Below are 288,358 nucleotides of genomic sequence, written 5' to 3' on the forward strand. Positions count from 1 at the left end.
AAACAAACAAATTTATTTCACAAAAATTGTATGTATGTGATTGTGTGTGTGTGTGTGTGTATATATATATATCTCCTAAAAAAGTAGGTCATGAAAATAAGGGTCTCATGGCCAAACCAAGTACTATTGGTTAACGAATGTTGCAGAATTTTGTGTTTTTAATACTTTAAACCTTGTTTATTTTTATAGAACACCCCCTACTGTCTGAAACAGGCATCTTCTTTTCACCCCCTTCTAACTGCCAGTTGCCTCCTCCTTTTGCAGCTTACTGTCAGCACCACAAGCATTGCGTGGCTGCAGATGTCTATTGACTATTTCCAAGCTCTTGTTCTGTGACATCATCATGCAGATCGATTCAGACAATGTAACTGGATATCTCAATGTTTGATCCGCTGCTATGCTCAGCTTATACAATGCTTGGAGAAAAGGCCACAACAGAAAGACGAGTGTGGGGGTGTTGGTCCGACTATATTTTTTCTTTTTACTTCTCATCACACAAAAGAATAACTGGGGTTGGGTTTTGCCCCCTCTATCAGTTTCTGGCTAACCGTAACAAATTCCCTGTGCTCTGTAATGTGGTGGTTAAGGAGGAAAGACACAAGAAAGTCCTTGTGCTTTTGATGACAAGCAAAGGCTACAATCTTATGTTTTCAATTAGGGAACATTAGGTAGAATTGCCCCAGTGTTGTGCTGCTTGCTGAACATTAATTACCCTGGCAATTACCCCACCGGTTAAAGAAGTTTAGCCAAGCCACATTAGCTCTGTTTATTCCTCAGGCAAAATGGCAAAAACTGCCATAGAAGTGCAAACTTATCCATAAACGATATTACTACATATAACGAGTATTACAAAAACACAGCAATAATATAACTCAATCTTTAAATGTAATAAGCAATTCATGAAAAGGCACTGTCCACAAACAGGGTACAGTTTTCTAATAATATGTATTTCATTTGATATAAGATAATATAAATTTTAATAAAATATTTTGTATATATGTATGTAATAACATTGACATTACTTACTAATTTATATTTGATTTATTTATATATTTGTTGGACCATTTATAAAGGTTTTTTTTTTACCTAAATCATGGAAAATACACAAATATATGACTAGGCTACATAAAGCATGTTACATAAGTTTCTTATCAAAATGAACACATTTAAACTTGAAGGTTACAATGAAAGTTTCTGAGGATATGAAACTTTGCCATCACTTTCCAGCTTTTCCTATTTGACTAATATGATGATCCAATTGGCAGACTGGGCCCAACTGGTGTCTTAGAGTTTCTGCTCGTTACAGATTTTGTTCAACCACAGGCTAATTACACACTAATGTTTGGACTCAGGAGTTTGGATAGTCGTATTACCAGAGTGCAGTGTCAGAGTGAGAGTGGTTGGAAGCTGCATGCCAGCTGTGAGAGACACAATAGCAGCAAAACTGCATTAGAGTGCCAGGGGAACTACAGAATAACAGACTAACAGAATAACAAGCGCGACAACAACAAACCCTGATATATATTGAGATTGTCTTGTTGTTCTCATTTAAGATGATGTACTAATTAAACATGACTGTTAGTTGTTATTTTACATTTGTTCATAATATGCTATGTAATAGTTGTTCTGCGCCATATACTTAATTATAAAACTTGTAACATGTAGATTGCCATGATTACTGTTTGCTCAGATGAGCAATGTCACCTTTATTTATATAGTACTTTATACAATGCAGATTGTGTAAAAGCAACTTTACATTGAAAAACGTGTGCTGATAATGCAAGAAGACAATAGAAACAGTCAGTTTATCAGTTTAAGTCGGTTCATTGCTGATTCATTGATGTCATCGTCCAGCTCATTTCAGTTCTCTTACAGTAGTTTCTGTCCAGTCAAGTCAACAATGTTGCCAGAAATTGTGTCCATAACTAATCAAGCCATAATGAGAGAATGAACTGCTTATTTTCCACCCTTTCAGTTTCAGTCAATATGCATCACTGAAAAGCCAGAGACCGAGCACACCCAAATCAGAGTGATGTAAGAAATCCTACAGCATTTGTGTACAGGCTCCACACCCCTGGGTTTTACCTCACCGGAGGATTTTACCTCACCGGAGTGGTCTGGGACAAGAGGAATGCCAGGCAATAGCTAAAGGCCATGAGAAAATGGCAACTGCTTGTTTTTATTGGCAAAAGTGTGCATCGCCTCATTCGTGAGCCAAGGAGAATGTTCCAATACAAAGGTACACAGATATGAGGTCTACAAGCTTATCATTTATCTCCTTGCACCATAGTGACCCCTGCCATTTATCTTGTTTTATCTTGCATGATGCTTGTACTGTCAAATGGAATAAAAATACTTTACATATTAAATAATATTGCCTTTAAACATAATCTGTGTTGGGCAGTTCAGGAATTCCCATGTGTTGGTTCAGATCAGAGTGGATGAATTGGCTTCTGTTGGTAGAGTTGTTCTAGGGCTTGGATTTTATCCAGATATCTAACTGTAATACACCACAGTAGCAGTTTTAGGACCGGGAAAATACCTGCTCCAGGGACGCATGGTCTGCTGGGGAGCTAAAGACATGTGGAGGTGTTTTCTTACTGTCTGTTTAGCTCAAATCTCAGCCAAATTCAATAATATTCCATGATGCTTGGGAAGCACCAACCATCATCCTGGCACCTGTCCACTGAAATGCCACATTGCTTCCAGGGTGTATAATGGGTGAACACACAACTTGGGAAAACGTGGTAACTGAAATTCAGGGTGGCTAATGTAACTATGGGGAGAATGTGAGATCAGCTAAACACATTTGCCAACAGACATAGTGAATCATTCTTCCTTGCCCTTTCCATCCATAGGCTGAGGAAGGTTGCACCTCTAAGAGAGCAGTACTTGTGTTGGGAGGTCACTGTCTCATTTAAACAGTGGGTGGCCAGTTGGAATGCAGTACTTCTATGTTCTTAGTCTTTCCTTGGAGTCCTCATTCAAATACCATGTAATTTGACCCCTTTAAACCACTTAGCTTTGGCTAATTTAATTCTGCAGCAACTGTAGAGTATGGTTGCCTGTCCACATGGCTGAAACCACTTATCTGGTTATCATAATTTGAAAGTTTTTCATGTCATGTTTCTTGTTATTTAAAACATATAGCAACTATTTTAGCTTCAAGTGAAGTCATGGAATCCTGTGAAATGAGCTGAATATGGTGCCAAAGTTATGTTGAAATTAATTTTTTGTTTCGATCAATATGATGTTTTTTTTTTTGTATAAAATTTGGTTAAACTTGCATCAAAGAATTTGCAGTCAATTAACATAGACCTAGAGGCAGTAGACATTTATTTTATGTTCTAAAACTTCATGGTCACATATTTTTATGGTGGTCTGAAAAATATTGCTACGTTCTGACCGTCCATTGGTGATGTCTCACAATAGTGCCAATTGCACTATATTGTCAAGCATTTAACAGACTAGTGGGAATGGAAACGCATAGTGCTTTGCGGTCTCTAAGTAGGGATGGGAAGTGGCTTCATTTTAACGATGTCTTCTTGCAACCTCTGAAGTCTTAACAGCAGCATGGCTATTACAGCCTAATGAATTCAGCTGGTTTACAGTTTCACATTACTCTTATTAAAATCGCTGAGCAGAACACTTGAGGATAACTATAGGAATGTATGGCAGATTCACTTAAGACTTCACATTACACTAAAGCTTTGACTAACTATGCAAGTTTCTGTTCACTAACAAGAGGAGGTGGGGGCTGCCTAACTCAATTTTTCATTTAGCTTAAAAACTGATTATGTGCTGATTGAGGATTGGTATGGAAGTCTCTTTTTTTGTAGTTAAGATGACTTTTTCTTATAGAAAATCATTGTTTTTTTAAAATAATGTTTTGGATTTTCAATTTTAATAGCACTAGTTTCCTGGTAAATATTTGTTCGCTTCAGCTTGAGAAGCTGCTCCGTGTTCAAACCTTCCCATCCTTAAACCTGCTCAACAGTGTTACTCTCACTTCTTGGGAAAAGGGAATAGGGTGTACAGCTCAGCACTGCCCACAAGGGCGTCACTTACAAACCAGCTTTTTTTACTCCTTTTTGAAATAACGGACATGCAGTAAACTCCCTGGAAGGAGAGTGCCTTTTACTCAGCCCTGTTACTGTTCATGTAAACATCCATCTACCTTCAAGAGGACACAAACCAAATGATGTGATCCACATCTCACCCTACAACAACTCCACACATACACTTGCTTTTCAAAAGGACAATTTCACCAAAAGCAGTCACAGAAAACAGGATGAAGATGCTTAACAGACTCCTCAGACAGTTTCCAGGCTTTTCCAACCTCTTCAGTCCCTAAACACACATATACGCCCATGTTTCAGCCAGCTCCACCCAGACGGAGAGCAGGATATAGCCCGCAATTACGATCAACGGCATGTTTCCACTCCACTCCAAGCCAGCGCCTTTTGTTTGAGTTTTCCCGCTAACATTTTAACTCCGTCTCCTCTGAGTAAACACTACAAACTGCTGGCTGTCACATCAATCAAGGTGAGACTGTTTTAGAGTAAAATTCAATAAAGGCCACTTAAACCCTAAATACTAGCATTCAAAACCAGTGATGCTTTTATACAACTTCAAAATAAAATGTATCCACTTACTGAATGATTTCCTAAAAAAGTATGAGGAAAAAAGGTAAATCCATGCAATAAAAAAGCTTGAAAATAGATGATACAGAATATCAACTAAGAACATAAAAAGAGTGTGCAATCATAAAACGCTGCATGTAAGGCACAAAACTTAAAGTACAGTTTACAAAAGACTTTATATAAACTTACTGTGAAGCAAAAGAAAGCCGAACAATAAAGCCAGAGCCATCGTTTTCCAGAGCTCATTCATTCTTCGTACAGCCATTCTCATCTCTTTGAGCACGCTGAGGTGTGTGAGAGTGTGTGTGCAGGCGCTGGGGCAAGGCTGAGAGAGTTAAGGGGTTTCCTGTGCCTGAGACAGAAATGAGCTGGACACAGGATAAAGCATGGCTTGTGCTCCAGGGGTTTTATTTAACTCCACTCCCCCCACATCTCTCTCTCTCTCTCTCTCTCTCTCTCTCTCTCTTTCTCTCTCCATCGCCCTTATCTTCTTGCAGGGAAGGACACCTCTTTCATGTTATGTTTGTTTTATAGTATAAGAGATAATTGTGGCTGTATTTGTTTGACATTTTATATAGTTTTTTTTATTAATCTTCAGAAATGTTGTGGTTGCACTGGTGGCTTTCTAAATATATTTGTATATGTCACATGATCCTACAGAAATCATTCTATTATGGGGATTTGGGGCTCAATTATTATTATTATTAGCACTACATTAATAATGGTTCATATTATTGGTGTGTTCTTAACAGTATTTGCTGCTTAATGTTTTTCTTTTTGAAAACTGTGATAAATTTTATTATAACAACTTTTATTTGTTATTCCATAATAATATTATAATGCTTCATGGTAGATATATAAATAATTTAAATGTAAATAATTTCCTTAATTTGTACTCGATGACATTCATTCTAATTTTATATGTCATATTTGTGGCTTTATATGTCATGATTTGACTTTTTCCTCAGTATAACCCTATAATATGACCACAATAAGTATTTATTTTTTATGTTTTTTTTTGTGTTACAGTATCAAATTTTTTCTGTATATTGGAGGTCCCAGGGCTGGCTGAGTGTCTGTACCTGGGTCTAAACAATTTTAAAACCCAGATTAAATGAAGTTTGCATATCTGATTTGCAATTAACAGTTCCCTTTTGTTATTTAAACTATGCCAAATGTTTGATGTATTAAGAAAACTGTTCCTTCTTCTCACTTCTCTACAGACTTTATGCTGTGTTTAGCTGATCAGCTTGTGAAAGCACATCACGTCACACATGCTGGATTTGTGTGTCCCTGGACCAGTAAGTAATACAGTGAGTCATCTTTAACCCTCAATCACCCGAAAATACCAAAACATTCACAGAGAAGGGAAGTGCAGAACAGAAGACAAACTGAACAAGCCAACACACACATGCGCCAATACATTTAAACATGTGAACACCCTCATGCAAACACATATCCCCTGGACAAACAAACATTTTTCCTCAGTGCGACTGGGTGGGAATCATTCACATGTATCTTTGTGTAGGTGCCGCACAGAGAACATCTGGAAACAGTGCTGTGTGAGCAGCTTTGTGTGTTCTTGGGGACTACTCGCAAAATTACTTGTCAAACATTTCGACCAGATGGGGTAGGGAGTGGAGAACATGTGTCCTCCTCCCACGAGCATGATTGTTTTTTGGTTTCCCTCTCATTTTGAAGTGAGGGGAGTTTGGGTGAACCTCACGCTGTAGCCCATTCCTGACCTCTCAGAAAAGAAACACACTCTCACACACACCGCAACACTGATTTAGTTCTTTATGTTCTGTCTTTTTGGAAGTGAAACGATCGATATTCTCAAGCATACAACATCCACCTGGTTTGTCCGGTTTCTGGCCAGCAGCAGTGGGTGGAGTGGGACCTCTTAACACCCCGGTGCGAGGAGAGTCTGATCGCATGGCCAAGACTCCACATATGGAGCCACACGTAACCTGAGCTGTTCGCGTTATGCAAAGAAGCCACTCCAGTTACAAATGGCTAACATGTCTCTTGAATGTATCACTGCTGCACTAAATGAAAAGAACAAAGCTGTAAATTAATTCCTGTGGCTGTGGTTTTGTAACGCAAGATGCTCCAGGCTCTTAGCATGACCATAACTCACAGGAAAACTCATCTATTTTCTGCTTTAGAGTGGATGATTTATTTTTTTATTCTTAAGCTGACAAATGAAAAATGAACAAGCTTGCACTTTTAACAGCAGTGTAGTACGTAAGCAACTATTTAGTGTGTGCATTAATCAAAATCAAGTTGTACTCATTACAAACCTGAGGAAACTTAAAAATGCAAATATCTCAATTGTTATTTAAAGACAGCTATGAGATTAAATCAAGGGCAAAGTACACTCTTAATATATATATATATATTTTTTTTTCATCTATCATCCAAGACCTAATTGAAGTATAGCCACCTTATGTTATGGGTCTATACTTAACAGTTGCTTTATTTGTTTCCACTTTTTCACTACCAGTCAAAGGTTTGGAACAGTATTTACTGTATTTTTGATCAAATAAATGCAGCTTTGTTGACCTTAAGAGTCCTTTATTAAAAAGTGTATTATTCCAGACTTTTGACCAGTAGTGTATTTTTCATCTGAGAAGAAATATCAGAGAAAAAGTTGATGTATTTAAATATAACTGAGCTATGAAAGAACAACTTCTGAGCAATACGATTGTCCTCACCTTTATCCTGGAGTAACCTGACAAATTATGTTGTGGGATAATTAAATATATTCTAAATAAACTACAAACATAAAATTATATAGATTTATTTTGTCCTCACATTCTTTCTTGTAACTCCTCCCTCTCAGTGGCACAGATGACTGAAAGGCTCATTATGCAGCTCATTGTGCAGGCCTTTGTCTTCTCAGGTGTAAATCACAATGATATTCATGATAGTTGACGCCTACTCGCATATGGCTTTTACCAACAAAAAGTGTCTTAGAAAATTTAAATCAATATATTGTTTTCCGTGAGTGAGTAAACAAGATGATTTTCACATCATTTAGAAAGAAAAATTCTAGGCTACAAGCTCCAGTTCTCAAAAGTTCCGGGAACCAATGTTCTTTATGTGTTTTTTTGCCTTATTCAAGTGATTTAACATTTTTTGTTTTTCACTAACCACGCATAACATTTTTTTTCTCAAAAACACAATCATGTACATACATGCTGCTCACATATTATTATAGCCCAGTTTGTGCTGATTACAATGAGACTAGAATTTAGCCATTTAGATGTGTATAAGAAACTGAAAAAAACACAAATGTCAGGGCATGACAAAACTTCTCCAGGCCCCAAAAATACCATTAGACTCCAGAGGGTTAAGCATCTTAATCAGGATACAGTATTTCATAACTCATGGGGCTTAAACCAGCATCGTTCTATTCACCACTATATGGTGCACCACCCTTACATAAAAAAACTGGATGGGGAGATAAATCTTAGTAGTACGCTCATTTCATGTTTGTGATATTTTCTACTTCCTGTCATTTCTTGCTTGTGGAATGTGCCATTTTGGTTTATATAACATGAAACATTTAAACATGCAGCATTTGTGCACATTCGCACCACTAAAAAGCACATTCAGGCACCTGTTTTGAATTACCATTGGGAAGGCCAATCATCTTTTTCTTCCTCCTTTTTTGTCTCGGGGGTTTTGAGAAGAGATTGCCTCAAAGCGAGTATGTTCTGCCTCCTCCTTCCACGGCTATGCCTGTGAAAACACAGAAGAGAAAATGTTACTTCACTCAGTGGCTCCAAAAGAGGACAAACAGACCCTTCCTGTGGCCGAGGGCCATGTCTTGAGCACCATTCTGGGGGATGGTTTACACAAACTGCCACAATGTTACTAACATTTCACTGGGAAGGAGGATAACTTCCACATAGAATGCTTAAGAAATGTGCTCATGCATATTAGTAATGGCGCTGGGTGTTAATAGGGCAGCTAAAATAATTGTAACTAAATATGAGGACATTTGATAATACTCTGTTCCAAAGTTTGGGGTTGATAAAATGTTTTTGAAAGGAGTCTACAATGCTCACCAAAAACCTTTTAAAAATATATTTTATAGTACTTTTTTAGTAGCCATTATTCCAGGCTTCAGTGTCACATAATCATTAGAATATGCTGATTCTATGCTCAATTATTATCTAGAATTTTTTTTGCTATTATCAGTGTAGAGAAAACCCACAATTATTTGATGAATAACAAATTCAAAAGAACAGAAAATGTTGTTAATTTATGAATGTTATGTTATTCATATATTTGACCAACAACCAGCAAATTCAAAACTTTTAATGCAGGAAGTAAAATATAGTGATTAAATATGATTAAAAATAATAAAAACTGTAAACTGTATGTTTCTACTAATAGAATGTCACTAAATGAATACAAGAAAAAAGTTTCTTAATAACTTAATTATTATTTAATAACAATTATTTACAGGCACCAAAATAACAAGACATAATAAAAACAGCAATATTTACCTACATATTTTTTTGTATCCACAGACACATTTTGGCCAAATTTTAAGCAATGATGCAGTCAAATCTTAGAATCAGATTTATCAAAATTGACAGTCAGAAAATTTGAACTGATTCATGTTAAAATATAAAATACAGTGTATCATATTGTTATAATGATGTTATATCATTATGATTATTTAACTACAATTAAATAATCATAAGTACTCTGTTTATGTTTCTAGGCGGAGATATCTGGGGCCGCGAGACTGCGGTTTGCATGCAGTGACGCTCCTGTTGAGCTGTTGTGCATTTGTCCAGTGTTCATAATTCACAATTAATTTGTCAGGGGATGAGCGATCCAGTGCAGTGTACAGAACAGAGGTGTCTAAACAATGCTCCTAGATGGCCACTGTCTTGCAGAGTTGAGTTCTGACCCTAATAAAACACACCTGAACCTCAAACTTCCAGGCAAGTCTGTTGTAGCTGGTTGGCGGTATACTCTGCAGGACGTTAGCCCTCCAGGACTAGGACTGGACACCCTGCCCAATTTGAGCTTTATTTCATGTTCATAGCACAAATATTGTAGAATGAGTTACATACTGAAGTTTAATACTTTGGATTATAGGTTTGTACAAATTGAAGCATCAGTAACAAACAGTGAAAGACCTTTAATCTTTAAATGGCTGCAAAATAATTTGTGAAGCAAAATTGCAGATTAATGAGCACAGCTGAGCCCAAAGCTCCCAAATTGTTTTTAAATGGCAACATAACTTACACTGGCTCATCTTCTTGACAACTGTCATGACAAAAGCTTCTGAAATCTATAAATACACTAAAACAACACATGCATAATGGCCTCTAAATTCCTCCCTTGTCTGTCCAAACAAAAACGAAGGGCCTGTTCAAACAAGCAGTGATCAGACTGACCAGGACCAGGCCTGTGCTCACATCTGATGCCAAATGTGACATTGATATCTTCAATGGATACTTAAAAAAATAAGGAAACAAACAAATGGCAAGCCAAAAAGAAACACAGCGACAAGCAGCTGTTGAGTAAAGTTTGGAACGATGGTACATTACTGAAGCCACTGAATGTGTCTATCAAACACATTCAGGAAGTGAGAATTGAGCTCCCTGAAAATAGGCGGATGCTGAAGAGCTCACAGGAATCTGGATTGCATTCCTGTAGAACGAATGTGACTGAAGTCACTTTCTCCAGGAAAAGCAGGAAACAATACAGGAAACCCTGACAGCCAACGCTCCCTGCTTCTTTTCCAACTATTGCCTGCTTTCCTGTCTTTCTTTGGTATGTGTATATTTGTGAGTGTGTGTGGATATCTGACCCCCTGTCATCAAACTAAATGTGGACATCACTGTGGGAAATGACCCTCAAGATACTGGCCCAGGTCAGAAAACTGTCTCACATTTATTCTATTGCACTGATGGCATCATTCTATTGTATGGATGGATAGATTGACTTCTGGACATTTTTCAAAATATCTTCTTTTGTGTTCCATGGAAGAAAGGAATTCTTGCATTTTTGAAATTACTTATGAGGATGATGACAGAATTTTATTATTTTCTAGATAAACTATCCCTTTAAGTGAGAATTCTGCATACCTTTTTGAATTTCCAAGTGGTATTTTCCTCTGGTTAACTTAAAGACACATGGAAAAAGAGACAGACCCTGAAACAATATTCTGTAAACCAGAAATAGACAGAGAGTGGGCACTTTTCCATGAGAGAAAAAAAATCAGACTGGGATTATGGAGGAAACCCGATTTTAGTGGAAAGTGTCGTGGCGGATTGAGATATGGTTATTTTCTTTGAACAGCGTTTGTGACACATCTGTACCGGTTTTATTTCTGGACTCTTTTAAGATCAATCCAATGAGGGCATCCAGATGGAATCCATTATAACTTCCTGCCAGATCCATCCCTGAATTGACTGAATTGTATATCTTGGGGGCTTTTCATTTGTAGATAATTTATAACAAGGCAGCCTGATTTAAACAAATTTTAAAGGTGAAATATGTTTTGTTTTGTTATTTTAGGATTTTTTGATCCCTGTCCCAGTTTAAAGTGCAGTGTTGGCATAAGAGACTTTATTCATGTGCAGAAAATTACCTGTATTGACCACTGTATTTCTGCATGGCTGCTTTATAAATATTTGTTGATTATACTTTATGAGGAATCTTAGTATTTGTGCAAAAAGCCAAATATAAAGGCTTCAGAGGTTCAGTTGGGCTTTCAAACATTTAGTCTGGGCCAGTTAAATCACTTCAGGCCATGGCCGCTCAATGACGAAACGGACAAAAGTGCAAAAGCAGAGAGACACGTGCCTTAACATAACTTTTTAATCTCCCTTGACAACAAAAACTTTTTATAATGATTGTAGTTGAAGCTGATAACATGCCAGTTGTCACCAGCAACCAATAAATAATGCTATACAACTCAATAGACCACTTACAGCTGGTTGGTTTGACTCTAATCACTTTAAAGTTATAAGGCTAAATTGTTAATGAAATGCAGTGAAAACTTCAGAACACAAAGCTCTGTGTTTCTTGCTTTCTTTCCAAATTCCCCTTCATTTGTTCTAAACTCCAACATCATTTCTTCTCTCCTTTCTTTCTTTATAGCCTGTTGTCCAAGCTGAGCATGTGCAGATGTTTGACTTTAGCAGTTGTCTCAGGAGGGAGGACTCTCCATGTGCTAATAAAACATCCTCACCACACCCAACAAAAAGCGTAACCCCAACAGTATGGGAAACAAAACACAACTCCCATTTAACGTAGTAAAAAAACAAGAATGTGAAAAAAAACACAATTCACATCCTACATATGTGTCTTTATATCTGCTTTTGCACTCACATAGAGGTCTACAGTGGCTGTCAAAATTATGGACACTTAAGATACGCTTAAAAATGCACAAAATGCACTTCAATTCATTGCAGTAAAACCAAATAGTTTTTATTTGAAAGAAACCTCTCAGGTTACGAATGTAACCATGGTTCCCTGAGTAGGGAACGAGACACTGCGTCCTCTAGGGGTCGCTATGGGGAACACCTCATCGTGACCCGTGTCTAAAGCATACATTGAAAAAACACCAACGAGTTGGCTGGTGACAGCCCCTGACGTCACTACTGGCTCGACTATGGATAAATGGGTGCCGGGAAAACACATCATTCACTTCTTCGTCTGAAGCTTGCGACCGAAGCATGGCAGGGAACTAGAGGACGCAGTGTCTCATTCCCTACTCAGGGAACCATTGTTAAATTTGTAACCTTAGACGTTCTCTTTCAACGGAACTTCGAACTGCATCCTCTAGGGGTCGCTATGGGGAACAGTTTACCCACGCCGCAATGCTGAGGGGAAAGAGAGTAGCTCACTCATAGGCAACCCTTCTTGGTAAAGGGGAGTGCTGCTAAACTACCTTGAGAACCACCCAAATAGCACCTCATGTTGAGGGAAGCGATGCTTGAAGTGTATAAATAAACACACACTGCCCAAGGAACCAAGGTCTAACCATCTCAAGAAAGGGAATGAAGCTGAGTGCGTAACCCTTACCGTACTCGATTTCAGAAAGTTTGCAGAGTCTTGCATGCACACTTATCCCTCTCTAAACCACTGAGCCAGATCCACCTGCAATTCCCACGAGCTCATTCTCCTCCATGCCTCAGCAGTGGCGGGTCCTGAACGGCGGTGAAGCAGATGGCTGCCCTTTTTTCCTCGGAAAGATAGACAAATGAGAGTGGAGCTTTTTCATTGAAAAAACGTGTACAATGCACACATATTGTTTCCTCAAAGACATCGCGTGCGTGCTCTTCACCCAAACAAATGACGCAAAGATTGTGTGTGTCATCGATTGTCAAATAATACCGACACAGATGCACAAATTGTCTAAACGCTTGCTAGTAGTCGCCTTGATAGACAGAGAAAGATCACTCTTACCGGTTCTTTCCGATGCATGCTTCAAACAGAACAGTCAGTGAAGACGAATAAGAGAATGATGTGTTTTCCCGGCGCCTATTTATCCATAGTCGACTCCATAGTGACGTCAGGGGCTGTCGCCGGCCAACTCGTTGGTGTTTTTTCAATGTATGCTTCAGACACAGGTCATGATGAGGTGTTCCCCATAGCGACCCCTAGAGGACGCAGTTCAAACTTAAGATTTGTTAAAGAATTATTTATAAAAAAAAACAAAACAAAAAAAAAACGTTGCTGCTATTTGCTATTTGCTTTTTTTTTTTTTTTTTTTTGCCTTAACCAACTTAACCAATTTAAATAACCAATTAGTTAAAAAAGTAACTGGTGCAGAAGAATTATCTAAAAAAGAAACGGTTCAAGAGAGTGATTTGTATAAAACTGATCTTATACAAAAGAATAATTTGTTAAGAATAAACTATTTTTTTAACTAGGAATTATGGGAAAATAAAGGTTCAAAATAATGTTTAAGAGAATGATTAAAAAAAAGTTCTAGTAGTTCAAAAGAATCATTTTTTCAAAGATAGATTTGGTGAAAAAGAACCGGTTCAGAAGAATGATTTTTTTTTTTTGGACAATTTGTTAAAATAAAGAACCCATTTAAAACTATTCTAACTATTCAAGCCGTTCATGCCAGACTGAGGAGAGAGGTGTTGTAATAATGTAAAATATGTGAAAAATAACAACCTAGTATGAGAGCATGTTCTAGTACACCCCCAAAACAAAATCAAGATTTTGTAAAAGAGCATAATAGGAACCCGTTTAAAAAAGATTCGTTCACAAATTAGATTGATTTGTTTCTCAATTTCGACTCACTGATGCAATCTGGTCATAATGGTTTTTGAGGTAACAGCTCATCAGCTAGTAAATACGTAATAAGACTTTTAATATTGTACACAATTGCATTAACTACTTTTATGGTACATTTACACATGAGAGATGGAAAAAACCTGTGCAATTAAAAAGACAAATGCATAACACAAAAGTCTGCCTAAACAGACAAATTAATAAATTTTTTTCTCATCATTGATGCCAGTTGTATCTGTACTAACGTGGGTTTGGGAGCCAAATACTTGATTTATCTGTCGTGTTCTGGCTCTGATGTGGGTTTAACCACAAGCTTTATTTCATCACCTCATATTTCTCTCACTCGCTCTAAGCTCATTCTGTCTTTAGCTGACTGAAGAGGACAGAACACACCACACCACATGACCAGTCCTAATTGGTACTGATTGGGTGGCTTGGCAGCTCTTAAAGTGATTTATTGTGAACTTCTCACATCTCTTTCAGACATCAATATAACCCTTAAAGTGAGACCTAAGGGATATATCAAGAAGAATAAAGCATAATTCCTAACCCTTTAAGAGCAGTCATTTCATAGCTTAATACTTCTCACCCAAACACACTTCCCACAGTGCTGCTTTTACTCATACAGATTTTATTCTTCGTCTACATGGTTTTCACTCCAATCTCTCTCATTCTCTCTCTCCCTGTATGGTCTGATACAATATATCAGACTGAGGCCTGTCTGCAGAATGAGCATGAGACGAGACTTGGAAGAGAACTGAGAAAAAGAAAACAGGGATTCTGCATTGTAAATTCAATTATTTTTGTGTGAGCCTGAAATGGCATGCAGTTGTAACGCATGTCTGGGTTTTGGAGTCTATTTTTACAGTAAATCTTTTGAAGCATGAAGTGTTATTAGTGTTGGAGAAAGCTGGAACAGAGTGGAATGGGTTTTGCCAGCAAAGGCTTGTGAGATCGATCCATTATGGAGGGCACGCACATGCTTCTCATTATATCTGCCATCATAATCATATCTAAACTGAGGTCATGCTGTTGGACTGTAATGTTTTCATTCGACGTATTTCTCACACAAGCATTTTGCATGTGATAGATACCTTGGAAAGCTTATTCAGCACAGTAACCTGATAAATAATATCTGTATGAACTCATGAAAATGACTCATGAAGATAAAGTCTTCTATCTAACATTCTAATTACAGTGCTTGCAAGGCAAGGTAATCCTCAAACATTATAATTTCCATCTTCTCTACAATTTTCTGCAGTTAATTCAGCTTGAACAGACACGCTTTCAAATTCAGACTTTTTCTTTTAGGAACTTTCAAAGAAATAAAGAAATCTCTTAGAATGTTCAACATGGATATAATCAACAGCAATGAGGTCACTGAAATAGTTGCATACTGAATTTGTGATTAGTGTTTCTTCTTGCATTTATTTGCATATTAAATCGTGTCTGTTTTCTTCTTCCTCGCATCTATATGGCAGATTCCTTCGGTTTTGTCTGAGATATGTATGGTTTATGTTTAGTCTAGTGTTAATTCACCTTCTGCCACTTGATGGCAACATAAGACCAGTAAAATCTACTTTCACAGCAGACAGCGATGCTGCTCCATGTTGCAGTCCTGCCCTCTAATGGTCAAACATACAATCTTCTGTGAACATAGCAATTATCATGCACATCATATTTCATAAGACAGCAAAGTCTAGTAAAAGCAAAGGCTGCTGGGAAAACATTAAACTGATTGTTTATTTGATCCCCAAACATTCGTCATCTTCAAATGCATCACTGAGCTGCATCTGCCAATGTAATGCATTCAGTAAAATTCATAAACCTACTCCAAACTATTGTATTCGACTCTATCTTTGTTTATCACAATACACAAAAAGTGGTCGTTTTAAATGGCTTTTGAAATGCATGAGACCTGATTGAAAGTGTTGAGAAACACTGAGAAACTAAAACCTCTATAGCTACTGAAATTATCTCTGTCTGTATGCTAAATGATTATTTTAGTAAAAAAGAAATGTACAAAGTGTTTATAGTCTTGTTGCTGGTGTGTGTGTGTGTGTATGTGTGAGAGAAAGTGTATTGTTTGCCTCTGCGAGTCTGTGCTTGAGCACAGACTCGCAGGTTCTATGCATCAAATATTTATCTCGCAGTAACTGTTATGCCTTAAATAATTCTCAAAGAACTCTGGCAAAAGCAAGCCCTTACAATCCCAGACACGCTTCAACCAATAGATTCAAGGAAATACAGAGAGAGAGAGGGAGATAGAGAAAGAAAACTATTGGGGAAAACCCAAAACATGAAGTGAGAGATGTATAGGCATTGTTTAGTTTAACTTTAAAATCATGTCTTTATCTAAACTAAAATGACGTGCAGTACAAGCATCGGCTTCAGCACTTCTTTTATATGGTCTTGGTAAAGTTAATAAACTTTTACATTTTTAATGTTTAACAGATTGACCCGAATGATTTTCTGTGGAACATAAAAACAGATATTTTGCAGAATGTTCACATTTCAGATAAAGGCAATCTATAATAACAAAGGACTGTCAAACTCCTCAAAACAACAACAACAACAACAACAACAAAAAATTCTATATAATGTGTGTATTATATCCCATTAGTTCTAAATCTTTTAAATTGTTCTATTTATTTATTATTATTATTATTATTTATTTATTATTATTATTATTATTTTTTTGCATGAATAAGGTTCAATTAATTTCTCTCTGCTGTAGATTTCAAAATCTTAATTCAGATTTGTAAGGCATGTTAATAGCATATTCAATTTTGAAAGATACATAATGACAATTTTTTTGGGGGGGTGAACTTAAACACTTTATTCTTTTAACACTTTTATTTCCCTCAAAAGAACCATAAGAATGACTGATGAAAATCATAGATCTAAAATTTCTCCATAGCTATACTATTCATTTTAGTAGAAGCGTGACTACAGTAGGCCTAATTATTTTGAAATGCAGTTTCATTGTCGTTGAAATTATAGTTTAACATTACTTTATCAAGACTGGACTGTACTTTAGCGAAATTTAATTCACTTCATCCATACATCTATTGGCACGTGACAACTGAACTAAAAGGTGCGCCAACAGAACAGGTGCCGTTGAGTATATGGGAGTATATACTTGTGGTGGTAAAGGAGAATAACAAACTTTATTTATTTGGAATTTGTTGAGGAGGAAAACAAAAGCCTTTCTGTTAAATGTAAACAGGTCTGGTTCAGGCCAGCCCTGAAATGGAAGCTCAGAACTTTAAAAGTTTCTATTTACGCAGTGTTTTTGCAGTGCTGAACAATGTAGCCAATCACAGACCCATCGTTTGATTTATTGAATGCAATTGCCAATCAGAGGCATTTAAGTTAGTCTTGACTGCTCAGTTTTTGTTTCAGTGCTGAGTAGTGCACGCCCAGGAATAATCTCATTATGACAAAGTTTAGAAAATATAAATAATAGATTCAGTGCATTGTAGAGAGCTTCACTGGTTATAATGGACCTTCGTGAGATTAGGATTACCTGAAATGAGAGGCTTTTTACTGGTTATACCAATTCTAAACTTCTAATTGGAGCTTTAAGGACTCGTGTCTATACTGTTTTCATGTTTACATTGAAATAAATTAACATTGTGCATGCATTTAATTATTGTAGGCTATATGTTTATGGCTTATTGTGACTCACTTACTGAGGAATAAAAGCTGCAGTCAGTTAAATAAGAAAATCAAGCTTTTACTGAACTTAAGTCATGTCAAATGTAACAAGACTTTGCAGTTTTTGACGTCGCCATCTTCGATATTCACTGTCGCTATAGTTACGGATCAAATAGAATACTGGCTTGACTTTGGTTGCATGTTCCAGTAAATATTCTGCTGCTAATCTGTATTAATTTACGCTTTTATTTTATTATTCTTTCTTGCATGACTCTTTTTAACTACATGCCAAGATTTGAGCCATCACAATGGCAAACATGGTAAAGAAGCAATTTTGTAAAGGTGCAGCATGAATTAATTAATTAATTGTATTTAATTTTAATAATTGCATTTCTGAATATTTTCTTTTGTTCTGTACTTTGCATGACTCTTTCCATCAACATGACATGGTTTGAGTAATCACAGTGGTGAATATGATAAGACAGATTACATGACAGCAATAAAAGTCAAGTAAAATGTAATGTTTTGCATATAAATACATTTGAAAAACTTTATTGTGTTAAAGTGCAGCATACATTTTTCATTCTGGAATTTGAAAATTTCCGAACAGGTTTCTTTCTTTGCATGACTCTTTCCAACTACGTGTCACAATCTGAGTGATCACAGTGGCAAACGTGGTAAGAAATGCCAAGTCAACATCAAAAACCTGTATTAGTTTGTGTTAAAGTGCAGCAAGAATCACTGTATTTCTTAATATATTCTTCTCTGTTTCTTTCTTTGCATGACTCTTTCTACTTTCATGCCTCTGTAGAAAAAACACTTTTTCTGAATATGTTCTTCTCTTTTCCTATTTTTGACTTGGTTTGAGCCGTCACATTGGCAAAAATGGTAAGAAATGTTGTGTGACAACAGACCTGTATTAACATGTTAAAATGCAACATATCTTTTATTCTGCAAATCAGTGTATTTTGGAAGATATTCTTCTGTTTCATTCTTTGCATGACTATTTCCAACTACATGGCATGGTTTTAGCCATCACAGTGGTTAGTACAGTAAGAAAGATCATGTGATAACAAAACAATTAACTTGTGTTAAACTGCAACGGTTTTATTTTTATTATTATTCTGGAAATTCAGTTTATTTCTGAACATGTTCTTCTGTCTCTTTTTGTTGTTGTTGCATGACCTAACCCTTTCCATGCCTTTTTTTTAAACCGTCACAAGGGTGAATATGGTGAGACAGATCATGTGACAACACAAAAAAAACTGTATTAATGTGTTAAACTGCAACATAATTATTATTTTTTTATTCTAGAAAATCACTGTATTTCTGAGCATGTTTTTGTCAATTTCTTTCTTCGCGTGACTCTTTCCCAACTACATGACATGGTTTGAACCATCAGCGGCAAACATGGTATGAAAATCATGTTGTTACGAACTCTTATGGCCTAAGGTCAAAAGAGGTAACATTGAGGTCATGATAGTTTTTCGGTGTGATTGGGGTGACAAGAGACAACACGTAACGAACTAATGATGAAAGAAAAATGATTTATTATACATTAAATGAAAATAAGTATACAAAAATGTGGAATAGTAATAATGGTGAATATAAGAAAGGCGAAATAATTAGTATTTACAACTCAAAAAGATCTCAGAAAAATAAATAACCCAAGAGAAAAAGGGGACAATTAGTGAAGCCAAAGAAATGAAAAGAACAAAACAAAACTCATTCTAACTTGTAAGTAAACCTCTTACCTGACTAATAAAATAAAGAAAAGAAAAGAAAAGACGTCAAATCTTCAGCGTCAGAAAACTTACTTACCCTAGCTAACAAACAAAACATACAGAAGTTGGCATTCACTTTCTTACCTGGGGTGTATATACATCAAGTCACCTAGGTGTTGTTTTATGTAAGTCACGTGACATTTTACCTGTCCACTTTACTCTGGGTCTTTTACTCAATACCATCAAAAAGTCCGAAATCAAACATAAAGTAAAACAAATGTCAAAACGATGTTCAAAACAAGATGGCAACGAAAACAAAAGGGTTACTGAAAGCAAGCGTACAAAGCAACAACAAAAACAGAGTGGCATCAAAACAAGTTGCTCCTCGCGTTCTTTTCAGCGTCCTTTTAACTGCTGGCAGGAACTTGATTGGCTGCAGGTGGGAAACTTGATTGGCTGTGGGAGAGGTGATGTCACGCCAGTGATAGAAACTGACAGGTCTCAAAGCCAATCACCAGGCCAAAGGGGAGTGACCCTAAGAAAAGTCAGAGAGAGAGAGAGAGAGAGATAGAGAGAGAGAGAGAGAGAGAGAGAGAAAAAACACGGCCACGCACAACCACAGGGACGTAACACTCCCACCCTTAAGAACAAACCTGTTTGTGAAAATAAAACATGCAACAGTTCTATACTCTCGAAAGAGCGTCAGCCAAAACATTATCAACACCCTTTTTGTGTCTAATCTCCAAATTGTAGTTTTGGAGTACTAGAGCCCAGCGCATCAAACGCTGATTTTGATTATACATTCGAGACAAAAACACAAGAGGGTTATGGTCTGTAAACACTAAGACAGGAAGATTACTAGAACCAAGATAAACCTCAAACTGTTGTAGGGCAAGCAATAGAGCAAGTGCTTCTTTTTCAATGGTAGAGTAATTAAGCTGATGCTTATTAAACTTACGAGAATAATAACTAACAGGATGATCTATACCATTTTTATCTTCTTGAAGAAGAACAGCTCCCGCACCAACGGCACTTGCATCGACGTCAAGCTTAAATCTGTGTGTACAGTCCGGTGCAACAAGAACAGGTGCATTACATAAAAGCGTCTTCACACAGTCAAAAGCATACTGACACTTCACAGACCACTCAAAGGCTTTAGACGGGCTGAGTAACGCAGTGAGAGGATTAACAACCGTTGAGAAATTTTTGCAAAAACTGCGATAATACCCAGCCATACCCAAGAACCTTCGTAACTCTCGTCGGGTGGTAGGGGCTGGAAACTCCGCAATAGCTGTAACTTTAGCCTCGACCGGTCGTACCTGGCCTTGTCCAACCTCTTTACCAAGATAAGTGACCGTCGCTCGGCCAAACTCACATTTTGCCAAGTTGAGGGTTAAGTTAGCCTTACAAAGACGTTCAAACACTGTTCTCAACAAGCACACATGTTCTTTCCAACTCACAGAATATATAACCAGATCATCAAGGTATGCATTGCAATTCGGTACATCCGCCAAGACGAGATTTACAAGACGTTGAAACGTTGCTGGGGCGTTTCGGAGTCCGAAAGCCATCGCTGTATACTGAAGGAAGCGGTCTGGGGTTACAAATGCTGAAATTTCTGACGCTTGTGGAGTAAGTGGAACTTGCCAGTACCCTTTCAGCATATCGAGCTTACTAACAAAGCGTGCAGACCCAATGTTGTCAATACAATCTTCCATTCGTGGTAGAGGATAACTATCTGGCACCGTTACGGCGTTCACCTTACGAAAATCAGTGCAGAATCTAAACGTGCCATCAGGCTTCGGAACAAGGAGACATGGAGAACTCCAGGGACTGCAACTAGGTTTAGCTAAATCCTTCTCCAGCAGATAACTTACTTCCTGACGCATAATAGATTTCTTAACTGCATTAACGCGATAAGCATGTTGCTTAATAGGACGAGCACCGTTTACATTAATGTCATGCTGCAAGACATCCGTTTCCTGGTCCATAGTTAAATGATTAAGAAAAGAGTGAAGGTCTTTCATAAAGCTCTGAGTTGGCTAACCTTACGCACTGCTGAGGAGCATTTCGAAGCACGACACCATCCTCGTCAGCCCCCGAGATACAAGAAGAGGGTATCAGTTCCACGGCTAGTGCAACAGAAGAGACAGCGGGCCCTGCAGTCTTCTCTGAAACTTTAACCTCAGGCTTCTCCCTGGAATGGTAAGCTTTTAACATGTTTATGTGACACACTCGGGTTTGACGTTTTCTATCAGGTGTGTAAAGCATATAATCAGTTTCACTCATTTTCTGTTTCACCACATAAGGACCAAAGAAACGGACCGACAAAGATGAACCAGGAATGGACAAAAGCACCAGCACTTCATCGCCAGGTGTAAAAGAACGTGCAACTGCTTTCTGATCGAACTTGCTCTTCATGCATTTCTGCGCATTTTCTAAAGATTCTTTAGCTAGTGACCAAGCAGTATGTAAACGCTCTCGAAATGTACTTACATATTCCAATACGTTAGCGTTTGGACTCGAATCAGGGGTTAAAATGTGTTCTTTGAGAACTTTTAAGGGTCCTCGTACCTGATGTCCGAATACGAGTTCAGCTGGGCTAAAGCCAAGAGATTCCTGTACTGTCTCTCTTACTGCGAATAACACCAAGGGAACTCCCTCATCCCAGTCTCTAGCAGTGTCGATACAATATTTTTTGAGCATTGACTTAAGGGTCTGGTGAAAGCGTTCAAGTGCGCCCTGACTTTGCGGATGGTACGCACTTGAAACTCGGTGGGAAATTGCTAATGATTCAAGCACTTGTTTAAAAAGTCTTGATAAAAAATTCGTGCCCTGATCACTTTGTATTATTTTTGGAAGACCGAAAGTAGAAAAGAACCTCACCAACGCTTTGATGATAACGGGCGCAGTGATTTTTCTTAATGGAATCGCTTCCGGAAACCTAGTAGCCACGCACATTATGGTTAACAAAAACTGGTTACCAGATTTAGTTTTAGGCAATGGCCCCACGCAGTCTATGATCACATGCTCGAATGGCTCCCCGATCACTGGTATGGGAGACAGTGGAGCAGGTTGAATCACTTGATTCGGCTTCCCAACAATTTGGCAGGTATGACAGGTACGGCAGTACTGAACAACATCTTTTTTTAACCCTGGCCAAAAGAAATGTCGTAATATCCGGTTGTACGTCTTTGTTACTCCTAAATGACCAGCAAGGTGGTGATCATGTGCTAAACATAAAACATGCTGACGATAAGGTGAAGGAACAACAATTTGATATACAACATCCCAATCTGAATCAGTGTTAGAACACCACTTTCTCATCAACAACTCATTTTCAACAAAATAAGCAACTTTCTTGTCCTTAGCCACATCAAGAGAGATAACAGAATTAAAAGTAGTAACGAGAGACTTATCCTCTTTCTGCGCAGCACTAATTTTCTCTCGTGACACGGATAATTTTAAGGTATCTGCGTCAAACACATTTACACTCACATCCTCTGTCTGTGAATTGTTTTGCTTGGAGGAAGTAACAGTATGCAGTGATTCGTTACCAGCAAGAAGAGGAGGAAAAAAGGAGTCAGACAAATCCACCATATTACCCACTTTTTGTGACTGAGCGCGTGTAACAGCGCATGCGGGGAAAAGATCAGGGTAAGTATTAGACAAATCTTCTGACTGGCTAAACACGTCTGGTTTGTCAACAACCTCTAACACAGGCAATATTTTCCCTCCAGCCAGGTCATTTCCAAGAATAAAGTCAACGCCTTGAACAGGAAGAGAAGGACGTACCGCCACTCTCACGAATCCGGTGCATAACTCACTCTGTAAATGTAGACGATGCAATGGTACATTTATGCAACTCATTTCAATGCCTTGTATTAGTACACTTGAGCCACAGAAAGAATCTTCAGACAATGGTAATCTATCTGCCACAATAAATGATTGCATTGCACCTGTGTCTCGGAGCATCCTTATTTCTCTCTGATCCTCACGATTACCAGTTAAGGAAATTAACCCTTTCAAGATAAAAGGGCTGTAACTATCATCAATTTTCTGCTCCCTAGGTACCATAACAGTCGGCTTAACAGCTTTCACAAACCCTACGCTTTTAGTTTGTGGCTGTTGTTTGCGTTTTAATGCCAAACAGTCCGCGATCACATGTCCTTGCTTGTGACAATAAAAACATTCACGATCCTCTCTAGTACGAGGTGGACTGGATTTGGAACGTAACGTTAGGTTTTGCAGAGGAACAGGCTGTGACTTCTCTGGACGCACCGGTGAAAAGACATTTTTGTGTGTTAAAACAAACTCATCCGCTATCACGGCTGCATGGGACAACGAAGTTACTTTCTGTTCGTTAAGGTAAACGACAACACGATCGGGCAAGCATCCTTTAAACTCTTCAAGCAGTACGAGCTCTCGTAACTCATTCAAATCACTCACTTTACTGGCTGCGCACCACTTGTCAAATAAAATTCCTTTGTCCCGTGCAAACTCCACAAAAGTCTGGGTAGAATTTTTTTTGTGTCCCCTAAATTTCTGCCTATATGCCTCTGGAACTAATTCATAAGCGCGAAGAATAGCAGACTTCATAGACTCATACTTCAAACTCTCTTCTAATGATAACGTAGAGCAAACCTCCTGAGCTTTACCGATCAACCTGCACTGCAATAATAAAGACCAGACGTCTTTAGGCCAACGAAGAGAAGTAGCAATGCGTTCGAATGCATTGAAATAAGAATCTACTTTTGATTCTCTAAACTGGGGTACTAATGCAATGTGCTTACTTATGTCAAATGTTGCCTGGGATGGATCAGACCGCGGAGAAACTTCAGAGAGCTGACCTGGATTCGACTGCGCAGCCGAACCGGCAGCACCCTTCATTGCCTCCAGATCGAGCTGTCGCAGCTTCACCTGAGTCTCAGCCTCAATTTCGAGCCTGCGTACCTCCAGCCGCAGATTGAGCTCAGCCTGACGTGCTTGGGCTTTCTCCTGTGCCTCGTATTGCAAACGGGCCAAGCGGACTTTCAGACGCGCACCGTCTCTAGAATCAACAGAACTTGGTGAGAGTGGATCAAACGGGGGCAAGCCGGCCTTAGCATCGGCCATCCCCTCCGCTTCAGCATCAGCTCGACCACTCCGCTTATCCTCCTCATCCCCAAGACTGTGATTTGCCACTGCAACGTCACCAACAACAAAATTTCCGCTAGCCTCATCATCATCCACAGTATTTGACATAGGAAGAACACTGATCTCTCTTAAACGCTGTATCAACTTACTCTTTATGTCACTCTTAAGAGCCTGTCTGCTCACGACAACCTGATAGTAGTCAGCTATCAGCAATAAATCTTGTTTCCTGCACGAACTAATCTGCTCTAAAGACAGACTGGCAATAAATTTCTGCAAACTAAACATTTCCATAATGCACAGCCAGTAAACGAGCACAAAAATACCACTCCGCATAAGTACGCCACCAAACTAACGTAACGTCAGTTGTCACCATCACACACAAATATATAATTTTTCTTTGGGATTAAACAATCCCGGACGAGCCCCCATTAAATGTTACGAACTCTTATGGCCTAAGGTCAAAAGAGGTAACATTGAGGTCATGATAGTTTTTCGGTGTGATTGGGGTGACAAGAGACAACACGTAACGAACTAATGGTGAAAGAAAAATGATTTATTATACATTAAATGAAAATAAGTATACAAAAATGTGTGATAGTAATAATGGTGAATATAAGAAAGGCGAAATAATTAGTATTTACAACTCAAAAAGATCTCAGAAAAATAAATAACCCAAGAGAAAAAGGGGACAATTAGTGAAGCCAAAGAAATGAAAAGAACAAAACAAAACTCATTCTAACTTGTAAGTAAACCTCTTACCTGACTAATAAAATAAAGAAAAGAAAAGACGTCAAATCTTCAGCGTCAGAAAACGCCCTAACTTACTTACCCTAGCTAACAAACAAAACATACAGAAGTTGGCATTCACTTTCTTACCTGGGGTGTATATACATCAAGTCACCTAGGTGTTGTTTTATGTAAGTCACGTGACATTTTACCTGTCCACTTTACTCTGGGTCTTTTACTCAATACCATCAAAAAGTCCGAAATCAAACATAAAATAAAACAAATGTCAAAACGATGTTCAAAACAAGATGGCAACGAAAACAAAAGGGTTACTGAAAGCAAGCGTACAAAGCAACAACAAAAACAGAGTGGCATCAAAACAAGTTGCTCCTCGCGTTCTTTTCAGCGTCCTTTTAACTGCTGGCAGGAACTTGATTGGCTGCAGGTGGGAAACTTGATTGGCTGTGGGAGAGGTGATGTCACGCCAGTGATAGAAACTGACAGGTCTCAAAGCCAATCACCAGGCCAGAGGGGAGTGACCCTAAGAAAAGTCAGAGAGAGAGAGAGAGAGAGAGAGAGAGAGAGAAAAAACACAGCCACGCACAACCACAGGGACGTAACACATGTATTAAGTTGTGTTGTTTAAGTTGTGTATTCTGGAAAATCACAGTATTTCTGAATATGTTAATTTGTTTCTTTCTTTGCATGACTCTTTCCAACAACATGCCATGGTTTGAGCCACCACAATAGTGAAAAATGGTAAGATGACAGCAATACTGGAATATATTAAAGGGCATTTTAAAAGATTTAAATCACTGAATCACTGGTTCAGAACAATTGATTGATATGTCCATCGGCAATATATATTGACATGACTCGACTGCTCAACCCAGATGGTGTGGGAGCGTGAGGGGCCACTGAGGGCCATTGAAGTGCTCTGCATTTGTTTACCACACTCTTCCTACCGCTGTCAGGGGAAAAAATGAGAAACACTCAAAACATAACGTCAGAACACTTGAGTTTAGTGAGCCGTGTAGTTCAGTGATACTGGATGAATTACAAGTTTAACGAGACAGGGAGAACATTGGAGGAATGTAGAACCAAGAAAAACTCTGCTTTACTGCTTTATTCTCAACAGCTCTGACAGAAACGAGTGTATACTACTGTATGTTGACATTCTGAACAGTGACTCACAGAGTAGAATGATGCCAAGAATAATGCTTGTGTAGAGCCTTATGAAGTCTGTTTTATCTTTTCTCAAATTCCATGGTTTCATTTTCCCATTTTCCATAGTTTTAATGCTTGATTTAAATAAAAAAAAAGTCAAAAAGTTTGCCTAATCAATTGAATTCATAAAACTTTAACAATTTAATAATTTATCAGAATGTTAACACTTACAGTGCTGTATGAAATGTTTTATTTTTTTTCAGATCATCTATTTTTTTGTGGATTTCTGGTACTAATCAAATAAATCCAAACTTTAGCAATTAATTGTAATTGTGTTAATTGTGTAAAATTTTAACAATTCCTGCAATTTCCTGTAACGTTTTACTGTTTATATTACACTATGGATGAAAATTTGTGTGATATTCCTTTAAAATAAAAAAGGCATTATTATTATAATTATTATTATTTTTTACTACTACTACTACTACTGTGGAAAATACATTTTATTACTATATACTATCTTATTCCTTATAACTGCAAATTTGGCATTGAGAGAGAAAGAGATAGATCAGGTGAACAGGCCATCACTCTATAAATAACTCTACTTGGAGGGTGATTTCACCCTGACGTTTTCTCTCCTCCACCAATTTTCCTTTAAATCAGACTTAAGACATGCCACTCTTTCTGCACACCTCTTTCCTCCAATAACACAGAGTCGTGCTGACCTCTATCTCTGTTCCTCCTGTACTCTTTGAATCTCATGCTCTTTCATTCAGAACCTCACATGTTTTCACAGTCTGATTAGTGTGCTCTTTTCTTCCATTCTCTTCCTCTTAAAGTTATAATTTCATCATTCATTCATTAATCCTTGATTGCCCTCCTGTTCTCATCAGTATTAGCCACACTGCTCATTCTGCTTGTCTCTCCTGAATTTACACGTTCAGCTCTTACATCCCCTCATCATTTCCTCCCACTCTCTCTCTCTGACAGGTACCCTGTGTGGACAGATCTTTGAGGCTTAAGTTCTGTAACTAGCCTCAGGGGATGTGGTGACTAGCCGCTTTCAGATTAGGCTGTCTGCTAGAGGCCTGCGGATGACAGCAGTGCCCATCTCTTCCCCTTTGGCATGGCTGGAGGACCACCATAAAGTTGAACTGTAGATAAAACCAAATTATTGATCAAAGCTTCTGGATTTTGTTGTGGGTACATTAGAGTTACTTTGAAATAAACATAATTTTAATGTGTATTCTATGCCTCTGGCTCTCTAGTGGTCTGTGAAGGCCTGCAAATGGTCTGTATATTGACAAAAAACAAAAAAACAAACAAACAAAGGTAAATTCTAAAAAAACTGTATATAGACAACAAAATAAACTTTTTTAATTAACAATAAAATAATCTATTAATCTGCTAACTGCATTTTAATATGCTAAAAAGTATTGCTCATCACCTATTTCTCAAGTGGACAATCTATCTACAATCTGAATTAGGAGTGTCAATGGTCCACTTGAGAGATAGGTGATGGTAATGCACTTATAAGTCTGCGATCCGCCATAATGCAAGAAGAAGAGGAAGAATGCCTCATGCGCTTGCTGCTGTGAAGTGCATTCACAAGAGTTCTAACAGTTCGGACACTGCGTGAATCAGAGGTAAAAAAAAACCCCTTTATTAATACTTTTCAGTTTCTTGCACATAATGATCATTTTGTGTCTTTACACATCTATGTATCATCACGAGCCGCAGGGTTTAATATGGATTTGTCTGTGCATGTTTCTTTTTACTCTCATAGATTCTGTTACCATTTGCCATGCATTGTAGAGACTTCAGAGACAGCAGCTAAAAATCCTAATTTGTGTTCTACTGAAGAAACAAAGTCACCTATATCTTGGATGCCCTGGGGGTAAGCAGATAAACATCTAATTTTCATTTTTAGGTGAACTATCCCTTTAAACAAGAACCTCTTTGGACAAACATTCTTAACTTGGTATTGAAAGCTTCTTACATTCCCACATAAAAACACATCGATAAGGCATCAGCATTCACGGTGAAGCATCACGGCACTCCACTGCCTTTGGCAGCACCTCAATGGCGATTAGAGGTCTCGGCAGAGCACACGCTAAAATATTTATGACTGGCTATTACGTGGTTGATGGTGGCCCTTTGAGCCACTTGGACTGTATGGGACCTTTATCTATTTGATCAGCTAATTAGCGACAACCCTCTCTATGCTAGCTAATATTGACTAGTTGCATAAGCATCAATGACAGATGGATGGTGAAAATTAAATTTGTTTAGCTAGCTGCTGCATCACCCTGCAGCCCTGCCGGTAATAAGAAACAGAGCCAAACCACACATCCCCATTTTCTTCAGCAAGCCCAGTGAAGTCCCTGCTGAAAAACACTGCATAGCTGCTATCCAGCATCTGTTGTGTTGTGGTTGCTAATTTTCTAGCATGGACTGCTGCTATGCTGGGGTCTCAACCAGGCTTCTTAAAGAGAGAGTTCACCCAATTCTGTCATCATTTACATCACTTTCATTTCATTTTTAAATAAAACCGATTTTTAAATAAAGCTGATATAAATATGAGATGAAAAAAAATGTGAAATGTTGCCTTGGCAATAACTGAAATAGATATAAGTTGAAGAACTAAAATTACAAAAACGCTTGGATTAGAGCAATTTAAAATGTTGCCTTTGCAATTAACAAATTCAAGTTGAAGAACTAAAATGTCTAAAACTGAAATGTATATACAAATTAATTAAATCTATATACTGTTGAAATCAACAACAACAAACTGTAATAAAAATGACATAAGCACATAATAAAATTACAAAACCTGACCTAAAATTTAAATAAGTGAAAATATAGAAATAAAAGCTATTGTAATAGTATGTGAATAGATAATACTAAAATAACAGACCAAATACACAATTAACTTCAGTTGAACACAAATCTCAGTAGCAATTTTACATACATTGACAGCTCAATGTCTTTATAATTCCATTATAAAATATGATTATAAAATTTATTTAGTGATATGTAATGTTAATATAAAAATACATTTTTATTTGACTAAAAGCATGTTACAGCACACATTTCTTTGTTACTGAGCCACAGTTGCACACTTGTTTTTTTCTAATTTTTGGAGCTTGAACATCCTAGTAAAGCTAAACGATTGCTAACCTTCATGGCATTTCCTGCTGATCTTATCAGCATCCTGCCATCACACATACATTTCCTATACATGTATTTGATGTTTTCATCTGAATGAATTTGAATGTTTACTTAACCACAGTATGCCACTAAATCACTACCTTTCAGATGTTATGACAACATTCAGCTGTTTATGATACATCTCATGGGACAGGGTCACCTTAGTGGTCAACAGCGAAAATACTTTGTGTTTTAAAACAGTGAATCAAGGTTGCAGTGAATAAAGTTACAAAACACATTGCCCCAGGCTGTATTTGTTGGTTTTCTTGCGTGAACCAGACATCTGTATTGATTACAAACTGGCACATCCACCTCAGCCTCCTCTGGGGGCATTTTACATGGCCATCCAATCAGAAACCACTGGGCCATTACCATTGTAATGTAATTTGTCTGAGTGTGGCGTGTGAGAAATGTCCAGCTAGGGATAATGGCCATGTGAGAAGACAAACTGCAGCGCTGGGTTGTTTAAGCTCCATTGGTTTCCTTGTTATGCAGCGAGTCTGCATGTGAGTGCTCATTGATGGCAGGGTTTAAATTGCATCCCTAGATTAACCCAAACTAAGTGGGATGAATGTGTGGCCATTTTTCCCCTCGGGCTGACAGAAGTCATTCTGTTTTGGACAATGACAGGGCAGTGTATACCACAGAAATATTTCTCAACGAGTCGAGTAGAACCACCTTTTTTAACCAGTAAATTTTATTTATATATAACAACAGTACAAAGTGAATCCTTGGCTTGCAAAATAGGTGTGCTTCATATTTACAATAGGTACACAGTAATATAATAAAACTAAACAAAACAAAAGCAATTAAAAAAACAAGACCGACTTTTTTTCTTTTTAAATACTTTAACTCTCTTACAATTTTCACAACACTTAAAAAACAAGAAGAACAGACAACCATAAGTGTTATTATTATCATCGTCATCATCGAGGTCATTATTATTTCTATGTACTATGTTACAGAAGTCCAGTGTCTACAAAGAGAGATTCATTTATAGCCTTGCGTGATTAAAAATGGAAGGATATTCACCTCAAACTGACTACAAAAGCCTTTCTCGCTCTCGTTTTTGTTTCCTACGATTAGTAATATGAAGAGAATATGAACATTTCACTTGTTCGTAGCATGCTAATCCATCACAGAGCAAAACATGAGCTAAAAACAATAAAAGTGCACTAAATTGATTCCAAGACTGTAGATTCGTGCCAAATATATAAAATTAGCAGCAGTTGTGACCGCCACAGATGACTGCTGATATTTCAGAAAGCTGCCTAGCACTGTCAAATTTTACTCTGCTCTGCAGAATAGCGCAATAAAAATTATAATTAACTTTTCTCTTTTTTCATCAAATATCTTCTAATAGACATTAATAAGTGTTGAGCTACTGAAATCTCTCTCAACAAAGTGCAATTTACTGTGCCACATCATTTTGAACAAAACGTTAGGACCAGAATATATTTTGTTCTTTAATTTTTTTATTTTTTTTTGCAGAAGCAGGAGAGACGTCCCTGCTCGACTAATGTGGCAGCAAACAAGGTTCACATTAAAACTGAATTGCATCCTGGGAAAACCTCAGGTGCTGCGGAAGGTCTCTTGCCCTTATAGAGCTGGGATGAGCTCTGATAAACGGAAAACAGGGAAGACTATGGATAACCAAAAGTAGGAAGCTTTGTCATGTACCCTAATGTCACTAACATGCGACATGTCATGGAAATTCATATATGTTATGAATATACAGTGTGTGTTAGTTAGAGAAATGTGCGTTTTTTCAGGAATAGTGGAATTACTATAGGTCGTCCCTAACTTCAAGTAATAGTTCATCCCAAAATAGAAAATCTCTTACTTTCTTCCAGTGAACACAACAGGAGAACATCCAAACATTCTTAAATCAATATATATTGACTTGACAAGTAAAATTATGTAAGATAAGAAGTTTTTTATAAATGTATTTAAAATCGAGTTTTTGCTTAAAATAAAAAAATATTTGCGATAATTTTGTGTGAGACACTGACACTATTTACTTTAAACCTTGATACCTTTCCTAGTTTTTTTTTTCATGTAATAGCTCTGAATTATTATTTTTATTCAAATCTTTTCAATGAATGTGATTCAATTTCCAAAACCGGACTAAACGATTCATTCACAAGATCGATCAGAATAATTCAAATCTTTAAAAATTTCTCCTTTTGTGTTTCATGGAAGAAAGTAAGTCGAACATGTTTTGGATGAGGACGAGTAAACGCTGATAGAATCTTCCGGTTGAACTATTCCTGTAACAGATTCATTCATTATCTTTCATGCAGCTCTTCTTTTGTAATCTCCTGCACTGGATCCTATATTTGATGTGTATTTTTTTATCTCCTGATCACACTGTGCACACGACTAGTTGAGATCAAAGGCGAGCTTCAAAGAAGGAATCTGAAGCTAAAGGGGTCTGTCTCTCTCTCTCCATCTCATTCCTATGCTTCTCGAATACTCCAGCAGACACCACCCAGCACCCGTCTGAGCGAGGGCATGCTTCTTCCACCCTTCTTCATCGTCACGCTAGCTCTCTTTATCTGATTAGTCACAAACACAGCTAACAAAGACAGAAAAGAATGACAAATCGCTGATTAAATTAACTAGAAACAACAGATTCAATGTTCTAAGGCCACAGGGGGAAAAGAAAACAAGCGCCATTTGAGCCGTGTCAATCTATGTCTTCACATCCGATACTGCATTTTTAACATATAAACTGAGTTGAGGAGTCTCTCCCTTATACCTCTATGAACATAAGATGACTCTGACCTGACGACCTTGTCTATTTCGGTTCGGATGATCATCAAAAACAGCTCTACCTGCCATCATGCATTATAAATGAAAGCTATGTCGTCTTTTGTTCATGCGTTCTGTTGACATACTTAATGTCAGGCAGGGGAATAAAAGAAAGGGGGAAAAAAAAGAGATCGTAACAAACCCACTCAAGCTATTAAGATCCCAGACACATAAAGTATTTTACAAATACTTTATATTTACAGATACCGTTCCAAAGTTCATGGTCTTTTCGTACCTGAATTTGCAAGTGGTAAGAGCGAAACTTAAAAAACAGATGTTTTTTACAGTATACAGGGTCCGTTCCCTTAATAAAGCATCAACCGACAAGTGCGTAAATAAGTGATCTTTTGGCACTTAATCCCGACGGGTGTGTACAGAAAGGAAGTGACATGGTATATTACATCATCGGCATCCCTTTGAGTCATCCACAACTCACATGACCTCTTGGCACTTGAACATAGGCGTAAATGGGAAAGGAGACATTATTATTTTTTTTATATATGAGGTACTGTATAATGCATGCAGACTACACACACATTGGACCATACATAATAATTAATACTCTCTGGTAAGATGATGTTGTGCGAGTCCATTTTTTTGAAAGGGAAGGTAGGGTTTCTCCACGCATGATTTGAGCTGAATGTGCTACTCGTCGCCGCTTTCATATCTGAATCTCAGCAGCACTATTATGGAGAGGGATTTTCAGTTCTTTAGGACGACGTGCCGTGGAGATCAGCTCAACTGACTCCTATTTTAGAAAAGCAACAAAAACGCGAAGACAAAATAGAGTAAAGTTTGTACATCCACATATGCTTACATGTAGAAAACAGGACATATGCACATAGAGAGACCATAAAGTGGGTTTCGTCCAGTTTGACACTTGTTTCTGGTCAACTGTAGAGAGTTAGGTACATGCTGGCTGAATTTTGGCCCACTTTTGTTGGTTTCATTATCTCCCAGACAATGTTGATGCCTTTTGGTCTCGAAAGTCTAAGTTTGTACTAGCCTGTGTTGGTAGCAGCCGCTGCTTTCCAAGAAAAGAAAGAGACTTGAACTTTCACCACACCAACGATGAGGAATTACAATAGCCGACTCAACAAAACAAACTCAAAAAGCACTCATGTATAAAAATAAAATTTGGAAGTAAAAGCCATCAACTGGACGGTAATGGCGAGGCAGTAGATGTCCGTTTCCTTCTTTCAAATCCTCCTGAAATGGTTTTAACAAGCGAATTCTTGAGGAAGTATTAGTGTCTTACATCCATCATGTTAATCAGTGCTAGGCACATTGAACCAGATTAACTAAAAAAGAAAGCCAACAAACCAGATAAACAAAAAATGTGCCAGGAAGCTACTCCTCCCACAATGTTTTTTCCCTTGGAAAAAATAAAAACAGAACTCCATATTTTCCACTCCTGATCCCATCCTCAAGACAAAAGCCTTGTGACCTGCAAATAGTTGTCCATTGGTCTTAAAGTTGACCTCTTCACAAAATTGTAGAAACATTGTCTCTAGCCAGTGTTTCTCTCTTTTGTGTGTAGTAGAGGATGATGGTTTGACTGATTAAAGGTCTTTCATCCTTCGTTCCAGATTTAACTTTCTCTCAGCTCTCCAGTGACATGGCAGCGATGAGCTGCTCCACTTTGTAGGCCAGTCGTTGTTTCTTCGCCGTCTCGTCCTGTTCCAGTGCAGCAGTGATCTAGGAAAAGAACACAGGAAGCTGTTAATCACTGTATAGCGTTAAGACAGATCTCAGGTGAGCGGGCAGATTTTGTATACTCTGAAGAACATGTAAAAAAATCAAAACATTTATATAGCATTTGATTATATATATATATATATATATATATATATATATATATATATATATATATATATATATAAAATAAAAAAAAATCTTATATAAAATAAAAATGATTGTAGTTAAATCATCAATTTCATAATTAAAAACTATAGAGCATTTAATGTGATCCACATGCCAAAAACAATAAAAACATAATACATTAAAATATATCTCATTTAAAACATGAGTGAAATAAAACAAATACTAATTACTTAAAGGTACAGTAAGAGTGCTTAGATAATATTATATAATATGATTTCTATTAAATAAAATACATTTAAAATAAGATTATTATTTTTTTAAGGTTAAATTTTTTTTCTAGAACATACGAATTAAATGTATTGAAAAAAGTAGTAATGGGAAAGTCTCTCGGCAGATAATGAGTATGTTGTCTAAACAAACAGACTGATTATTAACACCTGCAAACTGACGAGAACTGATTTGAAACAACAAAGTAGAATTGGGTTCAATGTGACCAAAGCTGATGTTTCAACTAAAACATTAAACTGTTTCAGACAACCATTAAACACGTTCTCCAGACGGCATACTCTATATCTAATTATCACCGACCAGTTACTGCTCACTGTGATAGGAGACTTGGACTAATTTCCAGCATCTGAGAGAAAAACTGCCAGAGACTTAATTTGACGAATATTTCATTAAAAAGGAAAGTATAACTTGAGTCTGACCCAAACCGCAGAGTGCCATCTCTCATTTCCATTTTTTTTTTTAAGCATAGCAGTCAAAAATGTCGAGTCACATTAAAAGAGGGCAGGCAGACAGGATCGACCCCTCTCTGTGCTCATGTCATAATCTCTGACTGCGGTGTCAGAGGAACAGGGCAGGAAGTGGCATCGTGGCTTCTGTCTGCCATTCATTTGCACATCAAACAGTGAAAATAATTGGAAACTAGATCGATACAGGCACATCTAGCAAGCCAAGATGGGGCCTTCATTAATGATAGCTTTTTTAAAACGATGAACGTGAGAGCACTGGATGTATGTAGAAATCTTCTCTTGTAGCTGCGAAAGAATGATTGATTGTAAACAAAGAGTATGTGGTACATTAATCACAAACTCAAAGTGATCCACTGCTTCTAACTTTATGAATTCTACCGTGTGACACTCAACTGACATGTTTAACCAAACTATACAAGTACTGCTATGGTGAAACCTAATTCTGATTATCCACACTTCTCCAGAAATATTTTGTAGAATGTTCACTGTGCACTTATTTAAACATACATCAAAAGCATTAAAAAGTGACTTTACAGTGACTTTTAGTATTATTGATATACTATTGTAATTTTTATTTTGAATAAGCTTTTATTTTTAGACTTTGAGATTATTTAATTATAGTTTTTTGTTGTTGTTTTAACTGTGATAGAATAATTTTTAGGTGAACTGGCTCTTTAAATGCATTGCACAAAGGCACAATATCTTAATCTCTAAGAAATCTGCAACCTTTTTGATAAACTTTAGGATAGATGCAATACCACCCAATACATCGACCCAATACATCCAAACCAAGTTCAGTCCACCATTGCTCAGATTTAAGTTTCATCTCACTGAAAATAAGGAATTACATTAGTCAATTTACCATTAAACTCAGAAGCATTTACATGTAAATAACAAATCTGGAAGACATCAATTGGATCGTGAAGCACTAGATGTCTGTTTTATCTTCACTCAGCATCCCTGTATTCCCAGTACACCTGCCACTGGAGCCAAGTTGGGCCCACACCTGCTCGTTTCGGCCCCGTGGCTGTAGCTATGGGGCAGGTCATCACTCCAGCAGCCGCTGCGAGCTTGCGTTAGAGGTTCACAGTATGAGCATGTATTCGAGGAGGAGCGCGTGCACTGAATTTTTCATGCATTTCAGCACAGCTGCAGGAGCACTCTTCACTTCATTGTGTCCGATTCAGTCGCCTTCATTTTAAGAGGAGTGCATATTCTCTCTCTCTGTCCAGCGCTTTCTCTCTCCCTCTCTCATCAGGTTAAGTGCTCCAGAGCACTGACAGAGGTAATTATTTTCAGTTGTCCTATTCGCATTGTATAATGAATCTGAATTACTGCATGCAGGTACGGAGCGTCCCGCCGCACACATTTGGTTGGGTGAACAAAACAATGTTCTCCTCTTAGCATTGTGCTTGCATTTTCTTTTTTGGAGTTCGGCAGGGAAAATAAACACAAGCAGGTGGCTTGATGGTCTATACTAGTGCTTTACAAACATTGTTTCTTCCGACAAGGCTCAATTTATTGACAGCAAAAAAAAGTTCATTTTAACTACTATTATATTGGATATTGAATATAGTGTTTTTATCTTAAAACATTTAGAAAAGTTAAGTATCTGCATCTTGAATGGTTATTGTTTTAATGGTCTCTGATGACTGCAGTGTTATCTACAAGAAAGATACAATACAATATTATTAACTGTGTATATCTATATATATATATATATATATATATATATCTATCTATATCTATATCTATCTATCTATATATATATATATATATATATATATATATATATATATATATATATATATATATATATATATATATGTATACACTTGAATTGCAGATTAATAATAATACATACATTAATATCTACATGAAAGATAAAACATTTTGAACGCAAATCAACATTTTATGTCCATGTATTATATATACATTTATATATATTACATTATATATATATTTACTATTTATTGATTTATATAAGTAGCTGTATATTTACACAATTATTGTGTCATCCACCCAGGTTATATTAATTTTAGATTATAATAATTTTATATGATGAACTATTATATAGTATTTAGTGTATATTCTAGTACTTAGTGTATTTTTTATTTATATAATTTGCTATTTATAGTCACATACATTCTATTTTCTGTCCTTAAAACAGTCAAAAATAAAATAAATAAAAAGAACGTCAATTGTGACACCTCTAAAATTTGTTACAACTATTAAATATAAATTGACTGATTTAATCTACAAATCAAACTCGAAATCTTCCTAAGTACCCACTGGAATCTGAAGTATGCCTGGTATAAACATACTCCTGCTTTGGTAATCACTGCTCTATTTGTAGACAGACAGACCCTGTGTGAAAAAGAATGAAAAGGACACACACAAAAAAGAGGGATTGAGAGTTCGCGTGAATGTGAGGACAAGAGAAAACAGACTATCAACCAAAGAAACTATATTTACATGAGAGCGAGAGGAGAGGCTGCAGGCTCTCCATGCTGCCCTAAATGCTGTGTAAAGTAAAGGTCAGACTAATGGGTCCCCTGAGTGGAGCTGCCATTACGGTCGGAACATCTCCATCGTGGGCCCTACTCTAGCTCTCTTTGTGTCAGAGTGGCTGTCAGTGATCTAGCTGTGTGTAATCTTTCTCATCAGAAGCCTATTCATTCTCGCTCTCTGTCTGTACCCACACTGTGCATAAGTGTGTGTGTGTGACTCTGTAGCTTGCAGCTGCTGGCTTTAGAGATTGGTTAAAGGTGACATCATTCTATGAAACTCTATTTCATGAGTACATCTTGTTTCAAAGTGATAGTTATTCCACAAGAATGGCTGTATTGTTTTAGGACAAAATGTATATGATTGAGGATATATAAATACTTATATATAAAAGTATAGACATCAACTGATTATTTTTTGTGGTTTACTATCAGGGTTTATTAACCAATCATCACCTGTCAGCTAGACTTCAGTAAAACAATATAGTAACAATATAGTACACTAAAATATTTTTTTTTTATTAAATTAAATTTATGCATTTAGCAGACGCTTTTATCCAAAGCGACTTACAGTGCATTCAGGCTATCAATTTTTACCTATCATGTGTTCCCGGGGAATCGAATCCCCAACCGCAACGCTCTACCAGTTGAGCTACAGGAACACACACTAGATACAAGAAAGATTATCTGGCTTTGACATAATGATCTAAAGTTCCAGACAGTCTATTTGCATCCAAGTTACACAGACTCCACACTCTTAGCCTAGAAACATCAATCCATAAACAAAATATAAATATATCTTTTATAATTTACTTTTTGTGGCTATATTCAGGCATTTTAGACAGTGAGCCAGAAGAGTCAGGAAGTCAGTCTGCATTAATATAATGCTAGAAATCAATAAGGATGTTTTGAAAATGAGGTTTGACAGCTTATTTTGATATTTCGGCTCACCTCCTCGCTGTACTTGCTAATGTAGGAGTAAATCTCGTTGAGGGCACTGAGCATGTTAAACTCATTGGAGTGCAGTCGTGCCTGTTCCGCCAAATACGCATTCATGTCCTGATCGGAGATGGCTGGGAGCCTGCTGATGTCAGCGTAGTACCTGTGGAGACAGCCATGATAGTCAATACCCCAAATCAACTTTGTGTGAGCGCTTGTTTTTATTACTCAATTATTAACGTTGTATGAAGGAAAAGAGAACTATGAGGTTTAGTTTGTTACAATACAACAAAATACTAGTAAAAACAGAAATAAGAAATTAAAATATTGTTAATACAATTACATTTTTTACCTTTCTACCCAGTTCTTGTAGTTGGGGATATCTTTAGCATAAAGCAGCTTATTAGAGGGCGAGTCTTTGCCCAATCTGTGTTCAGATGTGGAACACGAGTCCATGAAGGTTTGAGCCACCACAGACAAACACGCATCCGTGATGCTGCTCTTGTGGATGTCAAAAACAAACTGGGGATTCTTGATCACATTCACCCAGAAACGAAGAGGAAGGCTGTGGGGGATTGATAGACACACACACAGAAAAAGAATGGTTGCATTGGTTTGTATTGCAGATACTGGGTAAAAATATAATTTTCATTGTTGAGGTTAGGTAGTGCATATGAATGTGACTTCTCACCAGTTGCTTTTCCAGGTGTGACGGACATCGGTGTCATGAATGCTGTGCTTGTCCGCTTGTTCATCCAGGAAGTCAAACATGTATTTAATAGCTAAAGGAAGCGCGCTGCCTCTGTGCACCGTGCTGAAAAGAGTCTCGAACAGGTCATCCACAAATTTCTGTAGTGTCCCCTAATTGACAAAAGAAGGACAGACTGTTGTGTGTTGACAGTTGACAGACTGTTGTCGTGTGTGTGAATAAAATAATTTTTTTTTTAATTAACCACTAAAACTAGAGGTGGCACCTTAGTAGCTAGCAAGCGGGTGAGGTAGATCTCAGACACCATCTTGCTGCCGCGGTCACCCTCCTTTTGGTCTCCGTGCTCATGGTTCTTCACCAGGTGCCAGACTTTGACTCCACTCTCCAGGTCCGGGGTGATCATAGGAGCACGGGAGCGCAGGCTGTCTGGACTGCCTGTGTACCGGAATGTCGAGTCTGTGGGAACAGAGAGAGAGAGATAAAGAAAGAGGATAATGATGTTCCTACATCTCCATTCTTCGGTGTTGTCATTCGTTGGGATGAACAGAAAGAGCATGGGCCCTCTCACATTTCATTTACTCTGTCTTACCCTCCTCCTCCCTCTGTCTGTAGATTGTTCGAAACTGAGCGAGATGAGTTGACGCTCTCTGGCCTGTTCTTCAAAGGCTTCATAATTGGCTGGTCCTGATTCATTGTGCTGCAGACATGCTTTAAACGTCTGCATCGCAGGACCTAATCAATGCATCTAAAGATTTCTAATGAGTTAAGCTCCCCGCTCATCCATCTAATCTCCTTTTCTTTTCCATCTTCGCGTGTTAAGTAATCAGTCTCTTGCTCACTTTTCCAATTAGATGTGTGGCTTTTTTTCCCACAGTGGTTGAGTGCTCTCTTGGGAGGTCGGACTGGCTTCTCACAATGGTGCAATATATTCTTTCACGTCCTTTCAAAGTCTCTCTCTCGGTTTCTCTCCTCATCACCTGGCTTCAAAGGGCATGTGAAACAGCAAAGCAAGGCAAATAGCCATGGCTATTTGGAGACAGAAGTGGAATTTTGAGCAGATCAGCATCACAAGGGAGATGGCCAAGAGAAATGGTAGTGTTAGCAGAAGGTGGTACAGCAAGAAGTGAATATAGTTTCAATCCACCTTAAGCTACTGCCAATTTACAGCCCTTTTGGCCGTTGCCACAGTATTGGCATTGAGGGATTACTGCTAGAGTGTATATGTGTCTGTATACTCTACAGAAAACTGGACTTGTAGCCATTTAAGAAAGTCTATTTTCTTTAATATTATTTATGTTTAAATATTATTGATTTGTGTTTTGTGTAGTTCAATTTGCTAATTAAGAAAATTGTACATCATAGGGGGTGATAAATTGAAACGCAGTACGCCGGAAGAAGAATAGAATTGTAGAATTATTTTCTTTGGAACGAATTTCGTTTGGTATATTTGTTTCTTAATTTAAACATTTTTGTTGTTGGTCTGTTATTTGTCTAAATAAATGGGAAGAATGAGCAAACGTTTCATGAAATAAAGTGTGTTCAGGACAAGGCCCGCTACCATGCTTCCGCGGCCAAAACAAAGGGCCGAAACAGGACTAACTAGCCCTAGACACCACTTTTGTTGAATTTACAAAAGTCACGGCAAAAATATGTTTAGCAAATTTGCAGTCTGAATTGAATGTGATGATGAGATAGAGGATGATGCTAAAAGATTGTTTTTCTCTTGCGTTTTCTTTGCTGGCCGCATGCAAAAATCATCCACCACATCCAGTGAAGTCTAATTCACAAACAAATGATTCCTGTGATTTGGCTCTTTAGTCAAAAAATATTGTGTTCCAATACAGTAAAGTAAACTGTTCCAGCACATAAGAAAATAATGCTTTGGTAAGTAATAATTTTGACATACAAATAATTTTGACAAATAAGTCATAATTAAATTATTAAATGTTGAAATTAAGAGAGTCATACCATGTCATACTTATATGTCAAAAATATGACATAAGGACTAATTATGAGATAAAAAGTACAAAAAATAAAATAAAATAGGGTTTTTAATTAATAGTGTTAGGGTTGTAATGATTGCTGTAAGTTTTCAATGTGTATGCCCTATGGGCAATGTATTGCCCTATTCAGCCAGTGAGAGTTGTGTGAGGCGAGCAGTGTGTTATTTTGGGCCAGGGGTGCTGGCATGCTAAATTGAGCCGAGCTGCTAAGTGTTGAGCATTAAATTGATATGAATCAATCAGCGGGTGCCTGTGCACAGCTGTGCCCACTGTGCCATGGCATGATTGATGGGCACCGGGGCTCTGCCAGATGAGATAGCTGCTTTTTATGCAGTACACACAAGAGCAGGTTGTAAAAACAGCCCAAAACAGTGTTGTGCCATCTCATTCCTATTTGATGAGTTCCCTAAAATATACAACAAGCCTTTTGCAATAAAATACATCAAAGTGTCAAATGTGACCCTACAAACTCTTAACTACCAAATTCAGGGGGAGGATACAAAAAGATTGAGGTTTGTTGGTTAACGAGAGCATGGCTGAGAAATAAAGATAGCTTTATAGAGTATTTCTCAGGTTGCTTGTTGCGTCTTTGGCTATTTGGAGTGTTCCCTGAACTTTAAATGTCATTATGTTTACAGATGATAAGAGACAATAATTAAACTCTTTCATTATACCGCATATGCGTGAGACACATCCTCAAGCTTTGATTAACAGAATCATGTAATACGCCGATGCAGGCTGAATTTCATGTGGATCTAGTGAATTGAAACCAGGTGAGATGTTTGTGTGCGTAGTTTGGCAGGGTTGCTAGGTGACAACGCACAAGGGGCTCCATTTCATCACTGGCCCTGGTATTTGGCTGTGTGTCATTCAAGTTTTTTGCCCATGTGAACTATTTAAGTAATTAGCAATCAGAGAGTGGCCTGCAGCTCAGTGTGATGGAAAATGAGAATGGGTCAGATGGGGAGCCCTGTGGTACTCCCTTATAGCAACGCTATGGGGAAGGAGCTAATGTGTCCATTACAGGAGACATCCAAACTCAGCTGAGTAATCAGCATTACTGTGCTTCACACTAACTGCTAACACCTCTCTCTCTTCCTCTTACCCTTCCTGACATGGTTTCTCGCTCTCATTCTCTGGTTCCCAGAAGGCTCCCTTGGGCATCCTATGGACTGCAAAGCAAAACTGCACCACGTGGCTTGTGCTCACAATTGTAATTAAAAGCAAATCTTCAGCTTAGTTTTACCTCAAATACCTTTGTATTGTGAAACAATGAACAAACTTCAAACTTCTAATTAGCTAAACAGCCACCATCATTATCATCTGTCAAATATACTCACCATATCTACTGATAGAAGTCCGAGAGATGCTAGTTGTGGGTGGAATGTTGTAGGAGGACGTCTGCTTGGGCACCAAAGCAACCACACAGCGGTCTGATACCTGTACAAGAAATACAATGCTCAAGTAAAGCTTCTTTCCTTTGCCTGTAATCATTATTTCACAGTTCCTCTTCAGGAACTCAAGCTGCGTCGAAATGCTTGGGGAACGCATTTAGCGTGAGCGACTCTGAATATCATATCTAATCTGTCTTATAGAAGAGCGTGATGTCACGGGCGGGGTGACGTAAGCAACCAGGAAGCTATAAAGGCACGAGCCGAGCAGCTGGTTTCAGCTACGCGGTATTTCAGCAAGCGCTCTGTGTGTGCATGTCATTCTGTCTTGTCAGTCTTATTTATTGTTGTTTGTCACTATTAGCTCCTCAAAGAGTAAGCAATAGTCAAAGAGCAAAGCTAAGACGAGACATCTGAAAGGCGAATCCAGATCGCGTTTCAGATTGTGTGTTCATCACGAGTGGGAATACACGGTCTGGGCGCGGTCTGCCTGGGATCGAGGCAAGCTGTTTCGGCTCTTGAGGGAGCCGACTGCCTGCACTGGTACAGCCAGTGTGGACGCTTCGATCCCGGAGGACTCTCTCGAGGGGGAGTCTTCGCTAGCGTTCCTCGCGGTGTTGGTCCAGCTTTCGCCGAGGTGGAGCGTCGCCTGCACTCGCTGGGTTTGCAGATAAAATCTGCTGGAGGGTATGGAGACGGGCGCGTCCCTATCTCCTACCTCACCCGCCAGATCTGCCCGATCTCCGGGTTCGGAAGCCCGAGTATTGCGGTCCTTTCCCCCGAGTGACGGCTGTGATGCACCGCCTTTTTTTCTCCGAGGAGATTGAAACGGAGGGCGTTGATGAGCTCGCAGTTACGCAAACATAAGCTGCATAAACATCAGTCGCACAGACAACAGTTACACAAGCATCAGTTTCACAAGCATATTATGCCTAACTGTATAACGAGCATAATTAATGAGGAGCGCAGCTCACGCAGTCAGCTCTCGGGAAAAAATAAGGGGGCTGACTGTGCTTCTCGCATATCTGAGGACGGGGCGAAGACGGCTCTGCCTATCTCCACCCGTGTTCCCTAGATTTAGAGTTCATTCTCGAGGTTCGGAAGCACGCGCAGCGGTTCCGTCCCCCCCTATGAACTCGCAGCTGCAGCTACTTATCTCAGAGGAGATTAATATTGTTTGTGTAAGCAGCTCGCGTGCTGCCGAGGCAACCCGTGTATTACATCATTTCAGTTTTGATGTGAATCTTACCAAAACCAGACCGTCTTTACTCGTCTGATTGGTTAACTGTATTAATTCTGAGGAATTAAAATTCAGTATTTATCTGACTATGAGAAGTTAGATATGAATTATATCAACAAGGCAGACCGTGTTTACTCGTCTGATTGTTTGTTTGCATTAAATTCTGAGGAATATAATGACATTTATCTCACTCTGAGAAATTATATATACTGGAGGGGCTGCTGGGCAGGAGCAGCCATCTCAGTCTACCGTACGTGCTCCCCCGCGTCGGGACCGGAGGCTGAAGCAACGCTCTGAACCAGGGTTTTCCCAGCCGAAGGCGGATCTGAGGGCCATACATCAGGCTGGGAGACCCTCAGTTAAGAAGTCCTGACACGTTTCGGTCATGAATGCAGAGGGCGGCCCCTACTGGGGTAGAGCGGCGTACACCGCATTACCAATCTGCCAACCCTGCCAGCATTCCAGGGCGCAGCGGTCCCCAGCGAGCATCGTTCTCAGTATTTTCCGCCCGTGCGAGTAGCGGGGCTGAGATGCTCGCCGCCCCTGCGGGGGCCTCTTACACCAGAGGACAGTCTTGAGAGACTGATTCCCTTAGTAGAATATTTAGCAGCTTGGAAACTACTGCCAAATATATCTCAATGGGTCCTGCACACAGTAGAAAAAAAGCAACCTTATTCAGTTCAGCTCTGCACTGCCAATATTCAACGGTGTCATTCCGACGATAGTCGGCCCCAGGAAGTGAAAACCCTATTAGAGAAGAAGGCCATTGAGGTGGTCCCTCCTCAAGACAGGGAGTCCAGGTTCTACAGCCAGTATTTCATAGTTCCAAAGAAGGATGGGGGGGTTGCGTCCGATTGTAGACTTGAGGTTCTTAAATCGTTCAGTTATGAGATTGAAGTTCAAAATGCTCACGATCAAGCATGTTGTAGGTCAGATCAGGTCCGAGGACTGGTCTGTCACAATAGATCTCAAAGATGCATACATCCACATATCCATCCTTCCACAACACAGGAAGTTTCTGAGGTTCGCTTTCGGGGGCGAAGCCTACCAATATCGAGTACTTCCCTTCGGCCTTGCACTCTCACCCCGCACGTTCACAAAATGTGTAGACGAGGCTCTGGTTCCCCTGTGCATGCAGGGCATCCGCATTCTCAACTATATCGACGATTGGTTGATTTTAGCTCAGTCAGAGCAGGTTGCGGCTCGGGATCGAGATGTCATTCTCGCACATATGGGGGAGCTGGGTTTGAGACTGAACGCCAAGAAGAGTGTACTTTCTCCGCTTCAGAGAACCACCTATCTAGGCGTAGTATGGGATTCGACCACGGTGCAGGCACGATTGTCCCCTGCTCGTATCGAGTCGATCCTCATCTCAGTCGAGAGAGTCAAAGAAGGCCAGTCACTCACTGTCAAACAATTTCAGAGATTGTTGGGTCTGATGGCAGCTGCGTCCAACGTGATACCTCTTGGCCTGCTGTACATGAGACCCCTACAGTGGTGGCTCAAGACCAAGGGATTTTCCCCCGAGGGGCAATCCACTTCGAACTATCAAGGTCACGCGGCGCTGCCTCCGTGCCTTGGACTGCATTTATATAGCGCTTTCAACAGACCACATGGCCATCCAAAGCACTTTACAATTTGCCTCACATTCACCCATTCACACACTCATACACACTCTGACTGCGGTGTCAGCCATTCAAGGCGCCATCCAGCTCGTCGGGAGCACCTGGGGTTAGGGGTCTTGCTCAAGGACACCTCGACACTTGGTCAGGTGGAGCCGGGGATTGAACCACCAACCTTCCGGTTTGTAGACAACCTACATGAGAATCAGGGCCCGGTGCTGGGAGCTCCTTGTCGCCATGTAATACTAGCGACGGATGCATTCCTCACTGGCTGGGGTGCAGTCATGAGTGGCTACCCTGCCCGTGGTCTGTGGAGCGGTCACCATCTGACATGGCATATCAATTGTCTAGAAATGCTAGCAGTTTATCGTGCACTGAAGCACTTTCTCCCAGACCTAAGGGGTCACCATGTGTTGGTGCACACCGACAACACATCAGTGGTCTCTTACATCAACCATCAGGGAGGTCTGCGTTCGCGGCCCTTGTACAAGCTGGCGCACCAGATCCTTGTGTGGTCCCAGAGCAAACTCCTCTCGTTAAGAGCAGTATATATTCCTGGGAAACTAAATGTGGGAGCAGACATACTGTCGAGGCAGGGGCCGAGGCGTGGGGAATGGAGGCTTCACCCCAAGGTGGTGAAGCAGATATGGAGAGTTTTTGGCAGGGCTTAAGTAGACCTCTTTGCGACTCAGGAGACATCACAATGCCCCCTTTGGTTCTCTCTAGTTCATCCAGCTCCTCTGGGACTGGACGCTATGGTACAGACCTGGCCGAGGCTTCGTCTGTACGCCTTTCCCCCTATTGCTCTGCTCCCGGGAGTTCTGGCGAGAGTACGCCGGGACGGGGTCCGTCTGTTATTAGTGGCCTTGTTCTGGCCGGGCCGAGTATGGTTCGCAGACCTGGTCTGGCTCCTCGACGGCTCTCCATGGGAGATACCGATCAGGACAGACCTACTCTCACAGGCGCAGGGCACGATAATTCACCCTCGCCCAGAGTTGTAGAAGCTGTGGGTGTGGCCCCTGAGGGGGCACAACTGTTAGCAGCTGGTCTCTCAACCGAGGTTGTTGAGACCCTCCTCCAATCCAGAGCACCCTCAACGAGAAAACTGTACGCCTTGAGGTGGAAACTCTTCACCTCATGGTACAGAGACCGCCAGCTAGACCCAGCAAACTGCCCAGTTGGTACAGTTTTGGAGTTCCTACAGGCCAGGCTCTCTGCAGGTTGACCCACTCCACGTTGAAGGTTTAAGTGGCGGCCATTGCGGCCTACCACGCCCTTCTCGATGGCCAGTCGTTGGGAAGACACCCCTTAGTTACACGTTTCCTCCGCGGTGCGCTGAGGCTGAGACCTCCAGTACGGTCCCGTATTCCCCTGTGGGACTTGGTTGTGGTGATAGAGGCAATGTGCAAACCCCCGTTTGAACCTATTCCAAGATATTTCAGACAGACATCTGACACTTAAAACTGCCTTTCTGTTGGCTATTACCTCTCTGAGGAGAGTGGAGATCTGCAGGCCCTTTCAGTGGCCCCTACTTATCTTGATTTTGCACCTGGCATGACCAAAGCGTTCATATACCCTCGAGCGGGATATGTTCCTAAGGTTCTCTCTGTCACCCCATGACCTGTAGTGCTGCAGGCCTTCTGTCCTTCTCCCTTTCGGGAGCCCGACCAAGCGAAGCTACACTGTATGTGTCCAGCTGGAGCGCTGGATGCATACGTCCACAGAGCTGCCCTGTGGAGAAAAACGGACCAATTGCTTGTATGCTGCGGTTCCCCCAAGAGGGGTTTTCCTGCTTCTAAGCAGACTATTAGTCGTTGGATAGTCAAGGCTATCAACGCCACCGATGAGTCCTCTGGTCGCCCCCCGCTGTCGGGAGCCAAGGCTCACTCTACTCGGGGTATGGCGGCCTCCAAGGCCTTTCTAGCAGGTGCATCCATGCTGGACTGCAATGCTGCGGGGTGGTCCACGCCTTCTACTTTTGCAAGATTCTAAGGTTTAGACATGCCAGTCACTCCAGTTGCTTCAGTCCTCTCGTCCTAAGCTGTGCTCTTCACCCCTGCCGGCGCTTGCTGGTACTCGAAGCTGAAGCCAGCTGCGCGGCTCGTGCCTTTATAGCTTCCTGGTCGCTTACGTCAGCCCGCACGTGACGTCACGCTCTTCTATAAGACAGATTAGATATGATATTCAAAGTCGCTCATGCTATACGTGTTCCCCGAAGTGTTTCGACGCAGCGTCTCGTTCCCTCGAGGAACTAGGGTTACATACGTAACCTAGAGACGTTTTTGGTTCTCTTACGAGAGCTCTCTCGTACTGCGTCTTAGCTAAGACGCTACGGGAAAAGTCTCTTCACGAAATACTGAAGCAAAAAATTATCCTTAATTTTGTATTTTTGTAAAGTGCATTTGCAGCAGTACACAGCCATAGGCGAGACGGCTCGTTCGCTCATTGGCTTGTTCTGCGGCAACTGCACAGCCTATCGAGCGCAGGCTGATGCAACATCAGACCAATAAGGGCGCTTTGCGCCCTTCTTGCCACTTCCCGCCAAAACGGGTGTGGCCCAACCTATAAAAGGAGCTCGAAAAGGCTGACTCACCTGATCTCTTCAGCGAAGAGATATTGAAGCTCACTCATCACTGGATCACGGAGGAAGCAAGCGCCATCTGAGAAAGCATATCAGCGGGACGAGCCATTCTGAAGCTGCTGGCATCTCTGCCTTCCACTGCCGTTCCTGCTGCGCTGTCCGGCGCCTATATCCTTTCAATTCTGTTATATCCAGCTGTTCTTTATGTGTGTGTGTTCGCCCTTGCTTCCAGCGGATTCCGGAACCGTCTCCAGCTCAACCGAGCTCGCCGGTTCGCCCTGCTTCACCGCCCCCTGCATCGCTTCCCGGTGGGCAGCGCCCGCTGTTTGCCGCCGCGTCGTCCGAGGAAGTCGATCTCAGGGCCCAGCAGATGAGCTGACATCGAGAAGGAGCCGGGGCGAATGCTCGCGTTGGCCGCGACGAGTCTCGGCCGCGAGTGGTCTGCACCAGCGCCCCCCCTCTCGTTCCCGGCTGGATGGTATTTTCCTTTCGGATGAGCGTACTTCTCAAAGCCCGCCTCATTTCTTCCTGAGCTTCACGAAGAGGTGGCGAAGGCTTGGAACGCTCCATATTCAGCGCGAACTCGTTCGTCTGTCTCACTAGCATTCTCCACACTGATGATGCTAAAAAACAGGAACTATCAGTCACTTCCGCCGGTAGAACAGGCGATAGCGCCGCACCTTTGTCCGCCCTCTGCTGGACGGCGGCAAAAGCGGTGTTGCCATCTAAAGCCTGCTGTGTGACGAAGCGGCTGCACTACTCGCGATGGCTGCTTCATCGAGGCGCAGGTGTACGAGTTCCGCTGTGGCCGAGCTCTTACCCAAGCGCGCCACTGTTTCAGTTCCAGGAATTGTGACTGTCTCAGCATTTTCTGCAACGCGCAAGCCTGCACAGTTGCCCGCTTGCCTGCACACAAAAGCCGTTATCACAACAGCTTCAGCAAAGCAGCTCGAGACCCCCGTTCTCGCTCTACCGGCCGTCGCCCCGCGCTGCAGGGACCGCGGCAGAGGATTACGGCGAGGCCGGGAGCCCCGAAGCCATCCTAGGAAAGCCATCTATGCATGCTGCATGACGCTGCGTGCGTTCCCCAGGTTCCCGCCTTTCCCTCCCGTCTCCCTCCTTCCGCAGGTGACAGAACGGGTGAGAGAAACGAGATGTTCAATACTGCTTGTAGCACCTCTTTGGAAGAACCAACCATGGTTCCCAGATTTGATGCAGTTAGCAGATGTCGCCCCGTGGCCAGTACCGTTGAGGAGGGACCTCCTCTCGCAGGCCAGGGGCTCGATTTGGCACCCTCAACCGGAGTTGTGGTCCCTCCATGTGTGGGCGCTCAATGGTTACCCGCTGATCTCGCAGTGGGAGTGCTGAATACCATCACTCAGGCTAGAGCTCCGTTGACACGACGTCTGTATGCCTCGAAGTGGTCAGTGTTCTCCAGCTTGTGCACAGCTCGAGGATATTCACCCCTTAGTTGTGAGGTGACGGAGGTTCTCTCCTTCCTACAGGAGCTGTTGGATAAGGGCAGAGCCCCATCCACGCTCAAAGTTTATGTGGCGGCCATCGCAGCGTTTTCTGAAACGGCGCTCGGTCAGTCAATAGGAAGGAATGATTTGGTCATCTGGATCCTCAGAGGAACTAGGAGGCTGAATCCTCCCAGACCTCCGTCAGTCCCTATGTGGGACCTCGCGGCGGTTTTGGAGGCCATGAAGGGCCCCCCTTTTGAGCCTATCCAATCGGTTAGCCTTCAGCATCTGTAGTTCAAGACAGTATTCTTGTTTGCTCTCGCTTCGGTGAAGCGTGTGGGTGATTTGCACGCGCTCTCAGCGAGCCAGTCGTGCTTGGAGTTTGGGCCCAATGACTCAAGGGTCATACTCAAACCTAGGCACGGTTATGTGCCGAAATCCCTCAACACGCCGTTTTGGGCTAACGTTATTGCCCTGTCTGCCCTGCCGGTGTCAGGAGAGGATAGAGACTCGAGTCTTCTTTGCCCTGTCAGGGTTTTAAGAGCTTATGTGTCTCGCTCTGCTGCCTTTCGGCAGACGGAGCAGCTGTTTGTCTCGTTCGGTGGACATTCCAAGGGAATGGCTGTTTCGAGACAGACTCTATCCAGATGGATAGTTGACGCCATAGTGTTAGCTTAAGCTTCCAGGGGCCTTCAGTGCCCGCTGGGCGTCAGAGCACACTCCACAAGGGGCGTCGCCTCGTCGTGGGCGTGGTCTACTGGGATCTCCTTGCAGGATATATGTATGGCGGCAGGTTGGGCCTCGCCGTCTACAGGTTCCCGCCTTGCAAGCAAGGCTGCTGTCGGTATAGTCGAATCAGGGCCCTGAGGGGAACTCGTGAGTTCGTGAGCGTTATGCGCTGCTGACTGTTATATGGGCAGTATTGCGTAAGACCCGCATTGCCACATTGGTCAGGCCTTGCCTCGGCTGTGTGATGTCATATTGCCGCATCTACGGATGTTGCTAGATATGGGACGGAGGGCTTCCCCCCTTCCTGTCCTGGACTCTCTGTGAGTCCCTCAGGTGACTGTGCACTGTAAATCCTGGGCGTTGCTTCAGGTTTATTGGTGTGTGATCCCTGCGCGCACGGCGTTTTACATTGGGTTCCCGTAGCATCTTAGCTAAGACGCAGTACGAGAGAGCTCTCGTAAGAGAACGTACTCGGTTACTAAACGTAACCTCGGTTCTCTCTAGAAGAGCGAATGAGTACTGCGTTCTCTGCCGTGCGTACGATTCACTCTGGTTCGCTTCGGCGATGAAATAAATCAGGTGAGTCAGCCTTTTCGAGCTCCTTTTATAGGTTGGGCCACACCCGTTTCGGCGGGAAGTTGCATCAGCCTGTGCTCGATAGGCTGTGCAGTTGCCGCAGAACAAGCCAATGAGCGAACGAGCCGTCTCGCCTATGGCTGTGTACTGCTGCAAATGCGCTTTACAAAAATACAAAATTAAGGATAATTTTTTGCTTCAGTATTTCGTGAAAAGAAACTTTTCCCGTAGCGTCTTAGCTAAGACGCAGTACTCGTTCGCTCTTCTAGAGAGAACGGTGTGAAATTGTTAAGTTTCTCCCCAGTGCTGAAATAAAGCGACATTAAAGTGCTTCAAAAAGATCTGTTCTAGTTAAACATGTATAAGGGGTGTTCACGCTGCATGTGTTCCTTTTCTCGGGTAAAAGCGAGAGTTTCGCCTCTCCTGTTTCTCACAGAAAAAGGATTGTGATTAGACAAGAAACCCATATTTACATATGACAGTATATGAGATCTCCTTCACTGGGACGCTCGTCACTCTACAGCACCCATAGATGACGGAAGGAGTAAAAGAGAGAGAGAGGGAGGCTCATTGAAAAGTAATGACATCGTTCACTGCCTGTTGTGCCTTGTACACTCCAGAAACATAAGTACTGAGCTGAATGAGTACAAAATATAGCTGTAAGCTGCAATATGAGCGGTCCAAGAATAAGAGAAAGGAAAAAGGAAATTAAATGCACATGTATCACCAAGGTTTGGACATCATGAATGCAAGGTTGAGGTAACTTAAACTGAACTGGTATGTTAAAAATAATAATAACTATAAATTAAAATAATTTTTTAATAATAAAAATAAAAGTAAATATAAAAACAATATTAAAAATCTTACTTAATTTTTAAATCTTATTTAAAAATAATCAGCCATATAAAAGATAACCTGTACTATAAGCTTTTAATAATCGATAACAATATCAATAAATAATCAACACCGTAATCAACATGGCTCCAGCTGTATTCATGAACAAAGAGACAGAATAGAGAGTAGCTAAGATTTAGAATATCATGTCAACTCTGCTGTCAGCGCTGTTAGATGTTGGCTGGAGAGGACGCTGGCATCGTGTGTTCGCCGCTTCTCAGCCTGCTGGACTGCTGTGACTGTTCTGTGTGTTCTGCTCTGCTGGTGGCAGATATTGAGCTTTGTTTGGATGTTGGAAGGGTGTGGACCCTTGGACGGTTCACAGTGTAGTAGCTGGCTGGGGCTTTCTCGCCCAGTTAGCTGCATTGGTCCGTGGCTAGGCTAACCGGCTGCTGCTACCAGATGCTGTCCTTAAACCACGTCTTCTGTAGTCCGCGTGGGCTCCCGTCACCTCCAACGCGTGCCACGCTTGTCCCCTGGGTTGCTGCGGGCACTGCCGCTTGTCCTGGTGTGCATAGTCATCATTCACCCACGTCCAACATATCTGTAAGACTGCATTCTTTCATCTCCAGAACATCTCCAAACTCCGCCCCTCCCTCTCCTTTTCTGATTCAGAGAAGCTAGTTCATGCCTTTGTCTCCTCCAGGCTCGACTACTGCAATGCACTCCTCATCGGGATCCCTGGCAGGAGCCTGCAGAGACTGCAGCACATTCAGAACTGTGCTGCCAGGGTTCTGATGAGGGTGCGTAAATCTGAGCACATCACACCCATCCTCCATAAACTTCACTGGCTTCCTGTTAGGTTCAGGATTGAGTACAAGATATGTCTCCTGACCTATCAGTGTGTCTACGGTAGCGCACCAGTGTACCTCCAAGACCTTATCAATAGGCAAAACCCAACCCGACATCTCCGTTCCTCTGATAGCCACCAACTCCAGGTCCCCAAGTCCAAACTCCGCACTATGGGAGATAGGGCCTTCCAGGTGGCTGCACCTCGACTGTGGAATACCCTCCCCAACCACCTAAGGACGCCACAATCTATTGAGGTTTTTAAAAATAATTTAAAGACTCACTTATTTTGTATTGCATTTTCTTAATATAATTCTGTTTTAATGCTGTTTTTGACTGTTTTTATGTTCAGTTATTTTATCTGTGCACCTGTAGCACTTTGAGATGTGTTCTTCATGTGTAAAGTGCAATATAAATAAAATGTATTATTATTATTATTATTATTATTAGAATGGAGGGTAATGTAAAAATACAAACACAAAGACAGGCCAACAGGAAGAGTTTGACAGGTGTGGGAATGTAATGATTTAGTCATTTAGAGGATGAGAAAGTAGAAAGGGATGAGAAAAGATGAGGTTATGTAGTCCAGGACTTTTATACATTGGGGTTAAACTCTCCATTTTTCTCTGTCTGCTCTGTGAGTGCTCACGCTCCGTCTGATCATCTGAATTCATCTGAATTGTCAAGGGCTGCAGAGGAAATAAGTTCTACTCTCACAAAGACAACTTGTGCTGATTCAGCACAAGAAAGCAACTTCCTGAAAGCAAGCTGGCAAAATCCTGGCCGATTCTCATACTATATCTGGTGCTTATTTTGATCTCTATGTTTAGAGCACATCGTTCTAAAAAAGCAAGGTGTGCTCTGACTGGCCAGCTATTCAGTGTGTTGTGATTAGCCTAATGCCTCAGGCGTGTGATGGAAATGTAATGCTCCTTAACATACTGTGATGCCCTCTCCCAGTAGGGCGAGAATCAGTCCAGCTGCTCTGCTCGTGCACATCCAATCATTGGTTCTCTTTGGCAGTTCAGTCAATATACTGTTAAGCCCAATTTATACTTCTGCGTCAAACTCTGTGTAGTGCGGCGTAGCCTGACGTGCACCTCTCCAAAAATCTAACAGCGTGTCAATTCTACGCGGACAGCAAGCACTGAGATTGGTCTGCTAGAACCCCTCCCTCCATATGTACTAGAGTTTTGTGTGTGTTTATGTGCACTTTAATATATTTTAATGTTACACCTTCATATATAAAATAAAACAAACCAAAGAACAAGTGTCTTATCATTTATTATACTACATAGCATTATTCATCACTAGTTGTCCGTGACCAACAATATTGATCTGCCATAGTACAACTCCTCGTGGAGATTGAAAGAATGCCATCTTCTCTTGTTCCCTTGTTGTCTCCTTTTTGTAGTTTTAAATAATGAATTATTTGGTATTTATTTGCCACCATCATGGCTATAATGCTTCTGCTTCTGCTTTTGCCGTGGTATTGTGGGTTATACCAGCAACATGTCCGTGGACACTCCACACTAGCGGTTTGCTTGTGTATTGCATGTTGACGCAGACAACGACGCAGAAGTATAAATGAAAACTGACGTATAGCCTACGGCGTAGGTCCGAAGCAGAAGTATAAATCAGCCTTTAGGGGTAACTAAATAACTTTTTTAACTTTTGCCAGGCAAAAAATGTAAGTGATCCGGTTAATTAGAACAATTCAGTCATGATCCGGACATCACTAGACGAGACAACACCTATAAAACCCATTACAAATTAGGTGTTTATATAATTAATGATTTTAATGACTTATACTGTCTTTTTACGCGTTGCATTGCGTATTGTGCTGTGTAAACATAAAGCCTTGTCTGCATTTTTGATCGGAGAAACAACAAGCCTATATAAATATATAAAACGTTCTTACAGCCTGTTAGTGAGAAGCGCCAGACTGTCCTTGCAAAGTTTCTGCCTCAGGAACTGGAAGGAAAAGGAACTGCCTCACTTTATAGAAACAGCCTTTGTGCCACAGACACATTGTAGGCTACTGGTTCAGGACACAGTCCTCATCCTCCATAAAATGCGCTGCACACATCTGAATATTTGGGTTGAACTGTTCTGGAACAGTGCTGTAAATACAACTTAACCACTGATTTCTAGTTGTGTCCTCTTTTGGAAGGTCAAACAAAGTAGTTTCGCTTTCATAACTAAACACACAGCGACTCCACAACATGGCGGCGGCAACAGGGAGAATAAAAGTTATGCCTTCTTCATTTGTGTGAACATTTGGGCGATATTATGCAAATCTTCCCACATCGTGACTTAGACATCTGGGGCATGTTAGAAAGAGCCGTTTTAGGAGGGCGTGGTTGACTCTTAACTTTTATAAAGTATATCTCTTTGGATTTGAGACTTTAATCTTTGCAACTTTACAGATGTTCTTTATGCACCAAGTGCTTGTAACACTCCAAAGAGAAAGGAAAAACTGAAATCGCATCATATGACCCCTTTAATGATGAAAATGCTGATTTAATTTAATGTTGAAAACAGGTGTGCTGCTTTTTTTTTGTTGAAACCGTGATACATTATTCAGGTTTCTTTGATGAAAAGTATGTTCAAAAGAACAGCATTTTTTAAATAAATAAAAAAATCCATCCATCCATCCACCCCCCCCCCCCCCCACCCCTTTAATCTATCAATAAATTTCCATATATAACCATCAGGTGACACCACCTACTAGTCATATATGATTATGATAATGATTTTATTCATTTTCTACTGAAAATAGGTCAAAAACCTCATCTATAAGCCAAATGTCTCTCAGATACTAGTGAACTAGATTAAGTGCCTGAGCCTTAAAATCTCCTGTCAACATAAATCATCACATTTTGAGTCCATTTCATTTCAGAAAAAAAACAATAAGCACCTCCTGAGCTCCTGTGAAGGGTGAGGGTAGTTAGGAGTCTTCACTCACCTCCCTATACTCTCGCGGCCGATGATGGTGTTACTTTAGCCCCTGTACGCCCCCACAAGTACCAGCCCTATTAGTGTAGGTTTCTCTTCAGCTGACCCTAGTAGACTGACTGGAGAGACAATTGAAAGAGTCCAGAACTGTGGACGAATCACCTCAGAGAGGTGGCCAAGTGGTATGACACTCTCAAACATCTTTTTTTATAGCTCACTTTCTACCTCCATGGGTTGTAGAACTGGTAAGCATTAAACATTAGTCATTGGAGAAAAAAAGAACATTATTTTGGGTAAATGGGTTTGTAACTTTTATTTTTGGCACCTACAGTAGGCTCCCATTCAATGTACAATCTACTCTTCTTCTCTCACAGCAGGTCTCTGCGGTGGAGGAGGCAGCCGTATGGAGCCTAAATGATGGAGGGGAGATGCATTCGCCCTTGAGGGATAGTCCTCAGCAGGCAAGCAGGCGGTCCGCCAGTGGGTGTGAAAGTGATAAAGGGTTAGGCTTTCCTCATGATAACGTTTGCATCATGCAGACAACTGACCCTTTTCCCCATGTATCTCTGATGCCCATGTCTGCGCTCTATCTGATGGCGATCCGCAAGCTAACGTGCCTTTAACTCAGACGCCGCATCCAGGCAGTGGGGAAGGATGAAGTGATGTGTCCACCATTCTGCCTCCTCTTTGAAATACGGCAGGCTTGGTCAGGCTAGCATAAAAAACATGAAACGCCTTTGCCACATGATAAACACAGCAGAATGATGAGCATTTAATAGCATAAATGGATGAAAGCATCATAATACAGATGGTAAATTCATATAGATGTAAAATAAGATGCCTGAAAAGGGAAATCCAAGGGAATTCAACTATATAACTGGTCAAATATACACTATAATGTACATCTACATTGCATGTCTAGTATAAGTGATGACAGACAGTTGACAGACAGACTTGTATGTCAGACTATAAGTCCTTGAGCTTTGTCAGCACTTGAAAAGACAGCTTAACCCACGGCAGTCAGACCACATTCCGGTGGAAGCGGTGGACTTCTACTTTCCGATTTGTTCCCAACGAACCGTTTCATAGCTCATTACCATAAAGTTAACCTGATTTCAACTCTCTTCGACACTCTCAACGTCCAAGTTGCACGGCGCCACACCGGCTCACATTGAAAATGAATGACTTCCGGCCATTTTGATGCTCTCGATGGTGGCGGTGTGAACGCACAGTTAAACAGGACTGCTGGTGAATCTAACCTTGTCTGTTTTGATGGTTTTAGAAAGGTTTTGGGCACTTGTCAGATGGTCAGGTTCAGGTAGACCTGCTTAACTCCACCTTAAACAAGTTAATTCTGCAAATCTAGTTTAGGTTTATGTAACTAGTGGAGTTTACATAGTTTTGCAGACTACTAGTCAAAGTGCCTTATTGAATGAACTTTGCTATATAAATATTGCAGTTACATTCCCTGTGAGGGATAATAATTACACACATTAACAGAGAGCTGTTTATTTAAATTGTTAATGCCAGTATCTTTCATGCTGCTCCCACTATTTAAATTGGAAATTTGAGGAGTACGGTGGCCCCTGAGGGACAGGCTGCCAGTCCTCTGTAAAGTCATTCAGCCTACGCAAGGTCAAGAGACTTACTGATTTCAAGTAAGAGTGGATGAGTGGGAAAGAAGAAAGAGAGCGAGCGAGTGGGAGAAGCAGCAGAGCCTAGAGAAAAACGACCACGCTAGCGTTCAGACTGATGAAAACTTTTTTTAGGCTAGTGCTCTAATCAGCGCTGTGCAATCAAATGAGCAATCAGCGAAGAACATGGTGACCCACAGGTTTATGAAGCCACAGCATGAAACGTCAGCGAGACACAGCTGCTGATTATACTGTCTGCTCTCTTAAAATATGCCCTTACTCTATTGAAGAGCTCTGCGAATGGCTGCGATTAGCATATCCGTAGCATTTCAGGAGAGGTGAGGGTGCTTGTGTGGAGGGCTCAGGAGTCATGTATTTTAATGCAGTGTTCTCTACAGCTCCCTGCCTTCAGTTTTCTCTGTCCTTTCTCTAAACTCCATTTCAGCAGTCTCGGTGGAAACAGCAAGCGTTTATATAGCAAATAGTGAGCTTACAGCGCCCCAAGCAAGATACCTTGTGATTTACTTTGAATCCTTAAATATGAATATGAATATCTCATCTCTTAGATGTTGCTCTTTCATAGAGACTTTAAAAGTCGCCATTTGGTATCCATCTCATTACTGTCTCAGAGAAACAACTTATATTTATGTATGTAGGGTTTCATGAATACAAAAGTCACCTTTATAGTTTTCAAGCAATGGAACATATAATATATATATTTTTTAAAACATTGTAAAACCATACCAATATATACTGTATAGGTAAAGGTAGTGCTCAACACTCTAGAAATGACATTTCCTTTTGTTTCGGTTTTCTCTCTTCACGTCTGTCTCATCCTCAGGTCACACATTATGACAGCACATATGAGCTCTTTCAGTAGTAAATATAAAAATATCTGTTAGCATGTCCTTTGGCATCTCATCTTTGGCACACAAAAAGAGGCAAAATGTGCAGTGGCTAATTCTCTCCCTCTCTCTCAATAAGTGCTATTATCAAGTAACTGCTCTGACGTGTGCTGTCTCTGTGTAGTGTCTGAAGTAAAGACAAGGTAAAGGCTGTAATTAATCCACTAATGTTAAAGGACAAAATCTCTCTCTCACACACAGACACACACTTTCCAGCTACACACTCAGAATTTTCAGTGTGATTGTCCTCTATTATACTGTCCTGTGTAGTGTGATTCAGAGAGAGATCTGCTGTCACTCACACATCACAGCGAGACATTCTGGAGCACTGTGAGATAAAGGAAATGTTTTTTTGCTGTCGTTGTTGTTGTATTGAGCTTAATTGTTGTTTCATGTCTGAGGAATTAAATGGATATACAAAGGATTACGTTTTGTAGCATGTTGTCCTTCTTGCTGCATTATTTTAAATTATACCTGATGTTTTCAAAGTACTATAATTTACAGTTTTCTAGCATGATAATTTTGTAATTCTATTATATTGCTTTAAAGAAGTCTATATATAAAAAAATACTGATTAAAACACAAATTTTTGCTATTTTTGCACTGGGGAGATGTTTACATAGTACATTAGATTCTTTTTTTCTATCAATAGAGCAAAGAAAATCCACGATACGTCCCCTTTAATGTTTACTCGTTTAGACAGAAGAGGGCACCATGAGATTATGTATGAGCGTGTGTGTCCTCTTTTGTACCTGATAGTGCATGAGAGTGTTGAGCCTCTTCCAATCATTTTCAATCTTAGTGGTGATGTCTTCATCCTGCAGGACCACTCGGGCCATTCGTCCCTGGCGCCACTCTGAAAAATCAACATTTGCCATTAAAACAGACACAGTGAACCTCCCCCAGCTCAAAGCAGATTGATTTGATTCAAATCTCTGAATGTGTCTTTTCACCTGGGTAAGAATGTGTGTGTACACGCGGTAGGGTATAATTAAATGCTAAAGAGTGAGCTGATAGGATATAGACGGGCTCAGAGTGAGAGTGATCATTGATTTTCTCTGTTGAATGGGGTTTATTAGTTTACGTGGTTGCCAAATGCACAGATGATGCCCGCAGAAACCTACCCCCAACACACACACACACACACACACACACACACACACACACACACACAAAAGCAATGCCAGTTCTGCAGTTACAGAGAGAACATCATCATGGAGGAGATTGCTCTGGCCAAGGTGATGGAAGGATGATTTGCACTGCTGAAAGGGGCCTTTTGTGCAGTGTGTGTGTGTGTGTTTGTGTGCCAGAAATTAAATGTGGAGTCAGTCTGTCAGCGCCGTGTGTCAGCTTTTACCTGGGTCACACACACACACACACACCTGCCTGGTGCATGCAAAAAGTGTACATTACTATCACTGTTTATACATTACAGAAAACATGAAATCAAACTAAAAGAAGTTTACATCTCTTAAAAAAATGTGAGGTCATTATAATACTGAAATGATAAAAAAGCTTTTATGTGGCTCTTTCTGCAGAACACATTGTTACGGCAGTAGGTGGTGATGTGCCATTTTTATAAGTGCATCATTGAATCATTCATTCAAACAATTTTGTTCAAAACAGATTCATTCAGAAATTAAACATGTCACTCTTACTGAGTGAGCAAATGAATCATTCAGCCAACTGATTGCTTTAAAACACTGATTCATTTAGGAACTAAACAAGTGGTTTCTTTATACTGTGGGTCAATGAATCAAACACTCAATTCATTTAAAATCACAGATACATTCAGGTGATTGTGACCACTTGTTTAGTTCCTAAATGAATCAGTGTTTTTTATGAGTTAGTAATTGAATCATTCAGTTAACTGATTTGCTCAAAAGGTCAAATTAAATCAAGAATGAAACAGGTGAGTATCTTTGTAAGCAAGTCAGTGAATCTTTCACTCAAATGATTTGTTCAGGAATACTTATTCATTTACTTGAGTTACTCATTACTAATTCCTTATATTAGCAATATCAGACTTGTGTGCACATGTTAAACTCACCCAGGTCCATGTCCACAGCTTTGGGTCTCTGAGAATATGGCATGTTCTTATACATTGCATCCAGAATCTTTTCTTTGACCTGCGTGATGGTGTCACAGTTCAGAACCTTGACCGGGATCTCTGGGCTGTTCTCATTCTCTGGGTTGACGCAGTTTAAGATCTGGAGTGAAAAAAGAAGAATGAAGATGAGGAGATGTTGGGCTGTGGTCTGTGAAGCCATAGGTGCGGAGTGTGGCTCTGGAAAAGGCCATTTCCTGGCCTGAGAAATCTAATTTCACACCCTCTGCAGGACCCCAATCTCAGCCTTAGCAGGGTATGAGAGACTAATGAACACTACCATCCCTCGGCCAGATTTTCTGCTTTCAAACACACACACATAGTAACAGAACTGAAATACTGTACATGAGAGTTTATTAGCTACTCTGTTTATTACTGTGGCTATGAGGTTGTGTGATGCTGACCAGAGTCTTGTAGTCAATCTGTTGCCGGATGAGTTTGTCCTCACTGAGGGAGTATCTGGCCTCTCCAGTGATGGCGTCTATAGGGCCTTTTTCCATCTGCTGTTTTATAGCACAGTACAGCATGAAGAGAGGCTCACCTGCACACTCCTGTAGACACAAACACCAACACACATTTTTATTATTATTACTTTATCACTACTTATACACTGACTGGTCTAAGTCTGTGGAATATAACACTAGCATAATACTATTTCTGCAGTATATAGTATGTACACTACAATTCATTTTTTTTTTTAAAGAAATGAATATTATTGAGTAATGATACATTCAATTGATAAAAAATGACAGTAAAGACATTTACAATGTTACAGGATTTCCATTTAAAAAATTTTTAGTTCATATTTTCAAAGATGTCATTTAGAGAATTAAATAGGAACATAATGATGTCATGTGGCCAGTCAATTAACATAATGTGGCAACAAAGTATGTAGCAAATTACCATTTAAAATGTTTATTATTGCATGATGTGTACAGTTAGTATGCAGTATGAATTATATTATGCACATACATGTTTACCTGGACAGTTTATGACCAACATGAAAAAAAAATATATATATTCTCAAAAACTGACTGGTAGGTTTTATGCAATTTCCAATTGCCTTTCTGGGAAACAAATTTGTGTTTAAACATTCCCAGGTTGCTAACATGTTTCTGCCAAACTACTCACTGACTGGATTTGCTCCATTCATGCAAAACATGAAAATATATTTTAGTTTGAGACACTTAGTAACAGCAAGTAAACGTGATATCCTTGAGCACAACTGAACTCTACATGTCTACACACATTAATGTCTTTAATATTTTCTCATATTTCTCAGACTCCAATTATTTGAATGAGCTCCTACAAACATACAAACTGTAGTTGATCGTGACATGACTGGCGCTTCCTGTCTAATTGGGCGGCTCTGAGCCAGAATAAGCTGCAAAGCGTAACAAGTCTGTCTAGATGAGACTAGTACTATTACAGGAAGCCATAGAAGCAAGTTACCTTCAAGAACTTATGAAGCAGGAAAGCAAACCAGTTGGTTAGCATCTTCTCAGCAACAGACTCTGTCCTGAAACACACAAATACACAAACATCAGCAGATGACAACACTTATTATCAAGAATATCAGCATATTTCCTTTTCCCCTATAATAATGGCTGGGTTCTGATGGAGAGGAAAACAGAAAGTGTGAATAACATCAGTTGTCTTCCCTGTCAGTCACTCCAGACTCTTCTGACCACCCTGTCTCTTTCTTTCTTTCTTTCTTTGCTTTGTGGGACGACATAGAAATAAACCCACAAATGCCAAACAGGGATCTGTAGAGCTGTGGGCAATGATTTGGAAAGAGAGAAAAAGGAGCTGAAGGTTTGTAGAAGACAGAGCAGGTAGAAAGCTGAAGAGTGAGGGAAAGATAAGGCAGACAGAGGAAGAAAGAACAAACAGCAACCCGACGGGAGTGGTTAACGAGCATGAAAAATACATGAAAGGTTTATTCCCTCGTTCTGACAGCTGCCTGCGCTTGTGGAATACAAATTCCTCTCTTTCCCTGCAAAACATTCCTCCTTTCACCCCGGAAAATACTTTTTCCCCCCTCTGTCTGGCTCTCTGTAGCAGTGAGTATTATGTTCACTTATGGACATTTCAAATACACATAAGCAGCACAGGACGATGTAATATCAGCTGCGTAATTGTCACGGTGATGTCTGCGATGTTATGTGCTGTCACACACACTCTGCTCGGCCGGCATGGGGATGGTGAGGTAGCACACCGGGAATTTACTCAACAGCGGTGAGAGAAAATGACTCTCTTAATGCATGTGGAAATAGCTATGATTACACTGCTGAGACAACCCGCAAACACAGAATGTGGAGAGTCTGTGTGCATGTGTGTTTGGGCGTGTGCACATGTGTGTATTTTGTTTGAGGGGGTCACACTTCAGGGTCACACGTGACCCCGTGAAAAATGATTGGCAAGACAAGATGAGGTGTGTTTATAGAGATCAGGTCTGGAGGGTGATAACCTTGAATCACTGCATATCCATGTGACCAATGCGAGATGACTAAAATAAAACAAAAACTAAACTTGACACGTTGTCTCAAAAAAGTCTCATGAAAAACAAAGATATGCCCCTGCACAGGACATGTAAAGATGTCAATCTAATACATATGTACATAAACTGATTAACAACTTAAAAACAGTCCAGACGAAATGCAAGCATGCATACTGCCCCCTTGATAGCCGCCTCATTTTAGAACAGGTTAGTCCAAGCTGATTTAGGTAGTCACTGAGCCGAACTACTGGTTGGTAAAGACCTGGCCTTTTTAATTATGACACCAATTTTGACATATTTCATTGGCATAACATACAGATTTGGAGATTTTCATATTCAAGTAGACAGAGGTTATACTAGAAAACAGTCATGATGGCCACTGAGTGGATGGACTGCTTTAAAAAAACAAGTTATTGGCTCATTGAGGGGTTTCGATTTTGAATAGTAAGTTAAGAGTCCATTAACATAAAGATAATGTGATTCGCATTATACTGCGTGTTTTTCTTTTTTAGTTTTTGAGGTATTCATCCATCTGGGTTAATGCATTAGCAGATTATAAATGCTAATTTTACTGAAAGAACATACATGGCTGTCAAATAACGAGGCCGACAATTATGCTTATTTAATAATGTTGCATTTTAGTGAATAAATCAATGGCAGCCTCACACAGAGACGAAATGAGAGAGACGAGAGGTGGGCAAATAGAAGGAGTGATGCAAGATGGAGTGAAACTAAGGAAAGTCGTCATGTTTGTGACAAGAATGTCAGTCAAGCTGAAGTTTCTCTAAAGGACAGTGTGTGTTTTTGTGTTTTATTCAGCAGCATGTGTGGCGGGCTATACAAAACATTGTCATGTTTATATATTCTCTTTTAAGCCTGTCAACTTTCCTTTGTATCCTACCTTTTTTCCTCTGGGTCTGTGAGCTGAGGGACTTTGGATGCAGGAACGAGAGGACACCTGTGTGTATTTGTGCATTGATGTGTGCATTGGTGTGTGTGAGACTGAGTTATGAGCTCTGACACATACATACACTACAATGACAGAGCGTTTGATGCTGGTTGCATCAGGTCTTGCAAGAGTGTTTCCTGTCTCTTCTTTCCTGTCTCAGTCAATCAGCGATAAATGATGGACGATGACAGACAACCCCGCCCCCCCTCCACAAATAGGGGCCGAATTACTGGTTACTGAAGTAAATTTACCTCTTTTCAAAATACAGTACCCTTGTGAAACTAGTTTATTTGAAGCATCTGGTTCAATGATTCTCATAAACTAGTTTCACAAATGGCTGGAAAATGAGTTCTAACAAATAAAATGAAGTGAAACTGATCAGGAATTTTCTAATGCACACAGGAATTAGGCACTCTCCTGGCACACTGAGAGATTTCATATTGCAGAGTCAATACATGGCTTCAAAATATAATTCCGATCCACAGAAGTCAATCTCCAAACTCTCTTCATCGCAACCGAATCACTATTTTTATTTCACCAGGAAGCACAAACACATTGCCCGTTCATCTCCCTGTGAGAGAATGAATGAAGAGAAAGTTAATAGCTATTAGAGCACCTAAATGAGTTTTTGCATCCTCTACAACTTTATCACACCAGGCTTTTGTGAAATTCTGCCTCTGTCTGCTCAGAAAATGTGTGCTTTTCCTCTTTCTTCAGCATTTTTCTGTCTTTTTGCGTGCTTGCTTTTTTTTTTTTTTTTTTTTAAAGAGTTTCATTAATGAACTTGAGGGTTTTATTAGCTGTTTATGAGTTCTGTATGTGTGTATGTGTATATCTTAAGGTGGTAAAGGAATGCTTCATTGAAGGGGCGACACACAACACAATGTGTCTCACTAATAGTCCATTCCGAGACTCTGTGTGCCTGCAAATCCCATTAGGTGAAAACACACACACACACACACACACACACACACACACACACACACACACACACACACACACACACACACACACACACACACACACACACACACACACACACACACACACACACACACACACACACACACACACACACACACACACACACACACACACACACACACACACACACACACACAGCCAGTAAGACCATGCCTGAGGCCATGGAGCTGTTCTGGACATTATATCAAAACAAAAAATGAGGTAGAATCGAGGAATCAGATGCACACAACTACAACAAAACAAAACACAAACAGAAACCATGCACTATACATGCAGAGCTGTGGTAAATTGCAGGCGATGCAGGTTTGAATCCCACATCCCTTTTCTTTCTCCAAAGTCTTTTTCTGTAATGTCTCTGTCAATAAAGGATGGTAAAAAAACACTGAAACCTTTTTATGCACTGTATGGCTGCATATTTAATTCATTGTGGCTTTCCCACTAAAGTGATGAATCAGTCTTCACTAAAAAAAATCACATTCCCCTGCTGATCCTGATGGGACCAGAGGCCCAGAATAAGTCTGAGTCTTGTGTCTCCATACATTCCATAATCAAATAAAGATTAAATAATGACAGACAAGCAAATATTAATGCCAACTAAGCTTTAGGCTATTGGAAATGAAACGTACTGTACAGTCACTCTGGTGACCGCAGAGACCAGAAAGGCCCTTGTTATTTTTCACAGTTGGTTATCATTAAATGCAAGTGGGTCACTTTATGAAAATAAATGAAAGCACGGCAGAAAGAGACAGATTTGTTTGGTTTCTAATACAGTGTTCTTGTTCTCCAGATACTTCCTGGAAAAGTGAAGACACGGATCTGCGAACAAGTCCAAAAGGAGCATGTCGAATCGATAATCTCCTAAATTCCCATAGAGAAAAAAAGGAAAAAGTGTCATCTAAAACCACGGGCCCCTGATCCCCCCGGCCCAGCCTGCCAGCGCGGGGGGATTAGTGTTTTGTGTTCCTAATGACAGCAGATAACGAGAGAAAACATGGCTTCTGTCACGTTAAATAACAGCGTAATCCACATTTCCCCTGCATCTATTTACTGTGACTACTAATCAGCTAAGTCATGTAACGAACGTAACACCAAAAATCCTTCAATAAGATCGAGAGACAGCAAACAAGGAATGGCTGTGGTGTTTGTTTGGCCTGTCTGCTCTGAATATTCAAAGTGTGATGTATAGCTGATATAGCGCCGCGGTCGGTGGGAACAAATCACCTCCAACTGAAGCTAAAATACACTTGGCCTCCATCATGCGGGGCTTTAATGAAAGCGGCTGTGGACTGCACTTAGCCCTTGGGCAACTCTTTGTTTAATCATTATTAGTCTAAATCTTCTAGTTAACACACTGCTATGGAAAGACTTTGAAAAACCAATACAAATTTGGAGGGAAAGCATAAAGAAAAGCCAAGAACGAGAGAGAGGAAAAACAAGTAGATCTGAGCTGCTCATGAATGTTTTATGAGTACATAGCGCACAAATGATTAAGTGACACTGACAATGGGGTCGTACTGAGAGACTGGAGGGATGTAGAGTTATGGATCATGAATCAATATAGCTATTATGCTCGGCTTAGACAACACAGCAAAACTTTGAGTTCAATTAGTAACGTATTCATTCAACACTACAAAGTAAACGAAAAACTAAATAAAACGGGAAACATAAAGTGAGCTAACAACCTCCTGAGCAGCAGTTTGGGATGGTTCTTGCTCTCCAGGTTCTTGTCGATGAGGTCGGACAGCAGGTGTTTGAGCACATCCGTGGCGTATTCCAGTCGACCCTGGAGAGCCGTCATTATTAGGGACGCCACGTTGCCACGGTCACGCATGGAGAAGGAGCGCTGCATTTCCAGTGTACGGATGAATGTCAACAAAAACACCTTGTTGTTTATCAGCTGGGCAAACAGCTTCAGAGCTTTTTCAACGCACAGCTGCCCATTACCAGACACCTGGAACACACAACAACATCTTTGCTGTTAAATACAAACATTTTGTATAAGCCAACTACAACTGTCAATGTACTAATATCATTAATGCATATTTAAATAAAAAACAATAGCACAAGCTACATGAAAAGCTGTAAATTACGCAATATCCAAAACAGGTTAGAAATTGTCATTTTCTTTCTATTTTTGTGGCATTGCACTGGGCAGTCTCATTGGTCTAAAATCCAGTTCCAAATAATTGTAAATAAAATATCAAATCTGATTGTCTAATTTTCTAATGTTTATTAAGGATGTTACAATGTTATATTATAATGTAATTGTTGTTTTACTTCGTCCTTTCATCTCTGTTTACAAACCAACATTTTACAATTACATTACGTTTGCAATCTGTCCCTTTGCGTCACCTGGCGGTAGTTTCGCGAATTATTTTAACACATGACTGACTTGCAGTTAATGCCGCGGCCCTGTGGCGGTGGTACACGCGGCGGTAATACCCATTCTGATTGTCCACCTACTGTATGATTGTGTCACATGGCACAGAAATGTGCATTAACTTGTTAGAAAAAAGTGTTGATGAAATAAATCCTCTTAACATAGACCGCAGCCCACCTCCAGCTCTCTGAGCACAGGATGGTCCTCGATGCCGGGGAATAACACTCTCATGGTATATCTGCGGTAATCCAGATAGGGAATACCGGCCCGGTCTAGATCACTCGTCAACTCATTAATGTCTGTCTGCAGTTCTGCAAAAGCTGAAAACAAAAAGGGGGATGAGAAAAAAAGAGAAGCAATTTCAGTACACATTCATAGTTAATGTCCAGGTCATGTCCCCCCCTCCCCCCCAAAAAAACAATTATATAAATTATATTATCAAGCACATTATCATCAATTTCGAAATCTCCAAATGGAAAGCATTTATTGTTGTACTCCTATATGCTTTAATTCATGCTGATATATTTTTGATGAAAAAACAAGTATTAAGTGCATTCAAATATATGGAACATTTTTATTTTTCATTCGTTTAAATTATTATTTGAAAATCACAATTAATATAATAATAATAATATAACATTATTAATATTATCAAACAATATTTTACCCTCAAATGCAAAAAAGTATTATAGTAATGAGAATTTAGAGAGGAAAAAGTTTTTAACGCTCATCAAAAATATATAATTTCTTATTTTAAATGTACATATATGATATATGAACTGGAACAGAAACTTTTACTTTAAATATGATATATGAGGGTGATATGGGAACATTTCTTGAGTTTTTTGAGAAGTTGTAGTCACATTAAAGGTCCAAACGCAACAAAACCTGAACTGCTGAACTGCTAATCAGCATCTCTGAAGACTTTTTGTCCAGTTTGATGTTTTTATTAAGGTAGTTGCAGGCAAACGAAGAGAGCAAACCAAAATAACCTCTCAGCTTCTCTCTATTTATGGTCACTCACACAAACACAAACACACAGAGAATAAATTGCAGGCTGCTGAAGTGCCTGTCCCCTGCTGCTGGAGAATGGAGGTGGGATGTCTTTAATTGGGTCCATTCTGACAGAGCCTGGGGCAGCACTCTTCCCTGAGGGAGTTATCTATCTCTCTTTCTCTTTCCCCTCACGTTTCCTTATGTCTCTTTTCTGGAACCTTCCTTCTACCTTCTACTCTATCATCTCCCCTCACCTGTCCTCCTCTTCATCTCGGCCTGGCATCTCTCTCTATGGCTTCTCTCTCTCACTCTCTCACAGGCGTTCATGGATTGCAGGACTCAAGTCTGCCCTTTTAATACTTCTGCATTTTAAATTCCTTGTTGCTCCAGAATCAGTCAACAAACCTTATCCTCTCAGACCAGCTAACCGTAGGTCAGGGATGCTCTTTCTTCTGCATTGTGTGTAATTGACTGTTTTATCTGTCAGCCTCCTGAAACCCTCAAATGCTGATGTGTGTTGCATCGCTCTACGACTAAAGATTTAATTGGTAAAAAACCATTAACAGAAACATTTGACACTTCAAATCCATCCTGTGATATTTCGCAATCGCCAAACCCAATCATTTTTTTGTAACCAGGGTGCGATTTGCCGGGGGGATGCGTGGGATTTCCCCCTTTCTGGTCAATGTATCCCTACATCTGCTGAATTATTTTTATCCCCGGTGAGATAAGTGACTAGTGGCGAGACTGTTCACAAAACTTATCAAGGATCCGTGGTTTGATTAAAGTCAATTTTATTTTAAAATGCGCTACTTTGACTGGCTCTGATATACTGTAGTTGCAGCGCAGCCACTCTGTAAACACCTCTCTGCAGACTTGCTCAATGTCCTGCCAACGATGCTATCTGATTGGTTAGACCTCACGAGTAATAGCCAATCAACACTTGCGAGACGGTTGAAGCCGGTACGCTGGGCAGTGGAGTTGCTAACTTGGCGACTTTGTCGCTAGATTTAGCGACTTTTTTTTTCTTCCAAAAAAGCGACAAGCGACAAATCTAGCGACTTTTTGGGCAATCATTATTAAGTCTCTGAGACTCTCTGGTGCTGCCGCATGAGTGCGAGGTCTCTATTTCCCAGCGCGAGCCTCTCTCTCTGCATCTGCGAGTGAGCGCAGAGAGCAGCACCACTTTCAGTTAAAAAAATATATATATATTCTGTTGCTTCTAATTCTATTTTACAAGCAAGTATAGCCGACATAAGTCACAGCACAACCATTGACTTTATCGTATGTGTATTTGATTTCATTAGTGCAGATTAATGTTTGAGAGCTGGTTATGTAGTCTTAATGGACCGCGTTTCAGTCATTATAATATTCATTCCGTTGTCTGACAACAGAAACATTAAAATATAGTAATAAAAACAGTTTTATTGAGAATTAAATTAAATGGCTAAATTAAATTGCAGTATGTGAGCATAGGGAGGCAATATAATACGACGCACTTACGTCATTAATATGCTAATTAGCACATGACGTAATCTAGTTCATGTTCCCATTATTTATTTTTATGAATTTAAATGTTTCAAAACATCCCCCCCTCTGTTTTTTAAATGAGCATCTTTATCGAGCTCCTATGTTGAGTTTCAGTAATTTCGCTTTAATGGCAAAGAAAAGGTTATTAGTCAGTTATTGAATGCTTAATTTTCAAAAAACGTGCAATGATATTTTAATAGGAACCTGATAGAAAAGCTCATAAATCTCATACGGATTTGTCAAAAGCATATTAAAATGCTCTAATCCAACTCATTAAACTATGGCTTTTCCAGGACACGACAGTCCTGTTGTGTGGTTGTAATTAAGCAAAACATTATTTTCTCCCAAATAAACACAAATAAGCAAAAATGCAACATATTGGAAAGGCGATGTCAGTCTTTCTGACCTTCTTTGCACTCCAGCGCGACCCTGGACTCCAGGTTGTCCATTTGCATCTGGAGTCGTTTGAGTGTCAGGTCGTTCTCGCGGGATTTACGCTTGTAGGCAATAAGCACAAGGATGACGATGATGAGGAGGAGGCCGCCGCCAGCAGCGATGCTGACCATGGCAGGAAGAGTCAGGAGGCTATCAGAGAGAATGTTTACTGAGCCGGGGGACACATGCAGACCACCGACCTGCACCTGAGAGAACAAACCCACATATATTTACACATGAGAATCAATCAAGAATAAATGCAAACACAGAGATACAGAGTGTAAAACTCTCTGGGCCAACAAAAAATTTGAAAAACACACACACATACACAGTGTTTTAGGCAGCACTAACAGTAATTGGTTTTCTGTTTTTTCTAGGGAACCAGGTGACAGCGGCAAGACTGTGGTGAAGGCCCGGTCTGAGTCTCAGCCGCTGGTTGAACAATAGTAAACAATGAGACATTTAACCCCCTACTCAACAGCACAGGTCTCAAATCTAGTAAACAAGTACTGAAGGGCCTTTCAAGCATGTAAAACAAATAAAAACACATGAGACACTGTTATCAGAAATCTGACTCATTTTTCACTCAGATTATTAGAGCTGATTATTTTCTTTTACAAAAACAGACCAGAAAGGGAAAAAAAACACTTCTCATGCTCATTAAGACTATTTATTTATTAAAAACTATAGTAAAAATGACAATACTGTGAAATATTATTACAATTTAAAATAACTTTTTTTCTTCGTTAATATATTTAAAAACATAATTGATTCTAGTGAAGGCAAAGCTTAATTTCCGCATCATTACTCCTGTCATCAGTGTCACATGATCCTTCTGGAATCATTCTAATAGGCTGATTTGCTGCTCAAGAACCATTTCTTCTTATGATCAATGTAAAAAAAAAAAAGTTGTGCTGCTTAATATTTTTGTGAAAACTAATTTTTTTTACATACATATATTTGCATACATCTTACCATGATTTTGTACTGGCCGGTGAGATTCGGTGGCTCGCACAGCAGTTGAGACTCAGATACAGTGACAGAACAGGGAGTCTCTCCTATCAGAACAGTATAATTAAGCTTCACTCCTCCAGAGGCCAAAGGAACCAGATTCTTACCCTAATACACACACACAGCACATGTAGATGATGGTTAGGTACAGTACGTTTGAAAAGCTTACACTACTGACTATTTCTGTGTATATATACATATTTGTGGTTAACCGATCTTTCAAGAAACATTGTATATGTTTAGATAATAACAGTCTGAATAGTAGCTCTTAGGTCAAAGGGTCAATCGTGATGATGAAAGTACCTTTAGAATGATAGGTGAGCCAGGTTTCTGTTCCAGTATGCCATTGGTGCTGAGAGGCTCAAAGTAAGGGTTGGGGTAGTACATGAAGTTAGTGTTGTTGTAAACTAGAAGAGCTTGCACATTATTGAAGATGAAGCCAAACTCGTCCGCATGCTTGACTGAGTCCAAACCCGGCCTGTACTCGGCTGTCAGCGAGGGAGCAAAACAGCTCATAGTCGTGATGTTCAGAACCTTACACACCTGGAAATGAGAAAAAAAGAGAGAGACAGAGAGAAATATGCTTCATTTTCATCAGCATTTTTCGAGAGTAATTGTTATTCATTGTTTCATCTCACTTCAGTTCTTTTCCATTAAGATCCCTTTGGTACCATCTGTTTTCAAGTGTTTTACTGAACTGAGAAGACTGCAGATGCATTTAATTTTGTTAGACAACAACGGAGCTGGAGAACAAATGAAAGAGTAGCTTTTAAACTCAAAAATCAGGAACAAACCCAGAGTGAAAATATTAAAAGTGTAAATTACGCTCTTCTGAATGAATCAAGCCATGTCACATTATTGTGAGGCTTTGTTCTTCAAGATAAAATGAGCTGCGCATCTAGCACAAAACCTGTCAGGAACATGCCTGGGTCATCTGATTTTAGCTGGAAAAATGATTCTTTGTTATTGTCTTCTTGCATTATTGACAATTTTTTTACTGTTTGACGCTGTAAAGCTGTTTTGACACAATCAGTATTGTGTGCTAATACAAATAAAGGTGACTCGACTTGATTTTGAACAAAATAAATAAGGAATCATATTTTGCTGAAAGAAACATACTTAAACTGCAAAGAAGGGCTATTAATACAAACTAAAAAATTTTACTTGAAATAGTTTAAGCATTTCAAATATGAACGGGAAATAATATTAAAATCATAAATTCATTTTATTCCCAATAGTTGTCAAAGGCATCATTTCTCATTTTAGTTTAGTATAACTTAGTGCTAAAATAACTGTTAACTAAAAAATTAATAAGAACTATATAGACGAAACAAAATAAAAACAAACAAACAAAAAAAACAAAAAACAACAAAATTACTAAAACTTTATTTTAACTTCATTTAAAATAAAAACATAATAATTTTTTAAAATTTAAAATAGTTACAAAAACTATAATAGTATATCAACGATACTAAAACAACGCTATTGCAAGTATATAATAGTGGTATTTGTTTTCAGTTAAAATGAATTTAATACTTTGTTTTAAATAAATAAAAGTAATGGGAAATGTCATTAATTAGCATGAAAATATTTCCACAATAGAAAAAAATGGTCCTTACAGAGGTTACTTTTATTGTGATATTTACATTTTGCAGAAAGATTAAACAATCTAGAGTTTGATTGGTCTCTCCGGGTTTGTCTGGAACCTGCAACACAAACAACACAAGCTCAGTGTATCACTAAGCGCTAAGCCCGAATCCAATGTGATTACACTGTTGGGCTGAAATGATGCAAACTGTAGCCCTCTCATACCTCAAGTGTGCAACAACTGTGATCAGTACCACATAAACATCAGCAGTCACACTTGACGGATGCACTCATGTCTACGTGCACGGCACTAAACTATTCCCTCGGAGTAGCAGAGAGCAGCGCTGACTCTCGAACAACAAAATTGATTGCTGTGAAACTCTGGCTGTGCCTGGGAGGTTTTCATCTCATTTCTTTCTGCTCCCGACACTCATGGGATAAACTTAATTAGAGCTAAATATCTTCAAAGTACGGCAGGACCAGCGAGCACAACACCTCCTACTCGCATCTCGCCTCCTCGCAGCCAGAGCCACAATCGATATCAACTTATTTTGACCACACAAACTTGATTTGCGCGAGTTTTAGGTTGCATCTCATTGCATAGCTTTTGGTTCCTCATTCCTTTGCTCTTACTCTTCACTTGGCCCTTGAGGAGTGTATAATAAGTGATATTTATCAGTTCTGAGATTGACGTGGTTTTCTTGTCAGTGATTAACTTGTATTTGAACAGATAGCTAACACTTAACGTCGGCGAAACCATAACAATTAATTTTTTTTTTTTTTTTTTTTTTTTTACAATAGTGTAATAATATACAATAGCTCTCATTATAACGTTAGTCTAAAACTTTAGCAGTTAATGTTCTACATTTCTGTTTTGAGCTGCGCACGCTGAAGATGACCAGTAGAGTGACGCATTTGATAGCAAGTTTTTAATCAATGGGTTTCAACTCATAATTTCATATAGAATACGCTTCATTATTTATACAACATAACGTTAATATTAAGACTTATAGGATATTTACAAAAAGGGCCCGAATGCACATGAACATATCTGCATATCTGAATGCGAACTCCTTTTGTGGACACATTCTTCACAAAAAAAGTGCAGAAACACGGAACCTAAACTCAAAAAATTCATAGCATTTTAGTATAATGGTTTTCTCATTTTAATAGTATGTATATAACACTCCCAGTCAAAGTTATTAGTATAATAACGCACTTTAAAGTATTAATTCGAAGCTTCATTCTTTTCAGATTTGTACAGCTTTATCATAATAGGCTGTATATTAAATTATTGGGATAAAACCGGTATAATCAATATAATCAATAACACCCCGCGAATATTCGACCGTTAGATTGGTAGTCGAATCAGGCTCCTCGAATCAAAGCATCGATTCGTCGACTATTCGGGGTCACCCCTACTACAGTGATGACAGCGGAGGACTGTTCCAGCACTTCTTCAGTTCATGGACCACCCCTACCAAACACTGAACCTGCAACCTTTGTGTTATTAATTTGAAAAGCCATTATAAATGCCACACAACGCTGCTGGCCAGCTAAGCAGGCAAGATAAGGGTCTAATGCAATTGAACCGTATGTGTGTTTCTCTGTCCTTTCGTTGCAGTGCCATGTCAGAGACAGATGCTGTGGCCACAATCAGCTTGCCACGGCCTGGAAGAGCCTAGCGCTGCCTCTGCATTACATCTGTTGCAAATTCGCTGGACGCGCACTGGCTGTTGTCACATTTTGTCTTGCTTCAGATTGTTTCTTCACTTCCACCCACATCAAGCTACCAGTTTTCCAACAGTGGGCGAAAAATTTAGCTTTCCACATGGCTGGATTTAATTAGCAGCTTTTAATTGTATTTTAAATAACACCTGCTGTAAGCAGAGGGAAATGCAGATACTGAGCTGGTCAAAACCAAATGTCTTTTTTAGCTGCACTTCAGGGCCTGCATCAGACATATAACATCCGAGTTACTCTCCAGTCCTTACGTGACCAGGCTGCAGTAGCTGCAGGTATTTGGCTGTGGAAATAATTGGGATCCTTTACTGTCTCTCTGAAATAATTGGATTCCGGTCCTTTTATGAACTGACACATGACTCAGCACAAAGCACAGTCCTACCCACCTAAACTAATCAATCCAAGCACTTCTCTCAGGCTTGAGTTGCATAGAGATGGGGCTCCCTGGCAAAAATCTGTCTCAAGTTACTCAGTGAAAATGGTAGTAATGCCGCAAAGGGATAGTTCAGCCGAAAATGAAATGTCTGCATCATTTACTCATCTTGATTTGTTCCAAACATGCATGACTTTCTTTTTATCTGTGTAAAATAAAAGAAGATATATTAAAGAATGTTTCAATTGTTTTTGTACATACAATAAAAGGAAGTGAGGTACAAAAACAGCAACATTGGGCCCCATTGACTTTACATTGTATGGGACAAAACAAACAATGCACAAAGACGTTTTTAAAAATGGCTTATTTTATGTTCCTCCGAAGAAAGAGAAGAAAGTCAAACCTGTGTGTGTGTGTGTGTGTGTGTGTGTGTGTGTGTGTGTGTATATATACATATATATACAGTACAGACCAAAAGTTTGGACACACCTTCTCATTCAAAGAGTTTTCTTTATTTTCCTGACTATGAAAATTGTAGATTCACACTGAAGGCATCAAAACTATGACTTAACACATGTGGAATTATATATGGAAATATATACATAAAAAAGTATGAAACAACTGAAAATGTCATATTCTAGGTTCTTCAAAGTAGCCACCTTTTGCTTTGATTACTGCTTTGCACACTGCTTTGCAGGAGTTCCCCGAGTGATGCTTAGCACTTGTTGGCCCTTTTGCCTTCTGTCTGCGGTCCAACTCACCCCTAAACCATCTCGATTGGGTTCAGGTCCGGTGACTGTGGAGGCCAGGTCATCTGGCGCAGCACCCCATCACTCTCCTTCTTGGTCAAATAGCCCTTGATGCCTTCAGTGTGACTCTACAATTTTCATAGTCATGAAAATAAAGAAAACTCTTTGAATGAGAAGGTGTGTCCAAACTTTTGTTCTGTACTGTATATATATATATATATATATATACAGTACAGACCAAAAGTTTGGAAACATTACTATTTTTTATGTTTTTGAAAGAAGTTTCTTCTGCTAATCAAGCCTGCATTTATTTGATCAAAAATACAGAAAAAACAGTAATATTGTGAAATATTATTACAACTTAAAATGATAGTTTTCTATTTGAATATACTTTAAAAAAATGTATTCCTGTGATGCAAAGCTGAATTTTCAGCATCATTACCTTCAGTGTCACATGTAACATCCAGTCTATCACATGATCATTTAGAAATCATTCTAATATTCTGATTTATTATGAGTGTTGGAAACAGTTCTGCTGTCTAATATATTTGATGAATAAAAGGTTAAAAAGAAGTGCATTTATTCAAAAAAAATTCTAATAATATATATTCTAATAATATATTTTCTTTACTATCACTTTTTATCAATTTAACACATCCTTGCTGAATAAAAGTATTGATTTTATTTAAAAAGAAGAAAAAAAAAATTACTGACCCCAAATTACTGACCAGTAGTGTATATTGTTATTACAAAATATTTATATTTTAAAAAAATAGCTTTTTTTTTTTTTTTTTTTTTACTTTTTATTCATCAAAGTATCCTAAAAAAGTATCACATGTTCTGAAAAAATATTAAGCAGCAGAACTGTTTCCAACTTTGATAATGAATCATCATATTAGATTGATTTCTAAAGGATCATGTGATAATGATCCTAAAAATTCAGCTTTGCATCACAGAAATAAATGATAATTTAAAGTATAATAAATGTAAAAACAATTATTTTAAATTGTAATAAAATATCACAATATTAAATTTTTTTCTGTATTTTTGATCAAATAAATGCAGGCTTATATACACACACACACACACACACACACACACACACACACACACACACACACACACACACGCACACACAGGTTTGACTTTCTTCTTTCTTGTTTTTTATATATATATATACACACACAATGTAAGCCAATGGGGTCCAAAAACACAACGTTGAGCAAATTATGAACCTTCTCTGCTTGACTGAAACTCAGTACAGTGTGAACAGCATGATATCTTCTTCTGAACCCATCACAGCAAACTGACACAGGAGAATAAAACGTTTCATGGTAATGACTGAGCAGAGCTGCCCACCAGCTCTGAATAATGCCCTTTGTTTTTCAAGTAAATGCACATGTAACTATACAATGGCAAAAAATGAGATGGCTGGAAATAAGGGCGGATGTAGAACTACTATAAGCATCTGCACTATGGGCTTTTATCATCCATAGTTCATGTTCTTTATGATGTTGTGTTTTTTTTTTTTGCGAGCGTGCTCTTATCCAAGGTATCTGGGGAGGTCTTTGACACTAATTGGTTGGAGCATCTGATTGCTCCGTTTTAGAAGGAAAAAACTGAAGTGCCTTTGTGATCGTCTCAGATAGTGGTACGCAACGCTTTAGGAATCTGTCTCCAGACACGCCGGTGCAGATGTCAAGTGTTTTTTTTCTTTTTCTCCTCCTCAAGAAAAGACAAAGGTAGAAAAACGAATCTTTTAGCTATAATCAGGAAAATGATTAATGTCTCAATTGCAGGTTGGTGACAGGTACAGCAGGAAGCCCAAAGGCAATTGTATGCCGTTCATTCAGCTTCTGAGAACCCCGCCAGGTAACGGAGGGGAGGAGAGGAGGTAGATAAGCAATTTGGGGAGGAGGCAAAAGACAGTTTGAAGGCTGGCTTGACGGGCACTCGGCTCTGATTTCTAGACTCTACCGCTGTTTGTTCCCCACCTCCCTCCCCCAAAATACAGAGGAAAACAGGGGATGAAGAAATACATAATCTTAACCTCAACCGTTAATAAAAATGCTGGAAATCAAAGCCTGCTGAGTCTTTGGTGACGATGCCTAAGAGGCAAAAGCCAACCTTTCTCTGTCTACCTGTTTTTTTCCACTCTGTTGTAAAAAGTAAGAGAGATAAAGAAAGAGACGGCACTAGCACCTGACACATCAGACAGCGCCCACACAACATATTTCATGAGTCCCTTTAAGAACTCTAAGAACTCTGGGCTCTTTGAAGCGTGGAGGAACACGGGGCTTCTGTCACTCCTCATTGCGCAGTTGGTGTCTCTTTTACTAAAAGTGACTTTCAGAAGAACTACCTGCACATGGGTACATCTGTACAGCTGGGGACTGAAGTGCAGTTATGCTATCGGGAACAGAGGAAGGAAGACTATAGAAGTTTGCTTTCACCTCAGCAAAGTAAAAGACAATGTGTGATTACTTCTGAACATGCACCTATTGTACAAATAGATCTTTCATACTTTATGGCTCCTAATTTAGTTTCATTAAGAGCATTTCCCACCCTCTCTCTGACTTTTTTGTTGCTTTTAAAGTGATAGTTCACCCAACAATTTACCCTTTTTCACTTTACTAAACAGTATATATACACGTCTACATATACATGTAAACAGAAAGTGTATAAACATAATTGCAGGGGTTAACACAACAACAACAACAACAAAAATCCGGAGCCCGAACGTTTTTCCGAGGCTTGGGGGTTGTGGGGGCGGTCACATACACAGGGTTATTTGGCAAAAAATAAAAATAAAAAAAAAGATTTTCCTTTAAATTAATTAGTAACGTCTCCGGTTACGAATGTAACCATGGTTCCCTAAAGAGGGAACGAGACACTGCGTCTTCTAGGGGTTGCTTTGGGGAACACCTCGTCGTGACCCGTGTCTGAAGCATACTTTGAAAAACGCCAATGTGTTGGCCGGCGACAGCCTCTGACGTCACTACCGGCGCGACTATAAATACGCGCCCGTAGGACCCGTCACTTATCTTCTTCGTGAAGCTTGCGTCCGAAGCATGGCAGGGAGCTAGAGGACGCAGTGTCTCGTTCTCTCTCAGGGAATCATGAAAGATTCCTTTAAAGGGATACGGCTAAGAACCTATCATGTTCTTTACCAAGTCTTGCCTGTCACACAGGCACTACCTCTAGCTTTCGCAAAAACTTGCCGAAAGAGCTGTCTCAACAGTTCTCTAGTAGCAACGCCCTGTTCTAGATAGGTATCAGAGGATACCTGGGTGGAGTTGCGCCCAAGATGAACGGGGCTTTAACCGACTCAAGAAAGGGCACGAAGCAACCGCGCGAAGCCCTCACCATATAGGATTTTAGAAAGAACGCAGAGTACTAGCGTGCGAACTTACCACAGTGTGGATTTCAGAAAGTGTGCAAAGACTTCACGTGCACACTTACCATAGCATAGCTTCTAGGAGGGGCTCTCATGGCACTCTGATAGAGCATCTCGTAGATGGAATGGCCCGGGAGCAGAGCAATTGGAGGAAGAAATGTACAGATGAAGCCTCGGCCACGCCTGTACCATTGCGTCCAGCCCCAGTGGAGCTGGATGAGTCAGAGGAAGCCAGAGGGGATAGTGCGATGCTCTCTCGAGTCGCAAACCGATCGACCCAAGTCTGGCCAACCTCTCCAACTCTGCTTCATCACCTTGGTGCGAAGGCGCCATTCCCCGAGCCTCAGCCCCTGCCTCAACAGGATGTCTGCTCTCACAGTGCATCTCAAAAACAGTATGTAGTACTGGAGCGCTCTGGTGAAAAAACTGAGAATTTAGTCTCATATGAGAGGAGGACTCCGAGCTCAGAGTAGCACACAATAGGCGACCCTTTTTCTTTTGGAAAAGGGGAGCGCTGCTAAACTACCACGAGAATTGCCCAAACAGCCCCTTATGTTGAGGGAAGCGATGCTTGATGTGTATAACAAATACACACTGGCTGAATGAAGCCCAAGGAGTCTTGCGTGCACACTTACCACTTACGTGGATTTCAGAAAGTGCACAGAGTCTTGTCTCTATGAGTATGTCTTTATGCTGACCAAGCCATTCTGTCTGCAGTTCATCATCCTTTGAATCCCATTAACCAATACAACCCTCTTTAATTGGCCACTATCCACCAGTACCGGCTCGGATTAAGCTGGTTTTATGTAGGATTCTACAAATAATGCCCAACAAATTCCAGTTCAACAGAGGTGGTATGAGCATAGTAAAATGCCTCATCTGCACCACTTTGTGCAGACTGAATAATTCAGCAGGATACTTAGTCAAAATTACAGATACACAGCTTGAAAAGAGGTCACGCAGAGGCTTGTGGCTAGGAGATATATGAGATTTCTGGAGCTGTGGCAGTGAGTCACGACGGATCTATCCTCCATGGGTCAATAGAAAAGACGGTCTAACACATCCCAAAAAAGGCAGAGTGCAGATTGTGTGATCCTCTCTCTTCTGAAAGTCACCGATAATTAACTCAAACCTGCAGACAAAGCATCCCACTTCTCAAGGTCGTGCATCTCTGAGGTCAAACTGATACGATTTGGTTTCACTGCACTGGCCCTCGTGAGATATCAGGTCACATGAGAGAGCTGTTCTCCTAGAAGCCCCTGAGCTCAGGTAACTAAGGTCATTTCAAAAGTGAGGGTGGATAATTGAGAAACCAACGATAACACAAATGAAGCTACTCACGTTTACAGATTCCCGCCCGCCGTACTTGATCCGAATCCTCGGCTCCTGGATGACATCCAAGTTAGTCCCAGTCACCACCAGAGGGGTGTGTCCGCTAAAAAAACACATACAAGATTATATAAATTTGAATGGGGGGAACGTAAAAATTTTGATGCAGAAGTAACTCATCTCCAATTGAACCAAAACTTCCCTTAAAACTTGTCTCTTTGTGATGTGGTGCTCAAAAGATAAGCATTTGAGAAAGTCCTGATTAAAGATGCTTTTAACTGGCTTCAGTAGATGTAATCAAACATACTAGACGTTGTCTTTGAACATACTAAAAAAAAACACACATTCTGGGAATGTCCACGGCTTGATAAAGCACAACATAGGGGACTGGAATGGGCGAGGAGATCTAGCTCTAGGTGTTTAAGTTCTTTACTCTTGAGCACTTCATTAGCCAGTCGCCGCTCGTACGCTTTTCTGTTCAGTGTGGCAACGCTCTGGTACAACAGATTCAGCATTGTGACCCCATCTACTGATGCCCTGGCATGGGGCACTCGCCCATAAGAATGAAAAAACACATAGAAGATTCATTCAATATCTGTTATCCTAGACAGCTATGTTAACAACATTAACAATATAGCGGTATCTTCTGTCTCATCTTTAATTTTTTTGAAAATATTTTACTAGAATCACCTTAAACTATGTTCATGCTTTCATGTTGAACATTAATTTGAACTTGTTTATAGTTGCCCAAAACATTAAAAAAATTCAGTCATCATTTACTCCCCTGCATGTAGTTTCAAACGTGTATGTCCTGTATATTTATGTATGCAACATAAAATAATTCTTTTGAGAACTGTCCCCATATTATTATTATTTTTAATTCATACAAAGGAAGTTTATAGTATCCAATGTGTTTTGGTTCCTAGTGTTCTCCAAAGCATCTTCTTCTGTGTTCTTTAGAAGGGAAAAAAGGGATACAGGTTTGGAACAACATGAGGGTGTTAAAGATGAAAATTGACATTTTTTGGGTGAACTATCACTTTAAATCTTCAGAGCTATGAAAAAGCAACCTTTGAGCAATACAATTTCCTTGTGAGCATGATAATATGTACTTATGTATCTACTGTATGTGTTGGATTTGGTGAAAGAGACATTTTCTTTCAGTGTTTCTCTCTCTAACTCCAGCTTGGAATGAACCTGTATCTCAGCATCACTTATGTAATCATTCTCAGCACATTCTAATTCTGTCTCATTTTTGCTACTGTATTTAATCATGTGTAGCACTTTCATACGAATATGTTGAGGCTCTGTACAATCAGTCCAGTTCTGAACAGTGAATTGCTTAAAAATCATTCCAAGGGAAAGCTTACCCAAATTATGCCATGATTTAAGAAATGTCTCTTTTTTTGCCCATATAATAGAAGTCAATGGGTTCTCATTTGGTTCCCTTGGTATTGCATTACATGCTGTTATTTAAAGTTATATTCAGACATAAGACAAACTCTACAGACTGTGCAAAGGATTTTCAGCAGCAAGAAATATTAGTAGCTCCTTTTTTAGATCTCAGAAGTGAATTACAAAAGCTTTACATTTATAAAACCGATCACCCTGACATGGTGCAACTCATTTTTTTTTTATAAGATGAAAGGATCTGAATGCAAGTCACAATAACACAACAACATACAGCCTTGAACAAAGCTGTTGAACTGCATTCAGTGAATCAGATCAATTTCTTGGAGCAATGTGTCTGATATCCGTTCAAATGGTACTAGAATTATCAGCTTCAAAAAGTCAAAAGTGTTTGCTAATAGTGATTTAAATGCCAGCTATTTGGCCAAACTTTCTGATATGCATAATCCAATACTAAAATACTGAATCATATATGTACAGTTACCTTGCGATGCTCCATTCCGGTTCAATGCGTTGAACCGTGGGGTCATCTATATACTCAAAAGTCAGGCTATCTTGAACCTGGGCGCGATCCACGCTCACGCTGATCTGAACCGGCCCCACACCCGTCAGAGAAGGGGCAGAGTAACACACAATCTCCGTCATAGTCCGTCTGAGGACAAAACAAACAGATACAAACCAATCAGATTCTGACAAGAGACAAAGCACAACACAAAGTTTTATCTTAATAACAGATGGCTAGACATATTTTTTAGACACAATATATATGAATGGCGCTAGTGGGTGGCTCTCTGCTTTTTCAACTGCAGTCTTTTCTTACAGCTCTCACTGAAAGTGCTACCTGTGCAAAGTGAGCATTAGTCAATCTCTCTGCAGCGTATTAGAGTGTTAAGCTATTACTTATTGCAACCTCAACAACACTTGAACGCATCATCCTTCACACAGGAACACAGAGCAAAATAGAAATCTGCAGTTAGCCAATATCGCCTTAAAGTTGTCCCTCTCTTGCACTTTAAAGCACTACAATCAGCCTCATATTTCAATTGTGATCCTGGAGAGATGGAAAAGGAGGAAATATAGGAAGTCGCCTGACAGAGGCATGATATTTACATAAAAAATTACAGAGAGAGGAAGAGGAAACAGTTAAAGAGGGAGAAATCTAGGTGTTTTTTTTTTAAAGAAAGTTTAAACAGTAAATAATCAGTAGCTATCTTTGATTGATAAAAGGCATAAAATGAACAGTAAGTGAATATATTGAACATTAGCCTCTATTATTCACAAAACAAATCAAGCTATTTTATTAATTATTATTATTGTATTTTCGCATTATTACTGAAGATTTATTTTGATAAGCTAAGTTTCTTAAAATAGGGATATCATGCGTTATTTAAAAAGGCTGACTCTTACTCATAAAACTCGCAGGTCTGGTTCCCAAAAAGCACACTGACGCTGCTGCCTGCCCCAAGGTTTTCCCCCATTATAGTCACTTTAGTTCCTCCAGACTCTGGACCCCGACTGGGAGACAATCCTTTGACCGATGGCATCTGCAAAGACAGAAAGAGATTATGGGTAGGAAACAAGCAAGAGACGGAGACAATAAAAAAAGCCCTTTCGAGTCGATTAACGCGGATACGCGTTTTGAGTCATTTTCTCCTGATAACCCCGAAAAGACCTTAAATTACACTTTCAGTTTTAATCGTACAGATAGGAGCAATACATCAATCGAATCTGTAAAGGGTCTACTTTTTTTTGGATACAGACATAATAACAACAAAACTTTGTGCACTTATAAAATAAAGATAACAAACAAGGTGTGCTGTCTGCAGCCTTTGTCTGCGCTTATCTTCATTTACAAACAAGTCATTAAAATGAACTGTAACTCCGTGAATACTCAACGAAAATACATGGGGGAGATATCTATAGAAAGCTTGACATGTCTATTTTTAAACTAAACAAGTGCCACCGAAAACAGATATTCTGTGATAAAGTAATCCATATGAAAACAACGCGATGTCTGTTTTTCAAGTCTCCCTTCATTATATCTAATGTGACCACGCCCCCGCGCTGAACGCGCTATTCAGATTCAAACTGAAGCGCGCGGCTTGAATACGCCCATAACAGAAGAAAAAGCAGCGAGCCTGTTCTTCAAGTGTTTATTTTACTGTTTGCTTCGCGATGAGAGGAATAAGACATAATTCACCCCAAAAAGATGTCATGTGGTTGAGGATTTGAGAAATTGATTTCCTCAGAAAAAAAGAATGCAGCACTTTATTCAGCAGATATCATAAACATGAGTAAGTCTCTTTTTATTTATTTATATACTTGTACTAGTTTTCACATAACGTGTAAACATTTTACTAGTTAGACTTTTTCCAAATACTTTTTCCAAACTATAATTCCTGACTAAATGTATAGTAATCAAGTGAAACATTATGAAGTTTCAATAACAATATACAATACTATACCATTCAAAAGCTTGATGTAAATAATATAAATGTAACAAATAGATAACTGTCACAAATGTAAAAACATGCTTTTCTTTCAATTTATTCCCCCTAAAAACCCAGAAAAATATTCTCAGCTCTTTTCAACATTAATAATAATGATAATAATAATAACAATAAATGTTTTTTTTTGTAGAAAATAAGATTGTTAAAAGGATTCTGAAGGATTGTGTGACTGGAGTAAGGATGCCAAACAATTTGTTTGAAAGTCAGCTTTGATTGTTTCTAATAAACTGTTTAACTGCACCCCCAAGTGGATATTAAATTATGTTGTGGGATAATTAAATATATTCTAAATAAACTACAAACATACAATTATATAGATTTATTTTGTTCGCACATTCTCTCTTGTAACTCCTCACTCTCAGTGGCACAGATGACTGAAAGGCTCATTATGCAGCTCATTATGCAGGCCTTTGTCTTCTCAGGTGTAAATCACAATGATATTCATGGTAGTTGACGCCTACTCGCATATGACTTTTACCAACAAAAAGTGTCTTAGAAAATTTAAATCAATATATTGTTCTCTGTGAGTGAGTAAACAAGATGATTTTCACATCATTTAGAAAGAAAAATTCTAGGCTACAAGCTCCAGTTCTCAAAAATCCCGGGAACCATTGTTCTTTATGTGTTTTTTTGCCTTATTCAAGTGTTTTAACATTTTTAGTTTTTCACTAACCACGCATAATATTTTTTTTCTCAAAAACACAATCATGTACATACATGCATTTCTTATATTATTATAGCCCAGTTTGTGCTGATTACAGTGAGATTAGACTTTACCCATTTAGATATTTATAAGAAACTGAAAAAAGCACAAATGTCAGGGCATGACAAAACTTCTCCAGGCCCCAAAAATACCCTTAGACTCCAGAGGGTTAAAGTTCAAGATGCAGATTTTTTTTTCTTTTAATGTCAAATAAACTTAATAATCTTAGTAATATTAATTACCCTGAAAAAGCAAACTGTCTCAGTAAGGTGAATTATTAAATTTATTCCATTTAGTTCCACTAGTAGCACAGAAATGACAGCACAGCTTTCTGAATCAGCTCAAGACATGCATGTTCTGAATCTGAAGCTGCCTAGATGTGGGTGGGTGTTCCACAGAAGACAGCTACATCTGTAAATAACAACTGTTCTTCATCAGTCTCATACGCCTTACTGCTCAGCTCATAAATAAAGTGATGCTAGCACATGAAAAGCATGTCTAAGGATAAATAAAAGGCTTTCAAAATGTTGTACATAAGCTCTCTAGTTCCCAGTTCTCTTCCTTTATTGTTCACAGGGACTGAAAATAGCAGATGGAGAAACAGAAACAGGCATCTCTGTCTTAAGAAAGCACGAGAAATGGATGGTGGCCGACTTCACACGTGCATTGACTAAAAATGAATTAACACCAATTTTGGTCGCGCCTCGCATTGTTCTACAACTGGTGGGCCGCTTGGGGACCCCATGTTGTCCAACAACATTTGGCAGAGCTTTTGAGATAACATGCTGCTTCTATATTTGACTGCGATATGAAAGGCATGGAGGAAAATCACACGCACGCTCACACAAACATGCATAAACGCATACAGGAAGGGGCTGAAGCGCATTTGTAAAATAAACAGTTCCCTTAATTAGCAGAGACTGTTAATTGTGGTGGTATGGATAATTGTTGGCCTTTGTATGCGTGTGAATGCTGCTGTTGATTATCTATTAACCCCAGGCGTTCGGATGGGTGTTTGAGACAGGTGCGCAAGAGTTCCCACAGGTGCTCCTCTACGACAAGACAACATGGCAACCATCCTTCCTTTGATTCGCTTAATGGCTGTTATTGTCTCCGTGTTCAATGTGTGTTCCCTGTGGTGCTTCGTGTTCATAATCACTCAATATTTTAATAACCGAGAACAAGTTCTATTATGCTGACGAGAGCTTCGCTACTTAAGGGAGGAAGCAGGGCTGCTGTTTTACCAATAACAATGACAAACACAGAGTCTTTTGTGCTTGGTGAGTGCATTAGTTCAATAAACACGCTTTTCTTTTAATGTCTTAGCAAATACACTTGTAAAGAATGCTATTAACCACTAATCTGCGGTATCATTTAAGAATCTACTGAAAGTGCACAAAAACACTACTTTAAAAAGGGCTAAATATAGCAATTAGCCGATATAAATGTTATGCGCACCATAAAAAGGTTAATTTAATGACCTTATGGCTTTTAATGACTCAAATTTGAATGGAGAAACAGTTCCAACACATTAATGCGGTTTCTATATAACTGTCTGGACAGATACAAACAATCCTGCTACTATAATTTAAATTTATAAATATATTATAAATATAGTACTGGTTTTGCTTCTAATTTGCTTACACAAACAAAATAGTATAAAAGAGTATGAGGTTGTATATAGTCTATAGTCTTTAAGGACATGTTATATTACAGTACAATATAATTGTTCGAGAAAAGGACTTTTCACACTAGAAAATGGAAAATTTTAGTTTTATTTGTTTTTTCATTTTTTAATGTCAAGCTTAACTTTATACAGTATAAAGTATGTGTAGTGCAATCATTTTCTTAACATATTTACTGAGTATTTGATAATATTACCATTTGAGTTTTTTATTCTGCTCTGAAAAATAGAGAATTATGAGATTAATTGCAAATCTGTATTTAGTTTTGTATTATTAAACATTAATAATATATACATACATATATATATATGTATATATATATATATATATATATGTATATATATATGTTTCTGTCATGACAACTCTCTGAGGGCTAGGCACGGTCATGTACATGACAATGTTAATGTATTTGGTTAATACATAACCATATAACTCCCATATAGCATACATGAATCATATCTTAGCAGATCTATACAGGTGGAGCTGGGGAAGTTGGAGAGTTTCTGAAGCAAGCTGCAACTGCTATGGCAAGCACAAGTCATATATTTGAATGTTGAGCAGTGAGCTTAGTGGCTACCGATACAGGAGATAACCAATCAGCTGTGCCATGTTATAATGATGTCATTAGGTTATCTAGAGTTTCCTGCCAGAACTATCTCTCTCTCTCGCTCTCGCTCTCTCTCTCTATATATAAATCGGACGTCTAATGAAGATATGGACTTTATGCCATATGAATCTATGCAGAAATAAGTCTTTGTTCCTAAAGAGTAGCTATTTGAACAGTTGAAGTACAGCATGTTGAGCTCTGAGTCACTCCCTGTGATTTGACATTTTCACGGTTAAAGCTCTTCTGAGAACAAATCAACCTTGGCAAGGTTCACCTGTCTAAAGGCATAACATTACAGTGACCCATGAGTTTTCTTCAATGGACCAAGTAAAGCCCAGTTTAAAACCAAAACAATGGCCAGTTTCACTACTACTTCACTGCATTATTCAGATGTAGCAGAGGTCTTACCACAAAGGAATAGAGTTGAGAAGAGCGCGTCTGGAGCTCTGGCTTACACTCCCCTACACACAAATGGACCGAGCCGGGTTTACTGTCTGTGGGAGCTGCATCCATCTCACACACGATCCTGAAAAAGAAATACACAATGACATGTTACATATAACCTTGGCTTCAATGAAAGTCACCTAAATGGATAGAAATCTTAGTTATCACAACTTCTGTTCACGCAGTACTCTTAATCTTGATTACAAAGTTTAACGTTTCGGGACTGACTCCAGAGTGAGGAAGCAAAGCATTGGAAGTCATCCCCAGTCCTGGCAACTGATCAGTATGTGACTCTTCCTCTCCCTCCATTGATTTCCTCTTGATCTCAATGTAATTTTTGCTTTGGTTCCTTGATTGCTTTAGCGCACACATTCCATTAGTTGAATTGATAAAATCACCGGCATAAGGGAATGCCAATGTATAGACATCAATATATTTTCATACCGGTTTTTTTAATTTGTCCTCTAACCTAGTAGTCCCAACAGTGGACATGCATACATCACAAGAGAATTATGTCATTTTTATTATTTTCTTTTTCTGACATTGCATCATGGAATAAAATGGCGAACTTGTTTGACTTGCTACTGGCTAATTTCAAAGCTAGCATTTTATGCATTCTAAATGCACAAATTATATATATTTTTTTACAGGATTTAACAAAATTATAGCTTGGAAATGTCAAACAATAAAACTATTTTGCTCACAAAATGATATTCCCCTTGACACTGTTTAACAATTTAGTGTGGTGGAAATGACATCACAACTAAGGGGGCTGTAAATTTTTTTATTTTTACTTTTTTTATTTTTAATGTTTTTACAAATACATAGAAAAAATAATATTAATATGGTGCATTTTTCTCCTTATTTTTATGATCACGGTTTTAAAAAAAAAATATTTTTTAAAATAAAAATAAAAATGCTGCAAAACTTACCAAAAGTTGCAAATATAAATTATGTTTTAATAAATAAATAAATACCAATAACAATCAACCCCTGGGATATTTAAGTGCCTGAAGTTGCAGATACATCCAAATACGGAGAGCCAGTGATGCCCAGCACAAATCAATACAGCGTTATAATGCACTCTGATCAGGGAACACAATGATGCTGCTACATCATACGGGCTGATCAGGTATCGGCACGGACGGGTGGTCAGATCAAATGGCATAATAAAAACACAGCCCACTGACTGGCCCTCAAATAAAGTAAACATGAAACCGACATGAAAGTTAAAATCTGAGTTGAAAGCACATGGGGGCGGGTGTGCTGCAGTCGATGTTTGGTTGATAACGAGTGTTCGCATCATCGAGGATGACTGTCAGAACGCATGCGGCACAGACTTTGCGATTGTGGGCGTGATATGGCTTCCTGCGGTGAGTCTGACAGGCTCGGAAGACAGCGTTCACAGCTGTTCGCAGTGCACATTATGCCCTCTCAATCACTCTGAGTGGAGGACTTTCATTCTAAGGCAATTAAAGGTTGTAAAAGTTGGAATGCTCAAACATTGCTGCTGCGTGGTGCAAGTTCGGCTGGTGAGCTTCAGAAATAGGCTGGCAGATGCTGTTATCACACCATTTTGTGTATGAAAAATGCACCTTTCTCCATTGATAGCCATTCAAATGTAACCATGTAAAGGTGCAGTCACATTTACCTTTGTTCATACATTTTTGTGCTTGAAATCCAGTCATTAATATACTGTAGGAATCCATGTGATTGGGAATTTCGAGTGAGGGCGCAAGATTCCTCACACAAATAAAGTTGGCCACATTAATTTGTCAAGTTGAGCAACAGAAAGTTACTTGGTTTGAAAGTAATTTATATGTGATCTGTGTTTCATCCATCATGAATTTTCATTAATGTGACCGCAACCTAATACAAGTGTGTGTTCATACTCTGACATATTAAGCTATGTTACTTGTATAAAAGGCCAAAAATAAATCAAAATAAAATAATCTACAGCAAGCTTGAGTATCTTAAATTGTACAACTTTTGTATAAAATGACCAGACAGGACTGTTGTAACACAGATATGTGCTTTCCATTTCCATCTGTGGGTTTGATGGGGTCCAATGGTGCATTCTCCATATCCTCATGACACCCATTCACCGTGCCATACAAATGAATCCACTCCCACTCGGCTTCGTCCCGCTCGGATTCAACTGCTGTCAGAAGAGAGAAGGGCTGACAAATCTCCCTCCTAAAGCCGGCAGCATGCCACGCATTTCAATTACCGCACGTTTCCCCCTCGATCCGTCTGTCCCCACCTCAGCGGCAAAGAGAGGTGCTGTGGAGACATACTCCACCTGCACGCAGACGCTGTGTGCTATTGATAACCCCTTACAACATGATGCCGCAAATGCTTGAAAGCCAAATGTTTAGAATGCCTGTGTACAATAAGGTTGATGTGAGTTTTAATGCAATGTAGAATCGCCTCACATTCTGTTGAACTGGACATGATGAATGCTGACATGATTCTCTCAAGAATAAAGATGGCTGGATACAGTGACACAGTGTCCTAGTAACCCAGTGCTAACAGGGTTAATATCGTCAACTAAAATTAAAACCATAAAAAAAAATTGTTACTTAAATTTAACTGAAATAAAATAAATAAATAAAAAAACCTTAAACTTATTTAATTTCTTCTAGTTCTTATTTCCATTTAGTTTCATTTAATTTCATTTAGGCATTCTGTACATTTATAATCAAAATGACTAAAACTTGTTAATAAAAATATAAAAAAACTATAATAGTATCTCAATAATATTTAGTTAGCTGTCAGTTCTGAAATTTTTCTTGAGCAAAAAGACAGTAAGAGTGACGGATAATGAGGAGTGTATTACGTGAAGAATAAAGAGCACCAAATAATTCCTGGGTATTTTAAAGCTGAAATTATTTTGATGCTAATATACTTTCTTCTATCACAGTTTAATATGCAGAAATTAAAATATAACTAAATCTGTAGGTTGAGCTCTTCAAAGTGTAAACACTCTGGAGATTTCAAAACATCTTTGTTTAAGAATTCTTTCAACCAATGAAATTAGTTTGGGGCTGTTTGTCTGGCCAATCAAAATGAGGGGAGTGTTTAAAGGAAACCTGTTTGAAAGCAAACATTATTTATACAATTCTGTAATGCTAGTGTGCAGGAATTACACATTTCACCTTTTAACCGAAATTCCTTTTTTAATCAAATTAAAATTGAAACAAAAAAGCTGAGAGCAGCCAATTTTCTGCATGTCCAAATCATCACGATTTCTCTCCTCTAGCCCAATTTTTACCCCAGAAGGTTTGATATTAATGATGAAATCCTGGCTTTAGGATATTTACAGACATGGTTAATGACAAAATCACAGGGATAAATACAAACAGATGCTGAGAAAAAGGAACTACTGCAGGCGGGGATGAACCCAGGTCTGTCTGGACTCTAATTGGCGCTTGTTTCTGCTTCAAAAGAGCCCTGGTCACTGCTGACAACTAGCCTTTCAGACGGAAATGTTTTCCTGCCAATGTTAAGATGTTTCTGTCAGATAAGACAGACTCGATAGAGCATAAAGGAGAAGACCATGACCAACCCTGCCTTTCATACTTAGCCCTGATTGGTCTCTCTAAGCTTGTGACATCAAAGCCGTGTTCACTGGATCCTGTGTGTGTTTAAAGCAAACTGGATGAAAAACAGAGGTGTTTTTTCCCATGAAACAGCTTCTCAGTATGTGCAAAGCAGGACATTATCTTTTCCAGCGCTTGCTATTTTGAAAAAGATTCAAGAAAAGCTAAACAAGTTTCATTCTTATCTCAGACACACTTTAACAGCATGAATTCATTGGAGTTTTACAGATCTACAGTCACTCACTGTTCAGCAATGATGTAGCCGTTCTCCTGTGGGCTGCACTGGATTCCTGCTACCTGCACGTTGTTGACCATGTCTGAGAAAGACAAACCCAGGTTCACACCACGGATGGTCACTCTGGTGCCCCCTTCTGGTGGTCCGGCCACTGGGGTCACCTGAAATGAGAGTGGAAGAGTCAGTGATTCATTAAGTCAGTAGGTTTTTTTTTGGAAACCATTCAATTTCTGTAATGACAGAAATGTCGAATGTCACATGATCCTTCAGAAATCTTCAGAAATGGCATAAAAAGTATTACTTTTCATACTTACTTTTCATACTAGTTTGGAAGGACATGAATGACATTTGGAGGGTGAGTAAATGATGACAGAAGTTTCATTTTTGGGTGCACTACCCCTTTAAAGGTTGAACATTTGAAATGTTTTAATGCAAAAACATCAGGAAAGACAAATATATATCTGCATAACACAGAGACATAATTAATAAAGTTAACACGCATAAGCCTTAACTAGTTAAATGTCTCAAAATGAACCTTTTAAAAAGCTTCCTTTTTAAGATAATTGTTCCTTGCATTGTTTCACTTTAATAGCACCAAATTAGATATCATTAAAACTCATTGAGGCAACTTCCTATCCTATTAAAGTTGCATAGTACTTTAAAATTCTTCAGTAGATCTGCATGGCTTTGTCACAGGTAATAAATATATCAGGAGGCTATTTTAGCCCTTGGAGCAGCCCACCCTCTCATAAAATGCAATATGGCCACTCAGCGTGACCTTGGCTCTGGGTGCCAAAAGCCTTGTGTGCTGTTAAAACCCAAGAGAAGCTCAGCCCTGGATCCTCTCCAGAACCAAATATCACAGAGAGAGAGAGAGAGAGAGAGAGAGAGAGAGGGCGACGGACAGAAGGCCAAATGCACAGTACAGGCACTACATACACAATCAATAAACCATTTGTGTGCAGTCATGTGGAAGTAAAACCAACATGATCAAAGCAAAAGCATCTTCTAAGTGTGCCTGTTTACTGCTCTAGAGCAGTGTGGTGCAGGAAGTGGACTAGATCCTGCAGTTGCTCAATGGGAGGAGTGTGTCGGTGAGAGTTTATGTGGACATTAATCGGTTGGGATGTAAAGTAAGTGTGTCACTAGTGAACCTTAGGGTGGAAGTTTATGAATCTTTTATTGCTTCTTGGACAAGACAAGAACAATAAAAGAAAGAATGGAATGCTAAATATATTCATATCGGTACGAGTCAGCATCAGACTGACTATATCTAAGACTAACTAATTACAGCTAAATAAACTGCCGAAACAATACAGAACTGATATCAGAACACAATGTGGAACTGATTTATGCATATATATATATATATATATATATATATATATATATATATATATATATATATATATATATATATACTGCATTCTACTTTTTTTTAAAGCATCAATGTTAGAATTACATGACTTCATATTAAATAGAGCATAAAATATTTAGCATTTTAATCTACCATTACATCATAGATTTCAGCAGTATGTTTAAATAATTATACATAAAACAAAAAGGTTTTATATGACTTTTGTCGCATACACTGCACATTTGGACAAACAGGCTTGCGGTTATTCTTGAAATGCAAACATAAAATGAAATAATGTAAAAAATTAAATAATGAAAATAAAAATATAAAAATAACACTATAATACATAAAAAGTAAAACTGTATATCTTAAAAAAAAGATAATCCAGACTTCATCTACATTAAACACTGTGAGGTTATGTATTTAAACATTTATGCATACTGGAATTCATTTTTTAAACTAGCATGCAGTATATACTGTAAACCGCAGAAAGCAGTACCACTATCCAACTCCAAACATATTCACACCTTCTTTACAGATTACATAGATATATCTTTAGAGATGCAACCTTATTATTTATGCTTAATGACTTGATAATGAAAGGATGGTGGAGTGTACACTGGCGGCAGTGCTTTCATCTGTAGATTAAATCTCATCAGCTCATGTGATAATAGTCTGGGCGTCAGATTCCAGCTTCACCCCGAGTGCGGTGCTGTTCTGACTAGCCATTACAGACATCAAATGGGCTTTATTCATAGAGCATAAATATCTCTCACACTGACTCAATACTTCAAAGTCTCGTCCGCCCACTCGGAGGTGAAAGCACTGCCTTGTTTGACCCAGAAGACGGCCTCCTCTGCCACACAGCTACTGGTTCCAGAGCTACAATTTGTACCCGTCTGCAATTTCACCATCATTACAAAAGCAACTGTCTAGATTCTGGTCATGGAATGACAATGTAGACTTCTTGAGAAGATCTTCAGAGTTCTCACTGGTTGTTTGGCTTTGAGTTATACAGACACCTGCACACAGAAACAATCCCAGCCATGGGCCAGTGTCATGTCTTAAGAGTGTCTCAGGGACAAACAGGAAGTCTCTTCATTCTTAATGCATGCTTTTTTTTAAAGCAGAAGCCCAGCCTGGATGCTCCTTACCTAACATATACCTGGGCATCATGTCCTTTTGCAGGTAAAAATTGTTATTGTGTGCTGCAGACAGTTTGGAAAGGTTCTTTCATTAAGATAATGCTTAATACCAGCATGTTCTAATCTAAATGGGATGCATTTCCTGTCCTCTGAGGGTTTTCACACGCTCAACTGCTATGTATAATTAGGAAGCTGTAATGAAAGTGTGCAGCGGGAGGACGAAAGGTGTGATTTGTTCCTGGGATTCTTTTCAGCTGATTCAAGCACATCCTAAATTCACATTGAGATGCAATTTACGGGCTTGATAAAACTCAGCTTATGACTTGTTTCTTGCTACATAAGCTGCACACTAAACACTTTATTTGCTCTTAAATGTCCCTGTGGTTGGCTGCAATAAATCCTGAAAAAGAGGGAAAAGTAAAAGAGGGCCTTGGTTTGAACTTCAGCCAACAAAGCAAGTGTTTAAGCAAGGAAAGAAAGGAACGAGGGACTTGAAAGTGGTGCATCCGGATTAAAATTGGAGTTTGTTTTTGAGTAAGTCAAGCTGAATGCTTTTCTGTAAATAGACATGTGACTTTGTGGAAAGGCTGTTTTGTACTATACAAGCGTTGTAGCTCTGATGGGAGAGAAGGTTCTATCAGGCACAATATAATTTATTCATGATGATTTTCATCATGGATGGTCACTCTCCCTGTCAGTGTTGAGCTGTGTGTACCTGTGTGTATGTGTATGTAAAAGATTATTTCCTGAGGCTTTGGTCCATGTTTTGAAACAAATTCATGGATGGGTGCAATTGCATTTCAAAATGGCGTGTGACATTCGCTGACCGGGAGATCCTTGCCCCCCAACCCCCAACTATACACACACTCAAATATATATATACATATACACACACACACACATATATATACATACATATATATACATATATATATATATATATAGAGAGAGAGAGAGAGAGAGAGAGAGAGAGAGGGAGGGAGGGAGGGAGGGAGGGAGGGAGGGAGAAAGTCTATAATAGATTCTGAATATTAAGCTATATTATGCGTATTTAAAATTTGTGTCGTATTTATAAAAAGCAATGATCAGTAATAATGATTTACTCAAACACAAATCCAACATCAATATTGATATAAAAATGCATTAAATGTCCAAAATTCAAAAAGTTTTTATGGCTGATCCAAGATCAGTTCTGTGAAGCTTGAACTGACACCAACCTTTTCCGTGACTGAGCTACTAAGAAGAGGCTGAGAGACCATCTGAGGAAAAGAGCGATGTCAAGACCAGCGTCAAGTGCTTGACTTTCCTCCATATTCATCTGATGCTGAACCCTCTGCTTTCACTGAAGACTTAAGCCTCATTAATATTAATAAGTCTTTAGAGGAGGGATAGAGTGCTGCTTAATAGAAGCATTAATCATTCATGACTGTCATTTTCTTGTAGGCAGATCTCACTAATGTCTATGTATTTGCACAAATCAGCTTACGAATGTCTATATTCAGATAAAAACACACAGGAAATGACTAAATTAAGAACAAAAGACAATCGTGGCAACAATGGCTCTAGAGGACAATTTTTACATTTATGTGCTAAGTACTAATTTGCTTGGAAGGAAATGCTCCACTGTGTGTGTTTGAAACTAAATTGAGTGCTCTTTTCTACTTGGATGGGTGTTGTGGTCATCAACCTTAAATCATGGACACTATATATTATATAAATACTACATTTTTCATAAAATTGTGTGTTGTATTTTAAGACTGGCCTATAAAAAACATGCTTGCATGTAGTAGCATATAAAGTCTTCACATACTTTGTTATTATAGTTGCATTGCAAAGCTATTTAAAATAATCAATACTCAGTGAAATGTAGTACTAGTGCATTTTAATTTAACTAATATATATATATATATATATATATATATATATATATATATATATCAGTGATGCGCGGGTTGATCCAAAGTGAACAGGTGCCTGTGGTCGCCCTACGGTTGCCCGTGGTTACGAGTCATCCAAAAATATGTTTAATGATATTCGGGTCGCGGTCAGTCGGTCATTTTTGAAATACATAGGCCTACACTTTATTGGGTGAATAACTGGCGTGAAGATGACGCACGAGCTCAGTCTGCACATAGAGATAGAGGAGGCAAAGAAGACTGCATGGGGAGCAACGTCGCTGTTTTTGGTAAAACATGATTTTGACGACTTCATTAAGTTTTGTTTTATAGAAAACTCTTTTAAAAAGATTTTCGTTTTGTATAAATTGTATCTTAATTTTGATCAATGTTTTATACATTGATCAATTAATAAATAATTGCTTCCGTATTTAATAAATAAGAAGCAAATATATAGCCTAGCAGACAATGTAATAAGGCGCCGGCAGGATCACTTGCATTGCATGTGAACTAAACTCACAGATTTGAGAAATATAGGCTATATATTACAGAAACTTGAAATGTCTTCTTTTAAACTAAAATATTCAAACCACAATAAATGGGCTATACTCTCTGATGATGTAATCCATATGAAATGTGCATTTCTCTCAGGCGTTCATGGCGAGTCTGCATTGTCAACTTAATCTTAGCAGCGACACAGAAAACACCAGTTTATTACTAAACAAATAAAATGACTCCTTGCATATTTTGGAACCAGCAGGCCATTCTGGGTTGAGGGAAAACCCAACGGAATGAGCGAGCGGATCGGGATATTCAGAAATGCGCTCTCCGCTCACGAGCTCGGATTGGAACAAACCTGAACCTCAATGTCTGCTGACCTTGCAGAAACATAAAAATAGACATAGCCAGACCAGACTATTTTAGTACAAATTATGAGCTTACTGACGATTTTTTATAATTCTTGACAAAAATATAATATATTAAGTTTTGTGTGGTTTTTTTTTTTGGGCATCCTATGGCCCAATGATGTACGATTTTTTTATTTTTTTTAATAACTGAGGGATAAGTAAACATTCAGCTGAACTTTAATTTCTTAACACATTTTGAATGTTTTCACAAAAATTAACAGAGCCTTTGTTACACATCCTTAGTACAAAAAAAAAAACACATACAAAATACAACCCCATTACTATTTAACAAAAATAAATACATTATGAGGTTGTCATTAAGTAAAACCTTTCCAGATAAAGGTATAACATAAATTGAGTAACAAACACAAATGCATACATATACACCAATACTGCTCCATCAACAACAAAAACTGTTCATAACCTTAATTTGCCCATTTAGCCTGAATGAAAACAAACAACAGGAAGCCATAACCCTTACTTTTTAATTGGTTGGTGTGCACATGGGGCAACAGCTTATGATATAACAGCCACATGAATCAATGAATTCCATGAATCAGGTACTTTAAACACAGAGCACTGGTGCGTTACATGAACTAATTAAACATCAAGTCTCCCAGCAGACACAGACACACACACACCCCACACAGTATGCCATCAATGTTCCAACATTGTGTTAATTACAAGAAAACATGAGATATTGGCGGCTAAAGTGAGTATGACTGACGATGAGAGTGGCAGACAAGCTGAGACAGAGAGAGAGATATTACTCGCGATACACACAGCTCACCTTTCTCTGAGAGTCTATGAATAGCAGAATCAATAAAGAGCTCAGTTAGACTACAGAGTAGAAATATGCGTGGATGGAGACTCCTCCACACAACTCTGTGTGTGTGTTCATTTGAGTTATGAATGATGTAGAATACATACTGGTATTGTATACTTTCATCAGAAAAGCATTTACTCCAGTCTAAAATGTCACATGATCCTTCAGAAATCATTCTTATATGTTGATTTGGTGCTCAAGAAACATTTCTTATTATTGTGCTGCTAAATACTTGAGAGGAAACGGAGTTGCATTTTTTTCATGATTCTTTGATGAACAGAAAGCTCTATAGAACAGCATTTATTTAAAACAGAAATGTCTTTACTGCCACTTTTGATAAATTTAATGCATTCTTGCTGATTAAAGGAAACAAAAATTCTACTGGCCCCAAATTTTAGAGATCTCTGGAACACTTTACTTGGATTACTCAATACAGGCCAGCTGACAGTACATTATCTATATGATATATTTCCATATGTATCCTAAATGAAATGAAGTATCACAGAAAACCAGAGTGAGGCCTGTATAGAATATGTGACCCACCTCAGTGATTCGAGGGTTGGTGCACTTGACGTTTGTGCTGGCGAGGTGAAGCCAGCGGCTGGTGTAGGGGTTGGACATGGGACAGTGCTGGCGTAGGCTACAGCGGCCCTCCATACTGCACCAACCACACTGGAACTTCCTCTCAGCCTTCAAACACACGCCACAGCTGTCTCTCTGAGCGCCACACTTATACAGGTGCACTGTGGGACACAAGCAGAAATGACTGAAGTAATAAGGATTTTTTTGGGTGTAAAACTTTACAAGTTTTTATAAAGTTTTCTGACTTAGGTTGACCTATCCGACAGTTTGGTAGAGCTATTGATCATAAATGTATCAGGACTGATGAAATGATGAAGCTCAGCACAACTGTGATGCTTAAGAGGTTTCGCTGAGCATGAGAAAAGTAGCTTCAGACTTTAATTTTTCGATAAAACCATGGACTGAATAATAATCAGTCCGATCAGTCACCTCAAATTATATTTAGGGCAGAATGATTTCGGGAGAATCAGACAGGTTACAGACTTTTGGCTTTAAAAACACATTAATTTCGTGGGTTTCTTTAAGTGTTACCCTTGATGTTCTCAGGATTGTCAATGATGAAGTTTCCATTCCACACCACTGAGAAATCCACCGGTAGCTCACTGATCTTCATCCCTTCATACAGATACTGCAGAGAGACGGAGAGATGGAAAGAGCTTTCAACATTTTCCTGACAGTGCAAACACTGAGATAATGTAAAGTTTATGAATTGTTTTATTGGATTTAGTCTTTGCTGTGTCAATTATTGATTACAACATGCAGCCAAAAAGTGAATGAATAAACTGCAGAGTATACAAGCAAATAACACGAGAGAGAAAAAGAGAACAAAAGAGAGATGGTTTGACTGTATTAGTGCTTTTATTGAGTTACTCCACACTTGCATCATCAGTCTGAGCAATAAGGAAGACTTTCTACACTCCTATTTTCTATAGCTTGGACACTGAGCTCCAATTGCCTTAATCTCTACTTACATTATGTGTATGTTTGTGTTCATTTAAAAGATAATGACAGAAAGAGAGTGAAAAGTGGCAGTAGAAAAGTAAAATATACCTTGGCTGTGTTAATTCATGATTCATCACAGCGTGCTTTTGTGGATCTACGTTGAGATTAAATTGAGGCATAAATTGCTCTCTTACATAGTTTAAGATTATTTTAGTTACATTTAATGCACTTTAAGTATCAACTTTGTTTTTCCTTAGGACAAACAAATGGCAAGTGTTGATGTACATTAAGAGCCCTGTGTAGCTCAGATCATTTAGGTTTAGAACGAATCCAATGAGAAATGTTTCAGCACTTGAGACCAGTGGCGTAGCCAGGGGAGGGGCCATGGGGGCACTGGCCCCTCCTGAAAAGTGATTGGCCCCCCAATGTGCCCCCACCCTTCTATTTGTCTGTCACTCAAATATTCAAATCATAATCTTTCAGTTTAGTAAATAACTCATGATTGCGTCGCGATGCTTCTCAACAAGGACCAAGAATAGCGAGCTGCTGTTTTCCAACGAAAAAAAGTTGTTGCAGTGCAAGAAGTGTTTGGTACTAACGTTAGTACTAACTAACGTCTTTCGGTGTTAGACAGACCAGGTTCGATGACGATGTTATCTCCTAGAGCAGACCAAGATGCTAATCATTATATTTACTATGCTCCTCTGATGCTGAATGTAAAAGGGGTTTACTGCGTTACGATTTACTTATTTTTCGGCCGAACGCGCCGATATAGGCAACAACGCAATTTAAAGCAATGGTTTAAAAAAAGTATAATTGCAATTCTAATAAAGTCATTATTGAATCATGCAGTCGCTTAGCGACTTTTTTCACTTAAGTGAGGTGACGAAACAAATCGTATGATGTTTATCTAACGCTCCACACTTGAGACTTTTTTTTTTTTACAGTCTATGGGTGAGACACATGCAAAAACATCGTTTTTTTTACTGGTCAATTTTGAGATTTGGGGCTGTTTGTCTTCAATAACATGTCTTCTTTCAGACTTGTGGTGAAAAAAAAGTCCAAAATACACATATAGGTCTTTATTTTACAACACCTTTAGTCTATTTGCGTCTGTAGATTTCTCATAAATTCAGTTGGCATTCTAAATCACCATGGTGCTCCACGATTGCTGTCTGCACCCTGGAAAGCTCTCTCTCTAGCTCTCTCTCCCGTACAATGTTCTCGGATCCAAATATGGTCATGTCCTTTTCATCAGCAACCAATTGTGAAAGTACAATGGGGCATTTAACACTAAAAGTGAATCTCATTGGCTGATGCCAATTTCCGACAACGTGATTCGTTCAGACGCATCACGTGACGTGCTCTGACATTTCCACAGTGTTTTTGACTGTTTTTCTGTTTAGTTGAAGGCCATAAATGCTGAGTTATAGGTTCTGATGTGTTTTAGTTGGTTTGTATTGTTGATTGCTAAGGATTTGACAAGATATTGTGTCTGTAAATAGTTGATTCCACTAAAAAAAATAATTAGCTTTTACATTACAATTCTTTAAATGCCGTTTTCTCATAATGAGTTTTTTGTCATTCTTCAGTACAAACATCTTAGCCTATGTAGCAGCTATGTGCACCAAACTCTCCAGTTATACACACTCTGTATTCTGAAGGTATCTCCAGAGGGATTTGTTAATAAATCATTACTGGCCTGATTAATGAGACATTTTAATAAAAATAAAAAAAATGCCGAAAATATATAAATATATACATATGCTGAAATCCCTCTGAACATCTTTTTTCATCTTGTAATCAAAATGAAAAAAATAATTTAGCACCTGGCTTTATCATATGTTCGTCATATGTCCGCAAATATCATACATAAATATTTAATGCATGATTAAATAGCAAAATAAATAACTAATACTAAAATAACACTGGACTAATTAAGCTATTCTAAACTGTTTCTATAGGATCCACATATTTTACATGTTAAACTAAAGCTACCTTTTTGAACAAGTAGCTATCTAACAAAGTATGGATATATGATATTTTTAAATCAATATGCTTAAGATGAATTAGCCTTGACATAAGTAGATTTTGTTTATTCATCAATGCAAAATTACTGCAACTGCTGCTATGCAAATTGAATGGGATGTGGATAATAAAAACAATTTATTATATTTAATTTATATTAGTTATATTAATTCATTAATTGTGTATTTATTTCTATGAAATATTAATTGTATTCTGCATTTATATAAATAAGGCTATTATATATATATATTATATAAGGCTATTATAAATAAATTCTATTATTATTATTTGTGAGTTTTACACTGGATTCTTTTATTTATTAGAGTTTTTCATTCACTTTTGTAAAGTGAAAAGTTAATACAAATTGTATTTGATTGTTTTGATTTAGAGCAGTGAATAACTGCTATTAAAATATAATAGGGTATCACTGTTTATTACTGATTTTAAAGGTTACTGAACTCTTGAAATTATTTGGATATACAGTTCAAACAACACAAGATTGGCCCCTCTGTATTAATCGTGGCCCCTCTTGTGCCCCCCAGTTGAAAAAATTCTAGAATAGCCCCTGCTTGAGACCTGACGTAATATCTTGGCAAATATGAGCTCAATCTGAGATGTCTTCTGAGGTTTTTTTTTCTCTCAGCATAGAGCCAGTTAGTATAGCTCAGATAATTTGGTCTTGGAAGAATTGCATAAGAAATGTTTGAGATCTTGAACTTTTTAGATTGTACACTTGATCCTGTTTCCTGGCAAATCTGAGCACAGTTTGAGACACTGTCGAGATCTCTTATGTGAAAAAAGCAAGAGACTTGAGCATATTGAAAAAGACTTGAGCATATGTCTCAGTTTGTTCTCAATAAAATATAATTGATGTCTAAGAGAAAAAAATGAGATAAAAATGAGATTTCATCATGATCTTTCCCATGAGTACACATGCAAACCCAAACATACCGAGCTGTTCTGGCACTGTACGCTGGAGCTGTTGAATCTGAGCGCCGTAACTCTGTGACTGACTCCTTGTATGTGTAACACACACTCGTAGCCGCGCTGACCCGACTGAGGTTGCGGAAGGTTCCGGGCTTTTAGTGTGATGGGCTTCACCTCCCCTACCGGGATCAGGATCTCCTCAGAGCGGACCAGCTGAGGACAGTCCTAAAGGAATGAATGGAGTGAGAGGTGAATGGGTAGTGAAAACAAACACGTGCAAATTAAAATAATAAAAAGATACACTTTCAGATAAAAAAAATATAAAAATAGTGCAACAGAATAAATAAATTACAAAGGCATCAATTAATCTTTCACTTAATTAAGTATAACTTAATTTGTGCAACAAACACAAATAAACAGATGTTTTACTTAAATTTACAAAGTGTCTGATTTTTTTTTTATAAAATGAAATAAAATACAATAAAATAGTGCTCTTTAATAAGAAGAAATAAATTATGAGGGCAACATTAATTAATTAAAAGTATAAATTAATTTGTACAACAAAAAGTTGATTTATTTATTTTTACTTGAAGTGGCTAATATAAACAAAAAAAAATCTATATATAAAATGTGTATTTAGTTGTATTTATATGTAGGAAAATTGTCTTCATTTTACAGAATTCTTTTAAAAAATATTTTATTTATAAACCATTTCTGCCCTTGAAGATTTCCACACAAACTTTTATTATATTTAGCTAACTTCTACGACAGCAATTTTCTCCCTAAAGGTTAACACACACACACACACACACAAAGGAGAACACAATTGCATATGTACACAAACATACACACATACAAACCTGCCACACAAACACACACACACACATACCATGACTGATGGTGCACCGTAAGGAGTTTTTGCCTGTTTAAGTATGAGTGTGTGTTTATTTTGTGCATATGGCTTTGTGTGAATAAGTGGGAAGTCTGTGTGTGCTGTGAGGGAGAAAATTCCGGATATTGACTGCTAATTGCTCGCTGTGAGAGGGTGAGCAAGTGTGTTTACCACCTGACAGGGTGTAATGTAGCACATTGATCAGCTGAACACCTGCAAATGCACACACACACACACACACGCATGCATGCATACTCTCTAGTGAGGCGACCATCGACTTCACACACACTTTTTCAGCAGCTATTATTGGAAGCTCTTCCCCAGAGGTTTGTGATCCTGTAGATGTGCTACTGAGAGACTCTAACCTGAACACACAGTGTGTGTTTGTGTGTGTACCTCTGAGGCATTGACGCGTCCCTCCTGGAAAGAGCAGCTGGAGGGGTCGTGGGTGCAGAGGTTTCTGTACTTGCACCAGTGGCAGCGGAAAGAACTGGTCACACAGGAAAGACACCTAAACAGATGGAAAGAGTGAGAGAGAGACAGAATAAAGTATTATTACCACTCAGATGATGTCCCTGGTTTATGATCCAAAGCCCTTTTTTGAGGGTACTGTGAAAGTAGTCAGCATAAAAACGTAGCTCTGGGTTTTAGATTAGCAATGGGGTGCAGGTTGTGCCTTTGAGACCAGCACTGCTGTGTCCTTGACCTTTGCAGCTTAATGCTGAATAAATTAAAAGTGTGCTGCGGAAATTTGCATGTGCCACTGAAACCCACATACAGATGCACTGCGGCTCTGCAAAGGTTAGAACTCAGGTTAGAACTATTATCACTCTGGTATTGAGACATACAGACTTTATTAAGACATATATTCGTGCTGTGATATATGATTTGCATTAGGACTATATTGTCTGTGAGTGAGACAATGAACTGCCTAAGTGAATACACATCTTAAAGGACATAAGACGCAATCCAACTCTAATTGCAATAACTATAATACTATGTATTCTAATAGTTAGTGAAAGGAATTTTGTTAGATAGTTTAAAGTCTAGTTTATAGGTTATATGGCCATTTCGAAGAGAGTCATTTAGAGCAGTACAGGTGAATGCCTGTTTACACCAAGTCCAATACTGCTAACCAAAGTAACTGGTTTTGCCTTTGATAATATCAATACACTTGTGTTAAATGTAGCCAAAAAAAGAAAATGGTTTGCATTCTCAAAATAAAATTTTGCACCAAAACATTACAGAACGTATGATACTGATTTCAACATCTGAACAACAACAACAACAATAATCTAGCCAAGACAGTATAAAATATTCTGAAACTGTTTAAACTGGTTTAGAACAGTCAAATTAGTTTTCAATTCATATCATAACATGATATTTCAAACCACCTAAGGGAAATGGACAGTTATTCAATTTACAGATATAGTTAAGTGTTTGAATGTACAGCTATTTTTGGTTGTTATTTAGCCTTTCACGGTACGTTAATTGCAAGCACCGTCTCACGGGAACAATATGAGTTTAAGTGTTACATTTAAGGATACAATTTAGATAAACCAGGGTTGTGATCTTGTATTACTTCACTTCCTGTGCGCCACCTTTATAGCGGTATGAATAATATTCCAATATGCAGTAGGCAAACCATGAGAGAATACAGCCATACATTATGAGCATTGCGTGTCTCTGTGTGCGTGCCTCCAGCAGTAAGCTCTCTATTCATCATTTATATGCAGATGAGCACAACTTACGAGAAAGTGCACGTGCAGAATCCATAATACCAACATGTTCCAATAAACACACATCAGTCCCTCCAATTCAGAAGCAAAGGAACACGTAGAGGAACATGTCATATATTTGATGTTGAGGAATCTTGGAGACACTTCTAAAGCTATAAACCTCTACAGCAAAAATGTAGTAGAAGGAAATCCAAAGCACTCTTCTTTAGAAAATTATAAAAAGCCTTTATTGGTCTGGCTATTTCATGTTAGAAAATAAAAGACATTGGGGAAAAACAACCCACGCATAGCGGCACAAACAGCCTTCTTCAGGGTATGTTTTCCAATCAAACAATTTACTCTTTTATAGATGCTGATTAGAAACACCTGAATGACAAATTACATGCACGTACAAAGAAAGTCCACTAGGAGGTTACATAGCAACAAAGGGCATATCACAAAAAGGGACTGAAATCTATTTCTTCATTCAAACCAGGGTATACTGTGGCCTGTAACTCATATATATAGAATGTTTCTCTCTGTAGAAGTAATTTTAAACGGTCACCACCCCGAATGCTCTTTTTGATCGTTTCTAAACCCTCAACCATTAGGCCTTCTGGATTACTATTGTGCACATTTTGAAAATGTTTTGCCATAGGGTAATCTAAATTAGCTTTTCTAATGGCATATTTATGCTCCGATACTCTGTCTTTGAGACGTCTCTTGGTCCGACCTACATAAAAGCATCCACATTTGCATGATAACCTGTATACCACAAAAGTGGTGTTGCAATTAATGAATGTCTTTATGTTGTACCACTTATCTGTCTTGAAATTACAGAATTCTTTGCATTCTTTAATATTAGAACAATGGTTACAAGACCCACATTTGTAAGTACCTTTTAATTGTCTGTTAAGCCAAGTGGTCTGTTTTTTAGCAGGAAGATGACTCTCGTAGAGTTGGAGCCCTCTTGAAACTAATTTTTGGAGATGCAGAAAACACTTCTCTAAGAACAGGATCACTCTTAATAAGATTCCAATTTGAGTGTATAATCCTTTTTATGGGATTGGCTAAAGAGCTATATTCTGTCACAAAATAGGCCTGATTCTGTAAACAGGATCGTTTTGTCTTCTTCTGGAATAGCTCTGGTCTAGAAATACACTGGGCTTCCTTATAAGCATTTTTTTTTTTACAATTTCTGTGTGATAGCCCCTTTCTAAAAATCGGTTGGACAGGATTTTAGCTTGCACTTCATATTCATTATCGGTATCACAAATCCGTCTAAGACGTTGGAACTGGCCAAAAGGTATATTGTTTTTAGCCAATTTGGATGGAAACTATCTGCTTTCAACATAGTGTTCCTATCTGTTGTTTTACGATATACAGTAGTATGGAGTATCCCATCTTTGCCAATAGAAATGGTTAGATCTAAAAAGTTAATAGCCGTTTTGGAATGCTCCAACTCTACGAGATAGGCTAGTATCTAGTCATCTTCCTGCTAAAAAACAGACCACTTGGCTTAACAGACAATTAAAAGGTACTTACAAATGTGGGTCTTGTAACCATTGTTCTAATATTAAAGAATGCAAAGAATTCTGTAATTTCAAGACAGATAAGTGGTACAACAAAAAGACATTTCATTAATTGCAACACCACTTTTGTGGTATACAGGTTATCATGCAAATGTGGATGCTTTTATGTAGGTCGGACCAAGAGACGTCTCAAAGACAAAGTATCGGAGCATAAATATGCCATTAGAAGGGCTAATTTAGATTACCCTTTGGCAAAACATTTTCAAAATGTGCACAATAGTAATCCAGAAGGCCTAATGGTTGAGGGTTTAGAAACGATCAAAAAGAGCATTCGGGGTGGTGACCGTTTAAAATTACTTCTACAGAGAGAAACATTCTATATATATGAGTTACAGGCCACAGTATACCCTGGTTTGAATGAAGAAATAGATTTCAGTCCCTTTTTGTGATATGCCCTTTGTTGCTATGTAACCTCCTAGTGGACCTTCTTTGTACGTGCATGTAATTTGTCATTCAGGTGTTTCTAATCAGCATCTATAAAAGAGTAAATTGTTTGATTGGAAAACATACCCTGAAGAAGGCTATTTGTGCCGCTATGCGTGGGTTGTTTTTCCCCAATGTCTTTTATTTTCTAACATGAAATAGCCAGACCAATAAAGGCTTTTTATAATTTTCTAAAGAAGAGTGCCTTGGATTTCCTTCTACTACATTTTTACTGAATTCCCGACCCCAAAGAGCACCTTCAACAAAACCCTTTTTTTTAACTCCTTGAGCACACTGGACCCCTTTTTTCAAATCTCTACAGCACTTTGGTGTCCAAGAGTTTGTGTTTTCTGCTTGGTGGTTAAATTATGCAGAAGGATTTATGCTAAAATATTCATCAGAGCCGGCTTGCCATTGGGCCAATGGGTTCAGATGGGCCAACCCGATTTGGCGGTGAGATTCATGTAGCAATTGCGAGCTAAAAAACGATATATCACAGTGTACTTAATCACTCTGTTGGGTATTCAAGATAAATGTGAGCATGGACCACAAAACCATTATTAAGTGTTTTTTTTTTTAAATTGAGAATTATACAGCATCTGAAAGCTGAATAAGCTTTCCGTTGATGTATGGTTTATTGGGATCGAACAATATTTGGCTGAGATACAGCTATTTGAAAATCTTAGGGTGCAAAAAAATCAAAATATTGAGAAAATCACCTTTGAAGTCGTCCAAATGAATTCTCAGTAATGCATATTACTTATCAAATTAAGTTTTGATATATTTACGATAGGAAATTTACAAAATATCTTCACAGAAAATAATCTTTACTTAATATCCTAAAGATTTTTGACTTAAAAAAAAAATCTATAGTTTTGACAATGTTTTTTTTAGCTATTGCAAAAAATATACCCCATCAACTTAAGACTTGTTTTGTGGTCCAGGGTCACAAATTAGAGCATTTTACAACATTTAAAGATTAAGGGAGAGTAGGAGGAAATCTGATAAGGCTAAACGTGTCAAAAATTTAGGCAAAGAGGGCCAACGGAGCTCGGTGTGATGTAGTATTCCACATGCAAGGGGTGCGTGATCAGAGGGATTGGCCACAGAGTATTTGTTTGATTAGTTCCAGACCTGTCAAATGCTCGGGTGACATGGTCATGATAGAGCGAGGAAGTATCAGGAATGGGGAGGGGAGCGAGTCTTTCGGCGGCAACCAATCAGCTTCCAGCTACTGGGGGGCTCTGTGATCTCCTGCATCGAGCAGCATCTGTTCTCTGTAGAAGGCACCCATATGATGTTTGGTTACAAACGCACATGAGAGGCTAGGAATATATGCTAAAGCACACATAGACACACACAAGAGGGGAGTTTGGAGGCACGGCGCAAACCAAGCTCGCTCAGACACAAACGGTTGTTTATCAGCGGGCCTCCTGGAGAGTCGAGATGCAGTCAAACTCGCTCTTCTCTGATCAGCCATCACAGCAGATGAAGTGGAATTGAACTGTGACAGACAGCAATGCCTCCAGCCGGAGCGTCAAACCCACAGCATACTTAGACTCAACAATTCAGACATCTCAGCCTCGGCACTTGAGAAATGACAAGAGATCAGCCAGAATTTGCCATAATGGATGCATTTTATAGCCACGAGGCCCTCGCCAGTCACGGAAAACTGCAGCCTAGGTGGGACGTGACACTAGCATCCTGCAAAAGATGATTTGGAGAGGTCAAACTCCCTGCAAGAGTCTGGTGCGGCGCCAGATACAGCCTTGATAAACTCTTTGAATATTATCAAAACGCCTGTGGGCCTAAAGAAATTCAAAGTGTTTCTGTATTGCATAACACTTTTGAAACATTCACAGCATTCTGAGTGAGCTGGTTAAGCGCTGTGACACAACGCTGATACTCTACGACACAGGAAGTGAGAGAAATATCAGCAGGGCTGCATATGTGGGATGAATACATCATAAAGACAAATATCACAGCAACTCGCCCCTGGGTAGATGGTATGACACATTGTGTATCTCATGATGTATCAAAAAAAGAATTCAGATTGAGTCATAACGCTATACGCTATACGCTATTCGCTATACGGTATTTGTGCAATCAAAAACAACCCTATGTAGTGTCAAACAATTTAACCAGAACCAGTTTATTTTCTAAGGACACATTTCTGGACTTCTTGTGACAGATTCACTTGTAAATGCTATTCCAAGAAAATATTTTTTTATCTTGAAAATCTTTAACTTTGAATAAAAACGACTTGCACTTCCTCTGAAACGACTTAAATTTCTGCTGGTATCACAGACTGTATGGTCTACTAGATACAGTAATGCTAACCAGGATCCCAATAGCTATTTAAGAAGAGTTTTAGCAGACTTGAATGTAGTGTTTTGTTTAAATATAAACTTTTCCATTAAATATTTTTCCAATAATTCTTATAATTACTAAAGATTTTCTTTGTATTCAACATATATAAAAAAAAAAAAATTGTCATGGTTTTTACTGTATTTTTGATCAAATAAACACAGCTGTAGTGAGCATCAGACTTTGTCTAAAAACATTTGAAAAATCTTTCTTACCCCATACTTTTGAATGGTAGTGTATCAAAAAGAGCTATAAAAATAGAACTTTTTTCAGTTTACACTGAGTTCTAAAGTTTTGAAATCTGAGCTTTATCAGATACATGAGAGATTCCTGATATTTTCAAAAGAAAAACCTGTATAGAGGGACATTTGAGCCATTTTTCCTCAATTTAACCCATCAAGGGGAAAATATTGAGAAATTAACGAGTTCTCACATGCAATTTTTCTTAGCTCAGTAAATGAGTTAAATGAAGTTTGTGTATACTCACAGCTGGTGAACGCTGCAGTTGTAGAACTTCACCTCTGTGCTAATTAGCATCTGACCCGTTTCCTTCGAGTTCAGTCTGAGCTCGACACCCAACCAGTCTGAAAAGAGAGCAAGAGAGTAAGAGATGAGAATATTTCTGTCACATCGCATTCTGTTGTGTTTGGTTTGCCACCCTTTTTTCAGCTTGCTTCACGCTCAAGCTGTCTTCTGATTAATACTTGGCATTCCTAGCATCATATTCTCACAGTCAAGCAGAGCCTTGAGCAGCTCTGCAATGTGTGGCATCCAAACCAATATGAGCATATTTGGTGCTTTTTTTTTGTGGAGCATGCTATTGTCACACAAAACACAGCTGAGCCCTGCTGTTAATGTGAAACAGGCCTGCGGGCGGCAGCGTCGAATGTAATGACGGAGGAGCGGCTGGCAGCGCCGCAGAACACCAGCCAGGCCAACCCCGTTTGGCAGGGAGGCTGCGTGGAGAATGCCGATCTGCGTTCAGACCAAACACTCGCGCTCGATAAGTGGCCAGCTCTTCATACTCAAATAAGCACAAGCTCTGTCCCAAATAGGCAGCGATTCAGCTTGCATACAGTGTGTGGGAGTCAGCCATGACCCGAAAGCACCACTTCCTCTCTTCTTCCCTTCTTCCAACCTGTTTCCGCTCCTTGTAACAGGGATGAAAGGGTAAAAGTTGGCGTTTTAAACGTTTTTGCTGCAGATGTCAAGGAAAATAACTGACATGCAATTCCTAAATGCCCAACCGTCTCGTGCCTTGCAGCTATTGGAAATAAACTAGGAATAGGATTGGTCACACCAGCCACTCAATGAACAGGTGTTTCCACACATGATCGATGCTCATATGTTTCTATCGAGCCCGATTCAGTCAAGAGAGAAGTGGCAAATGTGAGGCACAGGGGGATTAGTTGACATTTACCATTAGGGAGGCCACTGATTGGATAACGCTCCCCCCAACAAGAGCATGGGGGTTGTTGGTAAACAGAGCTGTCATTTACTATGGGCTGGGAAGAGATTATTGTGATTCAGATAATCACAACCAACTTCTGCAACATATGCAGCCATCTGCTTCCCAACAGAGGTTAGACGGGAAACACATGTCGAAATTTATCCGTAGACGAATGTTAGCTTTTAAAAATAATCTGTGTAATCTTGCTGTAAAAGCGTTGCCAACAAACTGAATACATATACAGTTACACCAAGTGGTTTTCTGTGGAACAGGATCCTCTACTTTTGGTTTTCCACACTGCAAACTGATCCCTGATTATATTCATAACCACAGATGACTCTAAACCGGATTGTTGATCAGCGTTCGGGAAGAACTCCCTCCCTTGAGCTGTTATGGGTGGGGAGAGGGCAGAGGGCTCGTCACCTGTAATAGGCTTAAGTGTGTCTGAGAGCACGCCTGTAGCCCTGGGGCCGACCCAGGGTCGATGTAGGCTCATTAGAGCCGCAGTTGTATGTGGCCGGTGGGATCGATGGTGTGGCTCGAGTGTGAGTCTGAATGAAGCCCTCATTAGGAAGCCAGGCTGCTGGGTACACTAGTGAGGGTCTATTAATAGAGCATCTATACAAGAGAATAGAGATCACCTCCCTGAGGGGAACAGGTGGATGGGTGGATAAAGAAAAAATTATGTCAACTGATAGGAAAAGTTGAGTACATGGAGAGCAGGAGACATCAGAATTATTATTATTATTTTTTTAATAAATAGTTTTGAATAAATACCTTGATCTGTGGGGATGATGGGAACATCTTTAGCAGCAGGAGAAGTGCAGAGAATTTGATTCCCATCCACTCTGCCCTCAACCTCCGTCAGGTTCCCGAAGGAGCATGTGATTCCAGCAGAAAGATCCGGAACATCTGTCACTTTCACCAGGAGCTAGACGGAGGAAATAAATCAGATTAGAACAGTAGTTTTCATAATTACACTTCATAATTAAATAAAATAATCAGAATTACTTTATTCTATTGAGTTCAATGTAATGCACTTAGATATAGAAATTTACATTTTGTATTTTTTTATTTTTATTAAATTATATATTTTCGATTAAATTAAATATATATATATATATATATATATATAATGATCATTATTACAAGTGTAATCATTTATGTGTAATGTATATTATATATATAAAATTATAGCGAGTGGGTAGGATCAGTACCACGGTCTACATGTCTGAACCATGAGTGCTATTCTCCAAGCTATGGCTCCGAAATAATCTATTTATTACTGATCAAATAACCTCAGTCTTTTCACATGGGCAAAGTTCATTTGGCAGCATGCAGCAGATGGTCTCGCACAGCATAAACTCCAGCCATCATTAAAGACTTAACCTTATTAAGACTCCTGCTCAAAGAGGGCATTTGACAATCCATCCGTTCTTTCTCTATCTTTGTACTACATCTCCTGCATTTCACACGAATGCTCTCACACATGGCCCTCCAAAGTCATTCTCCGGGGGACCGGTGACACACAGGATGGAGCTCACAGGCTATAAATACACACTTTTCACATGCAGGCTGGTCTTCTCGCCACTGAAGAAGAGGACAATTATTACTGTGACATTTGTTAAAAATGCTAGGCTAATTTTTTATCTTTACAACATCGTTTTCAAAGGTTCTAGCTATCATGCAGATCTTCATAGATTATGTATATTCAGCCTATCTTTCTCTTTTGAAATTTCCAGCATCTATATGCCATCTAATTACTTTAAGACCACAAGAATGTTCATTTCTGCACTCTTTAGGCTAGTGCGCTGAGAGCGACAGCTAGAGGATCGCTAATTAACTGACTTGTTATTTGTTGTAGATGCACAGGTATTGTTTGCGGTTAGTGTGGTCTATAAAGAATTGTCTGACCATAACAACGTTGGCGTTATTGGTGTCTCTATGTTTTGCCTTTGCTCCTTTCATTGCGTGTTTTTTTTCAATGCACTTCTTTTTTTTTTTTTTTTTCTCCGCAATGTGCATGGAGGGCTAATTGTTGCTAGCATTTCTAATAAAGGTAATTTGATTTTTGCTGCTTTTCATGCTCCTTCGGCACCCATGCAGATGGGTTTTGTTGTCATGGTAATGGTTTCCCTTCATCGTACAACGCGTCGAACAGCGGTGACCCTGTTGTCATGTTGTTGAGCGCTACGGCATGACAGAAACATCTAATTTAGAGCCAGACGCCTCATTATCTTAATCAGGTAGCTGTGATACAGGGACTCTATCAATTATCTGGACATCACAATTTTTTCCATAAACCAAGGTGAATACCTTCATACTTTCTGGTATGCAAGAGTGAGTTCTTTTTTGCTTGATTAAAAATTGCATTGCTAAAAATAATGCCCAAAACAAGAGTCGTAGCCCTTAATCGATGTCTCTGTCTTCTTAAATGCAACTCCTACTCTGGCCCACACGCTTATTTGGCATCTCACCCACACAAATACCTTTCCCAAAGGCCTCTCTTTCCAGATCTCTCGCACTTCAAGCCCTCCCACACAGCGCACACTTTCCAAACCCAAAACTGTCAAAATCTAGACATCGCACTGAAAACTAATTAATGGGGTAGGTAATTCTTGCTCGAAGGAATCCATGCTCCTTCATTTTAGTCAACATCACCTCGGGGTTGTTAAGGTGTTTGTGTTCTTGTGAGTCAAGGTTATAAATGGTCTTCGAGGTGTCTCACCGGAACACTGGGTTCAGACACAGCGATGCTGTCTGGGTACACTGTGGCTTTCACACACTGGTTCAGTGTGGCAGCGAAACGGTATGGCTCGTTTGCCCGCTCACAACGATCCCTTTGAGAACATCTAAAAGAGAGAGGGAGTGCATAGTAGTTAGCTGTGAAAATATTGGGACAACCACAAAGACTGATGTTTATTAATTTGGCAGACACTGACAAATTACAGTCCATTCAAAGCAAATATATTTATTAGTACTGTATATGTGTTCCCTGGGAATCCGTAGAAGGTAACCCTTCTCTCAGCACATATCAAGTTAATGAATGCATAACAAACCAATAAACAAAAATAAAATGAATTTATGTGTAATATTCATTAGATATTCTTTCATCATTTACCCACCCTTATGTCAAATAAAAATAACGGTTATTTCTAAAACACATTTCAAAACAACGGGTTAATGCACAAGTGCTGTACAATAACATAACACATACAAAAATATATACATTATGATAATAATTCCAAAAATGAGGAAAGAGACTATAAAAACTATAAAAAAAGGTGCCTGTGGACTCAATTCCAAGCTTTCTGAAGCCAAGTAAAAAAAGGAAAACTGAAGCAAAACTTTATTTAAATCATTATTTGTTGAAAGCAATCTCTGTCAGAGTTTTCAGATCTTATTCAGTTCAGGAATGTTGCATTAAAACGTGTCATACTAGATTTGATGTCTATGACAAGACATACCAATGATGTTTGATACCAGTTAAATCTGGCAAAACAAATAAGCATTAAAGAGATTTTTGAACTATAAAAGAGGATAAGATTTCATATTTTTGCAGTTAAACAGTCCTCATTTGAAAAAAGAGCACTCTGGACTCTTCTCCAATGTCACTTTTTTTTACTTGGAGGAAAAGAGAAAACATGGATTTGGAATGACACAACGGTGAATAAAAGTTCTGTAACTGTAAAAACTGTAATATTGTGAAATATTCTTACAATTTAAAATAACTTTTTTATTTTAATATAATTTATTGATCGGAAGAGTATCTCTTTGACTTTTAAGTGTGGTTCATTTACACACAAGCTACATAAGTGTCACTGCTGACTTCAGCTGCTGTCCTTGGTGCTGAACTTTTTTATACCATCACTCTCCCAAAAAGAGCAATCTGTAACTTCTAATTCCAGACAAGCTGATCAGACATCACATGATGTCATTACTGCCACCAGCCACCAATGTTCATGCCCTAGACGTATATAATTCCAGAATACGTCCTCTTATTCCTCTCAAAGTGTTTTTACTTAGAGGAAAGCATTGATAGACAGGAAAATGCAATTTTTTATGCTAAATTACCCTTTTAGTTTTTTGCATTTACAGATAGCTAACATAAGCTACTATGGTTGATTCATCCTACAGTTATAAATCTCACTGTTCTCACTGCAAATCTTCTTTAGATTTTTTTTAGATTTAGGATTTATATTTTACTTTTCACACCACACTCATTCAGCCTGTCACTTGGTTTTGACTCAGCCTCCCTCTCTCTTTGCTCCTCTATCTTTGACAAAGAGCGTGTAGGCTTGCAATTTGCCGTGTCTTTTTAACCTGCCTAATGCTCTGGGTGGTGGTGACACTTAATGTGCTTTCAGATGTCCGGGACGGCTTGTGCATACTTCACTCTCTGAAAACGTGGGTGTGGGTTTGTCCACCAAATCCAGGCACCAGGTTTGATTTTGGAGGAGGAGGTGGGTGTACTCAGGATGTTGCGTTGCCATGGCACCAGGAGACAGCCATTATAATATGTGTGAACATGTAAGTGTGTGTACTTAGTATGCAACCTCTTCTCTCTCTTTCATTAAATGAAGTGTGTATGTTTCCTGTACAATTCATCGTGTCTCCAGAGGAGTTTATTTTGCTTTGCCTCTCGACAGCCCTGGTCCTCTAAAGAGATGCTTAGAGAGGTGCATAAACATACTGTAGACATAAAAGAAAATGCCTGAACACACAAGCACACACATACAATATGACTCATATTCTCTTAAAATCAAGGTTTCTTGCACCAAAATGTGGTGTTTTAGTTGGACTCTTCCATTTTCCGCCTCCACTCTGGCCCTTAGAATTAAACGGGTCATTTTAGCAACTGCAGACCAACCTTTAATATGCAAATGAATTCTGTTATGATTTACTCTTTGCATTGACATACTGCAAACTGAAAGCTACTGACAAAATGCTGTTAATTATAAATAAGCGTTGATATTTAAACGTGGTAGTTATACGTTAAAGGTTGTGTGTTTGACAAGCTTTAAGATTTATGAATGACCTGTTTTTAGTGTGCATGTGTGTGTGTATGTGTGTGTGAGGGAGAGAGAGAGAGAGAAAGAGAGAAAGAGAAAGAGGAGGGTAGTGGTAGTAGTGAGTTAACCTTTGGGTTCTTCTCTACTGTCTGCTTTTATCCCTGTGCAACAGCCAGGCAATTACAGCATCTTTTCTCCTTCTAACACACTCAACATACACACTCAACACTGACGAGAAGAGACAGATGACAGGAATAGAAGTGGGAGTATTGTGAACTCCTTCCTGGCAGGATCAGATGAGATGGAGTAGAGAACAGAAGAGTCACAATGAGATGAGTAAAGATGGGACAAGAGGAGAGGATGGGAGATAAGGGACAAAAAGAGAGGAGATGAGAAGTGGAGACAAGAAGTAAAGAAGGAGACCAGATGAGACACTATACAGACAAGAGATCAATATGTGATTAGGAATTTAGCCGAGCACCAATCCCATATAACCTGAACACAGACCAGAACCATTTAAGTTCAATAAGGAGACCAAGGAGTAAACGTGTAGCCACGTAATGAGCAGCGTATGATTGTTATAACCATAATGATGCTGCTTAAATGAACATGTGCAGATATCAATGACATTTAACTGATCTGGGGTTGCTGTAATGTGATGAGCTGTGTTATTGCTGATTTCCAAATAATTTATTTCATGTGTTATGACTATACTTCTCTATATCATTCTAAATTTGGGACACGTAAGGTCACTGCATTATGAAACGGGATCAAGATCCTTCAGCATGCTACTTTATACAGTTCTGATGATAGTAAGAAAGGTAACTGAAGATAACAAAAGCCATGTTGTTCAGTTACACCTGAGGTTGTTGCCACCTATCTTGTGCAAAATCTATGGCTATAGATTTGGAATGGTCTACAAGTACTGCATTCTGCATACTGCAATATTAAGTATGTGGAAAAAAAAACTTCTCAGTATGCGATGATAAATGATGCATTAGTAGCTACATTGTTATGACATGACATCAACCCGTTTAATAAATAATAAAATAATAACAATATTAAACAATACATAAAAATACTATTTATTAAATTAAGCAAGTCTAATTAACGCATTATTTAATAAACATATGTATACATTGTTTATTAATTAAATTAATAACAATTAAAAGAAAAGAAAATGTGCTGATAGATTATAAATTAAATTAAACAAATTAGGAAATTATTAAAACATGAATGCATACATTAATTATAAATTATTAAATAAATTATTTTTGATTCATATAATTATTTTCAGAGTTATACAAGGTGAATTTCCATCCAATTAAATACTGTATTAAAACCAGGCCTGAAAATCAAAATATTATAATTCCCAATAACTTTTTTTATGGTTTATTTTTCACATGGAAGGTCAAGTCATGTGTACTGCATTATGGGACACAACATCTCACATATTGTACTCTGGGCATTCAATGCAGATATGCTAGTCCAACATATCAAGAATGTCCGTGTGGGTACATGAGATAGAGAGAGTGAGTGAATGTTTCCTCACAGCCCCCACAGCCATACAAACAAGACCCAAGCCGAGAGCTTACACACACACAGACACACACTTTACAAACACTTATGTATTCCATAATGTTAAATACGCTCTCATACTGTCCTTAAACACTGATCAGCGCTGAGATTCCCCACCTCCCTCCTTTTCTCTTTAATGAGCTAAATCCTAAAAGCGATTAGGATCTGTTGAAATGATCTCTGCTGAGCAATTGCTGGATCACTGATATTAAAACAGCCTGTGACCTCAAAGGAGTTCAGCCAATCAGATCATCTCCAGGATTAGTGTTCTCCACGGGCCTAGGAGATTAGTCCTCATCTCACTAGTTCTCTCTCCTTACTCCTCCTTTTTCTGTCTCTTCCCAGTTTCAGCGTCCCGTCTAACTAGCCAATGAGAGATGTATCTGGTTCTTATGCCAGAGAGACAGATATCAGACAGATGCTGTTTGCCTTCATAGTTTAAACACCGGTAGATTTAGTGATGCCTCATATACTCATACACCATTACCGCATAACATACCTCTTCTCACTCATTTTTTTTCTCCTTTCAATCACATGGTGTGCAGCAGCTGTTGGTAATTATTGGAATATGGGCAAATCACACTATTCTGAACTAAGGTAAGAATGAAGAGAGAGATGTTTCGCACACTAAGAGCAGAATTATGTTGATCTACAAAAAAGTGTACAGTATAAATAAAAATTAAATAAAAATAAATCATAACAACAAGGCAAGTACAATAAATAAATACACTTGCGTTCAAAGGTTTGGGGAATTAAAAAAAAAAGAAATTAACATATTTATTCAGCAAGGCCACACTAGATCAATTAATTGCTGTTCTTTTAAACTTTGAATCAAAGATTCCTAAAAAAATGACTGAGACTGGAGTAATGGCTGCTGGAAATTCAGCTTTGCCACCTCAGGAATAAATGACATTTCAAAACACATTAAACCAGAATGCAATTATTTTAAATTGTTTAATATTTCACACTATTACCGTTTCTACTCAAATAAATGCATCTTTGGTGAGCATAAGAGAAAACGTTTTGAACGTTTTTGTAAACATCTAATGACTCAAATAAAACTGGACCGTCTTTCAGGACCGAAAATTTCAACATCCAGCAATATTTTTTTCTTACAAATTTGGAACTTCATATAATAACTTCAAATTGGAATATATAACTTCATCAAATCAAATAAATCCAGTGCTTCTTTTAAAATATGACTTTAATAAGATCTTCGATATTTGCCTGGTGCAAAATTTATGTTGTTTTAAAGACGTTTTAATAATTCATTTTTTCCTTAAACCACTTGTTTTTGTGCTTTAAAGATCACAGAAAAACCATGTGTTGATCTGAAGAATCTTTTATAATCTCATATAATACATCAAGAAAAAAAAACTTATTGATTTAAAAGGTTTCCTATGATGAACTTTTGCTGCAAAGAAAAATTAAAAAAACTTTATTATAAAGTATATGCAAAAGAGGAGAAAAACAGTGTGGTGAAGAAGTTAAAAGATGAATGGAACCATTGTACAGTAGTACTTGTCAGCAATCTCTCTCTCTCTCTCTCTCTCACTCACTGTCTTTCGCTCTATCAGATGAGGAAGGATGGACTCCATAGGGGCCGTGAGGAGTGAGAAATGAGCAAATATGAGTGTGGAGCTGGAATTAGAGCCAGTGAGAGATGTTAATTTCATTAAAAGAACACTGACTGTGAAAAAGCACTCGCCATGTGGAGGGAGGAATTCAAGCACACATGGAGGGAAAGAGAAAATGATCGTATCTGATATATAGCATGGTATTGAATGATTACCATATTGATATACCATGTACCATATTAACAGTATATGTTCTTGCCCAAAAAACACAACTAAAAACAACTATAGCATATATATGTAAATTATAAACTAATGAATTTTAAAAAAATGCCATGCCACATGTTAAAAAAGGTAGTAGCATGGTACTTTCAGTTCTTTTGCTAGTGAATTAATAAATACATAAGCTTGTCTGCACAACACAGTATGGTAAGTCTGAAATTTGAATGGCGTCTGTATTACATGAGCTTTAATACAGCAGAAAGCCCCAGAGGACTGATGGAGGAATGTAATCCTGTTGCGCCAATGGCAGGCTGACGAGAGAAAAAAAACAGCCCCATGCTGAACAGAGACGCACAGATATCGCTCGCTTCGCAAATTCTTTGTCCCTGTCCTGTCGGGAGTCATGTAAATTACTTTAAGTGCACTTTTCAAAGGGAAGTACGCCTGCCATTACTGTAATGATGGCAGTGAAGGGTTTACACGCACGCCCCTACTGAGTCAGGACACAAGAGAGAAGACATTGGCACAAAACCACTAAAAGATGACGAATGTAGTAATTTTGGTTGGCTGTTGGTCTGGAAACGTTGAATTCAATATTTAAAGAATACAAGCATCTGAGGATTCAGCATTCAGTCAGATATAAACATCTGGATGCAGCTGCAATAGTCCACCACCAGAGGGCAAACAATCTCTGTGCCATCTAAGCACCACTGGGCTCGTCCCTATGATCATGCATAGACTTTTCACTACATGATTTCAGTTTTGGAGAATGTGGTCTTCAAATACATAAGAATCATTTGTTATTAAGTATTAACTGTGCGTGTCAATATAAAGAAGGAACTTACATGTTATGCAGCACACACCAGCCACAGTGTGGATCTCCTGAGCTCAGACACTCTCCACACGTGCCATACTGTTCACAGGACTCGATCGGCACAAGTGTGACCTGCAGAACAAAGAAAGTTTAAAAAAAAAAAAAGAAAAGACTGAGCCTATTCAACCAAGAGAAGCTGTATTAATCCATTCGATGGATATATGATACTGAAGTAACATTTGAAAGTCAAAGATTCCCAAGCCATTTCATTTTGAGACAATAGCTGGGTTTCCATCATCCTGCTTTTATTAGAATCGCATCAGAATCGAGTGATGGAAATGCTGAACTTCGAATAGAAAAAAAATGCCTTAATTCGCAAAAAAATTTTACGCTCACTTAAGGTGGGTTTGGTTTTTGGTGTTAATGCGAATAATGGGAGATGAAAATGCATTTTGCAAATAAATTCCTCCAAGTACATTAAAAAAGTCATGACTTTGTGCTATGGTATGGTAAATCCTAACTAACCAGCGGACCGATCTTGCTCCACAGCATCTGAAATGTTGTCATATGGTCATTTGGGAACGGCTGAGCAAAGTTTGTCATCAAAGTATTACTGTATAATTGCCTTCCAGAATTGTTGAACGACTGTGTTCCCAAATAGTAGCATCCACCCCTGAAAGCAATAAATGCATTCATTATGTTTCGTCTACTCATTCTGAGGTGCAAGTAATTTATTCTATAGCAAAATCATTATATTCAGTAGCTGATGTATAGTGCCAGTTTATCAAGAAGTGACGATTTTGTTCTCTTTGACTCATTGGATTGAAACAGTGCTTGTTCGCAAATGTTTTGTGTGATATTCCAATTTTGCGCATAGGGTAAATTCGCAACTTTGGATGGAAACCTGGCTAATGATGGTCCATGTGCAGAGGTGGGTAGTAACGAGTTACATTTACTTCGTTACATTTACTTGAGTAATTTTTTGGGGTAACTAATACTTTTTGGAGTATATTTAAAGATGGATACTTTTACTCTTACTTGAGTAAATTTTTTGGGAAAAATCTGTACTTTTACTTCGTTACTGTGGGCGACGCTCCTCTCGTTACTTTATCTTAATGCAATAAATGTTATAAATGCTTCAGTTTATTCCAAATGCGCCGTCTACTTTTCTCTGGACAATGAGCGATGCTCGTTCGCGAATGATACATTCTTTTGGAAAAAGTAAATGATGATTTCCACTTTTATAGCAATATATCTATAAAAATGAATTGGACTTCAACGTATAATTAAGTTGGTACACACACACACACACACACACACTTAAATTATGATGATTGTGTCAAGTTCGTGTCCAGAGTGAGACTCAATTCAGTGACCATTTTAAAAAGCAAACTTTTCACTCCTCAAAACTCAACAATAAGCGTGTATCTGGCAAAAAGTCTGAACATATGTTCTCTCACTCTCTCTCACACACACACACACACACACACACACACACACACACACACACACACACACACACACACACACACACACACACACCTAGACAATCAAACACTCCTGTAATACCTCAGAGATGAGGGCTAACCAGATACACACTCACAAATGGCCACTACAACAGTCTAGAGCCTTTCTTTGCCCGCTGACCCACAAAGCCCCTCTCCACTCACACAGCCTTCTGCTGCCCACTTGGCATGCTGGGATAGCGTCACTGTGATGACCGGGCCACAACTCTGTGATTTATGCCTGCACTTGTAATATCTCTTTTATCTATTCATGTATTTTCAGGGGTTTGCTTTCATTGCCAGCGCTGAAGTCTGTGATGTCCTCCCTTGTCGCTCAGGGGATTTTATTGGGTGCACCTGCATCCTATTAACACACACAAGCACAACAGGATAGTGTGAAGTCACTGAGGATTTGGGTGAAATGAATGAATGAATGAATGTCTGTTTCAGAGAAATACTATGTGTGTGTGTGTCTATCTGTCTATCTATCTATCTATCTATCTATCTATCTATCTATCTATCTATCTATCTATCTATCTATCTATCTATCTATCTATCTATCTATATACACAAAACAAATATTAAATATATTATTAAATAATCAATAATAATAAGTTATTATTATATATAATAATATTTAAAATTGATTATTATTGCCATTCCAAAGTACAAAGCACATCAATCAGATGCAAAATTATAATAATAAGTATGTGACTTTGCCTCGTCATATGAGTAAATTAATTTAAAAATACATAGTTGAACTCATTACAGAGCATCTCAAAAGGTTAGAGCTAAAAAGCTTGTCATTAAAATGAATTACGAAAGATGTATTATTTATAGTTAAATGGTAATATAAGACACAAATAAAAGTACAAAACTTTAACAATGTTTGTTCTGTTAAGACCAGTGTGCCAGTTATTCAGAATTTAGTCATAGCATCAAACTTTTTGATTTGTTTTCTTTATTTTGATATTCGTGATTGGGTCAAAGGGTCGGATGAAGTGAGAGACAGTTTTAAGATGGATGAATGGGCACACAGTGTGCGTTTAGTGAGAGGGGTGGAGAAACATGCAGGGTTCCCGCTGCGTGTGTGTGTGCGCGCTGTATAGCCGTGTTAAATGTCATTAGTGTGTGAGCGGCGGGGTCTGATAGGGGTAGCCATCCACCTGTCCCTGCGACACACAGCCGCAGTGGCTCAAGAACAAAGATGTGCATTCAACCTCCTGCTACCAGCATCGTTTCCACCTACACATGGCTGTGATCATACACGCACGCACAGTTGTGTTTGTACATATGGTGTGACTTCATGGCAAAAACCAAGAGGTGTCTCACAAGGATCCATCCTGTTCCCTTTTTCATTTTCACCCAGCTCCCCCTCCCTCGTTTCTCTTTATTTTTCATTCACTCGTTGCCCCAGGACAAACAGGTGGTCAAAAGTAATGAGTCCAGCACATCAGTGTTGCCGCCCAGCCTGATGACAAACAAGCCCAACAGGGGCTTCACTCACAAAGCAACACCGACCATACAATGCTGGTTCAACATGGCAATAAGTCTCAATGTTACACAACACTGATTTAGAGCCAGACTAACAATCCAACAACATTAGATTTACAGATAACAGATGATGCCTTCTTGACGCCAACAGTCATCAGCCTGTTCTGGAGTAAAGCTAACTAGATTTGTTTTTTATTTTATGAAGAAAAATAAGCTTGTACAAAATGCAAGGGTGTTTTGATAGTTACCAGGGCATTACTATGTAGTTACAAAGGTGTTCTGAGTTGTTGCTGGAGAATTTGGGGTATTTTCAAGTATTTAGAAGAGCCTGCTGCCAAGTCTCTTTGATATTCTGTCCCCTAGATATGGCTCGGGTTTCTCTTTAAATTCTTTTTTTTTTTTTCACCAGATTTATCATTAGTCAGGCAAAAATCTAAAGTTATAAAATACCTGTTTTAAATAGGGTTATTATAGTTAAGTAAAACTAAATCTAAAACCATTATATATATATATATATATATATATATATATACACACACACACACACAAACCGAAAATAAACCTGTTAACTTTAACCAATTTTACCTTTTAACTTTGCCCACTTTTTGAACCTAAACCCAAGAAATGAAAAACCTAGCTAAAATAAATAAAACAAAAATTCCCATCAAAACACTTTGGATCCATTTCATTTCACTGCATAGACATAAAAATAAAAGTACTACTGATACTAACTACATTATGAAGATCTGCAGCAGTATCAAACCGCGGATCAGAGAGGGAACACAGCTGCCACAGGTGCACGTCCACGTCTGCACACTTGGCAGGAAGATGTCAAAGGAGAAGACAGAGACACTGAGTTTGATAGAGAGACTTACAAACAGAAAAAGTGAGCTGGATAAAGGTGTTATGGGGGTTGCGGGCAGGCAACTGGAGCAGCTGTTGACCAGCACATGCTTTAGTCAGTCAACACAGTGGGAAGCACAATAAGGCCTGTTCTCCCACTGAGAGCAGTCTGTGATTGTGTGTGTGTGTTTTCTCATTAAAACTTGAGTTTAACCACAGAACAGAGAAACTCGGTTTTCACTTGAACCTATTTTTTTTTTTTTGATTAGTTTACAATAGAACCGAATACAAAGCAATAAGCGAGATCATACGTTGCAGATTTGATCACAGTAGTTAGGTATGATGCAAGCTGCGGCAACAGCGATATGATAAAAGGCAGCAATGTTCAATAAATGATTACATTTATTAATATTAATAATCATTAATTTTTTTTTTTTGGAAAACTAAAAACAACTGCCATACAAGTTGACAACTAACATGTGGTGGTGTTAAATTTATGCTGCAGTTTTTGGGTGTTTACTCAGAACTGTCTCAATGTAAATCTTTGCATAGGATTATACTTACAGTAGAAATTAAGGCCCAGTGGTTACTAATGTTGCCATATATTATCTTATTTGGGGGGTTAGGGATTTTTTCTAAAACTAATAGCGATTAATCCCACCTAACATTAAAGTTTTTTAATATACTTTTATATTGCAATAATTTCACATTCAATCTTCAAATTAATGTAAAAACAACATAAAGACAACTATATATTTTTAAATGTTTTAAAGGCAAGTATAACTGATACCAATTCTACTGAGGTCTCTAGGAAACCATTTGACCATTGACTAGCCATTCAACATTACATTAACTATAACTGAGAGCTATCAATTTAAACATTTATTAGACTTAAAAAAAAATAACAACTTCTAGTGAATAAATATCATATTTAGCTACCAGTGCCCTCCAGCAAATAAGACATACACAGAAACTGAATAAAGTTAAACACTGAATTCTAAATTAAATATAGATGAATCCTTAAAGCTTGTGTGTTCTTTGATTTACAGACATCACAGCAGTTGGGTTATTAGGTTGTTTGGCTGCTTTAAGAGCTGCCGCTGCAGAACATGACACGGATCTGACACGCATCCCATTTTCTCACAACTCTTTACCTTTTTCTGACTCACTTCAGGTCTTAAAGTCTCTGCTAATGAGCTGATGAGTTTAATCGGGTGTGTTAGGGAGACAGTGCTGAGCTGCTTAGGGCAGTTTAGAGGACCACAGCATTTCAGAGACATTTTCTTAAATCTGACTCATATATAACAAATGCTTACATGCATAATTTTAAGACAGCATGAATTATTCGTTAATTTCATGACTTAATTGACGACATAACTACAGTACAACATTGCATGCTTGTACTTTCATTTGTGCTTTAACATGAAATGATACAGGCTAAAGCACCTGTCACCACATTTGAGCATGCAATTGAAGAGCACAGTATAACGGCTGACAGGACAGGAAAATTGGTTTTCACTGAAATATGGCCTGACAACATCTCATCTGACCGCCGTTCACTGTTGTTTTACTGAAGTTCTTCGTCACCTGTATCTTTTCTGTGCTTGTTTGACTAGCGCCTGTCACTGAGGTGAGGTTGGAGCGTGCGTCTGAACAATTTCCCATTTGATGTGGTCGTAAAGATATCCTGTATCTAAATAAATGCAATTCTTGTCAAGAAAAAAAAAGAGACATAAGCAGGAGTCATGAGTGGGGTGGCCAACCCTAGCTCCACCCCTCCATTAATTGCATTAAATATTTGTGTGTGTATATATATATATTATTTTTTTTTATGCGTTAATACCTTCATTTTGACAGCAGTGATATGTGTATATTTCTAGTCTTACTTGATCTTAGTGCAGCGTTCAACACCATAGATCATGACATACTCATAGATCGATTACAAAACTATACAGGTATTCAAGGGCAGGCTCTAAGATGGTTTAGATCCTACCTGTCCGATCGCTACCATTTTGTTTATTTAAATGGGGTGTCATCTCATTTATCATCAGTAAAATATGGAGTGCCACAAGGATCCGTCCTAGGTCCCCTTCTATTTTCAATATACATGTTGCCCCTTGGTAATATTATTAGAAAATACGGAATTAGCTTCCACTGTTATGCTGATGATACTCAGCTATATATCTCAACGAGACCAGATGAAACTTCCCAATTATCTAAGCTAACAGAGTGTGTTAAAAATGTAAAAGATTGGATGACAAATAATTTTCTCCAACTAAATTCGGATAAGACAGAGATATTAATTATTGGACCAAAAAACACCACACAGAATCTTGTAGATTACAATCTGCAGCTAGACGGATGTACTGTTACTTCCTCTACAGTCAGAAATCTGGGTGTTATATTGGACAGCAAATTGTCTTTTGAAAATCATATTTCCAATGTTACAAAAACGGCATTCTTCCATCTTAGAAACATTGCCAAGCTACGAAACATGTTATCTGTTTCTGATGCAGAAAAGCTAGTTCATGCATTTATGACCTCTAGACTGGACTATTGTAATGCACTTCTAGGTGGTTGTCCTGCTTCATCAATAAACAAGCTACAGGTAGTCCAAAATGCAGCAGCTAGAGTCCTTACGAGGTCAAGATCATATTACCCCAATGTTACAGTCTCTGCACTGGCTACCTATTAAGTTCCGTATCAGTTACAAATTATCATTACTTACCTATAAGGCCCTAAATGGTTTAGCTCCTGCGTACCTAACTAGCCTTCTACCACGCTACAACCCATCACGCTCCCTAAGGTCACAAAACGCTGGACTTTTGGTAGTTCCTAGGATAGCAAAGTCCACTAAAGGAGGTAGAGCTTTTTCACATTTGGCTCCCAAACTCTGGAATAGCCTTCCTGATAATGTTCGGGGTTCAGACACACTCTCTCTGTTTAAATCTAGATTAAAATCGCATCTCTTTCGCCAAGCATTCGAATAATGTATCTCTTAAATTGTGAGTGTAGTTGCATCTGCATTTTTATTCTTTAGCTTGGGTTAAACTAATTTTACTTTGTTGGATCAGCAGCTATGCTAATGATGTCTCTATTTTGTTTCTATGTTTTGCCACGGGATGTAACTAGGATTTACACAAGCTCCAGTCTGGATCCAGAACACAGAAGAGATGATGCTGACCCTCAGAGGACCCCAGATGATCCTAACCTTGAATCAACAAACAGAACTAACAATTATTGCTACATGTGTGACTGCATCATATAATTACTATTAATTAATAATATTGATAGTTCATCATCTAGCTGACTACGTCTTGTATTATTATTATTATTTTTTATTTTTTCTAAAATCCTGTCAAACGTGCACAAACTACTAGCCACTACTAAATATTGTAGAAACATAATTTTCTGTAAAGTTGCTTTGTAACGATTTGTATTGTAAAAAGCGCTATACAAATAAACTTGAATTGAATTGAATTGAATATAAAAAAGTATTTTTACTTTAAGTGGTCACATTAATCTCCACTTGCACTTGTGAACTTTAAGTATTAATAACAGCCAATTGGCTTAAAAGACAACTGTAGTTAGATTAGTGAGGAATTCTGGGTTCAGCCCAAACTCATGGTAGGATAGGGTGCTCGCCAACTCCTAATTTCCTCTTGAGCTCTGTAATTCTTCCACAGCTTAAAATGCGTCCAGGATGCTATCTGCTAATCTCTATTTGGCTTGAATTCGACATTTTTCCCTCCAAGAATCGCCTGGAGACAGGACATTAAGAAGAAAAGAAGACAGAGTTGGCACCGAATTCTTGTATTATTCACAAACAGCGCTCCTCAAGTCAAGCTTGTAACCTCCAAAGAACCTCTGCTGCTGTAATCCAGACCCAGGACATTATAATTACAACTGAACGGCTGACCTGTGCTTGAGATCTACATGGAGACTGCAGTATGCTAGGGGAGCAGGGTGCAGAGAATAAAAACTCACATTAGATCTTTTTTCCATATTCCTCAAAACACCCTCACTGTCATAGTCACCTGTCTGATGAATGGAGAACCATTAGAGAGAAAACAGGAGAAAGAGTCATACAGAATGAAAGGGAGCTGAAGGTCTGAGGTAAAAGATTAAGAGCAGAAACATGGAGAGAAGGATGTAGAGTGATATATCCAAAGAGTATAAACCGAGGGTAAGGGAAATCCTGTTCTTGTGTAGCCAGACTTGACTATCAGCATACAGTCTGATCAACATCACAGTTTGTTCTGGCCAAGAACTTCTGCCTTAGACAGGAAAAAAAACTGTCTGAACAATATGCAAATTGACCAATGTTTTGGCACGAAGTCACAGTTTACAATATGATGGATTTTAGATTAAAAAACATGAGTTAGTACACCAAAAATATATTGCAACTCAAGACTAATATAAAAGAGAGAGTGTTTATTGTTGTTAGGGAACATCTGAAAATATAGGGTATCTTATTCATTTACTAACACAGAAATACATTTTAACATATCAAACAAGTTTTGTGTGCAGTAACATATAGTCCATAAAAAGCGGTCTTATCTTCTTAGCTGAAAGTAAAGAAATCCAGAAGCCTCTCATTTACAAATACTTTATCCAGATGTTGACGCACAACACACGCAGACTCAAAACATTAATGAAATCCACATTGTGGTTGCCATAGCGACCAGCCCTGGCATTGACCCCCCTACCGCTCTCCTGGAGTGAGCCGTAAACAGCTGGTACGTCTGGGACAGACTGCCACCTACACACTATCACATGCGCTCACACATGCACAGACACACATCGGCGCTCGCCGAAATACAGAGAAAAAAACACATGTTTGTTTGTGTATGTACAGTACATGCATTTGTGTGATTCATAACCCACCTACACTTATAAATTATACACATCCATTAAACAAGTACAGGAAATCAAGAAAAAACACTTATAATTATCTAAAGACCATGGATCGGCTCGATGAGTTTATATACGTACATATATACAGTATATTTCCTTTTGAAACAACAACTTTGGTTGGGACAGATCAGATCACATCTGAAGGATTTCTGAAGGATAATGTGACTCTGAAGACTGGAGTAATGTTGCTGAAAATTCAGTTTGGCCATCGCAGGAATAAATTACATTTTAAAATATATTAAAATGGAAGAAAGTTACTTTAAACTTGAATAATATTTCACAATATTACAGTTTTTACAGTATTTTTTAACGAAATAGCCTTTTTGAACATAAGAAACGCCCAACTAATACACTATATGTTAAAATTGAAATTGTATTAATTTGATTAATGTTTAGGAGTACAGTGGCATATAATAGTCTTAAAGATAACACTGAGTCACACACACACACACACATCTCAGTCCTAAAGACAAATTCTCTGGTGATAAGTTCATGCTTGGCTGGGCTGAGAGAAACAACTGACTGACTCTCATCCGCTAAGTGCAGTGTCTCTGTGGAGTCAAGCGGCCCACAAACTCTCAGACAGGAGGCTAATCTGACCCCTAAAATCCCAGCAGAGATACAGAACAACAAAGTCATTTACACACACACACATATGCACAGATAAACACACAAACAAAAAGGCTTCTTGCAGCCAAATTGTGCATATGGAGGCTAACAAGGTCATGATAAACAGCCAAACCTTTACCATTTGATTGTGACACACAGATTGCCTCTACGGTGGTCGCTCTCAGAAAGCCACATTATATATTCAGCAAAACCAACTCAAACTGTAGAGCAATGAAACATTCACACATGTGAAGTCTACGTTACCACACACGCATACAGAATCGCTCTGCTTGCACAACTCTCTCACAGCCCTCTTCACTCGCATCTCACCAACGCTCACGAATGCATGAGTATGTGTGTGGGTTGAAAACTCAATCAAAGCCTTCTTGATTGTGTGAGGAGGCCTCTCAGCAAGACTCCAGCATACTGTTGGAGAATGATGTCCTGATAGAGTCAGCAAAAGAGTTGATGCGCTTCTCAAAGTACTTGAAGACAACAGCTAAAGCATCACTATCACTGCTCAGTTAGTAATTTGAACAACCCCTTATACTAAAATATTAAACTTCACTGTATATCTTGTCCTGTACCATGCTACAAACATGATACTGTAATTTAAAATGTATGGTTTATTAAAGAAACATGCTATTACTTTCCTTAGAGAATTGAATTACTTGAGAAAACTTGAGAATCTAACACAATTTTGACATGCTCTACCAACTGAGCTACCAGGTAAATTACATAAACAGAGGGACGTAAGCCATACCTAGCTAACAGTATATTTGTGCACACCACAACCCCCCCAGTATTTTCAGCATTAATTTTTGTCATAGGGATTTAAACGTTTTCTTTGAATAAGAGTTATTATTAATTGAAAACTTGAAAAAAAAAAAAAATATATATATAATCTTATTTCTAAATCAGATAAAAAGACAAAAGGTCGAAGACTTGACAGCTTTCCTGAAAGAACATCAATTAACAATCTAGCAGCTCACAGTCTGTCTTTAAAGGTTTATAAGTAATTTTTCAGAATCAGCTCCCCAAAATGAATAAAATAAATGGGATTTTTACTTCTGGAACCCAAGTGTTGCATTCTACCACCAAGCAATCACCAAAAAAAACAAACAAAAAAACACAGTCTAGCATCATGGTGGAGATCTGCGCAGAGAGGCTCATGTTTTACAAATAAAATCGAGACACAGCAGAATAGTACAACTGATAAGGAACTATATTAAAGTCAAAAACACAGCATGTGTGCTCATGAGGTGACCTTTGAAATCCCCCTCCACTCCGAACTTAAATGTCATATTGAGTTTTTACTGTCTGACAGAATAATACACATAAATCAAAATGAGACAACCTCCTAGCTAGCTATCTAGCCAACAATATTACATTGCAATAATCAGAATGAGCTTTATTCGTCAAGTGTGTGCAAACACATATGCTTGGTACATATATAAATACATATATGACATGAAAACAGAAAGAACATTTAAATAGGTAAGACTAAGGAAAAAAAACAAAACATAAATAATAATAATATTAATAATGTGGTATACATCAAACATAAGATTTATGTACATATTTTTTTACTTTATGTACAGCTGTATAAATAAAAATATGCATATATATTTACATAATACTTGTGAGAGAGGCAATAAATAATAATTAAGAAATTAATTACAGAAAACAGGTAGTAATTTCTGGATGAGACAGATTCCTGGATGAGACAGATGACTGTGGTGTCATCTGCAAACTTCAGGAGTTTGACAGAGGTGCAGTCATTTGGGGGAAGAGCAGTGGAGACAGCACACACCCCTGAGGAGCTCCACTGCTGATGGTGTTGGTATTGGATGTGAGTTTTCCCAGCCTCAGTTTATACTGGAGGGTATTTGTGATGGTGTTGAAAGCGGAGCTGAGGTCCACAAACAGGATCCTTTCATAAGTCCCTGGGTTGTCCAGATGTTGGAGGATTGCTGACTGTGTCATCCACAGACCTGTTTGCTTGGTAAGCAAACTGCAGGGGTTTCAGAAAGGGTCCAATAATGTCCTTCAAACAGGCCAACACCAGTCTCTCAAATGACTTCATGACCACAGACATTAAAGCAACAGGTCTGTAGTCATTTAGTCCTGCGATGTTTGGTTTCTTGGGTGCAGGGATGATGGCGGAGCATTTGATCTGTTGAAGATCAGTGCGAAGATGGATGACAGCTGAACAGCACAGGCAGGCTGGAGAGACACCTTCTGGGCCTTTGGCTTTCTTTATCTTCTGTTTTCTGAAGGCTTCGTCTACATCATCTTCGCAGATCTTAAATGCTGAGAAGCAGTAGTGGGGAGGGAGGGGAGGGTGTTGATGGTTGTGTTGTGACATTGTAAGAGCGGGTGTATGGTGTGAGACCAGGCTTTTCGAACAGGCAGTAAAACTCATTCAAACCGTCGGCTAAAAGTTGATTCTCCAAAGAGAATGGGGTCTTTTAGCTGGTGATGGCTTTCAGGCCCTTCCACATTAATGTTGTTTTTAGCACTTTTTAGCATACTAATGTAATGGTTTTTCTGCTTTACAGAGTAACTTCTCTTAACCACTCTTATCTCTCTATTCAGTGTGTATTTGGCCTGTTTGTACAAGGCTTGGCCCAACTCCAGTATGCATCCTCTTTGGCCTGGCGAAGCTGTTTGGGTTTTGAACTGAACCAAGGTTTGTTGTTGTTAAATGTTAAATAAGTCCTGGTGGGAACACACATGACCTCCTAGAAACTGATGTAGGATGTCACGGTGTCAGTGGGCTCATCAAGATCAGTGGCAGCAGCTTCAAAAACACTCCAATCATTGCAGTCGAAACACTTAAACAGCCAGCAAACTAACCACCTAATCAGAGGAAACATTTGCTTAGCCTTAGACCATTTACAGAGTACAACAAATTCAAAAAGCATTAGATAGTTGTAAGCCAAAAATCGATGGTCATTTCTGAGTGAGGCATCCTGTCTGATTGTGTTTTAGATGAAATGTGAGGGCTCTTAACCTTCGTGTTTGAACAGAGCTCTGAGCCTCCTCAGTGAACTGTTTCTTTCCCATCAGAGATATTTGTGTAGATTTAGCTCGACTGAAGCATCTTGAAGCAAGACTGCTATAAAAGGCTTCTGAAAGCTTCAACCATAGTAAACCTCAGTCAATTGATGTGACATTCAGCCAAGTATGGTGACCCATACTCAGAATTCATGCTCTGCATTTAACCCATCCAAAGTGGACACACACACACACACACACACACACACAAACACACACACACGCTCAGTTGGCAACGTATAGTATATACACCTAGAAAAGTAGTGCTACCTCAAAAAGAATTTTCAGACAGGTTTACATCTCAGGTAACAATTGTTTTAACTGAATAACTGTGCGTAAAATACTTTAGCTGGCTAGCATTTGGCACTATTTACAAATTACACAAACAATTTATAGAGACAAAAACAGCTTTATTAAAGGGATGGTTCACAGAAATATGAACATTGTCACCATCTACTCACCCCTGTGTCATTCCAAACCTGTAGGACTTACTTTCTTCTATGAAACACACACACACACACACACACACACACACACACACACACACACACACACACACACACACACACACACACACACACACACACACACACACAAAGAGATTTTGACCATACAATGAAAGTCAATGGGGTCCAAAACAACAACAATGACCTTCATTTTTTTCATAATTATACAATTAATACATTATTAATTATATAACTAATAAATTACCAATTACAAATAAATTTAAATAAAACTAACTTAAAATATCTTCTTTATATCTTCAAAATAGCAAGTTATTTGGACCATGAGGGTGAGTAAATGATGACATAATTTTCATTTTGGGAAAATTCATTTCATTTCATATTTTGCTAACAGTTGTATAAAGTCAGATAAAGAACATAGCAGAGTTCACAGGAAATGCACGTGGGCTGTAAAAGGGTTAGCGAGACAGACAGCGAGAGAGACAAAAGAGGAGTGGAATAATAGAGAGTTAGACTGGACCTGAGATACGTAGCTGGAAACTGCAGCCAGTCGATAGAGAGTGAGTACATTAATAATGTATGACTGAAATCCTCTCACAGGGGCCGATGAGGTGAGGGGCCATATGAGTGTGTGCGTGTGTTTGCCACATTATTCAACCATATTTTACGAGTCGCATGGGCATTTGTAGATAATCTCTGTCAGAGCTGACAAAATAGTGATCCACACTCCCTCTCCTGACAACAGTGGAATCCGCATACTGTGACACTAATGAGAGGAAGATGCACAGGCAGCCTAGGATTGCCTCGTTGTGGCGCGTGGCACCCGGGCACAGCTGCCGGCCATGCTCGGAGCCCCCTCGGGGGGATGCCAGTAAAGCCCTGTAACCTGTCTGTCCGTCAGTCTGTCAATTAGCCCCTGTTATCTCCTCTACAATGTACCAGGCGGGCACAGGTCTTGAACTTTTTCTATCCGTCTATAGGTAGGGGGCTTTAGCTCATGGTCCCGGTCAAAACCCTACTGTCAGATAAGCTAACCGATGAGACCTACAAATGTGATTACCATCCATCTGCCTCCTCCTCCATCTAACAACACATTTAGACACAGAACAATACTTTAGGAATCAAATATATTATTAGTGTACACTGAAAAATCATTAATATCAATATCAGATGAATTCTTAAAAAATATTTAGTTTTTCCTAGTATTTGTTTGCTACTTTTTGCAGAATATTTTAAAATAAAAATGTATAAAGTAATTATCTGTAGCACAGTCAGACACAATACTTTAAACATATAATTAGCACACTTTCAATTATACCACTTTTTTATTATTATTAAATCATACAATACATTTATACAGTATATACAATCCATATATATCCCACAATTGGACAAAAAACGATATTTCAAACATAATAATAGTGCACTTTAATAATAGCTTTTTTCCTAGTATTTATTCTTATTTAATTATTTCCTTATTTGTTTTTTGAGTTTGCGTTTTTCATAGTAATAAAAAATTAAATAATTGAACATATATTGCAAAATCTTGACAAATAAATTTTTACTATTTTACAGAAAATAATTAAATATTAGTGAGAGATATTCAAATAGAGATAAATTGATTCAAATAATCTGATTATAGTTTTTTTCTTAGTTTTATTCAAATAATTTTTCTCAAAAAAACAATCAAAAATAAGAATGAAAATGTTTATTTTGTTGATGAGATTACCATTTATTGTGTATGGGGCTAGAATTGTTGCATTATTCCAAATAAATTGATTATGATCCACAAATAAATGTAAATTGCTTAACAAAAAACAAACATATCCACAAAATAAATAGAATGAGATCCACAAATATATCGTAAGAGTTTCATAAACATAAATTAAATTCAGTAATAAAAAAATGAGACTTGCAAATAAAATGTATATACAGAAATATATTTATATTCTACAAACACAACTTTGTCTGAAAGTTATTACCATTGTTTGGGGAGGAAAACATATATCATTGTGTCAAGCCTCGTTCAGAGTAGACAGCATCGCAGTAGATTTCTATTTGCTTTGGACACATTGCGAGGGTATAGCTGATGATGTTCAGGATCTGTGAATGATCATAAATTGTCTGTAATCTTGAGCTTATCCTCATTCACTGTTCCTGATGGAAATATAAAAAAGCCTTACATTCCAACAATCTTTTGGAAACAGTTTTTTTTTTCACACAAAAAGTACTTCAGCTCAATTTGAAGGAAGTGTCCATAGAATGGAGCTCCTTACAGGGGTACAAAATTAATCTGCTCCAGCCCTGATAGGAAAGTAAAATGTGATTGGTTATAGAGAGAACGTGCTACGATTGGTCAGCGGAGTGTGGCTGTTATCTGATTGGCTTGACCAGACGGTAGGTGGTGTCCACGCAGTTGTGGATCTGTGTGCGTCTTGATGCTAGAAATGTCTCAAAATCCACAAATGCTCGCAGTGATCCACAAATGCACAGTGCCCGATCCACAAATGTATGGCGAGCGATCCCCAAATACGTGCACCAATCTACAAATTCACAGTATGTGATTCACAAATAAATGCCAGACAAAGTTGTGCTTGTAGAATAAAAATATATATTATAATATTTTTTATTTGCAAGTCTCATTTTTTTTTTTTTGTGAATTTAATTCATGTTTGTGAAACTAACAACTATTTATTTGTGGATCTTATTCTATTTATTTTGTGAATATATATGTTTGGTTTTTGTTAATCACTTTCCATATATTTGTGGATCATAATCTATTTATTTGTAATAATGCAACAATTCTACCCCCATAATTGTGCTGGACAAAGATGGAGAGGTTTCAATACAGCACAATAGCGGTTAGTATTAAAGCCAGATCTCAGTGGTATCTAAACTGATAATTCAGTTTGAACTGACAGCAGGGCAGAGGCTGAGCTACTGTCTGAAGAGTGAATAATTCAGCTGTCAAAGCTCAGAGCAACAGGCTGAGGGCTGTGTCTCCCTCACACACACACACACACACACATGCAAGCAGTGGTGTACTGTATATCAGCAGGGGAAATGAAAGGGGCCTTATTGATTTCAAGAAAGCAGCCAGACAGTGGGTCGCTCTGACCCGGGGCTGCATAATAATCCAGGTTTGATCATGTGAAATTAGAGAGTGAGAATGTCAAAGTGAGAGTGTAACTGAACGAGGGCTTCTTTTGTTTGCAGAAGACAAAAGACATCAAAATTCCACTCTTGATTTCAGCACAAACAATGTGTTTGTTGTGAGCATGTCATGGTTTATGCCCCTTTTCCTGGCTCTTTGTTTCTGACTCACCCCCTCTGTATGTGTGGAAATCTCTAGCGTGTGTGTTTGTGTGTTGAATGCGTGTGTATATACAGATGGCGGGTTTGACTGCACCCCACTGCTCTCTTGGCTGCTTTGCAGGCGTACACTCAGCGTGATTGGCTGGCCGAGGTTTGGGAAGAAGGGGGGAAACACCGTGATGGCTCAGGTGGCCCAGTCTGGTACCAGTCATATCATAAACAAGCCTCTTCCACTCAGCCATGAGCTCAATGCGGACTTGTGAAAAAAACAATTTAGCAAAACCACATGGACGCATCTGATGCCCCATCCTCCAATTCACTCACAAATCATGAGATGGTGATATGATAGAGACATGTCCCAATTTCTTTCCCTCCTCTGGGACAGCTAAGGAGGAGGTAGATGAGCTCTAGCGAAGGAACCCTAAAACACCACCGCAAGAAATAATGGGCCCTCACTTTGTAGAAAATTGTGAAAGAAAACACACGCCGTTTCCATTCGCCTCATTTAATCCAGCCGCTCTGACAGGACCCTTCGGTTACACTGTCGAAGAGGAAGTCATGGAAATATTCCGGTAATGAGCCTCGGCTGTCTTTGGGTCTCATTTTGTACATCCAGCCAGCACAGCGAGAGGCAAATGTAGCTCATTTTTATTTGACTGGATGGATCTGCACCAATCACCTTAAGCTTATTTGAGCTTCTGGCTTAAAGCTAATACGAAATGCATTTCTTTATCTTATGGTTTTAGCATACAGTTTGCTTGTGTTAGTTTCTTACGACCTGTCATTCACTATGCCTGTTCCTTCAAAACAAACTTCAGAGACAAATCTCATTCAATTATTTTGGTGCCAATCAAAAAGATCACTAAATATTCAAGATTTGGTATAAACCAAATGTAAAAGTATAAAAACTGGTATTTAAAAAAAGCACCAAATAACTTACTTAAACATTATTATTATATGTTTTTTTTTTTACAATAAAGATATCTAAACATCATTTAGAAGTTAAATTATTTTAGAAGGAAAACTGCATCTTATTTTTCTTTCTCCACTGGAAATTTTTGTGTACTGCTCATAAACCCTGCTAAATTGTGCTAGACTTATTGTTATTGCTATTGTGTTGTATTAAAACCTCTACATTTTTGTCCACCACAATCAATGGTAATCTCATCAGCGAAATGTTAGTTAACATTTTCATTCAGATTTTTGATTGTTTTGAGATGCAAATTAAAAACAAAGTAAGAAAAACAAAACAAAAAATATATACATTTTAAATAAATAAATAATATTCAACATCACACAAATAATCATGTACTAGTCATATTTTTTTCGTTTTTAAAAATATATTCTTCTTATTATTAAATAAAATAAATTATTACAAAAATATACCAATAATAATATTAACAACAATAACAATAATAATAAGAGAGCAAATATCATTATTATTAATTATTAATAATACACTATAAACAAATACAAATAAATGTATTATTATTATAGATAAGGCCTAAACTAGTCTTATGGTCTGGTGCACACCTGCAATGAAAAATGATACTTCAAAAGCTTCAAAATCCTTCCAGGTCTGGGGCAATCTTCATTCAGTGCTTTATATTTCCTTCCCAACATTCATCACTATCTCTGGCGTGTATCACCCACTGGTTTGCTTCCTGCTCCCTGTTGAGTTCTGTCAGCATCATGCCAGCGCACCACTCGAGACTGACATCCATGACTCAACCAGCAGAGGCAACATACGCTTGCTGCATTAGTATTATAAGCGTGATGCTAATGCACGGTGCATCACACACACTAAACAGATATAACTGAAGACAGTGCTTTCTGTCAATAACCTACACATCTAACTCTAGAGAGCAGGTCATGGAGCAGAGATGGGAAACCTGACGATGCGAAACCCAGCCTTATTAAAGTGAGTCCAGGAGGATACAAGTATTATTAACATATCAAAGGTCGGTACAGGAGGTGTGTGGTGGCATTAGCTCAGAAGAAACCGAGCGTACGTCTCAGAGTGTGTCCCTCAAGAGTAAATGACAAACACAAAGCGCACAAGATGCATCCATCAGTACGGCTAGTGCTGACAGCTCTCTCAAAATGATCTTCGCAGGAGGACAGATGCAGAGCCGCTAGACTGATTCTTTTCACTGTTGGCCAGCAATGCCGAAGTTGGACAAACAGTAGAGCCGCCCTTCCGGCACATGCGGTACCCCATAAGGGCAGAACCTGCCACTACCACTGCGTAACCAAGGAAAACAATCACCTCACGCCGTGCAGGGTGTTTACAGTTGCATCTGAGCCATTAGCAACCCAGACAAAGAGCATATGCCACTCTGGCAGGGACCGCTTTGGTGGGATGGCAGGCGGGGGTGGGCTTCACCCTGGACTAGCCCAGACTGGCAGGTAAATCTGCAGAGGTACTCAGGGGGAGCGCTTGATCTACAGGGGGCTTTTTTTACAGTCACTCACCACAAAACAAGAGTAGGAGAGGTGGGCCCACTGCGACATTCAACAGGGATACATTGACAGAATCTGTCTGGAAGCACGAAGACACAGTGGGAGAGGTACACTCATCTCCATTATGGGCTGGCACAGCCTGAGACTCAACTCAAATTCGGGCAGATGTAATCGATAAAAGAAGGACAGGGTTTTTGTTATTCCGCTATCTATGAAGCCAAGGCTTTAAAAAGCTTGGACTAGATTAATGAGAAGTATCTCGGAATTGCTGCCAGGCATCAGGTCAAGCCAAATGAGGATGGAAATGCAAAGAACCTGTTTTGAAAGAGAGATGGAACTGGTGAAGTCAACAGCTTCTGTAATAGGAGTCCATTATGAGTTAGCAAAAATGCTAGCAATCGTATTATCTTGGTAGCCGCCAACAAATTTACTAGCAATGTTTTATCGAAACATTGGAGGGATGTAAAATAAGGCAATAGTTGCACATAAATCAACAATTAGCATATAGATATACAGTAATGTACAATGTAAACAAAGCTTGAGAAAATAGGATAAATCCCAACACATGATTGCTTCACATTTTTAAATGTGCAGTACCGACATTGGTACTTTTGATAACACTACGATAATTAGCAAAACAAAGAGGAGCATACAGAGACATTACACTCATATTCTTCTCTATCATCTTCTAAAATATCCAAAAGTTGCATGCAAATAAACATTAGTATAAACATGTAAAGTCTATACAATGTTAACCTCAATAAACCTTCATTAAATCCTACAAAAGCCTACATCTAAACAATAAAACTAGCTATAAAAGCATCAACTAATGTAACTGTGTCTTCAGTTTGCCTCGCATCCCTCAGGAAAAAAGATGCCTTGAGATATTTAGAGAAGGTTACAGTTGTCGTTTTCCGCCACGCCGTCAGGGTACAAAATCATATCTGCATGTTCTGTCTCTTAGACAGAGAGAGAAACACACAACACTGCCTTCGTCAAATAGACAGCTAGCGCTAATGATAACATGCTAGCAGCATTTCTTGACAGAACCGAGCGTGATTACTTGAACTGGAAGTCACTTCTCAATGAGACTCCTTTTTGTTTAATTAGGCTTGTAAATAATTATTGCAATTAAAGCCTGCAATTAGGAGACTGAAGCTATTAGTGATGTGACGGATGCCAGGGAGACCCTGGGTGTGGTGGAGTGCGCACTAAAGCTACAACATTATGCAGTCACGCGTTGACAGCTAGAATGACTGTTGATATGCTAGAACATTTTAATTGCAGATGGTATTATCTTGGCATCCTCACGTCTGATCCCTTAGACAACACCGCAGTCGCTTGAAAGTTGCAGAAAAGTTCCCGTACCCAACTGTGTAAGCTGACTGGAGGGGAAAATTACAAGCTGGTCTTTCCTAAAGTTCCTTCAGAGAAATAAAAACAGACACAAGTGATGGAGTACATGATGTCCTTGTGGGTTATAAGGAGTCAAAATTTTTAAGACACATGGAAGTCTAGGATGAGTTATTTCTCGAAAAAAATCTCTGAGCAACAGATTATTCTGACTAGACAAAACTCATGATCACTGATTTGCATCTGTCTCAGATTGCTTCTCCTAAAATCTCATCGCGGTAATAATAAATTATACACCCTCTGAGATACTAAGAGTCAAAACCCTTTGCTTTAATCTTATTCGATCATTAAGGTTGCTGTTTTAAAGATCATCTGATCTTTTCTAGGATTCTTTTTGACCATGTTTTTCACAAAGCAGCAGGGAACGTGTTCAGCCACTTATCACCGCTAATGCTTATCAAGCCATTTTACACTATCGACATTTCTCATTGGGTGGTCCGACTCTAGACTGATGCACAACAAAAAGATTGCAAAGTCGAATGTACCCTCTTACCTCTGCTGCACTCAACTATGGCTCTGCTTATTAGCCGTGTTAACCTGCACCCCCACAGAGCAACCGCTCTCTTAACAAGGCACCCAACAAGCCACGCAAGCAGATCTCAGGTATCCACCACCTCATTTGACACTATTAAATCAACACCACACTGAAAGCCCCCTAGAGGCCCGTGAGACAGCTACGGGCATTCAACAGGTACAACCAGTCCTGCTAGCACCTGCCCTCAACTAATAACATCCACCGTGACACTGGCTTTTCTCTGTATGCTCTACTAAATCTAGGACTAGCCTGATGGGTCAGAGGCAGCTAGGGTGCAACCAGGTTGTTTACTAACAAGAACAAAGACCTTTCACCTTAAGAGTCCAAATTCTCGGTTGAACAAAAACCACTGGTAGTCCATGAGGCTGCAGAGCAAATTATTTATTGACAGCACAGCTGCTGCCGGGGGCAGAAAGGAGGAGGGACGGAGGGCAAGAGAAAGCACCTTCAAAGTGATGCATTTTTTAATTAAACCCTTGATGGTGGCTGACAAGAGTTTTGCTATCAAATAATGAGGATAGGACTGGCCAATGGTTCCTGTGCACCAAACCTGATTAGTGAAAATCCTTGCTTAAGTCAATTAGCGATGCATTAATGTGAGAGGAAAATATGCATTTTGTGCTCCTCCCCGAGGGTTCCTTCTAGTCTCAAAGGTGTATCTGTAAGGGCAAATTGCAATGGTGGCCATATGCAACTGACCTTTAGGTTGACCCTGGCAGTTTGATACACCGCACCAGGTTAGCTGCTGACCCGAAGACCGCAATATACGCAGCATTCAGGCGTAAAGCCTTTAGTTGTCCGGAGAGAGTGTGAGATTGGAACCGGCTTTCGCTGAATGAGTCTGCTAAATAGCTTCATCAATAATGTTGGACGCGGGATGTATCGACAGGAGCATTTATCCTGATCTGTCCCTCTATCAATAGCAAGTGAAGCCATCACGTTGACACTCAAACGTGCACCCTATCATTGGTATTGATTCCCCCCACCTATACTTTGTATCGTGCAAGCAGAAATAACAAGCAATATCTACAGTGGCTGAGAGAGCTCAACTCGCTGCAAATAGTAAAAACACCTGCAAATTAAGAAAATAACTTCATCAATTTGACAACAAATACGCTGCAAATACTCACGACACAATCAAAGAAATGCGCTGCAAATAAAATTCTTTAATTGGTTGTCGTGAGAATCTGCAGCGCGTTTCTTTATTTGTTTGCATTGTGAGCAATTGCAGCACCTGCTGTCAAACTGATGAAGATGTTTTCTTGATTTGCTGGTCCTTTTTCTATTTGCTTGTGTTTTCTGAAGTTGCAGTGCGTTGAGCTCTCTCAGCCACCATAAATACTGTATTTCATCAGCTCTGCCATTATGCTAGAAAGATAGTATACTAGCAAGCTGTGATAGCTAATCAAGAAGAATGATTGACAAAAGCAAAATGCACATGCTAGCAGCTCATCACTGTTCATTTAATGGCCTGCAGATGTCAGGCAGTCGTAAAAGCAGAGATACGCGATACCTACTTTGGATAAGCTGGACCGGTCCATCATGAATACAATGGATTTCATTACTCATTTGCTATGCTTAAAAAAAGAACATTTTCATTCTTTCCTGTCAATTACCATGGCAGCTACAGTTAATCTAAGTCTTTGTCCAGGGCAGCATGAATGACAGTGATTGGTGGATAGAGGGGAGATGGAGGTCGCTGGTTAAGACACTCTCCTTGTTCCCATTTTTTAGCAAGAGCAGCTGCACTTTCACAGGGTGACCAGGGGTCAAAGAAATGCTAGGGGGCATCTGAGGCTGAGAAGGCACTTTTTTATTTTCAAATTTGCCTGTACTTTGGGCACAATTCCTCAGTTTAGCTCATTGTTAGTCTAGCCTGCTGTACAGACTACAGCAAAGCAGAATTCCAGGCCTCTTCCTGCAGATTGTGTATGAGAATCAAGAGCTGAGTGCGCATATCTCTGTTAAGTGAATATTAATGCTGCTTTCTTCTCATTAATCACATCCTCTGCTCTGTTGATTTCCTGTTAGCCCTTTCATCATATACACCCCCATCCCCCTAACCATGCTACAGTCACCCAAACGCTGACATCCAGACACACATTTACAGAACGCCACACACACAGAAAAGCCAGTGGCTGTTGGCCAACTCAATCTGCATGCAGTATGAGGAGCAGATCAAACCAAACAAAGAGAAACAAAAGACTCCAAAGGCACCGAGCGTAAATCATAGGCTATATATGATTTCTGGAGGGCATTATCTGTGCAGACAGGACTTCACTTAGTTGACATTTGAATATTTGCATAAATATTGCTTCATTCAGAATCAAAAATGTTAATAGGAACGGTTGATACTTTTTTTTTCAATTTAATATAAAGTACTATCAAGCCTGTTTATACATACATACGTATATATGGGTCAAAACAGCCTGTGTGTTTAATTAAAGCTAGTGATTTGCATGAATTCATGCTATACAAAAAAAGTTAAAAAAAAAAACATAATTAGATTGATCAATGAATGATCAATTTTTTAAGATCGATATGCCATAAATGAGGGATGCTCAAACTACTCCATAAAAAAAGAGATACATAAAATACAATTACAAATGCCTCCATTTGCAACGAATCTAATTTTGCTTAGGCCAGTGCTGAACATAGAGATGATTTCTGAGTCAACGATCTTCAGCTGGATAATAGAAGGAGAGTGTTATTTTAGGAGCTGGCTGTAATGGACTGTTGAAGAGAGGGGAGAGACTCTAAACAATTTCACTCCGGGTGAAAAATCCCATTTCCCTGCGTTTGATAACCACACAGTTCATTTCCTACATTTCCCAGACAAAGGTAACGCAGGCCCAGAATGTCCCTGTGTGTGTGTGTGTTTGTGAATGAAAGAACAAAATGGTAAATACATGCATATGATTCAAGGTACATAATGTGTTTGTGCCAAAGAAGGCTAAGGCTATGCAAAGACACAGAGCAAATAATCTGGTTCTTCAAGATGGGGAAAAGGGAAGTCATGCATTGATTTTAAATTTCACAGCTGAGCACTTGGGAGTGAAATATCCAGGGTAGAAATACGGAGGCTCGTTTATTTGGTTGATGATCTCTGATACATTGCTTTTATGAGCTGGAGTGGGGAAGCGAGAGAAGGGTTCAAGAGTAAGAAGCAGATCTTGGATTCTCAAGTTCAACCTAAACGTTTCTCGCTATATGAATGACAGCAGCATATGCAAAAAATCGGGTCTGGTTGTTAAACTCGACACTTCATTCACATGCTTCTCTATGTTAGTCACGCAGATGAAAATTTCACGCCACTCTTAATAGTTGGTGTGGGATAGACGATGTCAAATCTTGAGCTGGGTTTTTAAGGCCAACTCATGAAATCAAACTACCGTGCAAAGCTTTTCCTCTCATTTGGATGCCACTGATGACTTATAACACATGTTTAGAATATACCTTGGCCAGGTCTCTCTTGTAAAAGAGATTCTGAATCTCAATGGGACCTCCTGGTTAAATAAAGGTATAATAATAAATAATATAAAAATATCTCAACAGACATGTTCACATCATATTATGTGTATTTGAAGCTATGGTTTCAGTGCTGTGAACGGGTGCTTGGCGATTTTGACCTATGGTCTTAGCTGCACTGATAATTAAATGAATAAATGATTCATTGTGAATCGCTCGCCACTAATGTGGTGGGAGTTAATAACAATTTTATTGTGCAACTGATTAAACGACCAATCAAAACACTGGCAATCTATTCTGAAGCCCTCTCCAGACCTTTCAATTAAATTTAGAGCAAAATGTGCTATTTATAGATTTTTAGTGGATAGAAACAGAAATCTGAAAGCACTGAACATCACCTAGAGTCTCACCACACCAAAAAGTCTTTGTTCAAAAGTCCAAAAGAGTTTTGTGTGCCAATATGCAAAAGGGTGAGTCGAACAAACCTGCCAGGCAATATGTCTTTCCTCCTCACAGTTTGCATTAGGGTTTGGTTTACACGCTTCAATGAGAACGAGCGGAGTTGGTTACATGTGCTGGATTTGCATATGACAGCAGGTGTGGCTTTGCTTGTCCCATGTGCTCAGGCTTCATTTGACTGTGTGAGGTCGCACAGATGACTCACAAAGCGGTGTTCCAAAACCTAGTGAGCTCATGCCACAAGTTCATCTAAAAAGGCGAATATATTTCACACGTATAATATTTTCTTCAATACTGAACAATATGAATAAAATGCACAACTATACCAAATAAGTGTATATACTATGCACATAGTAATATTTATATTATATAATAGTACTATGCAATATATAAAATACATTGTAATAATACAAAAAAACTACAAAACTATACTAAATTGCACAAATATAATTTAGCTATTTAGATATAATCAGTCTATCAATTTCCCCATCCATCCATAATCCATCCATCCATCCATCCATTTATATATACTGTACAATAAATATAAAAAGAAATATGTCAACATGCAATTTTTACTAGTATCAATAATTTTCACAGATTTTTAAATGCAATCCTAAACAAAATCATGATATAACAACTCAAAATCATTAATGTAACTATTAAATGCAATAAAATAAATACTGAGTAATTGTTATTTTAAGATAGATAGATATACAGATAGCTTGAAATATAGATTATTTTTTATATAGATAAAACGATTGACAGATGGCCTATACTGTAAGTGCACCAGTTCAGTCCTTTCATGAGGTTCTATTTCGTTAGGATGCTGTCTATGCAGCTTATAGAGACCCCTACTCGGGTGCCATCAGTCTGGAAGAGAGGTGACAAGTAAAGACTGTTTGCAGTCGGCTGGAATGTAAAACCTAGATGAGATATTTTTGAAGCAGTCTTTGACACACATTTTGTAAATGTGCATGACATCGCTAAGTCTCCATGTCTCTTTCAACGACTCCCTTTTTGTTTCCCTTGCCCGCCGCTCTCTCCCTCTGTCTGTGTAAAGCTGTTATCAGCTGAAACAGCTCTGACCTTTCATAGCTGTTAGCCTCTGGCTCTCTTCCCCAGCCAAACAGCCAAAGCACTTTATCACAAGACTATGAATTACCACAGAAAGGACACCATCTCACCGCCTGCGTGATCTAAGACTGCAGACACTCCTGCTCTGCTCTCAACGCTCTTTCTTTCAAGCCATTCACAGACCTTGGCTAAACACGGCTAACATAACCTGTGTTTTCTGACTGCTCTGGTCATGGACACATCTTGTCTGGAGCTCATTTGTCTTTCAGTTCCACTGTGTTGCTCTAACCAATAACTATGGACCATTTACATAGCATTCACACATATAGACTGAAACAATGAGCCCTGAAGTCTATGAATGTGCGTTATGTGTGTATTTATTTTATGAATTATTTTATGTTATGTGTGTATTTATTTGAAATCTATTTGTGTTCAAGTGAGGGATGGCTATGCATTTGGAATGAGCTGTATTTATGCAAGTCTTTGAGGATCCACACAATATACGGCATCATAGAAAATAATTATACATGCAGAATGGGAAAAGAGGTAGTGTGAAGCATATGTGGGTAAAAATGGAGTGTGTTTGTGCATGTCTCTGCATAAACAAGATTACATGCTGGTTTGAGCATGCTTGAATACTAACTGCAAATCCATCGCTGTGTGATGCATGTGTGCATGTATATAAATTTGTAATCTGTGTATATGTACCCACACATCCATCTGTACAGTACTCTTCACATCAACCACACTCAAATGACCATGGACCTTATAACCCTTGATAAGACAACATAAAACAACATTTGCCACACATCTGAGTTCCATAACACGATACATTTACATATTTAAGAATAATAAAAGGGAACACAGGAAGGGACTTGATTTGATCCATTAACAGACTGACTGAATCATGGCAAAGTGAAAAATGATAATAATACTTTATATATGGACGATTGTACAATATACTGTGTATCTATATATATATCTCTATCTATCTATCTATCTATCTATCTATCTATCTATCTATCTATCTATCTATCTATCTATATATATATATATATATATGTTTATAAAATATATTCTTTATGTCATACTTTACATTACAAAGTTGTGAATTTTATTTATGTATTTTACAAATTAGTACAGATTCTCTGGCCATTTAATGGTTATTGCCCATAATATGAAAAGAACTACTGGCTTTTTGGGCATCAATAAAATTATTGGTCACAGTTTTAGTTATATAAAATATTATAAATTGTTATATTATTTAGTCAAACTATTAAAACATTTTATTAAATTGTTCAGTCATTCAGTATCAATCATTTCTATCTATTTTAACATTTAAGACATTTTTACTGTGATTAAGTGCCACCTTGAATGCATTTTTACATATTTTGAAAACTATAAATATTTCAGTTATATAAAATATTATGTTATTATGTATTATGGTCAAGTTCTGCCATTTTGGCTCCATTACACCCAATCCATGACCACAGTAAGCTCCACTCCGGCTCTGTTTCCTGCTAGCATAAGAGCTTGTGCTGAAAGGTGAATAGCAATCCTGCTGCTCTGCGAAGTGTGAAGCTTGACTACGCCAACTGACTCCTTAAACAGTGGTGCGCTGGGGTGACGGAAGCCTTGTCTTTAGCAGTATTTTTTGTTCCTCTCATGCCAACAAGTGAACGTCTCACACCTGAATATTAACACTACTCAAAGAAGATACGTCGGGCGTTATGAAGAGAAATACCTCTGAGAGCAATTCAGCCCAAGTCAGACTGAAAGAGCTCAATGAGCCCAGCGATGCCTCTTAACACGGCCGATTAATAAGCTGTAATATTGAATTAATCACCTGAAACACTTAAAACAGAACAAAATTGGGTGGAGAGAAGATGGAACATTCTGATAGCTCTTTTATGATGGGATTACTGGGTGAGAAGGACAAATCTTTTAAGGTTTCGGTGAATATTATTCGTTAAAGACTCACTCCTCAAGAGATTCACAGGAATACGCATACACACACACACACACACACACACACACACAAATGGTTTTAAAGTCTAATGCCAAAAAGCTATATTTGTTTTCTACAGTGCCATGAGACAATAAGGGTTTTCAAACTTTATGATGCCAAACACCCCCCCAAATATGATGATTCCCATTCCAAAATATAAAATGTCAAAAATAAAATAAAATAAAATATAACATAATATAATATAATAGTGCTATATTACAGTGTATGAGTGCAAAAAAAAGAGAAAAAGCAGAATCTTTGTAAGTCTATGTCCCCTCTGTTAATTCATCGTCACCAGGTCTGTTTGATGCGAGGGCCTGGTTCTCAAGTCACAAAGTTGATCAAATGCTGGGCTCACTTCTACATCCCTGGTGAGGTTGACAGGATATGTGTATAGACACAATGTGCTGACTCATCAAGTCTCCTTCTCTTTCTCCTCCTTTTTCTCTCATGTGCCACTTCACGTGGCGCCCAGCGGGGCTGACCCAGCGGGCCACACATGTATTGGTATGATGTGAACCTGTCAGCTCGCTGTGCATCGAACCACCGCACTCATTACCGGCCCTTCCCTCCTGCCACACCCAACCCCATCCCAATGCCCAAGCGTCACCCCACAGGGGATATCAGCTCTCTAGAACGGATGCTAAAAAAAGCTTGGAGATGTAAGCAACCACCCTGGTCATCCATCTCTAAGCAGAGACAGTGTTTTCTCTTTCTCTTCCTTTTTTAGAGGCTCTCTCTCTTTTTCTTCTTTTCTTTCAGTTTGTTTCATAGTCTAAAATAGGATTGGGCAGTGTATTGTTCAGAGTAAGAAATGTTTCAACTGTAAGCGTTTTTGCTGTGCTGCTCAGAATATCCACAGAGCAATTTAAAAAAGCAAAAAAATATTAAAATAGTATTTACATTAAACATAATTTATATATATATATGATATTTTCTAATAAAATGAAATTATGTTTAATGTAAATACTATTTTAATATTTTTTTGCTTTTTTACTACTTTATGTCGTAAAATATGTTACAACTATTTTTTTTAATGAATTTCCAGTAAAAATAACTACAACTTATGGAACTACAATCTGTTTACGCACTCAGAAAAAAAAAAAAAAAAGGTAATTGCGAGATAAATTTTTAAAATAAGAAATAATGTCACACTCTGAGATTTGAAGTCATATTGTGAGATCAAAAGTCAAACTTTCCTAAATAGAGTTGCAAAAACAAGAACTTTAGCCATAATAACAAGAAATTCAAGTCATATTGTGAGATTTAAAGCTGCAATTATAATAACTAAAGTTGGCAAAAGTGGGGTTTCCATAATACTGTGATGTATAGGGTTACTGTGATATAAAATGACTCATACCGCCCACCTCTGGTCTGCAATGTGTCCCATGGGAAGCGTTGCGTGTATTGATATTATATGAGCAGGTTCTCTCTCTCTCTCTCTTCATTATGCTGTCAAGAGAGAGTGACCTTGTTCTCACTCCATCTCTCCTCCTTCAGCTGTCCCTCCATCACTCTCTCCTTCTTTGACACAGCTACTCTACTCTCTTCCCCTTGCTCTCTTTCATTAGAGGATGCTGTCACGTTCTCTCTGTCCTACAGCTGTTATGGATGGAAAAAAGAAGAGACGACGAGAGGAGAAAGCATATACATGTATATATTCAGACCTGTCTCTCCGACATGACGTAGATGTAGCTGTTGTCCAGGGAAAAGGCCATGTCTCTAAGAATAGGGCTTCCATCTTTGATGACCGGCAGAGTTTCATACTGGACGCCACCTTGAGGAGGACCATCAACTCGAATCTGACAGAGAAAGAAGGAAACATACAATCATGAGAAGAATTGTAATCATTTTACAATGTCTTACATATTATATATACATACACATATACACACACACACACACACACACACATATATATATATATATATATATATATATATATATATATATATATTAGTGGTGGGCCGTTATCGGCGGTAATGTGCTGCGTTAACGTGAGACTCTTATCGGGCGATAAAAAAAATATCGCCGTTAATCTATTCTCGAAGTTGGGTTGGGAGCTGGGTCTATACTAAGCAAGCTATGATTACTTTCACTTTGATATTTTATTTAACCGACTGACTGAGGCCAGCCTAAAAAGCAGAGGTGGAAAGTAACGAATTACATTTACTCGCGTTACTGTAATTGAGTAGCTTTTTTGTGTACTAATACTTTTTAAAGTAATTTTTTAAATCTGTAATTTTACTTTTACTTAAGTATATTTTGTTTAAAGTATTGTACTTCGCTACATTTTAAAACACATTAATTACTGAGTAAAAAAAAAAAAAAAATCGCTCCCTGGAAACTACGGCAGTAAATAATGGGCAGGAGGGCAAACTGGCGCTAAAATCACAAGAAAGATGCAGACGGTCAAAACAGGCGTTAGTGGTGCAGACACCGCTGAAAACGAAACCCCGTCATATTCTGAAGTTGAACTCGAAGGAAATGAAGTGAACCCCTGGCCATATGTATGCTCTATTATGCAGTGTAAGCTGTACTTGCCTAGGAAGACCAAACTAGCAGCTTATAAAATCTCGACAAGACATCAACCCTTCGCAAAATGTAGAGGTAAGCTAAATAATTGAATCGTTGCATTGGTGGTTAAAATGAAGCTTTGACATTTTAGCAAGAGGTTTTGCACAAATTAGCCAAAAAGACAGTGGTGAGGAGTGTGCTATATCTATATCGTCTGCGATAATATCATATTTTTTGTTTTAATGATGTGCGCGCGCATTTATAGTGCGTTCTTTCACTGTGTGATTCAGTCTTCTAAAATGCATTTAGAATGATCACAAAATTGAAGATATAGGGGCAGAAAATTCACATATTTATATAATTTCATATATTAAATCAAAATCACACAAAGAATGCCGTCTTTTCCTCAAAAATCATCATGAATATATACATACATACATACATATATCAGTTCAGTAAACAAGTTAATTAAGAGAATTGCGTTTTAGACACCATATTGCCTTTTTAGCTCTATTTCTACAACAGAAAATTATTCCAAACACAGCCACCAAATCACAGTTTTGCATCTCTGAGCAACGTGACAGTGTTTCGTTCCTGAATTAATCAACCGTTTAAATGATTTGGTTCAATCGCAATGACTCACTTATTAACAGTGACTTGCTGACACATACTGGCCATTTTAATTTCACATTTAAAGTATCTTTTGATTTTTTTTAAATAATGAATTTCTTATCATTTCAAATGAGTATTCAACATTTTATGTCTTGTATATCAAAACATTATTCATGCATTTCTAACTGCAGGTTAAATGCATTCTTGTCCTGCACTAAACAGTGTAATACATCTAAATGCCACTTCCAATGAATCTTCTGCATTTCCTCTGCATTAAAAGATGAGTTTGTTGATACTGATTTGCCTGGTAACAGCCCAAATGTTTTATTATTCTAAATAACCGATTCCTTTTATTAAAAACAACTAGTTTGAGATTAATAGACCTATCCCAGGGGTGTCAAACTCAGTTCCTGGAGGGCCGTAGCCTTGCAGAGTTTAGTTCTAACACTGCTCCAGCACATATATCATGTAGTTTTCAAATAAACCTAAATGATTAGATTAGCTGGATCAGGTGTGTTTAATTAGGGTTAAATCTAAACTGTGCAGGACTGTGGCCCTCCAGGAACTGAGTTTGACACCCTTGGCCTGTCCCATTTTTGACTCCCTCCCACTGTTAAAATGTAACTAAGTAATTTTTACTCTGAGTAAATTTTAAATGAGCTACTTTTTACTTTTACTTGAGTTGATTTTTAGACTGGTACTTTTACTTGTACTTAAGTAAAATTTCATTAATGTAATGGTACTTTTACTTGAGTTGAATATTTTTGTACTCTTTCCACCTCTGCTAAAAAGATGCTCAGGACAGTTGACGGGCCACTGCTGCGCATCGTCACGAAAGCTTATCTTTTTCACGTGTTTTTAAGCCTTACCGCTTGTCGATTTAAACATTAAAGCATCCAAAAACAAGACGTGGAAAAGCTTAACAGAGTAGCTGGTTACTCGCGCGCTGTGTTCGGTGCGTACGAGAGAAATCGAGAGCCGCGTATCACGGACAGTGACACTGAACCGAGCTCTGTTCTGTGAAGTTCTCCTCGAAGTCCCTCCTGCACCTGAACGAACAAATACAAATCGCAGTTTGAACAAACAAAAATATGTGAAAGAGCCCAATTCAGTACTCGCGGTGTTCTGATGTTCAGGGCTCACGCAGAGAAAGGTGTCTCAAAACACTTGAACATCGAATTTGCTTATTTTTGCTCTTGTGCCGACAAATACATACAAAATATGTCAAAATATACACCTTGGAAATTATGCTCGAAAAAACTGTCAGTTATTTCTTAAGTGAAAGAAAACAGTTGAGGAAAAAAATGGGATGTGTATTATATTGGATGCATTCATTGTCTCTTAAAGTGACCGCGCCTAATTTAGCTACTGGCTGCTGTAATGTTAATCCAAGAAAATGAAAATGAAAATCACTCACTGCTCTTGACTGAATTACTTTGTAATTTTAACAGTCAAACCAAAAATTATTCAGACACCAGATATAATTTTTTATATATATAGCAAAACTGTAATAATGTGAGAAATGTTGAAGGTGTCTGAATAAATTTTGGTTTGATTGTATATTTAATTTTTACATTGAAGACTATCCACTGCTATTTTACATTTAATTATTCAGTTTCTGTACCTTGACACCTACAAACTTGAAAAAAAAAACTTAAACATTGTGTAAATAGCACAAATAAATAAAAATAAACGAACATACAAATTAAACAATTTCAAACAGGGCCCACTGGTACAACCTTCACCGGGTCCCCGCTGACCCCAGCTACAGCCCTGCTCACGCCTGTTTCACACATACTCTGTCTGCAGTGCGTATGCAGTCCGTGTGTGGTACTTATGTGGTGCAGCACGGACTCGATGTGCTTTCACACAGGACGCGTTTGCAGTTCGCTACTCGGTACATGAACGATCGCTGCACTGCTGCAGACGCAACGCTCCTGGAACGCAACTGGAATCCTTTAACATGGGTGCGTAAAAAAATATGCAATGCACCTTGTGCAATGTGGAATTAGTTTACAGCTTTTTCAAGCAAATTGTGATGCATTTTGGAAACAGGAGATGAGACCCTTTTCTAATGCACCACCTAGCTTGATAAACCCCTTCTCAAAGACTTACTGTTTGTCAATTTTATTTGGGTAACACACATATTCTGAATGCCTTCGGCAGAATTCGAATGAGCCATTTTAATCTAGATTCATCTAGATTAATCTAGATTAATTTCAAGATCACAGTAAAATTAATCTAGATTAAAAAAATTAATCTATGCCCACCACAAAAAAATATATATATATTCATGCATTATAATATATATAACAGTCATGCATTATAATATATAATTATATTATATGCATTATAATAATCAACATCATTTTTGTTAGATAGATTATTATTATTATTTTTGTATTACTTTAAACAGAATTATGGTGACTAAAGGGGCTTTGATCAGGTCAAAGGTCATCTCAGATCAATAAAATCAGATGAAATACAAACTGAAGTCACAGGTTTCACATTAAAGTGTCTCCTCCCACTGCTTTCACCCACCCCAAAAGATAATTAAAAACCCAGCACACATTGCGGCTGTCCTCCATGGAGTGTGTGTCTCTGATCAGGGTCAGTCCTAGGTCATATGTCTGTCTAGTAGTGCTTTACGATAGAGGACGAGCCTAACAGAAACCCGGGAGATTATACAATTAAACCATCCAGAGTTCAAAGGCAATCTTTCTCAACACGATTCTGGCCCAAGGCACAGGCAGGGAAAAAAAAGCATGTCCACACTACACTAAAGCCCTGTTCAAGCATTAGTCTACTCCCCTGAATGTAAAAACCATCTGTGAGCGGCAGACTCCAAATCCACTAAACAGACATTTACAGCAAACTGACGTCCCTCCGTATTTGTGAATGTGTTCATACATAAAACATGTCAGCCAGTCAACAAGACCCACCTCCTCTTGTTCAGCCGAGCGTGACCCTGATACGACCTGCCGTGCACACCACAGGGATCTTATGACACGGAAAACTGTGTGTCCAGTAGTCTACAGAGGGCACTTTGAAAAACATACTTCATTTGCAGGCAGGAAGTGGCTCTGGCATGATGGCTGTAGAGTTAAACGTTGTGTTCACTGATCCTACAGGGGGCTATAAAGCAATCAAACATGGACACTGCAAGTAGGTTCTGTAGATGGATCTATAAAGGTGATGGAGGCAAACACAGCTTTAAAGGCCAAGGATCACTTGGTGGATACAGAAATGGAGCAGTGACCCCCTGTTAGATACTTTATACTATACACACTGTGATATTGTTAAGCCATTAAAGAAATTACAAAACAAGTTATATATAAAAAAAAAAATTATAACTTTTTGTTTATTTATTTACATTTATTGTCATGCTTTTTTATGATTATATACACATACACAAAAAAAAAGTCCCACAAAAAAGTTATTTTAAATCAATCATTGGCAGACCCATTGTTCTAAGTGGTATATGTACAATGTCTTCCACTACACTGATCCTTTAATTTCCCCGAATGCCTTTGGAAAGGGATTCTGTCTTATAGTTTCTCTTTCTCTGGACCACTGATCTGTCGTTCACCTGGCTTGAGACTCTTATTGTCATTATTGTTCTGTCTATCAAAGGCTTGTCTGCACCTTACAAGCTTCTGCAACATTTGCTCATTACTTTTTTCATTATTGGCACATTCTCTCTCTCTCTCTCTCTCTCTCTCTCTCTTCCTCTCTCGGTCCCGTATGTACACTATAGATGGCTGCTGTCCCTTTGGCTGCAGTATAAGTGCAGCTGTCTTTCTCATTCAGAGATTCTCTGACAGCAGAGCCCACGCAGAACTACACCCAACAATCACATAGCATTCTCTGTGCTTCACCCATAAGGATGTGCATTTTATATGTGCTTGAGTATCAGATTTTCATGTCAATCAGCACTGAGATCATGCCAATATAATGCTATGCTATGCTGTTGAATAAATATTAACTTGACAATTTATAATTATACTTAGTTCATATTTATTAATTTATATATACTAATTTATATATATATATATATATATATATATATATATATACACCATGCACATGCATGCTATATATAATCCTATGTATGCATGCTATGCTGTTTCTTTGTCTATTTCACTGAAACATAAACCTGCACAAAGATATTCAGCAACAATATTTACTCTCTTGTCTATTTGTATCCATAACCTCTAAACCACATTAAGTGAATGAATGCTCAAAGCAGAAAGAGGACCAGGAAAAAAAATCTGAATGTGATTCCCATATGTATTTTTCTTTCTTTTTTTCCACTATATATAAAAGGCAATATAAAGCACAGACCTCAAGAATATAATTTCCAATCACTGTGGAACTCGTGCACAATGGATGTCCTTGTTTAAATGTGTGCATGGGCGCGCGAGGGAGTCAGAGACAGAACTCAGACTGACAGAGCAATCTGTCCTGTGGTCTATCTCAGATCTTCTGTAATCCATTTTAAATGTGTAGGCTCATGAAGTATGTTGAGACACACAGAAAGAGAGAGGGACTGAGCCACCTGAACACACTGAATGCAATTACACTAAAGGGGATTCCTCAAAATTGTCTGCTCTCACAGGTCAAATGTCAGCGCTTATCCAGCAAGCGAGAGGGTAATGCTAACTGAAAGGGTTAACTGTCAAAATAAGGCCAACCTGACCCCCAACTTTTCCCACATTCGACACACTAGTAACAGACAGGAGGATTCAAAACACAATGGCTCTGCTCTATAACCTATCAAGCTTTCTTTTTATCTCTCCATAATATAAACATAAGTTATTCAATATTTCATATACTTATTTATTCATAGATTTCTGTATTATAATTATAAATGCACCAATTATATATGCCCATTTATGCATAGTCAGAATGACAGACAGACAGACAGACAGACACACACACACACAAACATACACATACACACACACACACACACACACACACAGAGACAGACTGACTGACTGACTGACTCACTCACAGACAGACACAGACAGACAGACTGACTCTCTGAATGAAAGACAGACAGACAGACAGACAGGCAGACACACAAACACACACACACACACACACACACACACACACAGAGAGACAGACTGACTGACAGACTGACTGACTGACTGACTGACTGACTGACTGACTCACTCACAGACAGACAGACAGAAAGACAGACAGACAGACAGACAGACAGACAGACTCACTCACTCACTCACAGACAGACACAGACAGATAGACAGACTGACTCTCTGAATGAAAGACAGACAGGCACACACACACACACACACACAGAGAGAGAGACAGACTGACTGACTGACTGACAGACTAACTGACTGACTGACTGACTCACAGACTGACACAGACAGACAGACAGACTGACTGACTCACTCACTCACTGAATGACTGACAGACAGAAAGACATATTGACTGGCTTACTGACTGACTGACTAGCAGACAGACAGACAGATAGATAAAAACCACCAATAAAGCACCAGGAGTAGTCTATAAGGACTGTCAATTCTTTCTCTTCCTGTATATGGGGTGAGATGTGGAGGGATATTTCAGGTCTGCCGGATGGAGCAGTACTTCTCTCTCTCTCTCTCTCTCTCTCTCTCTCTCTGCTCTTGGAGAGATTTTTCTGAGCCCCAGTCCACCTGGCTAACACATCTAATCCATCACCTGTGTCAGCTTGAAGAATTCTGGTGTCAGCAAGCCCACTCTCCCTTTCTCTCTCTCTCTCTCTGTCTTCTGATGGTTTCTATCAGTGGAAAACAGGCTCTTTTGTTCTCACTGCTGTAGTACAACACTATCTCCCATAACGCATGTGTTACAGCAACAGACTGCTCGGCCTGTGTGTCATTTTCCATCCAGATGCATTTTAGCACTTAAGCAGATCTCAACCTCTCAGGGAGCGAGAGAAAGCGAGAGAGCGGGAGTGAGTGGACACTTTCATTCGGACTATGATGTTGACTATTACTATGATGAACTATTTGCAGGGCTCAAAATTCATTTAATTAAAACAATTTAAATAAGTAATAATAATAAATAAAAAAATCTTAATAATTTTGTCTGCTTTCCAGTAAAATATCCCTAAAGAAATAGACTGTTTAACAAACTGTAGAGTCCATGTGAAGTTCATAATGCAAAAAAAGCCATACCATCATACACTAAACATACAGTATGCACTCATAGGTTATGTTATTTATACATGCAAAACAAAAGCATAATCAGCACCTACTGTAATCATAATGTATAACTAAAACAGACTTTGATTCATAATGTCGAATGTTTCTTTAATGAGTTTTCGCTGTTCCCAACCAACTTTACTAGCCCATTACTTTTGTCACCAACTTCTAGCTTATGGTTTTCATTAAGACACTTCAATAAAGCACGAAAAGGAAGTTATACTCAAATAAAAGTTAGAGAATGTGTCATTAAAATAAAATCAACCACTATTCTGAATATATATTAATGTCTATGGTGGTTTATATTAATGTCTATGGTGGTTAAAGCCCTGCTTTATGATGGCACCCCTCATACATATAAAAAAATAAAATAATAATAATAAAAATTACAAATAATATTGATTGACAAGATTTTTCCCAATTTGATCAGCCTTTATGGATAATCCAACCGCAAGCAATTAAAGACTACCAGTATCTAAGCTGAGGACAAACTAGTTATGTATTTCACCTACGGTCACATGAGGACCATAGATATTGCGAGGTCGGTTAAATTACATGAATGTTTGCCATTGAGATGAAGCAAAAGGACTTCACGGAGGGCTTCATTTCAACTTCCTAAAAATGTCACCGCTTTGATACTACCTGACCTAAGTTTAAAACCCACACAACTTAGAGTCAGCTTTGTTCTTGCTGGATACAGAAACCAGATCTGAATAAATAGGGGTTGTGGTGAAACATGATCAAAAATATCCCTAATTATCCAAAAATGCCAACATGCAGCCTCTCTGCTACGGCCAGCCGGCTATATTTAGAGAAGTCTTAAAACGACAGAACCACTGCCACACTAGTGGATTGCATCCAAGTGAGCTCATTGAAAATGAGTTTGAGGTAAAACTAATGTTGAACCAGTGGTTATACGGTGTTTTTCTGCACTTAATTGGCCTGAACTGTTTTGCATTAAGATTTATCTTGCAGTTGAACTTCTCACTGAGGTTTTCCGTGAGAGTTTCACAGACACGATGTTGTGCCTTTTCTACTAAAGACAGCGGCTCCTAAGTTCAGAGACCTTATGAGATTAACAAGAATTTTTGCTCATGATAAAAATTGAATATTGTTTAGCCTTTTTTTATGGATTTTGCCTTACTCTCAATGGCTTTATTAATAGAAGCTACGATACTTTTTCAGAGAAAAACAGTGTTCTGCTCTGGAGAGCTAGCAGAGAATATTTTATAAAAGAGGAGAAAAATTACGTAAACATGAATTATACAGCCCCTCTCATTTGCCCAACAACAGCAAGACTCATAAAAGGACCATCAAAACAGCATAAAAACGGAATGGTAAAATAAACCACTAACAAATGAGTAGGCACTATTGAAAACCAAGACTCAATTGTAAACATAATACTTCTTTAAGTTATAAAGTATAAAAGGTAGCTTTTTAAGATAATCTAAATATAAATAATATAAAAAAGCTTTTACAAGATAAACATAAGGTATTACAATCAACACTTGTCAAATGAGTGAGACAAATCTCAAATCTCAGTTGGGATTCAGTGAAAAAAAGAAAGTACTGATCAGAGAAACCAAAACGACCTTGAGTAACAGCACTGTTATTAGTGACAGCTGAGCTGTTCGGAACTGCTGCGGTGAATTTAGTATCTATAGGTGCATAATTACGCACACTCTATCTGAGCAACTTTTGTCGTATCGCCAAACCACTCGCATGACCATAATGCATCTCTCTGACTCCCTCTCATATCATTTAAATGCTGCAAGTGGAAGTGAATTAAATCTAAAGTTGCAGTATGAAAGGAAAACAGAAAAAGGGAAAGCAATGCGAAACCGTTCAAATTTCTCCCCTAGAGAACAATCATATTGCATTGTAAGTTATTTGACAAAGTGAAAAAAGAGTACAGTGAAAGTGAACTAAGAGCAGACTCTTGAGGAAACTGAGATGGGTGCTGTATTCATTCAGATCAGTCGGAATCAAACCCTCATTTATTCCCTGAGTAGTCTCAGTCTTGAATGACACAACCAATGCAATGTTTGCAAAAATGCAACATGTCCAAGGTTGTTAGACGATGTTTGTTGCTTTATCAACTTCATACTAATTTCATTAAAGATTCATTAGAAAAAACATTCACTGATACTTACACTGCTACACCTTATTAGCCAGAAAAATATCATGCATATCTTGTTTATTCAGTGTATTTCTACTCTAGTGTTTTTTAAATGCATTATTCTTCTTCCTTTTGTTTCTACACAAATGTAGTTCATTGTCTTTTATCGTCTTGGGTGTAATGTTTTTTCAGTCTTTGTCCTTTGAAAAGGTCAGTCTATTTCTTAATATAACACAAGTATATCCAGGGACCTTATCCGTTCTTCCTTTTCTTTCTCGTGATGTCCAGAACACAATAGCCATCCATTAGTCTCTCTCAGGACCTCCAGATGTTTACAGATGCCCAATTATTGTTGGAACCCCAGAATGGACCACAGTAGGTCAGATTTAGTTTGCAACTCTTATTTTATTTTATTTCTCAAAAGCAATAATTTTCTTTAAATAAATAAATAAATAAAAATGCATGTGATTTAAAGTGTCATCTCCATGCGTTTGAAAAATAATGCATGTTCCTTGAAGTTTCATTTGTATGTTTTTGATAAATAAAATAAAAATAAAATGACTATTCATACAGAACCCAATCAGAATCAAGTATTGTAGAAAGCTGCATGATAATTTACCATATTTAACTTATTTTGCACTGCTTTAGTAGTTTAATTAAAGTGAATTTAAAGCTGTGATGATAATAAATCAACTTCTGGTCCACCTGCGAGGCAATTGTATAAAGGGTTTTGATTAAAGCTCATACTAATCACTCAACAGCACCATTCTACATCTATACACAGACATGACAGAGAGAGAGAGAGAGAGAGAGAGAAATGGAGGTATAAAGTGTGTAAATTAAGCAGGACAGATGAAATGAGGAGAGGAGACAGAGAAAATGACTAACAAAGTGTTGAGAGGCGAAGCACAGCTTTGTTTGTGCTGGAAGCTTTGTATGAGGGGAAACTTTTGTGTGGAAACTGTGTGTGGGTGTGTGTGTGTGTGTGAGAGAGAGAGAGAGAGAGAGAGGGAGAGAGAGAGAGACAAGGTTCTGCTTATCAGATGACCTGTTCGGCTTTCCCTACGGACCTGCTGTAGCTTATCTGGCCCCTCACGCCTCAAATATGCTGTTTTTTATTCAAAGCAATACCTGCTTTCAACTGTCCAACCAGGACTGACCACTCGTTCGATGGCCCTCCTGGGCGTAGAGAGCGATAAGGGTCACGTGACCTGCTGAGCATGCTTGTTTTCATGGCCGTACCAAAGCAGGCCACAAGCCCAGGATTGGCTGACACCATCATGGTAACTATGACAACATGTCCTGCAGGATACAGGGGGTAATACAGCGGTAAGCCCTAACGCTGACCCACTCGCGTGTAGAGAATATGCACACACAACCTCTCAAATCATGCACAATTTAGCACACATTCTCGTTTTGCGCAGTGTATACATCCTGTGAACAGATTTATGATGAGTCTTGTGAGATCTGTGCTAATTGATCACACGTGCACGTATGACAGCTTTCCACAACATATGTTCACAAACATATGTCTGACATACTTTCAGAAATGAAGAAACAAAGGTCAGGTGTGGGCATTCGTTAGAGGTACACTGGACTAATTTATCTAAATAATGTTGTGTTAAATAATCTATTTTCAAAATGGAATATTCAATCAGTTCTGTCAGTGTAATACATGGACTTTGTTGCATCACTTTTCAGTGCCACACAAAAGAAACATATTTAGATTCACAAACTATCCACTCTAATAAGCATGTTCATTTTGGTAAATCAAAAACCTACAGCTGCCAGTGTAGTCAGATTCATGAGCAAATTAATAAAAAATAAAGCTAAAATTTAATAAAAAGCTGCCCCTCCCCCCACAAATACAGTAGTTTTAATTATAATGTTAAAATATTAGTAATATAAAAAATAAGGTTAAAATGTATTAAGATAAATAAATAAATAAAATATAAAAATGTATACAATAAAATATAAAAATATATAATTAAAATGTTAGGGTAAAAATTGAATTAAATTATTAAAACATTATTAATATATATATATATATATATATATATATATATATATATATATATATATATATATATATATATATTATATATAAAATATATATATATATATATATTATATATATATATATATATATATATATATATATAAAAATAAGTTTAATACGTTGTTGTTGCTAAAATATTCACATAAATATTAATTAAAATAGCTTAAAAAATCCACAAAAACATAAACTAGTCTACTGATCTATTTATAATGCATACGAATCATTGAGATTTTTCATTTTCCTAAATGGAGAAGAGAGAGCACATCATAAAGCCACATCATAAGTGATATTGCACACACATACACACACCTAATACCCCCTTAGCAGATCAATAATTGAACAAAACCTGGAGGTCTCGTTACAAAGATAAGACCACCACTAAATCAACCTCTATGCATTGTGGGTAAAGACGAGGGAGCATAACAGCAAAGCTCTCCTCTGACTCCAACTATAAATTCAGTTGAGGTCCCTCGCTTCTTGCTGTCATCAGTGTACACCTCCATCACCCCTTAATGACATGCTGCCGTGCCCTCGTATACAGAAGACGCACACATATGGGGGGCTGGAGTAGCAGTGGACAACTTTACGCCATGCTGGCTCTAAGCACTCCCCAGTTGCAGCAAATCACGTTGACAGAACCATAGGGAGTTGGAAACCAGATGTGTGTTATTGTCTCGCCGTTCAATATATCATAAGAACAGAGGTGCGGCGAGGGCTGGAGGGGGATTTGAGGCTTGACTTTCACAAATGACCCTCCCTAAGAAACACAGGAAAGCTGATATATATTTCCACTTATTAATGTTTCTTTCGAACCCTCTGTTAGGTCGTCCTATACAGACGAGCCTAAAGGAAGGTGAGAGGTGAAATTGGAAGGAAATGCATGAGCTATGACTGTTAAGCTCTTAGGCCAGAAACATACTGCATGCAAGTGTGTAGACATACATTTATTTTCCAGTAAAAACATTGTGAAATATTAGTACATTTTAAAATAACTGTTAAGTTTGTTTTTAAGTGTAGTTTATTCCTTACCTTCAAATCATGCTCTTTTAAAGATCATAATTTTGTGTATTTGGTGAATATGCTTTAATGTTCAAAAAACACAACATGTTTCATATACTACCCTGCGTTTCTCAAATGCGTCATTTTCTACAAAATCCCTCCTTCTGACAAGCGCAGACTGCTCTAATTGGTCAACTGACCCAGTGCATTGTGATTGGCCAAACACCACAAGCACTCATAGAACATATAACGCTCCTTTCCAAAATCGCAATCTTCATCTTTTAAAATGAATAAATAAACGGCAAAGTAGACCAGACTTCATGGCAATAGTCAAAAGTCTGGCTCTGTGAGAAAAACATGTTATTATACACTATCTTACATCAGTTTTATTGTTCAGCTGCCACATGTTTTGAGGTTTGGTTCAGTTATTATGTATGCAAATCAAACTTTTCCTTCTTTCGTCTGGCTGCACATCCTGTGCACTGCAGACACACACGCACACAAGCCTGAAAGACACTGTATGTAGGGCAGAACCATTAATGCCATTACTGCCGGTCAGTGCCCAACCACTGTGTGTGTGTGTCTGTATCTAATTGGAGTGTGTTAACTGTATGCAGAAACATGGCATGATAACGTTCATCTACAAGGAAGAAGCTACGAATGGCAAGAGGAAAGTTCAGCTATATAGAACCAAGGAAAAGGGCCCTGGGTGAGTGTGTGTGTGTGTGACCCGCTCAAATGTCCATTGCTAAGGCCCTAGGGCACGCTTAGATAGCCTCATTATGGAAAAGAATGACAGCTTGCTGTCCAATGTGGGTCAAATGTGAATCAAATCATTTCAAATGCTGAAAGCCCATTCAGGTACAGCTGCTTAGACACTCAAAATTAATGTTCTAGCCGACAGGATGCACAAATATCTGTTTATAATAAAACATATAACATGTGTCATATTCTCCAATTATGATTTATTACCGAGAGTGAGAGTTGAAGAGCAGGTCTTGCGCTAGGGGTTGGGTTGATTTGTCCTGACTGGCACTGAGAAGCTGCTGGATGTCTGTGTCTGCCTGTCCGTCTTTGTGGAGTGATGTTGCACTGCATTACCTACACCATAAAGCATTTCCTCACACTAAACTGCCTTTGTGAGATAACGTCTGGCCCTGGCAGCCCGATCGAGACACTGTGTCCACAACTGAGCAAACAGCAAATCAAACCCAGTTTCTGTCGATTTAATGCGCACTATTGTTTTTGCGAGAGGCAGACGTTTGTTATAATGAGATGGAAAGCTAATGTTTTGCATTTTGTGTCGGCTGTTTAAGATTTGGTGAGCTGGACCACGTCTGTGTGTTGCTAAATATTCTAAAGAAATGAAAGCAGGAATCAATAAAAAATGGTCGTTTGAATGAGATGGCCAGGAAAGGACAGACTCTCAGTCTCCATCTGTCTTTCTGCCTCTCTATCTGCACCAGCCAAACCAAAAAAAAAAGTAATACAATTTCTACAAATCGTTATTTTTAGTTCTTATTTCTTTCTTAAATGGGGTTGGAAAAACTAAAATGTTAAGCTATATGTAACTTATTATTTAAAAAATACAATAGAATTTAGCACAACCAAATAATTTGGTCTCGGAAGAATTTTGATAAGAAATCTGATTTTATATTAACTTTTGAGAAACACAATACAAATGCAAACATTTCCATTTAATCTCTCTATGAGAAACAATTCAGATACTTAAAGAGATTTGACATTTTTATCTCCTCTGAGAACAGGTAGAGTTACAATCCCGCTCTTTATATGGAAAACTAAGAGCCAAAAATGAAAGAACACACCAAATTTTTTCCCTCACTCAATCTTCCCCTCTTTTATCCTCTCACCACAGACTCCGTCCAGTCGGCTCTGTGTTTGTCCAGATTCAGGCCAGAAACACTCGGGTTTCCTGTTGGTCAATTTCAGTAACTGAACTTGTGTGCTTTATAAAAAATTCTGTCCCTCTCTCTTTTATTTGGTGGTTAGAATATGAAGAAATTGGTCTTAACACCTAGACTATTTTGTCTACAAAACGATCTTGGTCCTGTCAAGTGTTTTGAACCTCTCCTCATCTCATTTCCTCTTTTCCTTTCTCACAACCCAGGGCTATTTTGTTTATGATAGTGTTAAAATAAATACATTTGCTAAAAAAAGGGTTTTTGCTGATAGAAATGTAAAAATACATCAACTATATAATACTACTTAAACCTGCTTTATATTGTGATATTGTTATATTGTGTTATATTGTTTTTCTTTTACAATATTAAAATGGTAATATTTGGCTATAAAAATATCTATCCTTTTTATCATCCCAGGCATTGTTTTTTGTCATTGACTAATATACTGATAACCAAAATAATACATAAAAAACATACAGAAACCTAATGTACTCAAAACAAAAATAATAAACATAACTACTTAAATAAGACGAAACAAACTAAATATAGTAAACAACGAATGTTTGATTAATTATGTGCTACTAAAGAAAAATACATAAGCAATGTATTACTGTAATGCACATGCATTGTATTGTTAAATATAGAATTTTACTCTAAATTATAAGGTAATTCATACTTTTTACTTCCAAAAACCATCATATTTACAATGTATCACAGAAAATTATAGCACTGCCTTGATAAACCTATCATTTTCACCATGCGTGGTTAGTGAAGTTACAGTTACTAATTATCAGGGTTTTCCGGTCCCTTTCCAAATTCTTTTTATGTTCAAATGACTAACATTCTGAACACTGGATTTAAACAGTTCGCTCATCTTTCCCTTTGTTTCTCTCTCAGTCTTTCCCTCACGTTATGGTTGGCTGGACCCCCACCTTTTGTGTGAATAAATAAAGTCTGAATAATGGGCTCCATATGTAAGAGGCATCAAAAACAGCCTGTCTTAGTGGGGATACACAAAACTATGCTTTGATGAGGTAAATGAGTTTGTGTTTGGGAGAGCCAGAAAGAGTAAAACATGCGTCCATGTGAGCACACAGTCCCGAGGGCTCTTAAACAGGAAGTGTTGATGCTGCTCTGTGGAGCAGAGGGCTCAAAAGGAGGTGTGAAGACCAACAAAAGCATAAAGCACATTGTGTATTTGTGTGTCATTTGACCTCAGTCTTGTGCCTGAGCAATGGGGCGTCTGGGGGTGGATGGGTGTTGTGTAGGTGGATGTGGAGCCATTTTAGTATGTTGTTTTTGCTGCATTATATTTAAAAAAAGTACTGTGGCTCCTAAGATGGTAATGGACATGAAATATCCCTGTATTTAATCGCCTAGCAGTTTTAGTTAGTGAGTAAGCGGAGCTTAACATTTGTGAGATTCTTGCTAACTTCTGGTGGTGCTCATGAAGATCTGGAATTAAAAGGCCTTTTGCTAAATCATGTAGAGAGCTATGATACAAACAGACCAAGGTGATGGGTTCAGACACTGATGTGCGCAAGGCATGAAAATGGAAAGACGGACATCTCTCCATTCTACAGGCACAGATTCCATGTGGTCCTGCTCATGATGTGTTAAACATTAAAGATGGAATCAAATGATCCCCCGGATCCATCAAGTGAGCAGCTTGTCACTTCTTTGGTGCTCAATGGCACTCATCCCAGGTAGAGGAAGTCATGCTTCACAGGCCTGCACTTCCTCTCACCCTCAGCTGTGTGTCTGGGTGCCTGACCCTGAACAGATGCCCTCCCATGCATAGCCCCCTAAAGAGACGGCAGGAGGGGGTAAAACTGTGATCTAGGGAGAGTGACAGGGCTGTAGCATAATTCAATAACACTAATCCCCAATGAATGGACAAAGAGGCTAGAAAAAAAGGGGGGCAGATTAACTGAGCATACCCTGACAGACCTGGAGGCACAGGGATGCCTGGGGAACGGGTGCAGCTGACACATGCCTAAAAGGAGGGGTAAAGGGGTGGAAGGGGGGTCTGCTGTGCCCCCCATCCTGTGGTGGAGAAAGAGGGGTGAGACTGGGTAGTTTTGGGGTCCAGCTGGCTTGCAGTCAGCCTAGTGAATTATTGCCTATGACTGCTGAGTCTGTCTGCGGAAGTGTGTATCCATCTATCTGTGTGTGCAAAGCATTCGTATCAATCAACCATCATTTGAACTGATCAATCTCCCATCCTCTAATTCACAGGAACTCACCGACCTTTGATCCCAATGCCGGAACCAATGTCATTATTGCCTACGAAGTCTCTTCCTACTTCCTGCACACACATTTTATATGGAAATGAACATATGGCATATGTGCAAATGCACACAGCTGACCAACCCTCTTGATTCCTGTTTTGTTCATTTTGACTGATGTGAGATCAAAACAACGCAGTTTGTGTAGCTATTAAATCAGTTGGTCACACAAACACGGACTGCAAACGTTCTGGCTTCGCTTGACTGCTCAGTGATTAATCAGAGCAGACCGTCTGACCGCTCAATCTAGTCTGCACACAAATACACACTAAATCAACATATGACAAATGAATGCTAAAATAGAAAAACACCCTTAGTACGCATGTCATCCAATGAGATGAAAAATTCAACAATGTCTTTAAAAAACACTGCTTACTCTATGTCTGTGATGATAGCTAATAAGCTCATAGTCATAAGACATGGTAGAGACAGACACATCAGACAATCTATCTGTCTCTCAGCTGCAGCCTAGAGCAAACAAAATGAATTTATCAGACTTCATCCACCGACTAGCTCCCCAGGGCTTCGACTCACATGGCTGATGTGATTTTGTGTGGAGTGTGTGTATGTGTGTCAAAGTTTCCCACAGTACTTTGTCCTAAACAAAACGTACTTACAACACTATTTTTGGAACATATTATAATCATTTTCATATAAATATTCAGCCAATGTGTGTCACACTGATTGATTCTTTAACAAAACTGGTCACAATTCTTTATGAATCAGACACATCTTTTCACTGTATTCTAATCTGTAATCCTCTGTTTTAACTATTATACTATATTTTATTGTTAAAAATAGATTATGTTTGGTTTTGTACAGATTCAAAATAGCAGTAAAGGAAACACTAATGAGTGTGTTCATGTGTGGTCAGAAAAACAACAACAAATCAAACTGTAAAACAGTAGACAATCCACAATTGATATGCCACAAAAATTCATTCAGTGGACGACAAAAGCTGTTATTAGCAGTGGAGACTGGAAGACTATTGAAACACCATTGCGGCTTTACTCAGAAACAACGTGCCAGTGTGAGCTATGCACAAAAAACTGCTAATGCAATCACAACTCTATTTATAGCTTTATTGAGTGATTAACAACATCTATTACAGTTTATTAACAGCATAAAATATAAAAGATACTCGCCCACTAGTCTGGGTGTTATGCATAATGAAGACAGGAAAGAAAACCACATTTTAAAGGGCCGACAGCTGCAAGATCTCAACGGCAGCTCCTGTGGCTTCAGTTATGGCTGCAAAGTTGATATTGTATATGAGGGAGAGAGAGTCATGGCTCCTCTCGAGGACTCTGCCGCCGTCCAGACCATACATTCTTCAGCCATGAGTGAACTTTCTTTTTCAGCAAGAAAGAGCAACAGACAAGGAAGAAACAATGAGGGATAGTTTACAAAAACAGCACTTTACCACATAATTACAGCTGTGAGAACAATCCCATCCAGGAGGCCGTCTGACAGCTCTTTAGCTGAGCAAGCACTCTTTATAAGCTTAGAATACATCAAAGATGAAAACCAACTAAATTTCACAACTCAGAATTTTTGGTACAGACTTGATCTTGTTGCACCCATATACAACAATAAAAGACATGAATAACAATAAAACAGACACATTTTAATATAAGATTATAACTGATAATATATTTGAATTTGAACTTTAATCAGTTTAAGATTGTAATGATATAAAACTTTATATCATTTACACAGTTATATAATAATATTGAACGTATAATTTAATTTATATGTTAAAAATTAAATATAGATTAAAATGATATGTTATATATTTTTAATTACAAAAAATGATAAGGTCTGGTTGGTGGTCATAAATAATACTAATCATTACATAATAACACTTATTATTACACATATTCATATAAAATATAATGTATTTTTATATTCTCTAATAAATCTCTAATAAAAACAAACCACTATTGTGCAACTACTACAACAAAAAAAACACTTACATTATCCAGAGTAAAACAGATAATAATCTTTTATTTCCTTCCTTTATAATACAGCACTAGTTTCTGAACAAGGTCATTTCAGGGCCTCATGGGTCACTTTTAGCACATTCTCTTTAAGAGAACGCAGCCTTACGAGATTTCTCAGCCTAATCTCTGAGGCATGTCTGTCTGATGCTTGAGCAGTCAAGTTTATTGCTTTAACATAGACAGCAGTCCAAATTGTTGCAGATGTTGACTTTGAGGGCTGTGATATTCCGTAAGTAATCTCTTTCCTGTGGGAACCCACAAGTCTGTCTGCGTCTTGTTAAAAGACAAAAAAACTCGCTCATGTACACGCATCCTTGTGAGTCATGGTTACATGCACATACAAAGTCCTAACTGTCAAGAAGTCTACTTGTTACATGCACCGTCAACAAACAGGTAAAGCCGTAGCATAGCCTCCGGGTCTGTCCTCATGGAAACCGGCAGTAATGAATCAGTCTGAAGGCTTACTGTGGAGCTGGGGAACAAAGTTCAACCAGGCCAGAAACCAAACAGTGGATTTGTAGATGGCCAGTGGAGCAAGTTGCCCAAGTCACAAAGAAGTGGGCAGAAAAAAAAGAATCTATTACCTGCCTAAATAACAGCCAAATTCATGATAAAACAAGTTTTCTGGGTTTCCCCACGTATTCAAACATTCCCAGAATAATTGGCGCTTGTGGAAACATGGCCAGACTGTGCTTTTAGGATTTATCAATCAAAAAAGCATATCTAGAAGTGAAAAGACTGACAGACAAGTGGAGGCAACACACAGCTATGCCTTCTAAACAAACACCTTCATGACTGGTGCAACAGCTAATAACACATCAAAGTATTTCAAAATAACGACTGTCTATCGGAAAAATGATGCAATATGTAATAACATGCAAAAATATAAAATAACACGATAAAATATTATGATATGAATAGATATTTTTTTTTACAATAATTATAATTGTAGCATTTGGACCATCAGACACATAACTATTTGTTACATTTAACAAATAATATCTAACGCCTCCTCATCTAACCAAAGGGTCTATGGACCCTTCCCCAAAAAGGATGCTATCAACTCAAAATGGACAGAACAGGCCTCTGGTTCCCTAGCAACCAAAGGGACACTTTCTGATAACACTAGGTTTACGACGCCCAAGAATATTGCTAAGCCACTCTTAACTCAAGTCTCTTAAAAACAGACACATAATGCACATAAAATGAACTCTTCTCTAATTAATTCATAGAAAAACCTTTCTTTGAATTAATACACATATACTTTAGGGCATTGTATATGCTGTTACTGTTCTTGTATATTGTGTTTTGTGTATTGTATATATTTTATACATGCTTATGATGGATCACTAGTAAATATAACCTCATCTATATGATGTTTGTTATCTATGAGTTTGTATTTTCATGATCTAAATGAGAGTGTATATTATACTATGTTGATGCCTATGCGACACATTAGTTTTATAAGAATTTTAAAGATTTTTCTCTTGAACCCCCCAATCTAATTTCATATGCAAGACACCAGACTAGAGACAAAAAGTTGTAAAACTTCCCTCCAAAAGGTACCATTCCTCATTGGCTCATTCAAATCCTGATGGTGTGACATCATTAAGCTTTAACCCTTTTCCTATGCCCACTGTATGCTTGTGTGTGTGTGTATGTTAGACTAGTTTAAGTGTTTATGTAGTTAATAAAGTCTTATTTGTATCACACTTGAGGTTGTTCATTGTTTGCTCATAACTGAAGTCCCTAATCATGCAGATTTTAGCTACATGCTCTGAGTAGTATTATACAGTAAGAAAGTTATTTTCCTTAACCAGGATATTATATATATATATATATATATATATATATATATATATATATATATATATATATATATATATATATATATATATATATATATTTATGATTACTCATAACTAGTTATGATTGATTATTCATATTTTCCCCTTGAGTTGATTCGTAACATAATATTTATTATAAGTTTGGTTATTGCAGATATAATATCATTACATTACATTACAGTATATTATAATTCTGGAGTTGAAGTAATTCACACCTGCATGTCAAAGCAACAGTTATGCTTTCTAAGCAAACACCCTTGTGACTGGAACAACCACCAAGCGCACATCAGTCAAGAGGGGAATTAAAGAGATTTGCTGTGATGTGTCTCGGAAAAAAGTGCACAATGCTCATAACCATGCCTGAATTGATGTCTTAATTAGACCTCAACTGTTTGCCGCTCCTTTTTAATGAAGAGCAGCAAAATGTCAGGTGTCTGAAGAGGCCTCTCTGTCTCTTCCTCTCTCTCTCATCTGCAAATCAACAGCCTCTTAACGGCAAAGGAAATAAATAACCAAAATTGTCATAATGAAACTGTAAGTGCAAAGCCATTTATTGGAAGTGTGAAAATGAAAATATAATTACCTGAGAAACAATTGCATGTAAAAAAACAGACAATGAGACCAAGCGCAGGCCTGGGAATGCAGGAAAGGATTGGGATATGGATTGAATGGTGGAAACTGGAAAAAGCAAGCTTGAGAAATACTTACTCAACAATCCTGAAGTTACAGAAAGCACTTTTCTATTGTTCTAAGAGGTATGAGCCAAAAAAGAAAAAAAATGTGAGGGATAAATTGCACTACATGTCCAATATGAAATTCCCTTATGGATAGATGAATGGATGGATTCACACTTGTCTGAGTCTAAATCAGGCTAATTAGCCCATTAATGAGGTGGCAAATGTCAAGCCCTGCTGGCTAGCTGGGGTATGAGGACAGTGCTGCAGGCCATTTTAGGAACTCAAAACTCAGCATTTTCTGTTTCAAGCTGTCAAGGGATTCACAAAGAAATCCAGCCTGCACCAACATGAAACACTTAGCTACATTTCAAGTCTCACAGAAAACAAGCCAGAAACGAAAGGAAGACAAAGCCTTTTCGTACTACGTAATGAGTAAAGAGTTTTTTTGGATCATTTCCACTGAAGACTTGAACATGTTAAATTAGCTGAATTAGAACTCTACTGCAAGAGTATCTGCTCTCAGTTTTCCAAAATACATTCATTTCTATTGGATTTTTAGTTTGGAATAGAAGGATACTATACTCAGCGCTTCTACAATAGCCATCAAGGATCATCTAACACATCTAAAAGCTTCTGTTTCCCATTTATAAAGTCATTACTTGGATACAGTTTCATGTCTTTGTTATAAAGGAAGCTTAGCTATATTGCTTGACTCTGACAAGAGAACATAAACGACAAACAAATACAATCAAATAAGTTCAGTCCTTTAGACTTAAAGTACTTAATGGCCCAAGAGACGGACAGAGAGGTTGACACTGGATCCTCGGTTTATTTGCACATTACAGGGCCTGTCAAAAGTCATTGTTTTCCCATCTCTAATATGAAGGCCAGCAGGTTTCCTTCAGCTGTTCGAGGTGTTTTGAGGGGTCCAGAGACAGCTTGTTGACCCCCCTCTTCACCTTTACAATATCACTAACCCACAATGACACCAAATCCTGACCTTGCTTTTCTCACTGGATTAGGCTCCTGCCAAGTTCAGACAAATAAACTTTCCACGACTTCAAAATAATGCTTTGCAGAGCCCCTCTGCATGGGGTCTGGCCGTCATCCATATGGTCCCCCCTCGTGGCTTACATTAAGAAGCCAAGCCGTATAATGTGACGGACTGGAGAATCATTAATTGCAACGTTGAAGCCTGTAGTGGCAACGGTATGCTAATATTCAAAAGTGCATAGAAGAACAGTTGGGGAGAGAAAATTCAATAGGACAGTTGGACAAAGAGGGAAAGAACAGGAAAGAGGTGTAATAAAAAGACCACAGAACTCGGCGGGTAGCCTCAGGTCGCTGGGACACCACAGTGCAGAACACACACACACACACACACACACACATGGTTGAAGAGAAAGATGCTTCAGGCATCAGGAAACAAAAGGGTCAGTGTTGTGGAAAACATTGAGTCTGAAATTAAAGTGATGTGCTTCAGCTCCATCCCCACATTCACAACCGAAAAGTTTAGAAAAAGAGAGTAATATTTGTCACTACCATTCTGTATATGGTGCTTTCAACACTACAACTTTCTGGTGCACAACTCAGGCTTGGCAGCAATCGAATCAAATGTAAAAGCATTTATTTGTCCTGTTGGTAAGTTGGGCTTATTTAAGGTTTTCTCCATTTCAGAAGGAGCTCAGGACAAATCAAAGGGGCTAAGCTCAGTACAAGCAGCTTATCCAAATGCAGCCTAACCAGGGATTTGTGCTGTTTCATTCAAACAAGATTTATGCTTTTCACTGACAATTTTTATGCACATATATTCTCAGCGCAGAAGTTGAAGCAAATCAGTCAGCAACTTAGACAGATGTACATGTGCCATCCCATGTGCGAAAAAAAAAAAAAAAAAAAAAAACAGATCAGCTTAGAGACCATCAGCCATCAATCAAATAACTGAGTTAACATGGGCTTGTGGGACTGTTGAAAAGCATGATGGTGCAGCTAAACATTTTGTTCTGCATTCTGATGCCATAAATCACAGAGCGAAGTACAAATTTTCTGATTCTGCACTGTCTGAGATGCTGACACAATAGTGTAAAACCAAAACCTCGGTAGAAATACAGTGGCATTCAGCAGTTAGGGCAATGCAGTCTCTTTCGGTCAAGTGCATTGTGGGAATTATAGTCCCTATTCAATTGGATAGAAAACAGACTATTCAAGACTCTTAAAAAGTTTAATGGAGCCGTTAGACAAAAAGCTGCTGCATTTACTGTCTATTTGATGGTTTCTTTATTAGGTCTTTGTGGCTGGCGTGTATAAATCGAATCAGCTGTTTTGTTCTCAGATACAGTGAAGCCGTTTCTGTTTAACTCTCTGTAGCTTGTGTGGAAGATGTTGAACAAGAGGAGAGTCGAAATATTTACAAACACATCCTATAATGATCTCGTGAGGCCTTTTTCAGGGTAAAAAGAGCAAAAGAGCTCAAGAAAGAGAGAAAGAATAAGAGAATACGCATTGGCATGGAGCAGAGAAAATGACTAAATTCCTCAGTTCAAACCCACACGGTCTACTTTAAATCTGATATGAGATGGCGGTACTGATGCAAAATCCAAATCCCGAGTACAAAGAGGATGCTGGAAATACAGAAGAGTGAGAGAAGGGAGTAAAAACAGAGACAGACAACAGATGCCTGCAGAGTAAATATATTGTTTTCCTCCTCTGACAGTCGATGATGATTCTTTAATGGGGGAAGTCATTGTGGTCTGAAAGGAGAAACAATTTCCTCTAAATCTCACAAGGCAACAATAGCAGGCAGCGTAAGCGTTCTACAGCTGAAGCCATGTTGCTTTCCCCGCTGCCATTGTTGGTTACATGATCCCAGCGGTCTGCATTTTTTTTCTTTTAGACGTTATTATTGGGCCTTGTCCTCTTCCATGGCATTGATTATAAAATAACTGTGCACGGCCAACAGACTGTCCTCTAAAAACTTTCCATAAGCTTGAATAAAGATACAAAATAACAAAACGGATTTGTTTTATATACTGTATATATTTTTTCAATATTTTCTATCTATTAAAATATCACTATGTCTGAGAAATAAAAATATACATAGAGACATACAACTAAACATACATGCATAGTGCTGAAATGCATTTATATATTTAGATTTTTCTATTCAGGATTAGTACTTTTAGATTTGGATTATACATGTATATCATAATATAGTTTATGATACTACTTAGCTAGTTATTTTCTTCATATGTTTGGCCCACAGTAATATACACAATATTATTTAAACAAAAATAAATAATAACAAAAAAAAATATTACTAACTAAATAAACCAAGAATATATGTACAAATCCTAAATAAATACATTTACATTTATTTATTCAGAATGTATTTATTTAAATAATATATTTTAATACAGTGTTTCCCATTGTTTGGCCCAAAAATAACATATATTAAATCCATCCATCTCTTAACTTGCACCACAGGTGGAGTAAAATTATCTTAATGGTAATTATATAAAATCATGATATGGGAAGCTTATTTACGAAGCGCCCTTAATCATCATCGGATAGCTAACACAAAGAGAGAAAGAGAAGTCAAAAAAGAAAGAAACAGAAAGTCAGCATTTGAGTGCTTGAAACCTGATCGTGTGCAACACAGTTAATCTCATCTCTGTCACGCTGCTCAGTGTGACCCTATCTAAAGCAGACAGCGCTCTAGAGAGAGAGTAGCCCAAACATCAGACAGATCTCATTACACAGGGGCAACCCAGGAATCCAAGACTGTCACCCGATCCACCGCACACCTTTCAGCTCTCACACTCGGCGTCAAAACACTGCATGTCTGCAGGGGGGAAGAGGACGGGACGGTTTCTGCCGCTAGTTAGACAATTTACACAATGCTGATTTGATGCAACTGCATAATAAAAGTGGCTTGAGTGTAGCTGAATTGTGTTCCATATTAATTGGCACTGTGGGGGAAATTGCAAAGGGAAAAAATCTCTAAAAGCCTTCACAGAAGATAAGGGAGATATTGGGGCCAGTAAGGCTTCATTGATGCCTAGGGAGCGTATAGACAGCGACTGAGATGATGATGGAGCGTTCTCTGGGTTTACTCAGCCTGAGGGCCAGCTGTTTACTAGCTCTCCATGAGGGCGACAGAAAAACAAACTATGGGTCAGTGTCCAATTCTACACACACTACACCCCCCAACACACACACACAAACACAGCTCGTGGGTCTGGACCCCCTGCCAGACCAGCAGCTGCTTTGAGCCGAGCCAAACTTTGTGTGCCAAACACACCTGATCCAACAATACACTTTCACAAAAATACAAAGGTGTTATCATGTTTTTGGTGCAGTGATACTTTGCTTTCAGAAATGGAATCACTGTTATACCATGGTACACTTTAAAATTACTTTTCATGCTACAAATTTCATATTACAGCATATAGTAAAGTGCCCCATTATGCAATTTTTAAGGGTCCTAATATTGTTTTGGGAGTCTCCTACAATAAGTTTACATGAATGCAATTTAAAAAAATTATTTAGTTTACTCTAAATATGCATTTCCTACTATTTTTAAGCGATTCATTCGAAGCAGTTCTAAGATTCATTCTCTCAAAACCCCTCCTTTCTGTGAGCTTACTCTACTCTGATTGGTCAGATGGCCCAGTCTGTTGTGATTGGTCTACGGCTTACAGAATTTGTATTTTGAAAGGTCGATACAAAATATAAACATCTTTTATTTATCACACTTACAGGTTGTGATTCAGTGCAGCCAGCTCGTCCAAATAAACTAAAAACCGAGCCATCGTTCAAAAGCAAGTGTTTTGTGATTCCCACATTGAACTCCCAGAGATTATAGACAACAAATTAAAGATTTAGATTATACACAACAAAAAAAGAGTTGTACAGCTGTGGTACAATGGAATTTTAACACTTTGTTTTAACAAATTACTGACAATTTGTTTCGGCTGTTCAGAGTTGATTCTTTCTTATGGGAGACAATAACTTTATTTATCGTGCACTTTCAGCTTTACAACTTTGCAAAAAAAAGTACCATGGTATTAACATCTGACACCATCACTGTACAACTCTACTTTACTAAGAGTAAAAGGCCCATTTTTAAATCCACAGGACTCTGAGTACCAATCACAAGTATCATATCATCTGTTTATGCTTTGAATACAAACAGTCCATGCTCGACTGTGACCACATGGCTGCCCTTGTATGGCCTCTTGAGAAAGCACTGTGATGGGGTAGAGAACATACCCAAAACCGCCAAGCTTTGCACCGGGACATGACATTAACCTCACATGCCACTTCTTGTATTATAACCCACACTCACAATTCAAGCCACTTTTACAGTGAGGTTCAATATGTTACATAAGCAACCAGATATGAATAAGAAAATAAATTTATCAATAAGTAAGTAAATAAAACCGTGAGTCAATTATAAACAAAAAACAAATGTTTATTTACAAATATGATTAATTACAGTAATCATTAATAAAAATAGAAATAAAAAAAATCTTAATGTATACCATTTAATGTTAAGCTAGTTAGTTAAGTAATTATCAATAAAAAAACTTAAATAAATACATGTCCATTTATTTAAATTATTATTATTAATTACAGCTAATCTTAATAAAAATAGAAAAAATATAAATTTACATAACTTTAGTTAAACATAGGGCTGGACGATATGGCCAAAATTTATATCACAATATATTTCTCAATTTCGGTTTGATATGATATAATTCCGATATCGATCTTAACCTTAATGAAAACACATAAATGCTGTAAAAGTATTGCTGGTGATATATAATGCATGAATTTAATATTGTAGTGTGTTATTTTTTCTTTCTTACAACATGTAATAATGAACAACATGTACTGATGAATCATGTACAATCAGATGAGAAATGTGTATTAGGAAAGCAAACAATATGAATTCTCAAGTTTCCATGTTGACTTCAAGATCCTATGTGCCCTGAGTAAATAAAACAGAACTTCCTAAGTTGCAAAGCAAAGCATTATTAAGAAGTTTGCAGGCAAGTAAGCATTTTCTTTTTCTGCTAGTCTAAGTGACTGGAAGTGCATTTGGGATGCATGAACGAGGTGAGGCTGTCAGTTCACATTAGGCGCATGAAAGTGTGACGTCACAGCGAAGTCTGCCACGAGCCAGCCGGCTGAACAGGAGGATGGGGAGGGGGGTGTCTGCGCTCTATGCCAAGACGGGATGAAAGGTGGATGCGGAAAAGGGGTGAGGGCCCGGTAATGACTTAGTGAAGGAGACATTATTACCTGCCGTTTGAGACATTATCGCATGCTATTAGATAAGTATCAGGATTCATTAGAGATGATGGCGTCTGAATGCAGTCTCTTAGGTGATAAAGACAGAGAAAGAGGTGGACAGGCCAACAGAAGACAGGAAATTACCAATAACACTCTGATAGCAGCAAAAAAAGAAAAAAAAAGAAAAAAGAAAAAAAGAAACACCACAGAAAACTCTGAGAGAATGTATGTTTCATGTACAGGCGCTAAACCAAGTCTTAGTAACATGTTATTTCTTTCTATTTTCTTTTTTTGAAGGTGTTATTTAAAGTGACAGGTAAAGAAAAAGAGGAAAAATCCTTTCACAAGCACAAACAAAAAAAATCATTCAGGCTTTCAGTCAGAGAGCTAATAAAGCCAGCTCTTCAGAGAGGAAACAGCATTAACAAATCACAGCTTTTCCACTCAAGGGAAGCATGTCTCTTTATATTATTTGCAAATATTCATGCACATTCAAACATGTGTCATAATCGGTAATGCGACTGAATGTACAGTCAGAAGGAAGCAAAATTTCAGCAAAATTTTCCATTGTCAATTGCGTAACTCATACAGGAATCTCTTTCAAACCACACATACATGGTCAACTCTGCATGATCAACTTGAACCCGATGCGAAGTCTGCAAAGGAAACCTTTCATCCTCAAGCAAAATTTCTTATTGTGCAGCTCGAGCACACACACATACAAAAAACCCTCTCCAAATTGATGCAAAAACATACATAAAAAACAACTCTGTTTTTGTGTCACAAATGAGATTTAAATTGCATTTTCTCTGAACATTGATTTCAACTCCAATATTTTCCTAAGCTATTTTCCTAAAGCTATCAGATGGCTTCAGAAGAGCCACACAGACTAATTTTATTGTGTCTATTGTCCATTTTTGTTGCCATACACTTTCATTGTATGGTAAGTCAGAAGCCAGCACATTGTACATAACATCTTTATTTGGGTTTAGACAGACATGAGGTTGAGTAAATAATGACAGAATTTGTACTATCCCTTTAAAAACAGTTATTCCTAAATTAATTGCCCCATTTTTAACAACATAATGGGTGGTCAGACTACAACTAGGGCCCATGGCTCACAGCAGTGTTTGCTGTAGTGAAAGCCAAGCAGGTTTTAATTGGTTTAAAGTGCACTCCACCTCTCCAGACATGCACATGCAGGACAATTTGAGGTTTTCCCATCTCTAGGCTTAGCTTTTATCTAATTTCCCCTCCGCTCTAAGAGACTACACTAATGAATTGGGTAATCACAGATATCTGGCCCATTCAAATGCTTTGTAAAGTAAATCGATAAGGCCTGGCAACGGGCCAGTTGTCCACTTTGATGGACAGTACAAATCTATTTGTGGAACCACGGCCAAATAAATGCTTTTACTCTATCTCTCTTTCTCTCGATCACATTATCTATTCCTGTGCCCTCCCCATGTTCATGGCATCATACCCTTCCATGCTAAAAGTGGGATATAATTTTATGTAAGGAGCTTATGGGACTTTGTTTCATTTCTGCAGTAGTGGATCAATAAGACCAACACGATTGGCAGGAATTTCTATGAATTTCAAATGCTTTCCGCGCAGTGATTATGTGAGCTGGGCACTCTGGTTGAATATGGATATGCTGATGACTAGCCACACTATGCTAATGCTCACAGCCCTGCTAATATGAAATGGATGTTTCTGTGTCATTACAGAGGTTTTGCTTTTCTAAACGCTGGAACAAGGTCCCGCAGGGACATCTGTTAGCAATGAGTTCACTGCACAACTCTAATCTTTTGAATGCTTCAGTGGGAAGTCTTTGAGATGGAAGTGTAGATCTTCTCTTATGTGGTTTACCAGTTCTGATTATATTGTCAGACATTAGTGGAAACCGCCACCCAAATCTCTAGATCACACAATTACATTTAGACCTCAAGTGCTAGAGAGAAAGACTGGATTACAGTGACTTTGACGCTCTGTATTCAGTCAAACGAACACTGGAAAATCATGTAGTAAAAAACGGCAGGACTTGACAGATTACCAAAACGGATGTGCTGATCACTGCCCATTGTTAACCGCAGGACATGATGCTGTCAAATGCAATCAGATGCAATCTGTATTTGATGAAACGGCATTAGTTCCACTTCAGGAACTGGCTGTGATAATATCGCCAACAAAAACTCTTATTTTCAGTCCAATTTGCCACATTAACTCATACATTTACATTTTTTTATTCAAAGCAACTGGGAATCAAACTTAAGACCTTGGCGTTGAGTTTCTCCAGAAAAAACTGACAGATATTCTGTTTTGAAAGGGGTTGTGGGTAATAGTTTGAAAACCATTCAGGGATGCACACACACAAACAAAAAACCTTGAAAAGGCATAATCTAGGCACCATTGGCTAACTAATTGTCAGTATGTTATGATTTGGGGTGCATCAAGTCAAATCTATACTATTTAGGACATGAAGCATGTGAACTGGTATGCAAAGTCTAAAGTATTCTAAACATATTCTATATTCTACACACATTCCATCAAACTGTCCTCCTCTTACAGACGGTCTCAGGAAACAGAGCTTTTAATATGGACCATATCTTGATTTTAGTCAAGAGGGAAATATAACTGCAAGAACCGTGGATGCAGGTCTCTGGTGAGGACTGACACTAATCACAAGGTTAATTCACCAACCTCATGATGTTAAGACCAATTACGGCTGGCAGTCAACTGGGTAATGTACCTCTCTCCTGAAAAGTGATCTATATTAAATGAAGAGGTAAAAGTTTATAGTAAGGAGATTAATAAAGGCTAGGAAAAACAGATGCTGAGCAAGAGTGCAGAACATGGGATCCTGAGAGGGCACATTAGCATCAACTACCTAATCAACTCTCCTGATCTGAATGCAATCAGTCTGCAAAACAAGACAAAGGCTATGTTCAGAATAGCTTAGTTACATATAACTTCCATGAAAACACAAAATAAGGATTTTGCAGAATGTGGTGGTAAGTCTTTTCCTTGCAATTACCCTGAATGGCGACTGAAGCATTCAAGCTTAAAAAGGACACAAATGGATCATAAAAGTGGTCCATTCATTATTCACTAAAAGTTATTCTCCTCCATTGAGTAAAGTTCAACTAAAGAATGAAATGAGATTGATTCATGAACAAATCATTCAAACTGGTTTGGTGATCTGGATCAACTGGTTAATTGAAAAGATTTGATGAAAAAAAGAGAGAGAAATAAAGATTAATTTAAAAACTGGACATATCCACTTCTATTACAAACACATCAGTCAAGATTTTCAGCAAATGTGGGGCAGTCGTGGCCAAATGGTTAAAAAGTCAGAATTGTAACCTGCAGGTTGCAGGTTCGAATCTCAGGTGCAGAAGGAATTGTAGGTTGCGTAGGGAATGTACAGTGCTCTCTTCCAACCTCAATACAATGATTGAGGTGAGACCCTTGAGCAAGGCACCAAACCCCCAACTGCCCCAATATGCCTGCCCACTGCTCCGGGTGTGTGTTCACGGTGTGTGTTGAATGGTTTAAGTGCAGATCACAAATTCCAAGTATGGGTCGCCACACGTCACATCACTTTAAATAACATCTTCAGTTTCTATCGGTTTCTCATACAAAACTTTAAAATGACTACTTTTAGCATACTTTTATGTCCTTTTCTCAGCTTAGAAGCCTTCATTTATTGTAATTCAATGGAAAAAGCTACCGGTACAATTCTTTAAAATTCTCCATTTAAGTTCCATGGACAAAAGACATTTATAAGGGTTTTTATAGAACATGAGGCTGAGCAGATGATGACGGCATTTAATTTTTAAGAAAAATATTACTTTAGGAGAGTTTCCATGCCTTTTTAACAACACAAAGTACAAAAAACAAGGTTTGAAAATAAAGTGGCAAAAAGAGAATGGAAAAACAAAGAACATACTGACTACAAAAGAGCGATAACTCACAGAAAAAAAAAAAACTGAATCTCATGAAAGAAAAAAGAGCGAGGGAGAGAAACGAAAGACAGCTAGGAAGAAAATGAGAGTGAACGAGAGAGTGCAAGTAAGTGTGTGTGTGTCAGTAATGAGATCACTGCAGGGTGGGCTGTCTAATGATAATGTAATGGACTAGCTAGAAAGACAGACAGTGTGAGAGAGACAAAAATACAGAGAAAGAGAGACAACGAAGCGAAAGGAAGACAGCTGGCCAGTACTCAGCTCTCACACACATAAGGCTCGGACACATGACTGTACGCAGACAGAAGGCCGACTGAAGGCCGTGCCAAGAAGATAAGTGGAAGAGGTCTGGGGGCAGAAGTGTATATGTGTGTGTGTGTGCGTGTGTGTGTGTATGTGTTTGATTAGTATAAGGAACAGCAGGGTCCCTCTATCTCTCAGCCTTTGGCTCTTTAGCCATGCTTCAGTCCTGAGCCAGCCCAGGAACGCTTGAGATCCCTCCTAAAAAACCGTAAGGCTTGGTCTGAATAGCAGAATGAAGTCACTTGCTGTTTTAGTTGAATGGGTCAACCTGGGATCAAGGCACCAAAAATGGGTCTAAAGTAGTGGTCGACTGATCTATGTTTTTTGACATCCGATGCTGATATCTTGGAAAGCAGGGGTGCGATAGCCGATATAAAGCCAATATAATTTATTACATTATTATTATTATTAATATTTAAGACATTTTAAATCATTTGACAATAGATTAAAAAACAAATGTGTCAAAGAAACATACTTAACGTCTGTAGTCATGAAGTCATTTGAAAAACTGGTGCTGGCCCACCTGAAAGATATCACTGGACCCTTGCTAGATCCTCTTCAGTTTGCCTACAGAGCAAACAGGTCTGTGGGCGATGCAGTAAACATCGGACTGCATTATGTTCTGCAACACCTAGACAGACCGGGGACCTATGTGAGGATCCTGTTTGTGGACTTCAGCTCTGCCTTCAACACGATCATCCCAAACCTCCTCTTGCCCAAACTAACTCAGCTCTCCGTGCCCACCTCCGTCTGTCAGTGGATCAACAGCTTCCTGACAGACAGGCAGCAGCTAGTGAGACTAGGAAAATACACATCCAGCACCCGTACAATCAGCACCGGAGCTCCCCAGGGCTGTGTTCTCTCCCCACTGCTCTTCTCCCTGTACACTAACGATTGCACATCTAAGGACCCCTCTGTCAAGCTCCTGAAGTTTGCAGATGACACCACACTCATCGGCCTCATTCAGGACGGTGACGAGTCTGCTTACAGACAGGAGGTTAAAGAGCTGGCTGTCTGGTGCACTCTCAACAACCTGGAGCTTAACACGCTCAAAACAGTGGAGATGATCGTGGACTTCAGGAGAAACCCCCCTGCACTCCCCCCACTCACCATCATGAACAGCACTGTGACTGCAGTGGAGTCATTCAGGTTCCTGGGCACCACTATCTCTCAGGACCTGAAGTGGGACATTCACATTGACTCCATTGTGAAAAAGGCCCAGCAGAGGTTGTACTTCCTTCGCCAGCTGAGGAAGTTTATCCTGCCACAGGATCTGCTGAAACAGTTCTACTCCACCATCATCGAATCCATCCTCTGCACTTCAGTAACTGTCTGGTTCAGCTCAGCTTCTAAATCTGACCTCAGAAGACTACAGAGGGTAGTCCGGACTGCTGAGCGAATTATCGGTACAACCCTCCCTTCTATTCAAGAACTGTACTTATCCAGAGTGAGCAAAAGGGCTGTTAAAATCACTCTGGACCCCTCACATCCAGCACACTCCCTCTTTGAACTGTTGCCATCTGGTCGACGCTACAGAGCACTGAGCACCAGAACGACCAGACACAGGAACAGTTTCTTCCCTCAGGCAATCCATCTTATGAACAGCTGATAATAACTGTGGGACACACTACACTATTTATATTTATATACACTACAGTTTTTATCCAACACACATACTTAGCGTACACTTAAATCTTTTGCACATAATATACATGTACATACATGGAACACAATACACTACTTATATTTATATTTATATACACATACACTTATTTATCCAACACACATACTTAGCGTACAGTTAAAACTTTTCCACATAATATACATGTAAATACATAAATGCTCATTTTAATATACCTGCCATACATTGTCAATTTGTATATTGTCAATCCTTACCCACCTATTTGTATTTTTTTGTATTTTTTATTCCTTATTGTGTTTTTTGTTCTGTCGCTGTTATGTTGCACTGCGGAGCTCTGTCACGAAAACAAATTCCTCGTATGTGTGAACATACCTGGCAATAAAGCTCATTCTGATTCTGATTCTGATTCTTATACTTTAGATGACAGTATTTTTCACAAGTACATAAATATTGAATAAAAATAGAATTAATAAGAAAGTAAACACTGTAACCAACAAGGCACTCAGTATTCTGGAAAATTTGTGTGCATTAGGAATCATATTTTTCAAATAAAGCCCTCATTTTACATACAGCACACAATGAAAATGACATGAATAAATGACATAAAGTGCACTATAAATTGAAATCACCAGTTTAAAATTTTAAGCATTCAATTCACACGGACCGACTGTCATGCAGAGAACACGTGATCATGCTGGATGCATATTTGCTTAATGCTGACGGCAAAAAAGAAAGTATTACAACGTTTGCCTTTCTATTACTAATAGGCCTAATATAAAAGCAATCGTTATAATACTTTCTGTATACATTAATTCCTTTGTTTAACCGTTCTGATTATTAGAAAGACTTAAATTCGTATCAGACAGAACTGTTAACGACATCGACGAAAAAGAGAGTGAGTGTGAGCACTGTGTGTGCCGTCAAAATAAAAGTCCTGCCACGAACACATCGGCCAAGCAGACGAACTTATAACGATATATCATTCGACCACTAGTCTAAAGAAGGTCAAAAAGCACTGCTAACCAAACTCACATACAGTATATCAAACATCACTATTATGATTTGAGACTATAAATCCCTGTTTGACAGGAATTTTAACATTATGATACTACTGCAATATTTGAAACACCAACCTTGGCTGCCTATAAAGGGGTTTCATCAACTTGAAGAACTGGGCTCTTCCTTGTCTAATCCAAGAACAAGCTCCCATTGGAAAATCAGAGCAAGTCAATCTTCAATATGTACTCTCACAGCTCCTAATTTCAACAGCCAATCAGAGTCTCCCACTATTGGTAGGAGGCAAATTGAAGTTGAATTGCCCAGTGTACAGTAACATGATTAGGAAGATTGCTCGCAATCTCGCTGAGAGCCAGCAAGGTGGCACTGAGGGTGCAATACCATCTGCAATCACAGCAGACAATAATGATTACTGTAATCACCTGATCACGCTATCAGGAAGCATCTGCTGGTAAAACTGCTTTTACGACTACAAAATGTCTGAAAATAGTACACTTGTTCTCAGACCATACATGTTAAAAATTTTATGTAACAGCCACTTTTCACAAACAGGCTGCAGAACAGAGTCTTGATATATGATATATACACATATATAAATAAAATAATATATACACAAACAAATTATAAAACTATTTTCATAATAGTTCACAGAAGACTGATGCTAATTCAACATGAAATTAAAGGAGGAGGGAGAAATTGTTATGATGATTGAAACGCATGTTCTATTGTTTTGCTAATTTGTGTTCAATATAATTGAAGCTTCCTTACAACACTGAAACCAAGAGGAACATTTAAACAAATGCATCTCCCGGCTATTTGTATATGGCAGTAGATACTGTATTGTAATCAATGGCCTTTTTTATCTAAAATACTCTGGAACCAGAACATCAAGGATAATATCAGACCACACTAAATATGGAATTAAAACAAGAAAAAGCTTGGCTTTTACAAAAAGCACTCAATTTAAGTAATTATGAAACTGCAGGAGAAAAGTATAACCTCAGCAAGCAACACTGCAGATACACCAATTTGTGTTGCTGCACATCAGCATAATTTGTTGTAGTGTTGCAGTATGTCGAGAAACTTCCACCAGTATAAAAACCGATGTGCCGGATGCTCCCTTCACCTTAAAAAAAAAAATTTAATTAATTAACACATAACTGCTGGGCAAGTTTTGCTTAGCGGGGCAAACTCTAGTAAGGGTTTTTGCCGCTGACAACCTGTTTCTAAATGACTCATTATGTTTCTGCTAAAGTAAAAAATTATCTCTGCCAATCTCTCTAAGAAAAGAGCAGTACAAACATCTGGAGAGAGAGGAAACTGATTTTTATGATTTTTGTGGCTTTTAGTCCATGTGTGTTGAGATACATTCGCATTGGCGAAATTTCAGAAAAATGTTGTGGGAAAACAGGTTCATTTTCAATAGTGTAGAGATGTATGAAACGCAGTTCACACAGAAGTCACTTTCAAACCAAGCAGCTTTCTGTTGGTCAGTGTGAAGAAATCGGTAGGACCAACCTGAACCCGACTTGACTGGTTGTCGCCTGAGAAATATCACAGAACAACAGTTTTGAGAAATCTATATGCTAGTGTCCTCCAAATATTATAGTTAAACAGATATGCACAATTCAAAGCAAATAAGTCATGCTTCCCGGCTGTGATGTGCAATGAAAGATTTTAGCTCTAAAAAAATTTACTATGTCAGCACAGAAAAGAAAACTGTGCCAAGCCATTTCATGGGATCTTTAAAAATGCATACCATTACATTTCAGTGAGCATATGTGCTGGTTTTGTTTGTATTCTCATGAGACAGACATGCTGAAGAACATGTTACATTTCCAACTCTCTTTCCTGCTGTGCAACCGAGACAATAAAGCACGTCTTCAGCCACGGCTCATTACAGACCAAATCTAAAGGACGACATTGTGGAATCAGGAGGCTACAGACTGGGAAAGCTAAACATGCTAAAGCCACCGCCTGGATGTTTCCCAGCTCATCAAAGACTTTAGCAACTAGCACATCAAACACCATCTTAGACCACAAGGGATGCTCGGAACAAAGTAAGGGTGTTTCTGAGAGAGCAGCGATGGAGGTTGAGCTAACTAGCGGACACAGCTGTGTGTCAGTCCACTAAACTGCTGTTCCTTTCATGTGCCGCCTTCAGCTGCAGATCACCGCTGCGTCCCTGCTCCAGTCCTCAACACATCCACCATGTCGGCAATGATGTCAGTGTCGAGGAGAGTGGGATGGGTGCCCAGAAACTCACTTAACCAGTTCAATGAGACATTTGTCCAATTATGGCCTTAAATGCCTGCCAGAACGAAGCCACCTGAAAAGTAGGGCTGCGACAACTAATCGATAAAATAGATTATTATCGATAATGAAAATTTTCAGGTCTGCCCACAGTGCACGTACAACTGCAGCTGGTCACATCAAAGTATAGCACTGATTAACGCATTTCTATGGACTAAATGCAGCTACAAATATTGGAGGAAGCAGGCGGAACACAAAGAGGTGAGGGAGACAATATTCAGCGCAAAAACATTCATTCGTTGTTTATCTATTTTAAAGTATCAGTAACTTGTGGATGGATAAAAACACGTTTTAAAGCAGCTTCCCCAACACTACATAATGCAGGCATAGAATAGTTTCCCTTTGTTTTGTTTTTTACATTAGTGGAATTAGCATGTAGGTCATGAAAACTACTGTCTAATGGGTGTGCGTATAATTAGCCCAGGTGCTCTTTTCAAATGACTTTTATTTATTTTTTTAGTAAACCTGAGTCACACCATTTCCTGCAGTCTCCCAGTTCACGATGCCTGCGCTCTGATTGGATTCATGTAGTACAGATTGTGTGACCATCTCAAATCAGCACTAATCTCCCAGTGGGATAACTTTAAAGATCTAATTTTAGCATGTGGTCTTTTCCTCTTTAGCAATATCAAAGAGAAAAGCAACCCTCTGGGGTTGATCGCTCCTAACGTATTCCCCCTCCTCTCAGGAAACCCACTCTCTCCCCTGAGATTTGCACTTAAAACACAAAATAAACTTAACTTCATGCCCTATAATTAATCTGATGCAATACTGCTAGCAGAGGCTGATATTTTCAATGGCAAATACGGCTGATCTTGTTCTGCTTACAAAAAAGACAATTTTAATATAAATGTTAAGTAATGGTAGAAGTGCATGTTTTCTCTCTGAATATAAGTTCACACGCTTACTAAAATCAAATGCTATCCTGACCTCTAGAAAAAATGGCTGAATGGGACGTTGAATGCCACTGATTTGCATTCTGCTGTCCTTGCCACCCTTATCTGCCAAAATCCTGCTGAGGTGAACGGTATCGCTGCTCTGCCACCCATCAGCTCAGAGGGCACTGCCATCAGGGTAAGGTCAAGAGCCTATAACACACAAAACGCTCCTATATTTTCTGAGAGTAAAAAAGAACACCACCATAATATAGCCGTGACTACATCATAAAATGAAATGAAATAATGATAAAATAATGTATTACCATAATGCATGTCCAGCTTAAATAAAATAAAAATGAAAAATACTAGATGATACAACAGCCTAGCAATAGTATCATATATGAATAATTTTCATATTCATATCAATGGACATTTAAAAAATTAAATATGAATAAAATATTGTATATCTCCAAAAAATAAAATGGAAAAATAAATAAATAAAAGCAAATACATGTATATATATGTATGTTTTTTTTTTCTTTTTTCAATAATATCATATGGTAATGCCATTTTTTGTAGAAATTTGGTTTCCAATTACGCCGACCCCTTTAAAGCCCATATTTAAAAAAACCCAAAAAAAACAAATGTGTTATCTTTTTCTACTTTACATTATAACATTTTAATGCTCAATTTCACTTCAAGCATGTAAGAGTTTTTAGTATGCTTTAGTATGAATGTAAATCAGTATAAATTTACAATACTGACCATCATACTTTTTCATGCATCAGTCATTACATTTAAATAATCATTGTTTTCTGTACTGACCAAAGTGATTATGGAGTTTTCAGAATCTTGCGTGCTATTAATCAATCTCAGAGCCCAGTGGATGGCTGTTAATGTTGCTTATATTCAACAAGCTCCAATATTTCATTCACCCTAAAACAGCTACAGAAAAGGAGTGTGACTCCTTGTTGGAATGACTAATGTTGGAACTGTTTAACCTACAGCAGCCTGGTGGAATGTGGACAATAGCACCCTGGGTCTGCTTTCATTAATTCATTCAAAGGGCTTTTCAGCAACTTGTGTGTCCAGCTACAAGAGCCAATGCTGCAAGAGTCATCTGTATCTGCTTTACCAGGATATACATACAGTATAAAGAGAGAGAGAACCAGCATGGAACTTCTGCTTGGAGCGAGGGAGGGTACGGCAGGGAACTGTGTCGATTGAATGGGGAATTGGTGTATGTGTGTGAGAGCGAGCAAGAGGGAGGGAGAGAAAAAGAGAAAGTGGCAACAGAGAGTGGTGGGTTTGCTCTTTGGGAAAGGAGCCAATCCAATTACAGGGAGCAGTACAAGCCTGGTTTCTTTAGCTGAGCTAAATTTCACATTTCATCAGTCTCTTCCCTTCTTTCAATGCTGCTGTGCTACACTTTCTCCCTCTTTCTCTCGTTCCCTCCACCTCTTCTTGCAGGTAGAATACATAAAAAAATCTGGTTAAAAATAATATTTTTTTTTCCACACTATTTTTTATACTAAATGATAAAATTATATTTTTAAAATAAAAAAGGTGTTTTTAAATGTGTTATATTTAAATATATTGCTTATTTATTATATATTATTAAATATTTAAACATTTTATATGCAACAGTATAATACATAGTAATTAAAAGTTAACTACATTAGATTCATATTTACCTACATATGTATTTGAATGACATTTAATATGCAAAAAATGCCAGAAGGAGCAAATCATTGAATGAGTGGTTTGTTTGATTAAATGGACAGTTGATTCATTGAAATGAATGGAACTATCAAGCTCCAGTGCCAGTTTTGCTTCTGAAATCAGTGAAAACATCTTTTCAAACATTTTAAAACAAAACTGCATCGTCCTTAGGAAACTTTGTGGCCAAATAAAAATCACTGCAATATCCATGATGTTGTTTAATTTTATATCACCAACAAACTCATAGAGAACATATGGTGAACGTTTAATAAATATCCAAATGATCCTCCAGCCCCAGCTGAAACACAAAAGCCAGATACGCAGAGTTGCACAGCAGGGAAAAGGCTCATGGACACAAAACAAAGTATTTCACAAATCCCAGCATTCTGAGCTCTCAAGGCTTGTCTGTGTATTCTCCAAGAGACACACTTTTTGGGCCTGTGATAGCTCCCTAACCTTTCCAAAACACACAAGCTCTCATAAGGCCGTCACATCCTCTTCCTCGACACTGTTACGCCTTATGCAGATGTGACTGAATTCTCAGGGTTTGCAGAGACTATCACAAGACACTCAATTCCACCATTTCTGTATGTTTCATTCTCCCTTCTATCCACTAGGGCGGCGATATGAGAATCCCAGCAAGCTTGAGGCTAGAAAAACATGCCACGGCAGCACTTCTAAGAGCAGAGCGCTGTTGGGCTAATTTAATTTCACCAACCGCGAGGAGAAAAAAATAACATTAATTAATAAGCCACTAAAACGAGGATTACAGGGAGCGAATGCCTCCGATGCCACTTCCTGATTGCGGTGCTGATTCAATTAAATGAATTAATCAAGGCACAAAACACAATTTGGACTCTGCAGTGCTACCGGCATGAAACAAACACTCGGTTTGACACTTTGACATTGTCCGTTCTCCCTTGCGTCTGGGAAGGCAGCTGTTATTTGTGTGTGTTTGTAGGGGGGCAGGTGGGAACGAGGGACAAAACCAATGTTTGTAGAGCAGGTCTCTCTCTGTCTTCATCTCTTTGGTGTCTCCTGCAGCTGCTGTGGGGTGAGGACATGCCTGTTTCTGCTCGTCTAACAGGGCCTGGACTGTCACTCAATGCTCTCGTGCCCCAAAGGGAGTCCCAAAAGCAGCTGACGGACCCCTTGTCATTTTCATAATTGCCTATTGCAAGTAGTCTTGTCTTGCTACTAACCACAGCAGTTCCATTAGCCACATGCTAACATGTCAACACTTAATGAACTTCAACAAAGGGCAAACATTTTGAACCACACAAACAGATCTGCAGAGTCAACATGAAATCAAAATAGAGGCTTTCTTATTGCTTACTCAAAACACTTATTGGATTAATCAAGCACATTTAAATTCATGTTTATGTCAGTATTGTTACTGTTAACCAAAATATTTTGCAAATCCGTATCAGTAATTAAAAAAAAGCTGAATTATTATTATTATTATTATTATTATTATTATTATTATATAGAAGTGAAGTATTGCTTTGGCAAAAAATTTAAAAATAATAAAATAAAATAAAAGTTTAATTACTAAAATTTCTAAAACTTAAGCTGAAATAAATATAAAGATTTTAAGAAATATAAAAAATGTTAAAAAGTCAAAACTTACAAGTACTGAAACTAAAATTAAAATGTAAATATAAAAAATATATAAAGATAATTCAAAATATGAATAAATACTATAATAATATAAATAATACCAAATACCAATCCTAATAATCCTAAATCAAAAAGGCCAAACTGTCTCTGGTTCAGAAACTATTTTTCTTTTTGGCTGACGACATCTAGAGCAAATGAAAATGTGTCCCATTAGCTAAAAAGATATTTAGTTATTGTTCTAGGCTTATGTTTTAATGTAGTAGGTAACACATTATTTCTAAAATCGTGTCAATAGTTAGTGCAGTAATTTATGCCTACGTTTTTAGATAAATGAAGATCAATTTAAGATAGATCAAATTAAGTCCCACGATACATATGTTTATTGTTAAATATAGCAAATCTAATGGGTAGTGAAAGGCCTTTCATGTTGACTTAAGCGATAGAAGTAGAGTGATGGTTTTTTGTCTACTGCTACCATAACCAACCAAAAAGGTGCATTTAACACCACATTTTCACATTTTATGCCCTTTATATGAAAGCGATTATAATTATGCATATGAAACCCTAACAGTGTCTGGCTCTTCTGTCTAACATCCTTTCCATGGGTTTGGCTGAGAAGACATTCTATTAAAATTAATAGACTAGGGAGGCAGACAGGAACCCCTGAGGTCGCTTTAAGCTGCCCATTATGGTCAGGAAAGTGAACAGAACCAGAAGAATCCTACAAAAAAAGTATGAAATATTTATTCAAAAAGTTTCTGGTTCCCTCTTTTCCATCTCTACTTTTAAATGAGGCCAGTAGAGCAGTTCAGAGCAGTGCTCCAGAAGACACCAATACTAACTAACATGACACACTGTTTGCGATCAAAAATGTTTGCCTATACATGAGGTGAGAGGTCTACAACTTCTCCATTTAACTCAAACATGTCTAACTCCGTACACATCTCAGATTCTCAGCTCAACGTTCTGCGACAAGACTCACCTTTTTCAGTCGTCCACTCTTGGTGCCAACAAAAGCCACACAGTAGCCATTATAGATGTAGGAGGTCACCGAGGTCATGCGATCACGGCTTTCCGTATAAAGTGTGTGTCCAGTCACCAGCTGAGAGCCACCAAGGGGCTGGTTGATGTCCAAACCGCAGAAGGAGTCATCAATAGGGACGGGCTACAGGAGGAGAAAGGTCAAACGAGAGTCAGCAGTTTGCTTTTAATCTAAAAGTCAAGGTCAGTTCGGTTGTTTACACAGATATCAGTTAGAGGGTGAAAAGGCTGCACTGATTTTAATACAGGAAGAACTTTGTAAGCAAATCACATTAACCGATCCAATGTCAGATGGTTGTTTTGATGTCAAGTGAGGGTAAAGAATGGATCAGGGAACACTAAAGGTTAATTTGCACCCTTTGTAGTGCAAATAAATAAATAACATCAAAAACTGTTAAGACAAAATTATGGATTTTTACAACCGCTCTCACAAAAATACTGTCTGACTAACTTTTATTATTATTTATATTTTGTACTGTCTACATACTGTCTACCAAAAAAAATTATTAAAAGTTACAGTAGCATTGCAAAATATTTCTATATTTTTTTTGGACTTTATATTCATCAAAGAATCTTAAAAAAATATCATGGTGTTCACAAAAAGATTAAGCAGCACAACTTTGATAATAAACATCCAAATATCTTTCATGGGCAGCAAATCAGCAAACACCAGAATGATTTCAGAAGGATCATATGACACAAGAGACTGGAGTAATGGCTGCTGAAATTTCAGCTTGCATTAAAAGAATACAGTAAATTACATTCTAAAATGTATTTTTAATTGTTTTTCATTGAAACTGTAAAAACTGTTTGTTACTGTAAATCTTGGTGAGCATAAGAGACTTCTTTAATAAATATTTAAAAAATCCTACGGACCCTATACTTTTCTTTTCAGTGAGTGTGACTTGTTCAGTTTCTGAGGGGAGACTGTGTCAGGACAATTGAGTGTGGTTTCCCCAATCAGATGCTTGGTTTTCTGAGCAGCTGGGCAGACATGTTCCCGCTCTGCTCTGGTGAGTCCTGCCAGGCTCCCTGACTGCCTCATTACCCTGTGCTATAAGAATAGTGTAGCTTACCCCGGCTGGGGACGAAAGCACATTCACACACACTTACACACCACACCAGCCGAAAACAACACCTATAAAAATGAGACCAGGGAAAAAACCACAGTACACAAAAGTACACAGTCTCTAATTCTGATCTAAATTAGCTAGTCAAGGACAAGGTGTTTCTATTAGTTTGGACACCTCTATGTTGCAAATCTTTTTTTTTTATTTTTATAAAATGTATAAAATAAGATTCTTTATTTATTTAATTTGATTTGACAAATGCAATTTTCAATACAGAAGCCTGCTAAACAGCATTAAAGATGTGGTGGAAATGACTCTTGGAAATGACTTTCAGAAAATGTACAGAATCATCTGGTTCTCCATGTTTATCCACTTTTGGACACTGTTAGTAGACAAACTAGTCAGAGTGTGAAATGTGTGTCCACAGGGCCAAAATAAACCATATTTTTCCCTCGCTCGCCTTCTATTGATCTCCCATGCATCTCCACCTCTCTCGCAGACACACACATACACACCACAAGAGATTGAAGCTTATAATCATCTACAATCAAATGGGAGGGTCTATGGTAAATTTTTCATGTCACATGCATGCATGGGTTACTATCATTTCCCATTTGAGTTTGGGTGGCGAGTTACAACACTCAGTGGCGTTCAGATTCAGGTCATCGGAGTTTGTGACTGACACTCGCCTCAAAGTGCCATGTAGAGTAAGAGAGATGGATACTGTACGCTCGGTCATGATGCTGAACGCAGCACTGCTTGTCCCCAACTCTCTACAGCCCTTTATTATCAGCCTGCTCGGCTACAGACTCACAATATAAAATCTTTACTGCTTCCCAGCCCTTCACAAACTGGGGGACAGCAATAAAGCAGGGATGTAAATGCCTCATACTCTGCAGATCCCATTACAGCCCTTCTTCGTCATGGTTTTCTTTTATTTTTCAATCCAAAAATAACTGCCTTAGAGATTTTCAAATCTGTTCCTCAAAAACAGTTGGCCCTTTTGACTAAAATATGATTTATTATATAGTGTTTGTACTTTCAATTATTATTATTTAAAATAATCTTATCGGTAAACGGTTAATAATCGGTTAAGGAGTGTCGGTTAGGAAAAATAACCAAAATTAACATCCCTAGTCAATACCGTCACAGTGCAAAGAATATATAATAATACTTACTGTATAATAAGTAACGCTGTATATGCGTCCGAAAGTCGGACTCCAAATTTCATTCTAAGAATTATTTTGAGGTAAATATAGCAAATGAAAACTGTTCAGCTTCCGGGAAATTTGAGAAGCTCCGCTAGGCTATTTTAGTTCCCCTCACTGCACAACAAATCCTTTCAATTAACTGTATTTAGAAAAGAACAAGAATTACAAATATAATAAGCTATAGCAATATTAACGACAAACCAAAACGAAACTGAAACCAACGTTGGGTCTCTCATTCGACACAAAATCAAATGTTTCCGTATTCGCGATGTATTTGAATACCAAACTATTATAAAAATAGCCTAGCTATGTTTACAGTGTTTATTATAGCCTAATGTTTGTAAACATTTTGTGCCTGCATTATATTCTTTATTATATTGCATTATATTCTATTCGTCTATTTTTGAATGAAATCATCTTTTTTTTCTCTAAAAAACTTGTTTTTTTTCTTCATATATATATATATATATATATATATATATATATATATACATATATATATATATATATATATATATATTTATATATACACATAGCGTATTTTAACCATGCAGCAAAATTTTTTTAATATTTAGATAATTTACTGAAAATAAATAAATGACTTTTTAAACCGTTTAACTGATTATTAATCGGTCAAATTTAGCTGATACAGTTATCTCAGACATTTCCAAATGTCGAAATTGGGTTGTGCATCTATCTGTGCATGATGGTGTCCAATGCCTCCAGCGAGCGAAGCTTCTCAAAGTTGGGAATAATCAAAAGAGGGCTGCAGTCCTCAGTTGGGCAGGAAAGGCTAAGCATGCTGGAGCTTGAGTGTCGAATGCACATCCACCAACGCAGAGAAAAAATAGGCCCTTTTGCACTGCGTCATCAGGCCCAATTTGGTATTAATCCGGCCCCGAAGGCGGTGCATTGCTATTGAGACTTGCCTATGATGAGTTCACAGCTGAACGGACATTTCACTCGTTGGATTCAGCGTCACATTTGCATATGCCGTACTGCTGGAATTCGTGATTGGTTGAAAGTAAATTTCAAATATTAAATGGAACGATAATATAACGTTATTAACCGGTTAATGGTCATTTAAAATTTTCGATTCTGTTCGTAACTATAAAATTTGATTTAGTTTCTGTTTCTGTTCCTGTCAAAATTTTGTTCGTTTCCAGTTTTCGTTTTCGTTCCTTGAACCGGTTCAGAGCCCTGTGTAAAAGTGTAAACAAGAAGTCAGTTGCTAGTCACTGGCAGGTTCAACAATGAGCATGATGGCGAGGAAAAGCAAGGACATCTTTGTGTGGACAGATGATCAGGTGGAATTGTTACTCAAAGTAACTAATGATTACAAGGCAGCCAAAAATGTCTATTGCGAGTCATGCCAAAAGAAATACAGCCACATACTTGACAGAGGCATGATACAGTTACACGGCCATCAAAGATATGCAACCATGCCATCATTTTCAAAATTCTCTGTTTTCGTCCATTTACACTGAAACACAACCCCAAAGTTTTCAAACTAAAACGGGGTCAGCAGCGTTTTCAAAAGTCTGTTTTCGAACATGGAAAACGCAAAGTAGTGTAAACGATAGGCTTAACCATAGCAAAGGTTATGCGTTTTAAAACGAAAACACACTAGTGTTAACAGGGCCTGAGTGTGAGCTTTTTAACCTTCAGTGCCAAGCGTCAAACCTATCCAAAGTGCCTGATTAGATATTCACATGGTACCGCTTATGCTCATCACCAAAACCTATTTCCTATGACTGCTGTTTCAAGTAGGGGGTTATTGTCCCATACACACAAATCTGGACAAGGGTCGCCACTTTGGAAGCCACCTGATCAACAGAATGTCCTCCTTAGATCAGTGCTCAAACTAGCACTGCGATAGGCTTGATCAGGCAGCCTGATGAATCGTAACACCGGCTGAATGACTGAATAGCATCAAAGGGCTGCATGTGAAGCAGTGAGCAGGTTGGGCAGGCAGGAAGACAGTTGCAAGCTGGGCACTTTGATAAATTTTTCATTCAGCCTTCTTGGCATATGACTTCTCTTCCTATCACCCTGTGTGTCTCTAAGTTCCACTTTCTCTGTGATTCAGCAGAGCCACTGGAGCTGAAGGAACTAGACCTAAGTCTGTGCTAGGGCCATGTTTCCAGTAATCAAAAATAGCCTGAAATATCTGACAGGAAATTAAACAAAAACATCACGGTAGGGGATTTCTAACAGTATTTTGTTTAGGTAAAACAAGCTCTAATAGCAAATGAAAATGTCTAAAGAGGGTTATTTTACTGTAAAAATATTTTCATACTCCTACTGGTCATGAAAAGGGAGTTTTAAAAAAGCTTGGTGGCAGCAAGAGGATGGAGAGTCGTGAGGTGCTTGTTTTTTTTGTGTGGGCTCACAGACTTCGCTATGCTAATCGTTAAAGATCTACCTGCATAATGATATAGATTTATTGAATGGCATTGACTGAGGAGTGTTTACAGAACATATATCTTCATATTTTAATATCTCAGACCTCCTCCTTAGTCAATCCTGACATTTGTCTAGTACCAGAATGGAAGATGCAGGAGGTTTCTAGTGCATTGTTTTTAATGAGGCCTAAAAAAACATGGAGTAGGGCAGGCTGACATCATAAGCCACTGACGGCCCATCTGGGGTCAGACAGGGGATCCTCTAGGGTCCTTAATGGGGACAGAGTGGAGTCTGCTACTATGAAGACCACACTGCTCAGACACTCAATAATGTTTTCATCAGAGTGACAATCACCTCTGACATCATGCTAATGACGAATTTACTGAAGCTAATAAAGGATGCCCTGGAGGAAACCAAATAGCAATAGTTTGTCATTAAGGCTCTCTCTTAAATTTCACGCAAACAGATGCAAAACAATCAATGACGAAAGTTGGGTATCGAGATCCGGTTCCATTTTAGAACCATTTCAATTTCTCTATCTGAAATTTGTTCAGCTGTATTTATTTATTTTTTATTATATTATTATTTTTTTATTATTGGATTTGAAACTAGGAATCGATAAGAATCAGAATTGATACATTTCAAATGATACCTAACCATACTGACAGCCATAAAACAAATCACACATTCATATTTATATTTATTTATATATTTACAGATGGATAAAGAATATTTTGAAAAACAATTCACAATTTCAAAAAACATGTTGAAAGGATTAGTCTAAAATTATTTTGATGGGATTTGCTGGGGTGTGCTTTTATGCTTAGACTAACCCTTACTATTCCTGACATTCAATCCTGTAGGTTGTGAGGTTCAACAGGATTGTTTGGATAGTATCCTGTTACACTGTTAAGAATGAAATATGGATATGCAAGAACAACAACCAGCAGCATAAACATTATGATTCAGATCATATCTTTATTCCAAAGAAAACATAAAACAAGTTTTGATCTACTGAGGTCTTCTAGTAAGCAAAAGCAGGCATGGGAACTGTCAGTTTCTTAAAGGGCAAAAAATGTATACTGTGCCAAGAGAACATCATTCAAAGGCATTCAACAAGCTCAATTAAAGTAGTACAATTTGGAAAAAGCTTCCATTATTAGGGTTTCAGATACTACATCTAACTATGCCTCACATTCAAAGCTGGTTTAACAAGCTAATTAGTAAGCTAGCTGCTGTGGCTAGTAATAACAAAAAGGTTTCTTACCGCTTTGGTACAAGGCACATCCTTTCCCAACAGCCAGTTGAGCTCCAAGTTCCCTTCTCCCTGATAGCAGGATTGCATACGCTCCTTGATCCGTGCATTGATGTCCCGAATGCTGAAGACACAGAGGGCCGAGTCATCAGGTGGATGGTGGTACTGTTTTTGACCTTTGGAAAAGACTGCAAAGAGCACATCGTCTTGAGCGCTAATGTTGAGGGACGCCGCAAGCACTCGTCCAGGTTTGCCCAGGTAGGCCGCCTGCAGAAGGCGATACTCAATTCTGTTTCGCACACATCCGATAGGCAATGACACATAGGAATGGAATTTGTGGTCATCTTTGCAGAGTCGGACGATTCGAGAGGTATAAAACAGGTCATTTGAGGGCCCACTGGAAGACAAGCTGTTCTCGGGCGTCTCCGGTTGAACGGTCAGAAAGTAGACAAAATTGCCACTGGCAAAGCCATAGATGTAGTAGATGTCGAAATGTGATACCAACGCCAGGGTGTCGGAGGGAATCTTGATGAGAGATGAAACAAAGTCAGTGTGTAGCTCGTAGTCCAGCATAGCTGAAGACTCCGGGTCACGAGGAAGCTTCCGGCTAGAGATAGTTGGAAAGTAGTCTTGCTTCCCATCCACAGCTGTACCAATGAAGAGGGTCCCATCCTTGCCCTGTGAGGGCACAATGACCCCATACATTGTGCCCGTCTGATTGACACTGGAGAGGTAGTGCTCTTTTTTGTGAGATGGCTCTACCAGAATGAAGAGGTCATCCAACCGTAGCAGTTTGCAGACACCTTGGAAGAGGCTTCCGCAGGCAAGTAGTCGGTTCTGAGAGTAGTCGATGAGTAAAAGTTTGTTGATGTTGTTGGTAGAAACCAGAGGTTCATTGCAAGGCTGAACGATAAGTGGAGGGTAGCAGGCCTTGTTGTCATCTTCCGGACCAGTACCATGGGATACTAATAGTGTCAGGTTGCCTGATAACTTGTAGACGCGGTTGACAGCACCAATGTAGAGTGCTCCTGTTGTCTTATGAACTGTCATGTGATTAAAGGCCCATTCTCGTCGCTCAGGGTGAAACGTTGTAAAGGACTGTTCACAGCACACTACAGGCAAGATTAAGACTAGTGCCCAGCATGTAAAGGACAATTTGGAACCATATCCAGGACTTTGTTTCAAAGTCCGCTTTGAGTTCTGCTGTCCCTCCATGGTCCGAGGGACCTGACAGGTTAGAAAATTAAGAGTTTAAAGAAGTATCAGAAAGCTCAATCTTCGTCCTCGTAGTCTAAAGGCTTACTCTATGGTGCAGCTCCTTACCAGCATCTTCACATGTTTCTGAAAGAGAGAAAAGCAAGAGTAATGAGTACATAAATCAGCATCAGAACATTTAGACTCGCAAAAGGAAACAGACAATGGAAATTGCACCTCATTCACTAAACCAAGGCCCTCTGCCTCCTTTGAAGGAATTTGTCAACTAACCCAAGAGGAGGGGGCAGCTTTTCTAAGGGACAATGGCAGGAAAGGTTTATCTTCACATTCCAAAGGAGTTGTTGGGCAGGATAACACAAAGCAGGAAGGTGAAGCACGTCGTAGCAATGGAAATTAGCATGACATGAGTCACGGTGCTTGCTGGTTCTCTGAGACAGCGGTTTCTAAGAATGGCGTTCAGTCAGAGTTCTCTAGAGAAGCACCTGCTTTGTCAACTAACATAAAAAAGAAAGAAAGTAACTTTCTGAAGCAAAAGCATTTCTGAATAGGTCTGACAAATCTTTTTAAATGTATTCTTCTTTTAGCTGCGGAACCATTTGATTTTTTTCCCTAAAACATTTTTTGAGTAATGCATTTATTTCAAGAAAATTGCACTTAAGAGCTTTCCTTTATGACAAAATATTAACATCGCCTTCTCATTTCTTGACATTTGCTTCTTCTTTATTATCTACACTTCCCAACCTAGTTTGTCAGTGTCTAACAGTAAGAAAAGTACACTGAGAAAAAAACAATTTATGTAATAGGAGTTTGCAGATGCTGGTAAAGTCCCCCATATGATAAATCAAAAGGGGCCTCCTTTCTTCTGCATTTATCCCAGGCAGTTAATTATCCAATCCACTGCACGAGAGAGGCCTGGATCTTATTACTACAACAAAGTATGAACAAATTTGGTGCCGGTTCCATGCACCCTGTTTTTACTATCTGCTCTGTAAGGGGGCTGTTTAACAGGATGGGAATCCATTAATTATGCTTTCCAATTCTGTTCTTCTGTTCTTCTCTCTTTCCTTTTTTGTATCCCTTTGACACCATTATGTCCTGGAGGGATTAATCATTGGCACCAGAGCAATCATCCCTAAATGAATAAGGCAGCCATTAGAGATATACAATCTACACTGTCTGCACATTCACCATATTTCCTCTCCTATTTTTTTCCTTCCATTTGATTTGCATGCATTATTAGTGCTAGGTGGTCCAACAGGACTGACAAATGTAGGCAATGCCTGCACATCAGAGAATCACATATGATTAAGCAATGCAGTCCAACAGTTGTAATTAGCTTAAACATGTTGATGAATTTAAGTGAACAGGGCTTTGCTAGTGTGCTCGAACATGTCAAGATATAGAGGTCTCTTCATGATTTGCATAAATTTTCTAAAGGGACGAAGTGGTAAACAACATGTGCAGAATTATAAACCGCACTTTGCTTACATATAACAGAGTGCTTATATACAAGCTTAGCATCCATGTGCACTAGCTCAGTTTTGAGGTGCAGTCTATTAGCATGGCTGTAAAGGTAGTTGTAAAACCCAGTCCTAGGGTTGGTTGTGTCCTTCCCGCTGCTCTTTTTTGTGTGACTTCGAAAATGCTGGAGGTGCAATGTGGTGTTATCTGGAATCTGCAGAGCAAGCAACTTTCTGCAGGCTTCTGGCTTTGAGGCCTCACATTCACAAGCATAATCACCTCTTCTCTCCAACTGTAAACCATCAAAGGATTTATCTTTTATAATTTTGCTCACTTAACTACCACCACCCTTCTCTTTTCTTCCTTTTCCCTACCCCTTTTTCCCCCGTTCCCTGCTGACTGCTGGCTCGGAGCGAGTGCGCTTCTCTCTTTTTATGTCGTAGCGACAGCTGCACTAAAGAGGGGACCGAATGGTGTAAATAACGACTGTTCAAAGTTTAGCAGCAGTGCTGTCAGGAACAGAAGCAATAGGGGCTTTGTTTATTATGCTTTGTGTTTTTCCCTCTTTTCTTGCAATGCCTAACAGGACTCTGCTTATTATGCAGCCTGGCCAAAGAATTGAATAGATGAGACTGATTCGCCTCTTAGCTTCCTTTTATTGTTTGAAGTCAGTCCTTTACACTTGGCTCTCGGAAGAGATTACCATGTCAATGTTTGCACCTGTGAATCATGGGTTCGTCACACCAGAGCCTATAGCGATAATGGTGCGATTTAGGCAGGTTTGTCAGAACAGGCATCTGTTTTGTGGAGGCAACAGCACGGGCATTTTGGCAAGAGCTGTACTTCACCATGACAGTGATTCACATCCATACAGTGCACCAATGGAAAGGTAACAGTTGCCTCATTAGCATATCCATTATGACTTCACAACCACAAGAGACTGCGCATTTATTCCAATGTCCTGCCACTGTCTCTGGTTTGATTAGTTGCAAAGCAGCACCTGCATTAGTAAGTCACATAAAAAGACCATAACTGCACTCTAGGGATTAGCATTTTAATAATTGAATAATTAAAATAATAACACTATGCAATTAGACATAAAAAATATATCAAATGAAAAAAAAAACAATTTTACCATTTAATCATGATTTTGCAGATTTTGTCCTAAAAACTACAGCACAGAAAAACAGAAAGAAAAAAAAAACGCAAAATCCATCTTGGCCTTGAAATGTATGCAGTATACTTGTATAACCCAGTATAACCCAGGTTAAATAGTAGGCGCTGTTTCTGCACTGTAACCGTTTTCTAATTAAGAAACCATCACTAGTACTCCACTGAGCCCCTGACTCTTATTTCAGTTCCATCTGACTGAGCATCAGCACATGGTTCCATCGAGTGTCATTTTATCATGCGAAAATCCATCCCTGGGTTATAATCCTCTCATCACATTTACATTAAACTGACCTCCGGGATACAATGCTGTTCAGATGGGATCCAAAATGAGCACCACTAATCTCTTGTGAACCACGGTGAATTCGAGGTTATAGTTCTAAACAGCTCCTGAAATGTGCACAGGCACAGAGATGATTTTTCAGGCCACACTGGTATCTTTTACACTGCGGTATCCAAATTGATAAGGGGTTAATGGAATCTTCTAGTGGGTTATATCAAAATACATGGTCTTGGGTTTCAATGCAGGGCTAAATGTGAGCGTACAGAGTGAAGGAACAGGAAAACCGCTGCATTCCAGTGAGCACTGAGGCTGTGATTACTGTACAGGAAAACTGTTGTTTTCCTTAATGAACACTAAAGGCAAAACAAACCACATGTTAGTGCTGTATAAACACACAGCAGCCTTGCGACTAACTTTGTGCTGTTCCCTCATCTATAGAATGTGTGCTGATGTAATGACCAGATACCTGCCAGGGACGTTGCGATAGCTTTCTAATCTCTGGAAATATGAGCTATAGTTCATATTACCATTGGCATAGGGACATTAGAATTGGTTTAGGAATGGAAGAGTAATGCTATGTTGTGATTCACTGCAGACTCTACCCACAATTCAAAGCACAGGTGAACTGTTTCAACAGACAGAAGGGTAATTTTAAGCACCAAGGGCTGATCTCTATACAGGAAGCCTGGCTCAAGGGCTCAAGCTATGGATACGAGAGCAAAGCGAACCCCCTCCTGCCTCCCCGTGTGCCGTGACATATTTTCCCTCCTTTTATATGCTACTTAACAATAGAACCAAAGTCGTTTGATCTTTTAAATTCATATTTACAGCTATTGTACTGCTTCAGATAAAGAACCTAAACCACAATCCTGTTATGTCGGAAAATCCTATTAATTGTTGTGCAATTGAAAAAAAAAAAACACTTTGGAATTTCATGCCTGGGATTAATCCATAATTCCTAATAATGACTAATCTTTCAGCATGTAATCTAAATGGTTAACAAAAATATCTCTAGTCATACAGCAAGGAAAAATAAACCGAAGTTCAAAAAGTTGCTTCATTTGAAAAGGCCGATCACTTGGCAGAAAAGAGTCTTATCCCTATTCCCATTTTTTTAGCAGGTTAAAAATAGAAAGTCTAATTTTCCTTCAGGGAAGCAGCACTTTGTGGGAGTGTGTCTAAAAAGCGATTAGTAGGAGAGGTTAGTCCATTAGTCTTTATTTTTTCCCTGAGATTCTCTGGTGGTGATAATGAGTGGCTTTGTGAGAGCAGGGTGTCGTGGCAGTGTAGAGATATTTATAATTTCTTTTGTCTCTGTGGGAGCTCTGGCTGCTTCTCTCTCTGTGCCAGCTCCCACTGCAGAGCGCATCCTTTCCCCCATTGGGAAATGACACAGTGTGAAGTAGGGACAGATTACACTCTCACTGACCGCATGGCTTCCTATTGGTCTTCTCTCGCCTACTCAGGCACTTTTATACTCTTCTTTCATGGAACTAAGACTTTGAATGCATCAAATAGAAAAATTACCAGCAAAAAAGCAAACGTGTTCATTTACTCTTACTCTTCAAGTCGACATGAAATCAAAATGAACCCCTTTTATTTTCTTAATACACGTTTCTGGTCTCATTGTAAATAACTTGTTGGTGCATGTCATTATGATGAAAAAACATATTATTATATATATTAAAAAATTTAATAAATAAATTTTTATTAAAATAATAAAATGTAAAAACAAATGCAACAGAGACCACTTTTGACTATGAAATGCATTCCGCATGGATAAAATATTTTTGTTCAAATAGGAACAATGTCACTTTAAGAGCTTAAAAGGTCTTAAATTGATGATGTCACATTTACCTGGACAATCAGACAGCTTCTTATTCTAGACACCATATCAACTCAAAAAGCAGAGGAAGCCTACACCTCGTTCTAACTGGTCAGTATTTAAAAACCAACAGGCCAATTTTAAGGGAGGAATTGCATCAAGATGCCCATTAGTAAACCGTGTATTCATTATGCAAATGTCAAATCCACTAAAAGGCACAGTCCTAATTAGCACGACTGTACCATTGAACTTTTGTGCTGTACGGTCAACAATGTGCATGCTAGACAATTCGATCCTTAGGCAATTTCTTAATGACCAGCTTGCCACTATTATCTCGTCTGTCTTTTACAGTCTGACCGAAGCATATCAAAGTCTATTAAATCCCTCACACATTGTGATTTCCCACAGAAAAAGCCATGTCAACATGACATCAGAATTAGCAACCGTCAGCAGGCGCTCTTATCCCCGAATGCAAACAAGGGTGTGCGGATCTAATCTCTGCCTTTCACCCACAACCTGCTGCGACATCCCCGCATACGCCACACTTGGACTCTTGGAAAATAAACTCACTCTTTTGCTCCCGACACAGTCCTGCGACTCCACTGAGGGGAGATTATAATATCATTGTTATTCTAATGCATTTTGTTCTCCCTCCCACAGTCGCTACCTCCTTGGCTAACAAACAGGGATGTGGACACAAACAGGAGCTTGTATCAAAATCACACACTTCTTTACACACACTCCAACAGTGTCTCGGCCTCCCATCTATTACCACGACTGGCAATCTGCTTAAGGATTTACACATACACACATACAAGAAGTACTTCTCATCAGAGCTGTCTGTCAAGCTTGGCACAGGTTTCTATTAAGGCTTATTTCCATAAATCTGAATTGTAAAGGGCGGCAGTGGGAGACGGGGAAACCTCGGAAAGACACGAGACACAAACGGAAAATGTCACCAGAGGCCACGGGATTCTGATCTACCTCCCTCGGCTCTGCGGTTTTTTATTTAATTAAGCGCTTTGATTGACGCAACGCTCGTTTATCAATCGGGAAGCTCAGTGTATGCTTTTCGGTCTGCGAGTTTTGAAAGTCAACATTATGATGAAGAGTCGCACATGAAAGAGCGAGTGAAATCTGCTGTTGTCTGTTCAGACATGCGAGGTTGATTGTTGATGCTAGTTTTTGAAAACTGTAACAAAAGATTTATATGAGATGTGACTGACACCAGATCCTAACCCCCCACCCCCCGCCCACTGTGAAAGCTCATTGGCTCAAAATCCTTCCATTCATATATTGCATCTTTTCATCTTTTCCTTATTTCAAGTTTAGATGCAAATTGAGAGCGACACCGTCGTGACATGCACGTTGAGCAACGTGCTCACTTTTTCCAGGCACGTCCGCAGTGAGATAAAAACTTTGCTCTTTCTTATACATCTCTCACATCCCAGAGTCAAGTGGCGGGTGTTAGGACAAAACAAGAGCAGTATTAGGTGTCCTCCAGCAGAAAGGAGGACAGGAGAGATTTGCCGGGTGCTGGATTACATAAACAGCATCACTCCCAGCTGTGAGAAGGGAACTTTAAGCTCTCTCAGGCCCACATCCTAAAACCCCAGACTGGGGTCAGTGTTAACCCAAAGCCTCACACTGCAAAGAGTCAACCACTGACTTAGCCAATCAGCTAAATCACATCTCAGCCCACAGCCAATCAGATTGCGGCTCAGCGAAACAATGCCTCTATCTAATAATCAGCCTGAATCATTCTTAAACACCACTGAAGCTGGCTGCTTAATACAAATACACCACTACCTATCTCCTATTTAGAAAACACAATGAACTATATGATCAAATCCTCAGAACAGACTCAAAGAAGTCAAAGAACGAACTTAACCTTCATGTGGATAATGTCACAGAGAGGATTTCTGAAAAAGGAGTTCCTCAGCTTTGGATCAGTGTATAAATGCGTGTGTGTGTGGGGGGGGGGGTTTGGCTGGCAGGGAGACGGGGCCGTATGAGGCACTGGCACCCAAGAGAGAGGGAGCGGCAGCAGAGGCCCAGCTATTCATTACTCCAGCTGGGCAACAACCCGTTACAACAGCAGTCACAAATCCAAAAACTGGCACCCACACATAGACTATTATCTGGGGCAGATTTACCCAGCCTGGCACAGAGAACAAAAAAACAAACAAAAAAAAGAGAGTCAGTGAGATAGAGAAAGGAGAAACAAGGAAGATTTACAATGTTTGTGGAAAAAGACGGCATAAATAAATGGACAGCAGTGTTATGTAGACGACCGAACTGCATAATATTACTTCAATCTGTCGCCGTGATGCTTGGCTCTCAAATCCGTTGAATTACATAAGATATTCAGGGAAATGAGAGGGCACCTGTCAGAATAATCCACTACATTCTGCTCCCACTGTTTTAAATAAGAGCTTGCCAACAGGATCCAGCGTGCTAATCACACTGCCACTGTATGCACAGCCACTCAGAGCTACCACCTGGCTACTCAACACACAGCGGGAGTCAGAGCTAGCGCTGGCGAGATTTAATCACACACTCATCGCACAGCGACGGCAGGGACGCCACACGCAGAAAAATGACACTTGTGTGTGTATGCAATTCTAGCAAATGTGACAGTCTTCAGTAAGTAGCAGTCAACTGATGCCATTATCCAGCTTATTCAACAAATAAATAAATGGGCATGAATTAACAGGTAGGCAGCCAAGTAACTAATTATCATTATTATTAATACATTATTTATTTATTTTGATAGGTCTTTATAAATAATTATAAATTATTTCACCCATAAAATTAATGAAACAAAACAGACCTTTGCAAATAATAAAACTAATAATAATAATAATAAATAATAATAATATTTATTTATTTGGCCATAAAATTAATGAAACAAAATAGACCTTTTTAAATAATAATAATAAATAATATTAATTTATTTATTTATTTGCCCATGAAATTTATCAAACAGAACAGACCTTTGTCAATAATAATAATAATACAATATTTTATTTGTTTGTTTGTTTGCCCATAAAATTAATTAAATAGAATAGTCCCTAATAATAATAATAAATAATTATCATTACTATCATTGAATTAGATGCCCATAAAATTGATAAAATAGAATAGACCTTTATTTTACTCAAATAAAATGTGTTAATGTGCTTAGCGGTTTACTTAAATATTTATCCACTCCAGCCTGGATTCAAACCACTGTTCAAACCACAACCCTGGAACCGAAGGTTCAACTAACAGCTATCCTACATAATCAACACAAGTACAAGAAAAGGTTTCAGTTATGGATTCAATGGCAGGTAGTAGACCAGCATCCATTTTACCTACCCTGCTTCACTCACTATTGTCTAATCAATCAGATGCCAATCCAATTAATGTAGTTGCTGTGCAGTAGAGCGTCCCATAATGGCCAGTGGTAAAGGGGGCCACAATGTTCCAGGTTAATCTGTGACAGCGGAGCTAAAGTATCCTCTTTCATAATCCTTTTTGTGATAACTCACTGCCACGTAGCTTAATAAACAATAAGGACAGCAGACGGCCTTTAAAATGTCATTCAGAAATATTACAGACTCCTCCAGTCTATGCAAAAACCTCAATGTACTTCCTGACCACTAATACATGTGTTGGACCATTAACTACAGAAGTTTATGGTACAGACAGGGACAGATTTGCAGCAGTTGATGTATTTTACACCAGCATTGTTGCTGAGTACTTGAATAAATCATGCAAATGCTGCTGAAATAACTGCTTTGGTGTCATAAATCTGTCTGTTAATTATAGTCTTATGGGCCGTTACTGTGTATTGCTTTCCATGCTCAGGCATGGAATGTTAGGAAGCCACATTGAAATTCTTTACTGTCTACACAGAGAATGACAACTGTATGCAGTGTAATGGCAGTCTGTACAGGCCTGGATCATCCGTCACACTCTCCCCAGGCATATAGGACATCCTCTCTGTTGAGTGTAAACTGTCACTGAGTGTGCTTTTATGAATAAACAGAGGGCTGGGGGGTGGGGGGGGGAAGCACGATCTCTTACCAGCGCTATCATTCCAGCGGCCCACTGATGTCTTTCAGTCAATGTCCATCCATCTAGTCAAATCCAGGGGATATCAGCTGATTTATCGCACAGGAAGTAAAGGCATGGAGATATGCCAATGAACCCCCATGATAGTCCCTTCTTATCCCGACAAGTCATATTAAGTCAAGGATGCTCTTTAAATCAAACGACAAACAACTGTGTGGGTCATGGGAAGGTCTGAATGCACAAAAAAACGAGGTAATACATGGCTTTATGGGTGAATATTATAAAAAATATGCCTGGGTCAAATTTTATCCCAAAATCAAAAGCAATAATGTTCCTTCTGGCAGGGCTCGACAATAAGGACAGACCTATGGCCAGCATGGAAGACAATTGCAAAAAATGCTAGCAATCCTAAAACAGTCATTTTTCATAATTTTTGTATTTTATTTCGATTTGATTTTGTAGGGAAATAAGACCTGGAAATGTTTTCCTGAGATTGGCCCTTAAACACATAAAAATGATGGCTGAGGGGGGAAAAAAAGATCTTATCACAATGCATAATATCTTCTTCCTGTGCCAAAGACTGCAAACTACACAGCACTCAGGGGTCCAAGATAAAAAACAAATGTGATCAAGCTTATAGATTACAGCCTCAAAATGTATTTTTATAGGCGATGTTTGAACTTATGCCCATTCAGCTCTTATTTGGTCACATTTACATTTACATGTACATGTTCACATGTAATTAAGAGTTTCTGCATGACAACTACATCTGCGAAACAGATGCAAAACACATTATACACATTGTTGAGTTATTCACCAGTATTGAGGGCTTAAATCTCTATTGATCAAAACTTAGGAACTATTAGCCCTGCTGAGAGAGTGGTTGTAATACAGGGTCACACTGGAAGAGCCCAGATGCTCGTTTTTATTTATTTATGCATTTATATAGATCTAATACACCAGTTTGTTCCAGGCTCTCTCCACAGGCTTCCTGTATTAATCAGAGAAAGGAAGGTGCTGTAATTTAAGAGACAATTCCACCCCCCGCCCCAGAGCTCATAGAGTGAGTTAACACTACCCAAATGCAATCAAACAGAAGTGAAAAGCTTCTCAAGCTGCAAGCTACAATAAGCAGGTAACTTTGAGGCAGAAAGATGGAGAGGCTTTACCATTTGTGGACAGATACCTTTTCCCTCTGCCATCTCATCCACTTTATCTTGATACACACCGAATAAGTGTTAAATGCGTCCTAGATTCTATTTCTCTCCTTTACGGTTAACATTCAGCACACAGACACCTTAAAATCTCATTTAGCACATGCGGGACCCATTTCTTCAGTCTATTACATTAGACAAGGCCTGAGCTTCTCCAAAGTACTATTTCTCTCTCTGTCATCCTCTTGTACTCTTCCAGCAACCACAGTTTCCACAACAAAGGCCATAATTTCATCAGGGGTGATAAAAACTGAGCGAATCAAGTCGTTGGCTTGTTACTTAGCTTAATATCTGCCTCCATCGAGGCGTTAAGGGTACAGCACTGCCTTTATTAGCTAGTGAAGACTTACAGGCCTTTTACAGAAGCACTGAGAGTGTCTGGTGTGGCTTTATCTCTCTAAATATATCTCCTTTTCCTCTTGCCCTTCAGACAGACATCCTTTTCGAGGATGTACACCATGAAGCCCACCCTGACGTGATCGCTTTTAGGTTGGCTGCAGAGACAGATACGCTGCTGCTCCGAATGAATTCATGCAGATGACTGGGACAGCTAAACTTCACATGGGTATGAATAAATGAAAGCAATTAGTGGATTGGTTGAATACCACATGGCGACAGAAGTAGGTCAAAAGCGAGCGGATTGGAAGGAAAGTGCCTGAGCGACCATCAGATCATATATGGTTCTTACTTGTAGCATTTAACGGCTATTGTTATATTAATCGAGACGGGTTTTCACATATCATGGAAAATGGGATTTCAGTCCACTGAAACTCTTAATAGCAACTAAGCTTCAAAAACATATCATTTGGAAATGACATGGTGTTAAGGTCATTAGCATGTCTGCCCACATTTATATAATATACAATAATACAATTTTAAACTACTTGTTAGTCATTTCAAATGCAAAGAGGTTACATATACATATACGTAAATTGATGATGTGCTAGTCAATAGTGCCATTTCGCTAGTCATGTGATCTAAAAATGGCAGCCCCCATGAGGTGACCCACTCCATGTAGAATAAAACAACCTTTATAAACAGATTATATTATTTTATTAGATTTAATTATTATTATTATTATTACTCCTCAATAAATACTTTAATAAAGTGAAAATATTTAATATAAAAACACACACCTGGTAAATAGGGATGACATCTGCCCTTATGTATGACAGAGGGGTCATAAAAAGTTATTATTGAACAGCCAAATCAATTTCTAGTACTTGACAGCTTCATAACTGGTGAGGCAAGAAGTGGTCTGCTGCCAACAGCACGAGGAGCATGTCCATCTTCCGGCCTGAGAGAAAGAGAAAAGGTCAGTAATATTTTGAGCGCTTGGAACTGCCAATTTATTCATCCTGAACCCTGACAACCATAGCCATGCTGAGTCACTGTTCTCCAGACCGCTCAGAGTTCAACACCCAGAGGAAGGAGTGCGAAGTGTAGAATAAGAGGCCTGCTTCCTGTAGGCCAAACACCTTATGAGCTCTGGCATCATGTGACCCTTGATCTTTGACGAGATCACTTCCTCTTGCACAGACTACCAGCAAGACCCATTCAATGTCATAGAGTTTCGGGACAAATTAACATTTAATTTTTAGACTGCGACTTATATACTGTAGGTCACTAAATTCCAAAAAGACTAACATTACATTTGAAGAAAAATACCGATCAATCCTCTTAGTTGTTCTTTGTGGTGCTCACCGAGGGCAACAGAGAACCTTGCTGATATTCCATTCTTCACAAATGTGAAAAATCGAGCTGCAGAGGAGCTGCGGAGAGTAGTGAATGTCACACTGACCTACAACAACGGATGAAGAATTTTGTGTCACGATACTAAGACTAAAGCACTTTTTTCCACTGAGACATGAATCTACCACACCAGGCCAGGTGTGAGAGATCAGGCTTTATAACAAATGCACCAGATGAAACATGAATAGGCAACATCACTGAACAATGGAAGAGAGGAAGCCAGTACTGATGCCCTGAAAAGAGCAGAGAGAGATGCTAAAAGGCTAAAGCCGTGGGACTTTGATTTCATGCCCTTGGTTTCAAAGGCATTGCCCATCACGCTAAGTGCCAAAAAGGAGTTGCTAGCTTCCATCTCATCCACTCTCTCTCTCATCTTTTATTATCAATTCTTCTCTTCTTATGCTTCTTTCTACATATGCGTCTTGAACAGAGAGGTGGGTGACATGTGGTTGGGGGTTGGGGAATTCTACAGCATCAGTTCATGCATTCCCTGAGAATCAAGCCCATGACCATGGTGCTGCAAGTGCAATGCTTCACTCTTTGAAAAACTACATGAATGATATTGTACTAAACCTAAAATGTTAAGCAATCATTTAAATCAGTAAACTAGGATAATCTGAAAAATGTAAAACTATACTAAAAATAATAATCTCAGTGAAAACAAAACAAATAAAACTGAAACCCAAACTGAAATACAAATAGAGACTTAAATTGTAATAAACCTGTTAGCAGCCACCTAGTAACTGTGGCAATGCCCCGGCAACAATGAACAACACATTTACATGGTAAGGAACCACTTGTGTTTTCTTGGGTAAAATGTTGATATTTTGCTTTATAAGAATAACCTCACCATAGCCATATCTGAATGAACATATGTTAATGACACATATATACTGACAGAATCACATGCTCATATGCAGGCATACATCAAAAGAGCAGGAATTGAAATTCAGGGCAGGGACTTACTAGACCAAGCACCACATGTGAACAGAATAGTAAAAATAATTATACTACTGACTAAGTAGACCATATGCAACACACACAGATCCTTTGGGATTAACATTGAGGTGTGAGTTTCAGGGTCATGCTGTTTTTAAGCAGTTCAGGCACCATTTCTGCACAATCTGCATTGGTCATGGTCTCAAACCTGAATGGCTACAACCATCTAAAATGCTTCTTTCGCTCATCTGCGCCTCTGACTCTTTCCCTCGCAGAGTAGATTCGGAACAGATGAAAGGGTGTTTTTTTTCCTCCTTTCAAATGTAACAGGCGCTCCTTGGGCATTAAGTTTGATCAAAGACTAATCTGTGTGTGAATGATGATTCAAATTAGCATCTGTTTCAGCTGGGCAAGAGGGAGCGGCTGAACCCAAAGCTATTTAAGGAAATAGGAGGGGAAAAAAAGAGAAAGAGAGAAACACAGAAAGAGATGGAAATAGAGAAAGATCTGACACTAAATGGGACCAGAAACTTTTCCAAATATGTAATGATTTATTATGTGCCATCCCTGCCAATCATGCCAACTTCAAACAGAGAACTGTAGACTGATTTACCCAGCTGAAGTTGAAGATGAATTTGAAGATATTACTGAATGGCAATGCATTCTGGGGAATTAGTGTTCTTTCACCCTGGTCCACAAAAGCTATCCATCCATCCATCTATCATCCTCCCTCTTTCCATCCATCTATATATCCATCCATTAGGGATGGGCATTCGATTAAATTTTCTTAGTCGATCGTCGGGAGAATTAACGATCGTTTATCGATTAATCATTAATATTTTTATAATATAATTAATCGATAACAAATAAACGTGATCGAAGAAATTCTTAACGATCAATTATCGATCGTCGATTAATCATGCCCATCCCTACCATCCATATCTCTCTAAAACCAGATATCTAGCATCCATCCATCTCTCTCTGTTCATCCATACATCCATATATATATATATATATATATATATATATATATATATATATATATATATATATATATATATTAGGGCTGGGACAACGCGAGGTCATCGATGACGTCGACGCAAAAAATACGTCGACGCAAAATATGCGCATCGATTCGTCTACCTGTTTTTATTTCTCTAATAAACGTTTGCAAAACGTTTACCTTATGTGCGCTGAATATACGCGATGGCCGGATCAACATTCTGTCCAACGTTATATAACCAATCCAGGGGTTTTTCTGCATTGATCTTTTTTTTTGGCGGCTGTCAAAGCCTTATTTGATCGGTGAGTGACAGTGACAGGGCGCGTACGAGAGAGAGCCCCGGCTGCGCGCGCACTCACAGTCTTCAAACAACACGAGCGCTTCTTGCTCTCTCTCTCTTGTGCATATTAATCAAAATCATTAAACACGATAGAAAAAGGGCGAAACACCTACGTTTCACGCGCAGTTTCACTCACAGTCTTCAAACTACACGAGCGCTCTCTCTCTCTCTCTTCCCCCACCCCCCGTGAATATTAACCAAAATCATTAGACACGTGACGATAGAAAAAGGGCGGAACGCCAAAGTTTCACGTGGAGCATTCGGAGATTTTTCTTTCTCCATTTTTTCTTCTTTTTTTTTTGGAAAAGCAGTCTCTGTATTAGCTTAAAGCCCTAAAGTTTACATTGGTTACTGTATTCTTTCAATTGCTTTAAACAAGTATTTTGGGTGAACTTTTTTTATTGAATGCTAGACATCAAGTTGTTGTTATTTTCATCTGAAAGAAGAACTTTTTTTCAGTAAGCTAGGCCCTATGTGTTCAGTAAGCTTGTTTCAGTAAGCTGTGTGTTTTCAAGGTTTTATTGAATGCTATCTCTATACAAGTACAAAGTAATGCATTCTTAGTCAGTCTTTTATTTTGTAATTTTAAGAGCAATAAACATATATTGCAATGTTAAGGAATTCATGTTTTTTTCATTCAAATATGTAAATAAACATGTATAAATTGTTAGTAGTCAATTAATGGGGAGATAATCGAAATCGAATCGGTCTGGGAAAATTAATCGTTAGATTAATCGATGCATCGAAAAAATAATCGCTAGATTAATCGTTTAAAAAATAATCGTTTATCCCAGCCCTAATATATATATATATATATATATATCAACTTTTTTGGTTTGTCAATATTCAAGGATTGTCTTGATAAACTTTTCTTGTTAAAAGTTAACAGTAACAGCAATTTCTTTGAATTTCACTATTTTTTAATTCGACTTACATGTTTGATACCTCAATTTAAATTCAATTCAAATTCAAATTGGAACACAAAGGGCATTCGCAACTCATTTTCAATTGGAATTCTCAATGGAGATTCTGAATGGACTTCTTCCTCGAGAACTATACTGTTGCAGGCTATGTGAGTCAGTGGACAGCTAATACATCCAACCAGGAATCAACAAGCTACTTTATGGAGACAAGAGGCTCACTGACTTGGTCATTATCAAACACAGAAACAGAGCAGGAAATTCACCCATGGAAGCTAGCTTTTGATGTGCAGTAAAGGGTGAAGGTTAAAAGGTACATGATTGAAGCTACATCAGGCAAAACAAAATAGGCCAATGTCAGAGCTTGAGCAATGCTTTCAAAAACCAAGGATGTGATTGCTAAAATCAAAGTACATTTATCAGAGAGGGAGGGAAGGAAGCAAAATTGCTGATCCTTGCTTTTTTTATTCCAGGTGTTGACAGAAATAATTTGGGTGGAGAATCGGAAATGACTTTTAGTGCAAGAATATACTTGAGTCTCTAATTAGGTGTTTCTCCAGAGAGGGTGACTTATCTTGCCTGACCTTAACATGGCAGTGTGCCAGTCATCCTCGGTGACCGGCATGTGAAACAGTAAGCCACTTCTTCCGTCCTGTGAGAACGGTCACGCCAATGCCGTGCCCCATCCATCAAACTTCCCCTGACCGCTACTAATATAATGCCCATTTCCTTTTTGCTCCCTTCCTCTTCCCGTCTGACTCACTTTCGCCAGGAACAATCAAAGAGGTCTTTTTCACATTCCTTCTTTCTCGTTTCCCGATTTAACTCATATTCTGTGCTGTCAAAGATACTATAAATATTGTACACTCCGTACTGTCAGAGTAGCCATTGATTTTTAAGAACATAAAAGGTAAGTAGAACTTAGCAACTGTTACCATCATTTAACACTATGAGACCAGGGCTAATGAAGTGTTTGCATAACTTTCACATGCTGTTACTATAAACCACATCAAAGAATTTATTACAGGGACATTTCCCCTGGAGTAATTTGGGATTAGGGGACATGCTAAATGATGCAATAGTGAAGACAGCTCATTCTTGAAGAAACCAGGCCAGCTACCTTATAGTTATCAGTTCTGAGTTTAAATATCCAAAATAATGATACATACAAGAGTAACGCAGATGGGGTTGTGGTGAAAACATTCTCACCAAAGCTAATTTATTTGAATAAAAAATAAAGTAAAAAATAGTAATACTGTGAAATTGTACAAAAAAAATGTAAACATGAAAATGTCTTTTTTAATATATTTTAAAATGTAATTTAAGCATGTGATGGTGAAGCTGAATTTTCAGAATCATTACTTCAGTCTTCAGTATCACATGATCCTTCAGAAATCATTCTAATATGCTGACGTTGGTTCTCAATTCTCATTTTTGATCAATTGAATATGTCCTTGCCAAATAAAAGTATGAATTGCTTTCAAATCACACACACACACACACACACACACACACATATATATATACAGTAAATATTTCTAGAAAAATATATAAATCTTTCTGGTGAGCCATGAAAAAATAATCCACTTCTACATTGTTGCTTCACAATAATTTACATCCTACATACAAGATGAGACACAAAGACCTCACATTGAACCACTGACTGAGAGGACGATCTCCCACTCTGCACTGAAAAAAAGTATGCAAAAAAAAAAAGCAAAACAAATCAGTACTTTTAGCTGATGAAAAAAGTATGTCATTGTCACATGTAGGAAGACAAGAAAGCATCAGAGAAGGATTTTAATGTAGAGCGACATGTTGAAGATGCAGGGGAATGATAGGCTGTGACTCGCAGTGTATCGGACAGCGTACATCACCGCCAAGCTTACCATGATCTCTACATTCATTTAATTCATCCACTCATCACAGCGTGCAACAGCGATGATGGACACAAACATGATCACTAGTAGAGTCCCTATAACCACCGTTTGAACATCAAGAAGATTGAGGCTGATATAGTAGCAGGTCACGATATACTGATGAGGTTGTCGGATGGAGGTACTGGGACAATTTATGCCGTAACCTGAGGTGTTTCTGCAAGGATCTTATCTAGGTGAAGATCTTTTGTTCTGAGAGCAAGCAAAGCAGAGTAGCCGCATGATTTGAAGAATATTGACTCGGTGTGGAAAGCCGGAGGCCAGCTGGCTAGACAGAAGCACGAATTCACAAGAAGAACCCAGTCACGGCCGCACACTTAGACACCTTGGGCTTTGTTTTACTGATCCAACATCAATGGAAAGACAATAAGAGACCTGCCTTTCATTCTAAGGAGGATAGGTGTGTGTGTCTCTGGTCATTAATGCAGACACATTGGGCATCTGCCAAAGTCCTGCAAACATCAGTAGGTGATGCAACAACCCAGATAAAGCTTGACAGAAGAGGGCATGGTTATATCAACACCGCAGCACCAACAAACACGCACAAAACTCCACCCAACATCACGTAAGCAAGCACACATATGCTTGCTTGCAGCCAGAAAGACTTCTTTCCTCCACCCCACTTAGCAAACAAAGGGGGGAACAGAGTAACGAAGGAGGGACAGTGTTTAGGAGGGATGGAAACAAGCTGCTACAAGCTGTTAATTGTCAGCCTGAAACTAAATGAGTAAACAAACAAAACATTTTAAAGTGCATTCATTTTTAATTCAGTACTGTTTTGCAGCATGCTTGCTTTCGACAAAATTCTTCAACAAAGCCTTTAGTTGACAGATTCGTTCTGATGCATAATAATGACAGGCAGAGATAATGAAATATTTATCGCCTCCAGGAACAGAACCTCTGCCTTTTTCGAGTCCGTTACATAACTGGAGTATTTCCAAAAAAGTTGATGTGGGACCAATGCAATGAACATATGAGGTGGGTGGTTGAGCTCAGTTCACCTCTGAACTCTTGCCCATGGCAACAAGCGCCGTCTTCAACTCAGTTGAAGGTTAGAAACTTCATTTTGAATTTATTAAGATGCCTCGGGTTACTGACAAAAACTCACTATACAATTCAACCTAAAAGCCTCTAAAGCGCTTGTGGTAATGATAACATTTCTGCAAAGTTTTATGTTTTCAGAGTTCATCAGGATGTTTTATCTAAAACGATTTTAGAACATTTGTTTTCTCACAAGATGACCATCAGGGTTGTGCGCCCTGGTTAAAGTGTAATGTAATTCCTAAATGTGAACTGAATTTGAATTAACATCAGAATGATATACATTTGAATGCATAGAGCTAAAATGAATGGAAGAAGTTTCATAAGTACTTATATTTGGTGCCAATCCTGGCATCTGCCCAAAACAACTCAGCAACACCTTAGCAACCACCCAGAGCCCCCAAGCAACTATTTGATGTCTTAGCAACCACCCAAGTACCCAAGGCTGCATACAAGATGACATATTATACACAATACAATGAAACAAGATTACAAATAAAAAAATAAAAAATAAACATCAGGATTTTGATTTTTATCGGGAATTGTTTATCTATCAGTAATTCGTACAGAAACATAAAGTAAAAACCTGTTTATTGGTTAACATTAATATACCAAGTAAATTATCATGTGGAGTGAAAAACAGCTAATGGTTTATCATCGCACAATTGTACTGTAAAATCTGTGTTTGAAGTGCAAAATATGCAGTACCATATAATTTATGAAAAAAAATGGACACTGACATTCATTATATTATATTCTATATAAATGACTTTGTCTCTCCTCATTTTTGTAATCAGTATGTACTTAAGGGGTTTTTGTGTTACAGTTAGGTCATGTTCATTGCATTATTTTAGGGTTGTGTGTTAACCTGAAGGTGTTTTGTTTTTGCTTGTTTTTGTACAGAAACCATGCTTCGTATCTGTATGAGTGAGTATTGACTTGTTATGTTGCTTGGTATATAATAAAATGATATCACTTAATAAGTTCTAAAATTTACAGGTACCAATATGCCATTATGCAATACCAGAACAATATATTATAATTTTTTTAGTGTAATTTCAGAAAAAGAGCAAATTTCCTTGGAATAACATTCACCAATTAGTGGACACTCAAATCAGGAATGTGTATTAAGAAAGTAAATAAAGTAAATTTTGGTTCAAGTTGACTTTAATGTTGAGGAAGGCCCCAGAAATGGCCAACAGCTAGATAACCTGTGATCTGCTGAGCTTCCAGAAGTCCTGATGTGAACTATCCAGAAAAGCTGGACTCAGATCCGTGCAAGAGCACTGGGCTGAGTAAACACCCAGCTGACACCATTACATCACAGTGACAGAGTGTCACAGATTCCACGCTTTCCCTTCTTGTGTGGCAGGCATTAAAAAGCATTAACCCATAATCCTAAACTGCTACTGATGCAGACTTGAGCCACTATTCATTCACAGCAGAGAACATGCCCAAACCCCCCTTCCATTATCCCTCCCTGTCTCTTTCCCCATCCCTCCCCAACCCCCATCGGCAGGCAGTAGATTCAGTGCAGTCATATTTAATCAACATCATGGCATACACAGGGATCTTCCGTCTTCTGTTAAGACACTGCGTGCTGTCACACTTGGGATAATTGTCTTAGATACCCTAATTCGACAGTCGCTCCCCTTAAATGCTCAAGAAAAGAAGTGTGGTTGACCTACATTGCTGTTGATCTGTGAATTATACATGATGTCAACATTTGATTATTTATTTCCTGTGGTATAATTCAAAAGACGAACGCTTACGTGCATAATTGTGCTGCCTTTTCAACCTCAAATATGGAATGCTGAAGGGAAATGTTGTTGAGGTTTGACAGCAAGAATCATGCTATGACATCTCTGTTGTACATTGGCATGCCAAAAAAAGATACAGAAACTGTTAGAAACCAGATGTTTTATGTACAACACACAAACAACTGATTAATTTGATAGGAGAGCTGACAAGCTGAGAAAGGAAACCAGTTATTGTTCATTGTTATCATGATTCCGGACAGATTTGTACATGCTCAAACAATCCTCCCCCAAAGGTCAGATTTGTGGTCTAATCAATCGCTAGTGCACCCAATGACCTTGATGTCTATATTTTCCAGTTTTATTGTGACTATCACCTTTGAAGGACAAGCTATCAAACAACAAGATAGCTAACTGCTGTAGTCAGTATTCCTCAGAAAGAAAACCTGTATACGTCCATCAAATATGCAAAACAGAGACAAAAATGATCACCGAAAAGTTGAGGAACAATTGAAACGATGGGCATGATGGGTGCTCCAAATCTGTGGAAATCTGCAGTGTTTTACAAGTGGGCCTTATCAATGTTTCTTCTCTTTATGAAATATACATTTGAAATAACTAACAAGAACTCAAGGAACCTTTCAATCATTGTGGCTGCTAGTGCCACCCAAGCCAAAGTAAAGATTTCAAACAGAATGCTGAGCATAAGGGAAAACTTCTCAGTCCAGAATACTTTTCCCACTCTGAGTCGCTCCTTCAGTATGACCCTCTGTTCTCATTCTAAGTATGGATACTTCTTGTTTTCAAAGGAGCGTGTCTAATATTCCTGGCACCAGCTGGGCCTTCTGTGAATGTGCTTGCACAGTTATGATCATGGGTACACAAAGCTGGCATGTGTCATATTTTTAACTTTGGAAGTTGAGAGTTTCATCAACTTTCATCATCACTTTCAGTTTGTTTTTCTCTGTGCTGTGGAAAGTGTTTATCTTCTAGAGTTCCCTTCTCTCCTGTGTCTGTCTCTCTCTTTTCTGAGGAGCCCTGTTTGCTATCAGGCTCAGGAATGAATTTGGGAGGCTTATCGGAGCTCTTTTCCCAACTGAGGCGGAGAGGATGTGTTAAGGCGTCTGCCTCCTGACAGGAAAGAGGAGCTATCTCTCCTGATAAGGCCATGGCTGACTTGAGAATTGTAACAAAGCAGACAGCATGGATGCAGGTGGGTACACGTCAGCGTACGTGCATAAGCCAAAAATCCCAGACAGGTAAAAGGAGGTTAAAAGCAATTATATTCCCACCAGTGCACCACAGAGAGACCGGAAAAGGAGATATTTGAATGTGCACTGCTCTCGAATCAAGCAGAAAAGAAAAAGAGAATTAGAAACAACATCAATGCAACAATTAAATTACAACTTAAGAGCTAATGAAAAAAACAAGGACTACAACCTCCAGTCAAAAGGGGGCAGTGTGCATATCCACCAAACATGAACCTTGTATAACATTTGTCTACCTGCCCATGGCCTTTCTTTTTCCTGAGGGACACAACAAATATCTCAGCATTTTATTTTATCCATACAATAAAACTAATTGGTTTGTACACCACTTTCATTATATATATATATTGTATAAAAGAGGAAAGTAATAACTTTGGAATCAACTAAAGGAAGGAAAATTATTTTTTAATAAACTGCCCTTTTAAAAAAATAAGTATAAAATATTATTACATTATTATTACTTAGCAGACACTTGTCAATCAAAAGGATTCACTGTATGGTAATTACACAGCCAGTGACCATTCCAATAAACAAGACAAGTAAGCATTTATTCCAACACTGATAGGATGAAGTTCTATCACACACAAATTATGGATTGTAAAAAAAAAAAAACCTGTTTAGCACATCATTCTTTTTGCCTTGCCTGTCTGTGGTGGAATCTGAAGTATGGGTTTAGCAAACACAACATGAGGGGTTGTGGTAAAGGAAGGGAAATCATTAGAGGTTTGTGGAAGGCACAAAAGGCTTGTGTAAGCATACTGTGCCTCCTTTTAGATGCTGTGTAGAGAATCAGCATTAGCATTTTAAAGGTTTAGCATACTTGATTTGATGTTACCATACAATCAGGCTACAATTCACTGACAAACAAACAGAAGCACTATAGTTCATACATTATTACTGTTAATGCTGAAATGGGCCGTCTTCACATGCTGTGGAATATGGCATGCATGTGGTGGGAAGGATTACATACATGGAATAATTATAGAGTCTTAGAGTAGTACCACAATGAGTGAACCTCGAATGCACGAGGAACCTGTTGTGCGTAAGCTGCTAATGTGTTCCACGCAGAAGACAGATTGAGGCATTGAAGAATGGCAGTCCTATAGAAGTGTGTCATGAAGGCAATTCCATTAACATCTTAATAAATGCAGTCTGGGCCCAAGAGAGCCTGGAAGCTCTGACTAATGCTTTCAGTCAATGGCTTGGGATGAAAAAGTAACAGAGGGCCGTACTTTTCAGTTTCACTTTTCGTGGCAGCATTTTTCAGGGACCGTTACTCTTCCCAAAGGACCGGCCTCCGAGTTTGTATGCTCCCCATCATGGTCCACTTGCTCCATTCCCTTTTGCGTTTTTTCATTTACTGTCCTTCCTCCCATCTGCTAGATTGGAGATCTAAACAAAAGCTTTTGTTTTCTGCAAGCTGGCGGCGGCTACAGGGGGAGAGAAGGAGAAGGGGAGTGCTGGGTTTAACTGGAGAACTCTTGCCTATTATGACCAGTCACACGGCAGCATGTGTCTTGCTCACTCGATCACTCTCTCTCCCACTTCACACACACACAGTCTTTTCTCTGTCTACCTCAAGTACTTTCTATCTGGCCAAAGTCTCAAGAGGCAAAACTCTATCATGAAGACCAGATAAAACTAAGCGCAGACATGGCCCAAACATCCAAAAAGCCAAAGCTATACTCAACCCACAGCATCTCACATAATAACAACTCACCATAAAACCCCGTTACCCTCAAAAAGTTCTCTCTCAGAACAGCATGCATTATTGGCCCACTCATTAAAAGGCAGTGGAGGCTCTGAGTTTGTATTGGAGAAATGGGAGGCAATTGATTTTTGTGTCTGTGTTTTGAGCTGCTCATATGAAAGCACTATTTCAGATAGTCAAAAGCAAAAATGGTCTCAACAAGCTACTAGTAACCTTATCATTTTTCCTGATGATCACAGCGCAAAACAAACAATAAAAAAAATATATCATATTTTACAGTAGGACTATTGTGGCATAAAACGCTGTTAGCTCTATAAAGTATAATTCATGAAAAAAAAAGAAAATTGTGTCATTTATTCACCCTTGTGTCAATCTAAACCTGTATGACTTTTGTTGTTGTGCAACACAGAAGCAGATATTTCTGAATAATGTCCTAGTACATGTATGAATTAAAGTTATCTTAGATTCCATTATCACTGTATTGACTAAAACTGTCACGTTCGGTGTTACAGGAAACACAGGAGAGGGAACCAATTGCAGGTAAGTCCTTTATTTAAGGGGTAATCCAAAGGGGTAAACATTCCAGGCAGGGTCAAAACCAGAATATCCAAACATAACATAAACAAGACACGAAGACAAGGCAAGGCAAGGCAAGGCAAGAAGCGACGGACGTGAATAGCTATAAACATTAAACAAGGACTCCGTAACACAGACTCAGACAGACCGGGTATAAATACACAGAAGGATAATGAGGGAACAGGAGACAGGTGGGGAACAATCAATTACTAAACCGGAGAAAGGTGACCAAATAAGGGAACAGGAAGTGAAAAGGAGACAGACACCGTGAGAAAGGAGGACACCTAGTGGAAACCCAGAGAACACAACGCAGACACTGTGACAGTACCCCCCCTCTACGGAGCGGCTCCCAGACGCTCCACGACAGACACAAAACAGCGACCAGGAGGGAGGCGGACAGGTGGAGGCTCAGGGGGAGGGACGGAGGGCCAGAAAAGAAAAACATGGGGAACATGCACCAGAATGTAAACACAAAACAGGGAGACCACAATCAATTACTAAACCGGAGGAAGGTGACCAAATAAGGGAACAGGAAGTGAAAAGGAGACAGACACTGTGAGAAAGGAGGACACCTAGTGGAAACCCAGAGAACACAACCCAGACACTGTGACAAAAACAGCCTTTCATGATCTACAGCAAAATAATTAAGTAAAACAGGTTTGGAATGACACGAGGATGAATAAATAATTTTGTAGAGAAAACACCCTTTTTGCTTAGGGATAGTGGCATAGACAGATTTTATGGAGAACATGTGTTTACATTCTCAATAAAATGTTGCATAAACTGGTAGCATGCTTAGAATGACTGGCACCTGCACATGATTGACTCGTCCGATTCTCTTTCCCACACTCTGGAGCTGTAAATGCGTCAACACCCACAATTCTCTCGCTGGCACCTTCCAAGTGAGAGTCTGTCCACCAACTGTTCATGGGTAATTAGCTGCAGCAGAAAACACAGGCCTAATTACAGTGTAGCTAAACGCTGGGTCACCGTATCAACCTCATGCCTAATCCACCAATGCTGAAGACAAATTATCACACCAGGTTGTTTACATCCTGATAAAGGATGTAAGAAGACAGACAGAGAAGCTTGGCAGTGGGAGCTACATATATGGTAGACCAGTGCACACCATTTTCTACTTACAGTGAATCTGCAAACATCAGTGTCATAGGATAAATGTAATCGGCACCACATCTGGCTCCACTTTGGTACACTTGGATGCATATATGCGTACAACTAAAACACACTTTAAGCAAACAATAACGATCAAGAGTGATACCAATCTTTGTTGTATCAGTTGGATGGTAGAGAGACCTAGATAAACAGTCGAGCAGCAATGCTGCAAAAGAGAATTCAATATCAATGCATTAAAACAAACAAATGTTGGATACACAAACTAATACATGAGACTAGCATAAAGGAAGCAGATGAACTCTCTTGACAAGAGCCCATCCTACAGGGCATAAGCGTCTGTCTGTGTGTACGAGCAGTGGGGGGACGGTGGAAAGGCTTGCATTGCAAACGCAGCCCTCTGAATGCATTTGTACTGTTCAGTGTTCACTCATTAAGAAATAGGTCAAGGATTCCGCCTTCATGCATCGCAACTTGTCAAAATCTCTTAAGCTAAATGGGACAAACCAATAAGCCACCATGATAGAAGAGAAGAGGGGGTTCTCTCGAGGTGTAGTGCACGCTGGTGACACAGCATGCAACTTAAACAAGCACGGTCTTATGTGTGACCCACCAACCTCAAATGCCCCTTTGCCTTAATCACTCTGGAACCCTGGGCAGGTTCGGACATTGTAGTTTGTTACTGCAACGTACTCATCAATTGGTGGTGCTACAGAGTATCGTGGGCCTACTCGAAGGTGGCTGGGGGGTTTGTTTGTGACTCTCCATCAAGTACTCATCCCAACATTCAGTCAAAGCTAGAGACAGAGGAGCTGTTCTGCAAACACTAGATGCCTGGTGGACAATGGGTGAGATGAGTGATGAGATAACATATACTTTAGGATCTTTACGTTGCCGTTTTCACAGCTGCAGAGTCTCCCCTGAACAGACTGATAAGGTAATCTCAATGACCTCAAAATCCGAGCCAATTAGATACAAGCACATATCCAAATTGGCCCCTAAACTAACACACTCGAGCACAGCATTTAACTGGGGCAAGGAGGATAAGCACTCAGCATGGGTCTCTTGTGGCCACCCCATTCAGAATCGACCTCAGTTTCCCCTCAAACATATACATCTATCTGAGAGCTAATGGCTAAAAAGAGAGGAACAAACCACTTTTAAGCACATAATACCCTCCAATTATCCTTCAGGAAACGCTTTATGTACCTGGCTGACATAATCAAATCAATAGTGTGCAACGCTATGTAAAAATGCTAGAGCCAACCCAACTTAGGAAGATCATGCTGTGAGATAAGGAAAAGACGGCCCTTGATTTACTTCACGATTCTGACCAAACCGCACAGAGCCTGCAAGGTAAGAGAAAGGAGGAAGCAGGTAAAGTTGATGGGTGTGCACCCAGTAGAGACTTGTCCTTTTGGCTTTGTGTAGTTAACCTTATTGATTAAAGAGCCTGTGATCTAGAGATGCTCTACAGCTTTCTCTGGCTCTCAACCCCTCATCAAAGAGAACAAACTATAAAGCCACATAGTGAGCAGTGAAACAATCACATGTATCAAAAGCTTGTTTATCTTAAATGAAATGTGGATACAGTTTTAATCTAAACTGGGTTAATTTCGTCATTTATCCACTAGCAATACGATCTTTCGGTTCGTGAATGAACCGTTTTCACCCTGCCGACACGCCGTCTAAGGTCAAACCGCTGTTTCGCTTCAAGACGGAGATAAAAACGATGATGTGAAGAGGTCACGCTCGAGATGAATTCACCTCATCTTCCTCACTGAAAGCGCCGTTTGATTGTGTTAGACCGATTAATATCATCCCTGTCCTTCATAGCAGATGCCAGTGATTCTCATGCAAATGCTGGCCGCTTTTCTACTTAAAGAAACATTTATTTTCTTTAGAGCCGATGTCAGAGCCGTGTGTGAGGGGAAATTAAGATTTGTGAGTGCATTTGCTGTAGTCGAGATGAACGGAGTGGAGTTTGAGGTACAAGAGCTGAATGTGACCACTCGGCAACAACCAGCTTCACATTATGAACATGTATCATTTCCTTTGATGGAGTCCGACAAAACTGAATGTATGACGGGATTCGAAAAACATTAAACGGACTCAGGTGGACGATCATTCAAGTAGGATAGATAAGATAGCAAGGCGAGCGCAAAGTGAAGAGTGTGAGGTAACGTTAGGCTATTAACTTTAAATGATCGTAAATTAAACCGATAAAATACAATTAATTGGATTATGAAAGCGCATATAAGCTACATGAGGAAGATTCATGAACAACATATTTGCATGTTTTTTTCGCTGACATGAGAATAATTTACAAACATTCACATTTTATTTCCGATTGTGATGTCTTATATTGTGTGGGGGAAAAGACGAGGAACTCAAATCAAAACTCATTCAAACTAATATAAGCTTGGTGCACAATCATTACCACTCACGGCATGCATATTAAATAAAAAAGTTGAAACGTGACATTGAGGATAGCTTATCTAAAGGGAATACAATGTTTGGACTGGCCAGCATCATCAACAGCAAATATTTCCACATAAAGCAAAACCACCTAATTAAACCCTATTATCCTAACCGAACTGCTCGTAACCCACAACTTCTTTGTGATTCATGATAAATGTTATCCCGAAAACATGATCTCATTTATCGATGCTTTGCTCTAACACACCGCACGGATCACATTAGTATTCGTGGCCACATCTCGCACGTAAAGCATCTCTGGGCTGAAATGAATTCATGAAGCACGTTTGTCCACTCACCTGCAGTCCAGAAGAAAGCTTTGGATGGTTTCTAATGTTCAGTTAAAATATGTCTGCGTTCAGCTCAGTTTTGACAGATAGATCCACATGCAAACGAACGCCGAAGCCTCAAAGGTAGCACCTTCAAAAAAAAGAAAAAAAAATTCTCACACAATTCCTCGAAGATTTCTTGCATGCAAGAAGACGATGAATGAACAGACGCCTCGCGGATTCAAGTAACTGATCTATGCAGCAAAAATCAACGTTTCATCAATCGATGCCGGAGGATGGTCATTCACAATCGCATATGCCAAGTGCACGGCACATTCCCCCAGTCCTCTGACACTGACAGCGGCTTGACATCACGCCTTTTCATCAGCAGCTCTCCGTTAGACCGTCATGCACGCGCTCATTGCTCTTCTGTGAAGGTTTACGCGAGACTGTTACAGTAGCAGCGCGTTTAAACCCAGCCCCCTGTGCTAGCACTCACTTACCGGCTCTGTTTGCATGTCGCACGTTTTAACTGTTTCATGCACTGTTTTATTTTATTTTATTTTATTTTTTACAAATGCACAACCGAGGTGATTAAAAATAGAAATTTGTACATTTAGCTTTTGAATAATTAATTTATTACCTGTGCAATACTTCTCACCTTAGCATATACTGTACTCGCTGTATAGTGTCTGTAGGCTATATTGTGCAGACATTATATGCCAGTTGTTTACAATAAATACATACATTTGTGTGTAATCCCTTTTTGCACTGCAGAAAACTTGCAAATGTCAAAGAAGAATTCTGTGGCAAAATCACTTAAAAAAATAACAATGATACATTTTCTAAATTTAACCTTTAAGCTTTTTCCAAAACAAACAAAGATCTTTAGATATGGTGTTTAATGGAGTTTATGTGCTTAGCTCTATGACCTTTCTATGCATATAATTAGCTTTTTTTGCAGTGAATACAAGACTCCCTCAAAATATTTAAAATCCATTTACAAGTAAAACAGGGTTTTTTGTTTGTTTGTTTGGTTATTTTTTTTTTGCAACTAACTCCAAATGACTAGTAATTTTGCTAGACAGTGCCATCTTTGGACAGAAGTATGTAATTACCCCATATAAATCTAATCAACAGGGACTTTGCATCTTTTCAAACAGTGTATAATTTCCTTTTATTGAAACAATTATGGGTCCACTAAATATTATTACCTTTCAAAATAATGAAAACAAATTATTAACTACACTGAGTATTATATATATACAGTACAGACCAAAAGTTTGGACACACCTTCTCATTCAAAGAGTTTTCTTTATTTTCATGACTATGAAAATTGTAGATTCAGACTGAAGGCATCAAAACTATGAATTAACACATGTGGAATTATATATGGAATTATATACATAACAAGAAAGTGTGAAACAACTGAAAATATGTCATATTCTAGGTTCTTCAAAGTAGCCACCTTTTGCTTTGATTACTGCTTTGCACACTCTTGGCATTCTCTTGATGAGCTTCAAGAGGTAGTCACCTGAAATGGTCTTCCAACAGTCTTGAAGGAGTTCCCCGAGAGATGCTTAGCACTTGTTGGCCCTTTTGCCTTCTGTCTGCGGTCCAGCTCACCCCTAAACCATCTCGATTGGGTTCAGGTCCAGTGACTGTGGAGGCCAGGTCATCTGGCGCAGCACCCCATCACTCTCCTTCTTGGTCAAATAGCCCTTGATGCCTTCAGTGTGACTCTACAATTTTCATAGTCATGAAAATAAAGAAAACTCTTTGAAAGAGAAGGTGTGTCCAAACTTTTGGTCTGTACTGTATATATATATATATATATATAGATAGATAGATAGATAGATAGATAGATAGATAGATAGATATCTACATAGTCACAAATCACTGTTAGCTATTTTTGTTAGTGCTGATGTTAATTTCAAATACAGTGTGAAAGAGGAGAGCATTTCATTCAGATCGAGGTGGGCACTTGATTCTGTGAGCCAAATTTTGCTTCATAATAATCGGCGCGGCTGCTTTCTATAAAGAAACCTGCATCTATATATAAACACAAGAATTCTCCTTGAACATTTCCTTCCGGAGGAATTTAAGGCTGAAACTTGTGTTTCATTTAATATGAAATATTTCCAGCATCACAGAGCCATATAAACCCAACAAATGATATTTGGCTGTCAGACAGGATTAGTGGGCCATTAATAGCCTCTTTCTACAGTAAACGAGATATTGCATCATCAATTCCTTTTTACAGGCTGCATCAGTCTTTTCTTCATTCTTTTTAGTTCATGGAGGGAAAAAATATTCTTAGATCTGACAGCAGGGAAAGTTGCTGGAGGTTATAGAATAACCACAGCGAGATGCTGCAGAATTTTGTCACATCTCCCAGCTGCACATCTATCGCCGAATCTTTTAAAGTGGCATTCTACAATCGATAGTTTGATCGGTTTAGCTAAAACAGAAATTGATTACACATTGGCCTTCCTTCTGCATCTTTGTACTTAAAAGGGGACATTGAGGGAGCACTTATTCCATGATCCATCAATAATTTGAGTAGGAAAAAAACTGGTGGCAGCCATCGAAAGTATTGCAAAACTGCCAGAAGAGAAGAGCGCATATACCAAGTGAACAGCCTACTAAAAGCTGTATTCCTAAGAGAGCAAGGTCAATATCTGGAGGGTGTCTGTCCATATTGAAGTTCCACTACACTAACTCTCAAATGCATCATCCACTGGTAATCAAATATAGCTTTTTTTAACATACATTATTCAGTGTTCTGTTGAGAAAACATATATTTAAATAAAAGGGAATTACATCTGAATTGCAAAGATAAACCTCAAACCAGTTTGAGTGAGCTGAAAAACATTGTTTTATCTGTATGCCATTAATGGTGCCAAAAGATCTGTAGAAACTTTACTATACAAATTGTTTATTTATCAAATAATTTATCTGATGGAGCTATTGTTTAGTGGTTAGGGCACAATATATCTCTCTCTGCATAACTACACTTTCTTATAAAAAAATTGTAGTTGTGTTTTCATAGGTCTGTAAACATAAACGCACCAGGATCAGGTCAGATTCTCTCACATTCCTGGGGCTGCAATTACTCAAGCTCAAGCTGACGAAAAGGAAACGTTTGACTTTGGCCATCTGAAGTCAGCGGTGACAGATGTGTGTGAATGGAGACTGCAGCTGTGTACCAGAGAACACATGTCCCGTGTTAAAACCACTGCGCCGCTTGACTCAAGGTTGAGCTCAAGTGCCAGCCTTGGAACGTATGCTATAATTGGTACAATCCATGAAACATTATCCCTGTCTGACCTTGCCTGTAGTTGTACAATCTGAGCCTTATTACTGATGATTGCTGGACTCCGAGGGGCAGTGAACGTGCCCAAACTGGGTCCAACTTCCAGATGGAGAAAAAGTTAAATGGATCTGAAATATTACAGAAGACTCTCTTCAAACATGTCAATTAAGTTTGCTAGAGATCATTAGGGTAATGACAAGTGGAAGTAATTCAAAAAAGCTTATTATTGATATCAGTCACTTCTCATTTCATGTGATGTAAAATAACAAGTAGATTTGCATTTCCAGGTTCCCACCGAGTGCATAGATTCTCAAACTACATAGACATTATCATTTAAAAATTCAGGATCAAGTTTTTTTTAACTTTTATTTAACATGAATGCATTAAATCGATCAAATATGACAGTAAAAACAATTATAATGTTGCATAAAATTTCAATTTCTATTCATAAAATAATACAAATATAATAATAATAATAATAAAAATGTTTCTTAAGCACAAAATCTGTATATTATAATGATTTCTGAAGGATCATGTGGCACCATCACAGGAGGAATAAATTACTACCTATTACGATGATATTTCACTATATTACTGGCATATTACTATATATTTTTAATCAAATAAATGCAACCTTGTGAGAAAAGAAACTTCTTCCAAAACAAATAAATTTGAATTATTTCAAATGTCTATTTTAATAGTAGTACAGTATACAAATTGGGCAATTATGAATTTAATTATTAAAATTAAATTACACAAATAAATCATCCAATATCAGTCAATACCCTTACGTTTAGAAATGTCAATATCAATATTTAACCAATATGCTAGATAAAATATTGTGCCTCTTTAATATATTATAATATATAAGGAAAATGGTTTAAGATTGAAAACATTCAAATATTTATGTTTTACACAAAAGCTCTATTTCTCATTGTGGGTTTCTGTACTGATGGATGGTGTATCCTGTTCTTGATGTTGGTATCTATCTAAAGGCTGCTCCTCTACAGCAGTGTCCACCGAATCCTCCTTCTATCCTCCCTCTCCTCTTTATCCTTTCTGGCCATATAATCCTATGCAGTGGATGTAAATCGACTAGCCCATAACTCACACACACCTCTGCCGCCAAAGGATCTCAATCAACCTCCTGGGATTTTGCCACATGTGTGTGAGTTTGTATAAGTATGGGCACACAGCGTCAAGCCAGCTGCCCAGCATGACATGTTCAGAGCCGCACCGAACAGACAAACAAAATTGTGAGTCATTGCTCACTGTGGTGACAGCTTTCCACAGCCATGATGTGCCGCCATGTCCTGCCAGCCATTCACTAAGGACAGTGCCCAAATTAAGCCTCCCTCCACCTCCAATGTCAATCTGTACAATGTATATGCAATCCAAATGCAACAAGGTGAAGAAACTCATCGGAGGAATTAGATGGTGTAAGGCAACAATTGTAATTTTTATCCATCACAGAGGATGTAGCAAGACTTTGTGGGTTACTAACAAGGTTTTGTGGAGTTAAATTGCATTGTATTATGGAAAGGTGTGATTCCACACCATGCGCTGAGCTGATTTCGATTTGTCGGGTGATCAGCTCAGTGGGCGAGTCAGACGCAGGGGCGAGCAGGAAGCGTGCTGAGAGTAATGCAGGGCGATGGCCCGCTGCAAGACCACTGCTCTTCCGTTTGCGGATCAAAGTGCTCACATGCCGTGATTTTGTAGCGAGCTGAAAGGTTTCAAAGGAGCTCTAGCTTTGACGCTCGATGGGGTCTCATCTCCCTTTCTCTTGAGCCGTCTGAATGCGTCACAAGGGCATGCGTGACTCGTCGGCTCGACAGGAGACCCATTCTACCTCTCAGCTCAGCCGTGGCACTAAGCTCACATAACACAGACCAGCCATAACAACAGCTGATTCTTATACACACATAGAGCACTTTAGAACATTGTCTCAATCTGTGATTATGACTTCGTGCTATTGCTGCGAAAAGTAGTTCTAAGTTTCTGGCTTCTTTTGGAGTACACACGCACTCCGTCGCTGCACTTCAGGAGATATTATAAGCCACAAGAAGATGTGGATTACTGTGTAGTAATGTATTACTGTGTTTAAACCCCCTAAAACTGTGGTAAAAATCACTGTAATGCACATTCATTTTACTTAATGCTTTAATGCAAAAATGCCAGCAGCACTGTGGTGTTTAATTTACAGTGAAATTAATATGAACTAAGCATAAACCAACTAATTAAGCATCTAATATTGTTCAACATCCCAAGTGGGCAAAATAGCAACATGGTGCAATAATATAGAATGTGGCATCAGTGTATGTTTAAATAGTAATTTTACACCGGTTTCAAACCCAGCTTTTCCAATCAGAATGAATTGGAGCCAGAGTAGGCTTAATAAAACAGTATAGAATATATACAGAAATATACATCACAGTTCAAAAGATTGGGGTCATGCTTAAGGTTATTCCTTAAAACATTAAAAGTTTAATAACATTGCGCATTATTATGTTTTGATGCCTAAATACTTGAAATAAGGCTTTGAGGGTTAAAATTGCTGTGTATTCTGTTGGCTGTATAGTCTGAAGACCCTATTACACATCTTTAATCCATGTTTTTTTTTTTCATTACAAAAACAAGCATTTCATTTTCCATTAGCTGGATAATCAACGCAAGACCAATCTAACAGCACCAAGTCAAATCTATTGAATCTGTTGACTGTACTTATATCGCTTACAACCTTGTTTCCATGAAATTACATATTGTGCCAGCCCTGACAATAGCCTTTAATCTATAAAGTAGCCTATATAGAGGTTAATGAGACTGTTTACCCAAGAATGAAAATTCTGTAATAATTTAAACACCTTCATTTCCTTTATCATTTTTATGACGGACTGAGGAACACAAAATAATTTTTTAGGTGAACTATGATCACTTGTACAAGGAAAGACCAGCTTGAACGTTCAACGGAAAAAAGTAAGGCACATGTATTTGATAGTGAGTAACAGCATATCAGAATTTGTATGTCAACTCTTCCTTTAAGAGGACATTTAGCATCGATCAATGTTTTCTGAAGAAACAGTTATGTCTACTCAGTCTCCGTTCTGCAATCGTCAGAGGCCCGCCTGAACCGTTCACCTCTGCTTCAACATTTCTAAACCTCTAATGTGTTTCCATGGCTAAATCATCTTTTCCTACCCATCTGATCAGAAAAGAAAGACCCTCATGCTCGACAGAGAACAAACATCATGAAAACGCTTCGATATGATGCCCTCTGGGGGACCTTCAGTTACTTCTTCAGAAAACAAAATTCAGTTCTCCGTCTCTGTTGTGTTCTCACAAACAGACAAACACAAGAGACTCTGTAATTGCCAGCAGGTTGTGAGTTTGTGCGAGCCTTTGCATGTGTACGTCGTGATACCTATCACGCTGAAGTGTTTATTATTGTTTTATCCCTTGCTTGAAGGCGTCTGACTGACAGCGGGTGGAGGGAACTCACAACAGCACTGCGTTCTCGCACATCCAGTGCGTGGGAGAGAGTGACGGGCCTCGTCAGCAATGAAGAGACAGAACCACACAGATGGCCAAGCCTTCAACACAGTGCTGCCATCCATATCACATAAATATCATCCACACTCTTACCAGAGAAGATCATGATGGAAAAACAATTAAGCACTCCAATGTTCTTTCGCAGCAGAACCATTTACACATTTCATCGTTTGCAATGAATCATTTTTACAAAAGATTACTAGGGCTCCAGACAAACATGAAACATTTAGGAGTCAAATGACTCAGCGAGGGCAGTCGTAGCCTAATAGTTAGAGAGTCAGATTTGTAACGCAAGTCTTGGTACCGACTGGGATTGTAGGTGGGGGTGAGTGAATGACTAGTGCTCTCTTCCACCCTCAACGTCTGAGGTGAGACCCTTGCTCAGCAAGTAAAACCAGCAAGTAACATTAAAGAATATAATAAAAATGGACTTTAAAAAGCAGAAAGAGTGAAATAGCCATTTTTTTGTAAAACACTCTAAAAACCTTTAAAAAACAACAACATTATTTCTGTCTGGGTTCAGTGACAATAACTTGAATTTGTGTGGTGAACTCATTCAGTTTAATTTGATTATTTCAAACCGAGTAAAACATATGAATCTTTTTGACTGGCTCTGATCAAAAGAGTCATTTTGCAGGAATCAGATGTGATGACGTTGGTTGCGTTCATTGTTTATAGCATGAAACCGTAGCACGCACAGGGGAATATCTGGCGAAACTGCATATGGATGCACAAAAATCTTTAAATGACTAGATTATGGACACACTGTTTTATATTTTGCCACATTTGCGACTATTTTAGTCAACGTTTGGAGTCCTGCAATGGCACACAAACATGCCTACATACAAACAGTCACATATTCAAAGATATGATTTCTAAAGACAATAAATAAACTTGACTCACCGAGTCTGATTAAACATGTAACACAAGCGCTTGCAAAAAATTACACGCACGATAAATTGGCCTCCATTTTAATAAGATGCCTATCAAAACGTGAGTCTCTGGGAAATTACTATGTGTTTGCCGAGCTCTCTCATCATCGTGGATTTTGATAATGTATTTGATTTTAAATAAACAGATTTCTGCACCCTGCTATGCCAAACACCTCTCAATGTAGCGGCGGGTGGAAACAGGGATGGCACGTCCCAGCAATTCTGCACGGCTCCGGCCAAATCAGACGCATGGCTCAGGCGCATCTCTTGTTGATTTTGTCATTATGTCCCCCACAATCAGTAATGAGGCGTAGTGTGCATACTAAATATCTACTTTGCATATAAGCAAGGAATTGTACATTTCTGCCATGTTCAAAATGCTCTTCTTAAAATATATTTATCTATAAAAAGAACATCAGTGACACACAGGTTACATCTCAAATATCTCTAGAAGAACACAAAGTCATCCCTTTACTGGTACTTTTTCTGCTAAGTCACATAAAAAAGCAACTGCCGTCGACAACATGATACATTCAATGTACATATCTTGTTGTTTTGCCTGAGGTTCAGTTGTTCATTTCCATTTCCCAGATGGACTAACTGAAGAACAAAATGTGTTTTCTTGGAAGCTTAGAAGAAAGAAAACAGAGAGAGCATACAGAGAAAGACACAGTCTTGACATCTCTCTGCTCTAGATCACTCATCCTCATTTTGTTCAAAACCTATACTGTTCAAAAATGGATCAGTATGATGTTTTATGTTTTTAAAACATTAAAAATAGTCTCTTAAGTTTACCAAGGCATTTGATAAAAAAAAATATATAATAGTATTTTTAATATTGTGAAATATTATAGTTTTAAATAATGGTTTTCTATATTTCTTATTTTAAAATGTATTTTTTTCCTGTGATTGCAAAGCTAAATTTTATTACTAATTTTGAAAACAGTTGCTGCTTAATTTTTTTGTGGATACACATTTTTTCCCAAATTCTTTGATGAATAGAAAGTAAAAAATTTAATAAATACAAGTGTATATATTAGATATATATATTTGAATGGAAATCTTATGTAATAGTATTATTATTATTATTTAGCATTTGAACAGTTTAATATGTCCTTACTGAAAAAAGTAGTAATGTCTTTATTGCAAAATTGTATTTTATATATTTAAATAATTTATTTAAATTTGATTTTATTGTATTTTTTTTTTTTTTTTACCAGTAATAGATATTTAATTCCACATGCTCGTTTCCTCTAACATTTAAATGAAACCAGTGAGCATTGAACCTCACTGGTCCACAGAATGGAAAAACATTGATATATACTTCAATACATTCATTCATGTCACTTCAGAAAACTACAGTTCCATGATGTTTTTACTACCTTTCTGGGTCTTTTAAGAGTCAGTTGCTTAGGCTGTCAATGGAGTAACAGAACACCTCTGATTTAATTAAAAAGTTTTCAATTGTGTTCCGAGGATGAACAATAGTCTTAGGGGACTGGAACAACATGACAGTGTGTAATTAATAACAGAATTTTTGGGTGAACTATCCTTTCATAAGTGTTTAAATACATTTTTGAGGCAAATGTAGACAAAATACGCAATAGATAAAAATGCACATTATAATTTTTTGATGCCTAAATTTAACTTGTAGCATTCAAAACCTTGCAACTGTCACATACCTGGACTCATTTTGTGTGTTTTTGCCCCTGTGACCCAGTTTCTGTCTCTATGTGGTTTGATTAGTTCCCAGGTGTGTCTAGTCATTTCCGCATGTGTTCCATGTCCCTGTTAATTTAGTCATTCCATCCACCTGTGTTTTCCCTATTATCCCGTGTATAAAGGCCTTGTCCTTTCAGTTCTGTTTTGTCGGGTCTACTTGTCTACTCGTCAACTTGTCCGCCTGTTACCTGTTACCTGTTACCTGTTACCTGTTACTTGCCACTTGCCACTTGCCACTTGCCACTTGCCACTTGCCACCTGTTATGTGCTACTTACCTTGCCTATGTTTGTTTTAATAAATCCTTGTTTCGTTTATCCCTCGGCTCCGTGTTCCTTCCAGCAGCGTAAGCCGTGACAGAAGACCCGACCTAAAAAGTTAAAAACTGCGTGTTTTCTCTCCGTTTTGTTTTCCGTTTTTTCACAGTCTTTTTCTTTCCGTAGTGTGTCATGGATCCCCTCTATCGCCCCGAATACCTCCTCCTCCTGCTGGAGCAGGAGGGACTGTCTCTCGAGGACCATACCAGACGGTTTCTCTTGATAGCTAATGCCACCAGCTACCCGGACCACGCGCTGACCAGCGTTGTCGCCCGAAGATGGTCCTCGGGAGGATTTCGCCGCATTCATAGAGTGGAATCTGGTGAGAAATGGGTCACCTCTCACGGTCGGCCCAATGGAGGATCTCGCCAGGTCCACTCTGGACCCATAGCCCAGCCTACAATCTCCCCATGGTACGAGGCATAAGCCCGAGCCCACCGATGACGGAGAGCCAGAGAGCAACCCGTCAGACCAGGTGCGAGAGCCGGCGACACTGCCCACCACGAGGGAGCAAAATGTGGAGCGCCAAATGGGTCAAAATGAGGGGGTTTCCAATTCACCTATGCCAGATCCTCTGTTAAGCCCAGGAAGGGCTCCTGATCTTCCGTTAAGCCCAGGACGGGCTCCTGATCCTCCTGTAAGCCCAGGACGGGCTCCTGATCCTCTGTTAAGCCCAGGAAGGGCTCCTGATCTTCCGTTAAGCCCAGGACGGGCTCCTGATCCTCCGTTAAGCCCAGGACGGGCTCCTGATCCTCCGTTAAGCCCAGGACGGGCTCCTGATCCTCCGTTAAGCCCAGGACGGGCTCCTGATCCTCCGTTAAGCCCAGGAAGGGCTCCATCCCCAGAACTTACTCCAATGCCTGCTCCTCCAAAATTCCCACCCTCCCACCCACTCCTGCCTCCTCCTCCGCTGTCGTCTGGCTGCCCCTCTGCTCGCCCTCAGCCTACCATCATTGTGGTGCGAGCTCAGCGGGACCGCCATCCTCCAGCGACGCCTTGGTCGGCGTCTCCCTCACCTCCGCCTCTAGCCTCTGAGGCCTGGACTCTGCCTCGGCCCGTTGACCCGTCGGCTCCACCATGGCTCCTAGCTCCTTCCTCTCCGCCGTGGCCCGGCAGTCCGCAGGCTCTGCCTGGCTCCCTCGTCCCTCCGGCTCCGCCTTGGTCTGGCGTCGTCCATCCTATGCCTCAGGACTCCACTCCTCCGGCTTCGCCTCATCCCTCCGTCCCTCCGGCTCCGTCAGGCTCCGTCAGGCTCCTTCATCCCCTCGGCTACACCTCAGTCCTCTGTCACTCTGGCCTCACCGCGGCCTTCCGGATCCACATCGCCGCGTCAGTCACCAGAGCCATCAGTTCCGCCTAGGACCTCCGGCTCCTCCCCGTCACCCTGGCTCTTCGGCTCTCCGCCTCGGGCTCCTCCTCCACTTGCTCCGTTGCCGTGGGTCGAGTCCCTGGAGTCGGTGACCATTCCTCCTCCATGGCTCCTTCCACCGTCGGCCCCACCTTGGGCCGTTATGGCTGTGGCCTGGGTCCTGCTGGGTACCTCCTGCTTCAGATCCTTCCTGTCTCCTCCCTGGCTCCTCCCTCCGTCATCTCCTCCCTGGCTCCTTCCTCTGTAGTCCCTGTCTGCTAGCCCCCTCCTGGGAGGCTGTCCTCCACCGGAACCTCCTCCCAAGTTCCCCCCCACGCCTCCCTTTGTTGTTTCTACGGTGCGAGGACGCACCTACCGGGAGGGGGGAGTACTGTCACATACCTGGACTCATTTTGTGTGTTTTTGCCCCTGTGATCCAGTTTCTGTCTCTATGTGGTTTGATTAGTTCCCAGGTGTGTCTAGTCATTTCCGCATGTGTTCCATGTCCCTGTTAATTTAGTCATTCCATCCACCTGTGTTTTCCCTATTATCCCGTGTATAAAGGCCTTGTCCTTTCAGTTCTGTTTTGTCGGGTCTACTTGTCTACTTGTCTACTTGTCAACTTGTCAACTTGTCCGCTTGTTACCTGTTACTTGCCACTTGCCACCTGTTATGTGCTACTTACCTTGCCTATGTTTGTTTTAATAAATCCTTGTTTCGTTTATCCCTCGGCTCCGTGTTCCTTCCAGCAGCGTAAGCCGTGACAGCAACTGAATTTATTTTATTTCTATTTTATTTGATAAAATTGGTAATTCAGCCAGAATCATTTATACATAAAAGTCATGTGGAAATAAAAGTTTCTAAGCATACCCAAGCAGTTATCTATACAATATATTAGCCATGGTGCTCAAGTTGAAACCCCATTATCATCCCAACATTTCTGTCCGTTAACCATTTACTATCAATTAAAAAAAAAAAAAAATGACAGGTTGAAATTTAGCTTTTCCCCCATCAGACAATGATCGTCAGCTTTTAACTAAGCATGTCAATGTTTGCACTGCCCTCCACAACCCAAGTGACACTGAACTCCATTTCTCCATTTCTCATGAGCAGAGCCAAAGGACACCAGACACACCCCATCACAAATTCATCCCATTACCTTTTCGTTAAACCCCCCAAAAAACTGAAAAATGCTGCGTTCAGCATTAGTTGTCACTGCTCTCCATCGCCAGGGGAACAGATGGAGTGATGGGGAGAATGAAAGTGAGACTGATGAAGGTTTACTCGCTCACACCGTCTCTCAAGATGGGGATTTAGACCTCTCGTCCACCCATCCCAAGAAACCACAGACAGCTGCTGATACTTTAATCCCACCTGGCCTTTCACTCCCGACCCGAACCAAAGCCTATGCAGATAGGAGGATGTAAATGGAGGATGGAGGGATAGGATGGCAAGGATCAGGATGTGACAGAGTTATTAGAGCCGGCCTCACCAGTCACAGTGCCAGAGAGGTAGATGGCAAGGACGTTGGTCACGGTTAGACATGTGACAGAAAGAATGTGACAGAAAGAATGTCACAGTGCCTTGCAGGAAGCCAAACAGCAAGGAAATGTGGCAAATTGTATCCTCATGGCGACAAGATGGGATTTAGTTTTGAAAAAAAAAAATAATTCCATAGTATTACTAGTACCACTAATTGAAACATTAAACCAAGACTGTGAAATAATACCATGGCTCCATAATTTGAACACTTACAGTAAGTCACAGTTAACAGTGCATGAAACTCCTTTCATTATATAACTAAACATCAAATTTCATTTATTTGGAGGAATGAATGCACACTATTCAGGAATTTCACAAAAAGATGTTTGATAGGATTTGAAGTAATTAAAAAATAGATAGTACTGGTCAAAAATTGTACTGTTCAAAATAGGCACTTTCTGGTTGTCAAACTAAAAGTGCTGTCACATAGACTTCCATTCACTGGAAGTTCATTCATCCACATGCATGCAAACACAAATTGTTCGACTTTTTTGAGGCAAATCATGTATACGAAATATGCAAGAAATAAAGATGTGATGTGTTCTATTAATTGTTGAATATGTTATCTGAAAGAAAACAGTCAAATTCACACTGTGTAACAACAACAAAACTGATCCCTTTAGATTCAGAGAACACATTCCTCCTTCATGAATCGCAGGAATGTGTGGCATGAATGTGAAGGCGGTAAGAGGAAAACACAGGGTGAAAAGTCTGATTACACCCTGCCTATGATGTTCTCAACTGAATGACTCACGCATTAAAATAAACAAAAACGAACAAACTTTTAAGTCAAATCAACAAGCAAAATACAACTTAAAACAATTAGGAATTTGGTGACTAGTGTTTTGAAAAGAAGGTAACAAAAATAGATTAAAAAAAACAAACACAATTAAATACAAATAAATATGAATACAACAACAACAACAACAACAACAGAAAACATTATTTTTACTGTATTATATTTATGAATGCTGTAGCAATGTAAAAATTTTTTTTTTAAAAATGTATAAACTTGGTTTAGTAGCTTACATAGTAGTAGTATTTTCTTGTTGATAGTATACTTTAAATCTTCTTCCAAATGTAGAAACCATTTAAACATCAAATAAAACTAAAATACAAACTTATACTGGACTTAAACACACCAAAGAGAGAGAGAGTTCCACGCCACTGATGTGTGTTTCTGCTGCGTTCATCCTCCCTTGGTTCTCTCTATGAAAGTCTTCCTGCAGCACATTTACATTTAAATAAGATTCATTCCAAGTTTCATTTTTAATCATGCATTATTCAAAATAAAATCATTCTAAAGCACCACTATTTTATCCTGTAGAATGGCTTTCTTGACTATCATTATCTAAAAAAACTACATTAAAAATGTACGCCACGCCTTAGGACTAGCTCCCAAATCTTTCTTATCCAGACCATAAGAGAGCAAATACGATTTAACACTTTTATCATCTCAAAGTTCTCACAAGCAAAAACATAATATGACTCCCTTGGGAAAACAAATCAAAGATCTAATGTTTCTTCAATGATAAATGGCATTAGTGCTTAGATCACAGTATTTATGCTTGATTTCAGTTGACAAATAGTAATCTAAGGGCTCGCAAATGCAGACAGACTGTTTAAAACATAATAAAAACGTCTAAGGTGACAGATATCGAATAGACAAAGCACTAAGAAAATGATTTAATAAGAAAAGACAAGAAAGCAAGCAAGCAGAAAAAAGAGAACAGCCAGAGCCAACATCACTATCATTTTTGATCACTCAGCCTTTTCTAAAGCCCTGTACATCATAAAATCCCACTAAAATATAAACCCAACCCCTCGTGGTATCCAGAGACGAGACTTAGATGGTTTTGATGGCTCTCCTCACCCATCAAAGCCTACAACGTCAGCACTCCTCTGAACACTTCTAACATGCCTTCGTGGGTCGCTGTGGTCACAGGATGTGTCAGGTAAGATGTATTTAAAACTCTGAAGTTAAGTCTTTTCCAAAGTAAGCACTGAAGTCCACAGAAAGTTAAGATTTGTAGGTTTCTCAGAGCGGGACTGTTATGTTTGATTTTCTCTCCACTTGTGGGAGGACTGTGAACATGTGTGTCACAAAATAACTGCACTGTTATATCTGCCTACCTCTGAACATCAACACTCCAGTATAATAGAAACAAAATATGGGATCTACTGTATATATATACAATGTAAAAAATAAAAATACTGGTAATTGTCACCGGTTATGCTGGTGTGTAAGGAAGGCGCACAAGGAAGACTATAAATAATAGTACTTTTAATAATAGTAGGAGAATAAGGGCACATCCAACATAAGACGATATTAATCACGGACCAAGAGGAACTCAAAAGACAGGGTATTTAAACACGAGGCAGAAATCAGGTGAATGGAGACAGGTGGGGATTAATCAATAAACAAACAAGAAAAGGAAGTTGACCAAATAAGGAAACAGAAAGTCACTGAATGTAACAGTTCGCCCCCTCCCGGGAACGGTGTGTCCTCGCCAGGGAGGGGCCCAGAGCAGAAGGAGCCAGATGGTGCTCCAGAGACCAGCCAGGATGATGACCCACGGGGGAGTCGACAGCAGGAGGAGCCATGGTGGAGGAGGAGCCAACGAATCCAGGGGGCCGACATACAGAGACTGCGCCAGTGGGTGAGGAGCAGAGCAGCCGCAGAGCCAGGGTGACGCTGAGGGCCCGGAGGTCCAAAGCAGCGCTGAAGGCACCAGCGACCGAGGCGGAGGTGGGACCTGAAAGACCACTGCAGAGCCGGAGTGACTGAGGATGGAGGCAGAACCAGAGGGAAGGAGGAGCCTGACAGAGCCGGAGGGATGGAGTGAGGAAGCGAAGCCAGAGGAATGGAGTCCTGAGGCGACGGATGGTCAACGACTGACCAAGGTGGAGCCGGAGGGACAAGGGAGCCCGGTGGAGCTGGTGGGATGCTGGGCCACAGCGGAGATGAGGGAGCTAAGAGCCAAGGCGGAGCCGCTGGGTCGAAGGACCGAGGAGGAGTCTAGGGCTCGGAGGCTGGAGGTGGAGACAGGGAATCCACACACCAAGGCGGAGCTGGAGGCTGGAAGTCCCGCGGCGAACCATCGCGCCAGATGCCACTGACTGAGGGTGAGCTGTGGGACTGACTGGCACCAGCGGAGATGAGGTCGAGGAACTGGCTGGTCAAGGAGGAGATGAGAGCGGGAGGATGGGAGGAAACACAGGAGGAACAGGGCTGGGCAGAGCCAACGGAGAAACAGGAGATTCAGGGCTGGGCGGAACCAGCAGAGACCAGGAGATTCAGGGCCTGGACGGAACCAGTGGAGAAACAGAAAAATCTAAGTGGCATAAACACAACACTAGTAATTTTAGTAATCTTCAAAACGACTTCAAAAACGATTTAAAAGACTAACAAACTAACACAAAACCTACACGTGTGGCTATCTTGGAAAAGCTTGGTAATTGTTAAATGGACATTTCTAATACAAATAGTCTCTAAAAAATGAAAAGAAATGCATAGAAATGCAAGTGTTGCAACTGCCCCCACTCTCCCCCTACACATCACAATACATTAACCATAGCAAGTAACTCTTGCCCTGACTGTTAAAGAAACCAGACACCTGTCTTACAGCATTCATATGACAACAATACAGATGTCTACAAAGTACAATAATAGGCTACTTTAAATTATTGCTTATGGTATTTAGCCTGCCCTGTACTTTAAAGAAATCTACTATCATGCAGGCTTCTATTATGGTACATACAGTATAATGTTTATGATATGTTTTGGTACAGTGGTTTGTTTACTTTTTTTGATAATACTTTGTTTGGAAAACTTTTACCTACAGTTAAGTTGTGAGCTGCCACATGCAGGTGTCGATCCTACTGAAGACCTTGCTTCATCGCTGTCAAACGATTGGATGGTTTGGCAGGTTTAGTCTCAGCAGATGTTGGGTAAATGTCCAGTATCCACATAATCCAGTTCATCTTGTTCATTACTGTATCACAGTGAGAAGAATACGCTCCAAACAATTCAGTCAACTTTTCGAACCATGGAAAAGAGCCATGCTTCAATAAAGTTGCGAAACGTGCATCAATTAGCTAATTCTGATTCTAAACATATGGCAGATTTTGCATGGCCTACTTTGTCATTTAGCTTGGATTTTTAGGTATTACCCGAAGCACCTGGCAATTCATAAACTTGAAGTGGCATATTAATTTAGTTATAAAACGTTTATAAGGTCGGGATTTATCTTGCACGTTTAAAGGAATGCTTCACTTTTTTTTTTTAAATAGGCTAATTTTTTGTATTGTGAAACAATGGAGTTTTATCATTTTCAAATCCATTTATCCAATCTCCGGGTCTGGCGGTAGAACATTTTAGCTTAGTTTAGTATTGATCATTGAATCTGATTAGACCGTTAGCATCTCGCTCAAAAATGACCGAAGAGTTTCTGTATTTTTCCTATCTAAAACTAGACTCTTCTGTAGTTACATCATGTACTAAGACCGACGGAAAATTAAAAGTTGTGATTTTCTAGGCTGATATGGCTAGGAACTATACTCTCATTCCAGTGTAATAATCAAGGAACTTTGTTGACCTACCATGTTGTTCGGTTGGCCTTAATACACAATGTAACTACAGAAGAGCCAAGTTTTAAAAAGGAAAAATATTCTATGGTAATTTTTGCTAACGGTCTAATCAGATTCAATGATCTATGCTAAGCTACAGGTAAAGTACTACCGCGTGACCTGGAGATCGGCTGAATGGATTTGAAAATGGTCAGCCTGGTTAACAAGATTCTATGGGCAATCACTCTAAAAGTGTGGAGTTTGCATTTTTGGAACACACCAACCAATCCCGTTTAGGTGAAGAGGGGGTTCTAATTAAGTTACAACCAAGCGGCTCTATACACAGCGACACTAATCTTTTCCGATTCACACCCAGACAAAAAAAAAAAAAAAAACCCTGTGGCAAGTGCCTCTAGGGAAAGCGGGAAAGCATGGAAGAGAGAAGCCATCTAATGTAAATATGGAGACAAACACCTCCCCATCCCATCACTCATGCATTTTCAACAGCTGACATTTCACTGACATTTCAGGCCCGGGACAAACTAAACAAAATGCTTGCCACACACAACATTAAACGGTGGAAAAGACTAAAGCGTGCCAGTATGTGCGGGTGTATTCCTTTTATATGTCTTTCGGTTGAGTATATAAACAGCGAACACCTGGAAATGTCAGTTTTTCCACTTTAGAAGGTAAATGGAAAAAGGGAAGACATTCATTACATTTTGCTCTCTGGGGGCTGCGTATTTAGTGCTTGATGGCTTGTTGTGCCAGACAATTTGATCAAAGAGACCTCAAGATAAAACATGCTTTTATGTAATTCAGCGTGGAATAAAACTTCACTTTTCTGCTGAAATAATTTTACGTGTGAGTCAGTTCCTAGCGGGTGTGCTTTGCCCATGTTTGCTCACTGCTTAACTATGTTGATTGTTGACTCAGCTTGCATTAAAGCAAATTCAAGAGTATTAAACGCATTGTGTTGTCTAAGTCCTTACTTATGTAGTTTATTGTGTTAGGCTTTACAGTCAAGGTTTAAGAGGCTTTTTGAGACTAAAAATAGCTCTCCAGATGTACAGTTCCCATCTCAGAGAGCTTTGTGTGTGTTTCTGTCTGTCATCACCCTGCAGATTTGACACATTTATTTATTTGTCCTGGTCTGTGACTGTCATTTTGGGCGACACCAGCACCTATAAAGCTAAAGCTAAATCCTGTAATTATTCCAGTGAGTAACCCCTCCCCCACCCTTTTTGCTATTAAACCAATTATAGTATTACCTCCTCAGGGGTCTCTGACCCGCTAATAGGGGTGAATAGCCAGAACCCTGAATCTGCAGTTGGGGTCTCACAACATGATCCTGTACACAGGACACAAGGGAGTCTAATACACACACACACACACACATATACAAACCGACTGCAATCCAAAGAAAGGACTGTCCAAGGGGCCTGACTGTCATTTAACAATAATTTTCACCTTTGCCTTCACATATTGTTAATAACTCCAAATGGACAGTACAGGACATTTCAGAATGTTAATTATTAACACAGGAAATAGAAATGGGTCATGAGAGGAATCTAAAATTAACACTGAACATGAATAGAATCTTGGGGGTAGGCTGATTTGACTGGCCTTAGCAACAGCCTATCAACCAGCATTCTGGAAGTAATTGAGTACCTGTAATAATAGAATCATTATGATTGAGAGTAAATTCTCAATATTACTCATTTTAGTGTGTTTATGATCAAATGAATGTAGCCTTGGTGAGCATAAAAACATATTGTTAAAAACATTACAAAATCTTAATTATTCAAATTTTCTGACCGGTAGTGTAGTTTATTTTGCTATTTTTTATTCTGAGCCCACTGTTAAAGCAGGAAGTGTTCTTGGGATATTCTTCTGCAACTGTGTCCACATGGTCAGCTGTGACCCTCATTTTACAACCACCATAGTTTCACCTTTTCCTCTCCACCTGACAGATAATGTAAGACATGTAAGATCTTAGAAGCACTTGTGGCCTTGAACAAGCAAAAAGAAAAACTCTTGGTTTGGTTCATGTGACACAACTCATGCTTGGTGGTGAACGCTTGAGGCATTCTGTGTGGTCCACTGCCCTTGAGTTTCCATGTCGTGGTTTCTTGAAGCTGTCTGTCAGCATTCTCGGTGGGTTAAAAGCCCACCTGTTTATCAGATCACTAAAGGATTTCTCAATTTGCCATGTTCTCTCTTGGTCTTAAAAGTGCTTTTCTCCATAAACTATATATATGTAACCGTATGCTTCTGTGGTCTGAAATCAAACTATTTTAACCTCGTCACACACACACACACACACACACACACACACACACATATATATATATATATATATATATATATAATTTGTTTTAAATATAAAAAACTCAAATGATACAAATTAAATATATAGATTTATATGGTTTTATAGTATTATATATTCATATAATTGGTTATTGGTAATTATTAATTTAACCATTCAAACAATTAATCATTATAAGTAACAATTTATAATTTATATTATATATAAACAAATATTTTATAAATCAAAAATATTTTTCTGAAATGTATACATGCTGTGTGTGTATTTATATATGCATAATAAATATACACAGCACACACACACATATTATGTAAACAAAAACTTTTATTTTGGATGGGATTAATCGTTTGACAGCAATAACATATAGACACTCACTGGCCACTTTATTAGGTACACCTGTTCAATTGCTTGGTAACACAATTTGCTAATCAGATGGCAGCAACTCAATGGATTTAGGCATCTAGATGTGGTGAAGATGACTTGCTGAAGTTCAAACCGAGCACCAGAATGGGGAAGAAACGGGATTTAAGTGACTTTGAACGTGGAATGGTTGTTGGTACCAGAGGGGCTTTCAAAAACTGCTGATCTACTGGCATTTTCATTTTCATGCACAACCATCTCTAGGGTTTACAGAGAATGGTCAGAAAAAGAGAAAATATCCAGTGGGTGGCAGTTGTGTAGACGAAAATGCCTTGTTGATGTCAGAGGTCAGAGGAAAATGGGCAGACTGGTCAGAGATGATAGAAAAGCAACAGTTATTAAAATAACCACTCGTTACAACCAAGGTATGCAGAATATCATCTCTGAACACTTCAAACCCTGAAGCAGATGGGCTACAGCAGCAGAAGACCACCCCCTGTGCCACTTCTGTCAGATAAGAACAGGAAACAGAGGCTACAATTCACAAAGGCTAACCAAAATGGGACAATAGACGATTGGAAAAACGTTGCCTGGTCTGATGAGTCTCGATTTCTCCTGCGACATGTATATATAATGTATATAATGTATACATATATCATTTTTATTGGTTGTGTGCGTATCAAAAATCTGAAAATGACACACCCACACGAAATGACTAAAGTGCTTGCAGCTCAGAAACCCTATCAGAGGGAAAACATATAGAGGAAAAAAGAGATAGAAAGATTTTTCAAATTTGCTCTCTTTCACACACTCTTTTTTCCCTTCTCCCTCTCCTTCTCTTTCTATCACAAAGAGTGACTGGATTGGATACTGTGGTGCAGTGGATATGTGCGGGGAAGAGAAAAGATGCAGTGCAGGCATGTAGAGCGTCCTGGGGTCCAGAGGGCACACCAAGGAGAAGTGTGCCGCCTGGCAGAGCTAATAAGAGCCCACCCTGGCCAAAGTCTTCTGAAAGGCTCATTTAACCCTGCTCCAGCCTTCAGAAAATGGCAATTTGATTTGCTCGCTGGGTAATGTACTAGAGGAGCCCTTAATGAAATTTGTGGGCACGCGTCAGAAAGAAAGTAGGGGAGAGATGGAAGGACGAAGTGCGACAAGCCAGCGGAAATTGCTATTTTGCACAAAAACCCCAGAGGAGAATGGGGTATTCAATTTAGGCGACTGGGGCATCTGGGGGCCTATCAGAAGGAGCCTCCAATGGAAGTCTAACAAAAGGCAACGCTCTTGGCCTTTATCTGGCCGGGCAGGAGAGTTTGTTAGAGGCTCTATTATGAAGTGAATGGTGGACATACGGCTGTGTCCTAATTGAATCGCCTCCACCAGTGACTCATCTTCTGACCTGCTTTCATTGTTAGGGTACAGGTCCCATCAGTTCCTCCAGCACACCTTGTACTTAATAACCTGATAACGTCTGTGCTCTGCTTTTCACAGGGACAGAGAGACAGAGAGATCTGCTAAAGAGTGAAAACGTGGCAGGGATGAAAAAAGAGATGGAACAGGGAGTATGGCTGTATGGAGTATGGCTGTCAGGAACAGACTGTCATTTACAGACCGCAGAAAGACAGACAAAGGTAAGCTGACAGACGGTCCAGATGAGACAGTGAGGCAGGAAGAAAGAAAGAGAGTGAGAGAGAGCAAGTTACATTTCGGCCTGTTTCTCCTAAAAATAGCTTTAGAGACTTCTAATACAATGTATGAAGTTATGCCAACATAAAATCTAGATACATGTCAAAAAAAAAAAAAATTTATACTTTATAGCCCTCCATCTACACTGAGACAACGTTTTTTGTCAACATCATGTAATTAACCTGTCAGCTCACTGCTTTGAGAAATACTGTTAATGCCATAAATCACATGCCTCCTACCTCCCGAAAATCTCTGTTTCTCTCTCAGTTAGAAACCCTGACAAAGATGACCAAGAATATAAAAATGTGAAGGGTATTATCCTGCTCTAACATACTTATCAATATCACAGAGCAAAGAGAGAGACAAAAAGAGAGGCACTGCCAAAAGAATATCATCCAAACTCAGCTGGCACTGTGTTTCGACAGTGAAACATGCCAGGGAAACATTATCACACACTCACACACATTATAAGTAAACTTTCAGTTTCACCCCACATAAGGACATTAAAGCGGAATATCTTTCCCATCTGTAGTCTTATTATTGTACAAAAAAAAAGAGAGGACAGAATGGTAGACTTTGAAACATAGAAATTGACACACTGCCCCCTTGAGGTGAATTTCATTAATAAAGATTTATTTAAAAGATTTATTTGATGCGTTTATATGTAAATTGTTTTGGGGATTTGAGTGGTGAAGAATGTAGATAAAGAAAGAGATACAGACAGAGAGAAACACAGATTGCAATGACAGTCAGACTGCGCTGATAGTCTCTGATAGTTCTTTATATAACCACAGAAAGCAAAAACACAGAAAAAGAAAGAGGTTTGCTGTGCTGAGACTACTATAAACAGTCAGTTTATGCTTTCATTCCTTTCATAGACATTTTATGTGCCTGGGTATCATGTCTATTTACTGGATTTGGTTTGATGTCAAGGTGACAGAGCTGAATTGTTTAGCCGTTTCCAGCCATGATTTTGAGAGAAAGTTGTTTCGCAAAACAAATCATCCATTAACCATTCAACTCTGTTGGGAAATATTGATGTCTTTGATTGTATGTGCTGTGTATCAACAATGCGACTGAAAAAACAAGGCCACATCTTTCTCATAAAGACAAATACCAACCAATTAGCTTCATTCAGAGTTCAAATTGGAAGGCAACGAAGTAGAATAAACCTCCAACTACACCACAGAACCCAGAGAATAGGCAAAAATAATGCATCCGATTCAATGAGCACCAAACCGTCAACCGAGCAAAGACATAATGTGTGTGAGAGAGATGTAAAAATCTGGGGTGCGTTCTCCGAAACTACCTTAACGCTACGTTGTTCTTAAGTTGTACCTTAAGAAGTACCTTATCATTAATACGTGGTTTCCGAAACCTTCTTAGTTAAGTATACCTTCTGTAAGTCATGCGTTCGTAAGGTTGGTCTGGAGCGCTCTTAGCTATACCTTATCGCTGCTGACGGTTCATACCGCTAGTGGCCACCACTACGCAAAAAGATTTTTTACATCGCAGTTTAATTACACATAGAAAATTTTATATGAACATTTAATATAAAATCTGATTTAGTATTAAAATTACATTTTTACTTTACTTTAAAATTATACACATAAAATACTTAAGTTGTTATAGCCTACACCCAGTGTATGGAAGTGTTTTCATTAATAAAGTTTCCATACACTAATGGTTGTTAGCTTTTTTAATTACTATCCTAAGGCACATCAGCTGGTGAACCATTTGACAGAAAAGGCTTAGGAGTCTATATAAAGAAAGATGAGTTTACACAAACTTTATAGCTATGGCAGCGCTGGCAAAATCGTGCCATTTTTTACGGATCACGTCCCACTGTCTCAATGGGCAGGAACCAGACGCTGCCAATTTCATGGCTATGCTTTCCCAGAGTTCTTTTTTTTTTTTTTTGGAGACCGTTGTGCGGAAACTACCGAATTATACACCTTTGTGGTGTTCCACCTCATCCAGCAGTATAGACATTTCACCAGCAGTGAAGCTGGGCGATCTCTTTTTGCGGACTTTTTCCCCCGACATAGTGAATGTCGGTATGTCTCTCATGTTTGCGCTTTTATTGAGGAAATCATCCAATTACACAAATGAGCGATTTACGCCAATAATGTGATACGGCTGGTGGATAATCAGCATACGTTGGGGAGAACATTAACACACTTATGGTCGTGAGGGTTTGGGGTTGTACACTTGCTAAATTATAAACACATACTCATATTTATTTCTGCATGTACTTATTTCAATAAGCCCCGATAAATGCAGTTTGTACTATTTCTAAAACGCTTCTTTATAAAGAACATTGTTTTCTCAATACTTTACCTATACCGCTGTGAAGGAAAGAGCGCACAATCGATCATCGAGGCGTCGATATCAACCTATTCAGCACCTCCACCATGGACAGCAACTGCTAAGGTCGAACTTAAGAAGGTTTACCTTAAGCAACATCCTAAGGTATACTTCGGAGAACACACGTAGCAAAGGTATACCTGTAGTTAAGGTGTACCTTTTGAGTATTCGTAGCGCGCTAAGAGACAACGTTATCGGAGAACGCACCCCTATTAATTAGACTGAGAAAAATAGTGGAGGAAAATCTTTCTGTTTGTAACAAACAAAATCCCATGGCAAAATCCCATGAAGGCCATTGCTTTTTTTAGCCAGAAGGGTCTAAAAACTCTCGGATTTCATTAACAATATCTTAATTTGTGTTCTGTAAGGTCTTACGGGTTTGGAACGACAAAAGGGTGTATAATTAATGACGGAATTTCAATTTTTGGGTGAACTAGCCTTAAGGATAATTCACCTCAATATATATATATATTTTCTCACAAATTTGTATGACTTTCTTCTGTAAAACAGAAGAAAAAAATGTTTTTAATAGAATGAAAAGCAATATTGGACCGCAGTGCATGGACAAAAACAAACAAAAACAAAAGTAATAGTGAAATGAAACAGACAAAAAGAAAAGCATAAGAAGAAAATGAAGATAGGATCATATGAGTATACCCTAGCATTATTCTGAGGATGGTGCCAAGGAATGTTATAATCAACATCAGATGACTCCATCCAGTACGACTTCGGCCCACACATCTGTGACAACATCTCAGGGGAAAATCTCCTCATCAGAATTTGACTATAATGGTTAAGATTTGATGTTGATTTGAAATCAACCATTTCCCTGATATACAACCACCTGACATTAAACTCTCCATGATTCTATTAATAGCTGAGATCCACAACAGAGACTAGAGTTAATAACTCATCAACGTATCAATGCTTAGTCTGTTAGCAAAGACGCTGCCTTTGTTTCATCAGGACAACTAATGCTGCAGGGAAGTCTTAATGGCCCTTAATTTAAGGGACAGTCTCACTTGCGACCTCAATCTTCTCCCACTACGAAGGAGACACAAGGCGCTCTGGATGAAAACTCCATAATGCCATAATGCACCCAAATACACACATTTTGTCATGGTGCAGACAACGCTCAGAACATACAAACTACCCACAGGAGCAAAGAACAATGTGTGTGAGAAAATGACTCTAATTGTAGCATGTGCCTCCGACGTGACAGATAAATTAGCCACTGTCAGCATGCTGAGTTGAGAAGCCTTCCCTTTTCAGTTCTGCTGCATGCCAAACGCTCTCCTTTTGGCACTTTATGCATGTGGAAATTCGAGTCCACGTCACGCGTGCCAAGAAATAGTACAAGTGTCAGCCGAAACCGTAAGCCCTTTCGTTTCAGATGGGCGTATTTTCTCGATTTTGATGAATGATCAAGGCTAAAAGTTGCGTGTTTGGAGAGATACAAGCTTGTGTGATGTTTTATTGTGCCATTCTGGAGAACGCGCATCCCAGCTTTCACTCAAAGACACAATGATGTCTGGAAATGCCTTGTGTCTTCTTTTGTTTTCTGCATAAACAGATGGCCATAAATACGTTTATGTGACTCACTCCCAAACAGCTGGGTTCAAACTGTCTTCACACAGCCAAGAAGGAAATAAACAAAACAAAGGATCCCCATTTTTTGCAAGCCATGTTGAAAAAAGGCGCAGCTGGGTTCTGTGCTGGTTAGACACCTTTAGATCTCCTGGAGGTGCTTGAAGAGCCAAGGCCGGTCCTATTGTTTTATACGCATGGAAATTTGAGTCAAAAAGAGCTATCAGTGAAATTAGTCACATTAGACAATTTATATAGGTTGCCTGCATGATGATGCACAAAGAAAGCCAGAACAGTTTTGTGTGTTTTAAGGATGGTGTTTACTTTCTGAATGGATTAGCGTTTTTGAATCAATCAATCAATCGATTGAATGAATGATTCAGTTACTCACCCATGAGGACACTTTTTTCATCACTGAACAAATCAGGATTTTGAAAGAATTGGCTGAATGAAAAACTCAATGATTCACACAGAAAGACGGTCACTTGTTTCTTTATTGAATACATTAGAATTTTGAACAAATCGATTGAACAAATGATTCACTGACTGACTAAAAGACAGAAATAGAAAAGATTTTTTAATGAATCAGTTGAGTCACTCAAAAAGTCACTCAAATCAACTCATAAATGGCTAGGACAGATTAAAATATTTTAACATCAAAAAACAATGTCGAACAATAAAGTTGTCAGTGCCTCAGTTTCCAAACAATTTGTGAATAAAAATGTTGTTTAATTATTATATCAAACAAGAGGTCCAAATTACTAAGATGCTCAAGGGTTTGGGCCATTGTAAAAGGCCCATGCTGAATGCCTGGGTATGTGAATATGCTAATAATGCCAGAGTGAACTCAAAATAGAGCTGACTGATGAGTCCAGCAATTAGGACAGCAATCCAAGAATGCCTCTTACTTTGCCTCCTCTTTGGAAAACCCTTCACAGAAGAAACGGTCCCCATAAGCGCCATTATGGATGTGCGCCTGGCTCTTCTTAATGGGGCTTGTGGTAATTATGGGATGTCAGAAGCAGGTAGTGGGTAATCACTTTCAACTGAGTGAAAAAGAGCATTTGCATTTGTACAAGTGTCAGACTTAGGAGAGGCTGATGTGCTTGTAATTCTGACAAGTTAATTCACATTAAATAGTTGTTGTTCAATGCAATGAAATGTCTTTGCTTATATACAGTAAGCCCTGCTCCAACTTCCTGTTGCAGCACGAAATCTGTCAACAGAGTGATTTTATGAAGTTTTACTATTTGTTATGCCTACAATTTCCTTTTGTTGCTAATGTTGTTTTCATGGCCCTAAAGACACATTTAAATGCTTAGACATAATATCAGAAGTACATGTGTATTGTCTCGTCAATCTCAAGGGTAGTTCAGTGATCCATGGCTAATTTTTTGCAAACTTTTTCCATGAATGAACATGATGAACGCATGTAATTTGTATAACTGATGGACCTTTTCTAAGCTTGCAGAAATCCAAATTAAATGCTAGGGGGAGATAGACGGGGAGATATTAAGCATAAAACGAGGATTTATATAGAATGGGATTATTTTGGGAATTAATCCAGAGGTGCTAGACTAATCACAGAAATCTGAATTTCTAATGAATTTCGAGCATCAACATGATGCAGGTGCTAAATAGGCTCATTCAGAATGACTCTTGTAACTATAAATGCCTCTGTGCCTAGCTAATCAGAAAATGTACAACAAAAATGCATAAATACTGTCTTGTAAATTTGTTTTAATTCACACTGGAAAAGACAGTTTTGAAACAGTTTGGCTAACACGCAAGCTTTAACTATGTACACAAATCCACTGAATAAAGTAAACTGCCTGTTCTCTTTTCAGATAGTGAACAAAATCCATTACATACAAATGTGCAAGAATATAATCTTGCTGATTTCTGGAGTGAAGTGTGCACATAATAAAGTGCACATCATCTATTGTTGTTGATTTCCAGTAGTGGCATATGTAATACTCATTGCAGCTCTTTACAGGTTTACTTTGAGTGCTGTATACAGCTAACCATGAAGCACTTGAAGTCATAAGGCCATTTCATTGCAGCACCTGCATAAGGTCAGCAGCAGTGTAGCAATGATAGGAGAATATGGGCTAAGTTAAAGGTCACAAGATCATGTTTGAAGAGTGAAAAGACTTCTGCTGTCTGATTGCTGAGCATGAGGTCAGTACATGATACTATAAATTTGTTATGAAGTCTTAGGGATTATTTTACATTGCTCAGAGAGGAAAATGGAAAGCTGTGCCAAATTTGATTGTACTTGAAGCATGCGTTTAGTGATATAAACCCTAATGTTAAGCTGTTTGAGTTTTCCCCTTAGATTGTGGATTGAAAATGGAGATAAAACAAGCGAGCCTGTCCTCCAACAAAAAACGACCATATAGGTCGTTTGTGCAAGCATTTATTACGACCTATATTTAAGTTTTAAAGTTAAGCGCCCTCTAGCGGGCGTAAAAATAATGACAGTACCGCTTGCGTCTGTCGTCATGAATTGACGTATAACGTCATTACCAATCAAAACGCACGTTTATTTAAATGCAATGTGTGGGCATTTTACACCGATCTCACAGTATTTCCTACATATTTTACTAGGTGGCTTATTCGTTCGAATGACCACACCTAACCCCACCCCTAAACCTAACCCTCACAGAAATCATGCTAAATTATGATTTATTGAGCATATACGTTTTCGTGCACGTCCGTTCCCTGGGATCGAACCCATGATAGCATGATTACATATCAAGGTATAACGCAATAATCTACTAACTGAGCTACACGAAGCGCAAACCAGAGTGCAAATAAAAGAGTACAAAACATTAATATGAAAACAACCTTTTGCCAATAGGGGCGCAATTGTAGTATACGCTCTGATGGGTCGTATTTCAGGGATTTGGACAAACGACCTATACAAGCATATTGGTTGGAGGACAGGTTGAACAAGCTCATGTTCATTCTAAACTCTGAATTGGAATGACAGGGAAAAGGAATTTTCTTAATTCTAATCTAAAAAAAATCAATGCATTCTAGGAAATTGAGTTTTTATCCACCCCAATCCACAACATTTTTTATTATATATGTTGAATAATGTAAAATAAATACTAAATACAAATCTACCCATCCATCCATATATCTACTAATGCATCTATTGATCCATCGATTAATTAATTTCATTCATCCATCTTTCATCCATCCATCCATCTATCCATATGAATATATTTGCATGCCAATTTATATTAATTGAACTTTCTTACATTTAAATTTAGTGCAGTTCTGTATTTGCTACCTAATGTACAGTAGATTAAAAATCAAATCATACTGAATTAGAGTTTTAAAGAAATTTAAAATTTTACAAAAATAAAAGACAAATCACACTTCTGTTGTTTATGCATTTACAAAAATATGTAAACTTCTCACATGTTAATAGCTTAGTGGACTGATAAACCTATGTAGTTCATGGAAATTGTACTAAAATTTCTACTTTCGTGTGATAAACACCAGTGATTCCAGACATGTAATGTTCTGTCTGGCATGACACTGGCTCCATTCAGGAATGGTAGAGAGGATGTACGTGGTTTGGTTGCTGCAGACCGAAGGGGGTGGGGGTCTGTGTGTGTGTGTGTGTGTGGGTGAACAATGTATGTAATTTGCAGTGGCTGGTCTCTCCAAACGACAGCTCCATCTCTGCATTAGCCCCATGCTGAGAGCTGCAGCGGTGACACCAGGAGTCTATTACTGATGAGGAGAAAGCCACAAGGACCCAGAGAGAAAGAGCACAAACGAGGACTCTCACACTGAATATTTTAAAGGCTCTATCAGAGGGAAACAGAATATTCCCTCATCATTTCCTAACGGACTCTGGGGAGCATGTCATCAGGAGGCATGTGCTCCGGGGCTGACCTCTCCCCCCTGCTACTCTTGTTTTCCTCCAGGTGAACGATTGTGGGCATTTACACAGAAATTAGTACAATATGATCATGTATGAAAGAGGAAAATTGCCTAGTGCATGAAGAACCATGCCTTCTTAGATTACAAAGATGAACTGTATTTATTTTCAATTTGGAGGCTTGTTCAAAGTCCCTGTTTTTGTCAAATGAAAAAAAAAAACATGCTTGTTGTTTTTTCTTTCTACCATCTGCTATGGTATACCGATGTTAAAAACAGATCTGTTCCAATACCTAGCATTCAGCCTTACTGTCTACTGCATACATAGAATATTAATAAACATTTTAGTATAATTGATATATTTATTTATATTTATATATTATTATTATACATGTTATTTTAGTATAATCTATATACTATTATAAGTCTATTTTTTTAATCATTTTTATATTTATTCATTTAATTTATTACTATATTTTTTATTCATTTTTCTTGCTTTTATTTGGTTCCAGCATGGATTTTCATATTGATTGATTTATTTTACTGAGCTCTGTATTCTGGGAATGTTATGCTATACTGCCTTAAACTTTGAACATAAAACAAAATATATCTTAGGAGACATAATTTATATATTTTAGATCAGGTTTCATATGTCGTACACTGCCGCATCCATAGGCAGCTCTCTAGGTTTTGGTTCTAATATGTGACTAAAAAAATAAGACAGAAGCAAAGGGGGATAACAGGAGGATAGTGAGGAGGAAAATGGAAGGAGACAAGGGGAGGGAAGAAAAAGCATTTTTAATGAAGAGAGCGTAAAAAATTGCCTTCATGTCAGTCTTCATTCTCCACTGAATCTCTAAAATCAAGCCTGCCATGCATCTTTAACATAATTAAAAACAGACTGGGGCATGCGGAAATCTGTCATATTCAGCAGTCTGAGGTGATTTGCAGATATTTGTGAGCAATTGACAACATGTAACAACTGTAAACAGTTTATCATTTCCTGTATCGATGTATTAAACACAGCCTGCTCCCGTACACCTTGCGGTGCTTTGTAAAATTCAGATTTAATGGTGGGAATCTTTAGACATTTCCTGTCTAATGTAAGCAAAGGCACACTTTAAGCTCCAGGCTGTCTTTGGTCTCACAGTGTAAAGTTTTTCCAGCATTCTTTGGAGAGAAAGACCTTCAAGCCCATAAAATCAATCCCACTGACATCAGGAGAGGAAATGAGAGTCTTGCGATGACACACTTTGATTGCTATCTGCACAGAGCCATGCTCTTTCCCAGGAATGATCGATAGAGATCTATAAAAAATCAGCATTCAAATGCACTTACGCGCTCCTTCAACAAGACAAATACAGCACGCAGGAAAGGAAGTACTCTAAAACTTCAGAATTCACTGACGAATGTCTGACATTATGTGCTGTTTTTTGACCTAAATTGAAAATATTGTATTCCTATTGTTATTTCTATACTATAAGTTCAAAAATGACCTATGATGCAATTCCAATTTTATATAAAGCATGCCATTTTGTATATTAATAGTTGTATAAAAATGTCTTATTCAGTAAACACACACTGGTTCTCAGGCTTTGACTCTAAAAATGTAAAACAGAAAAAATATTTATATAATGCTAATACCATATTATTACAACTATATAATACTATAATATTATATTACTATATTATTAAAACCAATCATATACTATTAATGTTAATAAACTCATATTTATTTTAGATTTTTTATTTATGATCTATATATAATTTTGAGCAAAAAATGAACAAAATTGTTAGCAAAAACCTGAGCATAAAACATTTAAATGAGTGTTCTAGTTCTCTTCAATGACTAGTATTTTCCATTCAATCCTGTTTCAAAACCTTTTGAAACGTGACTGTCTACTGGAATCTGTAGAATGCAAGTGTGGTTGTGAAAGTGCATTTATTGGCTGGAACTGAATGAATACGCCTTCTTTATGAAATGTGTAGCGAGTCTTACATTTTTTTTTTACATTTTATACATACTGGTGTAAGCGTAGTTACACACCTTGCCTGTCCCAAATTGCCTGTAATGTCTGCAACCCTATTTAAATGCATTTATGAATATCTGTATCTACAACAGACTTCAGCACAATACACCAAGACAAAGCTGTTAGCTAACACAACATTTAAAAGGTACTACAGTTTAAAATACCCATAATATTTAGTTAATACATATTAAAAACACAAACCAACACTTCTTTTTCAATGTTGTGGCATATTAAAACTCATTTAATTAATACACATTAACTGTTCCAAGAAGGTGGATATGTTGACAGGCCTGGAGCACTTGAATGTGGCATCTACACACATTTGTTGTGTAGGAATTAAGCACACAGTGCAGGAGAAGTCAACAAACTAACAGTCTTTAATAATACATCCAATGGGAATACTCAGGAGAAACCTTGACACAACAACTGAAACATACAAACAATACCAGACAAGAAAGTGACTAAATGAGCGCTTAAATAGATGATTAACAGAATCCTAACAGGTGACAACTAATGAGTAACTATGGAAACAAATGAGTGGAGGGAAAATGGGAACAAAGGAAACTGGGTCAAATTAGGAACACAGACCTAAGCCCAAAACTGAAAATAACCCTGACATGTACAAATACACAAAACTACATACAGTTGCTTTTCCTCCTCTTCGTCCTAATCACAATCAACTCCTAATGAACTAATATAAATTTTTTTACTCATTTGTACACCACAATAGGGAAGAAAAAACAATCACTTCTGATCAACTTCTTTATTCTCTAGTGATGACACATCCTCAATCTTTAACCTAAAAAAAAATTTGATTTGTACCCCAGGGAGATGGAGAAACATGGAGAGATGTTAAATGCTTTCACTGCAATACTGACCCAGAAAGACAAGGTCAAGCAGGCAGGAACACATCAAGCACGGAAACTGTTAGGAGTAAGTCTCTAAGTCATACTGTCAAACACCAATGAGTAGAGCTCAGTGGATCACTCCACAAGGACATGAGGGCTTCTTTCCCCACTAACTGTCCTCCACAGAAGCTGAGATGAAACAAGACGGAAGGGAGGTTTACTGCCAGGGAGGAGAGAAGATAGAGGAAAGCGTTGTCACAATAGTGAAGTGCTGGCCTTACAGAGAACATTATGTCACATCTGCTTCACATATTCTGATGGATCTAGGTGTTAATTTGAAAGGGCAGATTATTATAATGACGGACATGTAAAAGAACAAAGATGGAAAAGCTCTAATCATAAGAAATTATACTCAAACTTTAACAGGGTAATTTCATACTTTTTTGCAATTATAATGCAAAATTTCTTGCACCAGAAAACATATTATAGAACAAATATAACAAGAAATGTTTCTTGAGCACCAGATCATCATATTAGATGATTTCCGAAGTATCATGTGACAATGAAGACTGGAGTAATGAAAATTAATATTTGCAATCACAGGATCAAATGTAATTTTATATATATATATATATATATATATATATATATATATATATATATATATATATATATATATATATATATACATTTTATTAATATTTCACAATAAAAACTGCATTGCTGAATACTTCTTTCAAAAACAAAAAAATTGTACCGACCCCAAACTTCTGAATGGTAGCGTACGCAATAAACAAATTATATTATATAATTAAACTATAAGAGAACCAAAAATTTTAATTTTCCACCCTTTTTTCAACTTTTTCTCTGACACCGTTTAAAAAAAGCTTTTTTTTCTTTTTTTTTCAGCTGTGTCTTTAAGAAACACACACTTACACATGAAATGAGCAACACTATTCAATTTTTTCAATAAGACCAAAAACATTTATTAAGAAAGTAAATGGGGTCCGTTTTGATTTCATGTTGTCTTAAAAGGATAAGAAAAGTACAGAGAGTAGAAAAAATATAGAGGGGAGGGATATAAAGAGTGAGAGAGTTAGAGGACAATAAAGAATATCAGGCATGTTTGCAGAGGTGTTTAATGGCTGTCGATCAGCTGCCAGCTGTGTGAGTGCTGAGCAGAGCCAGATTTAGACCGGAGATTGGTGACTGTAGTGCGTATGTGTGTATACAGTCTCAGTGTGTCTGTCACTCCATCACTTCCCTCCACCGTACACCCTGAGAATGTGCTCTGGTGGCACTGAGATGTACCTACCTTCCAGTTTTCACTCATTCAATAGATTTACTACAAGGAAAAATGCAGATTTATTTTTATTCAGTTTCTAGCTGTATATGGCATGTTGAACTGTGGTTCTAATTTGGAAATTATGTCTTCAAACTTGCTTCCTTTCCACTGTCTCATACTGCACATCAAACTACCATACATAAATAAGCAAACATTGTGCCAAAAGTAATTGACAGAGCTGCCAGTGACCTTTTGACCCATGTACACTTTGTTGTATACGCTTCATTTAGCTTGTAGTTGATAACATCAACTCTAGGGATTAGCATGATTAATGGAAAGTCAATATTGTGGAATGGATGGATACATGGTTAGCGACAGAAACGCAAGTGCAGTGGTGGTTCAGGAACACCTGGTGGATTTATGTTTTTCCTTGAATTTCAGTCTCTTAGAATGTCGTACACAGATTTTCCTCTAATGCAAAACGCCCTCAGTGAAAGTTTAGGGGAAGATTAATCACAACGCAACTCCTCATCAGCAGTTTTCCAGGACAAACAAAGGTCAAGGGGAAGACATTCGTATTTTTTTTTCGGCAGCCCGGATTGAAGTTGTAGGAAATAAGTAGCTATGCTAATCACAGCTAACTGTTTTGTAAGCCAGTGTTTGATTTAAGTATCCCATTGAAATGTTGGGATTGTTTTCATTGATTTTTTTTTTACATGGCTATTGACTTTGAGGCCACTTCTATGCTACTTCTCCTCAAACACAAGACATGTATTGACCAAAAATATTGATTATTATTTGTATGCAATTTTTTAATGTAATGAAACCATTAGAATAAAAATGTCCTCACAATACCAGCAGCTGAAAAGCATTTGCAAGTAGCATGGTTTGGCTTGGCTGGGATGTAAAAATGAAGCTTCTGACAATTTTTAAAGGATAACAATTCCAGTGTCTTTTCTCAAACACTTTAATGCCCATGCATAGATAGCCTTTAAACCAGAAGCTCTTTTTAAACCCGGTACAACAACAGAAAAACATAAAGGTAGTGAAAGTTTCATTCATTCAGGCGACAGTGTTGTTATTATATATATATATATATATATATATATATATATATATATATATATATACATACTTTTACATTTATTGCCCATGCCTTTCTGTTCTTCCCAGAAAGCCACAGAGATGGGGCATGTACTGATAGGTGGAGGAAATTAAGACTGCAAACTAGCCCATTGTGTAGACACAAACTCAACACTTTTGTGTCATCTTTCATAGCATTCTCTGAATAGCCTGCGAAAAAGGCAACAGTTGGAGTGACCTCCTCTCTGCCCCTCGGCCTTACTGCCAACAACTAAAAGAACAACAGCAAGAGCGTGTCATGTAAAACACTGAAGGAAAGATGCTGTCAAGCCTTAGGGCAACAGTCTCTTCCTCCATCAGGAGTAGTGACCTGAGGAGGTTGAGGAATAAAAGAATAAAAGAGCACAACAAAAGTGGGGAGAAAAATAGCAGCCAGGTGAAGTCATGATCCAGGCCTATGAAGCCAGCACTTTGTATTGGTAAGTGCTGAGGGTTTGCACATTATTGTGGAAATGACACTCCTCAAGGGCAGTCTGAAAACATATGCAAGGGAGAATAAAAACAGTCCTATATGAGCAGTAGACCACGGAGAACAGACCCAAGCACTACTTATACACTGTCTTGCCAAAAAAAGTTGCCATCGGATTTAAATAAGGAAATACTTAATATTTTAAGATTGAATCAGTATTGCAGTGATTAACATGTTTCTGTCATATTTCATGTTTGGCCAAAATTCTTTCAACTGTTGCAGTGTATAGATTTTTATTTCTTAAACAATCATGTTGGAAGACCTGTCCATTTTCCATGATGACAATGCCAAGATTCATCAGGCTCAAACTGTGAAAAACTGTCCATCACAGAATCCTGACCTAACCCCACTGAAAGTCTTTGGGATGTCAAAGGATTCATCAAAATGATAAAAAGAAAAAGAAAAAAAGCCCTTGTATTATTCTCATTACTTGCTATTATATGTTATTCCATAATGCTGTTTCTGTTTATAATGTTAGTAGACACTATCTGAATGACCTCATGCTGTCAGAAACACAACACACTGTTGTTTCCATAATTGTGATTCCATAGCCTGCAAGGTCATGAGAAGAGAGAGAATGTGTAAAAGTATATTAACATATGTTGATCATCTTACACTGTTTTATTTAGGATGCTCATTAGCTAGAATGTGTAATGTAAAAAAGCAGAGTAATATGTCCTGACAATTTTAGATTCATTAATTGCTCCACTAATGCTCTAAAAACTATATATATATATATATATATATATATATATATATATATATATATATATATATATATATAAATGTAGGCTGTTTATCTATTATATTAGTCAAATAATTTTGATAACATGTATCATATAATTATATAGTATAGGACTGGGCAAGTTAATGCATTATTATCACGTTAACGCATTAGTTGATTAATGCCGACAATTATTTTATCACGCGTTAACGCAGTTTTTATTATTATGAAAGTCCATTGCTCACTGGTTCTGCACATACAAACAAATCATGGGTTACAGGAGGGGATGCTCCCTATCAAATTATTTAGGCCAGTGGTTCCCAACCTTTTTCAACTTCCCGTTTCCAGGGACTTTTTTTTTTTTTTGCCATGAATTGTTCATAGAGCTCATTAATTGTAGCGGTGCCTCAGGTGTTTGCAGTGTGTATACAGTATGTGTATGCGGTCAGCAGCGAGAGCACATAAATATAACGCAAAAGCACATTAAAATAATGCACGAGCGCGAATCTCTCTGTTTGCACGCAGATTTCCTTTGCTCTGTCACAAAACCAGACGTGCTTACTCAGATACACGCTGCTCTGTGCGGAGAGAGTGTGCGCACTTAAAACATGTCTCCTCTCACTTAAACTGTGTCTTGTGCACTCACAACTCTCTCTATGCTCATGTGTTAGATATTAATTATTTTCGCACGTTTTTATTTCTAGCCTTTTACCGCGTGCTGTGTCAACGCTCTGATCCGTTAACATTGGCTCAGAAAAAAGGCGCATCACAGACAGAGTGTGAACCTGGAGTTACAGGCATATGCCCAGTCTGTTCTGTTCTCGCGCTAGGCGCAATGCATTCTGATTGGATCTGCGGGAGGTCAGAGCCGCGGAAAATCGTGCTATAAAGCGATTTAGAAATCGCGCACGCTCAAATCGTGATTTTATGACAATTTCTTTTAATCGCACAGTACTAGAATGGACTGGAAATGAACAGAAAATAATTGGCGGCCCACCTGCAATACCACCGCGACCCACTAGGGGGCCGCGGACCACAGGTTGAAAACCACTGATTTAGGCTAAGCATCAACATTCACAAACCACTGTCCACTGTTATTTTTAACAGAAAACAAATGCAACGAGCTCGTAATCATGACTTTATAAGTTGGAAATAGAAAGTTTCCTATAGTACGTGAAGACAGCAGATAAGCGCACAGTGTAGTGAATCATTTTGTTTACTTTGTGGTTTATTATTTTGAACGTGGTAACACGCTTATGCCGCTCAGAAATATTCACGCAATCATGCAGCACGTATCAGTAGATCTGCACTCTGGCACGGTTAGCGCTCGCACTCACTGATCTGTGTATAACGGAACTTGCCCACATCTTCCAACCGAGCCAGGGACTGCTAAACAGAATGATCACATTAGTCATGTGTGCCGCACTCTTCTGCAATGGGTCCCGTGATCGTGCAGGTCTCTAATAGGAAGGTGCCTGTTATAATGTTATGATTGAGGCCCTGGACTCTGAATATAACTTGTAAAACTTGTAAAAGCGTCAATGTCCTGACAAATGGCTTATTTTATATTTAATTAAGCTGAGATTTAGGCTATAAATATTTTAACTGCTACCGAACACTTCTGTAAAAAGCACCTTATTTGTTTAAAGTGTTTGCAAAGCAAATGTTATTACACTTTTGTTCATATAGTATTAGGCCAACTTTTAAATGTAAAAAAAGTACACAATACACTACTTTTGAATGCTTTATAATTTTTATGCATAACAATGCGATTAATTGCGATTAATCAAGATTAAAGAATTTAATCATCGCCCAGCACTAATAACTGTAAAAAAAAAAAGGAAAAAAAAAAAGTGAAAAACTAAAATTCTGTGGGCATGGAAAGATGTAGTCTGGTATTTGCTTTCAGTGACCTGTCTGTCTCTGCACTACCTTAGATTTGTATGATAAGATTTCTGAGTGTCACATGTTTGTGCCCTCAACTCAGCAGAGTACCAGTAAACACAGAGATTAGATTGACCCACTTTTATAAACCATTCAAGGTCTTCTGCCAATTGAATTTGTGGAATTCTGCTGGATAGCGAGTCCAAGCCCAGACAGCAGCTGATGCAAGATTATCGTCCCACCAATCATTATTAAATGGGCTTTTGCTTTCAGTTGGGGCAGAAAAACAGGTAGCTAATCCATTCAAGTCAAGTTCAAGTGCATTTTGCTCATAAAAATAATACAAACACAGAAAAAACTTAGTTCAACCAGAACTAAACTGAAGCCTTAAAGGAATTATTTATTCATTATTATTGTTTAAGTTCAGTTTATTTATAAAGTATTTTAAAATAACAAGTATTGTAGCATGCGCTGTACAATTGTAAACAACTGTTGGCAAGAGAAAAGTAAAAACAAAAAATATGCATTTATAATGGATAGATGGACAGACAGACAGACAGACAGACAGACAGACAGACAGACAGACAGACAGACAGACAGACAGACAGACAGACAGACAGACAGATAGATAGATAGATAGATAGATAGATAGATAGATAGATAGATAGATAGATAGATAGATAGATAGATAGATAGATAGATAGATAGATAAGAACCCACACATGACCGGGCTGTCGGTGACTATATGTATCATAATTAGCGTATCATCCCTTCTGGCCTTTGCTGGTATTGTGATAATCAAAGCTGTAACTGTAGAATTAGGCTTGTGTGTGTGTATGTGTGTGAGAGAGCAGAGAGGCTGACACCCTCCAGCTCTCATCTGCTCTGATTAATGATTCTGGTCAGGTAGCGGACGTTGCCATTCACACCAATTAAGACGTTAGTTCAGACACATGGCTCCCTGCTCATACACAAACAGCATGGTTGCTGGCCGCTTTTTTTCTCTCTGTCTGGCTCATATGCTACATTTATAATTTACATTTATTATAGGTGGTTCCACCTATTTTCTTCCTATTTGTCTTTCTCTTCTTTTAAAAGGACATTTTCAGTTTCTACTCTTTCTCGCTAGAGCTACAGTATCCAGAGGACATTGTATTTCTCAAATGTTGCTTTATAGCTTAAGATAATTTTCTTGGAATTTAACATTATGCTTTGTAATAAATTTGAATTTGAATGTAATTATTTTATTTAAATCTCTGATTCTGATGTGCATGGTAAATCTGAGCACTGATCTTAAACATGTGATTATGGAGGTCTTTTTGACAGGAGGAAATCTAAAAAGCAGAGAACTAAAGGAAAAGTCTCCATTGCTGTCTAAACAGATATTAAAGATTAAAATTATTAGTAATATTTCTGTCCCTCTATTTTTTTTATCAACTACACAGAGCCATTCAGATTTTGTTACGTCTCTCTCTTTATCATGACATCTTTATCTTGAACATAAAGACATACATTCTGTCACCTTTAAATACCTTAAACGCATGAACAATAAAAGTGCACAGTAGATCCGAGCTCAGAAAAGACAGTTTAATTAGTTAAGATGAACCTACACGTTTAACAAGGAACCATAAACACTGATTAACAATGAGCCTGCAGACGATACATGGGTCATTTACAAGCAGGGTTAAAGACTTAATGATGCTACTGAGATGGCTGAATATAATTAAAGCAGATAAAAAAGGAATTCAAATGAGGTCCTGTAAGAATAAATATATCTGAAGGCATAATTCACCAACATCTGAGCCACTAATATACTTCAAATAAAAAGGACATTTAAACAACAACAATGCTCACACACACACACAAAGACACACACACACACACACACAAACACACACACACAAACACACACACACACACACACACACACACACACACACACACACACAAACTTATTTAATGGTATAAACAGAATCATAAACTTGAAAAATATAAATAATTTAAGTAAAAATAATAATAAATAAATAAATACAAATAATTAATTGTATTTATTTTTTCAAATAATAATAATTATTATAATTATAATTATATGAAAACATTTTATACAGAATGAAAACATTTTATAAGTGAATTTTATAACATATAATATTATAATAAATTATTATTAAATATTATTATTACATTTCATTTAACAGCAACAACACCCTGAGATAAGAAGGGTTTCTTTCAGAATGAAAAATATCTATTTAAAATAATTTAAAAGGAAACACACATACACACACACACACACACACACACATGACTGATTAATATAAATTTTATACAATGATTAATTTCTCATTTGTAATGCATGCATATGCCTACGCCTCCAACTAGGTTGCAGAACATGGATGTTACCTGATGTTACACATACAGTGGGTTTGGATGTGTCTTCCTATATGTCTTCGTTTCACACTTAGCCAGAGTTTAACGTCACTACTGAAGAAAACAGAAAATGTTAGTTGCCACACATGCCAAAGCTAACGGTCTTTAATGACTCATAATAATGAAGCAGTGTGGCTGAACACTTATAAACAGTCGCTGATGGAGCTGCAGAGACTTGAGTCGCTCACACTAACGATCTGAGCTACGGCGACGACAGCTAATCATGATCAGTGATTAGAGGTTTATATACGGTGGAGACTTACGCCTCTGCTCTTCTGCTCTCAATGTCGTCTCATTGCTGCCTTCACCTCCTGTTAGTGGGCTTACTAATCAACTTGACAAGCTCTCTCATCACGTTGCTTTGCATGATTACCAACGCAAGTGTGTGCAGGACTTCATACCTCACCGGAGTGTGAACTGTGTGTGTGTCAGAGACCTCATCTGTCACCTGCTCTGGTCTCATGATGGGCTCTGACAGATGCGCTCAACAACACATGGGTGGCCGAGCACCTCTTTACATGCATGTTTGCATGGATTAGTGTGTTTAGATTAGACCACAAGCAGACACGTAGGTGCATCGAACTAGATGTCTCAGACCTGATTAATTTACAAAGGTGAAACTGCATGCAGAATGAAAGCACTGCTCTTCTTTATCTAGACCTGAAAGAAACAATGAAGATCAGAAAAGCAGAAGAAGCTAATTTGACATAGTTTTAAATGTAATATGGGTCTCCACATCAACATATAATAAATGGTCTTGACATGATTAAATTTACATAGAAAATCCATAAATAGATAAACTATAGCATACAAATATAATTATCTTAATTAATAATTCATTATATATTTAATATTTTTAATCGCCCCCCTAATTATAAGTATTCATCTTCAACACTTATTCATGAGTGAATAAAAACCACCCAAAACAGCCTAGAAATCACATACCAACACTCAGTACGCCCTAGCAACTACACAACAACATGCTAAAAAACAGAACACTTTAGTACCCTCAATACAAAACCCTGGCAACCACATCTTAGCAACCTCCCAGAACACCAATAAAATATGCTGAATAACACAACTTAGCAACCACATTGCAAAGCCCTGGCAACCATTCAGAACACCCTAGCAACCACATAGCAACATTCTAAAATCATTCAGAACACCTTAGAAACCCTCATAGCAACACCCTGGCAACCACATAGAATAATTTAGGAACTGTAAAAGCAGCATGCTAAAAATCATTCAGAACACTTTAGTAACCTCATAGCAACACCCTGGCAACCACATAGCAACATTATAAAAAACCAAAACCCTACAGAAACATAATAAAAAAAATACATTCAGAATAGCTTAGCAACCACACAGCATCACCGTGGACACAGTGGCAACTACCATGGCAACTGCTTTTTAGAACACGCTAGGAACTGCATAGCAACACACAATAATTTAGCAACACCTAATAGCAACACCCCGGCAACTACACAGAACAGCCAAGCATCAAGTCAGTGACTTTTTCAAGCACAAGCACCACTCATATGATAAAAATCCATTTACAAAATAAGGAAGAAGTTTAAGCCTCAGAGCGGACACATAAAAAGCTTATATATATATATATATATATATATATATATATATATATATAAAAAAGCCTGGAAATTACATTGAAGGTATTAATTCTTTATGAAATATAATTAAGACTGAACAGCACATCTTTTAAAGTCACTGACTGTCTTGACGTAAAGCTTAACAAGTTCTTTTTTGCGTTTTTATTCTCAGAGGTTCAGACGTATCAATGAAATGCAAATGTATTCAAGATCTGGAATGGTTTTCTCCCAACGGAGACCGGCCCACCATTTAATGGACAATCATAGTGAAAATGTGATGACTGAAAGGTTTTATTACTATTTCTTATTGCTGACATTTTTCAAAAAAAGGTAATATTAAAGTCAAGAGTGAATCAGAATCAGTCATACCTTTTCTTTCCTTATTTCACTCCAGCACATCCTGCCCTTTCTCCCTCACCCTCTCTCATACACACAGGATTGTAAGAGTCTGACAGTGTCTTCTTTTGACTGGAGAGAGAACCAGACAGATTTCATTTGATTAATCGCCAGAGTGAAAGAGAAAGAGAAGTCAGGGGAAGGTGAGGGATGAAGATGTTTGATGGACTACTACACTCTATGGCTTTATTTCAGCTGCACTCAAATATTTCAAAGCTGCTATAGCAGCCTAACCAGTGGAACGATATTGTCATGTTTGTAAATTAGCGCATGAATACAGAAATGCATGGGAGTAATCCTCTAATCGTGTTCATTTTAGAGCACCGCAAGGGACAGAGTTTGCCATTGCCCACCACTGCGGATTGCTGGAGCTCATTAAACACACAAATGAATTATTGAAATGGTCCGGGGGCATTTTGCTTCCATCTAAATTGAAGACAAAGGGGACTGGAAAATGAATGCTTTATCAGGGCCGGACAGCTCTCCCACATGCTGCAACTCCTGGGCACAACATCGGTGCAATCGACCCCTCCAAAGCTCCAAGATTAAATGCTTTATTGACTGTTGGAGGGGCATCAAAGCCAACAGGCTCGCACATGAACGCACCTCCAAATGTCATTGTCACTGTTCTAGCCTGCACACTATTGATGGGAGGTCCTGTATTTGTGGCTTTGTGGATTTTAAATTCTCGTTTTGTAGGATAAAAAAGTCAAAGGACTCTAGACTTGAACATAAAACTTAGCTGTCTTTCTTTTTAGAGAAGGCAAGAATAAAAAAGTAACCACATAGCAAAACACTGGCAACTGCCTAGAACACCTTAGAAACTGCATAGCAAAATGCTAAAATCAATTTAGAAACCCTTAGCAACCACATAGCAACAACCTGGCAAACACATACAGTAGCAACATGCTAAATTCCACTCTGAACAGTTTAGCAAGCACATTTTACAAAACAGTTTTACAACCCCCTAGCAACTGCATGGTGATGTGTTAAAATCCTCTTAAAACACCTTAAAAAAACACATAGCAACATGCTAAAATCCTTAAAATCCCATAGAACACAGCAACACCCTAGCAACTGTATAGCAACTTTCTAAATTACACTCAGAACTCCGTAACAACTGTATAGCAGCATTTGAAATTTGAAAACCACTAATGAACAGTTCATGCTAAAAGATGGTAGTCTTGAACAACAGCACCTAGTTATGTCTTTCTGTGCGTTGGAGAAAGCTGTCTTGCAGGCATGTGGTAAAGGGCAGAGCCAGACTGAGCTGAAGCAAAGGCAAAGGCCAAGTCATCTAAAGAGTGATTGCAGGTGGGCATATCGGCTTTTTCACTGGTATTAATTTGTGGAGTTAAAGTCCTTTACACTTTATAAGAGGCAAGACATTTTCAATAATTTCGAAGGAGCCAGAGGTATTCATGCTCAGAGAGACTGGATTTTCACTTAGTTTTTATCTGGTACCTGCACCTGGGGGCTGCCTTCCCACAACCCTCTCTTTCCAAGTTACATTCAAGCCCTTGTCAACATTCCTGGTCCACATTACCTGTGACATTAAATTAAATAGGTTATTGACTGACCAATAAGTTGGCAATGAGTCTGCTTGAATTCACGCTCACTGCCTCACTGACCCAACAGGCTCCGGGTCACCGCACCAGAAATCAATGGATGTTGATCTCCTGAACTACTTCCATGTACACGTATTATTTGTTTTTAATTTGTATTGATGCTAATCCCATTGCTTTTGATGGATAGCCTCTGGCAGGTACAACAACACCTGCAAACAACATAGTCCCTCTTACTTGCTGTCTGTAGATCCCTCATTTACAGTGGTTCTCTTATTTCATTGGTTTTGCATTCTTGGTACCTTTTACCCAGTATCTTACAATAATGAATGCAAATCATTTAAAGTACTGGGAGTATTTGACTAGCCATGATTGTTCACTCCAGAAAAGCAAACCATGATTTACTGTTCACTGTTAGTCAATGTTAGCTCAGGTCCATTAAATAACATTAACAAATATATCTTTTTATATCTTATAAAATAAAATAAAATAAAATAATGTTGAGGCTTCATTTATATATGGACAGGAAAATCATGAAAGGTTCTTTATGTTGGAAAGCATAAAGTAATAGCTTGCTATATTTTTCCTATTAAATGGGGTGTTCTAGTTTAAGCCCACTTCAACCTATTCTGTCATGCACACTCTTCACCTTATAAGTGTTGATGTAAAGCCACAGCACCTCCATGATCAATTACACCTCCAGGATGATGCAAGTCAGCTGCAGCAGGAGTTACTCTGGGCTCCTCCTGCTGAATCTCCAGTTGTGGGGTGAACAGCTGAGTATAAAAGGTTTTTCTCCTGTGAAATGTGCAAATGAAGTACTCAGTGTGGTGAGTAGTATAAAGAAAATACTGTCATAAAGGTCACTGTATATTCTATACAGTATATGCAGGTGGTTGTTTAGCTGTGAACTATCCTCTGAAATTGTCATATTTTGTAATAATATATGTATTACAGTATAATTAAAAATATATATTTACAGATGTACACAATTATTCATCTAAAAAAAGATTATTTTACAGATCAAGACTAAAACCATATGAAGAGTTTTAGAATTGCAGAGAGCTGGACAGCATAAAGATCATGTCTTATAAAGAACGTGAGTGTGTTTTTATTTTGGGATACACTGAAGGTCACTTCTACTTCCTACAACTTTGATTCTCTTTACTTTTCAATCCCTCCATTTCCTTCAACCTTCAAATAAACAATGTTCAGTAAGAGAGTGGCAAGCAGCAGCCAATGGCTTTCTGAACGTTTTAGTTTTCTTCTCTCAGTGACGGTTTTGTATTTGCTTTTAATTTGTATCGATCTCCCTCATGGGCTTCCATTTTACTGATGTCAAAGGGCTGAGAGAGCATTACAATATACAATGTTTTCTCTCCGCCCTTATCGGGTAGGAAATGAAAAGCAAATGGCACCTTTGTGCTGGGACGTGCGGCTGCCTGGACGGAAAGGACTTTGAAGCGAAGGCCGAAATTGAAAAGGTCAGGGGTTCAACTCCCTGGACAATGACAAGCGTCTCCTTCCTCCTCTGACCGAGCCTGTGAGGAGATTAAATGTATCAGCAAGATAAGCCAAGGAATCAGCCTCCATGGTTTTCGGTGGCAGCTGGCTGTCTGATCGAAAGAGGCAGAAGAGCTGCCGTTTGCCAAAAAGACTGACACAGGGTTTGGGATGGATCGAATCACTCACCACTGACCTTGGAATGATCTTTACCCACCAGACACTTTTGTCTGTTGTTTTGAGGGAGGGAGTCCTGCAGAAGACAAAACAAATCAATAGTGGAGAAACGACAGGATCAGTCAATTAGATTAGCTGCACTATGCTAAGAGAGTTCACTGTCCAATGAACTAGCTTTCTCCTTAGACTGAGTTTTAGTTTGCATCCAAGCAATGGCTTAAATTAGTAGCCAATTGGAATGCAATTTGGGGTTTAAAGTAGTGCAGTGAGTAAAAGTAGATAAACAACAGATAATTTTTCAAAATTATAATTTAAGACTGACATACACAACACAACTTTCACCCAGATTTTTCCTCTGATTTACAGTCTGGACAAGCTGACGCTATTTGCCAAAACTGTCAGTCTGCAGATTTGAGCTGACAGATTTAACAGAAAATTGTGTAATGCATGATGGTCATAAACTTCGATTTTTTTAACTCTACATTATGATTACACCCAGTTGGAGGATATCAGACATTTGTGACCCTGGATCAAGTCGCTGGGGTATATTTTTTAGCAATAGCCAAAAATATATTGTACGGTTCAAAATGATTGATTTTTCTTTTATGACAAAAATCAGTAGGATATTAAGTAAAGATCATGTTCCATTAAGATATTTTGTAAATTTCCTACTGCAAATATATTAAAATTGTAATTTGATTAGTATATGCTTTGCTAAGAACTTCATTTGGACAACTTTAAAGGTGATCTTGGCCAAATATTGCCATATCATAACAAACCATACATTAATGGAAAGTTTATTTATTCCAGATTTATTTATCAGATGATGTATACATCTCAATAAAAAAAATGACCCTTATGACTAGTTTTGTGGTCCAGGGTCAGATTTGATATTTTGAGCTTACTTTAGAATGCGTAATATTAATATAATATATAGTATACTATATTATATATGCATAATATATAGTCCTTAAGACAAACCATACTTAAAAATGTCAAAAATTACAGCTAGCTGACAAGCTAAACCAGCTTGGAGCACCAGCTGCAAACCACCTTTTCACACTGAAAGCGAAAATTCTGCATAAATATGAAAAAATAGATCCCTATGGGGCTATTCACACCAGGCACGATCATTCACTGCAAGGACTTTTTTTTATATCCAATTAGATTTGAGCTTTGATCACGTGTCCGGAGCAGCTGGTGTTGCACAAAAGGACAATAATAGTGGCTCTGTTTCAAAAACCAGTGCAAACAAAAACTGAAGAAGAGTATTCCCGAAAGAGAAGAGAGTGGATGCTGAGTTCTTGTTCTTGTTGTCATTGGTATCTTGAAAAGTTTTGCTGAGTTCTTGATATCATTGGTAACTTGAAAAATGGTGTCTTTCCGCGGTTAAAACAAGATAATGCTGCATCATTAACCTCTTATCTGAAAACTAAATTCCATCTCACATCTGATTAATATTTGACATTTTAAATATTCATGACAAAACAAAATATTTGGAGCCTTGTTATTCATAAACCATCAAATTTCACAACCAGTGAGTTGTTAATCTTGTCCCTGGGTTTTCAATTACATCTTTTGAAAAGGATTTTAATATATTTCCCAGAAGGGCAATGAAGGCGATGTCCACCTGCGTACAGAACCTGTTTAAGCTTCAATCATACAGGTTATAATTTATTAAAGACTCTGTCTGCTTAAACTCCCACATGATATCAACCTTCATTATTGACCTCATCGCTTCACACACACACACACACACACACACACAAACACACACATTTTGTGCTGTGTGAGGCAGACAGATCCAGACTGGCGCTACCAGTCAGACCTGTACAGATGGAGAAACCAGGCACACGCAAGCTTCTCACACCATGAGGGGCAGTTGAATTCACACACACAATATGAAATATGCACAACCAGCTCAGGAGAGATGCCTGTGTTAAAACCCAAAGTGATGGCTGGAAAGTGAAAGAAGGGGAATATGAAAAAGAGAAAACAAATCCTTCAGCATTTAGGTCCCTCACAAAATAATTTTTTGAAAATTCAACCCCCGTCGAGTTTCATACCAGCCTGTGCCAATGAGTCTGTCAGCCGCTGAGTCGTCTGGCCCTTTTCTGGCCCCCACCCGATGCTGGAATTAGCCAGTTCAAATGACATGACTGCCTTGAAGGCCTGCAGATGGCGGCCCAGTGCTCCTGAGGTTTCAAAGGGCCGATGAGCGGCCAGCCAGTCACTGTCAGAGGGAGACGTGGGTGTGCGGTGAGGAGATAACCTGCTCTGGTCGGGCTCTCTCTGGCCTCTCTGACAGGCTTATTAACAGGAACCTGCTGAGGGAGAGCTCTCTATCACCTGAAGAGATCTAAAGGAAGGAGAGACAGTGAAAAAAACAACCTTATCACTGGGACACCGGGGATTAGAGTCTGGCCTCCTCTGACAAATTAATTATTCCCTCTTATCTGTCACTTCGCAAGGCTGTCAGATGAAGCTACCTAAAGCCAAAGCAACAGAGCCCAGGTAGAGGTGCAAATGATGGAAGGACATATGTAGAATGCATCTGTGTGACCTTTGAAACACACTGTCATTTTATTTGCTTGTCATATTTGACTCTCTGATGCTAAACTCGCACTCTGATTAGGGGAGATCTGTGGGTGTTTGGACTGTCCTGTGAACTCAAGGCCAAATGTGGGCTGTTGTTCTCTTTATAGGCCAAAAACACAAAGGATGTGTCTGAAACTTGAAAAAAGATTCTATTTTTTAATAGTTCCATTAAAAACTCTTTCTTAGTAATCTAGTTCTTTAGTAATCTTTAAGTAATCTTAAGTCTTTTTTTAAAGCAATTTCGGTCACACTTTATTTTAAGGTCCAATTCTCATTATTAACTAACCATTAACTATGACTTTTGCCTCAATTAACTCCTAATTTGCTGTTTATTAATACTTTATAAGGTAGTTGTTAAGTTTAGGGTATTGGGTAGGATTATGGATGTCATGCATTATACGTACTTTATAAACACTAATAAACAGCCAATATGTTAATAATATGCATGCTAATTGGACCCTATACTAAAGTGTTGCCGCAATTTCATTGCCATGATGAGAATTTCAAAAGTAAATTAATTTAAAATTGGCAAAAGATGTTTAAACATACTTTAAATAACTTTTCACAGTCTTAAGGCTGGTTCACACTGCAGGATAATTAGGCCGATTTTAGCCCCGATTGACACCTTCCGACAATCTTAAGGATGCTCCGATTATCGTAAAATAATCTGATCAGATATTCCTGCCGTGTGTGGTGTGTTAAGACTGCTCTCCTCTGCTCGGAAGGACGTTGGGACCGCTCCGATCTCAAATCGGGGATATCCAACATGTTGGATTTATTTGGCCCGATTTCTTCTCGTGTGTGGTGTCCCCCGAGGACAACAATCACGCAGCCTGTGGACTGTGGCGTGTAGCCAATCAGAAAGCGAGATGACGAGGCGGCGAGGAAGTACCGGGAAACAAAATCAAAACAGCCGGCGGCATGGCGCACCAGAAAGTCCGGTGGACGTCGGAGATGGAGGACTTTGTCTCCGCTTCTTTGACAATCGCCTTTTCTTTTTTTTCTTATGTTTTTTTTCGGTTACAAACAAAGGACAAACTATGGCCACTGCATCCTCTTCGTCCGCCATGATTTTTTACTCTGAAGTCACGTTAGATCTCGAGGGATTTTGCGAGATTTCCCGTCTGACCTGGGAATGCCTGGGAGTCAAATCGGTTCGTGTGTGATGTGTTGATTTTGCCGTGTGGCTGCACACCACACATTGTATGACCAACACTGTTAGACCTGTTTTTTTTTTTATTGCCGTGTGTGGGGTCTCTCAGGTTTGGAAAATCGGCCGACAATTTTAAAATCGTCCCGTGTGAACCAGGCATTATTAAGGAGCAAACGAGATGATGAACCAGGTAATTGATGATGCACAGGTGAACAGAATGACTACTCAAGACACATAGGAAAACTATAGGTCAAAGGAAATCCAACACAGAAAACCGCAGACATGTTACAAAGAGGCACTTGTTAGGTAGTCTGTCTTTACTTGCTGTGTTGTAAATGTCTGTTTGATTTAACAAAAAGAACCAGTTCGAAAGAGCCATTTGTTCAGAAATTGTATTATACTGGTTGCATGTATGTGTTTGATTCATAAACACAAAAAGAACCAGTTCAAGAGTAATTTGTTTAGTAATCAGTTAACACCTCTTGCTCTGTACGTTTCCGTTTCACTAAAAAGAACAATAAAAAAGAATTGAGACATAATTGCAATCATCACTAAATTTGTCATCAAATCAATTTTAGATCTTCAAACCTTGAAAGCCTAGGAGTTTTCTTACTTCTTGATCCCACTGGAAAATGCAACTATTTTATAAGATGGCGATTTTGTACGAAATTGAAATACTATGAAACAGTAATCGAAACAATAATCCTCACTGGCCGTAAGCAGATCATACAAACCAATTATCCAAAACATAAAATAGTTACAAATTTCCATGAGATTGCTGACAAAAACACTGCCTAGCAATTTATTGACTGCTTTAAGCTTCTGACACAGTGAGCCTGTACATTTCACCAAGCCCACACGAAGTGACTGTGTTAGGAAACTCATTTCAGATGGTTCATTTTGCTGCTGAATATTCTAGATGCTTGGTGCTAGCATTTTCATCTAAGAAGTCTGAACTTGGCTCAACGGGAGGTAAACATTTTTTTTCAATTGCCTCAGTCCAATGAAGACTCAATCACAAAAAGCCAGAAATGTTCATGTGATCCCCAGAGCTTTGCCAGTGTATGCTGAGCGAAAGTCGGAGAGCCATTCACTCCCATGAACAATAACTCTTCAGATAGAGCCAAGATAGCCCTCTGTTTAATTCACACAAACGGCAATTTGAATTATTAAACAGAGCCTTTCATTTGAGCAAATAATTGTGGGCTATTGACTATTGCAATGACTGAAGATAATGTTCCCAGCTGGATTGTACTAAGAGAATCAAACCCCAGAGATCCCATCAGCATTATTTTACAATACAACGCTTATTTTCCATCATTATGTTGTTGTTTTTTTTGCATTGTATAACTCTTCTTAATTACCCATTTTCAAAGATATTTCCAAGTTCAATGCAAAATGTTTTTTTTTTCATCAAAGCAAAATAAAAAGGTAATTAAAATGAAAAAAGGAGGACATGTCTTTTGCCTCGTTGTCAATATACAAATTACCTGGGGGATTGCACCTTGAAAATAAAAATTTCCCAGCTAGACCACAACACAAGATTAAAAATATCAAAATGCACAGTATTGGGGACAGTAGATATACTACAAATAACAAACCACAAGGCCACAACAAAAATTTATACTTTAAAGGAATAGCCCCCCCCCCCCCCCCAAAAAAAAAAGAAAATGTATTTAGTCCATTGTAAACCTGAATAAAGTTTTGTCAGCAGAACCCAAAAAATGATTTTTTTAAAGGTTTGTTTTACACCCTATTGACTTTGTATGGATAAAGGAAAAAACCTGAGACTTTTTTTAAAATATCTTTTTTATCTTATGTTTTATGTAATTTTGTGCAAACTATTGCTTTTTTCTAAGACAACAGAGTAAAACACGCTCATTTAGGATTCATTGTGCATTTATATCACAGAAAAGTACTTAAAACAACCCTTGGCACTAACTAAAAATAAAATAGTCTATTTGCATCAAAAGAAAGCGATGATTCCTATGTGGACACTTTGGTCACTCAAATGTGAGTTTGTATGTTGATGAGCTACAGATGTCTTATATGTGGAAGCAGATCTTGTTCCTGTTCCCTCCAGTTCCCAGCTCCCCACTGAAGCATTTGGCTCTGGAACATCTGAGGGATGGCAGGAGTGGAAAGATGCCACTTTGGACCTTCTGTAGCAGGAAGTATGAGGTGAATACTAATGTTCCTCATGTTTTATTAACCCTCCATCCATCCGGTCTTAATCTAGATGCTCTTGAAACAAAATCATCAATCCCTGAGCTGTAATGAGAGGGAGATGCCGATCAGGGTCGGAGGGAAGGGAGCTGTTGGAGTTGGGTTGTTCGGGAAAACTAATATTTGACAGTGTTCCTCTGAGACGGCATTATTAAAATGCTCAGCTGGAGGGTGGATGCGGGGCACGAGCTCTGCGCTGTCACTGCACCAGCTCTGAATCAGTTTGAGGCTGTTTGTTTGATACCCCTTCACTCTGCATGATTTTGAGAGGAGGAAGCATCACTTCTCATCACCTGCCATGGCTAGCGAAGAGCTACTACACTTGAAGTAAAAGACATCAGCCTGCATAAGCATTGACATCATAAAGGTTTGTTTGTGTGGCAAGGAAATTGTAAGGCCAACAGTCCAAAGGTCTGGCTATGCGAGACTAAATACCACCCAAAAAAAGGAATGGGTGAAAAACAGACTTGGTGACAGAATTGGTGTTTTATACGGTGTAAATTAGGGCCTGAAATAAAAAAAAATTAAATAAAACACACATTAATGTTAATTAATGACCAGTTAATTGACATGCTTAAAATTCTGAAAATACTGTATTTTAACCTCGGAAGGTCAAACTAAATTATGAAGCTTTAATTTCTATTCATTCATAAGGCATTTTCGATTTTCTAGCAATTAACATAAGAAAAACATAAAAACTAAACAGACAAAATAAAAATAAAATGGAAGCATTAGAAGTTTAGCCTTTCACAAGTGGCTTGCTAGAACATTTATAGTTTCTAGCACTTGATGGTGATTTGTAGTTATTGATAAACTAATTGTTAAATTTATTTCCTATAAAACAATATTAGTAAATTGGTAATGTGTAAAATGTTGGACACAAATTACAATGAATAGACAAAAAAAACAAAAAAATAAATTAAATGTAACTTTAAAATATAATTAAATATGATGATAGAAATATATAATAATGATAATGATAATATATATATATATATATATATATATATATAATTAAATGTAATTAAAATATAGTTTATGCCAATTTATTCAATCAGTATCAATTCAACAGGCTGTCAAAATTACAGCAATGTTGTATGATTCTGATTGTTGCATACAGTCAACAATGTCAAGACTAAGGTGCAAGAGCCCCCCCCCCCAAAAATCAAACTTTGAAGAATTATACAGACATTTAAGACTAGCTACTTTTCATGGTATGTTAATTTAAATGATAGGTAATAGGTTGTCCATTATTTAACAGTTCTGACATCAAAAACATATGATTTATGTCAGTAAAATGTCATGAATCACCAAATTGTACTGTATTCGTTGTGATCAGTGTGATGTGTGATCAGTTTTCCCTAATAAACATATTTACATAATACCTATCTACAAAAAATAGAAAATAAATAAATTAAGAAAACAAATACATAAATTATTTACAAAAAAAAAAAAAAAACCTAAAAAGAAAAAAAAAACACCCCAAAAGAAAAAAAACACCCTAAAAGAAAAAAAAACACATTATATTGTTTTCTTTTCTTTTCTACGAGCAACTGAAAAAATAAAAAACACAATTATTCAAAATAAAATATTTTAAAAGTAGACAGAAATATAAATGACTTTTTGGTCAAACAGCCTGCCACATTACATTTTGTTGCTTGCTTTCAATTTTGGTGTCATCTATGCAACTCCATATAACAATATTTTAATAATAAAAAATATCTGATTGGTTTTCAGCCTTTACACCATTTCTGTTTTCTGTGTAGACAGACAAATTATGAACTAAATCATTAGAAACTTGTCACATCATGCCCCGTTAGGTTTCATTTTGCCACTGTAATCATGAATTGTGATTATGACTTGCCACTACAGTGGTTCCCTGCTCAGGCAGTGTAAAAATAAACAAGGGACATGGATTTGACTCTCAGGGATGCTGTTTATTTGTCTATAAAAAAACGGAACCCTCCCATGTCATTATGGTAAGATTTTATGACACTTCCAAAACCTGCTGTTTTTTTTAAAACCTAATTGGTTGGATTGTAGTGTGTTGTTTTATTAGTATCACAAGATCAGTAAACAAGATGAGTGATATTTTTAGCAAAAATTAGATGCCCTTTTTTCTTAATTGTTTTGCTGATATTAATTAATCCCCCACTTTTCTCCCTGACAGCTATGAAACTGCTTACATTTTAAGATTTGTTCCCAATTTAATGAATTTATAGTGCCTACCTCATCATGCTCATAAAAGCTCAAGGTGTTCTTTGCGAGGAGACATTTTAACAGAGTTCCCCTTGGTCCCACCCTTAAATCTGCAGATGGTATCCACTCCGGTGCATGGTTTGACAGAGCAACAGCCTAAAGGCATTTTCTTCGGATAAGGCTCCCACCCCCCACTGCACCGCCCGGCTGGAGAGATGTGATTTAAATAAATTTAATGAGTTCTGGAATCCATTAATGTCAGGAACCTGACCTGGGCCAGATGGAGGTCTGGGCATTAGGAGCTCTATTACATTTAACAAGTCCTGAACCACGAGCTGGAAAGGCCACGTCTGGATGCTTGAAGGAGGGGGCTGAGCATGGAAGATGGCCTTCTTGCAGCCTAGCCGTAATTCTTCTAAAGGTCAGGCTGATATGCGTATTAAAGTGCTGTTCCATGTTAACCAAAGTCTCTGGTGGAAACACAACCACCGGCTAATTTGATTTTCCGGGTTGCACTTCGCCGTCCTGCTGCTGCTGTCCCTTTAAAACAAGACTACATGGGAGATCTGTTCCAAGTCCTACAACTCAGCTGCCTAAGGCAATATCCCAACTGTAAATAAACTCAGTAAGTGAGAGATTTAAAACATACTATATGGACAGCAATGCCACTCTTCATGGGCTCACAGCTGTTTATAATGCATTTATTTTCTCCATAGGGAAACTAATTTGTAGCTTTTAAACCTTTAAAGAGATACCTGTTGTGAGCTCTGATGTAGTTAATCAATGGAATATACTTTTATTGAAGCCATTATTTCAACTTGTTTTTAATGTAATATAACGGTGAAAAATTACCTATGATACTGTAAAGAATTCCACCAATCACAAAATAGTGACCAAAAAAATAAAATAAAATAAAATGACATGCAAGAAAAAATAAATTAATTGTGCGCATGATTTACTAATTCGTTCCATCAGTTTACTAAAACGTGAACGCAATAGTAAATCGGGGGAATGCTATAATAATCGTGTGCAAATTTTAGTACATTGAGGGAACGAATTAATAAATCGTGCACACGATTTAGCCTTATATTTTTTCCTGCGTCATGTGCGGGGGTCCGTAGATGTCTGATTAACTCTAATAATCAAACTGTCTAATGTTAATTTATTCAGTGTCTCAAGTTTCACTGAAGTTGTAAGGAAACCTAAACCCAATGGTATAAGGGCCATGCCATCATGTTAACACGTTCAAGGCAACAGTCCAACAGCTAATCACAGAATATAATCACCTTACAGAAAAAAAGATCACTCACTTCAAGAATGGATATTATGGCATCAATGAGTTCTGCGGTAAAAACAGCGCAAACGGAAAAGAGCAATCTATATTATTATATCTCTCTATATGAAGCATATACTTTATTCAGTCTACAGAAAGACAAATATATTATTGAAAAATACACACTCTTCCAGCAGGGTGAAGTCATTATGTACTGTACATTAACAACGATTTGAGACAAATATACTTCTCATGCAATGTGCGATCACCTTTGAACTCATTCTTCTGTATCTTGCAACCAATGTTTATATACCTTAATATTCAGCGTTTATAAATGAACACGTGTAGTGCATGTCAAAAACAAATAGTCATCTGATTGGCCACCCCAGATGACACAAATTTTTCACAAATATTCAAGGTATACCTCTAACTCTGTTTTGATTTTGCCTCAAGTAGATTAACTACAGTATTTCTTCTTGATAATACTTAGTACTAAATTACATGAGTGGATGCATGTAAATGACGAGGTATCTTAGAAGGCATAGTTTACCCCAAAATGAACATTCTATCATAATTTACATAATTGTTTAAAAAAATTCTGGCATGACTGCTTTAAACTAAGCTTAAAGATAGCAATAGTGCAGAGCAGTTCAGGCTGAAACAGTCGACATCAGCTGTCCCTGTAATTGAATGAGAAATGGCCCATATATCAATACAAAATTATCCCCTACTTTACAGTCAGATTGGCAATATTGAGGAACAGATAAAAAAATGGATACACACTCAGGGGAAAAGGACAAACTACCTTCTGATATATTCTGGAAGAAGACTGAGACTCACTCCACACTGAGGAATAGGTCAAAGGGGCTAAACTACACAGTGAATAATTTAAGATTCTATTAACATTTAAATTTGACATTGATTTGACATGGCAGTGCTGGAGAGAAGTGACGGGAAGCATGGAGGTGGCGAGTGAGAGGATGTGCTATGCTAATTGTGCAGATGGCTGCTTGAATGCCATTTTACACCGTGCAGCCAAAGACTGATGCACTTGTTTTCAGGAATCAGTTAGTCTTTATAAACAGTGTTTGGACTTTTATGTCCAAGGAGTTGATTTATCAACTTTCTTTGTTTGTTACATAAAGACAACAACAAAGTATATATATATACAGTATGTATTATTATGTAAATTAAATATATAAGTGCATTATTTAATATTTTATTATTTAATATATTAAATATATTTGAAAACATTTTCATATATTTGTAATTAATATTATTATTACAAATATATTCATTTAAATAATACAAATATTTTATTATATATTGAAAACTATAATAAATAGTGAAATTATTTTTATAATTATTGTTAAACTAATTTGCATACATTTTTAAATTATAAATTATGACTGTAGGCATCATTTTCACGATAACTATCAATTTTGCCAGTAAAGTTTTTTTTTTTTAAAGTCATTTCCAATCAAATTTTACTTGTCAAATTATCCAAAAAGTCTAGTGAGAAAAGATTATGTATCCAATTTACACAATATGCTAGCTGTAAAATCTAAATATAATATAATATAATATAATATAATATAATATAATATAATATAATATAATATAATATAATATAATATAATATAATACACACCTAACCATAACAATATAGTAAGTACATGTAGTTAATTAATATCACTCTACTTAAATGTATAATTACACTGTAACAAGGACACCTTAAAATAAAGGGTAACTAAATTTTCTTAAATCTGCAGGGACAAATGTACCCAAAGGTACAGAAAGAATCTTGACAGTTAACCTCGACGGTTAAACTATATTTTAGTGCATTTTATATAAGTTCCTTGAATTCACAAACCAAAGCCCACCTAATAATAGACCAAGGCAGATGTATGGACCACTAGAGCCCTGTCTGTCCTCCACCAATTCACTCCACCTCTTGTTACCTGGTCTGTGCAGTGTTGACATTAACCTTTAGGATCCTGACAGGTGGGCCAACCCCCTGCCAAATAAACAGGGTTATCTCATTGGGGAGAGCACAGATCAATTGCCCTCGGGCATTCACTGACCAACAGGATGTCAAAGACAAGAAGTTCGGAGCAGGGCTCCCAGTCAGCCGTTGCTCATCCATCCACAGCTGTGTCAGAGGCTTTAATCACAGGACCTGCTGCAGCTCAGGGGTCATTCACCTACCGGGGTGAAAAGTTCATGCAGAATGCTGGAGATATTTAGCATGGCCATTTTATTGTTTTTTAGCCTCTTAAGATCCTGCAGCCTCATATGAGGACATGATATTTTTGTGAATTTCTCTGAGACTATACATGCCACAGTTCTAATATTCAGGGCTTTTTAGAGATACCAAATGATTGGATGTTTCATCATGACCACTCCCTCTCCTTGGTCATCAAAAATATCTGAAATTAATTTAGGGACAATATTATGGAAATATAATATAATACATAATAATAACAAAATATAATATAAAATAACGAAATTAATTGTATTAAAAAATCCTGACAAAATGTATCATGATTTCCACCAAAATATTAAGCATCAAAAAAAAATTTTTAACCATTATTTAATAACCAATAAAAATAGTACCAAATCAGCATATTAGAATGATGTGATGGGACAATAATCTATATTCACACAATCATTCATTAAATGCAAAACACTACATTATACACACACACATACATATATATATATATATATATATATATATATATATATATATATATACACATATATATATATATATATACATACACACACACAAATCGTGCAAATAAGATCTGCAGTGCAAGATGCACTAAAATAACCCTGACACTCAAAAAAGGAGACCTAGAAGTAGAAACCATTACCAAAAAAAAGCTCAACTCACAGAAACCACGTAGTGAAAATGTCTTGCTGGTGTTCATGTTTACAGCAAGCTGATCTACCCAGCTGTTTTCCTTCTTCAGGGTGGAAAAGTTTGAGTTAAGCACCAGTTATTTTCAAACTCAGAGGACACACTGCAGGCAGACACACACACACACACACACACACACACACACACACACACACACACGCACACGCACTCCTAATGCCAGGTGGCATCCTGCTACTTCACCACTGCCCAGAGACACACATGAGCAGGTGGCATTTAAAGTCTAAGCACAGAAAAGAGCTGGAGAACCTTGCGGGGTGAAAAAGAAAAGGAGAAAAATAAGCAACAACTTCCATGGAAATAGACGATTTCAAAGAGCTGAATATAACCTATGCTGATAGAATCTAAATGCCATTTTTTCCTCTCTGATGATGACCATTTGTGCAATATACCTCTATTGTCCAATCAAGTCAATCTACTGTCCCTCAATGTTCCATACCATTCAACAGAAACAAATTTAGACTATGGCAATGAAAAGACATGGAGAAATGTGTCTCCCCCTCATTTGCCATAACAATACCATTTAACAAAAAATGCCACCTTGTTTATTTTACTCAAGCTAAATGAATAAAGCTGGACATATTCCAAACTCTGCTAAATTACAAAACCATTTTAGATGTCTATTTTTTCCTGAAAGCAAAATGTTTTTGCACAATGAATCTAGATTGGGGTCAACCATCAATAATTCAGACGGACTGCAGGTGTGCTGTACATGGAAAAGTGACAGGTTTACTCTGGGAATGAAGAACTGCCAGCTTACATTCCAGATTGGATGTCAAATGATTTTGAAATTGTAGAGGTCAGGAGGTCCTGTAGAAGAGCTGTCAGTTCCTAAAGTTTAGTCCTGAAACTGTGCTGGCAGGAGCCGTGAAAGTTGATCATGAAACACTTAAGCTGTAGTGTTATTAAAATCTATACTGCATATAAAATAAATTGGATTTACCGGACATGCTGTCTAGTCTGAGGGAGAGTTCTGGCATTTAAATGAGTGAAGGGTGGCTGTCCCTGCCAAGATGAACAGCCATCCATTTATTTGATTAACCACTCAAGTCCATTCACAGCACTGAACTGTATAGCATACTAAAAGAAAGACAACAAAGAACCAATCATAGTATAAACAGGCTACAGTTCTCTCAGTTAATTAGTGGTACTTGCTCATTACTATTGCTCTTGCTTAAGATCAAGGATTTGAATAAAGTTTTAAACTTCAATACTTAACCTAGCCTGCACTGTTTACACTGCGGACATGCATTATGAATTTATATTTTTAAGTTGATTTGATTTACTGTTTTAGGCTGACAGATGATAAATTACATCTGGGGAAAAAAGGAAAAAGCTGAGCTCTATCCATTACATTTATGTATTTGGCAGACAATGACATTGGTATTGCTAGCACCTTCTAAGTGAAGTGAGTGAAGTGACATACACTCAGAATTCGTGCTCTGCTTTTTAACCCATCCAAACTGCACACACACAGCAGTGAACACACACACACCGTGAACACACACCCGGAGCAGTGGGCAGCCATTTATGCTGCGGTGCCCAGGGAGCAGTTGGGGGTTCGGTGCCTTGCTCAAGGGCACCTCAGTCGTGGTATTGAGGGTGGAGAGAGCACTGTACATGCACTCCCCCCATCACAATTCCTGCCGGCCCGAGACTCGAACTCACAACCCTTCAATTGCGAGTCCGACTCTCTAACCATTAGGCCACAACTTCCCCTACGTGTGTATCAAAAATGCAGCTTTAGTAAGAATAAGAGGTTTCTTCCAAAAACATGCCCAGACTTTTACTGAATTCAGAAAATGTGCAAATTCTAGTCGGTTCAAGTTCCTGTTTTGTTGTCCTTCTTTCTCTGCTTTTTTCTTGATTGTTCTTCATAAAATCTTACATTTAAAAGTAACTCAAAGGAGAAGGCAGAAGTCTACTGTATGTTGTGAGGCAGAACTGCAAACAAAACCAGAAGAAATTCAGACCACAGCCGCATGCTTCTTTGCATTAAGTCAGGCTTATGCAATCACATCAGAGTGACACTGCTGTCAAAGATGGCAGACTTTAGAAACATTCTCCTTGTTTCACTGGCTTTGGAATGGGGCATTTAATTCCACAGATGTAGGACCACCTGTCTCTTGAGGAGCTCTGGCTGGATGCTCATTATTCGGCACACAACACACACTCCACTGTGTTTGTGACACAAACTTCAGTTCTTTTATACAAAACTCCTATGGGACAGCAACAGATGTCCCTCGCTGTCAGTCACAGTCACATGACCACGGCCTTCTAGAGATCAAGAGCATTTAATGAACATAAACCATATGAACACTTGCTCACACAGGTGCACAGAGAGAAAAATGCACAATGATCCACTGTTTCAAACTCTAGGGAGCACTTCTAGTCATCATAGCACACTTTGCAGTAGGTCATATAGACGGTTTCATCGGGCGCACGCACCTGGCCCTAAGTTAACTTCGTTGAATAAACATGAGTAACGTTACGGACTGCATGTTTAATAATAATAATAATCCTTACATTTATATGTTTAAATATCAAAACGAGGCACGGGTGTTTTTATATCACTATTTCTGAAGGAAGACTTGCATGTTATATGCCTGATAATGCGGCGTTTGTGAGCGTAGCTCTGCTTTGTTTACAGCTGTTACTGGGGAAACCTCTATTTCTCGCGCTTTATGCATCTCCTGCTCGGAAATAATTAATTTGCATTTTTATTAAGTCCACCTGATTTACGCAAGCAAACATATTTTGTTTGTTATCAAAAAAAAAGATCTATTCTTGAGGGACTTGGCTGTTGTTATTGATTCTTTTTGGAAGTCTACCGGAAGTTAAGTTAGGGCCACAAAAGCGCGCATGCGCAGTAACGTTTGTTTATGTTGTTGCAGTTGAAACCGTCTATAAGACACCTGATTTTCGCATGTCAAATAATGCAGCTTTGTGATGATACATTTCCCCAGTTTCTACAATTATTTTCAAATAAAATTTTTTTGAAAAAAAATTGTTTTCAAAAAAAAAAAATTATAATAATTATATCACTATACTTTGTGTTTTTACACTTAAAACTGTAATTTGACTTTTCTTGTTTCATATTGTTTCAATGGAAATGTGAAAAGGGTTTATTCTTCACAAACAAGGCAATCCCATAATACACTGCAAAATCAGTTTGAAATATAACCATAAATTCCATTCAAAGCAAATTTGCGGTTTATCTGTTCTTTATATATATATATATATATATTATTTAACATTATATATATAAATTCTGATAACAAAGGTATCATAACAGCATTATCACATTTCTAACCCTTTATTTTGACATTAGATAATACATGAATAGTGTATATATTTAATACATTTAAATTAGATAATATTTATTTATTACATTATGATTAAATTTAATAATATAATTAATTAAAAAAAAACAATAAAATTACATTATTTAATCTAACATTCTATGGTCAAAATGTGTTTGTATCAAGTGTAAGCATTAAAGAACAGTGATTTGCTGTGACAAAGCCTAGCAACCACAGAACAACTTCCTAGCAATCACACAGTAACACATTAAAGATGCTGCTTTTTATGGTGGTTGTCTATGTGGATATAAATGAATGGTGGTGAGTCGACTCACTACACAGTTTGGAACACAGCCAGTGAATCTGATCATCTCAGATATGTCTAAAACATGTGAATTAAGCAAGTAACACTTTAAGAGATCAAATTTAAAAAAAAAAAAAAAAAAAAAACCCTGTTGACTAAGCAATGCTGGAACAAAGAGCCCAAGATAGGAAAATTACATTTTAGGGAGCCACATGGGGCCAAAAATCTTGCAGATAAGTTTGAAAAACACTTGACATGCCCTTCCCTCATTTTCTCTTGTCTTTTCAGACAGTACATTTTGTCTGACAGCCCTCAGACTGGCTCCGAATTGTGCTCCTTATCAGTGAGTCACGGTTTTCAATTTCTTTACTGCCACAGAGGAACTGTTACCAAAGAGCCAAAACGAGAGAAAGTGAGAGAGAGTCGAAGTACTAAAAGTCAAAAAGTGAATAACTGCACACACTGACCTCTCCTGCTCCTGAGTGCGATAAAATGTATTTGCCTCTATAGTTTTCATCCATCAAAGTTAATAAAAAAAAATAGATGGAATCTGTAGCAGCTGTACTGTACATTGTGGTTTCCCACTCTTAACTTTATTTAAAAAATACTGTCTAAAAGACATTATAGCACTACAGAACATAACAAATTACATTTACTGTGCATGTCAACCTAGATGAACCCATCAATTGCTGGGAAAAAAATGTCCTAGTACATTTACATAATACAATGGGATGCTTAAATTAAGCAAGTGACCCCTGTGACATTCTTGAGGTCGCTTCTTTCAATGCTTTTGTTCGACCGTGTGCAGAAAATCTGATCTCTGCCACTCACTGCTAAAAAATACTCAAAAGATCTTTATATAATTTTTTCTTGACTTTTACTGACTTTGAAGATATTTGTTGAACATAATTTGATGAAAATGACCATTTTTATTTCTAAAAAGATAACTGGATACTTAAATAGGCAAGCATGTAAAAGTATATACATAAACACAAAATATTAGGAACATACTGTAAAGTGTATACTGCACAGTAGGCAGGTGGTTTTAAAGGTAGGGTAGGTGATTTGGTTCAAAAACTATTTTTGTTACAAGTATGCTGGTTGAAAGTCTTTTCACACCCCAATAGCAATCACGAGTTAAGTGGTCTAAATATATTTATATGTATTTATATCGTCTGGAGAAAGTGTAGGACCATAAAATGTTCGATCAATCTGATTATTCGGTCTGAACATTACGATAGACTGTATTTACATACCTATGCGCACCCTGTTCGTGCACACGTGATACCTTATCAGTGTCTTCCTTTACGCTATTGTAGACTGAGCGAGAATGGAAGGTGTTTTTATTCTAATATTATGCGCTTTGTACTGTGTACACACCAGTGAATGAGACATAA

The 288,358-nt window shown here is 38.5% G+C and overlaps 1 protein-coding gene across 2 annotated transcripts; it reads right to left on the bottom strand.

The window, feature by feature from the left end:
* Nucleotides 1-32,544: 32,544 nt before the first annotated feature.
* LOC132129438 (plexin-A2-like) lies at nucleotides 32,545-225,864 on the bottom strand. 2 transcript variants are annotated; one of them, XM_059541037.1, is made up of 32 exons: nucleotides 225,416-225,856; nucleotides 197,049-198,377; nucleotides 191,036-191,218; nucleotides 148,700-148,834; nucleotides 119,437-119,537; nucleotides 112,934-113,057; nucleotides 110,983-111,136; nucleotides 109,243-109,339; nucleotides 103,052-103,166; nucleotides 101,788-101,988; nucleotides 98,398-98,494; nucleotides 97,828-98,027; nucleotides 91,163-91,314; nucleotides 87,281-87,398; nucleotides 82,775-82,911; nucleotides 81,852-82,019; nucleotides 79,970-80,063; nucleotides 71,083-71,322; nucleotides 70,744-70,887; nucleotides 69,740-69,974; nucleotides 66,985-67,127; nucleotides 66,110-66,378; nucleotides 61,447-61,513; nucleotides 60,399-60,545; nucleotides 59,938-60,097; nucleotides 58,640-58,743; nucleotides 42,446-42,545; nucleotides 39,368-39,558; nucleotides 39,085-39,254; nucleotides 38,746-38,958; nucleotides 38,406-38,556; nucleotides 32,545-34,066 (listed from the first exon to the last, which is right to left on the bottom strand). In XM_059541037.1, exons 2-32 carry the CDS (start codon nucleotides 198,249-198,251, stop codon nucleotides 33,971-33,973), a joined length of 5,709 nt encoding a protein of 1,902 aa, XP_059397020.1. In that variant the 5' UTR covers nucleotides 198,252-198,377; nucleotides 225,416-225,856; the 3' UTR covers nucleotides 32,545-33,970. The 2 variants fall into 2 exon arrangements, with proteins under 2 accessions (XP_059397020.1, XP_059397021.1); XM_059541038.1 differs by lacking the exons at nucleotides 32,545-34,066; nucleotides 38,406-38,556; nucleotides 38,746-38,958; ... (15 more) ...; nucleotides 87,281-87,398; nucleotides 91,163-91,314 and adding an exon at nucleotides 96,803-97,262 and having other exon boundaries at nucleotides 225,416-225,864.
* Nucleotides 225,865-288,358: the final 62,494 nt, after the last annotated feature.

This window comes from Carassius carassius, chromosome 46 (genome assembly GCF_963082965.1).
Source record: "Carassius carassius chromosome 46, fCarCar2.1, whole genome shotgun sequence".
In the NCBI taxonomy this organism is placed as follows: Eukaryota; Metazoa; Chordata; class Actinopteri; order Cypriniformes; family Cyprinidae; genus Carassius; species Carassius carassius.

Coding starts and splice junctions, on each gene's coding strand:
- LOC132129438 (XM_059541037.1), bottom strand. CDS start 198,251: ATGGAGGGACAGCAGAACTCAAAGCGGACTTTGAAACAAAGTCCTGGA. Junction 91,315..97,827: donor CCAACCCTCGAATCACTGAG/GTGGGTCACATA, acceptor CTCTCATTTCAG/GTGACCCCAGTGGCCGGACC. Junction 39,559..42,445: donor GACTTCTATCAGTAGATATG/GTGAGTATATTT, acceptor CTGTTCCCACAG/ACTCGACATTCCGGTACACA.